This window comes from Chrysemys picta, chromosome 18, assembly GCF_011386835.1.
Source record: "Chrysemys picta bellii isolate R12L10 chromosome 18, ASM1138683v2, whole genome shotgun sequence".
NCBI lineage: Eukaryota > Metazoa > Chordata > Testudines > Emydidae > Chrysemys > Chrysemys picta.
Genome location: NC_088808.1, coordinates 14,244,801 through 14,472,669, shown reverse-complemented (window position 1 = coordinate 14,472,669; position 227,869 = coordinate 14,244,801). Strand labels below are relative to the sequence as shown.

At 49.9% G+C, this 227,869-nt stretch overlaps 2 protein-coding genes and 1 long non-coding RNA gene across 12 annotated transcripts; 1 reads left to right on the top strand and 2 right to left on the bottom strand.

Moving 5' to 3' along the window:
• Positions 1 to 17,431: 17,431 nt before the first annotated feature.
• Positions 17,432 to 29,302, top strand: ASB6 (ankyrin repeat and SOCS box containing 6). 5 transcript variants are annotated; one of them, XM_008169189.4, is made up of 7 exons: positions 17,432 to 17,580; positions 20,574 to 20,760; positions 21,677 to 21,858; positions 23,774 to 23,880; positions 24,294 to 24,402; positions 25,327 to 25,413; positions 26,581 to 29,302. In XM_008169189.4, the coding sequence occupies exons 2-7, from the start codon at positions 20,648 to 20,650 to the stop codon at positions 27,255 to 27,257; spliced, it is 1,275 nt and encodes a 424-aa protein (XP_008167411.2). In that variant the 5' UTR covers positions 17,432 to 17,580; positions 20,574 to 20,647; the 3' UTR covers positions 27,258 to 29,302. The 5 variants fall into 5 exon arrangements, with proteins under 5 accessions (XP_008167411.2, XP_008167414.2, XP_008167412.2 ...); XM_008169192.3 differs by lacking the exon at positions 17,432 to 17,580 and adding an exon at positions 17,891 to 18,375; XM_008169190.4 differs by lacking the exon at positions 17,432 to 17,580 and adding an exon at positions 18,401 to 18,547.
• Positions 29,303 to 29,781: 479 nt separating this feature from the next.
• On the bottom strand, positions 29,782 to 151,213 carry NTMT1 (N-terminal Xaa-Pro-Lys N-methyltransferase 1). 5 transcript variants are annotated; one of them, XM_065572656.1, is made up of 5 exons: positions 151,195 to 151,213; positions 35,223 to 35,287; positions 33,395 to 33,601; positions 32,471 to 32,723; positions 29,782 to 32,144 (listed from the first exon to the last, which is right to left on the bottom strand). In XM_065572656.1, exons 3-5 carry the CDS (start codon positions 33,554 to 33,556, stop codon positions 31,888 to 31,890), a joined length of 672 nt encoding a protein of 223 aa, XP_065428728.1. In that variant the 5' UTR covers positions 33,557 to 33,601; positions 35,223 to 35,287; positions 151,195 to 151,213; the 3' UTR covers positions 29,782 to 31,887. The 5 variants fall into 5 exon arrangements, with proteins under 5 accessions (XP_065428728.1, XP_005293419.1, XP_023961857.1 ...); XM_005293362.5 differs by lacking the exon at positions 151,195 to 151,213 and adding an exon at positions 40,205 to 40,513; XM_024106089.3 differs by lacking the exon at positions 151,195 to 151,213 and adding an exon at positions 40,205 to 40,420 and having other exon boundaries at positions 33,395 to 33,577.
• On the bottom strand, positions 123,605 to 131,851 carry LOC101943105 (uncharacterized). Of its 2 annotated transcripts, XR_010593591.1 has the most exons (3): positions 131,597 to 131,851; positions 130,566 to 130,735; positions 123,605 to 124,942 (listed from the first exon to the last, which is right to left on the bottom strand). It is a non-coding gene; the product is annotated as an uncharacterized LOC101943105 (long non-coding RNA). The 2 variants fall into 2 exon arrangements; XR_508895.4 differs by lacking the exon at positions 131,597 to 131,851 and having other exon boundaries at positions 130,566 to 131,230.
• Positions 151,214 to 227,869: the final 76,656 nt, after the last annotated feature.

Genomic DNA, 227,869 nt, shown 5'->3' with positions numbered 1-227,869 from the left:
ACAGGCCCAGGCTAAACCCTTGAATCAGACCTCCTTTGATTCTTAGATGGTTTGGAATCTAATCTCTTGGTCTGAGCCCTTTGGTTCCGGGTTTTATCCAAACCCAGGAAGGGCCTGTTTTGTCGTTCTGATGCTGGTGAAATCTCATGAGAACAGCTGGTGAGATAGCATCACCACCAAATCCGAACTTAAAAGCCTTATGCTGACTTGACCTTGTCCCTGAATCAGAGCCTAAATCAAATCTAAATTTGGACAATGCTGGCCCATCCTTGCTATAAACAGAATGCTTGTACGGCTTACAACATTTTTCAGTTTTCCTAGAGGAGTCAGCAGCTGGAGCCAGGTCTTTATGAAGAGTCACTCGGGTCAGATTTGGATTCAAACTTCCTCAAGGTTTGCAGATATTGGAGCTGAGCTTTTGGTTTGGACCCATTTCTGCCCTTAGCCTTGTGTGTTGTGTGGGAAAGGATTGTGTTTCTGGTAGGACCAGAGAAACAGGGATGGATGGCTTCCGGATGGAATGGATAGCCTCCCTTCCATGTCAGGTTTGAATTCATCCAAAATCTCAATGTGAAACCATCACATTTGGCCTGGTTTCCACCAGGAACCATAAAGAAGGCCTGAAACTGGGCCCAGAGTGGCTCGTCAGCAAACTCTCCAGTAATACTTAACATTTATGCAGCAGTTTACATTTTTTGAAGTACTTTAGTAACATTCATGAATTAATACTTCCCAACAGAGCAGGTCAGATAAGAAAACAAACGTGGTGGCTTTTTTTTCAAATGTTTCTGCTTTTTTTTTTTTTAGTTACGCAAGTTTGAAATTCATTCTATTTTGACCAGCTCTATAGCTGGCTAAAAATGGAGGGGAGGAAATTTCATCAAAATGTTCCACTGCCTATTTTGTATTGATTGAAATTTCAAAATGTTGTTAACATTTCAAGCAGCTCTGCACACAAAACCAACCCTCTTGGGAGGTAGGAGAGGATTATCACCCCCATTTTAAAGAGGGGGGAACTGAGGCTCAGAGTAAAAGACCTGCTGCTCTAGTCATTGTCCTTAGTACACGAAGGGTTAAGTCCCAAGGGTTGCCAAAAGTTACCCTGAGAGTCATTGGCATAGTCAAGGTAGGAACCTTCGAACACCCAGCTCCAAACGCAGTTCACTAAGCCATGCTGCCATTTGGCAAATGTGAACCAAGTTTTGCTTGGTTTCAGGTTTTGCTACCAGAGGTTTGCCCAGCTGTGTTGTTCCCTCTTGTCAATTTCTGACTTGGGTGAACTCTTCCCGGGAACCATCAAGACAGAGATTACTGGGATTAATCCTGAAGCACACCGGACTCGATTTTTCTCACGATAGTCGATCAAGCAACGGCCTGGCAGACATTTTGGCAGCTGTGGCTAGAAATGTATCTTTAAAAGAAGATTGGGTTTGCCCAAGAATCTGCTCTCCGCGTCCATTATTATACACCAGGGAGGTGTATAAACGCTGTCAGACCAGTATGATTCAGTTATGTCTTGCAGTCACTGTAACTTACAATGAAGTTCTATAAGTATTAGACCAAGTTGTGAACACTGAAGGATTAACAGGGCTGCCCAGCGCTGCCCCTCTCTGTTTGGTGGATGGAGATCTACCTCCCACAGCTGGACAGTGGGCAGCACTGCTGGGCACCTCTCTCAACACACTATTTTAGGGCATCAGAGGCAACACAGTGGGACTGGTGGAAAGTTAGTAGCTTAATACTGGCAACTAGGGTTCAAGTGCTGGCTGCCAAGGGCTGGTATCTGCTGGTTAGGGATTGAGCGTTTGTGGCTAGAGGATAGGTCCTGAAGGCTAGGGACTGGCCTCTGACCTTCCCACAGGCCTTCTAATTGCTCAAACCCAGAGGCCTTCTTTTAGCTGGGTAACATCTTGCTGTGATTATGTTGTGGAGCGCTGGAGATCTGCAAGGGCTATTCATTTTCGGGCCATGGGGGAGGGGGAGGCTGACTGGTTTAGCCTTGTCTCACTCCTACCCTATTTAATCGGGGTTATAATTATCATCAGCATCATTGTTATTATTTAGACCCTATTCTTGAACCCAGGCCAGCCTGTTTCTTTCAGAGGAGAGTTTTGCTCAGTTCAGGGTGTTAAATAATGAAATGGAGGGATTAATCGGCAGTGAAACCCCCCTTGGGCTCGCACTTCCTCAGCCCCTGTGATTGCTGATATTTTTTTGGGTGAAATACGACCTTTTTTATGATCAAAGGGGATCAGAGTTCCAAAGGAAAGAAAAAAAGGCAGAGAGTTTTCTTTTTCCCAATCCTAGCGGTCTGGTAAAGTTTCTTTAGACATGCAAAGATTTACACACCTTTCTGCAGGGTGCCTTAAATTACCCTCCAACTCTTTACACATTTCCAGGAGCAGAGCAAGAACAGTAAGTCATTGAGAAATTAACTGGCCTTTCAATAATATCCCCTGTCGGCCTTTCAGAAGGGGAATGTCTAATGACTTTTTTGAAGTAGAGGTCAGGGTTTGCTTTTTTTAAATAAAACAATCTGTATTAATGCAATTTCCTTTTCAGCTGTAGTATTTGATTTTTTTTTAAAGCATCATTTTCCCCCTCCAGCCATACGATGCATCTAGAGTTAGAGACATTTATTTAAAAACACCTATCTCCTCGCTTTGCTGGCTCCTCCGGATGGGATCCTAATGTTTTTTTAAATTTTCATTTGTTTTAAATTATCAAACCCGGATCTCAGCGGGGCCCCAATTCAGCAATCCATCCCTCATCCTTGTTCAGCGACGCATTTAAGCACATGCTCAACGGGACTTAGCGCATGCTTAAAGTTAAGCGTGTGTGTTTTGGTGAATAGCTTAAAGCATGTGATTCAAAGCTTTGCTGAGTTGTGGGGTAAATGTGGCATATTTCCATTGAAGTCAATGGAGCAATGCCAATTTACCCCTGCTACGGATCTGGCCCATTGTGTGGTCAATGTTTGCGAAGTCTGCAGTTTGAAACCCTTTGGATGGACTTTTTGTTGCCATGTCCTGTTTCCTTCAGGTTTTTTTTTTTCTAAACCTTTTTTTTGTGTATGTGTGTGGTGGTTTTTTTTTGTTTGTTTTGTTTTTTGTTTGTTTGTTTTTTTTGTTTTTTTTGTTGGTTTTTTTGTGTGTGTGGTAATCTCATTGAATGTCCTTAGGTTTTCTTTCAGATTATTTCTTACATTTATGTAGCGCCTTCCAACACAAAAGATCCTAATATGTTTTACAAACACAATCCTCTTCCTCATCCTTGAAATACAGCTGCCTCTGGGGTGGAACGCTGCAGCCGTTCAATAGCAATGCTACACAACACTTTAGGTTTGGAAGGTAGCTTGTACTTACTGGGTTGGTGCGTCTCTAGCACACTCGCATACTACAGTGATGAGAATGGCATAAGCATCTCGATAGAACTAACACCAGCTGAGATGTTGCCCATATTTCCTGTCTGAAACTGCAGATGAGGTTTAAAGTGCATAGGCAGAATGCAATTACCTGGGTTCACAGGGGTAGTCAGTGGAAGTGGCAGTGTTTTACTAGTGTAGTGTTTACCTTGCATCAGTACTGGACTACTCTGTCCATAACACCCCATTAGAGTTTCTCCACCTTTTGCATCTGCATCTTCCTTGAAACCTTCCTGCACTCTCTAACAGCTTTCATGCAAATCCTAGCACCTCTTCTCCCTGAGCAGCAAAACCTGTCTTTGCAGTCAGGCTTTCCGCTGTGATCATTCCTAGCCATGTACACTTTTGACCTTTCTGTTTCATTTGCTGGGCTCTCTCCCCCTTTACGCTCATAGAGGAGATGATCCAAGAGGTCAAACCAATAAATTTTCCTTATTTACCCTACAAGTTAGGAAGCCATTTACAACACGTGTGTCTCCTGCCTCGCAACTGCTTTCAAAACATCAGGCACTGAAACTGTAACTCCGGAGAGGGAATCTCAGCTAGAATTTTATCTAGTTTCACCTCTTGCAACAAAAGCAGAATATTGCTATTCTCCATGTGTGTGTCATTAAGGACCTGATCCAGAAAAACACTTAGACACGTGCTTAACTTTAAGCACAGGAGTGGTCCAGTTGCAGCCAAGGGACCTCATGTGTTAAAATGCTTTGCTGGATTAGAGCCAAAGTCTTACCTTCCCCTTCGTTTTTATTCAGGCATAGCTCCCATTGGCTTCAAACAAGGATTATTTGCCTGAATAAGGATTACAGTCTTTAGTCTCTAGAATATCTGTCTACGCTTTTGGACTCCTACCCGCGATACCTGAGCACCTACCAGAATTGTCATCTCCACAATGTGGAAGAGCTACATATTGTCTAGTTGAGTGTAGAAGGCACTTGAGATCACAGCAGAGGAGCTGCTGGTGGTGTGTATCCCAGCGTGTTGCAGGTTCACTGCAGCGCCGGGTCCAGAACGTCACAGAGCCTTTGGGTGTTGATGGTATTGTTTGGGTTTTGATGGTGTTTCCGTAGCAGTGTTCTCAGCTCATGGGAGCCGTGAGGAAATCAGAAGGAAATGGAATGGGGGCAGCTGACAGAAACCTGCAGTTGCTAACCACCCTCTCTGCCCCCTCTCTGGCTGTGCAGAGGAGAGTGGTATTCAGGTGAACTGTGTGAAGTAAACAAAGCAGCTGGCCTGGTAGGAAATCCAGGAAACCTGCCAGATTGGCCGTCTACAGATCACAAGCTTTCTCCTGACATCCTCCACACCCAGACTGATCCAGCAGGAAAGGAGTTTTTTCACTGGGCAGCTAGATGGATACGAATGCGATCGCAAGGCTGTATATGTTGGCGTTGGTCCTGCTTTGAGCAGGGGGTTGGACTAGATGACCTCCTGAGGTCTCTTCCAACCCTAATCTTCTATGATTCTATGATGTGTGGTTTGCAGGATTAAATACACAAACTGAGCACCAAATCCATGGAGCTCCCAGACGTGACATAAATGAATGGCCAGATTCAAGCCGGCACAGAAGCTCGAGGGCAAAGCAACTACACAACCCTGCTGACCTTTGCCCCCCCGTGGCTTAGACATTGCCTCTGGAACTCCAGTGTGGACTAATGTAGCCATGTCTCTGTACACATATGGTGTGTGTGTGTGTGTGTATGTTCCTAACTCCTGTCAGCAATGAGCCCCTTTCCAAATATACTGCCCTAGGGCTCTGACGCGTCATAGTTGAGTGCATGGGACGACATACGGCACAGGGCATGACGAGGAAACCAATAGGGTTAGGCTCCCCTGTGATGTTAGATACAGTAAACACCAGAGGTGAAATCCTGCCCCATTGACGTCAATGGGAGTTTGCCAGGCCAGGTTTTCAATCAAGTTCTTGACCGCTGGCCAGAATGTCTTGTCTCACTCGCCTGTGTGCCAGCTTCAGAGCCCCCTACTTTGTAGTCTTTGTGCCCACTGCTCCTGGGGATTACTTCCCTTGATGTCAAGTATCAGAGGGGTAGCCGTGTTAGTCTGAATCTGTAAAAAGCAACAGAGGGTCCTGTGGCACCTTTAAGACTAACAGAAGTATCGGGAGCATAAGCTTTCGTGGGTAAGAACCTCGCTTCTTCAGATGCAAGTAATGGAAATTTCCAGAGGCAGGTATAAATCAGTATGGAGATAACGAGGTTAGTTCAATCAGGGAGGGTGAGGTGCTCTGCTAGCAGTTGAGCTGTGAACACCAAGGGAGGAGAAACTGCTGCTGTAGTTGGATAGCCATTCACAGTCTTTGTTTAATCCTGATCTGATGGCCCAATTGCAAACCTGGGAAGCCCAGATGGTTGCCTCAAGCTTTGGGTTTGGGTGGAAGGTCCGGAGCAGGAGCCTAAGGAAATGTCTCTAAGCCAGGGGTCCTCAACCCCATAGAACATAAGAATGGACATATTGGGTCAGACCAAAGGTCCATCTAGCCCAGTATCCTGTCTTCTGACAGTGGCCAATGCCAGGTGCCCCAGAAGGAATGAACAGAACAGGGAATCAACAAGTGATCCATCCCCTGTCGCCCATTCCCAGCTTCTGGCAAATAAAGGCTAGGGACACCATCCCTGCCCATCCTGGCTAATAGCCATTGATGGACCTACCCTCCGTGAACATATCTAGTTCTTTTTGGGTGGAGGGCCTTTATGGACATCTGGGCTGGAGTCCGAGGTTCAACAGTAACAATCTCATCTCCTGCCTGGTCAACAGGTGACCAACAGGGGGATATTCTCGCCTGCCAGTCATATGGCTGACCCCTTTTGCAGCCTGATTCTGCTGACTAAGCATGTTTAGGCATACTGAGCTCTCAATAGCTGGATGTCAAAGGGGGATGCTAGGTTTTTGGGCGGGCGGCTTTTCCTCAACGCTGTTTCTGAAGTGTCTGAACTTATCTTCCTCTTGCATAGATTGGTGTAACTCAGGAGTAACTCCACTGAAGTCAACAGACCGATGGTGGTCTCGGGCCTTCTGCGGGCTGGTTGGGTTGTTTTCCCCATTAGCAGTTGAGCAAGGACTGCAGGTCGATAGGAGAGCGAATGCTGGAGGGTTGCAGAGAGCTGAGAAGAAATCTCAACTGTGTGTGTGTGTGTGGCGGGGGGGTGGGGATTATACTATATGAGAGAGAGAGAGAGAGGCTTAGCTGTGGGGCTGAGTGGAGTGCAGTGCAAATCTATTCAGAAAGGAAATCTATTGTGAGGGAGGCAGGACATAGAGGGTTGGCAAAGGAGGTGGTTCTATCTCTCTCTATCTGCCTAATTATGAATGGTATTTCTTTATTCATGGATCCATTCCTATTTCTCCTGCCATCTCCTTAATTTCCAGAAGGTGCAATTCACTGGGAATTTAGATCCTCTCCCTGTATCTTTTAGGTTACCCAACACACCCACCCACACAGCTTGATTTAGCTTCTTGTCCGCATTGTTACAAAGTGCCCTGTTCCATGCTTTTGTTAAAGATTTTCTCCCAGATTTCTTATTCCCTCTATTTCTGTCTCTTTCTCTCTCTCTCTCTTTCTTTCTGTGCCAGGAATTCTGGTCCCAGATGAACCAATGCTCCGTGGCTCTGCTATTTCCCGTTTTCCCCCCACCCTTCAGCAGCGAGATGGGAAAAGACTGAACTAAAAAGAAAAAAAAGAAAGAAAAAATCAAAGCTGCACATATTGGATCCAGATGTGCTCCCTTGTATACAGCCCTCTCCAGCAATTTAATTAAATTCCCCCAGACAGCCAGGAGGGTTTCTTAATGATCAAATTTCCCTGGCTCTCCTCCTAAAATGCCCCCTCTCTCTCTCTCCCTTGCTCTGTCTCCCTGATGGATAGCCAACTGCATTCTTCCTGCAATCAGCCCAGCCAAAGAGATCTGGAAAGGGGGCAGCTCCCACCTCTGTTATTCTAGCAGGGCACAGAATGCTTGTGGCTGGCGGTGGCCAGCGAAGCTTTTATTCACAAGGCAATCGCTGCTTGTTTCCCATAAAAATGCACTTCTTCCAGCTCTGGAATCTGGAGTCACTTCCCCCCGGGAAGGCTTGGCTTGCAGGGTTTGGAGCTAGATACCTAGAGTGGGAGAGGTTTGAAGAAGGATGTTATACACATGGCTACTTTGGCCCCCTTCTCATTGGGACGAGGGACAATAAAGAGGCATTCACCTACGCGTTGGGAGTCATGAATATTCATTAATAAGGCGGGGCTTGACCCATCGGGTCCCTCTGGCCATTACGCCGCTTGAGGCTGGTTTTGATCTGCGGTGGGGGAGGGCCTGCCTGGCCGGCTCCGCAGACTGCACCGTGCCCATGGCATGTCACGTCTCAGCGCTATAAATGGCCATGATGGGGCCAAGGCCTGAGACCTTGAAATATGGTTAGTGAGAAACTCTACTAGGCTGACAGAGCCATTTCTGCAGCCGGCTCTGCTTGTCTTATGGCCAGCAATGGACCTTCCATGGGAGAAAAAAAAAGATGTAGATAAGTTCCTGGAGGATAGGTCCATCAATGGCTATTAGCCAGGGATGTAACCCCATGCCCTAGGGTGACCAGACAGCAAATGTGAAAAATCAGGACAGGGGTGGGGGGTAATAGGAGCCTATATAAGAAAAAGACCCCAAAATCAGGACTGTCCCTATAAAATCGGGACATCTGGTCACCCTACCTGGGTGTCCTTAGCTTCTGATTGCCAGAAGCTGGGATTGGAGGACAGGAGATGGGTCATTTGATAATTGTCCTGTTCTGTTCATTCCCTCTGAAGCATCTGTCGGAAGACAGGACACTGGGCTAGGTGGACCATTGGTCTGACCCTGTCTGGCCATTCTAATGGTCTTATGAGAAAGGGCTGATAACCCTGTTCATTGGGTACCCCCCTTCCCCCAGAAAGGTGGTGGAGCTTGTGAGAGCCAGGCCTGAATGCTGATGCTAATACCTCATGCTTATCTAGCCCTGCCTTTCACCTGAGTACTCTCGACTGACAGATGGGGAAACAGTGCCCTAAGAGGGGTTCTGTGACTTGCACAGCAAGTCAGTGGCAGACCTGGAAATAGACCCCCTTGGAGTCCTGAAACCCAAAACCCAGCCGCACTGCTCTAACCAGTAGCCCACACTGCAGAGGCGGGCAGCAAGTGCTTGCTTCTTCTCCCATTAATGGCAATGGCAAAATGGCCATTGGCTTCGATGGGCTGGCTCAAACCCCAAGGGGTGAATGCTTCCCCAGGGGGCATGGGGATAGAACCAGTCTCTCTGATCAGAAATGCAGTAGGAGGAACTATCCTCAGTGTCCACAACATATCTCATTAACACAGACACTCTCTGAGCTGTTTCTAAGCCCCTTAATAGATGAAGAGGAAACATTTGGTAAACCCGGACAAACAGTTAATGTGTTTGGGAGCGCGAGGGATTTTTTTTCTGTTTTCCTTGCATGGGGCTATAAGACATGTTCATTTCCCCCGTCCAGAGTGATGCATGTAGGAAACCTCAGTGCCTGGTGATGACACACAACGACCCCGCTCCCCCGCCCCCAATGCACTAATGTCTGCAAAGTGCTGGGAGCTCCCCTTCTGAGGAGCGAACTAGTGTCACTATGCAGCAACGAACCCAAGAGCCTCCGGCGCTGCTGTTTGCCAGCCCCAGCAGAGATGGAAGCCCCTGGTAGCCCACTGCCACAACTGAATAGTTATACTCAGGGACCAGCCCCCTGGGGCACGGAGGGGATGGGGTATCCTGTGGTGTCTTTAAACCATGATGTGAGGCCTGCTGTAACTCAGCCAGAGATTAAGGCAGAGGTGGGCAAACTATGGCCCGCGGGCCACATCTGGCCTGCGGGATCGTCCTGCCTGGCCCTTGAGCTCCGGGCTGGAGAGGCTAGCCCCCGGCCCATCCCCCACTGTTCCCCTCCCCCATAGCCTCAGCTCACCGTGCCACCAGCGCTCTAGGCAGCGGGGCTGCGAGCTCCTGCCGGGCACCGCAGTGGCGTGGCTGGCTCCGGCCGGGCCGTGTGGCTGCCAGTCGTGCTGCTCTGAGTGGCATAGTAAGGGGGGTGGGGGAGTTGGATAAGGGGCAGGGTGTCCCGGGGGCACTCAGGGGACAGGGAGCGGTTGGATGGGGTGGAGGTTCGGGGGGGGGCGGTCAGGGGACGGGGAACAGGGAGGGTTGGATAGGCATGGGAATCCCAGTGGACCTGTCAGGGGGTGGGGGGGTGGATGGGGCCAGGGCAGTCAGGGGACAGTGAGCAGGAGGGGTTGGATAGGGGGTGGGGTCCCGGGTGGGGTGGTCAGGGGCGGGGGGTCCTGGGAGAGGGCGGTCAGGGGACAAGGAGAAGGGGGGGTTGGATGGGTCAGGGTTCTGAGGGGGGCAGTCAGGGGGCGAGAAGTGGGAGGGGGGCAGATAGGGGGTGGGGACCAGGCTGTTTGGGGAGGCACAGCCTTCTCTACCCAGCCCTCCATACAGTTTCGGAACCCCAATGTGGCCCTCAGGCCAAAAAGTTCGCCCACCCCTTGGGCTAGGGGGTCTATGTCAGGAGTGGGTCAGCGGCTGTGGCCTGCGATGTGCAGAAAGTCAGAGCAGATGATCATGATGGTCCCTTCTGCCCTTAGAGTCTATGAGGCAAAGTCCATTGTAGGCAACAGGAGACTTTCCTGAGCCAGAACCCACTGAAGCCAATGCTTTGGGGCAGGCCCTTTGTTGGCCCACTGGTTCCGTGCCAGACTCAGGCCCCAGACGCCAGTGCTCTGGGAAGGAAAGGAACAATTGTGAGCTGGGTGGGGAGTGAACTGGGGCAGATGGTTCTTTATGGACCTCACCACAGCCTTCCTGTATGCCCTTGAGCAAGTCACTTAGCAGCTCAGTTCCCCATCTGTAACATGGGGCTAATAGCCCTGCCCTGCCTCACAGGGCACTGTGAAGCTAAAGCTGTTATAGCTTGTGGGGTGCGGACTTGCTAAGTACCATAGATAACTCACTCTGAAGGGTTTATGCCCCACAGCACCAGGGTTTGGGGACAGGAGCCCTCAATGGGCGGGCGATGTAAGGCTCTGCATAGTGGTAGCTTCCATTTCTTCCTCGCCTTCAGAGGTTTGTGTGCTGTGCCCTGATGGGGGACAACGGCTCAGCGACATTGTACAAAAGTGCCCCCTGCACACCTATGCACACCTGGCCCTTGTGGGCTCTTGGATGGCAGCACAGCTCTGAACTGCATTCCTGGGGACCGCTGTGTCCTGCTGAGGAAACTGGTGGAGTTAAAGTGCCTCCCCACAGCTGCACCTTTGCTCCAGTTTAAAACTGCTGGGGAGGGTGGGGGGATTGGATCGCATAGGACTGGCACTGGGCTACGTCCCGTTCATCGCCAGTCAAATCTGCTTCTGTTTGTACAGCGCCTAGCACATTGGCGGCGGAGTGTGTGTGTGTGTGTGCTCATCCACAACTGGGGGTCCTAGGTGCTAGGCTACTAAAACTAACTCACTGACTATGCTGGGCTGCAGGAACTGAGATCAGACCATCCGTCTAGGCCCCGGGGGAGCTGTCTGCCTTCTAGTAACTCTCACCACGGTTGGCATTTACGCCCCTCCCCCGATTTCTTGGGCTGGGGGGGAGGGTCAGCAGGGAAGCCAAGAATTGACTGTGGCGTCTGGTCTCCCTTCTCAACACTGGAGGGGGACAGGCAACTCCAGGGCTGGGCTGAGGTGCACAGCAGGGGGAAGCGTGAGGGAACTTGTCATAAATTGGAGGCGGAGCCACAGTAGATAAGAGTCTACTACTGCTGTGAGCTAACAGCATTAACCCATGAGTTAAAAGGGTAGCAGCGCATGGTTTTAGCCGTGGCGGTCTCAAGTTCAAACCCCACTGGTAGCTCAAGCGAGGGGCTGTTATACTTTGTCTGTGGGCTGTGTGGGAGGGGCTCTCGGGTAAGTGCTATAACCCCCACCCTTTTGTTCTGCCTCCTACAGGAGATGGAAAGGGGGGGGGAAGAAGGAGGGAGCATTTCGTGACTACATATCAGAAAAATGCCAGATTATTTGGGCTGCATGCCTTCTCTGCCCCCCCCCCCTCCCCCCCCCCGCAGGACGCAACTGTGTGTTGAAATTTGGATTCATTCCATTAAAAAAAAAAAAAAACCATCACCAGCCCTGCTTCCCTTATTGTTAACCTTCCAAAGAGCCAAATGCCTGGAAATGCCAATAGCATCGTTAAAAGAAAATCAAAATCCAGGGATAACACCACCCTCCCCCTCCAGCCCACCCAGCAATGTTCAAACCGCGTCAGCCTTGGGAGAGGGGCAGGGGAGATGTTGGCTGTAGGCTCACTGGCTTCATTTGGCTGGAGAGCTTGGGCTCAGGAAGTCATCTCCTGGGGCTGCAATGCAAGACGGAAGCAGGCTAGGGCCTGCTGCAGATGGAGGAGAAAGCTAACATCAGCCTTGCAAGCACACACGCAGCTGAGCTCTTCCCTGCAGAAAATACTGTTAATCTGGGCCAGGCACGTAAGGAAGGTAACAGACCTGGTGCTGGGCCCTGCAGGTGTGAGTGGGCACTGGAGGGGGGAGGGGTTTTGGGGGAGTATTTCAGTGAGGCCACACTGGGATTTCAGTACCCTGGGACGATGCTATTTTGGGATTTCTGTAGTATCTTGACACTCCCTTGGGATGAAAGTGTTTTGCAGATTGTGCAGCTGATTCTCAGATGCTCTGCCCTTTTTGTACCCATTTACACCCGTGCAGAATGGATGGATATAAAGATCCTAGGCTATTGGGTTAGGCCAGCTGGACTCTACTCGTCTCTGAGTACCCTGATGGGCTGCCTCTCCCAGTGGCTCCAACATGTATTTCTCTGCCTCGATTCTGCTCCTGCAGGAGATGTCCGCTCCCGGGCAGTGAGGAAAAGTCCAGGGGGAGGGTGGGGGAGGACTCTGAACAAATCCTTCTTTCAGCATCTCAGTATATGGGGAAATTAAAGTAGCAAAAGAAAGCAAGTGAGACGAGATGATCACAATGGAGCCGTCAGGCCTTGGTATCTGTGGGCCAAAGAAAGGATGGAGGAAAACCAACATGAAAGCAGACCAGAGACGGGAACGTAGCTGGAAGCTGTGTCTGAAGAACGCCTTTGGAAATAGAGCTGTAACCGATCAGCTCTGCCAACATATTTCCCCCCTGGTTGCATCGCCAACTTCCAGGTGCCAGGCCTCAGGTCTGACAGGTCTAGCTGTCTAAGAGCCTGGAGAGTTTTCCCAGGAAAAGTCTGATGAAAGATTGAGTGAGTTTCACACCCGTTCCAGGGCAGGACTACTGGACCCTTCCCTAAATTACAAACTGCTGATTAATTGGTGACAGAGAGGAGGCCAGCCTGTGGCTTACTGGCTTGGCCTCACAGCCTTCTGAATGCAGGATTCTGACCTACCCATCAAGGTAGGGCAGTTGTCAGGGTTCCTTTTCTCCCTAGGGGGCTAGCAAACACCCAGCGGCAATGCCCACAGCACTTTCCAACCAAGGCTTGAGTAAACGTTTCAAAGTGCTGTCATGCTTGTGGGGCGCGAGCGGAAAGGCAGACACTAGGAAAGGCTGGGACGTGCTGGCTGCATGTGAGTGACACCTTGCCGGCGTTCCCTTTGCCTTTGGTTTTGCACAGCCAACAAGGAGACCATGGCAAATATCTAACAGGTGTAGAAGGAGCTGGGAAAGTCTCAGCTTCTCAGCTGACTTGGGGGTCTTTGCTAAAACTTAAAGGCCTGAGGCTCCTCTCACTTGCACGCGTTTAGCCTTGGGGTAACTCCCTGGATTTTTGTGGCTTTGTGCCTTGTCTGCATGAGAGGACGATCAGGTTCTTAGCGCTCGCAAGCCCAGGCTTCGCGCCTCTAAGCAATGACTGTGTCTTGGAGCCTACAGTGCTTACACAATACTGTGAAGGGCACTGGAGAAGACCCGTGGTAGAGAATTTGTTCCTGCCGTACAGTGCAGGAACTGCTGTGCCCTACCCCAGGATTGTTTTCATGGACTCTCCAGGCACCCCTGCTCCTCTCCACCTCTCGGCCTCCCTCCTGCCGCTCCCCGCAGAGATGGCTTCAGCACTCGGCGCACTGTCTCCTCAGAGCTGCGCTGCTTGAGGCCACAAACTCGCTCTTCATCCCCTACTGAGACACACTCCTGAGCACCCCCTTCCACAGCCACATTGCGAGTTAGGAATCAGACACGGCTGTTTCCAGCTGCAGGTCAGATTCCCGGCCCCGAGGAATCGCAGGGCCCTGGGTGCCTCCAACCCATCACGAGTGTGGCCATAGTTTGGAAAACACAAAGGACCCCCATCACTACTACTCCAGCCCCCCACTGTGATCATGGCCCTAAGAAACACAGGCACCCCCCAGAGTTATACAGCCCTGGGAAAGCCAGCCTGCAAACCAAACTGCACCATGCATCAAGAGCCCAGCAGGATGATACAACGTCCAGGGCAAAAGACCATGGGGTGGGCAGGTGAGGGAGGAGAGGAATACTCATAAAGCAGGCCGAAGCTATGAGAAACGGGGTATTAGCTAGAGACTGATGGAGCCGGGTAGCAAACGAGGCATTTTTTATTAACAGAAAGGTTAAAAGGCAGATTAATTCTAAAGACAGGAGCCTGACATTTGAACCTGCGGGAGTATCAAACTTCTTTGAGTGGCAGTTATCAAAGGTAAGTCCCACTGGCTCAGTTTCAAAATTGGGACAGCACCACTGCAGAGAGGAAGAAGGGCCCTGGTCGTGGTGACTAGACATTGGACTTGCCACTGTTAAAAAATCTTTTGTTTCAGCAGTGGCTGGCATGACGGGCTCAGGCCCTATAATGATGCAGGCCCTGTAAGGACCTAGATTATCCCTCTGACTAAAGCGATGTGACTAATGGACTCTTCGGTTTGCTGGCCATTCGGGGGGGAGGGGGGGGAGCGAGGGGGTAATGGTTTTGTATTGAATGGAAAACAACTTTTATAATTTTGGGGGGTGAATTAAAAAGTCAAAAAAAATTGTTTCAGTTAAAACAAAATATTTCAGGTTGAGTTTTGAGCATCATAAAACATTTTTTTTAATGTAAAATTAAAGGAAGTTTTGAAACAAAAAGTCATTTTCAATTGGAAAATCTAAAGGTTTTGATCATTGGAATGTTGGGGGGGGCCTATTAGGGTTGTGTTTTTGTTTGTTTGTTTTTGACCAAAACAGTTCAGTGGAAATGACACAAATTTGCAAAATGCTCTGGTGTCACTGAATCTGCACTATTTGGGAAGTGGGGAAAGTGCCCAGCTCTACCTCTGAATTTTTGCTCTGTTTCTGCCCTAGGGCTGCATGTGACATGCCACATATTTTGTACTTCTTCTGACGCTGCTACAAGGCAGAGGGTGACAGGATTAACATGGGCAAAGGGCTAGACTGGGGAAAAAGCAGATCCATAACTTTGGTTTCAGTGTCCCCAGAGCAGAGTGCACAATGCTCTATATTGAGATGTGGCAGAAGCCAGTTGGGTATAATTTCAATCAATCATATTGATGTTTATTTTAAGCATTTTTGTCTCTGTTTAGCTATTTAAATTTTCACACCGGCATGAAATTATGGGGATCAGACAATGACAGTAATTATTGAATGACAGTAAACCCATCCCATCCCATCTCCTAGAACTGGAAGGGACCTTGAAAGGTCATTGAGTCCAGCCCCCTGCCTTCACTAGCAGGACCAAGTACTGATTTTGCCCCAGATCCCCAAGTGGCCCCCTCAAGGATTGAACTCACAACCCTGGGTTTAGCAGGCCAATGCTCAAACCACTGAGCTATCCCTCCCCCCCGCTGCGATTCAAAAAGTTAAAGCATTATACGCACAAATTGTGAACATCACAGCAAAATGGACAAAGTGACAAAAAAAATCCTTAAATCAAATGCTAGGAAGTTGTCAAGCAGCTATTTTCTTACTTTGCCTAGCTGTGAAGTTTGATTATTGATGGACATATTTTTTGGTTGGTTTGTGTGCGGCTGGTGAAATCAAAGGTTACTGATTAAAAGCTAACCCTTCTTAGCGTACCCTTACCTCACAAGAGACTGCATCAGTCGTCAAGGACTGAATGGGAAACTGCAGCTTCTGTGAGGGCCACTTGGTGAGCGCTACAAGGGACATGATGTAATTGCCAGCGCTTTCCCCTACTTACAAGTGGGGCAAGCAAGGCTGAGCGCCTAAGAGTGAAATTCTGGCCCCATTGAAATCAATGGCAAAATGCTCCTTGACATCAGTGGGGCCAGAATTTCACCCAATAAGATTTGTTCTGTGACAGATGGAGCCAGTGTCAAAGACGGGATTAGAATGCTGGACTCAGCCTCTTTTGCTTAGACCAGGTCTCTCTCCATGTAAAATAAAAGGGGTTTTGCAAAACCTTATAGCAGCAGAAATGGAAAAAAAATCACTGAAAACAATTTTTTAAATGTGACTAATCTTTTGGGTTTTGTAAATCCAAGTGGTGCTATTGTCCTAGCCCTGGAGAACCCAAAAGAGCTATTGACCGTAACCAAAAAAGAAAATGACCTGCCTATTTTCACTGTCCAACTGAGTGAGTTGTAAGAACTAAATAAGCAGTAACTTAATTTGGTTTATGGTTGTTGCAGTTGCAATAACTTAAGTAGTTTTATCATCTTATTAATCTAGGTATCGTGGGTATTGCTAAGGCAGCTATCACCAAGGTTTCTAAGTGCCACATACCTTATGTGAAGTATGTGTTTATTTAAAATGTTTGCGTTCCAGGAGCACCTCACGAAAAATAAATCTTGTTTCATGACTTGCCCAATGAGACAAGCAGGCATACAATCAAACCCCTGTGTTTTTCAGAGGCCTCTGAATCCGAAACCTTCCTGCACCATCAGATGGTGCTTAGGGCACGAAAAGGTGCTACCATCCCTGTCTAGCCCGGGTTGCTGCTGGCATGTCCTCTATGTTGTTAAGTCCCATAAATTACAGCTTATGGGGGGTCACTGGGCCATATAAGCCTTCCCACTGTGTCAAGGTGAAGGCCCCAGGGAAGGTTTCAGAAGCCTAGACGCGCAATATGATATAGGACACTTTGGATGGGTTTTTTTCAAAGGCCTGCACTGAACACAATACCAGTCACCATTTCAGGGTTTTTTCCATTGGCAAGGGCACCCTTAGATACACGTCAAAAATATCAGTCACGCCATGTGGACCTGCATTTCAACGAAACAAAGGACCAGGACATGAACGATGCAGGACAAAGCGTATTGCTAAGGTAGCGCACCCCACAATGGTCTATTGATGGGACCAAGCCATAGATGGTACACAAATAATCAAACATTTGTATCACAGCATATGAGACTTTGTGTGCCTTTTGTTTCTGAAACATAGCCACGTTGCTTCCTCTATGGCCATGATATAGTAATGGGCCAGCAAGCACCAAATAAGGTCCATCACTTACACCGAAAGCGGAGTAATCACTTTAGGCTGGCTCTGTTACTGGGCCAGAGCGCGTGATCCATTTGGCTGGAGCTGTGATCCCAAAAGGTAAAAAAAAAAGTACTTTTAAACTGCAGTGCCTGGCCCTGAAGCACAGCGCACATACTGACCTAATTTCTTTTTTTACGCATTAGCCCTTTGCAAGCCAAGCTGGCCCTGTTAGGTACTTTAAACACTGATTAACAGCAGATGGGCACGTTGTGCAGCTGGGTTATCAGTGCACAGACAAGGTGCACGCTTGCCCTGTGGGCTACGTTTTGGAGGGGGCTGAATTTTGGCCCAAAGGGTTGTCGCTACATTTGCAAACCTTGCACGTGAACCCCGACCAACTTTGCCGATGGCATCTAGCCGGCATGCCAGTGCAGGCTGCAAGCCTGGCCCTTGTCCATCGCTGATGGCCTTGAGTCTTTGGGGCTGGGGGGGTGTGACAGTGGAGAAGGAGCCCCTGCAAAGCACATGCCCTGGGGCCAGCCCAGGTTGCAATGGGCATCTCTTGGCTGGCTCCCCTTTCCCTGTAGGCTGCTGCCCTCTGCTGAGCCAGCCTCCCTGCAGCAGCCCCCTTCGGCCGCTAGAGGGACTCTGAGCGGCAGCCTGTCCGGAAGCGGTTTCCGTTTCCTGTGCGCTGCCCGCCGGGAGGGGCCCCGTGCAGGTAGGAGCGCGCGCCCCGGGCCCAGGCTGGAGCAGGGACCGCAGCGCAGGGCGGGCTGGGGGAGGGGCACCCGTGGAGCCGGGGGGGGGCTGACTGGCCCCGGGTACTAAGGGGGAAGGGAACTGATCCCGGCCTGTCCCCTCCCCCCCGGGGGTGGGGGCGGTTCTCAGGCGCTACTTCGGGCTCAGGCAGGAATCTTGTGTCTCTCTGGTGCAGCGGTGTGCAATGGCATACACGTGTGTGCGACAGTGTGCAATGGCAGGGGGTGGGTGCAAATAACGTGTGGGTGCAGCGGTGTGCAATGGTAGGTGGGTGTGTGTGTGTGCGCACAGCACTGTGCAATGGCGGGGTGTCTGTGTGCAAGTGGCCTGTGTGGGTACAGCAGTGTGCAGTGACACACACGTGTGTGTGTGTGCCTGTGTGCAAATAGCATGCGTGGGTGCAGCAGTGTGCAATGACACACGTGTGTGTGTGTGTGTGTGTGCCTGTGTGCAAATAGCATGCGTGGGTGCAGCAGTGTGTGTGTGCTGTTGCTGGCTGCAGGGTCTGGTACTTGGCAGGGGCATGATTAGCTTTGTGGCGTGTTGGTCACATCCCCTATTGCAATGCCTGGTAGCTGCACTGTGGCAGGTGCTGCTGGTGGCCCTGAGCACTGAATAAAGGCAAGCTGCTGCTTTTAGTGAGAGATCCCACAGAGAGCCACCCTGCCTCCAAAAGGAAGTGTATGCCCCTACAACTGGCAAGTGGTCACTGAGTCACCTGGCCTGTACCCTGGGACCTGTGTGAGGCCCCCTGGTGTGTATGATCAGGTGGAGCTGGTTGGGAAGCCTACATATGCGTGTGTGCATGCATGTAAAAATGGGTGCTCCTGTGCTGTGCATGGTCCTGTTTCAAGTGGAGGGAGGTGTTAACTGCTTGATTCCACTCTTACAAGTTCATCATTTGCATCAGGTGAATTAAGCACCAGGTGACTGCTGTGGTAACCTTGTGGTATCTTGATGTTCTTGTTATTCCGCAGGTGGTGGTATTCATTTCTTATTTTTATTGTGGTAGCAACCAGCAGCTCCTGTCAGGATCAGGGCCCCAGGGTGCCAGGCCTTGCACAGCCACACCCACAAAAGACAGTCCCTGCCCTAAAGAACTTACAGCATTACACCCCAATCCTCCGAAGCTTTATGCCTGTGCTTAACTTTATGCACTGTGAATAGTCAATGGAATTACTTGCAATGCTTAAAGTTAAGCACATGCCTAGGTCTCAGTAGGGTCAGGGTCATAGCAGAAGAGTCAGAAATTAAATCTTTGTTGAAAGCAACATACAGTCATTCTAAAATCATATTTCAGAGAAACAGAGCGAGGAGTTCCTTCCTCTGGTTACTAATGACACTTAAAATGATTGAAACTGAAAAAAATCTAATTTACTTCTGTCTATGGTTTTGGTTATTTTTACGTTTTGTATTTAGACAATGAAAATAGACCAGTTTCTTTAATGTTTTGGTTCTTCTATATTAACCCATGAAACAATGCAGGGAATGTTTTTTTTTTTTTAATTAAAAAAAATTGTTTGAATTTAAAGGGGCATGATCTACATAGGAGCCAAACTTTTAAAATGTGTAAGGAGTGGGGGAAGCCCTCCAGCTTTTCTAAAAACCTAAGACCAACATGGCTTGTACAAATTAAAAGGGAAAAAATCCAGTGAAAACAGTTGCTTCTAAACAAATACACCTCTACCCCGCTATAACGTGACCCGATATAACACAAATTCGGATATAACACGGTAAAGCAGTGCGCAGGGGGGCGGGGCTGCACACTCTGGAGGATCAAAGCAAGTTCTATATAACGCGGTTTCACCTATAACCCAGTAAGATTTTTTGGCTCCGAGGACAGCATTATATCAGGGTAGAGGTGTAGATACTTCTCTGCAGAGATTTCAACTCTGCCCCACAAAGAACCTGAAAGTGAAATTGACTAAACAACAGTAGAGGTGACTTTGTTGATTCCCATTGTCTACACTGGGAGAAATGCAAAAAGTAAACAAAGGAACTAAATAGTGATGACTTAAATCAGATCCTTACAATCCTTTCATTTTTAAAAAGCTTACGCTGTTTAGGTTCTTATATCATGCTCAGCAGTACGAAATCCGAGCACCTAATGTGTTACTTGTAACAGCAAAAAGTGTTTTGTTTGCAACATTATGATCTTTTAAGTTCAGCGTAGTTAATGGTTTTTAAAACACCTATGGAGTGTTTCTGTTTATAGCAGGTGTTGAGAACACTTCTTAAAAAACAGAACCAAGACTCCCTGATCATTGTGTCTAACTATTCTATTGATTAAAATTAGGCCATATCTAAATTAGGAAATATTGTTAGATTTTAAAACATATTAGTCAATGCGTTTTAACTAATACAAATTTTAAATAGGGCTTTGGTCCTAGCGTAGACAGGACAACTCGTGTTTAAAAACATGTTACCTGGTCATGGTTAACCCTCAACTCCCCTTATTTATCCGAGTCTACCCTTCGTGAGACCTTCTCGCTAGGTTTGTGTGAAAAAGATTTTTCAGTTCACTGGCAGTTTTAAAAAAAAAATGTTTTGGGTCAAACTGAAGACTTTTTTCCAGCAAATTGAAAAGTAAAATTAATTTGTTTCAGGTCAAACAAATCATTTTGTTTTGACAAAACTGAAACATTGTTTTGATTGACCATTTTTAAACATTGTTGATTGTTTTGAATAAAATTAAAGGACACTTTGAAACAAAAAGTTGTTTCAAACTGAAAAACTGAAACACTTTGAAAATATTGAAACAAAAGTATTTTGATTTTTTTCCAGAATTGTTTAATGTTTTTTTTCCAATCCAAAACAATCGGCTGAAACCAACACGAATTCGCTAAATGTTTTGGTGTCACCGAATCGTCATTTTTTGCCCAGCTCTATATCTGATGCTCTCCTTCCAGAAACCTGTAACTGATCCGTGTTTGAACATCTGTCTGATTTCAGGGAGAAAAGAAGAATCCATCTCTGGTGCTTGAGACAAACGGATGTTCTGTATGATCTCTGAATAGAAGAGCACAATGCCTTTCTTGCATGGCTTCCGCAGGATCATTTTTGAGTATCAGCCGTTGGTAGATGAGATCTTGGGATGTTTGGGGATACAGGATCCTGAAAAGCAGGAAACTCTAGAGAGGTAACAAATTTCAAGACTCTGGTGGCCTTTACTCAGTGTTTTTTGTTTGTTTGTTTTTAAAGTAAGTCACAAACTGAAGGATGAAATAAGTGGTTGTGGGTTACTCTAAGCTTATCTCCACAGAAGTTCCTCTGAATAGCTGTGTTGTATCTAATTAACCCTCTAAATTGTTGTTATCGTTGTTTGTATTACAGCAGCATGTGGAGGTCAGACCTGAAATCAGGGCCCCACTGTTGTATAGGCATGTTGTAAGAGGCGGTCCCTGCCCCAATGAGTTTACAATTTAAATAGACAAGACATACAAGAAGTGGACGAGGAAGCAGAGAGGTGGAATGACTTGCCCAAGGTCACCTGGCAGGTCCAGTGGCAGAGCTGGGACAAGAACCCAGGTGTCCTAAGGCCCAGTCCAGTGGGCTAGCTGGCGCGCTCTCCCTGAATCACTGACTGTACCATCAGAGGCCTCTGCTGTAGAAAGCTGGATGCTAATGTTGGATGTGGGTGCCAAGAAGATTTGGGGAGCCCTTTCATAGAGAGGAGCCAATTATTTACACAGGAGTTAAAAGGCCGATTACGGTGTTCCCCAGAACCTGCAGAGAGGGGCGGTTTAACCCTTGAGAGAGACCTTCCCTGATAGTCTGTTGACCTGGAGCGAACTCTTGTGATAGGAACTAAGGGGAGCTCTCTCAGGCTGCTGACACTTAATTCTGAGCAAATAAAACCTCCCCCGATGGTCAGACCCTAAACGAGAGCAGGGCGCAATGCACCGAGGGGGCGGCGGGCTCCCGCAACACAAGACTGGAGCGATAGGAGGGCAGGACACCCGCAGAGACCGTTATTGGCCCAATTCCCTTTTCCAACGCACATCCCAGGAGAAATGCTGGAGCTCTAACAATGGGCCACTTTTCTGTGTCTCAAGCCCCAGCTGCCTAGCTGAAGACAGCAGCAAATTCTTGGTCCTCAACAAGCTGTTGGAGAGAGAGACCCAGTCCCCGTTCTACCAAGAAGGCGTGAGCTACTCCTTGCTGAAGGTAGCTGAACTCGGGCTGGTGCCTGCAGCTGAAATCCTCCTGCAGAACGGGGCCAATCTTATCTTTGAAGGTAAATCTGGGGGAGATGATGCATTCTAAGCACACCCCCGTTCCTGATGCAAACAGGCTCCGGCGGAGAGGGAGGGAGGGAAGGGCCGTTTGTGGGCTGGCCAATGGATTGGAGCCACGACGCAGCGTCCTGGATCTGAATCGAGGTCCCAAGCCCTGCCCCTTCCTCATTGGGCTGGTTGTTCCCGAATTAACCTGTCTGAGGCGTGGAGCAGTGTTAGATGTGTTATGAGTTTTAGAAGAAGCCAACGCCCAACCGCCTTCCATCAGAGGGAAGATCAGTGAGCCGGGTGGGATCATAGGATATTCCACATTCCCCTCCAAACCCCCTTCAGGGGGTAATAAAATTGGTCCTTTGCTGTCTGTCTCCTAAGACCTTCCCTGCCCCCCTCCCTCACAATGGATTGATTTTTTTTCCCCCCTGAACACTTAAGCCAGGGAGAGGATGCTGCGTTGCCTTTTTTTTTTTATCAATGTTAATGAAAATGCAATTGCTGGCACTGGGCCTGGTCTCTCCCATCGTTCCTTGGTGCTTTTCTCTGAGCCAACTTAGAAATGCATTGTGCTAGTGGTCTGGGCATTGCAGGAAGCCGGTTAGTGCCTTTAGGTTTAAATCCTAGGTAGGAACGTGCTGGCTTCCCAGGGCGCAAGCACCAACGTGGTTCCAGGGAAACAGGAAAATGTTAGGCCAGAATCTGATGACACCACTTTGATTTTACCAACTCGTGGGGCAGGCGATGCGCTAGTGCAGTGGTTTGTCTGGCAGTCGCTGTAGCACAGAAGACACTGCAGGGGGACTGCATGGCTCAGGGGCGAGTAATGAGCTCTGTGGCCCCCTCACCTTTACGTTGCCAGTTCAAATCCACCAACACTGACAACAAGCTGTTACCGACTGGTGGCTGCTTGTGTGAGATGAGCAAGGTGGGGGTTCCAGCCAGTTCAGTGGTCACATCAGACACCCGTGTTGCCAGTCCCAACAGCGAGCACAAGGATGGGAGCCCCCAGGATTAAACCACCCCTTCAGCTCAGGATGGAGGCATGCTAGCTGGTCTGTGCCGACTAGCTTGTCCTAAGCGTGGCAGTGCTGTACCTGGGTAGCGAACGCCAGGCTCCAGGGCTGCACGTCCGGCCTCGCTCAGCAATGCTCCTTGCATTAGCTTTGTGGGGTAGCACATGGCCTGTTTAATAGGGTGAAGGGTTTAAAACACTGCAGAACCCAACACTGACTCTTCTGTTCAGCCCGTGGTCAGAGAAACCCTCCCTCCCGGCAGCGGCTGGGCTTTTGTGACATCACCCCCGGAATGTTGGCTGTGCTCCCGCAGGGTGGCTGGGTTTAAACAGCCGGCCCCGGGATCTGGGGAGCAGCCAGCTGTTGGGAAGGGGGTAGGGATGGGGGAACTGGGCCATGAATTGCTTCCCTTGCAGGCCCAGCCGCACCAGGGCTGCAGTGACAAGCAGTGAGTCTCTTGTCCATCCATTCACCCCTCCCCCAGCCTTGCTGCCAGGGAAGCGGTTGGGGCCTGCCTGTGGGTTGCAGAGCTTGTAGGGGATGCGGGCTGCCCCATTGCCACAAAAGCAGGGCTGCGGCCTGCCAGAAAGGGGCTGGGATGGAGTTGGCTCTTCTGATCCAGCTGCTGGAGGCTTAGGGCCAGCTTGTTCATCGGCCTAGAGCCGAGGCCCGCACAATGGCAGAGCCTGGGCGGTCAATAGCTTAGCTTCAGCCCAGCCCTCCCTGTCATTCCTCCAAGCCAAGCAGGATCCCAGCCCCTTCCCACGCTCTCAGCGCCGTCTGGGGAGCTGGACTCTCCGAACCCAGCTGCTTTGGGTTATTCTGCCTGCTCGGGGACTGTTTCATCTTTTTTGGAGGGCGTCTTTAGTCCTGAAACTCCCTGACTTGTTGTTCGGTCTGGCCCTAGATCCCGTCACCTATTACACTGCTCTGCACATCGCTGTTCTCCGAAACCAGCCGGACATGGTGGAGCTGCTAGTGCGCCGCGGGGCGGACATTAACCGGAGAGATCGGGTATGGAAAGCACCCACCTTAGACGCAGGGTTAAAGGATCGGACCTCTCCTAGGTTTACGGTACTGATAACGCCTCCTGAGAGATCTGGGCCTGTGAATTCCTTTGCAGAGAGCACAGGCAGAGAGGGATCCAGAGTGATGCCTGCTTAGCTCATCTCCCTTTATCTTTAACGTCTTGGGCTGCTCGGGTCCAGGTGGAGCATTGCATGCTGGGACTCTTAGTTTGCACAGGCTGCACTTCAGTAATGAGGCCTGGCTGCAGTCAGTCCTTTGCATGCTCTGCCCCGTTGCACTAGCGCTGATGGGAGGAACCTCCGCTACTCCCTTCTGGCCGTACGAGCCCTGCTTTTCACCTGCTAAAGCGGAAGATCATTGGCTTTTTTTCGTTGTTGTTGTTGTCTTCCTCCCCACAGATTCACGAGAGCAGCCCCCTGGACCTCGCCAGTGAGGAGCCCGAACGGCTGCCATGTTTGCGGCATCTCCTGGAACTTGGTGCCGACGTCAACGCAGCTGACAAAAATGGTCTGTGCCCCTTTCCATCCTACATCAAGAGTTAGTTTCCCCCCCAGCTCCTGGTGCACTTGATTCCCACGCAGAAAGCAACCGTTGGTATGTGTAGCAAATAGAATGGGCAGACAGCGTGGTCTAGTTAGAGCAGGAGACTGGGAGGCAGGACACCTGGGTTCTTTTGCCTAGGCTGTTACATTTCTGAATCGCCCAGTGCTCAGCCCGTTTTAGAAGTAGGAACCACCTGTGGAAATTCAGATCCAGGTTAAGACCTTCAAACCCTACCGGCGTTCAGGGGCATTGGCAGCTCTAGGACAGACAAGACCGGCAGGTATTTAACCACATTCAAACGTGGTGGGTCTCAGCCGTGCTTTAGCACTGCAGTGTAGCAGAGCTCAGACTACCTGGCATTGCTAGTCGCTGGCGCCTTCTGGCTTGCACGCTTAATTCCTGCCCACAGCAGTCTGGGCTAGTGCCACTCGTGCTGTAACATGCTTGCAGTTGCCCTACTGTGCTCAGGGGCTAATGGACGAGTCACAATGTCTGGTGCTCCCCCTGGTGACTCTAAAGCAGTAGTGCGCTAACAGGCACTAGCCCCAAGTGGGGTTGCCAACGGCGGGTAGGGGAGAGTGAACAATGGAGGGAGGGGGGATGGAGTGAGGGGAAGGGGCGGGGCAAGGATGTTGAGGTTTGTGTGATTAGACAGTTGGCAACCCAATCCCTAAGGCTGTGTGTGCTCCCGCTGCTGCATCCTTGTGCAGTTTGAATAGTTCACTAAGGGGGTGCATTATTTTTTCTCCTTCAAGGCAGAGCTATATGCAGAGTGTTCCCCTCCATACTGTCATGGTTTGTGGACAGGGGCAGCCCCAAAAGGGACCCTTCCTAGAAGTCACCCTGATGTAATGCTTCCTCCTCCCTGTTTTACGCTCTTTTCCCCAGGAAAGACAGCTTTGCTGCATGCCCTGGGCAGCAGTGATGGAGTTCAGATCCACAACACCGAAAACATCCGGCTCCTGTTGGAAGGAGGTGAGGGCAACCGAGCAGCTATTGGCTCACTTCCCTGTAAAGACCGAGCGCTCGTTCGGGCAGGGCCCGTCTGTTCTGTGTTTGTACAGCACCGAGCACCACGGTCTATGCCGGGGTTCCTAGGTGCTACCACAATGCAAACAAATAACGTAACGTTTGGCACTGGCCTTTCCTCCCTGCAATAGTCCAAGCTGGCGCTTCGTCTCTCCTGATTCACCTGCCTCCAAGTGCAATAACTCACAGCTTCCCCCTTTCTGGTTCATGTCTGATAGTCCTAAAAGCTCATGCTTCAGCCTGCAGGGGTCAGGCAGAGATCGCCCTTCCCACCGTATTCTGAAGTTTGTTTGGTCTCCTCCCTCTGAAGTATGAGGGATGGCCACGGCTGGAGATAGGACATTCGATGAGGAGGGCCAGGGCTTTCAGGTGGCCCCAGGCATTCTCTCTCTGAGGTGCTTGGCTGGCTGGTTCTTGCTCCCATGCTCTGGGTCTTACCTGATCGCCATGTGGGATCAGTCGGGAAGGGATTTTCCCCCAGGTCTGACTGGCAAGGCCCGTGGGGTTTTTTTGCCTTCCTCTGCAGCGTGGGGTATGGGTTGCTTGCCAAGATCAGCTGGGTATATCTGGCTTAATCAGTTCTTCTACAGGGGCCTGGCATTGGTGCACATCAGTCCCCCCATCCTCTGCCTGCGACATCATAATATTGGTCTAATGTCAGTGGTTGGGTTTAGCATGCGGGTGCTGGGGCCTGTGATATACAGGTCAGACCAGATGATCTCGTGGTGCCCTTTGACCTTACACTCGATGACAGCTTCACTCTTCTTAAGAGTATTTGTCACTGTCTGGATGAAACCCTTGTACTGGTCACACTGTGAACCCTCGGTGGAGATTGTTTTAACTGGCAGCACAGGTTGGTGCAGAGAGATGCTGTCCCTCAAGGTGAAACAGTCACAGTCGCTACTGTGCGCTCCATCAAAGCCCCATCAACTCCCTAAATGGCAGGCAGAGGAGGGTTGGAGATGCGTGACAATGGAGCTGCAGTTCAGAGGAGAGGTACCACGTGCTGTGACACATACCTGCACGTGCTCTTCGGCGTCAGCCCCCCGTTCTAGGGAGTCGGTGTCCATTGCAGCATCTGACCATAGCTCCCCCTTTTGTCTCTGGCTTCAGGAGCAGACGTGAAGGCCACCACGAAAGATGGCGACACCGTCTTCACCTGCATCATCTTCCTGCTTGGTGAGACGGTGGGCGGGGACAAAGAGGAGGTGCGAATGATCAACCGCTTCTGCTTCCGGGTCACCCAGCTGCTGATGGCCCATGGCGCTGACCCCAGCGAGTGCCCAGCCCACGAGTCCCTCACACACATCTGCCTCAAGAGCTTCAAGCTCCACTTCCCGCTCCTGCGCTTCCTGCTGGAGTCTGGGGCCTCCTACAACTGCTCCCTCCACGGCCCCTCGTGCTGGTCAGGCTTTCACATAGTCTTTGAGAGGCTGTGCTCTCACCTCAGCAGCTCAGAAGACGACAGCTTCTCCGCTGACCTCCTGCAGAAAGCAGAAACTGTCCTAGAGCTCATGGTGGCCAGCTCGCAGATCCCCAAACTGCCCAACAACTTTGACATCAACTCCACCAGCTGCAGGTTCCAGGGGGAGAAGATCAAGGCCCTTTTCTACTCCCTGAAGCAGCTGCAGCACTCACCGCAGGCCCTGAAACATCTCTGCAGGGTGTACATCCGGCAGCGCCTCAAACCGTGGCCAGTGGATGTGAAGATCAAGGCACTTCCTCTTCCCAACAGGCTAAAGTGGTATCTCCTCATAGGCCACGGCAACGCCGGTGAGGAGGACATCTGAGCCAGGCGGGGGCAGACCTGGAATCCTCACTCCAGTCCCTCCCCAAACACTCTGGTGACTTGGTTTCCCCACCCGGAAGAGCAAGAGGTTCCTTATGGTCCAGACCAGCTTCCTCCACTGCCAGCCAGTGCTTTGTTTGATCACGCTGTCCACAAATACCGCTGCAGGGCCTGTGCATTTAGGCGCCGCATGGGCCTGGCTTCTCTGGGAAGGGACACCCCCAACAGCATGTTACCTGAATCCCAATGAAGTGTGATTCGGGGTGGGAGGGTAGAGGGATAAGTGGGTTGGGCTGGTGATCTGGACTTTGTGCCTTTACGAGTGATGAGTGCTGGTAGGCTGCTTCACATGGACGTACAGGAAACGCCTGCCTGGAGTTGGGACCATGAACCCGGTCTGAGGAGCAGAAACCAGAGTAGAGACTCAGGCGATGCTCCCCCTAGGTTGTCCGACTGCATGTGCCATGCTGTTTGAATAAGGCCGAGGAACAACCATTCCCCCTCTCCCTCATCCGCCTGCCAGTCTCCGGCCACGCACTGAGTGCGGGAATGGCTGAAGCGGTGTCTTAAACGAATGGCTGCTTCTAACACTGCTGCCTCTGGGGAGCGCGGCCTGGGCAGGAAGAAGCCTTGGGCTGCTAAGGGAAAACGTTCAGCGAGTGCCTCCTCCTCCCGTCTCCTCGGGAAGCTATGCGGGAGGTTTCCCCTCAGGCCAGGCCCAAGTGCAGGTGGTGCTGGCCGAGGGATTGATGGCCTTTCGCCAGCCCCCTCTGCGCAGAGCCTTGAGCAGGCTTGGCTCTCCCACCACTTGGAAAGCAGGAGATGTGGCTCTTTGCAGCATGGGCCACATGCCAGAGGAGCAACTAAATTCACCCAGAATTTCCAAGAGCCACATCAACGTCGACACACTCCTCTCGCAACAGCTTGTCCACCTGTTGTACCACCTGCCAGGACTAAACGAAGAGCAGAGAGAGGTTAGCGTTCTCGTCTCTCTTTCCCCCAGGCATCTGCCAAGCACTTGGGGTAAAGGCTGGTGCCCCTGTGAGCCGGGTGGGCCTTGGGCTCAGAGAAACCTTTACAAATGAGAGGGAAGCGGCAGGGCTGGGCGCAGCACCTGAATCTCTAGCTCAGGGCTTTGCAATCTGCTGATACTGCAAGTGGAGGGCGGCACCTTTGGGGCAAGAGGAAACGATTGGCTTGTGAAATGACGTGCTCAGGGGCTATTGGAGGAGATAGTAGGAACAGTGCTAACATGGGGCCTGGTTGCGGATTGCCAGGCCAGGCCATCCTTTCAGTTTAGACTAGTAGCAAGTTATTCCCGGCTCCTCTAGTTGTGGGGTTTCTAGTGCAGCCTGCGCCACTCAGTGCCTTGGGTGTGGTGGACAAGTCTACTAGAGCAGAGGAGCCACTAACCTTGTTTCCAGCCTAGGCTCCACTGACCCTCCCCATGAGGCAGTGTGTTGGGCTGGAGGTGCCGCCTCCTGGAGGCTGTGCACCTTGGCCAGAGGAGCACGCTTCTTGCAGCACTCCCTTGTTTTCTTCGCCCTGCAAAACCCTAGGTGTGATCTCAGCCTGGGGCTGCAGAGACGAAAGGCCAAGTCACAGCACCATCCACTGAGGGCAGGTTTCCCTCCAGCGTGTTAATTACCCTAAGTGCCAAAGCCAAACAGCTGCTAAGCCAGTCTCACCCCTGGGAGAAAGAGCCAAAGCTCCAGTGAGGAAATCCACTGCGATTCGCCTCCGATTACCAGCTAGGCATGAAAAGCCTTCACGGATCTGGGGCTAACATTGCAGCTGGGTACAACGTGAGGCTCTTCCTCCCCAGCCATCACCTCCACCCATTTGTTAACACTCACAGCAGGGCAAGAACATGAAATTCACCCTCCTGCCAAAACGCATCCACCCGCTGTCTCCCCCCTCCACCCCCACCCCAAACACTTCACAGGAGCAGCTGACAATCATATTGACAAAGGGGAGTAAAATGAAACACTGTGCCAGTGTCTTGCTGAGCTCAAGCCATTAAACATGTCCTATTGTCATAGAAAATGGCTGCTTGTTTCCTTTGGGGCAGAGGGGGGGTTCCCCAGGGGCTCAGCAGCTGGGACCTACCTGTCCCTTAGGGGGATGAAGACTTAACGGCAGCACTCTTCAGTGGGTGCGAGGCTAGTCGCCCAGCTGTCAGTAAGTGGGTAACACTGAGGGGCCAGGCCCCGTGGAATCATTCCTTATTTTCAATGAGAGATGAAACAAAGGAGGCAGTGATCACCTGCACACATCTTTGACCCTGGGACTAGGTGTAGGACTTGATTTTGAGCTGGATGAAGAGTATAAAACTGGAATAACCCCAAATGCTGCTGACTCCCAGGATCTACATTGCTAGCGGCAGTAGAGAGATGCCAGATTTACACTAGACTGCGACCAGAATCTGAAAAAGAAATCGGGCTCAGCTGTTTGTTTACAGGGCGGACAGAATGAAAACACCTAAGTTACCCAGAGCTGGGGGGGGAAAAAGAGCCTTCGCATTGTCAAAGCCTGGCCCTGCAGGCAGGACGCCAACATTTTATTCCCAGTTCTGTACTGGGCACTTGATCACATCACTTACCTGCATGCTGGTTGCACGAGAGGGATCTTCCCCTCCTCCCAGCCAGCGGGGGACTTGCTGCTGGCAGCCCAGTAAGGGCTGTGCATAAAAAGGTACTAACGCTGTCAAGCAGTGAAGTCAGATGCCATAGACTGTTACTCTGCAGGTCCATGGCCCTACCCAAAACAGAGCAGCCACTGGGCCTGCTCTCCCCCCCTTGGGTTAATCAAGAGGGCGGCTAATTTCCCAAGCGGGGCACTGAAATAAGGGAGGGTGCTCCTTTGGAGCTGAATTCCTGCTTAAGTTGCTCTCTCCAACACAGGCCGACTCAGCAGCAGGTCCCAGGGGCTAAGGCAGCCGCTTGTTCCAGGTTAAATGGTGGGGGGTTGGTTAAAGTACAAAAGCCCAGAATGGGCTGCCCTGGGCTGGCCGGGTTTGTCTACGCAGTGACGTAGCACAGGGCAAGCCAGGGTGCAAATCGAAAGCTAGCGAGCGCCAGAGTCGCAGCCTGGCTTGCACTAAGTCACCATGCAGACAAGCCCTGAACTCCCCCCCGAGCTACTCCACCAGTCAGCGTTTCCTTGTGGGCTGCTGCTCAGCGGTCACGCGCCGAGCGGTAACGGAGGGGAAGTTGCTACGGCGGGGGTGGTGTGCGAGGCCTGGCGCAGGCTCCCACCCTGAAATGCTAGAACAGCCGTGTAAGATGGCCTGCCTGCCTGGAGCAAGCGGGACGCAGCAGTAGCCCTTACCCTGGCCCGGACTGTGCTTGCTTGGAACAAGCTCACTCAGGAAGTGGCAAATACTTCCTAGCCTGTAATTCTACAACGGGCACCAGCAGTGGGGGGCCAGCCTACCCGCACAACCCCCGCTCTGGGCGAGGGGCCAGGGCTGGATTTAGAGTCTCTGGTAATGGGTACTTGGCTACAGCAACATTATTTTTAAAATCCTTTAGGGTGCGAGATTTCCTTTCTCCTGGACATGAGAGCACAACCCCACCTCAACTGTCCAACAGGTACAGCAGGCAAGCTGGTCCCGGCTGAGGTTGGGTATTAACCCTGGGAAGGGGGCACTGGCCTCTCAACCCCTACGCCTCCCACCCCCGCACAGATAAATATGGATTTAGTCAAATCTTGAAAAAGTTTTTGCTCTGAAAAACTTCCCGCGATTCCATGAAGACACTAACGATTTTGCTATTACTACTGATTTTGCGGAAGATACAGCAGTGATGGGCAGCCATATAAAACCCCACGATAGCCCCAGAGCCTCTTTTCTTCCTCCCCTTGGGAAGATCTGCTCCATCCTGAGGAAATGGCATAGATCTTGAGGAGAGAGGCCAAACAAACAAAATCACCCCTTTTCCATCACTGTAAGCGAGCCCCAGCATCTACCCCTCTCTGCCTTTGCGACAGATTTCACGTCCCAGGAACCTACAACCTCCTGCCTCAGACTGGTTTCGGGAAGGCAGCAAGAAACGCCTCGCTGAACTGACCCCAGAGGAGGGTTAGGAACAGCGAAGTAGTGAGCTGGAGCAGGAGCCAGTGAGTTCTACCCCGCATCTCCTCCTGGCTCCCTTGCAGCAGGGAGAGCTGGCGCTGCGGCCTCCTCCGCGCGCCCTGACCTGGATTCAGGCCTAGCGCACACAGCATCGTCTGGCGGCAGGCAAACAAACCAAGGCAGGGTAGTTGCAGGGTACTCTGCCTCTCGTACCCCCATCTGGTGCAGCATCAAGGCTTTTCCTCTCTAGGGAGCCTCCAGCCTGGGTAGGTGGCGTGGGCGTGTTTAAGCAGAGTCTGTGTACAGAGGTGCAACAGCAGGAGAGTGTATTTGGCAGCTGTCTTTTCTCACAAACAGCAGCAACGCAGAAGACCCACCCCGATCTTTCCAGCCAGCCCCAGCAGGGTTATTCAGGACACCCCACCCCACCCTGAATTTTAACCATGAAGTGTCTGGACCACACGATAGGTGTCCTCCTGATCCCCCCAGAAGGGGCCTGCTGGGCTGGTCCTGGCACAGTGGTACCTCTTGGTAAACAGCCTCTCCCAGCCCGGGTTCATCTCATGGCAAACGTATAGACGTGGTAGATTTCGTCGGGGAAGTTCTCTTGCCTTTCTTCAGCCAGGAGATTGAGGCCTGCGCGCCGGACAATCATCCGCACCACGTCCAGGTCCCGGCACACACTGCTGTCCACATCGTCCATGATGACTCCCTCCTGGGCCATGTTGTCCTTGATGACGACGATGCCATTGGGGCGCAGGCCAACCTTGCATCTCTTCAGGAAGTCAGACAGGTGGTCGTCAGTCAGGTGTCCTGGCGAGGGGAGAAGCACACGAGCGTTAGCAGGGACCATGGAGAACACAGACCAATCATGAGCACGGGACCAGTATAGGAAGGGCCGAGTACTGCTGTATCTGTGTGGGGAACAGCTGGTGTTCTGTTGATCCACCCCTAGACGGGTGCGCGGGTCAGTTCTGCAGATCATGGCATCACCTAATGGATTAAGGCAAGCTGTTCTACCTGCCTTCCTCAGGTAACTCTCACACCAGCCAGTGCATAGCCTCAGTACAAGGGAACATAAGGAGGCTGGGGACAGCAGAACTGAATGGGCCTTTTCCATATGGCAGAGGTTCTCTTACCTATTACCCACTGGATCCAGATGACGTCATAGGAGTTGGGCTCGGGGCTGAAGTCCTGCAGGCCACAGCAGAAGTAGTTCCTCACGCGCCTGCCCTCTTCTCCCAGGTAGGTCCTCGCCTTGGTCAGGAAGTCCTCGGTCACATCCACCATGTCCACTGCTTTGAAGAGAGGCAACAGCAGCCTCTTGGTGATCCTGCCGATCCCAGCCCCACAGTCCAGGGCGCAGGCGGTTCCCGTCCTGTTAGGACCATCCTGAAATGAAAGTGAAAATGAGGGACAGGAGAGACGTAACCCTGCCAAGAGGAACCTCAAAGCTCACAAGCTACAACAGAGGGACGTGGCAATTGGCGCTGGGAACTGGACCTTGGCAATGCCAGCTGAGGGCCTCTTTCATCGTAGAGCAGCACGGTCAGCGGCACTACAAGCTGCCCTCCTGTTGCCCGGCAGAGAGGAGATCCGCTCCGACAGGGAGTGGGGGGCTCAGTCTCCAAGAGTTATTCTATCCGTGGCCTCTTAGCTGAGATGCCAACAAGGGAGTTTCCCGCCCCCCATATTCACAGGCCGCATGGACACCTGGTTGCTACAGGTATTGAACTGAGATCATTTCCCAGTGGGCAGAGGTTTGGGGTTGGCTTCATGTGGTGCGATCAGCCAGACATCAGGACCACTCACAAATCCCCCTTTAACAGTGGGTGTGGATGACCAGCTAGGCCTTGAAGGCACTGGACAGCCAAAGGAAAGAGACAACGGTCCATCTTCCCCTGTGCAGAACGGTCAGGTCGCTAGACAGAGAGCTATGGAAAGCTGTGGGGTGGGAGAGAGCCACTCAGCAGGTGTTTGGAGCATGGTGGACATCCACCCACAGTTAAAGGACAAGCTGTAGGACACCTTCGCCCCTCCCCAGACGGATCCAGACCACCTACCCGAAGGAACTTAAGCAGGAATTTTTTGGAGCTGTTGATGTCAATGCTGGAGATGTGGCCGTACCCACCCAGCATGCCGTCCACCGTGGGCGGCACATCCTTCCAGTATTTCTCAGCCTTGGAATAAAATTCCATCTCATCCTCCACCACCTCGCTTGTCATGCTGCTGAGTGGAATTGCCCCCTGGGTTAGGGATTTACCCCGCTCCTCAAAAGAGAGGAAAAGAAAACAAAGCGACGTCAGCCTGCCAGATGCAAAAAGTCACTTTGCGCCAAGAGCAGCACAATTCATGGAGACCAACAGGGCAACGTATCGTCAGGCCCTGTCTACAAGCCGCCAGTGTTCATACCACCTGGGCCCATTCTGAACAGGGTTAAATGAGAAGAGTTTAACCACCGTGTTGTCCATGGTGTTCTCAATTGCAGGAGCAGCAGGAGGGCCTGGTTAATTTCACTTTACGGCTACTTGAGAAAGTTTGGGGCTGTGGCAAAAGCAGTGGCGCAACCTGCCGCCTTCCCCTCTGCAGCTATCAGGCCAGGGTTTCCTTTCTTTTTTCCCCCAATGAATATTGATCCCTGGGACACCACCCCCCTCATTAAGGAAGGTTTCCTACCAACCACTCGCAAACAGCTTCTCCCATCCCAGAAGCCCTGACAACTTCTCTCCCTTCCTGGCATCTCCTCTCTTCAGATCTATACGTGGGTTTGCCCTCTGTTCTTGGAGCTTCCAGCCATCAAGTGTTTGCAAACCCATTTCAGCCTCCTTTTAAGAGCTCGCCGCCAGACGATACATACGGAGCTCTGCTACCCTTTCCTCCAAGTCATCCCTTCCTGCCCTTCTCGTTGACAGGGTGAGATTCTGGGCAGCATCTTGGGGCTTTAAGCCACTTTGCATCCTTCCAATCCTGGGCTCTTCACGGGGCCGCCCGACGAGCCACAGCACGGCATAGAATCTCTGCAGCTCCCAACACGCCCCCCCCCCGTCCCCAGCACATGCCCAGCTGCAGGGCTTGTGAGGGAGTCCTTGCAAGGCGGCCTTTAAAGCTGATTTCTGCTTGGCCTGCACTGACGGAAGTCTCCCCCCAGCCAGATGCAGGTTTTTAGGACCTTTCAGCGCCCATCTGGCCCTTTTATGCACCGTGAAGAGGCAGGCGCGGGGACGATGACCTCACCCCCAGTATCTATCTGGCAGGGACGTGCCCAGAACTGGATGCAACATCCCAGGTGCAGTCACACCATAACCGCACGGTCATAACGCTGCTCCATGATGTGCATTTTCAGAGGCTGATCTCTCATTTTCACTCACAATTCCCTTCCTACCCCTGCCTGAAAGCCTTATGAGAGTTACCATTTTATAGATTACATGTTTATCTAGGTTGACACCCCATCAATCACCCCCAATTATATCCAGGGTAGCTAAAAGTTATTCTAAGCACCTACCTGAAGACCGTAAATTTCAGTCATGACCATAAGTTGGACGCTTGGCAATATAATAAAGTCAAGGTATAATCAGGAATACAAGCTGTAAATTCCTAAAGTCATCTCATAATTCAAACCACTGAGGACTTGATTCAGTGCGCTGAGGATTAAAAACCAGATTTAACGTGGCCAAAGGGTAAATTCAAGGACTCCAAACACCTTTACAGCGAAAGAAACAGATGGTTTCATGGACTAAATTTCCTGAGAAAAATAAAAATCTTTTCAAGGGTAGCCTAAAGAGCTTCCAATACCTTGGCAGGATTTTAAACAGCAACAGAGAGGGAACAAAATAAAAAGTATCCAGAAACTAATAGCTCAGGGAGGTGGTAACAGGTTATGGGAAGTCTCACCTTGATCACCAGCTCGAATCCAGCTTGGGTTGCTAATGATGAAAAGCAGATCCCTGTTCTATGGCCTGTGTGGAAATAAATGGCTAGGTGTCAGTCCAGTGCCTATAGCGCACATGCAAATTCAATACCGCAAGTGTAAGCGATTAGCTACCATCTCAGCAAGGAACCAGAGAGACTGAGTGTCTCTCTCTAACCTGCAGGGGGCTCCTGCACATCAATGCTGAGGCACCTTCAGGTTTGTGATCTTGATGCCTGCACTATTCCTGTTGTGGGGATCTCAGTGGGTGTCAGCCACACATGACAGATGTTAGCTATACCCCTCAAGGCACAACTGGAAGGGGCTCAAACACTATGGGGATGAGGGCAACGTAAGAACCTACAGAATAGGGCCGTCAGCCCCGCACCTTTCATCAGCAGTAAATTCCCTTTAAAGACACTTACGATGCAATGCAACAAAATACTCACACTTGTTCCCTGATCGGGGCGGGGGGGGGGAATGAGTATGGGGTTCTATGCCCCAATTTAAACCTTCCTTTGAGGACTTGAGTTGGGCAAATTTCACTGCTCGGAGAGGGGCACAATCCCATGCTCTAGGTGTCCCTAAGCCTCTGACTGCCACATGCTGGGAATGGGCGACAGAGGATGGATCACTTGATAATTGCCCTGTTCTGTTCATTCCCTCTGAAGCCTCTGGCATTAGCCACTGTCGGAAGACAGGATACTGAGCTAGATGGACCATTGACCTGACCCCTTACGGGCATTCTTGCGTTCTTATGGACCGGAAAAGGGTTGTGGCAACCCTTCACAGAGGAGGCGGCAATATTCCAGTGGGACATCGGCACTTTAAGGGCTTGTCTACACTACAAATGCTGTGCTGGTTACACCAGCAAATCTAGCTTGAGTTGCTAGTGACCAAAAGCTAAAAGCCGTCTAATGGAGACGCAGCTTCTACTGACAAAAGTTCTTTCGCTGGCATAGTTACCCCACTTCCCCGGACAACGTCAGTTACGCTGGCAGAGGGACTCTTTGCACACACACTAGGGCTTTTGCCAGCACAGCTCCGTCAGGCAGAGGGCGTGATCGTTTTCCCCGCACTCCTGGCTGACATAACTATGTTGGCAAAACTTTGTCCCGTGGACCAGCCTAAGAGAACGGACCAGGTCCACAGAGGAAGCACTGGGAGTTCGTTTTGCCCTTGGTAGGTTAGGACCTTACCCTGCTCCATGTGAAATTAACGAGATCAGGTACGTAGGGAAACAAAGACACTTGAGCACAACTCAGAGATACTGGTGTTAAACTGAGGAGAATTTAGGTGGGTTTTTTTTGTTTGTTTGTTTTAGGATCCACTGCTCAGATCTGCCCCCGAATCACTGCAGGGAATGGGGCCCCTCTCTGCATGCCTCCTTGCTCAGGCTGATGGGAAGAGGGAGTATCAGTGTTTGGAGGCCTGTGTCTGACTCCCAAAAGAAGGAAAGAAAGATGCCCAAGTCATTGCTGCCTGGTCCCCAGTGAGTTCCCACAACAAGCCCTCCTCCTAAGGACCTTCCCTCCTCTTGGCATCCACGCAGGCATTTCACAAGCATGCAGGACACCTGAGTGCCAGGAGCACAGGTGACAACTGTGGCAGCCAGCAGCTTCCTCCTGGGACGCTGCTCTGGTGCTGTCATGTGAAACTGGCGGCCCAAAGCCAAAGGGCGGGTCCTGCAGCCGGGCTCCTATCTCCAGGGCCCCTATCTCCAGCTGTCAGGCCAAAGAATGCACGCTGCACTCGACCCCAGCAGCCAGCACTCCAGTCACATGAGCATGCAGGAGTGTGACAGAATCCGCTAAATATACATCTGCTGCCTCTTTGCATGCCAGGGTAGTTCCAGGTTTACAACCAGACGAGCACTGAGTATACTCTATACCCAGACGGTGCCAGCAATCCCAGGGCAGAGAACATGAAACCACATCTTCCCTGCTATTGGTCAAAATCCTGCCTACAACAGGGTGTAAGTCCGGGCAGGGTCTGGCCAAGTGGACCCATGTCTGCCCTAGGGGCTTTCACTCTTGCAGCTACCCCAGTGGCTAAAATCCCAGCCTAGGCAAGACCCAAGAGTTCAACGTTTCAATACATGGCTCTCAGAAAGACCAACCAAGTGGTGCTTCACCTGAAGAAGCGCCTGACTTGGCATGCCAGGGGCATTTGCATGATGCTGTTTTGTTACGTGCCCTCACTGGTCAGAGGAGTCACTGCACTCTCAGGAGAGAGCGGATTTGTTCTACCTTCCTACCGCAGTAAGAGTCAGATTGAAACACTGAACCCCCTTCAACCACTCTCTTCTGGAGGGTAACCGGCTTGGCCCCAGGCACTCATACCCTTATAGTGTAGCCAAGGCCTCTGATTGCCAGTACATGGGGAAATGTAATTCTCCCCGAGGGCAGCCGAACCAGCAGAGGGAGCTATAGAGTAAACAGCACACAGGGTGTTTTACCGCCATATTAGTCAGTGCAGTGGTAGAGACGCCCGCCCAGGCCCCATCAGAGTTTTCCCCATTACTGGCGCTACATGGGTGCAGAAGTACAGATCCATATTTTGCTAGACTCAGCAGGTGGAAATAAACTCAGGCTCCAACCACATCCTTCTCATGTGAAAGGCAACCCCAGAACGGTGTACAAAGCTAAGGCTGGTCAACCTTTTTGTCCCTTGCACCACCAACCAAAAGGCCTAGGGCACTGCGGCGATGCAGACAACTGTGCTTTTTCAGTGAAGGTTCCCCCGCCCTATCTCCTCAAGCCGGCCCCACATTTTCAAACTTGGATCCGTGTTTAGACCCAACTATCAGTGGGGCTGGGCACCCACAGCCCCTACTAAAACAGTGTGAATCCAGCAGCTTTTATTTAGGTGCCTAAATTCACGCACTGAGTGTGAAAACTCTGTCCCCAGTGAATAGCGGCACACTGCATTCCCCAGCCTGCGGTGTGGCTGCTCATCGGGAGAGCCTGGCACTGCCTAGCTGGGGAAGCTAGAAGTGAACATGCCCCAGAGGCAGAAATCCGGCATGCCCCTTCAGGCACCCTCATACAGGATGCAGAAGACGACTGAAAAGCCAAACCCTTGTGCCCCTCCTCAGCGCACAGAGCAGAAAGATGTGGCTATGTACATGGTTGGGAGGTTTAACACCCCCTCTCCTTGCCAATTAAAGACCCCTGGGGCGTAAGAGTAACAACCAGAAGATGCACAAATCAGCTAAAGAAGCAAATGCCAGAAGGCTAGATTGGGGGCATACAGGGAGATGACAGCTCCTCCAGAGATGGGAGGGAAGGCGCCTCTACTTCCAGGCACAGTGGGGATCCAAGCCTCCGGGGAGTAAGTCCCCATTCACAGCAGCTCTCCAATATCCTCCCCCACTTAGCCTCCAACCCCATCCCCTGCAAGCGCACAGGGACTGCCCCATGCAAGACAATGCTGAACCCATCAGCAACCTCCTCCATGCAGTGATACCCCCTTCTCACAAAAGCATTCACAGGTAGGCATCAGCAGCGAGCACAGGGGAGCCATGCTGCCGAAGGGGAGAGGAAGAAATGGGGAGCAATGTGGAGGCCCTGGGTGGGTGGCAATTTCTCTGCAGATCTTGGGGTATCAGTGGACTAAGAAGGCTGAACCTCCTGCCTGCTCTATGAAAGGGCAAACCAGGCCTACCCCCCACCCCACCCTCCTGGCAAGATGGCTCAGGGAAGCAAATCCTCAGTGGACTTCGTCTACTCCACCCGCTTCTCAGCAGAAGGGCACAACACGGACTCTAAGGCCATGTCTACACTGCACTTATGTCAGCAAAACTTCGTCGCTCAGGGGTGTGGGGAAAAAACCACCCTCCTGAGCGATGTAATTTTTGCCAGCAAAAGCACTCATGTGCACAGCGCTATGCCCGCGGGAGATGCTCTCCAGCATAGCGCTCGTTGAGCTGGTTTTATGTCGACGTTGGCATAACGCAGCTACATGAGCATTCTTACAGCGGCACAGCTGTGCCACTGTTAGGCCATGTCTACAGGCACAAGCTAAGTGCTCAACTCACCAATGTATTAAGTGAGATTGCTAAAGGCAGGGGAACGAGACACAGGTCCCCAGGCCACGGACCCAGGTAAACAGTACGTAGCAGTGTGGTTAAGAAATAATACTTTGCACCTACAGAGCCCCTTTCATCTGAGGAGCTCAAAGCACTGAGATGTCCCATAATGCAAGCCACACAAAGAGGGGTGTGCGCGTGCACGTGGGCACACACACCCTGACCATGGGGTGCACAGGGGCGCACACATACCTGATGTGACGTTATTGACCATTTACAGGAGGAAAGCCGCGTTTTGAGCTTTGGGGTGGGGATTTCCCAGATTCCCAGCTCCCCTTACAAATAAGCTCAGCCAGGACTCTTGACACACACACACACACACACACACCCGTTGAGGTTACCCCCAAATCCTGAAGATTCACCAGGGGAACCGAGCTCGCGCTCCCTAGATTTCCACCTGCTGTGTGTAGGGCGAATGAGTCTCCTGTGGCCAGGGCCCTGAGACGATCAGCCTGGCATTAGCAACCAAGGACCGAAGCCTTCCCCATGTGCCAGGGTCTCTTGCTTGGAGGACCTGGTGCCCACGCAGAGGTCCGGCTGCCTGGGAGGCCCTGGGGCCGCTGGTGCATGGGGTGTCTGGGGGAGCCTGGGCCCGGGAGCGTGGTTTGGGGGTTCCTGGTTGATGGGGAGAGGCGGGGAGCACCGGGGGGGGGGTGTGCTACAGCGGGCGGGGCTTCTCTCTCCAGGCCCGGAGCGGAGGAGGTGCCCCCGGGTCACCCAGCACGCCTGCCTCTCCGCTCCCGCGCCACGTGGGCCGGGCCGGCCGGGGGAACGCAGCGAGCCCAGGGCCTCGGGGGAACCGACCAGGGCAGGCCCGCTTCCCCCCTCCCTGGGGAACCTGCTGCAGCTTCCTCCCCACCCCCGGTGCGAACTCACCCCGGGTCTGCAGCGCCTGAGCAGCTGGGGGTGGGGGGGGGAATCGGGGGTCTCCTCCCGTCCCAGCAGCAGCGATGCACCCCTGGATTTCCCCCCCTCCTGCAGCAGCAGCTGCACGCTGGCCTGCCTGCTCCTCCTCCGCTCGAGCGTAATTTCCTTAAATAGTTCAGAGTGAAAATCCCTCCCAGCAGGGCCAGGGGGAGAGATTTATTCCAGGTTACAGCAGGGAGCCACCTACCAGGGGGAGGGGAGAAAGGCAGGGGAGTGAGAGAGCTGTTCTAGCTCCCCTGCTGGGCTCTGCCCCTTCCTCCCTCTCCGGACCAAGGCAGAGCCACCAGGCACGAAGGCTTGTAGGAAATAGCACCATGGGACCCAGGCAGGTTGAGGATGGCCGGAGAGTGAGGGCTGTTGTCAGAGCACACACAGCTCAGACTGAGGCCTGGGCTGGTGTGGGCGCCCAGCGCCTCTGGAAATGTGGCCCTTTGCACCTCTGCGTGGTGGTTTCTGTCTCACTCCCCAGCCTTAAGGGCCCCAGAGGGTGTTTGCAGCCCATGCCCGTGCAATCCGATTTGCGAACGCTTGATTGGCACGGTGAGCTTTACTAGCGCTGCCCAAGCTAGTAAAGCGCATCTGGCCCCTTGGTCTCTCTCGGCGCAGCACTGCTGAAATGCAGCTGCCCGTGGGGTGGAGAGCGGTGGCCAATTCGTGCACATCGATGAACAAAGAGGGCAAGGAAGGGAAAATTTGGGTGAAGGGCACCAGGGCAAACTTCCTGTTCTTAGGAGGGGAGGTATCCTGGAGCAGAGGGTATGGTCCTGGACTGGAAGTCAGAAAAGCTGGCTTCTGCCCTTAGCTCTGCCACTGACTGAGTGACCTCTGGCAAGTCACATCACCTCATGTCACAGCTCTGTGCCAAGTTTCTCCACTTGCACAACTGAGTATTGACAGGTTTCTGAGTATCAGCCGTGTTAGTCTGTATCCGCAAAAAGAACAGGAGTACTTGTGGCACCTTAGAGACTAACTAATTTTTGTGGGCTACAGCCCACTTCTTCGGATGCAAGCAGTGGAAAATACAGTAGGAAGATAGATAGATAGATATATACACACACACACACACACACAGAACATGAAACAATGGATGTTACCATACACACTATAAGGAGAGTGATCAGTTAAGGTGAGCTATTATCAGCAGGAGATGGGAAAAAAAGTATGTTCACATATTGTGATTCTGTAAAGCTGCTCGGGGTCTTTGTTTTTTCAATATTGACTAGTAGGGGGTTTTAATGCTTATCTACCAGCTAAGTGAGCGATGGCCCAGGGTGAGCCGTCACTAGCACAGGTACTTCCATGGCCCGTTACCACAGTATCTGAGCAGCTCGCACCGTCCCTGTGAGGTAGGGGAGAGCTATTTCACAGTTGGGGAACTGAGGCAGAGAGACCAAGACCCGGATTCACAAAGGGATTGAGGTGTTGCCATGCTGAGCATGGCAGCACCTGATTTTAGGAGCCCAGAAAATCCCAGGAACTGTGATTCACAAAGCCCGAGTTCAGCGCCTCGGCCCCTGTACAATGAACGGGAAGGAAGGCCTTAGAACAGGGGTGGGCAAACTTTTTCGCCCGAGGGCCACATCTGGGTGGTGAAATTGTATGCAGGGCCATGAATGTAGGGCTGGAGCAGGGGGTTGGGGTGTGGGAGGGAGTGTGGGGTGTGGGAGGGGGTGTGATGTGCAGGAAGGGGCTCAGGTCAGGGGGTCGGGGTGCAGGAGGGGTTGTGGAGTGTGGGAGGGGGCTCAGGACAGGGGGCTGGGATGCGGGGTACAGGAGGGATTTGGGGTGCAGCCCCTCGAGCAGCTCTGGGGTGGCAGCGGCACGCAGCAGGGCTAAGGCAGGCTCCCTGCCCTGCCCTAGCCCCACGCTGCTCCCAGAAGTGGCCAGCATGTCCGGCAGTGGCTCCTGGGGGGGGGGTTGGGGGCAGGTGGCTCCGCTGCATGCTGCCCTCGCCTGTGGGTACCACCCCCGAAGCTCCCATTGGCTGCGGTTCCCCATTCCCGGCCAATGGGAGCAGCAGTGGGCGGTGCCTGCAGGTGAGGGCAGCGCACAGTGGAGCCTAAACCTGGGACTTAGGCACCTAAGAGACAACACCCCAGGTCCCACATGGGCAGGGAATTGAACTCGGGTCTTCCAGGTGCCAGACTTGATCCCTGACCATCTTCCCTCCCTGCCAGTCATTGAGTGCCAGTGCCATGGGTCATTCCAGGGAAATAAAGCAAATGATAAAAAATAAAAATCAAAGAAATTACCTTCTGCTGGAAAGTTTCAGTCACATGTTACCGTGGATACAGGGTTCTGTTAACAGTATTCGTCTCTCCCTAGGAATCACTGACAGGTTCAGTAACCAATAAGAAAGCAGCACTTCAGCCTCAGTGTTCCATAGGGTGTGTCTTTTTAAAATAAATGTACATCATTTTATTTTTTCATCAGGAAGGGTACACTCCAAAAAAATGCTTGTTTTGCACCAAAATCAGAAAGGCCCTCGTGGCCATGTGCAAACCAGAGTGTGGTGTGGGGAAACACCAGCAGGTCCAGGCCATTCCCTGCCGCGTCCACTGCTGATAAACGAAGCACAACTTGTGATCCCCAAAATAAGAACAACAACCCACAACATACCAAGGTGGAGTCAGTCACCTCAGACACTTGGGCTCAGTAAACTCGGGAAAAGCTATGTCCACTAAGTTTGGGATTCTAAAGTTCAGGAGTGTTGGGATCCAGAGTTCTGACCTGAACCATAAAATCTGGATTCAGAGCCAGACTTGTGGGGGAAATGTTGGGATGTGAGGTTTTGGCCCATCTCTAAGGAATGAGAAAACATGCTTTAAATTGTTCACATGTTCAACACATATGAACATACTCACATGCCCTACCGCAAGCACATGCAGTTGCACTCCCCGCATTGTCGCACAAACCTGTACGCACATCTTCACACCTCTAACTGAGAGAGTTAGGAAGAAACTTCCTTCATGGACAGGTTAATCCTTAACTTCCCACTTCTGGATTCTTGCACTTTTCTCTGAAGCAGGGAACTGAGGAGGTAACCGGGTGTTGGAGAAAAACAATTGTGGTACCACTCTTCAAAATAGGAAAACAGAATGATTCTGGCAATTACCATCTTTTAAGTCTAATTTAAAACTTTCATGGACCAAATATTAAGAGAAAAAAATCTGCAAGCACATCTGGAGGATAACGAAATGGGTTTCTAACGAACAAATCATGCCAGATAACTTTGGTGTTCTGAAGGAACTCAAATATGAAATTGCAGAACTACTAACTGTGGTATGTAACCTATCACTAAAATCAGCCTCTGTACCAAATGACTGGAAAGTAGCTAATGTAATCCTGTTTTTTAAAAAGGGCTCCTGAAGATATCCTGGCAACTACAGGATGGTAAGCATAACTTCAGTACTGGGCAAACTGCTAGAAACTATAGTAAATAAAGGAATTATCAGACACATAGATAAACATGATATGTTGGGGAAGAATCACACAGCTTTAGTAAAGGGAAATCATGCCTCATCAGCGGCGGTGGCTCCAGGCACCAGCGCTCCAAGCGCGTGCCTGGGGCAGCAAGCCGCGGGGGGCAGCCTGCCGGTCCCTGCGAGGGCAGCAGTCAGGCAGCCTTCGGCGGTATGCCTGCAGGAGGTCCGCCGGTCCCGTGGATTCAGCGGCAATTCAGCGGCGGGTACGCCGAAGCCGCAGGACCGGTGGACCTCCCGCAGGCATGCCGCCGAAGGCAGCCTGCCTGCCATCCTTGGGGCGGCAAAAAAGCTAGAGCCGCCCTTGCTCACCAGTCTATAAGAATTCTTTGAGGGAATCAACAAGCATGTGGATAAGGGTGATCCAGTTGATATAGTGTACTTGGACTTTCAAAAAGGCTTTGACAAGGTCCCTCATCAAAGGCTCTTAAGGAAACTAAGTAACCATGGGATAAGAGGGATGATCCTCTCATGGATCAGTAACTGGTTGAAAGAGAGGAAACAAAGGTAGGAATAAATGATCAGAAGAACGTCAGGGTCCCCCTCAAGGATCTGCACTGTTCAATATATTCATGAATGATCTGGAAGAGGCGGTTGAACAGTGTAGTGGCAAAGTTTGCAATCTATACAAAATTATTCAAGGTAGTCCAAAGCAGACTGCGAGGAGTTACAGCGGGATTTCTCAAAAGTGATGACCGGGCAACAAAATGGCAGATGAAATTAAACATAGATAAGTGCAAAGTAATGCACATTGGAAAAATCATCCCAACTATACATATCGAATGATGGTCTCTAAATTAGCTATTACCATCCAAGAAAGAGATCTTGGAGTCACCATGGATAGTTCTCTGAAAACTTCCCACTGAATGCGCAGCAGCAGTCAAAAAGGTTAACAATATGTTATTTTCTATCCTAATAGTTTCTAAGACAGAAAACATCATCGTGCCACTATATAAATCCATGGTGCACCCACATCATGAATACAGTGTCCAGTCCTGGTCATCCCATATCAGAAAGGATATAGTGGAACGGGAAAAGGTTCAGAGAAGGGTAACAAAGGTGACCAAAGATATGGAACGGCTTCCATACAAGGAGAGATTAAAAAAATTATGGTGGTTCACCTTAGAAAAGAGCCGATTAAGGGCTGATATGATCGAGGGCTATAATATCATAAATGGTGTGCGGTGGGGAAGTGTTATTTACCCTTTCCCACAATACAAAAATCAGGAGTCACCTGATGAAATTAATAGGCAGCAGGTTTAATGCAAACAAGAGAAAGTACTTTTTCACACAGTGCACAACTAACCTGTGGAACTCATTGCCATGGGATGTTGTGAAGGCCAAAAATATAACTAGGTTCAAAAAAGAACTAGATAAGTTCATGGAGGATAGGTCCATCCATGGCTATTAGCCAAGATGGCTAAGGACAGAGCCCCATGCTCGGGGTGACCCTAAACCTCCGACTACCAGAAGCTGGTAGTGAAAGACAGGTGGATCGCTCCATAATTGTCCTGTTTTATAAACTCCCCCTGAAGCTCTATATGGGCCACTATCAGAGACTGGGTGGGCAAGATCGAGCATGGTCCGACCCAATATGACAGCTCTTGTGTTCTTATGAAATTTTTATTGATTGAATCACGAAAGTAGCAGATATCGTAAATATTGGATTTCAGTAAGGCATTTGACATGGTATCTCACTAAACCTTATGTGGAAAAAATTAGTTCAAATTAGCTTTTACACACTGTCTTGGTGACTGAAAACTACCTGAAAGGCTGTAATAACAATAGTACTGTAATACCCAGCTCTGATATAGCACTTTTTCATCAGTAGATGTTAAAGCACTTTACAAAAGAGGTTAGTATCATTATCCCCATTTTACAGATGGAGAAACTGAGGTTCGGGGCAGAGAAGTGACTTGCCCATGGTCACCCAGCAGGCCAGTGGCAGATCCAGGAATATACCCCAGGTCTCCTAAGTCCCAAACCAGTGCTCTACCCACTAGGCCAGGGCTGATGATAAATGGCAATGCAATATGCTGTGGGGAGATGGCCAGTGGGATGCTGTGGGTTCAGTATTGGGCTGGTCTTACGTGAAATCTTCATTAAAGAACTGGAACTGGGGGTCAATAGCACAGTAACTGAACTGGGAAAGGATCTCAAATTGGGGAGTGATGAGAAAAGAAGCAAGAACAGAGACATAATGCAAAGGGAGCTAGAGAGGATAGAAATATGGGCAGAGCTAGACTGAACAAATGGAAGCTAAAATCACTGCTATTTAATAGAAAGGAGATCCTTGCAGAGTGGTAACAGTGACAGCAACATTAGGGTCATACTGGACAATGAACTAGGTATGAACATCATACACTGTCAAGAAGTCGACTCCTGCCGATGGGCCACTGACCAGCCGCTATCGTCCATTTATTACCTTGTCAAACAAGCACCAGCATGATTTCTCCCAAACTGCCCCTCGTGCTTGGGAGGAGCTCCCTATAAACATCCGCAAAGTCACTTCTCTGTCCTGCAAATTCCCCCTTACAACTTCCCTTTGCCAGGATGCCTACAAAAAACTTGACAACAGAAAGGCAGCTGGCATGCTGGAATCGCTGCCCATCATGTCAAACAACAGTGTTTCCCTTTGCTCCCCGTCTGGGTGTCTGTCTCCATCTATTACCTCTTGCAAGGTTGTAAGATTTTAAGTGGGCTTGGCAGAATTCGATAGTTACTTTTATAATAATTTTGGCAGATGATATCAACATTTATTTGTAAGCATTTTTAATTGTTTTAAATGTTCACAGTTGCGCAAAATTAAGCATTTTTCCTCATTTTATTGCTTTAATTTTCACAGTTGCGGGAAATTATGGGGATCAGACAAGGGGAGGGTCAGACAATAATTATTTAATGACCATAGACACAGAGCTATTCAAAGTTGAAGCTCTATAACCGTTAAAACACAAATTGTTAATGGCTCATGTCAAAATAGACAAAGTAAATATCCTTAAATCAAACTTCTATAAGTTCTCAAGCAGCATTTTTCTTACTTTCCCTATCTATACATTTCGATGATCATTGATGGATATATTTTTTCGTGGGTTTGTGTGTATACGGTAAAATTGACGTTTACCGACATTTACCCATCAAAATCTGACCCTGCCAAGCCTAATCATAAGATCACTGGGGCAGGGATTGTCTTTTCGTTCTGTGTTTGTACAGCACCTTGCACAACGGGTCCATGACTGGGGCACTTAGGCACTACTACAAATACAAATAACAACTTGCAGTGTGATGCAGCCACACAATCAAAGCCACCGTCATTCTGGGCTGTTTACAGCAAGGTATCTCCTGATGGCGCCTGGAGGAGTTAGTCTCTTTTTACTGAGCTGTAGTAAGGTTGCCCCTGACATGCTGTGCTCAGCTCTGGACACCTAAGATCCAGCTGAACTGGAGGAACTTCGGAGAAGAGCAGGGCAAACTGGTGAAGAAAAGATCCAAAGAATTAAACATGCAGAGTTTGGCTAAACCTCGGCTGCCATGGAGGTGGGTGAGTGCGGGGGTGTAAGAACAAGAGGATGAAACTGCGATACTGGGGAGCATGAAAAGCTTCCTGGCCGTGCATCTGTCAGACCAGATTTGGCAGAGCACTGGGAGCGCAGCAAGGTGTGATACTGATGGAGACCTGGGACAGCAGCTAAAGGAATGGGCCTTTTCCAGCTCTGGCTGGTTCTGATCTCACCCTGGGTTTAAGGGTGGAGTTATTCCTGGTTTACACTGATATGAGTGTGATCAGGAACAGGCAGAGTTGCCGGAACCTCCCCGGCCCTGCCCCACCTCATCCCCCCAAGTCTTCCCTGCCATGCCCCTGCCATGCCTCTTACCCCCAAGACCCCACCCCACATTTGCTCCACTTCCCCCCTTCCCTGTCGCTCACTGCTTTTCCCCTCCCCTCCCCAACCGGGGTCCACAGGAACTTCCCTGCGGAGCTGGGGCTGGGAGCTGCAGCCGCTGGATGCAGGTAGGATGTGGCCCTGGCTGAGTAGGGGCTGGTGCGGGTGATGACCTGGTGTCTCCCTGCCTCCCCTGCCCGCAGTAACTGGACTTTAGGTGTCCAGTTAGTAGACCTGACCAGACATCGTCAGGTCCCCTTTTCAACCGGACTTTCTGGTTGAAAACTGGACACCAGGCCCTCCAACCCTAGCAACAGCCCTTTCAGCTCTTCTTGTGGGGATGAGGCAGAGGGAGGACACCCTGGGCTAAAATCACTGAACTCAACCACTAGAACCCACAGACTTTGGTGGGAGCAGGAGCAGGCCCTGCATTGCCGAGGTCCAGTGGGGAAGCACAGCCTTGCAGCTGCCAGAGCCGGAAGTGGCTTGCTGTGACAGGGTGGGGCTGAGCCCCGAGGGGCTTGGGCCCTGGTACCTTTCAACTTCCCTTCTCTGCAGACACAGGAGGGAATCAAACCCCGCAGGGCTCCAGAGCACTGGCTCCGCACAGCCACTCAAGCGCAACCATGCCTAAGCCTCCAACTCCACTGCTAGCAAGGCTGCCTCCAGTTACCAGGCAACCTGCGCGGCAGGCGGCTGTGCGGGCAAGGGGCAGAGCCTAGGAAAGTTCTTCAGAGCCCTGCCAGGTACAGGACAGGACTCCGCAGCCATCCGCTAACAACCGCCTTCCTAGCAACAGAAACATCACAACACCCATTCCTGGAAACAAAGGGCCAGGCTGGAGACAGCCCACTGGAAGGAACAATCGCTCACACTTCAGAGCAGCCCTTGCCAAAGGGATGACACGGGAAAATACAGCCAAGGGGAGTAACACAGCCCAGAGAGATTCCACTGCTGCTGTGTGTGTGTGTGTGTGTGTGTGTGTGTGTGTGTGTGTGTGTGTGTGTGTGTGTGTGTGTGTGTGTGTGTGTGTGTGTGTGTGTGTGTGTCTCTCTCTCTCTCTCTCTCTCTCTCTCTCTCTCTCTCCATCCTGGTAGACTTCTGGGTGAATGTATGAGTGTGCATGAGTGAATATGTACGTGCATCTGGCCAGAGCGTGTGTGCATATGTGTGTGTACATGCATCGGGAAGGAGGGTGTGTGTCCATACATATATGCATCTGGATAAAGTGTGAGTGTGCGCGCATGCATACACACAGAGAGAGAGAGAGTGGGTGTGTATACATGTGCGTCTGAGTGGATTGTGCGCATCCTCTGCATTTGCAAAGGCTGAACCTTACAAATAAACCATACAGTCAGCAGCTGTTTCATTAACATTCACTGTCTCATCTAAACTCTACGGGGATTTGAGGCCATCGTGTTCCCGGACTGACTGCCCGTGGCTGGTGCCCTTTCTCCTGGGCTCATCAGGACATCCAAGCGGCATGGGGGTCAACTATACCTTGGCATACCAACGGGACTGACGGATAGCTGTCACACCTGTCAGGAAGGAGGTGCTGCTGTGCAATCACTGTGTCTAGCATTCAGGAGCCTGGCATGTAGCCTGACGTTCTCCACAGGGGGAGTCCAGAACGGCCCCTGCTGGGCACTGGGCAGTCCAAGAGGCTGGGTTTGTGATTCTTCCAAATAGGCCTGCAAATGTGCATGGGAGAGGGGGGCAGTAAAGTACCCAGGTCCAGAGCTCTCCCCAGCAGAGCAATAAGTGGCTACAATGAGCCAAGTTCCCCACTGACATGGAAAGGGGACTCTCCCCTGACGTGGGTGCAGTTGCACCCATTTACCCCTGCAGTGCATGGAGCCAATGGCCCCTTTCTGGCCAGACATGTGAGCTTGAGCTGGGGCTGGGTAAGAGGAATAACTGAAAGCGAAGGACTAATGCAGCAGCAGCTAAACTCACCCCCCTGCAGCTCTGCCAATTCACCCCCCTCCGGCTCTGCAGCAGCCCCGTGCCGTGCCTGTCCTGGGCTCCCAGACACACCGTTCCTCTGCGGGATCTCCGCAGGCCATTCACAGCGGCAACGTTCCTATCGGTGAGTATTATTAGCTTTGCCAAGGCCCCTCAGTCACGACCTGCAGCATTCCCTGCTGCTGCCGGCCCTGGACTCCCTCCAGCATCCGGAGAACTGTCTGGTGCTTTAGTGACACAGGCAAATGGGGCCTGAGACCAGGTCATCCAACTAACATGAGGGCGACCAGAGGCAGAATTTGAATGCAGAGCTCCCAAGAAGTGACAGGCTAATGCCCTACCCAGCACCACTGTACAACCCCATTAGCCGGTCTCCCTCTTCCCCCCGGACAGCAGCTGCACAGCTGGACCCTCAGACGGACCCCCTAACACTGCCACTTCCAGCAGAACCCAACCACCCTCCCCCCACGTGGAACCACCAGAGCGCAGGTAGCCTCTGCTGGCTCCTGCAGTACCCCTGCACTGGCACACGGGGGCAGTGTTGGCTTTCCTTTGATGAGCCTTGGGTTTTCCCCTGTACATTGAAGCTGGGCTAAACTTCACTCCCTCTTGCTAATGGGTTGGGAACTGTCCCACCCCCACCCCTTCCCTCCTTCTGCTGCCGGTGATACTACCAGGCTGGCTCCTCTCTTGTCCCCTCTACTTCCATGTCCCCTGCAAGGGGAAGAGAGGGGTTTTAAAAGTTAAATAAATAAGGGAGGGAAAGTGGGGGGTGGGGGGAGAGAATCCTGCCAGGGTTGCAACAGAGCTGGAAACTGAGTCACGAATGAACCTCGGGACACAGGGTGGCGGGGGAGAATGGGTCCAGTTCCCAGCCTCTCTCTCTTCTGTCTGCTCCCCCACACCCCACCCCTTTGTTTACAGGAGACTAAGCAAATCCCCGGGGCTGCTTTCCAGGGCCTTTAGTCAGAGGATCTCAAAGCACTCTGCAAACAGGAGCTACTCTAGAGAGCTGGGTCTCCCCCCCACTCCTCCCACCACTGCATCTCAGCACCACCACCCCTCCTTGGTAGCTTTATCCCATGCGTGCTTTGCTCACCCTGCCCGGGGTGCTGAAGGGGCAGGGCCGGGGATTTAATCCCCCCCCCTTATATCTCCCGGGTCAGTCAGGGTGCAGCCGGTCCCACCGGATCCTGGAGGCAACATCTCCCAGCCTGTCTCCCTCCAGCCAGAGGCTGCTAGCTCTGGCAGGGAGCCATGCCAGGCTTATGCGGCTGAGGGGCTGAGGACCGGCAGGCTCATAGCAATCGGCTCTGCAGGCTGCATTTGCACAGCAGCACTGGAGGTCAAAGGAACCAGCCGGCCCTGCCTGAAATCCGCAGAGGAAAGCAGGAGTCCTGCTCCCAAGCTTAAGGGAGCCCGACTCCTGGACAGCTGTTGAGCTTTGGTCCGGGAGCAGGGGAGGATTCTCCCTTCCCTCCCCAATGTGTTAGCCAGGGACTGTGCTTTGCACCCCTCTCTGGTGCATTCAGCAAGGGGGGGCACTGTGCAAACACTCCAGCCCCCCCTCTGCCAGCAGAGGCCTCCCACAGGAAGTCTGGGGGAGCTGGTGTCTCACCGGCAAAATCTCCTTGTCGAGCAGCATGTGCAAGGACTGTGCCCAGCACCCAAGCAGGACAGCAGGGTCTGACCCGCAGGAATCTGCCCTTGCCTGGCTACATTCTGCTGAGCTCTGCTGTGGGGGGTACAGAGGTAAGCAGAGTACCCAAGTTGGGATGAGTGCTGCCTACCCCCTCCAAAAGCCACCTGCTCCCTTGAGTTAAGAATGCCCCGGCACCCCTGCAATCCTTAGACTACTTTCAGAGAGAGGGGGATTTGTTCTGCCCAATTTCAAAGCCACTCCCACACGTTAGCTCTGTCACAAGCTCCAGCGCCGTTGAGTTCCCCTTCCGCTACAGAGAGAAATGAGGGAGCGGAGAAGGGGACAGAGAGAAGGCGCCAATGTCAAGAATAAGAGGGTGAGAAATGGCAGGTCGTGAGCCACGTGGAAAAACAGACACAGAGATTTGGGGAGCAAGGAGAGGAGCAGAGATTAAGTCCGCTTTAAATAGACCTGCCCCCTTCATAGTTTGTACAAGACAGCCCCTTTGCCCCACTCCAACTCGGGGGACTTGTGCAGTCGTTCCTGCCTGGGATCACGGGTGCCCTGGACCTACAACAAACATAGTTTTTTTAAAAACAGAAACCGCCCTTGAAAAGCAACGAGTTTCCAGTAGACCCATGGCCAAACCCAGAGCACTAGATCCAACCACTGCTGAGACCTGGGGAAGTTGGGATCCTGATCCAAATGCCAGGCAGAGCTCTCGCGAGAGTGGCCTCAGTGGGAATGTAAACTGAGCACTCCTAGCCTCGGGGGAGTCGGGATCCCAGTCCAAGTCTCACCCTGCTGCTCGGCTCCATCTGGAGCTTAAATTACAAGGAGGGGGAAGGCTCAAGAGCTGAAAACGGTTTAGGATTATTAATTATTTGCATTGTGGTAGCACCTACGAGCCCCAGTCATGGCTCAGGGCTCCGTTGTACTAGGCGCTGCACAAACACAGAACAAATACTCCCTCCCCTGAGAAGTAGACAATCTAACCAGCTTGAGGTTCACCAAGCCTTGAATACCACCATGTTCCCTCATCCCAGATCACTTCCCACCTTTCTTTGTCACAGTGGGAGGTGACAGGTGAAGGACAGTAATTCTCAGTGGTATAAAATCACCCCACAACCACCTTTTCCCACCCTACCACCCCAGTCTTCCCACACATGGACTGGTTCTAGCCTTCCTCCTCATTCCCCTGGACAGCGAAACCATCTGCCATGAAGCAAGGCAGAGCTCGGTCACTGGCCAAGCAGCATAAAGCCTGCCCCATTGCTAGGCAGGGTGACTCAGGAGACTGCAGGCTAAGCAGCAGCCTTGGGGTTGTGGCTACCTCCGAGCCAATCAGTCACTGGGGAGACAGATGAGGACTCCAGGTCTCCTGAATGGGATGGATCCGGGAATGGCCACTGGAACAGATGGGCTGGAGGGATGGGGTGGAGGAGCCCACTGCGCTGGGTTTCTGCATCACTGGAAGACCTGCTGTCGAACGCTGGAGCGAGTCCCCTGATGGTGGGGGGAGGGAGAGACATAAAAGCTCTTTCCGGGAGATGGTGCATTTCCATTTCTAATGGCTGGACGGGAGCCAAGCTCCTTTCAGAAGGCTTCATGGGAAAATGCGATGTGAACGCCGGCTGGGCTACAGGCAGCTCGCAGGCAACGCTGCAGAGAGCCAGAGCTCCAGGGCAGCTGGAGACCCACTGGGCACCCCCTGCCTGCCCCAGTCAGTGCCTTGTTGGACAGAGCGGGAAGGACAGGGAGGTCTGGCCAGGCCTCTGAGCACTGCTATCCCTCACCTGTCTGATCTCCTGTCCTACCTCTGGGGGAGGACAGAAAGGGGATGGGTGGAAACTCTGGTCTCCCATTTATGTTCTAACGCCAGCCTGATCTCAGTGAGAATTTGGGGTGGGGGTGCATTCCCAGCCCCCACTCAGCAGAATTCCCAGTCCAAAGGTCTCTTCATTGCATGTCTCAGTTGGTTTGCTCTCTGCTCCTGCCACCCCCAGCAATGTTGTGAACTATTGCAAGGAGCCATGGTAACTAGAGGGGGTGGCTTAGTGCACTAAACACCCAGATTCATTCCTAGACACCACAGTACAAATAAGCGATGGCCACGTTAACACCACCCTATGCCGAAAACCCACCGACTGCTATGCCTACCTTCATGCCTCCAGCTTCCACCCCAGACACACCACACGATCCATCGTCTACAACCAAGCGCTGAGGTACAACCGCATCTGCTCCAACCCCTCAGACAGAGACCAACACCTACAAGATCTTCACCAAGCATTCTCAAAACTACGATACCCACACAAGGAAATAGAGAAACAAATCAACAGAGCCAGACGTGTACCCAGAAGCCTCCTGCTACAAGACAGGCCGAAAAAAGAAACCAACAGAACTCCACTGGCCATCACCTACAGTCCTCAGCTTAAACCTCTCCAAAGCATCATCAGTGATCTACAACCCATCCTGGACAATGATCCCTCACTTTCACAGACCTTGGGAGGCAGGTCAGTCCTCGCCCACAGACAACCCACCAACCTTAAGCATATTCTCACCAGCAACCACGCACCGCACCATAACAACTCTAACTCAGGAACCAACCCATGCAACAAACCTCGATGCCAACTCTGCCCACATATCTACACCAGCAACACCATCACAGGACCTAACCAGATCAGCTACAACATCACCGGCTCATTCACCTGCACGTCCACCAATGTTATATATGTGATCATGTGCCAGCAATACCCCTCTGCTATGTACATTGGCCACACTGGACAGTCACTACGCAAGAGGATAAATGGACACAAGTCAGCTATCAGGAATGGCAATATACAAAAACCTGTAGGAGAACACTTCAACCTCCCTGGCCACACAATAGCAGATGTAAAGGTAGCCATCTTACAGCAAAAAAACTTCAGGACCAGACTCCAAAGAGAAACTGCTGAGCTCCAGTTCATTTGCAAATTTGACACCATCAGATCAGGATTAAACAAAGACTGTGAATGGCTATCCAACTACAGAAGCAGTTTCTCCTCCCTTGGTGTTCACACCTCAACTGCTAGCAGAGCACCTCACCCTCCCTGATTGAACTAACCTCGTTATCTCCATACTGATTTATACCTGCCTCTGGAAATTTCCATTACTTGCATATGAAGAAGTGAGGTTCTTACCCACAAAAGCTTATGCTCCCAATACTTCTGTTAGTCTTAAAGGTGCCACAGGACCCTCTGTTGCTTTTTTACAGATTCAGACTAACACGGCTACCCCTCTGATACCAGATTCATTGTAAACCCAAGTTCCCATCACAGCAAGGTCCCTTCATCATCCTCAGGCATGTGATCCATGGACTTCATTTTGTGTGGGGGACGTGTTTGGGACGACCCTGAGACGCTGAGGTCCCGTGCTTTGTACGCAAGAGAAAGGGTTTGCCATAAGCAACAATAGCTCCTTCCACCACCGTCACCACCACGCCGGCTGGCTGCCGACCTCCGCCACAGAGGTGGCTGCATTTTAGTGGCGCTGCATGTGGATAACTTCCTGGCCCTTTAAAATTCCACTTGTGCAGGGTATTTCCTGGCCTGTGGGTTGAATTCCACTGATGCTTCCTTTCTACTGGGAATGTTTAAAGTTCTGATTGGGAAGCACATTGGGATGAGAGGCACTGTAAGGTAGAATCATCATTATGGAGTTGATATAACAATTGAGACAGAAAAAGACTCCTACAAGCCAGGGGCACAAGAGAAGGGGACAAGAAAGACCAAGGCTCTCCCCTTCCTTTCACCCCCTATTCAAGGGCATGGCGCACTGCATGGTCTTTGGCTCACTGAGCACACCCATAGAAAGGTAGGGCTGGAAGGGACCTCAAGAGGTCATGTAGTCCAGCCCCCTGCATTGAGGCAGGATTAAGTTTGTCAGGGGTGGTCTAGGTATATCCTCAGGGGAGGAGAAGTGTGCGGCTCCCATCAAGTTACCAGAGCCCCCCCATTTCCAGAGTGGTTGAGGATGGGGCCTTGTTCATCTCTGGCAGTGCATGCCAGCATTGTTCATAATTACAGGGGGGGACTTGTACAGACACAAAGAGCAGTGGGACCTGGGCGTTGCTCCCAACTGTGCCTTTGAAAACCTCCCACTATGATCCCTGGTTTCAACACCAATTGAAAGAGATCACAAACTAATCACATGGATGCAAAGGGACCCACCCCAGAATACCTTGAAATGAAGCACACGCGCCCTGGCCCCCTCAGCTCCAGATCCCACTCATGGCCCCGGCTCAGCGCTATTAATTATTAACATCACCGACCACGTTAGACCTGCATTCAAAGAAAATTATTTATGGGGCTTGATCCCAAAGCCCACAAATAGTCAGGACTCCCACTGTTATAATGAGAACGCTTTGCATTTATACAGCGCCTTTGGTCTAACAGTCACCCAGCATTTGCCAGCCATGAATTAATTGTCCCAACATCCCTATGATGTAGGTCAATATTAATAACTGCATTTCACCTGACGGGGAAGCTGGAGTTCGGGGATGTAATCAGGCAGGTTGTCTGCCCAAGTACATGTTGTGGGTCAGTGACAGAGCAGAGAATAAAACTGTCCAATAATAGTATTTTCCTCCATAGTTCTCAACTCACTTTACAATGGGGGGGTCAATATCGGTAGAAAAGATATAGGGCAGAGGCAGAGCCAAGAACAGAATCCAGGTCTGCCAACTCCTACTCCAATGGTCCATCCAGTGGACCATGCAACCATCTAGCCCCTACACCACACCCCCACTGGGTGGGAGTGTTGCAGTTTCTTCACTGATCCTCCCAGACAATCTCGTTGTGAGGACCCCCTTCCGAACCCCTTAGACTCAGTTTGCAGCTGCACCCGTAGGCACTCCTAGTACCTGCTTCCCATCACGCTCCTCCTCACTGGATGTTGCACATTACATGGAAATGGTTCATGCTGCAAACTGGCCACTCATCAGGGCCACGGCGTGTGTCATGGGAGCAGAATCGGCCTGGTGCATCCTGGCAACGCTCAGTTCTCTTAATACCCTGGACACTTCATGCTCTGCTGCTGGGATCCTGTGGAGTAAAGGTGGGGTTCTCCAAAGTGCTCTGCCCTGGCGGCCAGTTAGTTTGCAGGAGATTTCAACCTCCCCACCCCACCACCCAAATTTCCCCAAGTAAATGTTTGGATCTTTTCAACAAAAAGACAAAGTAAAAAAACGTTGTGAAAACCGTGTGCAGGAAATCTCTCCCAGTGCTAGAAAACCAAAACCCACTGAGTTTTGCTTAAAAACATTGTTTTGACAAAAATATTTCGACTGGCCCTAAGGGTAAAATTCCCACTGACTTCAGTGGGAACAGAGTCATACCAACACTCAGGCAGGGTAGTCAATTATTTTCTGTCAAGGTCCAAATTTCTTGGCCAAGGTATAGTCAAGGTCCAGATTCCAGAGAAAATAATTAAAAAAGGATAATAAGACGTAAATAAAAAGATTTCGCGGTCCGTTCAAAAGCATCTGGCAGTCCGGATTGGGCCCCCAGTCTGCTTATTGACTACCCCTGAATTAGGGTATGTCTACACTGCAAAGACCAATGGCTGACTCAGGTCAGCTGACTCAAGCTTGTGGGGCTCGCGCTGCGGGGCTATAAAATTGCAGTGTAGATGTTTGGGCTCGGTCGGGAGCCTGAGCTCTGGGAGCGGGGAGGGATCTCAGAGCCCAGGCTCCAGTCTGAGCCCAAATGTCGACATTGCTATGGAAATTGTATGCAAAGAGCTTTAAGAGAGCGGCTGCTCCACCTAGGGTGACCAGATGTCCCGATTTTATAGGGACAGTCCCGATATTTGGGGCTTTTTCTTATATAGGTGCCTATTACCCTCCACCCCTTGTCCCAATTTTTCACACTTGCTATCTGGTCACCCTAGCTCCACCCCTACTGTCATGGTTGGGTCAGTAGGAACCCCACTGCCTGGACAGTCCTCGGATCCCCAGGAAGAGTGGGGAGGTTACAGATGGAGTGTCCTCTTTAACTCTCAATTTCCTTGGGCTCTATGGTTTTAAGTTAGACTCTTAATGCTGCTTTACTGTGGATTTGGGGGGTTTAATTGAATTGACGGTAAATCTATCTTGCAGATTCCCCCCTTGATCTTCCTTTTGATTATTATTAGCTCAACAGAACATGCTTTAAAATAAATAAAAAAAACATGTTTCCATATTTCCCTTGGTCTTCACTCCTTAACTGGGACCAAGAGCCCTGTTTCTCTTCATCTGTCCCCTTGAATTACACACAAATTCCCATCAGCGCACATGCTATTCCGACATTTGCCATCCAGCTAAATCTTCCGGAATACACACAACCGTGGGGAAGTTGGCAGCCATCGTATCTCTAGGTGAATTGACAGAAACAGGTGCCATAACCGGTGCTATGCAAGCAAAGACGGTGCTAGCTTCCCCTGCCACCCGCACGCCTTACCTTACCTAGAGGGCTGTATACGCTGACTACAAAATTAACTGCAGCATCCACCCCTATGGCTCCAGAATCAAATCTTTCATTTAAAAAAAAAATGCTTCTAGCCTTCCTAGTTGCAAAGAAAACCTTTCCAATGTGAACTGAGCATGAACCAGTGCGATGTCTGCCTGAGTTTGAAGACAGCCTGAAGCAATAGTTCTGAGACAGGTATGACCTGCTCTATTATCAAACTGGGCTGTGGCTTCTGAAACCTAATGATGACAGATTAAATGTCAGTCCTATTAACTGTTTCACTGCTGGTACTTTTAGCAGAAATGTCCAATCACCCTCAATCCCCAACAGCCCAAACCTGAGTTCACCCCCACCTGCTTCTGTGATGCAGTTTTGCTTGGTCAGGACTTTGTAGCACGTGGCAAAGTGACAAGGTAGGAGCAGAGTAAAATAAAGGGATTTTAATCTCCACATAAATTACACAAAAAGAATGTGCCCTATTCACTTCTGTATTTAATCCACACACACACAAAACAGCTGGAAATTGTGGCAATATTCCCGTTCAGCTACAGAAACTGAGAGATCTTAAGTTGAGCTTGCTGCAAAATGCACAGGGCATGTGTTCTCAAGGGTCCTCTTCTAGGCAAGATTTCTGAGTAGCAGCCATGTTAGTCTGTATCCGCAAAAAGAACAGGAGTACTTGTGGCACCTTAGAGACTAACACATTTATTTGAGCATAAGCTTTCGTGGGCTACAGCCCACTTCTTCGGATGCATAGAATGGAATATATATTGGCCTCAGAGTTGGTAAGACAACTCCCACCTTTTCATGCTCTCTGTATGTGTATATATATATATATCTCCTCAATATATGTTCCATTCTATGCATCCGAAGAAGTGGGCTGTAGTCCACGAAAGCTTATGCTCAAATAAATTTGTTAGTCTTTAAGGTGCCACAAGTACTCCTGTTCTAAGCAAGAGTGAGCAGGTGACTCTTTATGGTCCAGCCTACCCAGAGCCTCTGCTGTGACTGCCAGCAATGAGCTAACCAGTCTCAACTACTAGGGTGGCTTTTATTATGTAGAGACCTGTCTGCTAAGAACTGGACTGAGGTCGCCAGCTTGTTCTCATGGGCACCTGAAGAGACATCAAGAGATACAGGGACCTTTTGGCCATAGCAAACCTGGATTAGATTTTAACTGCTGGAAGGCTCTCCAGCTCCCCCATCTCCCCAGTCAATCCAATCCCCCCAAACTAAACAGCCACCTCCTGTTGGGCCAGGAAATCCATAAACCTTCATTTTGATAAATTGGGGTAAATTTGATGCATAGAAAATTGAGGGAGCTCCACCCTGGCTAGAGACAGACTTGGTGTAGGGGTTCCTCCATACTGCCCTGTTACCCCTTCCCAAGCCTGATCTTTCCCAATGGGGCTCCTATGGCAGTACCGACTGGGCGATGGTGAACTCTCTGCTTTCTTCGTGCAATACCAGGGGTGACGACTGTACTTGGTAGTAGGAATCAGCATTCCAGCCTCTGTCTCTGGAGCATCTTTGAGTGTGGGGAATGAGGCTCAGTGCTCTTTCTTTAACAGAACCGCTGTGACATCCCGCATAGATGGCAACGAATGCCATCCCTCTGCAGCAGGTTTCAGTGGGGGACCACTACAGCACTCCTAAGGGGAGGCAATGTGAATTCAGCCTTAGTCACTGGTTATGTAAGGTGCTGCGGATTGGTGGGAGTCCAGATGCGCCTGAGTCATGTAATAAGGAGGTGGAGCTGAACCTCCCCAAAGTCCAGGGCTGCCTGGATACCGGGCTTTGATCCGAGCCATTACAGAGGTAGAGTCCAGGGCCAAGTATGGCTCTGACCACTGCAGAGTCAAGGAATATTTGGACACGGGATTCTGAGCAGGCCCATCTCTGTCTCTGGGATGGTGCAAGGGGACAGTCTGATAGCCAGCACTGTGCCATACAGAAATACCTGCACAACCATAGCACCGCTTCAGTAGCCCCATCTCTGCTTTTCTAGACACCCTTAGAGTCGCTAGCAGGCAATGCCGGAGCACGTACCATAGGGCTATTACTGCTAAGCTTAGTGGCCAATGTGCTTGAACTTGCCAGGGCCTCCAGAGGTATTTGACATGTCAAAGCATCGCAGGATGAAAGGGAATCCGCTGAAACTTGTCTCCTCTCACAGATCACATCACCTCCCTCTTCCAGCAACCGGATCTCACTCAAGGCAACCAGCCCTTTGATGTTAAAGGAGAGAAAGGCTGCTCTTCCCCACTCCAAAGGAGCTGAGGAGACAATGAGGCAAACATCAAAGGATAAGCACCCACGCCCCCCGCTCACCAGCTGAACCCAGAGAACTGGGGCAAGACCAAATGGCTTATTGTGCTGGGCACATCAGCTGGGGATGGGCTTTGCAACCACCTCTCTGGTCCCTGGTTCCCAGCGGTGCTTTCCTCAACCCCAAGCACACCCACCTCCTTCCAGCGTCCGAAGCAGAGCGGTGTGGGAGGGGGATACGGTTGCAGGCAAGAAGCAGAAGGAGAGGGTGTTGACAGGGCGTTGGAAAGAAATGAACCTTAACAGGGAAAAGAACAATGCGAGCGGTGAAAGGGATGGGGGAAAGATGTTTTGGGGATCTAAGTGGAGGAGATCTCCACCCATCTGCTTGAAATCAAAGTGGGATGAGCGGTCAAAGGAGAAGCTGCTGCTTCACCTAATGTTGTGGCAATATGGAGAGCCACCAACCCATCTCTCTCCTTTCCCTGTAAACCCACCACGTGGGAGACTGGAGGTCACCCCCAAGGCATCAGCAGCTGTATGTCCAGATGTGCAGCAGGCAATAGACATAGTTGTTGTATCAATCACGGCCACAAGAGGAGACCGCACAAGAATCCTGCTCCTTCGGCTTCCAAGATGGCCTTTATCTAGCATTATCAGTAGGTTTCCTGTCCCCTCTGCAGGCCAGGCACTAGAGAGCAACATCCCACCCTCAGTCACATGCATGTTACACAGTGGTAGAAGAGGCAGACCCAGCCCTGGAGAACCCGAGGCACTGAAAGAGATGCAGAGAGGAGCAGGGGGTTAAGCGCCCAGTTTCAGAGGAAGGAGAAATTCTGGGAATTTGACAATGGGACATTCCAAGTAACGGGAGCCTCCGAGAGGCCAAGATTCCATTTCATTCAAACGTAACAAGATGTTAGGCCCTAAAGGAATGGTTCAGTGTGGCTGGAACGTTGACAAGGTCCCAGCACCCACATCTGGGGGCCAGACTGTCCGAAGAGCGCGGCACGCCTTGTGAGCGTTGGGTGCTGAGCAGTTTTGAAAGTCTGGCCCCATGTGTAGAAATATTGACCTGTGAGGTCCTGGTGCAGGGAGCGTGTTAGCCTTCAGCACGGGATGGTAGGGGGATGGATGGTCTTCAGCAGAGCTTTCAAACCTGGAATTCCATCAATATACTGTAGATTAATATTAACAGAAATTTGATCCAAAATGGTGGTGGTCTGCAGAGGATTATTTAATATCTAAACTGCAGTAACATCCAGTGGCCTCAAAGTGCTGGGGTCTGGACAGACAGATAGAAAGACAGTCCCTGCTCTGAAATAGAAATGGTCTATGTATCACTACGCCAGGAAAAATAGTTCCCAGGAATGAAAAGGCAAAGAATGATTTATCTAGGGTTACCATACGTCCGGATTTTCCCGGACATGTCCGCCATTTGGAGGCACAAAATATGGTAACCCTAGATTTATCTTGTTTGGCTTCCTCATACACTCTGCTCTCAGTGGCTCCAGTATGTTTCTGGTTTGTACAGTGGCTAGCCCAATGGGGTCCTTGTCCTACAGTAATACAAACACAGAATGATCATCTTAATCGGAGTTACTCCAGATATTACACTGGGAAATGGGAACGGAATTTGTCTCTCAGCACCAGGGTGACCAGATGTCCCGATTTTATAGGGACAGTCCCGATATCCGGGGCTTTTTCTTATATGGGCATCTATTACCCCCCACACCCTGTCCCGATTTTCCATACTTGCTGTTTGGTCACCCTCCTCAGAACGTACTCAGGCCAAACTCTGAAGTCAATGGGAGTTTGACCTGAGGAAACATTGAGGATCTCAGGCTTAGGCCTCTGAGCTATCTGCATGTTTTGATATTTGCCAGTCATCTTACTAGGAACACAGGATTTGTCATAACAGATCAGATTATCAAGTGTCATCATGGCCCATCTCATGATGTTTCAAACTCACTCTTCCCTTGGACTACTACTAATTCTCTAATGCTGCACATGCTGGCGGGTTGCGGGGGGGGGGGGGGCAGCATTACCACCTGATCCCTGTAAACCACCAGCTTGTGCCCTGAACTGGGAGATCTGATTGCCCCTGTTACCTTAGCTTGTTTAGCTAGAATATATCCACATGGTCATAACGTCACTCCACCCTTGTTTAAAGCCAGCAACGGTATCTGGCTCTGTCACTTATAGCTTATCCAGCCCTCTAAATAAATGACTTACTTTGAAGGCTGGAGACATCACACTCGCATCCCATCAGTTATTAAAAACGTTAGAAGAATCGGGGAAAGGCCAGCGCAAGTTAACCTAAATACATGACAAGTGACTGATTTTATAATTTGGTTTCTGTTGTTATTTATATCACAGTAGCACCTAGAGGCTGCATTGTGGTAGGTGCTGTACAAAGCAAGAGAGAGTCCCTGCCCCACAGAGCTTACAATCCAAACAGACAACTCAGAATTATCAGGCATATGGGAAACTGAGGCACAAAGCGAGGAATACTGGGATTTTCGGAGATTAAGGTAGTAATATGCCCAACTCCCACTGAAACTCTCTCAAGCTTTTTGGAAAATCCCAGCCTAAGTTGCTTGCCCTACTTCACCTAAGAAGCTTTTAGGAGAGCCAAGAATTGAACCCAGCTCTTAATCACAAGACCATCCTTCCCATCAACAAAAGGCAACTGAAAATGTCTGTTTTATTTTAATTCCTGAGCACACAGATCCCTCCTCTTGAAAGATCAACTTGTTCAGACTCATGGAGACATTACTTAACTTTCTCTTACATAATCATAGGCAGCAGGGCAAAAAGTGTTGACATTTTGGCTGAAAAAGGGCCTTCATCAAGTGAAAAAAAACCCACTGGCTTTTTGTTATATTTCTGCTCCCTAGCCATGACCTGACTCATGGTTCTGCCACTTGTGATTTAATAAAAGCCTGCAGCAAATTTGCAAAAAAATAAATCTGGTATTTTCTTTCTGAGCCATATCATCTTCATGCAGGAACAAAATCTGCCAAAAACCCCAAACCCTCACTGACAGAGGAACATACGGATTGCCAGACAGGATCAGATCCAATGGCCATCTAGTTCAGTAACCTGCCTCTGACAGTGGCCAGCACCAGATAATGTTTCGGAGGATGGTGGGAGAACCCTGCAGTAGCAGGTATGGGATAATCTTTCCTCATGTTAGGTCTCATCTGGTCTCTAACAGTCAGAGACTGGCTTCAGCTCTAACACATAAGGTTTAATATCCCTTCCACAAAATTCGCTATCCTTAATTATGACCAAACACTTAATAAATCTTAAGTCCTTGGTCTCACCAACCTCTTGTGGCAGGGAGTTCCACAGTCTAATTATGTGTTGTGTGAAAAAGTATTTCCTTTTGAATTTGCCATCTTTTAATTTCAAAGCCGACTGTGAAGAGCTACAAAGGGATCTCGCTAAACTGGGTGACTGGGCAACAAAATGGCAGATGAAATTAAATGTTGATAAGTGCAAAGTAATGCACATTGAAAACATAATCCCAACTATACATACAAAATGATGGGGTTTAAATTAGCTGTTATCACTCAAGAAAGTGATCTTGGGGTCATTGTGGATAGTTCTCTGAAAACAACTGCTGAATGTGCAGCAACAGCCAAAAAAGCTAACAGAATGTTAGGAACCATTAGGAAAAGGATAGACAATAACACAGAAAATATAATGCCATGCTCTGGGTGTCCCTAAACTTCTGACTGCCAGAAGTTGGGACTGGATGACATGGGATAATGGTTCACTTGATAATTGCCCTGTTCTGTTCTTTCTTTCTGAAGCACCTGGCACTGGCAGAAGACAGGCTACAGGGCTAGACGGACATTGGTCTGACCCAGTGTAACTGTTCTTACGTTCTTACAGAATGTCCCTTTATTCTTGTTTCAGGGTAGCAGCCGTGTTAGTCTGTATCCGCAAAAAGAACAGGAGTACTTGTGGCATCTTAGAAACTAACAAATTTATTTGAGCATAAGCTTTCATGGGCTACAGCCCACTTCATTGGATGCATAGAATGGAACATATATTGAGGAGATATATATACACACACACATACAGAGAGCATGAACAGGTGGGAGTTGTCTTACCAACTCTGAGAGGCCAATTAAGTAAGAGGGAAAAATAACTTTTGAAGTGATAATCAAGATAGCCCAGTACAGACAGTTTGATAAGAAGTGTAAGAGTACTTACATGGGGAGATAGATTCAATGTTTGTAATGGCTCAGCCATTCCCAGTCTTTATTTAAACCTAAATTGATTGTGTCTAATTTGCATATCAATTCGAGTTCAGCAGTTTCTCGTTGGAGTCTGTTTTTGAAGCTTTTCTGTTGTAAAATAGCCTCCCGCAGGTCTGTCATTGAATGACCAGACAGGTTAAAGTGTTCTCCCACTGGTTTTTGAGTATTATGATTCCTGATGTCAGATTTGTGTCCATTAATTCTTTTGCGTAGAGACTGTCCGGTTTGGCCAATGTACATGGCAGAAGGGCATTGCTGGCACATGATGGCATATATCACATTGGTAGATGTGCAGGTGAATGAGCCCCTGATGGCGTGGTTGATGTGATTAGGTCCTATGATGATGTCACTTGAATAGATATGTGGACAGAGTTGGCATCGGGCTTTGTTGCAAGGATAGGTTCCTGGGTTAGTGTGTTTCTGTTCGGTGATGTGTGGTTGCTGTTCAGTATTTGCTTCAGGTTAGGGGGTTGTCTGTAAGTGAGGACAGGTCTGTCTCCCAAGATCCGTGAGAGTGAGGGATCATCTTTCAGGATAGGTTGTAGATCTTTGCTCAAATAAATTTGTTAGTCTCTAAGGTGCCACAAGTACTCCTGTTCTTTATTCTTGTGTTATGAGACAGGCTGAACAGAAGCTCCTGACCTACCTTCTTTAGACCATTCATTTTTTGATCATCTCCCCTCTTATTTGTCTCCTTTCTAAGGTAATGATCCCAATCTTTTCAATCTCTCTTCAGAGGAGAGCTTTTCCAGGCCTCTAGTCATTCTCACAGCCCTTCCCTTCATCCTTTCTGTGGTGGGGTGCCCAGTGCTGCACGCAGTCTCCCAGAGGAGGCTGCACCACTGATTTATATAGAGGCATTATAATAGCGTATGTGTTATTCACCATTCCATTCCTTACGTTAGCTTTTCTGAACGCAGCTGCTCGTTGAGCAGAGGTCTCCATGGAGCTGTCTACAGCGATACCCAGGTCCCTTTCCTCGGTTGATACAGTTCATTTAGAAAGCTCTAAAGTGTAGGAGTCGTTTAAAATTTTCCCTCCAATGTGCACTACTTTGCATTTATCAACTTTGAATTTCCTGTGCCACTGTGTTGCTCCCTCACTTAGCTTCTTTAGGTCTCTCGGAAGTTCCTCACACTCCTCTCTGGTCCTGAGCAACCTAAATAACTTCCTCTTATCAGCAAATTTTGCCCTCTCTGCTCACCCTACTTTGCAGTTTATTAATAAATATATTAAACAACATGGGACCTAATATGGATCCTCGAGGCATGCCATCAGTACTCCTTTTCCATTAGGAAAATTGACCATTTAATCCTACACTTTGATTGCTATCTCCTAGCAAAGTTTTGCTCTAGGAGAATACTTTGACTCTCACTCCAGACCTACTTAACTTCTTTAGTAGCCTCTTGTGTTTAGGGTGACCAGATGTCCCGATTTTATAGTGAAAGTCCTGATTTTTGGGTTTTTTTCTTATATAGGCTCCTATTACCTCCCTGTCCCGATTTTTCACACTTGCTGTCTGGTCACCCTACTTGTGTTGGACGTTGTTGAAGGCCTTTTGGATGTCTAAATAAATTAGTTCAACTAGTTCTCCTTTATTCACTACTTTATGGACATTTCCAAAGAATTCTAAGAGATGAGAAAGACACAATTTTCCTTTGCAGAAACTGTGCTGGTTAGACACTATCGTACGTAGGTGTTCAGTTTTTTAATTGTTGCTTCATTACCAATTTGCCAGGTACATATGTATGGCTTATGGGTCCAGATCACCCCTGATCACCCTGGAGCCTTTTTTAAATATAGGTTCAGCATTTGCTACCCTCCAATCCTCTGGAACAGTGACTTTTTAAATGAGACTGCATCTTCTGTTAGCAGATCGGCTACTTCATACTTAAGATCCTTCAGAATTCTTGGATGGACCATCTCAGCCTGGCAACGTACTGCAGTTTAAATGATCAATTTGATATGACAGATTCTTATTCTGACACCTCAGTCTCCTATTGTAGCTCATCGTTATTACCAGGAAAGAGCAGGGCCAGGGTAAGTACTTCGCCAGCATCCTTAGCAGTAAGGGTTTATATAAAGAAATCATTTAGCATCTCAGCAATGTCCTTATCATCCTTAATTGCTCCCTATCCCCTTGGTGATCCAGTGGACCTACTGATTCTTGCACAGGCTTCCTGCTCCTAATATACTTAAAGATTCAAAGGTTTGTTATATTAACGAACAGGTCAGTAACTCAGCTAGTTTAAACTGGCATAGCACCATTGACTGCAATGGAGGTACATCAGTTTACACCAGCTGAACATCTCGCCCCAAGCTTTGTTAGAAATTCTGGAAAAGGCAACCAGCAACCATACAGTCTCCAACCTGGGAACATAGCTGGAGCAGGGGCTATCAGAGTAACGGTTAATATCCAGACAGGTGTGTAAGTGTCGCTAGGGACGCACTGATACTGCCATAGTTAGTTGCAACGCCCCATTAAAAGGGGCATCTGATTTACAAAAGATTGGCTAATCAGTCATGACCAGGCAGATCAGGGGCTCCTCAAAATCAGAGGGTGGGATCATTCTACATTCCCTGGTCTCCACGAACATAATTTTTGTGGCAATGGGAGCAACTGATCTTCAGCTAATGCAAGTTGGCACAGCTCCATTGACAGCAATGGATTGACACAGAGTTACACGGTTTGTCTGCTCAGACAACAGTAAAACCCTTTGCATCTTAGTGACATTTAATGGCAGGCCCAGCCAAGGACAATCCCTGCTCAGTGCTGGTTTAGAAGCTGAGCTCTGTATTCAGCACAGATTCCGCTGACATTTGTTGTTAGCCTTGGATAGTTTTGCTAGTGGAGGCTTAAAAATCATGAGATTTAAAAAAAATATATGCTGGGTTCTTTTTATTTGCCTTCTGGTTTTGAGGACTTTACAGTTTGTGTTTTTAGCTTTCTTCCATGATCACAAGAACTAGAAACCTACTGTTCTTTTTTTTTTTAATTGAAAGCTGAGATGCTGCCTTATTCACATGACTCCAGGAGCTGGGACTTTAACAAACATACCGTACACCATGAGACTCGTGATAAAACAATGAGTGACATGGTAAAAAGAAATTTAAATTTTTGCATTTCTCCCCGACTTTTAATAATCTGAGGAGTCACATGTGTGAGTGTGTATGTCTATATCTATATATCTACAGATATTTATAGAGATATAGGATCGCATCCTACTATCACCAGTCAATTACAAAAAAACCATTAATTTCTAGTGGCCCAATCCTGTAAGACGTTGTGCCCTCCCTGTGTGGTGTTGAGTACCCTTGGTGGTTTAAACGGGATGCACCTCCTCACAGGGTTGGTCCCATAATTCTTAATTTGATCGCGTCTCTTTAAAAGAAACAAATATTTAAAGGGGAAGGCATCATTCTAGCAGTCAGAGTGGTGCGGCATTAAAGTATTTCCTATTGTCACACAGTAAATTCACAGCGATGTTGGATACAGGCCCACTTGGATCCATTTCAGACTAAAGCTTAGCAAGCTCCCATCCTACCACCTTCGCAAACCTCATACAAACCCATTTTGCGGGTCCATGCAGTTGTCCCCCTGGTTGCCGAGTATCTATAAACACAAATCCAAGCCTGTCCATCATTTATTATGGTTGGCTCATGCCTGCTGGAGGGCGGTACAGTCAACATGGAGCAAGGATTCTGCTTTTGCCCCAGGCACTTTCCCAGGAAGTCTCTGTGGCACCTACACCGTTCCAATGGCCGGCTCACGGAACGGCAGCAGAAAGGGTAGAGCCAACAGGGGGAAAGTGTACAGAGCCTGGCAGCATCGGAAGTGGATGGCCAGCACCGAGCACAAAGGGGCTCGAATCCCAAATTAGGGTCTTCAGGTGTGACCACAGTACCAATAGAAACAAACCCATTTGCCCCCCAATCACTCTTAGAAAATACACTAGCTCTTTACCTGGCAACCTGCATGTCCTGCATTTGGTCTCTGGAAGGCCAGCAACTATGGACCAGACCCTCAGCTGATGTAAATTAGCATCGCTCCATTGACTTTAATGGCGCAAAGCCGATATACAGCCAGGGAGAACAGAATGGTGGAGGAATGTGGAGCGACTGAAAGGGAAAGAGAAGGAGGAGGAAGAAATGCAGAGGCGGGTTCAAATGAGAGAGAGGAGAAAGAATACAAAATACTCTGAATTATAAAAGCTTCCGTATTTGATTAATTGGGCTTTCTGTTTGATAAATGTTACTCAGGAGTATAACTATGCAAAGCACTTAACAAGTTCACATTATTAAAAGAACTCAACTAACTAAATAAAATTCCATGATATTAACCAAACCACTAAAGATCAACTTCTCCTTAATGTAATGTTTGGGGAACCAACCCAAGCAAATGATTGTGACACAGGCAATTTTACACAGTTAAAACAACCTGGGCATGTTTTTCCTCCAAATGATTATCACTAAAATTTAACTGCAAAGGGAGCAGGTTTGGTCACAGTGGCCACGGAGAGGGTTGGGGGGAGGTGATGTTAGAGTTAGGCCATGTTGTCTAGTGGTTACAGCAGGGAAGTTGGAGCAAGAACTTTGGGATGTTATTCAAAGCTCTGTCAATGGTTTGCTGTGTGACCTTGGGCCAGATTGGCAACGGAGCCCAGGACCCAAAGTGCTGAGCTCTTCTGAAAATCTGGCAATTTATTCAGGTGCCTAACTAGGAGGTGAGCTCATCGGAGAATCTGGGCCCAACGGAGAGTACTGGGACCTTCAGAAAATTTACGTCTTAGCCGCTACATGCCTCAGTTTCCCCCACCATCAATATTTCTCTGCCACACAGTGGGGTTGTAAGTCTTCATTAATTAACATTAGTAGAGCAGTTACAGATCCTTGGGTGGCAGGTGCTACCATAAGTACCATGCCCTGTTACTAGGGACATCTCTATTTCTAAGCACACCGTATCTGTGAGACAAGCCATTGCTCAGAGCTCTCCAGCTCTCAGGGATTACAGTGACACAGGCCTAACTCTGGGAGGTACTGAGCACCTCGGGTCTGAGTTCAGAGGAGGTTGAGGGAGGTTCAGCACCTCACAGGTTTGGGCTCTGGGCAATTTCATTCCTTCTTTTCCCTGAAGAACCTTCTCCCCCCAGGAGTAGTAACATACCAGAGCAAGGAGTAACCTGGTAAGAGCTGGTTATTCCTCCTCCCCAAGGCCTCAGCAGTCTCATTCTCTGGCTAGGCAGAGGCCAGAGGAGGGAGGGTGGAGGAGCAGCTGCACCTGGCATTTCAGCTCCCAGGTTCAGTCAGACTCGCTTAACCTGTTCTCCGCCTCCAGGGCCAAATACCAGGGTGTGGAGAGAGGGAGCAGCAAGCATGACATTGTCTTTGTGTGTGTGTGTGTGTGTGTGTGTGTGTGTGTGTGTGTGTGTGTGTGTGTGTGTGTGTGTGTGTGTGTGTGCGCGCGCACCAGGAGACAAGGGGGATGCCAGTGTATTGCAGCTTATGTGCAGGTCTCCCATTAATGAGATGTGCAACTCATGAGACAATCGCAGAGAACATATAAAAATACAACAATGGCCTAGGTGTGTGTTTCCCCGGTGCATCTCTCTCATCGTTCTCCCAGTGTTACGGGTGTGTGTGTTTTGTCTGGAGTGTCGGTGTGTTCTGACGTTGCTCGGTGCATTATATGAGTCTCATTGTTTGGTGTGTCTGTGTTCTGTCATGGTCTAGTGTGTGTGTTCTCCTATTGTTTTGTCTCTCTCATTGTTTGGTGTGTCTGTGTTCTGTCATGGTCTAGTGTGTGTGTTCTCCCATTGTTTTGTCTCTCTCATTGTTTGGTGTGTCTGTGTTCTGTCATTGTCTAGTGTGTGTGTTCTCCCATTGCTTTGTTTCTCTCATTGTTTGGTGTCTGTCTGTGCTAACGGATTGTTTGGTATGCCTCATTGTTTGGGCTGTGTGTGTATATTTTCTCATTGTTTGGTGCATCACCCATTGTGGGGTATGTTTCATTGTTGGCTCCGTGTACGTGCATGCATGTATGTGTGTGGTTATCATGTGGTTGTTTAGCGTGTTTGTCTGTCACTCACTGCCCATGCTGAGCTATGATTCAGGAAGTGCAACCCAGGTTAGAAGGCAAGAGGGAAGGGAACGGTGACTTGAAGCCACTTGCGAGCCCTCTGGATTCCAGGGTCATCTCGGATAGGGAAAGCGAGGCCCGGAAAGGGTAGCCCTACATTTTCAAACACTTTTACATTTTGGATGCCCCTGTTTTCAGGTGCCCAACGTGAGGCACATTGGGCCTGATTTTCAAAGCCAGCTCAGCTCCCCTGGACTTTAACTGGTGGTTGGGCAGCTGGGCAGCTTCTAAAAATTAGGCCCCAGGCGTCTCAAGCCGGGCACCCCAAAAACGTGAGTGCTCAAAATGGAGTAGCCACGTTTGAAAATGTAGCCCTGCTGGCTTCACAGCAAGTCCGTGGCAAAACTGGGGGTTAGTACTCGGGAGTCCTGGCTCCCTGTCCTGTGCTCTCCCAGTGCACCACCCTGTCTCAGGGACCAGGCAAGAGAAAGAAACACACACTCATTTGTTCTTATATTCTGCTGTGTTCTCATCCCTTCCTTTGACATCCTATAAATCGCCAACTCCCAAATCCTCCCCACCCTCTCCTAAAAGGGAAACCGGTCTGGTATGGAGAGGAATTGAGACCTGCTTTCCTGTCCGCTGCTTAACGGTTCTGACAGTTCCCCATCTATTCCCTCAGACGTGGCTTACAAGGCTACAGTGTGTTTGCTAAGCAGTTTCCATGGCTCCCAGCAAGGGGCGTACGCACAATCCGCTCCAGATTGGGCACGGAATCCAGCCTGGGATTTCTCTGCCGCTCCCCCAGGTGAGCAGGGTTGGCAGGAGGAGTCTGCAGTGCACTCATGTCAGACAGGTAGAGGACTCCTTCAGGATTGCATTTTAGAGGAGAAAGGGGGAGGAAAACCTGGACTGGAATAGAGTCTGGCTGACTCCTGGCTCCCAGGAAGGAACACAGCTGAAAGCCTCATGAGTCCTGAAAGCTTCCCTTGGCCCTAGCACCCGCTCTCTTCCTCGGGGCTCCAAAGCGAGGGCTGTGTGAATTAGTACTGTATCTGCAGGGGAGAAGCGGAAAAGGGGGTGATTAACTTGAAGTCACGCTGGGTCCCTAAGATGACAGAACTCTGCAGCTACCCAGGGTCCAGGTTTGCCGTGCTGTGCAAAGCGGTCCAGAGTTTACTTGAAACCACAGGTTTTTGGAACCGTATTGCAGCCTAGATTAACCGCTCTTCTTTCTCCCACTCTCCCCTCGCTCTGCCTGATGCTCTGTGCTTTAGGAACTGACTCTCCTGCTCACCGATCCAGAGTGCTGGATTTGTCCCTTTCCTGCAAAATCTGACAAAACTCTTTGCAGCTCGGCACTCTCGACTCTCAGCGAATGCAGGAGTAGAGGCCTCTCAGGATCAGGCCCCAGAGAAATGTAAAGGGCAGAGAACTCTTGAAAGACAGAGACCAAATTCGGCACTGATTTGTGCCTCATTTAAGGGGCCAACAGATCTGCAGCAGGTGTAAATCTGGCTGCAAGGCTATGTTAAAGCTGTGCTCTGCTGCTACCCAGTCTCCTTTTCATTCTTCTCCCAGATTCTTCTCTCGAGGGTCACCAAACAGTTTGGTCAATTACCGCAAGTTACGCCAAGAAATGACAATCCAAGAAAAACGTGCAGGAAACAATGAATCAAAGAATATCACCAAAAAATACAGATCCTAATACTGGCATGCGCTTGGCAAAGTACACGGCAATCCCTCTTCCAGTCCCCGTCTTCTCATTTGTCTCTCCAGGCACTTCTCCTGCCCTTGCCATTTTCACTGGGTCCCAGCTGAGCTAGCCTGGAAGCTCCCTGGGGCAGAGATCCTTGGCCAAATTCAGCCCCGAGGTGCGCAGGTGCCAATTCCTTTGATTTCAGCGCCAATTTCATACGTTTGCAAAGGACCAATTAGGGACCGATCCAATGCCCACTGGAGTGAACAAGAGGCCCTCTGGCTCCGCTCGTAATCTCCCACCTCCAATCCCTTCCAGACAAAGAGCTCCAATCGCCTTGCAAACATTCAACTCCCGCAGCCATCAGGGTCTGAGCCAGGGAACTCACCATTGAGGGTTAAATATACAAGACCTTGGCACAACTGGGGCAGTACCCACTGACCCTGGGCTTTGCAGCGTTCATCCCAAACTGTGAAGTGCTGCAACTGTCCAGGGAAAGGGGCAGTTTACCTTTGACCTTTGTTGCAGGTTTTGTCATGTGGTGTCAATCTCTGTATAATAGTATTTGCATTTGCACATATAAGGCATTTGCAACTGAGGAACAGAACACAACCCCCTCCTCCCCTCCCAGCACTGCCTACACCTCCCTGATAAAAAAGACATGCATACCGTCTAGGAAAGGGTTAACTCATTCCTTCTCTCTCCAGCCTGCTTGTTTACAGCTCAGGCCCTGTCATGTGATGCCGGCTGCACTCTGCATGCAATCCAGTCCCCTATAAATATCTAAGCCTTTTCCTGAGAGATCTCACAGCTGAGCCCCCAACATTACAGCCTGAACCTCTGAACTCTCCAGCACCCAGCGTGGAGACAAATGTCCAGCATCTCTCTAGGTCACCACGCTGCGGAGATGCTGTCAAGAGCTGGAGGGAGTCTCGGTTGCTGCTTGCACCCTTCCCACTGGCGATGGCTTTTAAAAAGCCCGGCAGCCCCATTAGGTCAGCGGTGAGATTAAAAGATCTGTCTCGATCCAAGCTTAAATGGGAGGAAATGAGCTGCCATTCGTCCTCTGCCAGAGCTGAGCGCTTAGCAGCTGTGGGTATCCATGGGCAAGTCACCTACTCTGGCTTTAGCCCTGGCCCAGATGGGGGAGAGGCAGGTAACCCTCACTGTCTCCCTCGACTCGACTCGTTCCAGCCAAACAGGAAGTGAGTGGCTGGCCTCGAATGCTGACCCGGGCACCCCCCTCACGCACAGCGAGGGGCTGGGCCGTTCCCCAGCTGTCTATGCAGCAGCAGGACAGAATGTTACAACAGCACCTGGTGACTCAAGCTGAGCTCCAGAAAGGCTTTGGCTCCGGCCCAAATCCTGACTGAGTCAGCGCAAGAAGCCTCGTTTTTCTAGGTCACAAGCAAAGCCTCAATCCTTGCTCCAGTCATTTTGTAATCCACAGATGCTGCCCGGCCCCATACGGGCTTGGCGCTTTCTCCTGCTTTGGGCAAGCGGCCGGCTCCCGTGAAAGGAGGCAGGAGTGCGGGGTGTCTGCATCCCACTTCTCCTCTGTCTTCTGTAGCAGTTGGCCTTTCTTGTCCAGGGAGTGGGCCATCTTCCTTTTCCACCATGCGTTCAAGAGCTTTGCAGCGACCCAGAGAGCCCTGGGGCCAGAGTAAAGCTTGGTGTAACTCAAATGAAGCCAAAGGACTTACACCAGAGAGGAGTCTGGCCCTTTGGTTAGTAACAGGCCTCAGGCTCACTCCCCGCTCTGCCCTCCACCAGTCTCCAGCTCTGAATATGACTGAGAGCATCAGTGCCATTGAAAGTTGGCAGCTAGAGCACCCCGGCAAGGGAAGTCCTCTGTCCGCAGAGCGAGCGGGGCGCAAGGGGACAACAGTCCCAGCTTCCCTGTACCTCTTGGCCAACGTCCCTCTGCCCTGCCTTGGCGGGACAGGCGCTCGGGCCGAGAGGGAACCACACTCTCTAGGGCCATTTCTGTCTTGATCACCTGCCAACAAGGAGCCAATTATTGCCAGTTGTGGTTATGCTTCTTGGTGTGTGTGTGTGCGTGTGCTGGATGAAGACCCACCAAACTCATTTTACATGCTGCAGACGGCCCACACAGCCTTCAGAAGATAGTGACTTTCCGAGCTGGGGCAGGAGGCTTCCTGCTCTGTGGGCTGGCCACAAAAACGGGGAGCAGTCGGAAGGCCAGACAGAGGGGAATTGGGTGCATGGAGGGATGTGAACATATGTGACCATGTGAAGTCAGGGAGAAGGAGATGCGTGAATGGGTTAAGGATGTGAGCTGGGGAGGATCTGTGCAGAAGCGGTGTGCAGTGTGAATGGGTACGTGGGCACAACGCTGTGAGGGTGGGGATCCTTCACATCTCGGGACACAAGACTCCAATAGCTCTTGTCCAGCAAGACAGACAGTGGTACCCAGCTGGGCACAGACCTTCCTGCAAACTACCCAGCTGCTAGCTACAGAATTGTCTCCTGTGGTGTATTGGTTACATGTGCCTGGTAGTAACAATAGAATAATAATCTAGCCTGGCTGCTCCATGCGTCTCTATCTCTCTACACCTCCGTTCTCCCTCTTCTGCCACCTTCTCCCTTTCCTGGTATGTCTCACCTTCTCCACACCCCCACTTCATTTCCTTCCCTCTCTCCTCCACAATTCCCCACTCTTTACTCCTCCTTTTTATCTTCTTGGTTCTCCGCTTTCTTCCTTTCTTCTCCCTCCTCTCCTCCTCTCTTCCTTCTCTTGTTATCCGTTCTTTCCGGAGTGATGATAATTACAGCAGCCATCACAGCAGTGAATGAGCTCAAACACAGAGGCAAAGGATGCTGATGGGGAAGAGAGTAGCTTGCCATGGCCCATGTATATGGGAAGGGGGACAGTCATCCATAGTGGAGATGGGTCTTACGAACAGAAATCTTGACTATGCTTACACCACTAATAACCACACTGGGAAGAAACTTGCATATGGTAATTCAGGACCAAAGTCTCATGGAGAAAAAAAAAATAGATGAACATTTTTTCTTCTTTGAGTCACCTCCCCTCAAACAGTAAACTATTTTCTGCCAAACTCAACAAGGCTGTTTACTTTCTAGCCTCTCTTAAAGGATCACTATGGTTACATTTGTCACGTAAAGTGGCAGCGAGTAGGAGATTGACTTTCTAGCCTTTCTTACAGGCTCTCTATGGTCAGAATCATCACCGGGTGGGTGACATTGGTGGACTGAAGTGAAGCAAACTTGATTCAGAATGAACTTGCCAAAATGTCTCTGCCCTGAGCTTCCAACTTCAAATAATCCCTGTTAATCCAGGCCCTAACACCTGTAGCTCAAGGTTTTTCATAATCAAATCCAAGCTAACGAGATGAGTTACAGTCCATCCTTTCTCCCTTGGTACTTGGCGCTGTTCCCCCATATCTATTTTAGGAGGGCAACACCTGCCATCCTTTACTGCCGAACAATCTTCTGCACTATGATAAAGGGGCACTGTCAGCATGAAAATCATGGGTCAAATTCTGCTCTCAGTTACAGCCACACAATCCCCAAGGTACCATTGGAGGTTAAACAGGTGTAAATGGCACCACACTTTAGCCCCATAAATGCAAATAAGAATTCCTTATATGCATTGCTCGTTGGAACGGGAGCAGGCATGACTGCTATAGTCCAGTTATTATTACTTTTACATTAGCACCCAGAGGTCCCACCCAAGATCAGGGTGCTACACATACACACAGTGAAGAGTTAACGTTCTAAGTACTAATACATCTAAAACTCCCCTTTGCCGTGATGCCTACAAAAAAAATTGACACTGGCTAGGAAGCTGGGGCACTGAGCTCGGCCCATTTAGGGTGACCAGACGTCCCAATAAAATCGGGACCGTCCCGATATTTAAGTGTTTGTCCCGTGTCCTGACCGATCTTTGGTCGGGACGCAATTTGTCCCGATATTTCGCACTGTTTTTCTTTCTTTTTTTTTTTTGCTCCCCTCATGTGTCCTGATATTTTCGTCCTCTCATCTGGCCACTCTAGGCCCACCCTGCCCATCCAATATTGTTTCATAGTTTCCTTGTGTTCCCTCATCTGTCTCTACCTACTTGTTGGCTCTTGTCTGATCCTTAGACTGGAAGCTCTCTGGGGCAGGGCACCCATCGGTTTGTTTTGTGTTTGTACGGTGGCCTGCACAAGAGAGGTCTGGTCCATGCCTGGAGCTCTAGGTGCCACCCCAATACAAATAAATAGCGAAAATAATTAACAAGCAGACAGAAGCTTGTAAGGGAAAGAGAGGCAAAGTGACTTGACCAATGTCACAGAGCAGGTGAATGGCACAGCCAGGAATAGAAGCCAGGACTTTCCCCTCTCAGCTGACAATACTGCCCTTTCCCCCAAGTTACTTCTGCAATTTCTATTCTAATCCCCTGACTGTTAGCAGCTGCCTTGCTACTGGGTCCATTCGAACTCCCAACTGATGCTTTACCAACCGATTGTTTTTCGGTCGCTTCTGAAATGTTCACTTTGGAGGGCTGAAATTTCCCAGGCTTGGCCTCTGCCTGCAGATGAATTTGTGTGGAAAGTCTGAGCCAAAACCATTCAGCCAGTTTGGAGAACGAGGCGAGGGGAAAACAAAACAAGGGAAAGGAACATCTCCTGAATTTTGTTTGCTTGCCTCTGCAGAAGAAACAGCTGGGGGTAGAGAGTTAAAGTCACACCGTATTATTTGAGAAGACGGTAAGTAGTCAAACAAAGACTGCATCTCAACGCACAGGCACACGGCCAGGATTAGGTTTGTGCGGGCATTTCCAGACTTCAGAGTTCTTAACTGAGCACACTTGATGTTCTATTAGGGTTTGATTCCACTTGTATTTTTAGACATGTTTTAACACATGTTAACTAATGCGACTGAAGGCAGGACACAAACATTCGTCTCCTGCAACACACATTTGTGTAGTGTCGACACTAGAATTGACAGTCTTATTAACACACATGAAAACTTTACTAAAAATTCAAAAACCCAGTTTCTCATTTATACTAGGAGGCCATAGTATAGTAGCTACCCTGAGGCCAACTTGGACGCTGATCTGGCAATGTAAGAGGACTCTGAAGTGGGAGTAAAGAATATTTACACCAAATCTAAAACCTTTTTATGCAGCCAGAGTGGTGTAAAGGAACCATAGTATAGTGAGAATCATCCATAAATTGAAATCTATCCCTGTGCAGAGAGCCGGCAAAGACCTATACACCATATAAGGGACACGTGCGCTGGCTCTGTGCAGAGCAATGGATTTCACTCTGAATGAGATGATATTTTGGATTACCAAAGTTGCAAGAATTTTTAAAATCTCATTTGTTTTTCACCACCTAATTTCTTTGCTTTTCACTTGGCTTGGAGTTATTAGTTTCACCTCCTGTTTATAAGCAATTTCCTTTCATACACTGGAAACCCAGACAAGGCAGCGCTGTACTAGTGCTGGATTTCCACTAGGAATGTGTTTAAATTGTGTGTGTGTGTGTAAAGCTTCTATTAATTTTTGTTTAAATTAGCAAAATCACATGAGTGATATTAGTCACTGTGAAAGCCCCTTGCTGCTCCAACCCTAAATGTTGGCCAACTTTACCCTGCAGCGTCCCTTTAATTGAAAAGGTGACTGCTACTCCGGGCACCATTTTGGTTAGCATGTGCATAGCTATCCTTGGAGATGTGAGGAAGATAAATGCAAAGAAGGGGAGTAAAAGGTATTGGAAATTACCCTACATCAGCTGGGGCCTTTTCCCAGGGGGAATCCTGTTGTTTTCATTTATTCTTTATAGGCCTGGCTCAAAACCCACTGAAATCAACCACTGACTTCAATGGGCTTTAGATGAGGCCCTGTCTGAGGGTAGCAGCAAGCCACAGCATATCAGGACCACGGGGATCTCATCCACTACTGCCATGGGGCAATGACTTGGAGATTAATCCCAAGGGATGCCAAGTCTTTTAGCTCCAATCAAGAGCTGTGTGGAAGTTTGGGCTACACACACACACACACACACACACACACACACACACACACACACACACACACGTGGGGAGGGATAAATGGTTCTAATTTCTGTCCCTTTCCTAAATGTCATTGACCCTGAGCCCCCGATAAGACTCGAATAAGCAAGGAACGATGAGTCTTGGCATATCACTGTAGGAGCTCTATCATCAAGACTATGTGTATTTCTGGAGGACAGACATCTCTCTCTAGCTATGCAGTGCATGTGTGCAAAAAAAATAATAATGATACAGGCAGAGCTCCCATGAGAGCTTGCCAGCTCCCTGATTGTTTGTCTGAGTAACTGCATCCATGAAACCTGCTTCTTAAAGACTCCAAACCCGGAGCCTGGACTTGCAGAGTTCCTTGGCTCGCCACGGTAGGTTAGATAAAATTGTGCTGACTGTGTTCTCCCAGCCACTGCTGACAAGCCTGCTGCTTATTGTTAGGGGAGGGCAGACGCCTCGCAGGCTGTTCTAAACCTTCCCTACTGCAGGCTGGGCTCTTCTTTCTCTCTCACTGCTATCCATAATCTCGACAGCCTGCTCTTCCCCTGTATTGATTAGCCACCTTGGACAGAAGTCCTGATCTGTAAGCACCGCGCTGCAGAGAGAGAGAGAGAGAAAGCTGCCTCTTGGGGGTTATGGATACAGCTGTGAGATATACAGCTGTGTCAATAGAGGCAGCGCAGGCCAGGAGGCGACTCAGGATTTATTGCAACACACTTTCCACTTGGGAAATCTCCTCCAGAGGGGAAGCGAGAGCTCCACTGCTAGCCTAGAAACCCACACCTCAGCAAGGAGAGATTTACTGATATCGACCCTAAAATATCATCGGCCTCTTTAGGCGGAAACAGCACTGGGCACAAGGATGGGTTGGACTTCAAATGTTTCTGCGGATGTGAAAGTTTTTATCAGCATGAGAGACATTGCCGATACCTCTCTTGGGGAACAGGAGGAGACCCAAAAGAGTGGGTTGTTTCCTGCTGCAGGGCTGGGAAAGTATCTCGGGGGTGACGTCTCAATAGGTCAGACACCTTAATAAATGGCCTCGCCACCCACACCTACCCGGAAATCAATGACAAGCAGGAGGCTTATTTATGTGCCTAAACATGGTGCCTAATTTTAGGCACCCAAGTTTGAAGATTTTTACCATCGTGCTTCACTCTTATGTCACGTCTTTTGGGTGATAATCTCAAAGCACTTTATAAACATGAATGAATTAGCCTCACTGCCCACTGGGAGGCGGGTAAATACCATGAAGCCCATTTCACAGAGGGCTAAACCGAAGCACAGAGAGGTAAGATTAACTTATCCAGGATCACACAGCAAAATAATAGCAGAGCCAAGAACTGAACCAGGAGCTCTAAATCCAAGAGCATCTGCTCTACTAGACCATATGCCTGAAGCAGCCTCAGAGTTGGATTTCCCTGGGAAAATCTAGGGACAGATTTTCAAGTTTGCAGCTCCCAGGGTGACACAGAGGGTCCAGTTTTTCTGAGGCGCTCAGCACCCAATGTGCACCCAACATGCTGAGCTCTGTTGAAAATCTGGCCCCAAATTTGAGTGTAGAACTCTTTTGAAAATTTGGCCAAAGGCCCCGATCCAAACCCTATGAAGTCAACTGCAAGATTCCCCTAGACTTCAGTGGACTTTGGATGAGGACCAGAATGAAGGAATAAACTCCTACTGCAAGTAAAGATCAAAAGAAAGCAAAAACTGACCCAATAAAAGTCAGATCTGTTAAACTGAATCCTTTCTGGTTTACAAATCTGACATGCATCTTTTTACAAAATGTGTATTTATCCAACTTTTGCTTAACCACGAAATGCCAGAGAGCATCAATATCCCTTTCACGCACAATGGTTCAAAAAGAGTTGAGTTACGAGTAAGGGGATACACCAGTTATTGAACCACTGAGTTACTTTTCACCAGGCAAAGCTTATTCATTCACCCTGCTACCTAGTTCCAAGATGTAAAATTAAGGGGCTGGTTCTGCTCTTCCCTCTCTTACTGATCTATCACTCCCTGGGGTGGAGATAGAAAACAAGTGCATCTGCCTCTCAGCAGATTCATCACAGTATATTTCCTTGGTACCCAAGGCCTTTTCACCAGATGCCTATTAAGGGTCTGACCCAGTAAGTGTGGAAGTCAGTTGCAAAACTCCCATTGACTTCAGTGGGAGCAAGCCATAAAACAATCAGGCCTGTTAATATAACTATTTTGGTGCAACTTGCGGCAGGACAGTAAAGACACCAATGAGGGAGAGGAACATTTAGGTGTTTAAAAATAAAAGGTGGAACTAGGAATAAAGGGATGAGACTAAGGCAGAGAACATTTAGGATGACACATACAGAATGGGAAGAGACTGTCTAGGAAGGAGTACGGCAGAAAGGGATCTAGGGGTTATAGTGGACCACAAGCTAAATATGAGTCAACAGTGTGATGCTGTTGCAAAAAAAGCAAACATGATTCTGGGATGCATTAACAGGTGTGTTGTGAACAAGACACGAGAAGTCATTCTTCCGCTCTACTCTGCGCTGGTTAGGCCTCAACTGGAGTAGTGTGTCCAGTTCTGGGCACCGCATTTCAAGAAAGATGTGGAAAAATTGGAGAGGGTCCAGAGAAGAGCAACAAGAATGATTAAAGGGCTTGAGAACATGACCTATGAAGGAACGCTGAAAGAATTGGGGTTGTTTAGTTTGGAAAAGAGAAGACTGAGAGGGGACATGGTAGCAGTTTTCAGGTATCTAAAAAGGTGTCATAAGGAGGAGGGAGAAAACTTGTTCACCTTAGCCTCTAAGGATAGAACAAGAAGCAATGGGCTTAAACTGCAGCAAGGGAGGTCTAGGTTGGACATTAGGAAAAAGTTCCTAACTGTCAGGGTGGTTAAACACTGGAATAAACTGCCTAGGGAGGTTGTGGAATCTCCATCTCTGGAGATATTTAAGAGTAGGTTAGATAAATGTCTATCAGAGATGCTCTAGACAGTATTTGGTCCTGCCATGCGGGCAGGGGACTGGACTCGATGACCTCTCGAGGTCCCTTCCAGTCCTAGAATCTAGGAATATCAGTAAGAACCTCTTGCCGGGAAACATTGCAAAACTGCATGATCCCGATGTGCTGCAGCTAGTACTGTCGCCTTTTCATTTAAAAAAAAAAAAGTGGGAAATGAAATACAAAAAGTTTCATTACGGTAAAGTTAAGGCTGCAGATTTATAGCAAACAACTCTCAGTGCTGCCGACATTCAGCACTTGTGATTTTGTCACAAGCCTCATGATAGTCCGTGTTTTCTTAAAGCACCAGTCCCTGCTATTGCTGGAGAAGCTCAGCTTTTGTTTACAAGTAAAGTAAGCTTCTAGTCCTCTTGGTTATGGAGAAAAGCTTAAAAATGGGAATGGTAAGGACTCAAAAAGCATAAGGCAAATTCATGGGGATGGGGGCCTGGCTGGAAGATCAGCTCTTGCTATCCAGGATCCAGTGGGAGACCATGGGACTAGGCAGCAGAGTGGGGGCAAAGGGCAGATGTCTCAAAATCTAGGCGATACCTAGGTTAAGGGCATGGGACTCCTGGCTTCTTTTGCAGGGGGCTATTTGGAATTTAGCAAACCATGTACCTAATGGAAGAATGACTAGGAAACTCAGCAACTTTTCAACTCACTGGCTTTCCTCTCCTCTGCCTGAGCTATTCCCATGGAGGTGAGAATAGACTCTATGCTTATAAAGGAAGGGATTTTTTTTATAATATTGTTCCTCTGTATTCAGTGCTGACAATTGCTAGGTGCTGTGCAAGACATTAGAGTAAAGGCAGACTCAAGAAACCTGATTTCTCCCCCCCACACACACCCGAAATGTCAAAATTAGGATTATAGAAAGAAAAAAATGTGACTTTAAAAAATACTTCCACATGGCCACTGTCGTTCGGCAGTGTATTGATGACTATGGGCTGCTCGCCAATTAGGAGGCTGGTGGCTCAAGTTTTTAATGCTGTCAGCTTGCTTGCAAATCAGTTGCCTCCTGCAGGCCACCGAGCACCCACTGCCATGGCCGTGGGCACCTGCCAGTACAGAAGTCCTGTTTGAAAAGTGACTTGGATCCTGAATGAAGCAACACAATGGAACCTGCAGCGAAGATGCAATTGACAATGCACCTCAACTCACTAGAGTCAGGAGTGAATTTTAATGGTTTTTTTTTAGCTCCTTGGAGAAATGAGCAAATTCCACATAAAACCAGGGAGGGACGGGAAAGAGAAAAATAACTCATTTTAGTTCTACCAATTGAAACTTAGGAGCCAAAATCTCATGACAGTCAATGGGGTTTTGGCTCATAAGTGCCTAAATCCCTAATGAAAATGAGACTTAGGCTCCTGGTGGTCAGACATTGCAATGCTGAGCAAACGCAGCAACGCCTACGTACCTTTAAAAATCCGGGCCCGTGCTTATGGACTTCGGCACATGCTTCAGTGCTTTGCTAAATCCTGGTTTAGAAGCAGAATCTGGCCTGGGGAGAAGGTGGAGATATGCCAATGAAGGTCTCCTTCTCTGTTTTAAAGGGACAGGGATGTTTTCTGAACTGCTGTACTGGGGGTCAGGCCCCCCTGCTCATCTGGAAGGGTGCAGGCACCGAGGGGGAAGCAGACGCAGTCTCAAGGCTCAGAGAGAACGACACTACGAACAGTTTATTGTCTATATTTGTAACACACTGGTACCAAACCTGCTTCCTACGCTGCAGGATCTCCATCCTTTCTCCCCTTCATTCCCCCTCCCTATTATCCTTCCTTAGCTCGCCCTTTCCCTATCCTTCTTTCTTTCTCATCTCAAACTGACTCTCTTTTCTCACCCTCCCTCCCTCCTTCCCTGCTGCCAAGTCCGCAGGTTTCCTGCGGTGACCTTGAGCTGATTGCTGGAGCTGGTGGTGGGTTTCTTAAAGGAGCCACAAGGGCAGCTGTCCCGCTGCCAGCCACAGCAAGGGGCCAGCCTCCATTGGGTGGGGTGGGGGGGCTAGCAAGGGGGCTTACAACTCTGGCAGCAAATGGGGGACGATGTGGGCAGCTGGCTCAAAGTTCTGCGAGCCAATGGGAGCACTTGCTCGCTCCAAGAATGGCCATTGGTTGCCAGAGTTATGGACTGGTCATTCCCATCAGTGGCCGCTATGTTTCAGCCGTGGTAGATGAAGGCTGTTTCTTGCCTCTGTATCTGGCACCTCCGCCTCACTCCCTTGATTGGGCTTTAGTCCCCATTTAAGTCCTGCAAATTCAGATTCAAGTAGCACAATTTGCTCAGCCTGAGCAACATAAACGGGAGCTCTGCATAGAGATTATGGGGAGAGCAGGGCCCTTCGCTACAAAGGAAGATCCCACTTCCAAGCCCTGTCGGCGAATCATAGACTTGCAGGCACTAGCAACCTCCGGAGAGTTTTGAACTTCAGCCACACCTAGAGGAGAGAAGTCTCCCTTCCCCTCACCATGCAAACCCCTCCTCGCCTAGCCCGTCCAGCTCATCACAAACATGCTCATAGGCCAGCTAGTGTGTTCACACAAATATCCACACACTCAAACTAACAGTGCGTTCACACACACATAGACACACACACACACACACACATGCAAAGGCACAGAGTTCAGGTCACACAGTTACACACACACTAACCTACCTTCACACTACTACAAACACCACCATACCAAAACAGCAAAGAGGTGTGCTGGGGATTCAGGTAGATGGCTCTCTGCCCTCTGTCAGTCATGAACCAATGACCCAGCCTGGTGCTAGGGGGCGCTGTGCTGCAGGAGGTGCCATCTTTCAGAGACTCCGAAAACCTGTGGTCTTTAGATCTCAAACCCCTTTTTCACAAGTATAGTATAATTAGTCTTGATGCCCCAGCCAAATGCCAATTTGGGCAATTACGAACTGCCAGCCTCAATCCCCCCTGCAGTTTCAACTGGAGGCAGTACCTTCTGTCTTCAGTTCATGTATAGTTTGGCTGTATACTCTTAAACAGCTGTTGTGTCCCAACCAAGAAGTGGCTGCATTTCAGTAGTGGACAAAGTTTATAAACGGCTTTGTAATGAAGAGAGATTTGGGATGTAATTAATTGTGATTATAACATACAAACACATGCTCTGGACTAAAATATGAAAGCTCATATTTCCATTCCTTCAATAATTAGCTACTGCAGAAGTTAAGCCAGCAATGCATAGGTATTGGCCCAACGTAGCTGGGTGTGTCGAACCTGAAGCCATTAGCCTAGGGCAAGAAATTGTACTAGAGGGTAATTGTGTAAATGCTGGATTGTGAACTTTTTACTCATGCTGGTGAACAGTTACTCACGGAAGTAGTTCTTTTGACTCCAGTAGAACCATTAGTGGGTAGAATTGCTTACCCGTATAAAGGGTTTAAAATCCGCCCTCAGACACTGACGTTTTTTGTTAATAAACTCAGAAAATATTAAATAACTTCATGTTTGTAATTCCTAACCCAGACTCTTTCCGAGTTCTCGCTAGAGCGGGACAGACTATTTGCAGTGCAAAAATTGTGAAATTTGTCCCCCTTTTCTGCTGCCAAATTATGTGCAAACACATCATGATTCCTATGAATTCACGTGCTACTACTTCTTCAATGGATGTTCGGTGCAAACACGAAAGCCCATGAGTGTACCATAGGCCCCAGACCTAAAGCGGATTTTGAGTTGTGTCAAGTCAAAGAAGTCAAATCAAGTCATACCATAGTGAGGGGCTTTCTTTACATTCACCTTAGAGTTACTGCCATAATGACTCAAGAAAAGAGTCAAGAAGTGGAATGACCTTGGTCTGAATTCTCCTCATTTGACTCAACTGTTCCAGGACAATTCTGCCCAAGTATAAAATTATGCCTGGGAAATTGGCTTAGACTTGGTGAATGTAAAGCCCAAGTGAAAATTAGGTCTATCATGGAGACTCGAACATTTAAAAGTCATCTCTAGTGACCACAAACACTTTATAGGCCAATCAGGGAAAAAGACCCGGTACTGGTGAGACCTCTTATTGTTCAGAACTGCCTCCTACGAAGAGAACTGTGTGCTACTGTGAGTTCTGCAGTCATGGAGCCGTTATTAACGAACCGTTGTCACAGGTATTTTAAGAGGTAATTGGATAAACCAAATGGCCTGAGATTCCAACCTTGTTTGATGGTCCAAGACATGTAGAGGACCACAGTCATTAAGTGCCTTAAATGTGAGCAGTCACACTTAGAAATGATGCAGAAGTCTATAGTTCGAGTGGAGTTGAATTAATATGGAAGCTCATGGGGAACCAGTGAACGGGGATCTTAAATTAGGGACAGTTTACAACATGGGCTGCAGCATTCTTCAGTGACTGTAATCGGGAGCATCAGCAAACAAAGAATACCAGCAGCCAAGCCCAGGGGAAATGGTGGCTTTGACCAGTGATTCCAAGCCTTCCTTCTTATTAAGCAACAGTCTCAGCCTGTATGTTCTGGAGATGGAAGATGTTCTAGTGACAGATCCATTGACAATGCCCAAGCTATAGGCCTGATCCAAAGCCTGTTGACTTCAATGAGCTAACTACTCATGCTAAACTATCAGTTCGCCCTTGTGACACTTTTAGTACCTTTCTCACACCTGAAGAAGAGCTCAAAAGCTTTTCTCTCTCACCAACTGAAGTTGGTCCAGTAAAAGACAGTACCTCACCCACCTTGTCTCTAACATCCTGGGACCACCACAGCTACAATACTGCATACAGCAGAGCTCTTGTCTTCTTACATGTCTGTAAATGCCACGTGCATCAATGGTGCTAGATGAACAATACATACTACTGTACAGCACACAGGCTCAGGAAAATAGTATCAACAGGAATTATCAAGCTGGTTGAAGAAGCACATGAGCCATTAGCAAGATGTCTGTATGAGTGGGATTTAAGCAAAGACCTTGTTTACCCTGGGAATCCAGCGACCAGCATAGCTGCACCACTTTGAAACTGGAGTAAACTGCACCAGTGCAAGCTGTGTGTAAATTGTGTCAGCACCAAAGACCAGATTTTCAAAAGGGTTCCGGGTCTGATTTTCAACAGCTTGGCACCCACAATCGGAGCCGGACTTTCAAAAGTGCTCAGCCCCCAGTGTGTCTGGAAATCTGGCTTTGGGGATGGGTGCTGAACATTTGGGGAAATCTGGCTCTAAGGGTCAGCACTGCTCAAGACAAAATCTAACTAAATCGTGTGACCTAGAAGGACGTGGAGAAAGCAGCTGGAGGAGAAATCACAGCCCAGGGGATGTAGATCTGGGGGATGAATGGTCAGTAGAGCAAGCTAAAGGAGCCCTAATGCAGGGCAATGCGCAAAGCTGAAAGCTTAGTTCAACGGACCCATGAGAGCTGTTGCTGATCGATGTTGTAAACAAAGCCAAAGCCATCGTGACAGCCCAAGAGCACACTGCAAACGGGTCACACGGTCAGCGGTGCTGAGTGCTGCCAAAACGGCTAAAAACCCAAAGCAACAGAGAACCGAATCAAAAGGATCCAGTCAACAAGTCTATAAATGTTACCAAATCCACAGCTCCTCAGGAACTTCCTGGGGCTTTTTTCATGGCATCAGCTGGAAGCGAATTCAGACCCTCCTGCCCCTATCGCATGAGATGAAGGCAAATTGCCGCTAGCTCTTATCAGTCTAGGTTTTATGACATACAGTGGAGCATTCTGGGAAGGAGGGAGATATTGTTGTTGGAGGTAGGGCAAATCTGCAAAATTTGGCTCCAGATTTCAAGCACACCACAGTTTGCCAGAGTTCGGATCCAAGGTATTGGTTCAGTCCATTAAGGTGACTGGTACTGAAATTCAAATCCAGGGTTGAGGTGGGAGGCTCAGGTCCAGAGTTTCAGTTCAGACCCATCTCTAATTATTATATCCACATTCTAATGGGGAAACTGAGGCGGAGTGGGGCCAAGGACCCGGAGGTATTCAATGGCACAGCCAGCAGAGAAACCCAGGGGGGCTGACTCCCTATAACAGACCACAGATGCAAAATAAGAAGCGTATCTAAAGGAAGACCCTCCAGCCCCCCCCAAAAAGTAGGGTGGACTCCACACTGCTGGACGGCGGCTTGGGAGCTTTTATTCCATCTCCTGACCTGAGGTTTGGGACTCACTGACCCTACGCTCAGGAGAGAAGAACGTTCCGAAAAAAGCAAACAAGGGAGGAGGGGGCGGAGGAGGAGAGGAAAGAAAAGGAGAAAAATGAGTTTTCCTGCTGCCCCAGTGGCGTTGTCGATTGATCGGGTGCAGGTTACTGTGGCGCGGTGGTGAGAGCCTCATTCCCAACTGCTAGCTTACAATTATTGGCAAAAAACCTGTGCTGCTGCTGCAGTGAAATTAGTTATTGATCTCTTGTCTGGGTGACGAGGCTCTGCTCTCCTCTCTCTGCCGCTGCACAGCCTCCCAGCTGCTCTGGCGCTGTATGCTAAGGAGCCCAGATCCCACCAGCCTCCCCTCTGGTGTGGTGGGGGCCGGGGGTGGGGCGGGATCCATGGGGCACTGTAATTCAGCTGGAGATTTCCAGTGGAATGAGATGCCGCAGCTGGGGAGCCCCTGATAACCACCCCCCACGCACACCAGGACCCACCGCGGCTCTAAATGGAAGGCTGTGTCCTAGGGAAGTCATGACCCCTCTCTGCGTGAGTCCAGGAGAGGGGAGGAAGGGGGCAGGTAAGAGAAACAGGAACCAGGCAGAGAATCCTGCTGTGTAAGAGCAAGCCCGAGGCCGGAGGTCTGAACTGGAAGAGACCTGTGCCGTATGCCAGGCTGAAACAGCCACCCCCCAGCACCCTATTCCGAACTGCTCACCCCAGCAGATCACCACCAAGGCCTGATCCTGTGCCCTCAAGTCCTGCTGACATCAGCGGGTGGGGAGGGCGCTCAGCATGTCTCAGGATCGGAGCCCATATGGCGCTCGCTCCCAAGATGCTACAGTGCTTTGGTCTCTCCCGCCCCGAGTTGTGTCTAATGCCCCCTTCTCCACTCTTCCCCTCTCTCCTGCCCACAGGCTGGCATGTGGTTGCGGCTACCCCCTAGGCTGTCTGGCACAGCACAGCTGCTTAATGTCTGCCAGCTGGCTACCCACATGGCGTCCCTCACTTGCTCTACCCACTCGCCGGGCTACCTCCAGAACTGGCCAGAGCCCTGTGGGCCAACTGGTGAATATGGCCCTGACCATGCTGCAGTACTGCGTGCACAAGCAAAGAGAGAGAGAGAGAGAGAGAGAGAGAGAGAGAGTGTGTGTGTGTGTACGCAAATCCCCCATTTGTGCGCGCGTGTGTGTGTGTGTGTGTGTGTGTGTTCGTGTTCCCTAGGGACCCTCCATCTCCACAGCCCATCACCGTTTGGTGTCCAAACTGCTGTGGGAGTGGGAACACAGTAGGGTCTTTCCTGCGGCTCAGTTCACCTCTGGATAAATGGTCAGGCTCTGCTTGGGGAGCCAGGGTATGTGTACAGATAACAGCAGGAAATCAGGCAATCTAAGGGCCTTTTGTTGTCCTGAAAAGGGCTCTTTACATCACAGGGTGGGCTGCTGCAGGGGGAATCTGTGGGAAGGGAGCTTTGTTCCTCACTGCCTGAAATGTAAACACTCTCCCCTCAAGCCCACCAGGGTCAGGCTGGCTGGGGGGTCCCCTCCCCACTGTCAGTTTTCTCCCAGCAGCAACAGCCTGTGGGAAGGAGCTGGGTTTTAACACTGGATTTTATAGTCCGGGGGCTGGCCCGGCTGAGGCCAAAGGAGACAATTACAGAAGACAGGGGATGACAGGTAGAGCTGGGCAGGGAATGGTTTTCCTATCCTGGGAAAATTTTCAAGATTCCAACAATTTTTCCCAGCCTGAAATAGGATAAAAAGGCAAAAACTTTGAAAATCAAACATGCAAAGAAATATTTTGTTAAGTTTGGGTCCTTTGCAATGCTTTGATTGGATAACTTCAAAAATGTTTGTTTCCATGTCGTTTTTTTAACCAAAGGTTAACTTCGATTTCAAAGTGAAAAGTTGTTTTGAACCAAAAAACCCAAAGTTTTCATTTAGAAAATGTCAACATGGGACATTTCAACAATTTTGAAACTTTTTTTTTTTTTAAACAATTTGTTGAAACAGGAATTTGTATCCAAACTGACCAGTCCCTCGAAAATTTTTGGTTCTGACAAACTGGCATTTTTGGATGGAAAACCGTTTTGTCAATAAATTCCTGACCAGCTCTAGTCCCACGGGGAAGGGCTCCTTGCCGATAAGAAATATGGAACCTTTTCCCTCACCTCACGAGGACCCTTCCTTTCACGCACTCAGCTGGGGAGATTTCAATCTCCCCTGAACCTGCTGAGACTAGGGCATCACCATTTCCCCCTCCTGGGGGTAAAATGGAGGAATAGCTTCTTCCTTCACCATAGAGAAGGGAAAACTCTGTGGAGAAGCACAGAGGAATGGATGAAAGAACTGATTGGGGGAACGTTACAAGGAGGGGAATTTGCATATCGCTATCCATCTGTCCCCGGGGTGAAATGGCCAAGAGCCTTGGTAACTGAACCACTTGGACACAGTTGAGGTCTTGTGCTAAACTGCGATGGATTGAAACTCTCTGCCTTGGCATGGAAACAGGAAACGCTTGGGTGAAAACGTACTCCCCTTTGGTGGTCATATCAAACCAACAGGGTACTTACTGGGGCTAAGAGCCTCTTTTATGGTACGGCCCTTGGGAGGTAGAATTCCCAGCTCAAATATTCATGGAGTTCAAGGCCAGAAGGGACCATGGTGAACATCTAGTCTGAGCTCCTGCATCGCACAGGCCACAGAACTTCCCCGAAATAATTCCTAGAGCAGATATTTTAGAAAAACATTTAATCTTGATTTTAAAACTGCCACTGATGGAGAACTCACCATGACCCTCAGTAAATTGCTCCAATGGTTAATTACTCTCCCCATTAAAAATGTACACCTTATTTCCAGTCTGAATGGGTTTCAGCTTCCAGCCATTGGATCACGTTCGACCTTTCTCTGATAGACGGAAGAGCCCATGTAGATACTTACAGACTGTCATCATGTCACCCATTAACCTTCTCTTTGTTATGCTAAACAGACTGAGCTTTTTGAGTGTGTCACTATAGGGCTTGTTTCCTAATCCTTTAATCATTCTCGTGGCTCTTCTCTGAACCCTCTCCCATTTATCAACATCCTTCTGGAACTCTGCACACCAGAAATGGACAGAGTATCCCAGCAGCGGTTGCACCAGCATCAACCAGAGAGGGAAAATAACCATTCTACTCCTTCTACAGATTCCCCTATTTATGCATCCCAGGATCACATTAGCTCTTTTGGCCACAGTGTCACATGCTTTGCTGATTGTCTACCATGATCCCCAAACATAGGCACCGACTCCATGGGTGCTCCAGGGCTGGAGCACCCATGGGGAAAAAATGGTGGGTGCTGAGCACCCACCGTCAGCCCCCCCCACATTCCCCAGTGCCTCCCATCCCACCCGTTAACAGGCCCCGTGGATCAGCGCCTCCCCCTCCTTCCCCTCACCTCCCGCCCACCACAATCAGCTGTTTTGCGGCATGCTGGAGGCTCTGGGAGAGAGGGGGAAGAGCGAGGACACTGCATGCTCGGGGGAGGGGGTGGAACTGGGAGGGAAGAAGCAGGGTGGGGGTGGAGCAGGGGCAGGAAGAGACAGGGCGGGGTGGGATCTTGGGGGAAAGGGTGGAGTTGAGTCAGGGCCTGGGGCAGAGCCTGGGCTCGAGCTTCCCCCCCCCCCCCCCCCCCCCCAGCACTTTGGAAAGTCGGTGCCTGTGCCCCCAAATCTTTTTCAGAGTCTCTGCTTCCCGGGATAGAATCCCCATTCTGTAAGTGCGGCCTACATTCTTTGTTCCCAGAGGTACACATTTACATTTAGCTGTATTAACACTCACATTGTTTGCTTGCGCCTGGTTTACCAAGTGATCCAGATCACTCTGTCCTCTTCATTATTTACCACTCCCCCAGGTTTTGTGTCATCTGCAAACTTGACCAGGAAGACAGACATGCGTTAGCTCTGCTTGGGCTGGCATGCTAAAAATAGCAGAATGGCCGTGGCAGTACGGGCAGTGGCTCAGACTAGCCGCCCAAGGCCCAATCCTGCTGGACCCCGAGAGGATGTATTCAGGTGGCTAGCCGGCATCGCCGCAGCCCCACTGCTAGTTTTAGCACACTAGCTTGAGCAGAGCTAGCACATACTGGGAATTACACTTCCAGCTCAGTCAGACATACCCTAAGTGTCGGCTAGAAATTGCTCCCCAGCTCAGGCTTCCCCTGCAGTGCTCCAGGAGCTCCCGACTGTTCTCTTCTCACTTTGATCGAATGTCACAAGTATCTGCCCACAATGAAATTCTGGGAATTTGACCCGAATTCCAGCCCAATGGCCCTGGAAGGAGTCGTGTCAGGGACGGCTGAGAAACAGGGCCTGGGAATGAATGCTGAGAGCCGGAGGCCCCAGCGTGGCCATGATACATAATGGAAGGCCTGTGGGACGCTGCAGAGCGGAGGGGCTGGAACCAGAATCCCAGCTCTGTAAAACCCAACGCCTTCCTAAATTCAGATCCAGGGTGGAACTTCACAGCCAGGGCCTCTCTGTATGTCGGGCCTGACCCTAAGCCTCAAATCCGTCACGCCGGTACTTCTTGGCCTGGGCTTCACTTGCTGGGGAGTTCCCACCCTCCTCCTCTGTCTACCATCTCCCTCATGCCCTGGCCATGAGTCCCCACAGCAGAGCAGGGCTTGGAGAGGAAGAATTGGGCACAGAGTGATCCTAGCCTGGGAGAGAATCCTGGACAACGTGAGTGGTGAATCTGTAGAGAGTCTCCACCCAGGCAAGGGATCGCTTGGGGCTGGGTCCCCAGCAGACGGGCAGTTCACAGGCTGAGCCAGTCTCCCGCAGCCACTCTCACCTCGAGCAGTGAGACCAGAGGCAGAGCCACTCTTGGCCCAGTTCCCCTCTGGCAGATGGGGCAGCCCAACGGGTGAGGCTGGCCATGGAGCAGAGGCATAGAGACCCCCGGCCCTCCCCCAACTTGGCAGCTCTAGCAGGAGGTTGGAGAGGCGCATTCCTCAGGGCTGCAGCAGTGGCTGGAGGCGGATGGACAGGATCGGTAACAGCCACCTGACCAGTCCTGGAGCCAAGCGAAGGCTGTTCACTGACAACCGCCTGGCCTTCCCCTTGTCCTGACGCCAACAAAAGGCCAGTGGAACAATGGGCTGCTGGGTAGGAGGGGGAGCCATCTCAGGGGAACAGGCCCGGGTGAGTATTTGTTTAGCCTGTGGAAGGGGAGAGGAGGAGAGGAAACCAACTTTCAAAGTATTTCACCCTTTGTTAACCCTTCCCAGCGCCCTCCTCCCCCCATGCATTCCACACACAGAGACTCACAGGGGGGTCCTGGCCAGGGAGGAATCAAGGCTTCAAGAGCAGCTCGTGTTACAGAGCTGCCTTCCAAGCAGCTCAGAGCAGCCTGATCCTTGCAAGCTAAGTTCACCCTGGTGGGACACCACTGCCGCCCCCCACCCTGCTGCTGGCCTCTCCCAGGGCAGAGAGACGGAAAACCAGTCATTGTAGGAGGGAGAGAGAGAAAAGATTAATTCGGTTATCGGGGCTTATCCACAACCCGAGAGGACGGAAAGACTTCACGGCACAACTTTGGGGAGTCATTAGGGAGTCGGCGTACTGCTGTGTCTCTCTCTCTCCTGGGGAACGAGGCTTGAGAATTATGGTTTAATTTTTTTAACCTGTTTGTTGGCTTCATTTCCAAACGTGGCTAGAGAAGCAGGCAGCACAGGTCACAGCGGCTGTGCACTGCCAGGGCTGTGTGCAGGGGGCCCAGGGTTGGGACTGCAGGTGTTCTGGCAGGTGGGGTCCAGGACTTGAATAGTTGGGGGGGGCTGCTTGTCTGGAGGAGCGGACTGACAGATCACATCACAGATCCTGAAATTGGTTGGCCACACAGCAGGTTTCGGGGCCTAATTCTCCATTCCCCAGCACGGTGTGTTGTCACACACCCCAGTGACTAGTGGAGGCAAAGGAGGTGTAAGTTACCATGGCAGTGTTTTGTTCCCACTTCGCAGTAGCATAAATGAGAGGACAAAGTGCCAGGCAATGGAGACTCAGGCCCATTGTATTCACACGACAGAACGACCAAGTCCAAACCTGGCTTGCTGCACGACCCTAGGCATGTCATTTAAAAACACACAACTCTGTGCCTCAGTTTCCCCATCTGTAGCATGGGGATAATAGTTGCCTGTCTCTCAGGCGTTGATGTAAGTAGAGCCAGATGAATGATGTAAAAAGATTTCTGTGGATATCTGTTTGGCCTTTAAACAAATTCCCAATGGCCGTGTTCACAGTCCGTTTCCACAAATATTCCAGCCTATGCATGAGAATGTTCACAGACAGCCGTGAATTTTAAACAAACATCCGTGACTGTTCACAGGAAGTGAACGTCCAATTCATGATCGCGACTATCCTCATTGGAAACCTGAGTCCAAGAGTTACATTCACCACTTAGGGACACAGAAACATTCTGCATGATCTAAAAATACCAACAGACCTCAAACGCTGAGTACCAGATACTCACAATGGTGAACAATGAGTGGATCCAGAATGAGTCACAGCAGGGCTAGCACAGTGCTGCCATACCTGCAGCTGCAAGGGGCTCCCATGTTAGTGGGAACCCAACTCATAAGGGACAGGTGGAAAGGAGAGTGGGACATTTACCACTCAGACTTCCTGTCATGTGGCACAAGCTGCTTTGTGCCGACTGAGCACTCGGTGGAGATAAACCAGGGAGAATTCTCATACCAGCTTTGGGCCCATTCCCTACTGACCCCAATCTATAGTTCTCACACCTTCCCCGTCTAGCTCCACGGAGCTGTTTGAAGTACACCATACACTGAACACCGGGCTGGGCAGCTGGTACGGCCAATTGATGACTTTGTAGGGGGCCTCAAAGTTGTTTGAACCGTCCCTGATTCAGTGAGTCATTTCAAATAATGGAGCACTTGAGAAAATCACCATCTGCTCAAGGACAATTCGCAACCAGAGGAAGAGGTGAAGTTCAACAGATGCATTATTTGCCCAGCTCTGGCACTCGGCACTGGGTCACTGCTTGTACCGTGCTTTGGAGGTGATTTGAATGGGATAGGATGATCTGTGACAGACGAACCTTACAAAGTCTAACGGCATGTTTTGGGTAAGCACCCAGAAGCTCAGCTGCTCCTCAAAACTCTCTAAACCTCTTGATTCTACTAAATGTGGCAGAAAAATAAAACCTCACTAGATATGGCTTGCTCTCTCATGAGATTTGAGATTTCTGGTGCTTCCTGCTTCCAGCTAGAAACACCATGAAAACAGGGCACGCCTTGCATTTTAGTACTCAAAGACATGGGAGGAAACCAAGAGATGCTGTGGCAAAAATGAAAAACTAAGGTCAACAATTTCAAATGTGGGCACCTAAATCTATATCTGGGCACCTAACTCCGAGGAGACATTTTCAGAAGCACTAATTCATAGAATTTAAAGCCAGAAGAGATATTAGATGATCTAGTCTGATCTCCTGTCTATCACAAGTCATTACATTTGCCCCAGTTACCCCAGCATTGAACCCAAAAATTTGTGTTGGACTAAAGCTCATCTTCTAGGAAAGGCATCCAGTCTTGATTTGAAGATGTTAAGACCTGGAGAATCCACCTGGGAGTTTGCTCCTCTGGTTAATCACCTTCACTGTTAAAAATCTGTGCCTAATTTCTCTTTCTGATTTGTCTGGCTTCCAACCATTGGTTCTTGGTATTTCTTTCTCCGCTAGATTATAGAGCCCTTCGTACCCGATATTTTCTACCCATCCAGGGACTTCTATTTTGTAATCGAGTCACCTCTCACTTTTCTTTTTGATAAGCTAAACAGATTGAGCTCTGTAGGTGTACCCAAAGAGCCAGTGGCAGCAGACTCCGGCTCACGCTATTGCTAAAAACACCTGTGCAGGCAGCGCTTTTAAGTTGTGGCTCGGGTTGGAGCTCAGGCTCTGAAGCCCGCCCCCTTCCTTAGGCATGTCTACACAGCCCAAGCGTGTCAGCCCTGGGTTTGGAGGCTTGCTGACACAGGCTGTGTAGACATACCTTTAAAGTCTCTCACTTCAGGCAGCAATTGCTTTTTCGAACCTCAGAAACAGGCCAGCTTACGGTTTGTACTATGGGAGCACGTCCAGTTCTTCCCTCCCTCCCAGTTACATCCTTCTAGACAACTGTATGATCCACGTGCTTCAGCCAACATGGCGATGAATAGCAGCTTCAATCCCAAACCAGCACCTCCCATCCCCAATATACCTCAGAGCTCCTCAGCTGGGAAACCTCATGATGGTGTTCCCTATATGGGAGTCTAAAGGTCCCTAGTCTTACCCAGGGATCCATTGCGTTCTCAGGGGACTCTCCACCCTTGAGCCCACTATGGAGTCCACTGGAGTTGCACCAGGGATGAATCTGGCCCATTGTTTCTAAACGAAGGGTTTTCCATGGACACGGCCTGGCTCAGTGAGCAGCCTTCATTACTCTAATGGACGGAAGGAATCAGTCTCCAATAGCTATTATCAGGCTGGAGTCTTCCCTTCCCGAGACGTGATCCCGCGGCTGGTTCCTGTGCGGTGTGTGTAAAAAAGGCAGTACATGCCCTGGTTAGCAATGTATCTGCCAGCGTTTGGATTTTACAGGATCTACAGCAATCAAGATACTGTAGCAAACTTATCAGGCCAAATGGATCCATGGTGTAAGCCCATGGAAGTCAATGGGGTTCCACTGGGGTGGGATTCTGTCTGACATGTTGATTGCCCTACCAAGTTTACTCCAATGCGCCAGTTGTTATAACGCTCTTAGCAAACAGGGTGGGATTAAAAACAGAGAAAAAGAAAGGCGGGTGATGGCAAAATGCTGGGACTCAAGGACCCCCTAATACAGTGACCCTGGGTGGTGTTATTCTGCAGCAGCCCCCGTGTCGTGGTGATGATCTACGGCAGATAACACCACAGTGCTGCAACTCCAGCAGCTCATGGTGTGATTTGGGGAGGCCAGGAGCCTCATGAGTGGAGGCTCCAACCTGCGGTGAGCACCCACGCCATCATAAGCCTATAGGCTGTGGCTTCATAGTATCCCCTTGGCATAGGATCCCTCATGCACTGTGACTCCACACTACAGTGAGCACCATGGCATGGTACCCCCCACGCTGCAGTACCCCATCCCCATCGGCTTTGATGTACGGCCCGTTATCGCCATGGTTCCATGCCATAGTAACCGCCCTCCCCTCCCAGCCGTGCTGCACCACCTCTCTGGTGGGGAGGCCCCGTGCTGAGTGGATTCAGGCTGCCATGCCCCTCTAGCCAGGCAAAGCCCTGTTGCAGCAGCTTCGTGGCTTGTTGGCCCCGGGGAGCTCGGGAAGCAGGATAATAATCTGCACCCCCAGCGAGGAAGGGACCTAGAGAGGAAGGCTACAAAGAGAAAATGTCCAGGGAAAATGCCCGAGCAGCAACCCCAGGCAGGCAGACAGCAAAAGGAGGAGGGAGAGAGGCAGAGGAACGGAGTGAGGGATGGAAGAGAGAAGCGAAGGGGAGATGGAAGCAGAAGAGAGCGAGGGAGCAGGAGCGCAAGCATGAGCAGAAATCTGTTGCCCGGGATGTGTGCTTTGCTGTCAGCCGTCTCTGATTAACAGGCTGCCTTCCAGCTCCAAACCGGCTGCGTTCCTGGCAAAAAAAAAAAAAAAAAAAAAAAAAAAAAAGCCCCCCCACCCCCGGCTTCCTGATGTGGGCGGGGCTTGCTGAAAGGTTACATTTGCACAATGTGCCTCTGGAAAGCCGTGCCAGGGGTTGCGGACGGGGGAGGGCGAGCGAGCGAGCGCGAGAGAAGGCAGCTCCATTCTGCTGTGCCTGTGTAATGGAAAAAACCCTCAGGGGGACGCGCAGGAAAATATCAAGTTACACTCAACCAGCACCATGCCCGCTTCCAAGCAGCTGGTTCTGCTGAGAGAGCGGGAAGAGAGAGCGGCTGCCCAGCCAGGGGTGCCAGGGGTCTGCAAGCGGGGGGGGGGGGGGGGAGGGTGCAGAGGAAAAAGGGGAGGGAGGGAACAGCCAGATAGGGGGAGCGAGTGGGGACAGAGGGAGATGAGTGGGCAAAGGGAAAGAGATGGGCTGTGGGTTGTAATACTTCGGTCTAATTTTGGTGGTTGGGTTTGATGAGCAGGTGCTGGGTGGTGGTGGTGGCCTGTGATATACAGGAGGTCAGACCAGGTCAGGAGGTCAGCTGGAGGTCCCTTCTGGCCTCAGACTCTATCACTGTATGACTACGAATCTATGAGGGGGGGGAGAGAGAGTGAAGCACCCAAACAACCTTAACTCTGCCCTCCAGTGACACTAACAGAAAAAAAAAAAAAAAAAAAAAAGAACCCCGCCTTCCACTTGCATCTTTAAAATTCAGTTTCCTCCCTTCTGGAAGCACAAACACTAAGATGCATTAGTCAGGACCACACAGCTACTGCAAGGGTGTGTGGATGCATTGCTGTATCTTGACATGGCTGGGTTTCATTTAAGCTTAACCTTCACACTGAAGTTTCTGGGTTTACAATGCTTGGTTTGGAGATACTTACAAAACCCCACCATGCTTTTTACCCTTAAAATTACTGCTAGATCCTCCTCCACCTTAACCCCACTTGAATGTAATTTTTGGTTTGGGAATATTAAATAAAATTCTTGAACAAACAAACCTTTTCTCTTCTTGCACCAATGCCTGCAATGCTGGTAGAAGACACCGTGCCAGGAAAGTCCAGCTACTCCAATATCTACTAGCTCATGATATCGGTGCCCAACCCTGCTGCTTCAGTTAAAGAGGTTCAGTCACTTTTTCCACCATCGGCTTTACACAGAAACAGGGCAGGGTCCTGCAGTCATGGCCCGATTTGCTACCGAAGCAGCAGCTTGTGATGCAGCATGCACTTTACAAGAGAACCCCAGACCTGCCACGTTTTATTCACTGCCAGGGAGACCACCCTGCTTTGGGCCAGCTTTCAAAGTATTTCTTCCCTTGCAGTGAACGATTTTACAGTGCAAAACTACTGCACATCTACCTGGCTGGTTTTTGAAATCTCCTTCATTAAAACTGTTACAACTTGACAGCCCTGCTGGACTGGAGGGTGTATAGACTGATTTTTCACATAAAGAATGAACCCAATTTTTGTGGGGGAAGGGATGTATAAACTTTCCCATTCATTTCAAGTTCTCTCTGGCATAAAATTTAGTGGAGTTGGCTGGTGGGATTTTCCAAAGGAGACCCTGGGTTTTAGGAGCCCAACTACCATTGACTCATAATATGATTTAGGTGCCCAACTCCCAGAGTCTCCTTTGCAAATCCTCTCCTTAATCATTTATTAGTTACCAAACATAATCCCTGTCCCATGTAAACTCAGAGTAACTCCACCAAAGCGAATGGCCTTACTCTGGATTGATACCAGGGCGACTGACAGCAGAATCTGACCCATAACGAAGTTTCAAAAGCAGCATTTGGCTCACCAAGCTTCAACATCCCAGATGTTTTTTCTGCCAAACAGTAACTCCTGGGAGAACTGCTTCCACCTCCCTCATGCATAGCGCATCCTTAGTGGCAGTGCTCTGTGGAACCCATAGAGCAATGCTGCTCTGGAACGGGACGCCAATGCTGCTGCTTTCCACGTACCGCTGAGATGCTGCCGACTGAGCACCAGATATTAGCTCACTGTCTGTTCTTGCACATTTTTGCAGCTGCAGATAAATCCCCCTGCATTTTTCCCTGGCAGTGAATAGCTGGTGCAAACTGTGGATGCCATTATTTGCAGGTGCAAAACTGTGCCCACAAAAGAGGAAGGCCATTTGTTCAAATCAGGCCCTCAGAGTTCACAGACGGGGGAGAGATCCAGAGTGGATTATCTGGAAGAGCTGGAGTGAAGAGAACGCCAGCTGACCCCTTCTGCATCACAATGGACACAGCTTTGATGCAAGATATCACCTGAGGGAGGGTGGGGGTCTGCAGTCAACACCATAAGACATACAGCTGTACTGTGTGGGAGCCATTGGCCAGAGCATGTTCCTAGCACTTGCCCCTCTTTGGAGGGGCTCAGCGCTCTGCAGAATCAGGGCCATCTCCCTTCCATTCCTTCCCCACATCCAGTGATTGCACTACAGGCATTCTACTTGCAAAGGCATTATCCTGAACTCACGGCTCCTGCATGCTCCAGCTCTGCTATCATATTGACTTCACCGCAATTCACAAAGCTCTCCAGTCCTATGGTCGCCATGGAGAGTGCAAGGGACAGACCAGAGATTGTCAAGCCATATGATCAAGTGATATTTTTATGCACAATGGGCCATCTCCTGAGCTCCTTATTCTGTTATTATTTATTCAGTCCTTGACTTCTGTAGGAGTCTGGCTCAGCCATGGCTGATTAAAAAAGAAGGAAGAACCTCAAGATTTGACCCCAAGGTTTTGCTGGAAACGGTTTAACTCAAGGCCCTATGTACAGCATTCTTGCCCCTATACCACCCTGCAGCCGTACATTCATTTCATATTATTCCACCTCTCGCTGTGCCATTGTCTATGAATACTACGTACAATAGTCCTTATCCGAGATCCAGTTCTCCAGCCAGCCCTAGCAGACAAATGGAAAACACTCTTAATTTCAGTGGTTGACTAAAGTCCAAAGTTGCACGTGATTTTCTTCTCTACGTTCTTTGGGGGCATGTGGTGTAGTGTTTAGAGCAGTAGACTGAAAGTCATGGTTTGTGTTCTACGCCCAGCCATCCTCCTGTCTCGCTGTAAGCCACCTTGCTCACTCTGTGCCAGAGTTTGCCCAGTCCAGGATAATACCACCTAACTTGCAGGTAGATTGGGAAGATTAATTAATGTTTGTGTTTCATTTTGCAATCCTCAGATGAGAGACCCGATTAGAAGTACAAAGTATGATAATAGGTTATGTTATAAAATTGACAACAGGCTGTTGTTCTGGAGATCTTTCGTGTATTAATTTTTATTGCAAATGCACCCGGAGGCGACAGTTGTGCAACACACAATTGTAAAAAAATGAATACACTGTTAAATAATTATGAAGTTACAGCTCTGTGGCATATTGCTAGCTAGATGGCACCTTCCTTTACTACAGTCACCTTGTGGACAAAACAGGAAGTCCCTTTCTTATTTACCATCTATTATCCCATCTATCGCATCTCCAGCTCTTCCTTGGTCTCCGGACACCCAGCAGCTGTTGCTACTCTGACTTCAAGTAGGTCATGTGATAGAAGGTTGTGTGATAAAATATCATCATTTTTTCCTCACATAAGGTAAAATCACTTTGGTGTGAATAAAAGATGTCATGTGAATAAAAGTTGGAGAATGAAACTTACACTGGAGAAGAGCTTTGCTTAAAGCTTTTGAGTGTCATGATGCTCTCTGGCTTGGCAGTAATTTCTTTGTCCTTGTTGTCCAGCACCGCAGGGAACTGTTGTATTTCTGTGTCTCCCATCTCACTGTTTCCAAGCATTTTCTTTCATGATGGGTCTGGTTCCCCTTACTGATCACCTCTATTATCCTTGTTCTTAGTGGGTGGTTCCAAAGTACCTAAGGGATTTAGATGCCCAACTCATTGAAAATCAATGGGAGTTGGGTGCCCAATTCCTTTAAACAGCTTTGAAAATTTCATCCATTGCCTCAGGGCCAAAACCTGAAGTTCTTACTCAGGGCTAGACTGTGCAATTCTGCCTCACCGCAGTGGGAACTTCCTCACACTACCATCAATGGGTCTGCTTGTGTGAGTGCTAACCAGCAGGAATGAGGGCGGCCCAGTCACACTGTCACTATGTACTCTCCCCTTAAGCAAATTCCTATTATGTTTCAGAGGAGGTTTCTTGAGTAAGGGTTGAGCAAATGCTGAGTGACCCCTGGAACTGGCCTGCTGGCCTTCAATGGGAAATCTGTCCAAACAGGATCCTAGTACAAACGGATCAAGAATTTCAGGATTTGGTTGGGTGTTTACCGAGACCGTGCTTTCCTGTACATTTTGTACAGCCCCAAGCACACTGACAGCACCCAACGTATACGTGACAAAAGACATCATACTAAGATGTTTATTTTAAAGTTCAAATCTTGTCACCACTTCGTGTCTTTTCCTCTTTAATGATCACACTAACAGTCAGTGTGGTAGTGATCAGAGACGCCAGCCACCTGGGTTGGTGGGCACAGACACATGGTGAGAGATGGTCCCTATCCCAGACAGCTCATGATTTAATTGACTTGTTTGTGAGTCTTAAAGCCAGAGGTTCAAGTCATGTCTGGCTTTTTCCTTGGTTGGTAATTTTTTTCTGGAAGTGGCACTGATGTCGGGTTATTTCTAGATCTTTCCTTGTTTCCCTTGCAATATTCCTGGCTCCGCCAACTTCTGATCTCTCTCCTTTTCTACATTCAGGCGATTACCAAACACAGGCGCTTCTTCCCGTACAACATCTCCAAAATCTCCTGTACTCTCTGTCCTTCTGCCTTATAACCCTTGCCCACACTCCAGCCATCTCTCCTTTAGACGTTGCAAACTCTCCCAATTCCCAGATTGCGTCTCTGCAACCTGTACAGATCCCTGCTACCAAAACCTCCTTCTTTGCTCGCTGCTCCGAGCCCCTCTTTGAAACCTCCAATGGACCCCTCTCTGCTTTCAACTCAAATTTAAGCTCCTCACCTTGGCCTCTCAGGCCCTGCCCAACTCTGTTCCAGCTGAAGCTCTACCCTCATCTCTTCTTTCCTCTGTCCACTGATACTTTCACTCCATCCATATTGTGGCTATCCAATTGCTGTCTTTGGCTTTTTCCCACTGTTGTATCTCTGCTTGCGTCACTGTAAGTGGGAATTAGGATAATGTTTTCAAAAGCACTTAAGTGACTTAGGAGCCTAAGTCTCATCAAAAGTCACTGGGATTTCAGGCCCCAAATCAAATAGGCGCTTTGGAAATGTTACCCTTGATCTATTAAGTGCCTCAGGTTTCCATCTGTACAATGGGGATAACAGCACTGCCCTGCCTCAAGGGGAGTAGTGAGGATAAACCCAGCACTGACTGTGAGGCGCTCAGGTACTACGGGGACAAGGATCATAGAACCAGCGAGGCAGAGTGAGACCCCAGGCCCTGTATGTAGGACCAGCGGGTAGCTGAACTCAGACTTACATCTTGGAAAGTCCAAGTCAAACATCGGGATTTGCCTGTGAGTTTTGGATATTTTGATTTTGATTTCAGGTGATAAAGAAGCTCACATAAAATAATAACAAATAGAGTGGGTAGCAACTCCGGTCACATGGCGGGGTATTAACTCAGTGCCCACAACCCGTGGCAGGGAAGTGGAGCCAGCAAAGAAAGTCTAGTCCCTTAGATACTAATATTCCTTTGCGCTGCACTTTTGTTCAGTAATTTCCCATGTTTATTGGGGAATGTATAGAAAGAACTGGACAAATCAGTGTTTTGTAGAAGTTCACATAAGATACATTAAGAGCCACAGAACAACTATTTTTAGTAATGGCTGGAAATCACTATGTATCTCGGGCATTGGACTGGGACTCCAGACACCTGGGTTCTGTTCCTGGCTCCTCCACCGAGCTGCAGGGTGACTCTGGGCAAGTCACGTCCCCTCTTTGCCCATTTCCCCTCCAACCCTTTGTCTGTCTTGTCTATTTAGAGTAGCTCTTTATTAAGTATTAGTATTTATTTGTATTGTGGTAAGAGCTAAAGATTAGGGCCCCATTGTGCTAGGCACGGTGTCCCTTGCTGTGTGTCTGTACAGCACCGAGCACAACAGGACCCCCGTTTCATTTAGGGCCTCTAGGCGCTACCATAATACAAACAAATAATAATATTTATAATATGGGCCAAATTTATCCCTGGTATCACTCCACTGGAGTCAACGGGGTGACACCAAGGTTGAATTTGCCCCATTATAGTCTTAAGAACAACCTTTTCCAAATAACAATACTTTTAAAAGTGACTTGTACCAGGTCACAGGGTGACTCAGTGCCAGGGACAGAACCCAGGACTCCTGGCTCCCGGTGTCCTGCTCTAAGCTCAAAACCTTGCTTCGTGAGGCTAGGATAGAGCCGTTCCACACCTGCAATGCACAGGGCGTATGTTAGGGAAATGAGGACTAGCCCAGCAGACTGGCCTTCGCCAAGCCAGCCGCCCCGTGTTGCCAAGTAGTCAAAGCACCGGCCGGCACAAGGCCCCAGCCAGACAGGCCGTCTGGCAGGTACATTTGGAGGGAGGGTCTGCCTTAACTGCCATGCGAACACACAAAGACAAGGGAAAGTAAGCGGTGGACTTGGCAACGAAAGCAGCAACGGTTCTCAGAGCAGCAGTGAGCGCGCTGGGCTCTGCAGCCCCATCATTCTCATTTATATGCAAACACAAACGCAGCAGCGCCTCGGGGGCCTGGCCTGCCTAACCCCAGGGATGGAATGGCTCTGGGCGAACACCTGGTGCACCCTGGAACCAAGTCCCACCAATGCGCACAGGGCAATGATTCCACCAGCTGACAGGGCTGCAGAGGGAGAGGGAGATCTGCACCCCCGAGACAGAAATAACACCCCGCGCCCCTCAGTTAGCAAACACCAAAATACAGTGGAGGCCGTATTCTGTTGGGAGTTCACACTACAGCAGCCAAAAAGGCGGGTGGGTGGGAGGGAGAAGTAAACAGGAAAGGGAAGGCAATAACAGCAAGGCTGAGCATCCAACCAGTTCAGTAGGTGTCTGCAGAGAAAGCACAGCACTGCCAGGTCCCAGTCCGGCTCCTCGCCCCCCAGAAACTCCAGGACCACGGCTGCTTCACTCAGCAACTGAGTTACAAGAAGCTGAGCCGTCGGCTGCTGCTGGGAACTAGAGATGCACTGTTCTGTTTGCATAGCGTGTGCACAAAGTGCTGAATATATAAACCTCCTGTGCTCTGCTTCCCGCCCCAACACTTAGCTGTTAAAAAAAAAGGGGGGGGGGGGCAGCTCAGATACCTTCCCCCAGAGGGCTTTCCCAGGGAGATGGGGCTGATTAGACTTTGTTTTCAATTTTTCCCTAGACCTAGGAGACATGGTGGAATGATAGGAGGGACAGAGCTGAAACCCGACTGCAGCCGATTTTCCCAAGATTACTCCAGATGTTCTAAGCATGCATGAAAACCCCCCGCCCCACCCAATCCCACTTTCCTAGCAAGCTCAGCCTGATCACTGCGAAGAATCCCCATTGGCACTGGGTTATTTTAACGGCATGCTACTGGAAATCAAACGGTCAGATCTCCTGCCCCCACCAACCCGGCAAGACAAAAATAAAATCACTCAATAATAGCAAAAATGTGCACGTCCTCCCCCAAGGATCTCCAAGCATGTTACAAGCTAGAAGTCACCCCACAATCCTTGTGAAGTAGACAGGGGACATGTAAGGATCATTGGATCCCCTCTCTGAAAGGCAGGCAACTCTGGAGCGAGACACAGCAGCTGTGCCCTACAGTGGGTTAGGCACCAAGTCAAGAAGAAACTCTATATCCAACTGAACAGCCCAGCGGAATTTATACACCTGGGTCAACACTCCCTAATCTCCTGGAGAAGTACTATGAGAGCTGTAATGATGGTAAGTTGTCAGCACTTGGGTTTAATGTCTCCTGTGAAACAACCCCATATTGCACTAATGTGCCAGGAAGGACCTATTTTGTTTGGTCAAACAAATGGCCAACTAGTCCTTTGCCACTTGAACTGAAGGAGTAATTCCATGACAACAGCAGTAGGCTGTTACCTTCTTAGTGCACTAGCCACCAGAGGGGAATGCAGCAGAATACATGTTATGACCATCTACATTTACTTACAGTCTTTGATTGGACAGTATGGCTCTCCCAAAATGGAGAATTTTTCAGAGCATGTGGAACTCTGTTTTTATTACATTTTGATCACCCGATTTCTTTCACCCTGAAGCTTCTTATCTTGGATCTCTCCCATTAGCAACAATCCTGGCACAGAATATTCAGTAAATCAGGCTGTTCTTGAGAACTAATCATGCAGAGCAGAACTGGGAGGCAAAGCATACTGGGTAAGGAGATGCAAATTGCCAGCTAAGCAGTTATTGGAGTCAAGTGCCAACAACATGGTGTTTACATGGGTAAACCCAGCTGAACTCCATGCAACTCACAAAGGAAACAATACCCAGTGATTTCACCTCCAATACCCTCCCAGTGAACCACAAATTCAGGGTCTTGCATGAGGGATCCTTAACAGTAAGATGAGCACATGCCCCGGAATTCTACTCATTGCAGTATCTGAGCATCTTCCAGAAGTGCATTAAACAAGAATGGTGGGCATGAAATCCAAGGTGACTATTAGCACATTTTAGGCATCCTCTGTCCTGTGCCACCCATTTCAACCGTTGGCTCATAGAAGGAGGGATTCAGTTCAGCACTTCGGAGCTGGGATGACCACATGATGATGACAATCTCGAACTTCCAGGGCTCCAATAGAAGCAATGATTGGCTCTCTGGAAATGGCTGGGGAGCACAAGAAAAATTCAAGCGAGGGGCTGCTGGTTGCATCTCTCACCGTGGTGAAATGTGACTAGCTACATTTTCAAATGCCTAGCTTGGACTGGCAAAATTTGCACCCACATCCATCCCGTCCACCCCCCTGCAGTTGCAGGTGGAAACAGGTTTTCCAATTTTCCAATGCATAGACTGGGAAAATGCACTTGCCAGTGAGAACTTAGGTGCACCGTTACCCAATTTGTGTGCAGTGAGGCACAGCAGGTGCCCACCTTTCAAAATGTAGCCATGAGGGCAGGTTTTCATAAGAGGTATTTACAGGTATAAGAAGTGCAATGGCCTCAGGGGGTGATTTTGTCATGTCTGACACTGCCGGGTTCTTTAGCCCTGTTACTGTGATCCAGTCAAGGACTGTTCTTTTACTTCATACAGTGTCTGTTATAAAGCTGTCTCAGATACAAGGCTGTTTGCTGCACTCTCTCAGCTCAAGGTCTCCAATCATGTTGGGATAACAGAGTCAGAGAGTCAAAGAAGAGACCACCAGACATGGGTGGCGGGTATCATAGGCCAGGAGAGGCCCCTCCCTTTCCCTGAGGCCCCCCCGCCCACCGCCTGCTGCTGCCAGTGCCGACCTGCACTCCATCTCCCACTCCAGTCCCTGCTGCTCGCCGGGTTGCTTCTCCCCGGGGGCAGGGGAGTGAGGAGGGACGCTGCGAGCAAGCAGCGGGCACGGACGTCCGGCAGAGGAGTGAGGCAGCTCAGCCGGGCACTGGGGCTGCCGGCTCTGCCCAGCTCTCAAGCCAGGGGGAGCGGCTCGGCTTGACGCTCAGGCGGGAGCGGCTTGGCCCGGCACTTGTGGGGTGGCTTGACTCAGCCCGGTGTTGGGGCTGGCATGGTCCCTGGAGGGGGCGGGGAGCGGAGTGGCCCAGCAATGGGGCTGGGGGAGAGCTGACCTGAGGGGGCAAACTGGGGCTTATTTGGTCATGGGGGCTTAGGGCTCCTCCTGTTGGGGGGGGGGGGGGTTCTGGGCTCCGGCGTCTGAGGGGGCAGGGCTGGTGGGCAGAAGGGGCAGGGCCAGCGGGCTAGCCTCTCCAAAATGGAAGTTCACCTGCCGCCCATGCCACCAGATCATCTAATCAAACCTCCTATATATCACAGGCCACCAAATACCACCCAGCCACCTCCACACAAAGTCAACAACCAGAATTAGACCAGTGTTACAGTCCCGAGGACACTAAACTACTGCACGTCACAGGCAGAGATCAGGAGGGACAGAAGTGCACCAGTGCTCAAGGCCAATGCAATGACAGGAAATGGACGGAGATATCAAGTGATCGTAGCAAGTGACCCCACACCCCATGCTGCAGAGGGAGATGAAAACCCCCCCTGGGTCATTGCCAACCTGACTGGGGGTGGGGGGATTCCTTCCTCATCCCGTATATGGCAATCAGTTAGACCCAGAGCAATGAGCAAGGCCCGCCAGCCATGCCCTTGAGAAAGAGAATTCCCAGTACCCAACCGTGTCTGTGGAGCACTAGCAGGAGCTGGCGTTCCTCCTTGTTTCCTTGCCTTACAGACAATTAAAATACATCACATACCTTCCTAATGGGACTAGTCTGTGTCAGCCAGTGGTACGGTTGCCGGAAGGACATTATGTGATAGCATGGTGGGCTGGGGCATCACGAGGTGCTCTGCATGATCATGAATGGGAAGGGAGGTGTCCAGGAAACACTCTCTGTCCTAAGGTGTGATCCCCATTTGAGAACTCCACAGGGGTTATTACACCCCCACTCAAATCCTTGTTTACCTAGAAACAAGGGGAGGCAATGTGGCCTAGTGGATAGAGCACCAGGTTGGGACTCAGAAGACCTACATTCTATTCCTAGTTCTGCTGCGGCCCAGCTGGGTGATCTCGGGCAAGTCATTTCACCTCCCTGGGCCTCTGCATCCCCATCTGTATGACGGGGATAACAATACTGACGCCCTTGATCAAGCGCTTTGCGATCTCCTGGTGAAAAGCGCTTGTTCCAATTGGTCGGGGGCACATGCCACCACCTCCCCGATACGTTTCTGCTGGATGTGCACGGCAGCCACAATCCCAGCCTAGAGTAGCACAGCCACAGAGATGCCTGGCACCACGGTGGAGTCCGTCAACATCCTCTTCCCCCACCCCAAGGGCTGCCCCCGCTAGGGGCAGGACTAGCACACCGGCCACCTGTGTGCGCCAACGCACAGAACAGATCAGTCCCTCCCAGTCCAAAGCAAGCGAGACCTGAGAAAGGGATTGGAGTGGCTGGGGCCGAGCAGGAGTGGGAGGATTTCTCTTACAGGAGATGTTATTAAATTGGGAGTCAGGAGGACTTTGTTCGTCAACGCGGGTCTCTGTGATGTGCCGGGATTTTGGTCACTCTGAAACGCGCTATAGAAGAGCTATTAATTATCATTAGCACTTTATGGGGAAAGGGTCTTTTGGCCAGAGATCAGCGGCTATTACAAGTCCATTGTCAAGCAAGGAAAACATCAGCTGATTGCATTAAATGAGAGAGTCAAATTCCACTGAGCTTCATTGAAACTGCCCGAGCAGGCTGCAGAGGGCGAATTCCAGTTCTATCGGGTTCCACAGTAACTCCACCTACCGACTCGCCCTGGCAGGATCTCAAGTTACAAGCATTACTTCATCGGATCACATTCTAACTGGATGATCTTACCCCCCAGGGCACAGGGCAGGCTGCTTGTGCAAGCAGCTGCCGCATACAAATTAACCCTTTCGTGAGCGTCATGTGTGCCATGGAGCCCTGGCACAAAGCCCAGACATGTCACTGGGTGGATGGCCAGGGAATTATAGTCTCTCTGACTGGCTAGAAAGCTGGACTGGACAAACAGAGTCCCTGAGTGAAGCCTTTAGAAGGTGGATTCTATGAACGCTAGGGAGGTGTTTCCCCCACGTTCAATTCCTAATGTGGGATCGAATCATAGAAATTGTAGGGTTGGACGAGACCTTGAGAGGTCACCTATCTAAGCTCCTGCGCTGAGGCAGGACCATGTAACCCTAGATCATCCCTGACTGGTGTTAAAAACCCCTAATGAGGGGGATTCCACATCCATCCTTGGAAACCTATTCCCGAGCTTAACTACCCTTAGAGTTAGAAAGTTTCTCCTAATATCTAACCTAAATCTCCCATGCTGCAAATTAAGCCCATTACTTCTTGTCCTTCCTTTAATGGCTATAGAGAGCAATTGATCACTGTACTTTCTGTAACATCCCCAATATATTTGAAGATTGTCCTCGGGTCCCCCCTCAATCTTGACTAAACATGCCCCGTTTCTTTAACCTCTCCTCCTAGGTCAGGTTTTCTAAACCGTTTAGCATTTTTGTTGCTCTCCTCTGGACTTTCTCCAATCTATCCACATCTTTCCCAAAGTGCGGCACCCCGAATTGGATGCAGTGCCCCAGTTGAGCCCTCCCCCCTGCCACCTAGAGTAGGGCAGTTCTCTCTCGTGTCATACACACAACACTCGGGTAAATCCACCCCAGAAAGAGATTTGCTTGTTATAGTACGTGATCAACGTTACATCAGCAGACACATGCCGGGCTTGGGGTTGTGCACTGAGCGCCAAAAGACGCTGCACAACGAACAATGTGGTCCATGCAGGGTGGGCTTGGAGAAGGGAAGTGCTGCCGGGAGGCGAGCGGGCTGGAGCATGAGTGGCCCTGGCCTGAGCCGGCTGCTATCCCATCAGTCTGGGAATGGATGTCGAACTGTTCACGAGTGTTTATTCTCTTTAACCAAAGGCTGTGTCAAGACGACGACCTGCAGCAATCACGTGTGTCTGAAGGGGAGGCAGCAAATAGACTCTCTGAATCTTTGCTACTGTCTTAGCTCGTAATATCCTCACTGCAGTCAGAAAGGTAAAACACCAACGGCCCGACACCAGTATCAGGTCCCACCCAGAAGCAATCTATGGAACTCCAGGCTTATTTGGAAGAGCAGGCAGGGATCGGAGTGGAATCCCAGGTACTGGGAACCACAGATGAGTATCCACTAGGCCTAGGGTCACCCCCTATGTGTCAAGGAGCTGAAGAATAACGATATGAAAAAGACAGGGCAAAGTTTATTTCTCAGGGACAGCGCCCTACAATGGCACATCATCATATGCCCTGTGTACGATCACTGCTTGGGAATATACTTTGTTTGTCCAATAGGGTCATGGGACATCAGGCACCAAACCAGGAATGTCTCTTGAAATACAGGATGGGTGGCCATCCCAATTAAGCTGGGGGTGCCCAATATTTGTGGCGACGAGGTCCTCATTGGCCACTTGGCAGGGTATCACAGCCACGTCGAACATGCAGCTACATGGTCATCAGTGTTTCTAACAAAGATAAATACACCTGGTGCTAAGATTTGCCTGGACCTACAGAACCTGCTAGTCATTTTAATTCACCAGATATAAACCCCTGCAGCTGATCAGCTTTGTGCACAATTTGCCGTTTTTTTGGGCACCCTGCCATCGGGCTGAAGGTCCCTAGATGGCTCTATCTCCTCCCACAGTCTTATTCCAATAGCAATACCAGGTGGGAACCTCTGGGCTGAAGGAAGAGAGAATAACCCAGCCCCCGTGGGAGCTGGCAGAGTGGAGAGCTTAATGGCCAGGTCTTGTGCACCGAGTGCCAGCTCTGCCTGCCGCGAATGATGGACGTGGCAGCTTTTGGACAACTGTGCCAAGAAACAAATTGTGCTCAGCCTCAAGTCGGGGAGTCAGGTGGTGGAGGATAAAGAGAGTGAAAATTGAGCAGGCAAAGAAAGAGTTAAATCCCTTCCAAAAGAGAGAGCCTGACCCACTCGCTCTTGTCCTCCTTCAGAGTGAATCAGCTTCTCCACATAGGTTTGGGAGTGAAGAACGTGAAGCAAAGGGTGGAGGAAAGAGAGAGAGGAGGGTATGTGAGAAAGAGAGCGTGCAAGAGGACAAAAAGAAGGGAACACAGGAGAGACAGACGGGGGGAGGGCAAGAGACACTGCTGCATTCTCTCCTCTGCCTATGTGAGAGGCAGATAGAGGGGCGCAAAAAAAAAGAGAAAGAGAGCAAGCCCCCAAGGAAACATGCGAGAAAGAAGGAGACCAACCAAGGGAGCATGTGTGAAAGTCACAGCGAGAGAAGGGGCCTCTTTGATTCCGTGTGCCTCATACCAGACACTGTCTAGACTGCAGCAATTATTGTCAGCTCAGAACACCCAGGCATTGCCATTGCTGCTGAAAGGGAGCTTAACAAAGAGAGAAAAAAACGGAAGAAAAAATACCCTGCCAGCAGAGAGCTAGTCTCCTTCCAGCGCCAGGGTCTCTCTCAGCCGCCCTCCGCCTCCCCCAACCCTCCAGGCAAATACCAGCACAACTTACCCCGTGGAGCGGGCAAGCAAATACGCAGTAGAGCATACGCAGAAGAGCTTGCAGCCCGGCCAAGGTGATTGTTGGGCTGGGCTGAAAAGTGTGTGTGTGTGGGGGGGGGAGGTTGTCCAGGAGTGTGGGATAAAGCCCCACTTGCCAGGGTAGTGTTCAGCCACTTCCCTGTAATTCCCCCTGCCCAGCCCCACAGGCAGGTGAACCAGTTGGAGCAGTGGCGATACTGGGGGATAAGGGCGGAGGTGTGCAGAGGCGGTGGAGAAGGGGACTCTCCAAAGAACGGCTGATGCCAATGTTGTGTTGGGCACAGGGCAGGACAAAAGCAGGGGAGACTCGGAACCATGGTCACCTGAGAACAAGGGCCAGGTCAGCTTCTTCCCAGCAACAATCCCGCTGGTCTGGCCAAACTCAGCCCTGGTGTTCTTATGGCAACCTGAGGCTCCACACAACCCAGCAGGGAGACAAAGACCAGCGACACTGGGCACTGCTGTGGTCTTTCATCTGAGGGCCTCACAGCACTCTTGGCAGACAGGTAGTAGGTAGCTTTAACCCCTTTTTACAGATGGGAAAACTGAGGCCACATAAGGAATAAGTGAGAGTCAGGAAGAGACACAATCCAGGGTATATGGTGCCTGGTCCCCTGCCCCTATAACTAGACACTAAGACTCTTTCCCCTGCATACGAGGTACCCTGTCCCTAGTCGCAGCACCACTGTCAACCCCAGACAAGATCTAGGATTTCATACTGAGGGACACAGCTAGTCAGCCCCACAACCTCTCTCCCCTCCTTGTCCCAGAGGTCAAGTTTCCCCTGTGTGCAGCCTCCCTGGCAGCCTCCTTCTTGAGCTCTGGATGGAAGGGGCCATCCTGTCCGTAAAATACCAGCCACCCAGAGAAGGGAAGGAATAAGACTGCCCAAGGGAAGCTGTGAGGAGAGGGCAAAAGGGGCAAGGATAAAGGGAAAAGGGGAGAGAGTTATTAAGAAAGAAGAGAATGGAGGAAAAGAGAGTAGGAGATGACAGACCCCATCCCCTCACTCCTCCTTACCTCTCCTCTCTGCTCCCTTCCAACCTCTATCCAACCTCCCCTTTCTCTTCTCTGTCCTCCTTTCCACCCTTAGTTTGTCTCAGAAGAGTTTTCAGACCTTCCCCTTTCAGGGCTTCTGCCCCAAGGGCCTTCCCCCCCCCCCCCCCCCTGCTCTCCATAGGTCTGGAATGTGCAAGGCCCCAGGGAGGGATTTAAAGCAAAGAGCACGCTGAGAGTCACAGGAATGCCACCCCTCTATCAGAAATGGCCACAGATCTCCCAGTCTAGCTGTCCTGGTGGGAACCAAGTGCCAGTACCTCGTAGAGAGGATGGCCATCAAAAAAGATTTTTGCAGTGCAGTCCTTACTGCACTGATGTCACCATGGGGACTTCCAACTGGAGTCTGACTGCCCGTAGACACAAGAGACCCAGATGGATGCAAAACATGATCGCTACCACTGGTTCTGCAAGCAGCTACCAGTAGCTTCAGTAATTCTGTGAAGCGCGGCGGGGCAGAGAATATGACAAAGGGGCAGAAAGGGGCCTCCCCGAACATGATGTAGAAACATTTGGGGACCATCAGGCAGGTGCCCTACAAGTTGAAGCAATTGGTGCGACGGAGGGAGGGGCCCTTTTCTATGACCTTGAATCAGGCTTGCACGTCCCTTAAAAATTCAGATCCCAGCGACTCATGAGGAGGAGTTGGGAAACGAAGCAGAGACCGCTGAGATAAGGGGAGGAGACTGAGAACAGGATGAAATGGCTCTGAGCGTCACATGGGGACAGGGTATCATCAGCTCCCTAGTGCAGTCCTAAAAGGGAATTAGTCTTCCCCTCCGAGCAGCTGGGCTGGTTACCAAAAAGTGAACTCACTCTGATAAGAGTGTCTGAGACTTGCTGAGAAGGGGAGACGCCGGACAGCTGGGGGACACTCTCTAGTGGAGATGTCCCTGTCCTGGTCTGAATTTCCTAGGGTTCTCTGCTGGAGGTAAAGCAGCTACAGGAGGCTCTGGTACCCAATGGAAATTCTCCCCTGCCTACCTGCAGGAGAGGGATACAGCCACGCTGCCACCCAACCCCTCATAGCTTAAAGCAGGAAGTGGCCAAACTGGAGTGAGGCCTGCCCAGATTCAGCCTTGTTTCACTCTACAGGGCCTATGTGAGCCAGCCCTCAGGGGCTTCTCCCCACCCTGCTGTTCAGTAACGGGCCCCCCTCCATTGATGACCACCCACCCCCCCCCGGTGCTCTTCCTTGTGCTCCTTCTTTATCCTCTTCGCACTGATCATTTTGGGGACATTTTAAAGAGCTGGCGGCACTCACTGCGCGCCCGTGAGGTGAAAGTGACACAGACTCCAATATGGGCCCTGATTACAACGGGGAGAAATCATTTGTTCCGAACGTGTTTTCCTATGAAAATTGGCTTTTGGATCAAAATGGAAATGTCCATTTTTGACCAAAAGAATTCTGGGTTTCTGTCAAAAAAGTGTTTGTCCCCCCCCAAATGAAAATATTTCAGACACACAATAGATTCCCCTCCCCCATTTCCAGCAAAACTTTTCATGGGACCAAAACCCCATTTCCGGACCAGCTCTGGCCGTGGTCAGTGTAACGCTCGCTTGGGCAGAGGGGCACACCTGTGGAGGGCATCTTCCCTGAGAACTGCGCAAACATGGGAATATTTCTTTGGAACAAATGAACTGCTGTGATGGGCCAGACTAGTGCCCCCATCAAATCCAGTATCCTGGCTCTGATCGCAACCAATACAGAGGAAGGTGCAAAACAACCCATAATGGATTTTGAAGAATAATCTGCCCGACGAGGAAATATCTCCTTAATCCTAGGGAGTTTGTGGCTGGTTTATGCCCTTAAACTTGAAAGTTTATGGCCTGGGTAAATTTTTGTCTTGGTAAGCTTAACTTCCTTCACCATTGGAGATCATACTGGTTTCTAGCCCAAGCAGAGACCCAAGGTGTAACTCAATGGGGTGGGGAAGAGCCCTCATCTTGAGACACTCCCAAAAATGTCTCCAGATTAGCCGTACATTGCTCCTTACTGCAGGCTGCTCTCCACCTAAACCTGCATCTTACTCACTGACTCAACAGATCACTTTCATAGAATCATGGGACTGGAAGGGAGCTCGAGAGATCATCTAGTCCAGTCCCCTGCACTCGAGGCAGGACTAAGTATTATCTAGACCATCCCTGACAGGTGTTTGTCTAACCCGCTCTTAAAAATCTCCAATGATGAAGATTCCACAACCTCCCAAAATCTGACTGTGGTGGGACTTGAACCCCCAACCTTTGAATGGCCTCATCTGTCATCAATCTAGAAGTCCAATGCGCTCTCCATTGCGCCACAGAGCCTGTTCGAGTCTGCTGAGCTCTGCAATGTAAAACCCGGAAGTGCCGGGATTATCATTCCCAGCAGCCCTGGAGCACCTAGACAATGGCAACCTACTGCCGGCTTAACCTCTTGAGGGATTTCCCTCATATACTTGGAGTACCTTAGCCAGATTTCCATCTCATGGGCGCTCGGGTTAGATCACAGCTGAAACAGTGACCTGACTTTCCCCAGAACGACTAGACTCCTAGCGTAAATGACTCTGGGGTCACCTCTTGGTCATTCAGGCGCAAAGCGATCAAGACAACAAGCAGGGAGGTGGGAAGGAACGCAGAGCCAGCCTGCAACACGAGTGGCTGCTTGGGGGCCCCAACACAGACTCAGCAACTTATGGGGCAGCTCAGTGGGACCAGAGAGAATGAGTCAGTTCCCAGCCCGATTTCCCCCCCGCCCTCGGCAGCTGGAAGGCTTGTAAATAGGTCAGGTCTGGAAGAACAGCTCAGGAACCCTTAGTGAATATAGGGTTTTCTGATGAAAGGAAGAGATGTTTGAGGAGAGCCAGGGCTTGTAGCATTTGAATCTGATGTTACAAGTTTGATGGACAATGAACTGGTAGGTGTTTGTGGCTTTCTACATTTAGGGCCTGATTGAAGCCCACTGAAGTCAACAGGAATCTTTACATTCCCTTCACTGGGCTTTGCATCAAGCCCTACATACCCAGATGTGAATCTCTAGGGCAGGCAAATCCATCAGCTGTTTAGTACAGCTGGTAACTCATCTCTCGGGGGCTCATGGGTCAGGCAAATGTGAAGTCGTGGTCCCCTAGCGAAATGCCCTACAAGCCTGCAGCCTCCACGCTGGTTCTCCACGCATCATGAGAATTTCAGGCTAGAAGACTTTACATCTAGAACCGAATACAGCTGCCTTTCTACCCTGGCCGGTGGGAATGGAAGGTTCCTTACAAAGATGCAATGGTAGCACTTCTGCCACCCTTCTTCCTTCTAGTCAGTACAAAAACTCCCTACTTCCACCGCTGTGCGATGTCCATTCTGTTGCACCATGTCCTTTCCCTGAGGACATAAGCACTGGCTTTCAGGGCACATTTGGGAGTGGGCTAGTGGCATGCGATGCACAGGACTGGAATAGCATGAAATCACATGTGGCGTAAAGGAACCTTCCAAGTCCCCAAAGAGAGAGGGGAAGAGGCTCTGCTTTAGCCCACTTATCAGCAGGTGTTTTGCATGAAATGGGGCCTAGGCCTCCAAACACAGGTCCCATTGGCTTTCAGAAAGTAGCTACTCCCTGGGAAAGGCTTTCCCAAGTGAGAGGGATACAAAAGACATGTGCTTTCAGGGTTCAGAGCCAGCTTCTTGTTGGTGGAGGCGTGTCCCGCCCCACCCCGCCCCAGCTCCTCTCCAAGGTCGGTCTGGAGGGAAGGTATAACATGCTGGGGATAGAGAACCTACTGAAGTCTCTTTTGGTCCATCAGGGAATCTGTGTCCCAGTTCCATCCAGAGCCGGAGAGCAGCGATTCTCCCACTGCACAAAGGGGACCACGGGATCTGCTGGGGCACTCGCTGTTCTCTGCCCACCAGCAGGGAGTCAAGCGTTTGCCAGGCCAGGGAAGCACCCCTGGTTAGCAGGGCAGGGCAGGCAGCTCTGGCATGTGTCTTCAGCAGAACTGCACCTACCATGCACAGATCTCTCCTTCCAAAGGTGCCTCCTCACCTTCCCCGAAGCTTCTTCAACCCCAACAACTTGTTTGCCAGTCCTCCAGCTACGCCCCCCCCCCCCGCTTCTTCCTGGGTTAAAAATAATCAAGTTTCTGGGAAGCAGTAACTCCTGCCGAGCCTCCCTCCCTGCACTTCAGAGCCCCTGAGAATAGCGCTCTGCAGTTCTCAACCCCAGCCCCTCCTCTCTCCTCCCCCCCTCCACTGTGATCTGACTAATATGCCAGGGCTCTGTTTGCCAGCTCAGCTGGAAAGGAATTTAACCACTTCAGGGCCAGGAGAGAGGGAAAGCAAAGACCTTCCCACGAGTGGGAGAGAGAGGAGCGGAGTAACCTCCCCCCGCCCACCCCCCACCCCCAATTCCCTAACATCAAAAAGTCTCTTGTCTCTCTTCCAGCAGAGACTCTAGCTGCCTGTAGGGCCTAGAGTGACCAGATAGGAAGTGTAAAATATCAGGACGGGGGTGGGGGATAATAGGAGCCTATATAAGAAAATGCCCCCAAAATCGGGACTGCCCCTATAAAATCGGGATATCTGGTCACCCTAGTAGGGCCGAGAGTGGACACCCAGCCATATGGATTCCATGGGCTCGCCTGCCTATGGAGCGGTGCATGAATTCTTCCTCCCCGGAAGTGTCCCCTCTGCCCTAGTGTTGGGCTGTGTCTCCATCTGTACCACCCAGCAAATACAGAAACCCTACAGAGCCACAAAAGCATCCATGCACCTCCATTAGGACGCAGGGGAAAGAAACCTAGAGCACCAGGCATTCACCTCGGTTGATGAGATTTCAAATCACCTTGGCCGAGGCTAGGAGGTCATGGAGAGCAGAGTTCCCTAGCTATGACCCAGTTGTCATCAGGACCCTGCAGATTCTTGTCTGGTGGCTGCAGCAGGATCTCTCTATATATTTTTAATACCAGGCTGTGGGGGACCAGGCTGTTGGGCCCACGAGGGGCACTCCCTTACAAAGAAGGCCGTACGTAGCTTTAAAAAGGCTGGAGAACCACTGGCTTAGAGAACATGGCTAAAACCTACTGCAGTGCGGTGCTGGCAGGAGACAGCACATGAATGCCTTCGGAGTTGCTGGCAAATTAGCAGTCTCCTCAAGTACAGTGGGTAAGAAGCAACAAGCACAAAGAATATCAAGGCTGGGTAAAACCACCGGGGGACATGGAAGGGGAACGCCTCTCCCCCTCATTCCCAGTCATTGGGCCCAACTGTCTATCCAAGCAGGTAGTTATTGGCGCACCTGAGCGCCTCGCTACTGGATTTATCCTCACAACAGCCCTGTGAGATAGTGACATATCTCCCCAGTTTAAAGCCAGGGCCTGAGGTACTGAGTAGATTAAGTGACTTGACTGAGGTCACCCAAGATGATCTGTGGCAGAGCCGGGAACTGAACCCAAATCAGCATTCCAGTTCAGTGCCTTAGCCACTAGCCCATCCTTGCACCAAGCTTTGGCAAAACTCGCACTGAAACTGATGGCAGTTTTGCCCAAGATAGGACTGTGTGGATCAGGCTCATTATGTCCAGCCCACAGCACCCGGTGGACAATTTTATTGTGCTGTGATGTCCTTTGCATTTCACTTCTTTGCATCCCAACCCACATCCCAACCACAGGGTCTGACTGAGTTGACCTTCTTGCCATCATGACAACTTGCCAACATACACTAGGCAGACACGGGAGTATGTGGTGACCATATTTGTACACTGGCCAGGGAACTGGGAGAGCAGTTTTTAGTGCAAACTGCAAATTTCTCTCTCTCAAAGCCAAAGAGGCAGTAGCAGTAAAGTGGGGTATGGAAGATGAAAAGGTACAAAGCAGATGTCCACAGGGGCATAGGAGTGGTCCTTCCAAGAGAGTATTCTTGACCTCCTAGGGTGCTCCAAGTAGCAAGTTGGTGGATATGCAACACTGGGCTAGAAGTTGTGTGAGATCACATGGAACACTGCTTCACACTCAACCTGTGGAACTCACCGTTACAGGAGGCCCTAAAGACAAATGCTGTGTTTGGATAATGTCATGACCACAAATAACATCTGTAGCTATGCAACTAAGGTAACAACAATAACGTTCATGCTTTAGGAAGTAAACGGATCAAGAGAGACAGATCAGGAAGGAACCTGAAGTCTGCAGAGGTCTCTCACCTTCAAATCCCTCCTTAAAAGGGCAGTTCTGCTCTGGAAAATGGCATCATGGTGCTCAGGGTTTTTTCTCTTTACAGGACTCAAGAGCAACTCAGCTACAAACTCAACCTGGGATTTTTGACTCAGTCTGGGCTCTTCTCCCCTCTGACAATCTCACCAGGTTCTGCAGTCCAAATTTGGCCCTCAGTGACACCTCTGCAACCTCACCCTCTTCAGAGGATGCACCCAGTGACATCTGTGCAACCCCATTGCCTCACATGGGTTTGCACAGGTGTAAGTGGATGGGAATTGAGCAAATGATCCTGTTGATGATTCACCTGAAAGAACAGCCTCCAGCGTGCTCCCTCTGAAATCTTATCTGCACGAGGAAACTTACCGGTGGCTGACAATGGGGGTCAGCTGTGGGAGCAGCTGAACATGACCTAGACAAAGGCAAAGCATGCCCAGCACTGTTTCAGCAAGTGTGTCAGCTTCTGAAAGGGGGCAGAATGCAGGTTGACTTGTGCTGGCCGGAGTGTCTGTCCTGGATCAAGTGTGCATCGCTGACAGTGTGAAAGCAAGGGGGGGGGGGGAAATCAGTGGTTCGATCTGGTGCGGCAAATGTACTGTAGGGGTTGATAGTAGGTGATTTATTATTTGTATTGCTGTAGCATGTAGAAGCTACGTTCATGGCCCAGGACCTCTCTGCCCTAGGTGAAGTGTACAACACAGAACAAAAGACAGTCCCTGCCCAAAAGAGCTCGCAGTCTAAGGATAAAACAAGAGACAACAGATGTCTACAGACCCATGGGGGAGTGCAAGGAAACAATTCCTAATACCAAGCGACTTTCCAAACACCCAGGCTGCTAGGTGGGAGCTCCACCCAACCCAGTTACCACCTATTATTATTTAACGTTTATTCTGCACTAATGTCTAGAAGCCAGGCAGGCCAGGGCCCTATTGTGCTTGGTGCTGTACAAGTACACTGTAAAGGACAGACCCTGACAGTGTTGTATCCCACCCCCTGTAGTCTTCCCACTCATCTCCAGCCCTTCTTCCTTGCAGGTGCCCAATGTCTGAATCCCCCTTCCCTGACCCAGTCTGCCAAGTCTCCCTCTTCAAATTTCTCCTTCCAAGATGCCTGCATCCCCCCCATGCTCCCACAGCAAAGAACACAAACCAGAACATTGCAAATAAAGCCATCCAACCAAAAATCATTGCCCGAACATGATCCACGTGAAACTTCCCCGCTGAATTCCTTTGCTTCTAATTTCATCTTATTCCCTGCCCGGCCTCTAAGAAGATGGATGGTCTGGTGGTTAATGCACTGGACTAGAACTCAGGAGAGCTGGGTTCAGTTTTTCCCTCTGCTGCTGGCTTCCCGTATGACCTGAGGCCAGTCGCTCAGGGCCTGATCTGAAGTGAACGGAATGACTCCAGTAGGCTTTGGAACAAGCCCTTGGTCTGTCTATGCTGCAGTTTCCCATCTGTAAAATGGGGATGAACCGTCCCTACCACACACGCGTGTTGGGGATAAATGTACTAGTGTGCGTGAGCTGCCCAGGTACTAAGGCGATGGGAGGCCATGTGAGGACCTAGACAATTGGTATCTCACCTATTGGCAATGCAACCTGTTCAGGGCATGGCCCTTGTGTTCACTCCTACTTACAAAGCACCTACCACACTACAAACGCCATCATAAGGCATCCAATTTAAAGCACCCCAAAAGGAGAGGGGATGAATACAGGGAGATCCACAGGTGCACAAACAGGAATCTCTTTAAAGCAAATGTCTTACTGGAAAGCATTTGCGCTGCGATCCCAAGTTTCCAAGGGACTCATGAATCTCTCCTAAAGCTTAATCATCAGGCCTTTGATTACTAAAGCAAAAACCTCGCACCCGAAGCTGCCTGACAGCCAAGAGAGGCATTGGGAAATGCTAGGCAATGGGATGAGACATGACTGCCATGGGAAACGGATGTGACTAAAGGATGATGCCGATGCCACAATGAACCCGACTCTGCTTTTGGCAGTGACAGGGGCAGGGGTTGGGAAATCTAGAGACCTGGAACTTCATGGGAACTCAGTGTTCATTCAGTGGAGTTCACCCTGACTGTAAAGGCTCTAGGACTGTATGTGAAACATGGTACAGACAGTGGTGGGTCTGCCAGTGGAAGGCATCTGGCACTTTGCCACACTCAGCCAAACTATAATCATTGTCACATCCACTTCCCTCCGTCCTGATTCTACACGCCGCTCACATCTGCCACCTTCACAGGTGGGGGCAGCTTCACACTGCAAAAGTCACATTCCAGAAGGGGAACCCACCCTCCCAGGAAGACCTCACTGAACAGTCAAGCAGCCACAGCAGAGGAGAGAGAGGCACTTTCAAACGTGTCCACAATTAATGAGCACACAGGTAGCTTAGGAGGGTGAAAGAGCCTTGGCTAAAACTGGGACCGAGAATCACCTGTGCTTGAAACAGCCCAGAACGGGTGTGCGGGTTCGTGCGTGCAAAAGGAGGCACAGCGGTTTCTTATACACCAACCTAAGCAACCAAAGACATGCAATCAGATGATTTGAGCGCGACCACACTAAACATCGGATGAACATTAGGTATTAACATCACAAGGCAGCTACGGACAGTCACATTTTCATTTCAAAACCTAGAATATTGTAGCATCATTTTGGTCTAATTAACTCCCAGTTAAGAGTCTGACATCACTATCCATGTTAGGGTTTCAGTGGTATTGGGGTCATGTTTCATGGACCACAAGTGGCTAATAATGAGGATGATTCCGTGTTTCTAAAACTAAACTGGCTCTTTGCTAAGAGAACTATTTACAGAAATGTTGTAACTGTAGCTAGCATTCCAGCCACGGGCACACAGACTGACTCCCTGGTGCCTCCTCCAAACTCTTCCCTCCTGTAGCTTGTGCTCCTCCTGCCAAGTTCCATGCAAGTTGCTACTGAGCCCATCACTGAAGTATCTGACCATTTACCAGGCTAACAGAGGAGCACTGTGAGATTCCTAACAGGCTTTTCTAGATACCTAGTGTTAAGAGCTGGTTGATTTTTTTTTTTATTATTATTCTAAACTCCCCCGCCCCCCCCCTTTTTTTTTTTTAAGATTACCAGCTTTTGCATGGAAAAATGTTTTTTTCCGATTTTTCAACAGAAAACAAACAAAACCAAAAATCTTAAAAAAAAAATAAAATAAAATTTTCTTCCCCCCAGCCCCCAGGTTTTGGTTATTTCCTCCTTCCTTTCCCTTTGTTCCTGCTCTGTGCCCACTTTTTCAGTGGCAAAACGGAAAAAAAAGTTTAAAAGAGGGGGAGGGGAAAACAGGAAGAAATAAAAACAAAACTAAATACCTACCAAACCTAAATTTCCATCCAAAAATCAGAAAATTTTCAAGTCTTTCCACAAAACACGTAACTTTTCAAAACAGCTGCACTGGTTTTGTCTAGACACCCAGTAGCCTTATGCTGCAGCTTCCTCCCCGTTTCTGAGCTCCATCTCCACCCAGGGTTCAATTCCCATTTTCCACGTGTCCCACGGCTACTGTAGCAGGCACGGACTTGTGTTTCCCTCACCTCTGCAGGACTGGGATGCAGGCACTTTTCTATAGCACAGCAGAGGCCCCACCAAAGCTGCTCCGGAAATAGAACCAGCTCAGCGGAAGGAATACATGCTCTGTGGAGAGACCCAAACCTACAAGGAAACTCAGAGCTCTCTATTAAATGGAGTGGTTCAGGGAACACACTGCCAGTGACACTAAAAGGCAAAACGCATTAGCAACATGGTAGATCCTCAGTTGATGTAAACTGGCGTAGCTTCATTGATTTCAGTGGTACTATACCAATCTACACTAGCTTAGGATCTGGCCTTGATAGACCTATGTAAATGCAGGGTCACAACCAATCACTTAAATGACAAAACAAATGTAGCCCTTTTTACTCCTGTCAGCCCTGCAGTGCTAACCCAGCTCAGGGAGAGGGAGCTGGATTCTTCTCCACCTTGTGCATCACCGACAGATTTGTTTATTAAGTTCCATTCAATTACGGCATCATTACAAGCAATGGAGGTTGCATTAGTGTCACTAAAGGACACAATTTGGTTTGCACAAGTGGTACTTACTGTCCCAACGGGGGCATGTCTGGACAGGAGGATGGTAATAGCCATCAGCTGACCCTTGCTGGGCACCATCAGGGCAACTTGCAAATGAGCCTAGACTACAGCTGTTATCTCAGCCCAACAAGTGCCACTGCTCAGCGAACTTCCCCATAGCGTGCTTGGCAGCATTAGAATATATGCAGCCCGAATGCCTGCAGCCCAGGCACCACTGATCACAAGGTACAGCTCCTCCTCCTCCTCCTCCACCTCTGCACCGTGTTTCTGGCCTCTTAACAGAGCCCAGAGAATCCAAAGCTGGATGTTCAACCTAGGGGGACCAGACAGCAAGCGTGAAAAATCAGGACGGGGGTGGGGGTAATAGGTACCTATATAAGACAAAGGTCTGAATATCGTCACTGTGCCTATAAAATCGGGACATTTGGTCATGCTAGCTCCACCTGTCCAGGAGAAGCTACACATCTAGGCACTCATCAGTGTGGTGATGAGCGTGGGATGGAGACTGAGCGCAGAGACCCAGATACAGACAGTGACAGAACATAACTTCCTAGGTGCTTTAGAACATTCACCAAACAGAATTTTCTTTCGATAGCAAATGCCCCAGTGTTACACTTAATATATTCCTTGCCCTTTCTCTGCTCCTTCCCCTTTGCTCTTCCCCGGAGGCCTTTACGAGGGCAAAGCAACGTTCTGCCAAACCTAACACAGCTGCCATGCTCTGCAGCCGTGCCATGTGCCAAACTGGAGGTTGACAGCTCCTTCCCAGTGACAGTGGACTGGGAGCTGGCACACACACCCCTGCAATCAGGAGCACAGACAATCATGTCCACCTCGTAGCTGTGAGGGAGATGCTCCGGTTATGGAGCTGGGTGTTGGAAGGAGGGTGTAGGTCTGCGGAATAATTGGCTTTCCATAGAAGGGACTGTGTGACTTAAGGAGAAGGAGCGACAGTGCAGAGGCAGCTTCCCTGTGGGTTCTGCACCAATTGCTTTGATGTTCTATCATGGTCAACCCTTATTAGGCCATATATCTTAAGAAGGCTTCACCTCCCCAAGCCTTGTTCTTGTTTCTGCCCTCTCTCTCTCTCGCCTGTGACTATCTGCGGCTGTAGAACCTTCCTGATACCAGAGGAGGCTAGTGGTGGATCTTGGTAAACCACAGTAATAACATTGTGCACAGCTGTAGCACCCTCCAGCCAAAGATTTCACAGAGACAAGGTGGGTGAGGCAATATTTTTTATTGGATCAACTTCCGTTGATGAGAGAGACGAGCTTTCCGGCCATGCAGAGTTCTTCAGGTCTGGGAAAGGCACTCCCAGCGCTCCAGCAAAAACGCAAAGTGGAACAGATTGTTTAGCATAAGTAGTTAGCACATATTGTAAGGGACCATTCAAGGCAGAGTGGCCTATTCATACCTTTGCAGCCTTAGGACAAAAAGAGAGGGGGGTTAGTGGGTTACAGATTGTTGTAATAAATCCAAAAATCCAGTGTCTCTGTTCAGTCCATGTTTTTTAGTGTCTAGCAGAGTTTAAGCTCCCAGGCTCGTCTTTTGAAAGCGTTGGGCAGGTTTCTTTTGAGGATGAGGATTGATAGGTCAGATATAGAGTGATCGCTTTGTGAAAAGTGTTCACCCACAGGTGATAGGGTGTTTTTGTCTTTTATCATTGCCCTATGGGAGTTCATTCGAAAGCATAGTGATTATCTGGTTTCACCCACATAGTTGTTCCTGGGACATTTAGTGCACTGGATGAGGTACACCACATGTTGTGATAGGCATGTGTAGGATCCAGGGATCTTGAAAGGTGTGTTGTGGAGGGTGTTGATCATTGTAGCAATAGAGAGATATCTGCAGGTTTTGCATCGGTTGTTCTGGCAGGGTCTGGTGCTGCTTTGAGTCGGTGTGCCCTGGTCTGTGGGGAGCTTGTGTCTGATGATGAGTTTGGAGAGGATGGGCGGTTGTCTGAAGGCCAGAAGTGGGAGTTCAGGAAAGATTTCTTTCAGGACGGTGTCCCCATCGAGTATGGGTTGTAGTTGTTTGATGATACCCCAGAGGGTTACAGTGTGGGGTGGTAGGTGAAAGCTAGGGGTGTGCAGTTGGAGGTTTTATTTCTGTACTGAAGCAAGTTCTCTCAGGGTATTTGGGTGGCCTGTTCCATGATGACTGCTTCTCTGGTGGAATGTCTTGTTTGGTGAAAGAGGTTTTAAGTGTATATCCTGGACTTTTGCCTCAGAGCATATTCTGTGGTATTGGAGTGCCTGGCTGTAGATAACACATTTCTTGGTTTGGGGTGGTCACGGGATCTATGAAGGTAGGTGTGGTGATCTGGGGGGTTTCTTGTATATAGTTGTCTGTAGGATTCCACTGCTGAAGCTGACTGTGGTGTCCAGGAAGTTGAGGTTAGTGTGGTAGTGTTCCAGCCAAAGAGAGTTTAATGGACAGGTGGTGGTTGTTGAAGTTGTGGTAGAAATCTATGAGGGGGGTTAAGCCGTCTGTCCAGAAGATAATAATCTCATTGATGTGTCTCAGGTATATCACTGGTTTCCAAGATGGGGAAAACTGAAGAGATAAGGAGATAAAGCAAATTTCCCTTGGCCACACAGTGAGTCTGGGGGAGAACCAGGTACAGAACCAAGGTCTCCTAGTCTTGGGTTTTAAATACAATGGTGTCCTCCTCCTAAAAATAGAGATGTGGCAGAGAGATGGGGCTGGAGAGCCCAGTTCTCCTTCCTCCCCTCCAACTCCAATCTCCTCTCCCTGCTGCTATGCCACCCCTTTCAAATACACCAAGAGGATTGGTGGCAGGGGCCCCACACCTTCCCACAAACAGGAGCCCAGAGAGGCCCTGCCTTTGGGTCTCCAAGCTCCCTCATTCAAGTATTTGTTCTTCCCATGAGCAAATGACAGAGCTGCCCTAACACACCTTGCACAGAGCCCCACAGACATGGGGACCAAGTGATGAGCAATCAAGTGAGCTCCAGCTGGAGACGGTTATGCTTGTCTGCTTCTCGCTGCCAGTCAGGGAATGACATTGCTCAGGTCAGGAAGCCACAGGCACAAATTAGGAGGAAAGAAACCCCCAGGGCTGTATGGGAAATAAGGATGCAAGATCTCAGACCTTCCCTGGGCATGAAGGTAAGGCAGGTCCATATCCTAGCAAACAGGGCATCACTCAAGAATGTTGCAGTTCCCTGAGGATGAACAGAACACAAGACTTTTCTTCACTGTAGGTCCAGAGCTTTCCAGGAGCCTGCAATAGGCACTTACATGGGGGCTCCATGGGACCTACATTGACGGTCTCAGGGACTCAGCGGCCCACCAGCACAGCTGCTGACAACCAAGGACAATGGTCACTTTGCACAGGAACCACCTGAAAGATTCTGGACCCAACTCTTTATCTGATGGAAGCTCTCAAAGGCACAGGATGAAGAACCTTTGTTCTCCTTCCCTTGCCCAGAATCGTTGCCCTCTCCTGGGGTGTTCAGTCTTTCTACGGCTCTCCTCACAACTCCACAATGGAACCCCAGCCCTCACCCTTTGGGGTGAAAGGGGGGAATTTAACTTCCATGTTCCATCCAGTCTTGGCCTCGGTTAGGCTTCTCCATTAACAGACCCGACCTCCATTAACAAACCGACCACCCTCTTGCAAAGGGAGAGAGTAATTAAGCATTCTCCTTGTTCAAAGAATCCTGAGCATCCTTGCCTCAGACTTCTCCAAGCAACCCAACCGTGACCTAGAAAGCCCAGTGGCTAGGGGAGACTTAAACCTCTTTATTCCTCTAGTCCTGGATTATCCCTATAGTGCTACCCCATCCCTGCCCTGGAGGAACCACCCTCCATGCCATGAAAGAGGATTTCCTCTCCATATTCACTCAATCCTGTCCTGCCCCACACCCACTGTCCTACCAACAAGATCCCCCCATCCCTTGGCCTGAAGAGTCCACTCCGTACTGGGAGGGAGAGAGGACTTCCTTTTCTGTGTCTGTTCACTCCCAATCATTGCCTTCTACAGTGCGCACAAGCCATCAAAAAGGACTGATCTGAGAATGCCAAACTCATGACATGAAGGCTGAGGTCCATATTCAGGCCCCTCTGATCTCCATGGCTGCAGGGCAAGACAGATGGGGAAGGTGTCATCTCAGCACCCAGAAAAGCCAAGTTTCCTTAACATTGGGATTGGAGGGAGGTGCTGTAAAGAGAGGCTCAAAGGCACCTTCCATCTCCCAGTTCCCCAAAGGCAGGGTCAGTCAACAGCGGGACCCTGCCCTACAACCTCAGTCTGAGAGGCGAACCACCAGGAAACTCACAAACAAGTTAGAGAAAGAAAAACGGCACGAAGCCATGGTGCTGTGTTGTGGTTCGTTATCTCCGGTTAGACTGGAGACGGTACAGCTGGGTTTCGGGAGAGCAGAAATATCAGCAATTAAAGATATGTTGTGTCAAAAAAACTCTAAACTGATTAAAGTTGAAGGCTCCGTTTTCTTCTTTTCATCAGAGAACGGAATCAAAACCTGCCTGGAAAGACGCGCTCCCCCCGTTCCCAGCGCTCCGAAGGCAGTGCCTGCATCCATCCTGCTGTGTCCCTGCATTTTAATTACCACCTTATTAATATTCATGAGGACAGGCACTCAAGGGGGATTGCAGTCTGTCATTCTCTCCTCTCACTCCCCCCCACCCCATCTCTCTGGGCTGAATCTGAGGTTTTTTTCCCCCTCTCTCTTTCCAAACAGTCGGTATACTGCAGATTTTGTGTGAGTCTGTGTGTGCATATTTAGCTGCATGCTCTCGGTGCCCATGTATGTAGCGGTGTATGTTTGCATGGGAGATGTGCATGATCTGCACACATCTGATGCATCTGTGTTTGCAGGTCTGATGCCTGTGTGCGCGATGGGCCGGTGTGTGATTGGAGCTATGTCATGTGGGAGCAGATACATGTGAGCGCACGTGGTGCATGGGCATAATGCATGCCTCTGGTTTGCTGGCCACTTGGACAAGTATGCGGGCATGCAAATGTGATTCCCATACGTGTGTTTACGCCATGCATGCCTGTGAGTGTGTCCAGGCGTGAGGGTACCTGCGAGCAAGTGTGCAAGAAAACCAGTGTGCAAGAGTTAGCATCCATGACAGTGAGAAGTGAGGGTGTGAGACGCATGTATGTTCCATGTGTGTGCGAGATGCGTGTTCTCATCCTGTGGTGCAACTCTATGTAACTACTATATTTTTCTGGACTCAAACAACAACGTGGAATCCTACCGCAAATGAGCGCAAATCAAATGAGCAGCGACCCTAACTGGTCACAAGCACTAACGAGCATCTCGGTGCCTGTAAACCCAGGCGGCTCCCAGCTAACGCACCCTCTCCTCTGCTTTATCTTTTCCTTATGTCTGCTAACCCGCTGTACCTGGGGACAAGGGGGTCCTGCACCACTCACCATTCCAAACAGGGACCAGTTTGACAGCGAAGGTCAATCAGTGCACGCACTGGAGCGAGCTCAAAAGCACTGCTGCAGGCGGGTGTAGGCAATGTGCCCTTGGGAAAGCCACTGTGCCATTGGGCTGATGGGGCCAGCTTGCCAGTAGGATGGATGACAACGTAATGGGGCCTGGATCCACTGAGGTTCCAACCTCCCGCATGGGTGGGAGGTTCTGAAATGCCACGGGCCCTTTATGTCAAGCTTGCTGAGTAGCGCACAGCTCCCGGAGCCTGCTCTCGGGCAGAAGGAGCTGGCACCAACCAGTTTGCTTAAATCCATAGTGTGAGAAGCTGCTTCCTCACCATGGGTGGGGTATCCTTGGAGACCAGCGCTCTGTGGTCCCAAAGGTCGAGACCCCTGCTGAACTCTGGGGCCTAGAGGCCGATGCTCCAAGCAACCAGTCTTACTCTGCCCCTTCCTACCGGTGTCCCCAGTGCCGCAGTGTCCTTGGCTGAGGCACTGGGCAGTTTGGGGGAATCCCAGTGGGAGGGGAATGGTGGCAGGGAGCCCCCCGATAGTTGGAGATCGTACTCCTGAACCAGCTGAGTTCTTTTCTAGCTGTAAGAAAGGAGCAGGGAGGAAACAAAGAGACTGTACATTAATGCCATCCTCCGATTCTCTGCTGCTTCTCCTCTCCCCACTCTGGGTGCCACTACAGTCTCCCAGCCAAAGAGGTGGCCGCACATTGCAGCATGCCCATGAACTTCCCTGCAGGCACTGTGCCCTGTCCACTGCAGATAGTTAGGGCCCGATTCTTCATCTCCCAGTGCCTTGTGTAGCCGTCTGCACTAGCGGAAGGTGGGTGTAAACGCTAACGAATGGGAGTGGCTGTGTTGCTTTGGGGTACAGGGCAAAGAAGAACTGAGCCCCTACCGAAGCAATGGGCCTTCTAAACCTGTGCAATCAGGGTTAATGGCACCGACTCACTCTGTGCCCTGCAGGACATCACGCCAAGTAGCACCAAGTGCCCTGAAGATAACAACCTTCTATCACCACATCCAGCACACTGGCAGGAGCCAGCCAGTCCAGGAGCACGCTCACAGTGGGATTGCACTGGACACGTGGCCCACTCCGTGCTGCCCACACGTGACGCGGGGCCAGCTGGGTTAGAGCCGGGAGAACTCTGGCCTGTGTTTCCTCGTGGGGCTCCCTTTCTCCTCCCCTCCACCACGCACCTGCGAGAGACCTGTCAGGAGACGCTCCAACTCAAAGGCTCCCCAGCGCCCCACTTGCTAAGCTCCACAAATATTTGAATTAAGGTCCCCCGGGGAGTCGCAGTCACAGAGTAACTGATTTCTCCTCCTTCATTATATCTCTGTGTAATTTACTGAGGGACGGGCCAGCAGCGTGTGCCTCCGTTAGAGAGAATTCCCAGCAGGAGCCTCGGAGAGCTCACAAATCAGGCAAAGGGAAGGCATTAGAATATGAAAGGTGACGAGGCTGGCTGCAGGAAGAGGGGCCTCCCCAAGATGCCTCTCTCTCGCCCCATCAGCCCAGAAGGACATTTGCTTTCCGCCCACTGGCTCCAGAGGGTTGTGCTGTTTGACACTCACTTTCTCCTGCTGGTTTGTTTCAGTGCAGCGTTAGCTGGGCACCAGGCTGGGTTCTGTCACTGACTCGTGTCACCTTGGGCAAGCCTCTGTGGGGACGTCTACGTGACCGGACCATGGCAGCTGACTCAGGGTCGCGGGGCTATAAAATTGCAATGTGGACCTCTGGGCTCGGGCGAGAGCCTGGGCTCTGAGACATCCCCCCGCCTGCCCCTCCCACATTTTATAACCCGTGAGCTTAAGTCAGCCAACATGGGCCAGCTGCGGGTATTTGATTGCAGTGTAGACCGACCTTATGAGCTACCGCTTCCTCCTCTACAAAACAGGGATGAAAAGCTACTGTTCTGAGATAAGAGTTAGGTATTCTTATTAAAAGTTAAACATGTGCTTAAGCACTTTCCTGGGCCTATTAATATGGTCTAGCAATCTATGTTTTTACAGTTTGTCCATCATTGGAATGCTAGAGCATATTTTTATATATATTTGTTTTGGACAAATACTGAAAAAATTTGAACAGCAACCAATTTAAAATAGAGTAAGGCAAACAAATGATGATTTTAACAGCATGTGCTATTAAGCTGTGGAACTCAGTGCAGCAGTATTTTTAAAGCAATTAGCTTAGTAACATCTTTTAATCCACATGAATCAGACTGGCACCCAGTTACACTGCTACAAAGGTACAATGACATGATCTAACGCTCATCTTCATGGTTCAAGCAGTAAGCAGATCACTAACTGGGGTCTGTTTCCCACACCCTGTATAATATGGCACAGTTAGGCATAGTACGGTATCTACCTCAGGTCTCTCTAGAACACGGCCATTAAAATACCTAGGCTTTATGAGCCTGCATTTTCTAAAGCACCCGGCATTGGCCACTGCCAGAGACAAGATACTGGACTTGCTGAACCACCAAGGTTGCTGTAGTACAGCAGGACCTGTATTCCAGAAATGCAGCAAACATGGGAGGGCATCGTTTTGCTGGATGGAAGCAGAGAGGAAAGTAGGTTTGGAAGCATTTCTGCTGAGAGCTGCAGCTTACAGATAACCTACAAACAAGGTTTAAAAAATTGGGCTTGTGCCTTTCTGGCTCAAGGACAGATGAAGAAAACCTGAACAGTTTTAGGTTTTTTTTAAATATATTTCCTTTTGTTTTTTTACCTTAGAAATATCAGGAATGTCAAATCTTGCCTTCCCTGGCTTGCTGGAGGTCTTCTGGGCGGATATACACTGTCAGCTTGCACACCTTTACGTAAGGGGCTGGGGTGCTAAATCTTTAACAAAGATGAGCTTTCTCCAAAGCGTTCATCAGGAGTTGGAGTTAAATAGGCCTCAAGAAAAAAAACAAACAAAAACTAAAGAGCTACAAACAGCTGCACCAAAACGGCCTTCCCATCGCCAGTGCTCAACCTTCGCTCTCTTGACATTATTTCACTAGCGTCACACAGGCCACTGCCTTCCCGGGGACGCTGGGACACAGAGGATTGAAGTGAAGGTCTCCCACTGGAGCAATGTGAGAGCATGTGTGTGCATGCAAGAGCACATGCGTATGGAAAGAGCACGTGTGTGCATGAGCGAGCGCACCTGGGAGGTGGAGGGAGTGCACTGAGGAGACTTGCACACCTTTTGAGCATTGCTCTAGCCCCACTGTCTCATTAATGGGGACGTGTATGGCCCCAGGGACTCTAGCTACCTATCCTCATGGGCCATGGAAAATACTGGGACCAGCCCACATAAGGCAGCCTGACTCTGAACGGACGGACTCTGAATAGTGGTTGCATTTTTTCCCACACATGCAGCCCCGGCCACGTGCCTCTAAAAACACCCTCCCAAGCGCCTACCTCACTACTAAGTACTTGCCGGAACCCCACTTGCTCAGGCCGCTGGTCCCCTTTTGTTTGGAGACGCATGCATCCCTGAGGGGGACGCCGCCGCCAGGCAAGGCACCCGTCCATCTCGGCTACTGGTATCCGACAGCAGTCGCCTTGACAAAGCCAACCTTTGCCAGAGCGATTTCCTAGCCTAAGACCAGGGGGAAGGCGAGGTATCTCAGACACACTTCGGTGGCACTGGGCAGCTCAAACAGCAGCCACCATAGCCCACACCCAGCAGGGCTGGTCAGTGGGAGCTCTAACTGGTCAGTGCCCATCAGGCCCCCTGCCAGCCACCTAGACACCCAACCTCTCACCAACCTTGGTCTATTCGCTCTCTCTATCAGCAGCCGGTGATCAAAGTGCCCAGTGGAGCTGGGGGGTTGTGGGCAGGAGGGGAGCAATGCATGATGGTTCCCACTGGGGAGGGGGAAAAGGACTCCAGGGCAGCCTGAAAGAGGAGGAGGAGCGGGACCGGAGTGGCAGCATTCAGCAGAAAGGGACGTCCTATTGGGGCACAGAGGCTGAACACCGGCCAGGAGCCCCTCCAAGCACTGCTGAAAACCCCGCACCTCTCAAAGCCCTTTAACTGGAGCTTTAAAAAAAATATTCTTGTTCCCGACGTGGCGAGTGTCGCGCTTGATGCCCAGAATGACTCAATTCTCCCCCCCCACACACACACACAATACCAAAATGCCCTTTGAAACATTTGCTAGAAGCTGGTTCCATCCCCCAAGCCCCTGAACCCCCCAGCCCCTTGTGTGTATTCTTGTTCTGCTGTAATAATCCACATCCCAGCTGCCTCTCTCCCCCCCTTCACCCTCCGCCTCTCTCCTCCCCCCTCCCCCTTTCCATAACTCAAAAGCTTGTCAGGCTGGTTCCAGACTGCTGGCGCCAGGCTTCACTCCAGGAAAAAAATAAAGCAAGAGAGAAAGGCATGTGAGGCAAAACAGCCCCGCCACATGAACACACATCAAACCGGCCCTTTATCTCCCCGGAATGTTCCCTCTCTGCCTCTGCAGTGCTCTGCCCTCCCTCCCTACCCCAGCTCCCCCCAGACACAGCACTCCCCGCAGCCAGCATCGCTCTAACCCTAATGCAGCACAGCCGGGCTGAAAACACACACACAGCGCACAGCCAAGCTGAAAACACACACACACACACACACAGAGCACTCCACGCAGCCAGCCAGAATTGCTCTAACCCTAATGTAGCACAGCCAGGCTGGAAACACACACACACACACACACACACACACACATACACACAGGACAGCCGGGCTGGTAAAACACACACACACACACACACACACATACACACACCCCACTCCACGCAGCCAGCATCTCTCTAACCCTAATGCAGCACAGCCAGGCTGAAAACACACACACAGCGCACAGCCAAGCTGAAAACACACACAAACCACTCCACGCAGCCAGCCAGAATTGCTCTAACCCTAATGTAGCACAGCCAAGCTGAAACACACACACACACACACACACACACACACATATACAGGACAGTCGGGCTGGTAAAACACACACACATACACACACCCCACTCCACGCAGCCAGCATCTCTCTAACCCTAATGTAGCACAGCCGGGCTGCAAACACACACACACACACACACACACACAGAGCCGGGCTGCAAACACACACACAGCCAGACAGAATTGCTCTAACCCTAATGTAGCACAGCTGAGCTGGAAAACACACACACAGCACAGCCAGGCTGGAGAAACACACACAGACACACACACCCCACAGCCGGGCTGGTAAACACAAACACAACACAGCCGGGCTGGAAATACACAGACAGACACTCAGCACTCCACGCAGCCAGCCAGAATCGCTCCAACTCTAATGCAGCACAATCAGGCTGGAACCACACACACACACACACACACACACCCCACAGCCAGGTTGGTAAAACACACACACACAGCACTCCACACAGCCAGCCAGAATCGCTCTAACCCTAGTGCAGCACAGCCGGTCTGGAAACACAGCACAGCTGGGCTGGAAACACACACACACACACACACACACACACACACACACACCCCACTCCATACAACCAGCCAGAATCACTCTAACCCTAATGCTGCACAGCCGGGTTGGAAACAAACACACACACACACAGCACAGGAAAAGGCAGAGAAAAGGGAAGGAGCAAATACAAGATCTATTATTTATCAGTGTATCAATTATTTAAGACTCGGTAGCTGGCAAGGGGTGGGGAAAGTGGGCTGGGAGGCCTCTGAGTCGCAGAGGAAGCTTTTATAAAGACAATTCAGGAAGCAGGCTCCTCCCTGGACCCCACCACCAGCGCCCTGACTCCACAGGAGAAGTAGTAGTGGGGAGAAATGCCTCTTGAGTTTCTTCATCGCCGGAGGGCACAAACACCACTGAACTAAAATCCTCAGTGTGTGTTTTCATAACACATGCCATGTGTTCAGCAAAACAAAGCGCTGGCCCATCCCTCCCAGGAGTGGCTCTCGTCCCCCGGGGTAAGTCCCTGGGGTGAATCCCAGCCCTCTCCATGGGCGTGCACGGTGTGAAAACAGCCAAGCCAGCACGGACCTGCAGGGCAGGACTCAGAGAGCCAGGCGGGGTGTGCCAGGAGCACGTCTCCGCGGGGCTCCAGCCATGCTATCATGCTGGGGTATTGCGAGGCAGTAGCCACCAGTCCTGTGACTGGTATGGGCTTTGTGTGGTACGATGGAGGTGTCTTCAGCCCCCTGGTGATACTTAGCCTCCTAGAGGGAGGATTTGATCCAGCCCATTGAGTCCAGCTTGGGCCAGGGGAGCAGACACGGCCTTCTGAGTGTCACATGGCCACATACAAGCGCCTGGGACACAGGTGAGGCTGGGGCTTTGAAGCCAGGGAGCCACCAATGACAGGGGAGAAGAGCTGACCAGCGCAGGAGCTGCTGAGGCTTAGGGTGGATGCCTTTGAGCATCTGTCCAATGAGCAGGCCCCCTAAAGTCACATGGTTTACATCATGAGGTCATCACATAAAGTTGGCTCATTGCAACATCATGGCGATTAGGCACCGCCCCTTCCCTTTTTATTGTCCCTCAAGCAGAACTCACCCCACTGAAATCCAAGAGCCCGGGAAGAGCGGGAGAGGAGGCCGGGCTGACTGATGAGGCAGGGCCCAGTGGGAGGACAGTCCCAGCCAGAGGGCAGGACTGGCAGGAAAGAAACAGACAAAACACAATAGGTGAAATTCAAATGAGTCAGAGCAGAGAGAGCCCCAAGCCGCAAAACTCAGATTTCAAACAGCCCAAGTCCAGGGGGCTTGGATCTGGGGTTTGCGCCACAATCCAATCTCCATAATCACAGGCATCTATGCACCCCGCCCCACACACCTTATACAAGCATCCATAACACCATGGGCTACAGTCTTGTTTGTCGCCACAAAGGGTCAAGCTAGGCCAATAGCAGATGGAAAGTAGCCTAGGTGGAACTCTTCTCTTGGATTCAGAACTGAACCAATCCCCCAGCACAGAATAGGGGACGCGCTGCTGCACTCTTTTGGATTAATATCACCCTGGGCTCCTGATCACACAGGATATTTTAAAGCCCCTGTCACGGTTTGCAAAATAAAAAGATGCTAACCATGGCTCTCTGGCCAAATTCCAGCTTGGAAAAGTCCATTTCAAATGGATTTGGATCTGTTCTTTACTCCCAGTCTTAAACTGTTGCTGTGCACTGTCAGACAACTGCTGTGTCCCACCCTAGAGGTAGCGGCAGTTCAGTGGTGGAGGACATGGGAGTATAGACAGCGAGAGTGAGAGAGGAGGTAAATGTGGTACAGAGATTTTTTTTTTTTTTTTGCGCAATGAGTCTGGGGTGATTTTATTACTCACTAGTGGAGTCACAGCTAAGTAACACATTCACCACACAGCTGAGACAAACTCCCCACTCCTGCACATACTTTGTTCAGGCCATTTTTGGATTGTTATTGTTGGTTCACTTTTTCGGCTTTGTCCCGATTTGTGCGGGTGAAGCTCGAAAGGCATCCACACGGGCAGCACAAAGTAAACGTATATCAGTGATATTTATAGTAGAGTTTTGGAAGAGGGATCGATAAAGTAGCTTCTATGCGCTATAACTACAGATACATATACAAACCCAGGGCCTGCGAGCCTCCCAGCGCAAGGAGCTCCCACCGCAGTCAATACGAGTGGCTGTATGTGGGAGCATAGCCCCATCAACTCTAACGGGAGCTCATTGAAAAGACTATAACTTGGCTTTCAGGTTCAGGGCCAAAGTCTGCAAAAGCCCATTGGAGTGCAAAGCCCTGCAAAGCTCACCCTAGATCCGGAAATAATTCTGTTTTGACGCCTCCGTAGCTGATCAACCGCCTTTGGCACCAAAAACTACTGGTTTGCTGCTACTGCTAACTTTTGGATGAGAAAGCTGGGGTTTAAAATTAGAAAATCCAGTACAGGAGGACTCTGATCCTGCAGCACATTAGGGGGAAAAGTGTAAAGGTTGGCCAATATTTTCAGAAGTGGCCCCTGGTTTTGGGTGCTCAATTTAGGGCACTTGGAGTCTAACTGGACTGGAGCACCCGCAGCTTCCATTGACTTCAGCTGGTGTTGTAGGCGCTCAGCACCTATAAACCAGGGCCTGCTTTCGAAAATTGTGGCCAGAGTGACCGGGATCCTTTTAGTTTACAGAGGAAACAACTGCCCTTTAGATTGATAAAGTGACTTCCAGTGGTGAATCAGATCCTCACAGCTTCACTGAGGCTCTCCAAGCACTCTAAAGCACATTAATTAAGCCTGGAGAGGTAGGTGAGGATCATCCCTTTATCCCAATGGGCTAATGGTGGCACAAAGACCTTAAATGCCTCACCCAAGGACACACCCCAAGACTGCGGCAGAGCTGTGAACAGAATCCAGGAGTGGTGAATTCTAGTTCCCTGCTCAAACCACTAGAAAAACTGACTCCTCGATTTCTCATAAAAACCTTACCACCCTGTCCCAGACATGGATCAACACCCGTGCTTGTACATGCCTATATTCATCTCTTGTTTGGGCACAAGTTCAGGTGAAGCCTAGGAGACTATTTCTGAATATTCTCCCAGTCCCGGTCCATTGCTGGAGAAGTCACCAGGGGCCCCTGCAGGCACTGGCTTTTGGATGGCAACATTTTCGTGAGACCTCAGAGCGCCTAATGGGAAAGATGATCTTGTAAACCCAATATTGGAACTGAAAAAAAATCTTTCCCTTTGGAGAGAAAGACCCCTGCTTTCAAAGCTCTCGTGCATCAAATGCTTAGTGCAAACCAGGGGTGGCTGGAAAACAGGGAAATGATTTTGCAAACTATTTTGAAATTTCCAAGTTGTTTCTATTTTGGTAAATAACAAATGCCCATACAAATTTGGAAAAAAATATTTTGACTTTAAAAGATCATCGGCCGTTTTGTGAAAAAGCAGGAAAACGCCATGCTGCTGAGAATTTGTCATGAAAAGTTTTGTTGGTTTTTGTTTTTTAAAAGGCTGGTTTTCAACTAAAAACACCTCTTCATGGGAATAAAAGTCCATCAACATAGGGGAGTCTCTCTTCCATGGGCGGAGGTAAGAGCACTTCAGCATCTCCAACTGGATTCAGTTGTGCCTCCTCTCAGTAGGAGGCCTCAGTTTTCAGGACACGGATCCTATTAGTCCTTGCTCTGTGCAATGGAAGGGTTCAAGTACCACGTACCCCTCAAGCTTTCTTTAAACACCCCCCAACCCCGGTGCTGGGAAGATGGTTCTATAGTGCACTGAAATTGTCAGCAGAAATGTGCACCTGAGCTACTGATAACCACATTAGGCTGACTTCCTCATGGGCTATTGAATTGGCATGGGAAACTGACTGCAAGAGGCAACCGCCCAGTCTTCTCCTCAGAAGTGGATTGTTCCAGATCTCACTTTCAAGGGGGTTAGGATGGCCTGTTCCACACGCATCTCTGCTCCATCCAATGCATTTTCTCCAATGCCTTTGACACATGACAATCACCTATGGTCCCACTTAGAATTCTGCTCATTACACATTAAAGTCAGCTCTGGATAGTTCTCATCCAGAAGATGGTCAGGAGGGGACACAGGCTCAGTTAGAACAAAGAATGAGCCCGAGGGAGTCTGGAAGCCGAAAAACGATAGGGTCAGATCCACTCTGGCTGGCTGGGGCACCCAAGAAGGGGTGTTTGCGGCTGCCATGGCCTCCCCAGCTGGCAGCCTCACCACAGACGGGAGCCCTGCACCTGAGGTTATGTTGGCAGGAGCTGGCATCACCCTGGGCTCAATCCAGCCTCTTGTTTGCACGACATAAGGACAGCGCTGAGCCTGTATGTAAGTATAACAGCAGGACCCAAACTCCGTTGCAAGCAGAGACAGCTAGAACACGAGGACAGCAGCACTCGTTACCCGACACCCCCAGCACTACCTGGCCCATCTGTATCCTTTTCCTATTTCCCTTTCATCTCCGCTGTTGGATTCTCCACCCCCTCCCGACTCCGTGAGGTCACTTCCTGCTGTTCTCTCATCTGTTTCCTTTTCTCCCGCTATGCACTTCCTCTCTCCCTTTGATATTTCACCTTCCTTGCGTCATTCCACTTGTGCCATTTTGATGCTTGATTTCCCCGCCCCCCCTTTGCTATTGTTAGAGATTTGGGGTCAAATTCACCGCTCACGTAATCAGGTACAGCTCTCGCAGGGGAGTTATACCTACTCACGCCAGCTGTCAGCTTGGGATGCTTCCAGCAATGCCTTACCCCATACTCTGGCCTGTGTCCTAGAGACTTGGTCTAATCCCAAATGGCATCTTCAGCCTTAAGGATCCAAACATGCTTTACAACAGAAATGATTTTACCCATCACTAAAGTGCAGCCACCTCTTAGCTGGCACATGGCAGCTGTCTGATGGCACAAAGGAGCAGTACGCAACAGTTTAGGGACGTGAAAACTAGACCACTCCTTTGGTTTCTCATTCTTACGTCTATAAAACAAATAGCTCCTTAACCAATTTATGTGGGCAACATTTGAAATTAACCAAAGCAAGGCTGGCAGCCAAGTTCATGCCGAGACCCAATAAGAAGTCTTTAAATGGCATGAATGAGAAGCCAGGAAGAGGCAAACTCCATATAAAATAGAAAGGTTTTCTTTAAAGACGACAAACAGAAATGGCCAAATCCTGAAGCCCTTACGCAGCATTTACTTCGTTTTAACTTTGTACTCAAACAAACTCCACCGCAGACAGGATCTAGTTCAGTGTGGACAGGGTCATGTTCCTACTTCTCCAGAAACCAGCCTTCTCAGCATAGCCCTAGTCCCTGAGACAGGGCCAAACTCTGTTCTCAGTTATGTTAGTGCATCCCTAGCAACACAATGGGGTTACACCTCTACAAGTGAGCATTTGGCTCATAAGCTCAAGCCCTGCGGTAACACCAGCTTCATTTTAGGGGCAACTGGATTGCAAGCCCTCTCTCTGCTGAGACAGCCGGGGTGAAATCTGGCTCTATTGAAGTCAGTGGCAAAAAGCCCACTGACTTAACTGGGGCCAGGATTTCACTCCAGGCATTTCTGGTAAGACTTAGGCACCCATTCACTAATACATTAGGAAGGGCTGTGCCAAAGCACTAACAGGCCTCCATAGGGATTCATCTCCTTGTTTTCCAGTGGTCCCCACCAGCCTTGCAGTGGTATCCCCAGTTTGCAGAGAAGGTGAACTCTTTCCCTTTGGGACCCCCTGTAATCATGGGCTTCTTCCACAAAGTCTCTGATGGGGAACTCATCCGGGTAAGCGTGACTAAGGCCTCTGGCCAGTGGCACGTCTGAATGGCCCTCTTTCTCCGCTCTCCAAAGATGTTTTCTAAGGGGGAATCACCCCCATTTACACCACCGTGCTGCAGCGGTAGAATGTTTTTGATAAACTTCACCCTGGTTGTTGGGTGGATGCTCAGAGCCTCACGGCTAAGATGGGAGCTAAGCCAAAACCCTTAGCAACGGTAACAAGAGTCCTTATTCTGAGACTGGCTCCCACATTCATTCTGTGGTGGAGTTCCCTTGACGCACGTCAGCTAAGGGAATTATCTGATCCCAGCCAGAGCAAAGTAGCGGCTGGAAGGCCCCTCAATCCAAGCTTGAAGGAGGTGGCACATGACGGTGAATGCTGCAATTAATCTAACGTGCGAGAGGCTGCAGGAGGTCAGTGCCTGTTCTCCAAAACCACAGCATTTATAAAGGTGTCACACCAACTCCATGTGAGCCGTTCGCGATGCAGCCAAAACCCACCTCCTGCCAGAAACCCTACTGACATTCAGAGCAGAACCAGGGCAGCAAGATGAAATTTTAAACACTGGGATGGGGCCAGCTAAGGGAGGCTTTAAGGGGTAGAGAAAGGTCCTATGCTATGCTTTTCTCTTTGGGCTGGAAAGCCTTGTAGGACGGAACCAGACCCCCGGGGCGAAGACACTCTCTCTGGTTTCGATGTGAATTACTGTCAAATATTCACAAGTGGGGTTCTTCTGGGGAATATAGACTAGTTCATGGGGAAATTTTAAAGGAAGGCCTCAGGCTGGTGTGGTTTGTTTACTGTAATTTACACGACGCATCTATCTAATGCACCAGACGCTTGCATGATAACACTTCTTTTAAAATCCGACAAGACCATCTCCATGTGCCCAACAAACTCTCACCCTCTGCAGATTCCTGAGAATCTTTCCCGTGTCCCCTGAAGGTTGGCAAAAGGAGGCTCGGCCACACTAAGAGATGTTATTCCAGAGCCAGCACTGAAAAAACTCCATCTCCAGCGCTCAGATGTCGGGACTGGAAGTCTTAGTGGCCCCCAATTCATGTCAATGGCTGGGGTAAAGCCAGGGAGAGAGGCATGTCTGTAAGGTGCACAGGACCCCAACTGGACAGGGCTTCCTGGATCAACACTGTCTTCCTGCATTTTGCCCAGAAATGAATCAAATCAGTGCATGTCTGCTGTGGGGAGCCACACTGGGAAATGAAGAGCTGGTGCCTTTTAAAGCCTTTGGAAAGGCAAAGAGGCTTCGTGTTGTGTCTACACAGCATCCAGTCTGGACCATTACTGGATGGGAAAGAGTCAAGCATGAAGTGCACGCACTCACAGATAGAGGGGCATGCACCCCACTCTTTCAGGTGCCACTGCTCTGGGAAGAAGCAGAAAGATTTAGCCAGGTAAGCAGGCACACCAGTATTGCAAAGGGTCTGCTCAGGGCACACAACACATGCTACTTACAGTCCTGTAGGCTGGGAACATGTTGCTCTATTCAACTCTGCAATAAACAGAGGGAGAGAACCGGGTTCCCTTTCTGGGTGTGCTCTGTATGTCAGAATCATGGACCGTCCCACAGCCTATCTGGGCAGACCCCAGACTGTTGGGACCAGATCCAGCCCCTGAATCTCACCTGCCTCTAACAAAGCAATTTCCTAACCACAAACACACTTAGGCTGCTGGAACAATTTTTGTAGTGGAGGTGCTGAGAGCCATTCAACCAAACTGTAAACCCTGTATACAATGAAAACCACTTCAAGCCAGGGGGTGCAGCAGCACCCCCAGCACCTGTGAACACACTTCCTCTTGAACAGCACCAGTTACAGACCTTAGGAAAACAGCAGGCTCCGGCACACGTTCCCCTCCGTGCCCTCACCACCTTGGGTTTGGTCCAAGTCCCTTAGACCAGGCAGCCTTGCAGCAGAATGGCTTCCCCTCTGCTTAGAGTACGTTCCTCTTCGAAAACAACCTCTGACACCTTTCCTGTCCCCATGTTTCCACTGGGGAATTTCCAGACTCCAACCAGGATTGGGGTAGAGACCTTCCAAGTCAACGGCTCTGCCGGTAGCAAGCCCATTGCCCATTGGGGTACAGCCATTCAACGCTGATGGCCTTTGATCACTCATGGGATGTCTTCCCTGCAGAGTTAGACAGGTGATCAGCACCTGGATCCGAGCACCCCGGTCAGCCTCATCCGGGTGCGGGAATCCTACTGCAAAGCCATACCCGCACTATTGTGTCCTCCCCGGTTCTGCACTCACGCATGTGTGTCTGGCGGCATAATTCCATGGTTCTCTGGGCTGAGATGCTCTAGGATTCTTTCCCGATTATTGTGGGAGAACTTCTCTGTTCTGGGGGGGGAGGAAGGGAGGAAATGTGGGAAGACACTGGAGGACAATCAGCACTTGCGTGATTTAGCCTGTGTTCTCATTGCAACATGGGAAGGTTAAAGGACAGCCTGGACTCCTACCCACCCCCTCAACCAGGCCAGCTAGCCTGAGCTTAAGCACCTACAAGCCCAGGTAAAAGGTTTTTCCTCTGTGGATGGTAGGGGGGTGGGTTAAATGCGCAGTGAAGACACACCTTAGCTAGTCTCTCTAGTAAGCATCAAGTTCCAGCTACAAAATGAAGACTCAAAGCCATGCTATAGGCTACATTCAAAACTGAGAATGAAATACAACATGGTGGTCACTAAACAATGGAACTCGTGAGCAGATATCAGCATATGCCCCAGATTGTCACGGCAGGCCCGTCTCCCCCTTAGTCTTTACTGACTGTGGTTTGTAATAAAAACCAACCCTCCACTTCTAGCACTGCCTGAACCTCCTCTCTCTCTCTTCAGAGCACTGGGGCCACTCAGGAGACGTTCACCACGTCTGCTTGGGCTGGGAATGGGCTGAGTTTACTGGATTTGGGGGTTGGCCTGATCTATTTTTCCTGCTCCAACTGTATCTACTCACTGTGCCCAGTAGGTGAAGGGATCACTGTACGTGTGCTTACAGGGTAGGGTTGCCAGCCCTAGATGGCTGGCTGGCAATATGTTGTCTCTCATTGATGGAGGAGATGGGCTGCACGCGCTAGGCCTGAGGCTTGAAATTATTACATTCCCTGGAGCCCACAGGGTCAAATCCTGACATGGCTGTCTCGTCCCTTTGTGTCCCTGAGTTAGAGGCATCACCTTCCATGCAGTTTACTGGACAGCCAAGTGCATTTCAGCTCAGACCTTAAAACGAGAACGCCGGTCTGCTCTGCATGGATAGTAAAACTCCCAGGCCACTCTTCCTACGAGCCAGGGTTTGCCCCCAGCGCCTCTGGTCAAAATTTTCAATCCTCCCCGTCACTCTCATGCAGTCTGCTATGCACTTTATGATAGCTGCGCTCCACCTCAGAGTTGACTGCATGTCAGAGGAGCCATATGTACCGATCTGTACCTAGCAAAGGGGAACGCTCCTCCTGGGGGAGGGGGGGGGAGGGCGCGGTGTAGAGAAAGGTAGAACAGCAGAGTGAAGAATACATGCCTTGTGGTGTATGAAACAATGCAACCGAAAGGAGAGGTCATTCGGTTTGCTGGGCGCTGCACTTTAAGTGCAGGGGACAAGCTAGGAGGAGCGCACCATTTTGTGTTTCACATTGTTCCAGGGTGAGTCATTGTGGGTTTTCTCCTCTCTTGTGGAGACCTGATATTCACTCGTGCTTTGTCATTTGCTTTAGCCTGAAATATTGTTAGTCAACTCCCTAATTTGAAACTGCTTGTTTTACTGAGCGCGTATGAAGGACAACACAATTTTAATCAATATAAATAAGTAACAGTATGGCCAGCCCTGAGCATTCAGAAACCATGAGCCACCCCCCGACCCATCATAACAATTTAAAAAAATAATAAATATTGGGTTATTTTGTATTTGCCTTCTGCCTTTTAAGCCTTTAGGCTACACTCAGGTCATGCTTTCAAGCCTTTCTCCACAACCATGAGATCTAGAAACTTCCTTTTTTTTTTTAAACGAAAGCGGAGATTTCACCTAATCACATGACTCCCGGAGCTGGGGTTTTAAGAAAAGCATTAAATATTGTGTGACTCGCGATATAAATCATAAGAGTTGGCACCATTGTAATGATCCTCGATATAATAATTAATTGAATAAAACTACCATAATAAAGAAGTTAGAACTTTTCAGTCACACTAGACATTCCCTTCTCCCTTAGTGGCTACAATACAAGGATGAAACATGCTTCTGTTATATCATAGTGATCTCTCCCTTCTTCGGACATTTCCTGGATACGCCGTTTGCAGGGCACTTGGGACATTTTCTGCACCAAAACAGAAAAGTCTGATCTTATGGCTCCCGCAGAGCTCCAGTGAAATCATTTCCTGTGGCTGGGAACGTAGGCCTCCAGTTTCCCAGATGAGTGTTCGGATGTCAGTCTAGAGCAGCGAGATCCTGGGAAACCCGACCTGAAGCTACTCATCTATCCCGACTCTACATATGTTCAGTTTACCCCCAGAGCCAGTGCTCTGCAACTGGGCTTGGCCTTCTCCCTAACAGTATTATCATCATCATCCTGATGCGATAGAACACTTCGCTCTTCTCTAGCGCCTTCCTTCCAAGGATCTCAACACTTTGCCAACATCAGTGGACTCATCCTCCCAACCCTGCTCTGGAGGTAGGTAAGTATAATCCCCATGACACACATGGGGAAACTGAGGCTCTGAGGGGGTTAAGTTACCTGTTCACGGGCATGTGTGGCAAAGCTGGGATTAAGACCCATAGGGTCACCTTGAATGCTTAGGTCGCCTAGAGGAAACCCTTACAATCCAAAGATTATAGGATTTCTCCATCTAGGTATTACTATTATTTGTATAACAGAAGGGCCTAGAAGCCCCAAATGCCATTAGGGCTGCATCGAGCTAAGTTCTGTACATTCAGTGTAAGAGACAGGCCACGTGGCTGTCCTCACCTTAGCATCTGCACTCTGGACTGTCACAGCAGATGTCAGTCCAACACCCACAATTTCAATCCCCACCACATCTTTCCTCCTTAGAGAACTGTTTCTTAAATCTTCACACTGGGGATTGGATCCTTCAACCCAATGTGGGGCTGGCTGACGTGGGGTCTGATCCTGTAGGGTGTGGGGCACTCAATCGTCAGGTTGGCCTTTTCCCTTCTCAACCCTTCCTATAGCAGTGCTCTGTGTCAGCACTGGGCCCACAGCCCCTCCGGCCCAAATGTTTTGGTGGGCGCTAGTCTAATGCTGCCTGAACACAACAGGGGATCCTTAGACATTTGTGACAGCATGTTTAACCTGCAGGGAGAGATGGGACAGAGAGTTAGTGACTGGCTCTCATAGGGAAAAAATCTTCCTATGCAGCAATCCTTGGGGGATTGTAGAAGGATCCTTGGGGGACTGCAGAAGAGAGACCGCGAACGGCAGGGTTTGGAGTGGAGCAAGATCCCTGACACCCTGTCCAAATAGCGCAAGCTTCTTTTAAACACATTAACAAGCCCTGGTGCAGCCTTTCCAGGCAGAACCCCTCCAATAGCTGCGATAAATCAGTGCATTCTATGGAACTCCTGCCATCCAAAAGGATCCCGGAGCAACATGGGTCCGACCCACAGCCCATTAAAGCCAGTGGCAAAGCCCTCACTGACTTGAATGGTGTAACATCAGGGACCTGTGAGGGAGGGAATCACTTTACACGGGGTCTGATATTCGGAGATGTGGGGCACCCACAGCTCCGTTTTGAAGCCAGTGTTGGTGCGTAGCCATGTAATGTAGTGCCTTCCTTGCCTGCTTAGTTCAGGCTCTGACTTAGGGAGGCCATGCGGGGGGATGCAAGGTAACAGACTGGATTAGATGCCAGTTAAAGAGAACCACAGAGTCGGTTTGCATCTACCAGCCTGGACAAAGAATCCACCTCCATAGCCATTACAACCACCCTCCATCCCTTAACTACGAGACACTGCACCATCCACCAATGTAAAGCAACCACCTCTGGGGTAGTGCGCGGCAGCTCATGCTGCACAGCAATGCCCACAAAAGGGTTTAGGACAGGAAGTAAAGAAGAATCCCAGCCAAGCTGAAAGCACTGGGGGAACATATCAAGTGTCAGGCCGGAGATGGAAATTAACCAGGCCAGGAGGGTTAGCACCCGTTACTCTGCCAAGATCCGGAGGACCTGGAGCTCACATTGCATCAGGAAGATGCTGCGAGAGGACACGGAATCCCCACGCCCCTCCTACGAGAGATGTTCGCAGATCACCAACTCGGAAAGCTGCAGGAAGAAAAAAAAAACCCAACAACCCAGAGCAGAGGCCCACACTGCATTAGGGAGCATGGATGGGGAATGAGTCCCAGCTTCCATCTGCATCCACTGATCTGCAAGGGGAAGAGATTCCCTCCCGGACAAGCTGCGGGCACAAGGCAGCTTGCGCCGATCCAGGAGGACGACGGGGAAAGCGAAGGTCGGGGTTGGGAAGACAAAGCCGGCGGAGCCCCCGGAAACAGGAGAACATCAGGGTCGCAACGGCTCCTTTGGAAACACAGGGAATGAAGCGGGGCGGGGGGGGGGGATTATTTTATTAATTATTATTATTTAAAAATTAATCAGGCTGCCAAGGCTTCTCTGTGACGCTCCAGGCCCGAGGAGCATCGCCGCGCGCAGAGTGGAGCAGGGGGCTCTGCGCTGCCTGGTTTGCCGGCTCTTGAAAGCAAATACAAAGGCTTTCAGCTCCCCAGCACTCGCTAATGGTCGACCTCTCTGTTGTCCTCGATGCATGCCTGTCCCAGTTACAGCAGCTGGTTGCTACAGCAACTGAGCTCTGACTAATCATTTGCGCAATGACCTTTTTTCCCCCCAGAGAGAGGGAGGGAGGGAGCTAGAGAGAGGGAGGGAGGGAGGAAGGCAAGGCGAGTGGAGGTTACAAATAAAAGCAACTGCGAAGAAGAATGCATTTTGGGGGGCTTGCAAGAACTGGGGGCAGGGCAGGACAGGTGCTGGAGGTTTCCAGAGTCGTTAAAAGCAGTTGCATGCAATCTTGCCTGCCAGCTCGTGAGAGCCTGCTCCCCCAATCTCAAATCTACCCGAGGTCACCATAGAGGGGGCGAGGGGGTGATGCCGTTGGCCACTGAGCCCTAAGAAGTCTTGCTGGGGCCATTTCCATCCAAGGCAGGGGGCTCTGGAGCTGGGATTCAATCATCCCCCCTCCAGCCCCCCTGCCCGACTGGCACTCAATGGGCCAGAGTCAGGATCTGGCCCGAGCTCACCATGCGTCACCCCGTCTGGATCTGGTCCCAACTCCATTGACTCAGTTACACCAGGGGGGACTGTGATCTTCATTCCCCTGCCTTCGGCGGGATGACTCTGGCTCTAACTCTATTGACCTCAGCAGAGTTACACCAGGGTGGAGTCAGGCTCCTTCTCTGGAAGAGAACAAATCACGCGACGTCCTGTGCATAGTCTCTCAAATTTTCTAGTGGGTTCGTTGAGGCTTCCAAGGAACACTCGTGAGATCCAGGTTTTACAGACACCACCATTTGCAGACAGCAAATTTCAAGGTTGTAGACTTGCTTATGCATGGAAACTGAGGTCTAGATTGTGCTCCCCTTACTCGTGTTAGTCAGCTCTTACTCTAAGGAGTAGATCCATTGGTGTCAAAGGGACTGCTGCTCCCCAACTGAGTAAGGCTTATGCAATCGAGCTGTGAATTTTTCATTATATTGCACATGCCAGAAGTGCTTGGGCACCCACCCAATCGGAACGCAAACAGTCCCATATGACCTTTCTGAGACCAATCACAACTCATCAACCCAGCTCAGAGAGCCAATGGCAGAGATCGGTGAGTGACCAATCCGGAGAGCTACAAAGATGAATAAAATAACGTACTGAATAATTTTGAACCGCGAGTAAGTTTGAGGAAATTGCGATGGGGTTGTGGCTATTCCACAAATGGAAAAAGGGGCGAACATACGCTGGGGTTACATCGCGCTCTGAGCAGAATAAAGCAGAGAGAAGACATGAAAAGCAAGGGAGAGAGGGGAAAAGAAAACACTAAAAAGAGACAGGGGCAAATAGAGAAAGTTGGGCAGGGAACGTGAGGGGAGGGAGAAATGGACTAGGCCGAAAGAAAGTGCAAAAATAATTGAAGAATGAGCCATAGCCCGAATGGTGCTGCACACCTGCCGCCTGCGTGCAGCTCCCACTGAACTCAATGGGAAATGGTGGCACTCGGCATCTCTCTGGACTCGGCTCAAGAATAACCTGAAAGGTCCCAAAGTGCTTCACAAACTCTGCACGCAGAACACCATCGAAAGAAAGGCAGCCACCTCTGGGGCCAGCAGCCAGGCAGAGCGCACAAACCATATGGGGCCTGCTATACAAGGGCCTTCAGCAGAACAGGGAACAAGACCGACACACCCATTGACTTCAATGGGCTTTGGACCAGATCCCAAATGACCAGCTGCCATTGAGGAGTGTGGGTACAGTGTCTGTGCTGCTGGCTACATTAGCTCACAGGCTCAAGCGCTCCCACTGGGTTGGCAGCCACATTTCTGTCGGCTAACTAGGCCGCCCAGAACTGGTTACTTTTATAAGCTGGGCAGGCTCACAGCTAGGAGCAAAAAAGAAAAAACAAATCTTTCCAAAGAGAAACCACCATGGCATCCTGCATTCGCAGGGCAGGGAGCGGAGAACAGCTCTGGTTGAAATAGGCCCCATTCCTTCCCTTGACCAGGTCCAACGGGAGGGACAATGCCATGCAGGGCCGGCTCTAGGCACCAGCATTCCAAGCATGTGCTTGGGGCGGCACTTCTCAAGGGGCGGCACTCCGTTATTTTTTGTGGTTTTTTGCTTCGGCGGCGACACTCCATTTTTTTTTTTTTTTGCTTGGGGCGGCAAAAAACCTGGAGCCGGCCCTGATGCCATGCTAGCAACACTGTATGATCCCCAAGGGATGGATTGTAACAATTCCACTAATTCTGGGGTCCAGGGCTAAACTCTGGCTCCCGATTCACCCTGTGAAACCTCACCGAGTCCAGACGGATTGCACAGGTGCAACTGGAGGCAGAATTTGGCCTCATGCTTTCAACAACCATTAATAGTACAGGGGGAAAAGAGAGCGCGTATGCACGCATGCGCTCAGGTTGGAAACCGGAGGTGTAACAGCAGGTGAATGGGATCAGAGGATGGAGCAGCACTATGATAGCACAGGGGGCCGTAAGGACTGGGAGTTTTCAGACTGAAGAATAACAGCTGACCCAGTTTTAACAGTGACATTGCATGAGGGTCTTCCAACTTGGGCGGCAAGCTGGAGAAAAAGGCCACCTCCAGGCGCCAGCAAAGATGATGGCAGTTTTGTCCTGGATTTGGTTGGGAACAGGCTGTGGCTCAGGTGAACTCACTCCAAATTTACACAGGAGAAAGGAGAGCAGAAACTGGCCCATAATATTGAGTGTTTGTGTTTTAAAGCTCAGAAGCCCTGCATCAGCATTACCGTGTTTGTCCAGCACCTCGTGCAATGAGGTTCTAGCCACTACGGCCATGCAAATTCATAACAACAACAACGAGAAGCCGTTGGGAAAATTAAGGAATATGCCACGTCCACTAGAGCAGGGGTGGCCAACCTGATCCTGAGAAGGAGCCAGAATTTACCAATGTACATTGCCAAAGAACCACAGTAATAAGTCAGCAGCCCCCCATCCCGCTCCCAGCACCTCCCACCCACCGGCAGCCGCGCTGATCAGCGCCTCCCACTCCGCACCTTCTGATCAGTTGTTTTGTGGCGTGCAGGAGGGAGGGCACTGCAGGCTCAGGGAAGGGGGCGGGAAGGGGTGGAGTGGGGGTAGGGCCTGTGGCAGAGCCAGGGGTTGAGCAGTGAGCATCCCCCGGCACATTGGAAAGTTGGCGCCTGCAGCTCCAGTCCTGGAGTCGGTGCCTATACAGGGAGCCGCATATTAACTTCTGAAGAGCCGCATGTGGCTCCGGAGCCACAGGTTGGCCACTGCTGCACTAGAGGGATGTGCCAGATCCACCAGGGAAAATATAAGCGCGCGGGGGGTGTGTGTGGGGGGGGGAAAGACACACATTATGGCAACCTGGGGAAACTGCTGATCTTTTCTTGCCATGTGCCTTTCTACTAGACAGGGGCCAGAACCAAACCCCTAAGCACTCAGCTAACCACAGTGATGGGTCCCACGTCAGTACCTGGAGTCACCGATTACTAGAGCTAAACCGCTCCAAACCTGGGGGAATTTTGGACCCACTCCGAAGTTTGCAATGGATCCTTCTCTCTCGATGGATCAAAGCAACATCCTGGATCCAAGCACTAAAACTTCACCCTCTGGATCCAGGTCCAGCCCTCCTGCTTCAAGCGGTTTCTCTGCTTCCTGCCCATTGAAACAAAACGTTACGAGTAGATATTTCGCCAGGACACGAGCTAGTTAGTGCAGCTGGAAAACGTGGGGCCAGGATTACCAAAGCATTCGTGTTCCCCTTTAGGAACCCAAATAACGGCCAGGTCTGCACACGTGCTCAGCATGTGGTAGCTCCCTTTGCGGCGCTTTCGGTGCATGATGGGTGCTGATGTAACCAACACACCTCCTGGCTGTGGTGTTCTGTCCCATCGAGTGACACCGAGACCACTTACACCGAGATCCTTTGACTATGACCCTACGTACTGAGCTGTACAGAAAATCTGGCCCCCTACTTATAGGGCCTGGGACCTCCCAAAAATCCCAGCTCCAGTGGGCTTTGGTTCAGACCCTAAAGTCATTAGGTATCTTTCCTTGGGCTTTGGATCAGGCCCTTACAGGGATCTTCACTGCTTTGAGATTTCAAAGAGCCCTTTCCGCAGTTACATTTTTCTGCAGTTTGCAGGTCTCCGGCGAGGACGATTAATTCCAGCATGCCCTGCCTGTGGATGCCGCAACTAAACAGCCCCAGAGAAGGAGTTTCATCACAGCCTGTTTGTGTGTCTGAAAAAGGGAACTTGGATTCCAAGGCCCCCCCCAGCCTCCCCCTGAGCCAGAGAAGGGCTCTGTCCTGCTCTTGCTCAACCCTGCTGCGGTGGGAATGAGGAAGTAGAGGAGACAGGGCGGGGGAGGAGGGGAGGAACAGTCAAGCTAGAGATAAACAGCCTCCTCTGAGCCATCCTGGTTGGAAAGTTTCTCTAACGCGAGAGGGCATGGGGGCAAAGAGAGAGTTCTGTCCTCATGCAGGAGAACAATTTACAGAGCATTAGAGCAGGAGTCAAACTATTGGAAACCAAGATAGTCCATCCCCTCTAGGTCCCCTTGAATATACCCAGGCAGTTGGGGTGTAGGAGACAGACACTCTTCAGGTTGGCTCTGGGCTTTGGCAGTATTTGAAATCTAAGCCCAGATCTTAATTTAAATGGCCCTGATCTTTGAACTGATCCCAGATCTGAAAAGCCTTTGTGGGACCAATCCAGATTTTGCAGCTCAAGCCCAGGACCATCATGGCAAGGACCATCTCTCATTGATTCTATCCGGCCTTGCATCAGTTGTGTGCATGTGCAACAAGTGTGGGCAGGTTAGTTGCTGGAGTTCTACTGAAACCAGCTGGAGCTGGAGTTGGCCCATCACCTTCCTCAGTTGGATTCAACCCTTAATAAAAGTCGGCAGTTTGCTAAGTGGCCTCTATTAGCCAGAACACCACATTTAGTACAAAGAAAGTTAATAGAAAAATAGTTAAATAAAAAACCTACAATAGGTGCAAAACTTTCTAAACAGCCACACGTTCCTGTTGCTTGTGCTGTCCCCTCTCCACTCGGTTTTGCTTGTATTCATTTGTCACGCCTCACCTCTCACGAGAGCAGCACTGTCTATGGGTCAGATCCTCAGCTGGTGTAAAATGGCCATTGAAATCAGGGGACCTCTGCCAATTGGACACCAGCTGATGGTCTGACCGGTTATGTGCTGCAAAGTACTTAGCATCTAGAAATAATAGGGGTAGTGATAGAATCACTGCCTGATCCACTATGGATCATCCCTCAACTCATCCACCATAATGCTCACTTCCATATTTCTTCCAAGCAGGGGAATCAAAAGTCTGAGACAGCATTAGTTTCTTAAAGAGCCACATTGACACGCTGGAGTACTCACTTACCTCCACTGATACCTGAGACTAGCAGCCTGTGGTCATCCTCCTTATCCCAACTTCTGTGGGCAAAGTTTACTCTCCAGATTCAGGAGTACAGGCAGGTTTCTCTTCTCCATTTTATCCTAGGGGGAAACCCAAATTCAAGTGATACCATCATTTACATTATCCACTCAGATATAAACCAATCCACATATAAAGCAATCCCCCAAAAGCTGATGTAATACCCAACACTTACATCTACCAAATCCACCGTCCATTTTGGTCAATTTCACCGTCATAGGATTTTTAAAATAATAAATTTCATGATTTCAGATATTTAAATCTGAGATTTCACGGTGTTGTAATTGTAAGGGTCCTGACCCAAGAAGTTGCGGAGGGGAGAAAGGGTGGGGGAGAGACACAAGGTTATTGTGGGCGGGGTTGCAGTACTGCTACCCTTACTTCTGCACGGCTGCTGGCAGCGGTGCTGCCTTCAGAGCTGGGCAGCTGGAGAACGGCAGCTGCTGGTCAGGAGCCCAGCTCTGAAGGGAGAGCCGCCACCAGCACCAGCGGAGAAGGAAGGATGGCAGGGTATGGTATTGCCACCCTTACTTCTGTGCTGCTGCTGGCAGGGCGCTGCCTTCAGAGCTGGGTGCCCGCCCGGCCAACAGCTGCCACTCTCTGGCTGCCCAGCTCTGAAGGCAGCGCAGAAGTAAGGGTGACAATACTGCGAGCCCCCTAAAATAACCTGGTGACCCCCTGCAACTCCCTTTTGGGTCAGGACCCCCAATTTGAGCAACACTGGTCACCCCATTAAATCTGTATAGTATAGGGTAAAAGTACACAAAAAACTAAATTTCATGTGGGGAGACCAGATTTCGTGGTCCATGACGTGTATTTCATGGCTGAGAATTTGATAGAGCCCTACTTATATCTAATTAATCCTTACTGCAGCCCAGTAAATTAGGCAAATATTAATTCCATTTTACAGTTAGGAAAACTGCAGCAGAGCGATTATGGGACTTGCCAAAGGCCACAGAACCAGATGGGACTAGAATTCAAGGGGAAAAGTTCACAGGTGTGGAGTAAATTAGACTTGCCGACACTGAGTGCTGGTCTACACCTAGAACTCAGATGGACCTGGCTATGTTAGTTAGAGATGTAATTTTTTACCAACACAGTTATGCCAATATAAGCCTTCATGTAGATGCACTTACACGGACATAAAAAAGCATTTCCTGGTGTAGCTTATGTTTCTTGGAAAGCTGGTGCAAACTACGCCAGCAGAAGCACTTTCATGCTGGTATAAACTGCATCTACACTAGGAGGGTTTGCCAGTATAGCTATACTAGCAAACATTTTCTAATGGAGACAAGGCCCCCTTAGAGCCACTCCATTGATATTTAACAATCTACACACAAACATGGGTCTGGTCTACACTACACTGTTAGGTTGACGTAAGCTGCCTTGCGTTGCCCTTGCTGTGGAAGTGTCTTCACTTAAGTTTGGCTTCTGCCAACGTAAGTGCCTCTCTGCGCCCATTGAGTAACACCCCGAGCGGTGTAGAGTCGCCATCGATGTAGTTAGGTTGGCTCTGCATTGCTTATGTCAACTGTTACTGGCTTTCAGGAGCTGCTCCACAATGCTCCACACTCACAATACAATCGCTCCTGGTGAGGACGCATACCACCGACACAAGGAGCCAAGTGTGCACGCACACAAGCAATTTAATAACTGCAGGGCCTGTCAGTCCTCTTCCATCAACCTAGTTGTATCTACACTAGGTCCTGGTCTACACTACAGAATTAGGTTGATGTAAGGCAGCTTATGTCGACCTAACTCTGTAAGCGTCTTCAATAAAACGTAGCTCCCACTGATGCAACGCGCCCACTACACCAACTTAATAATGCCACCTCCGCGAGAGGCGTAGCGCTGAGGTCGCTGTATCAGTGCAGACACTGTGTTGCTTATCGTGACTGTCGCTGCCTTTCAGAAGCCTTCCCACAATGCCCCACGCTCACAATACAATCGATACAAGCGGTCCTGGTGAGGACGTGCACTGCCGACACATGGAGCGCCGTGTGGACGTGCAAATGCTGCAGTGGCTGTATGTCAACGTAACTTAGGTCGACTTAATTTTGTAGTGTAGACTTGCCCCAGGAATTATGTCAGCATAGCTACGTCATCAGGGGTGATGTAGCTAGGCCAATGTAACCTTTCAGGGTAGACCAGGCCCTAGTTGTTTATTTTGGTTTACGTTACACCGGCTACTAGCAGACTTTAGCTAAACCAAAATAAACACGGTTTGAATTAAGAGTGTCTACACAGCTTTTGCGCTAGTTTAATTAAATTGGTATAAACCCACCCCTTAAATTCAGGGCTGGCTCCAGCTTTTTTGCTGCCCCAAGCAGCGAGGGAAAAAAAAAAAAGGCCGATTGAGCTGCCGCCGAAGGTCTGGACGTGCCACCCCAATAACGGACGGAATGCCACCTCTTTCTATTGGCCGCCCCAGTCACCTGCTTCCTTCGCTGGTGCCTGGAGCCGGCCCTGCTTAAATTAAACCAGTGCAGGTTTGTGCGTAGACAAGTCCTAAGAGAGTCCATAATACTCTAACTCAGTGGTCTCCAAACTTTTTTGATCACACACACCTATCAGTAAAAATAATTTTGAGCATGCACCCCCTGCCGTGCCGGCTCTACCATTTTTGCTGAAGTCCCCCAAAAAAAAAATTAAAAAAAAAAATTAAAAAAAAAGTGCTCCTCCTGCTGCGCACCCTCAAAAATCCTCTTGCACACCCCACTTTGGAGACCACTGCTCTAACTCATACAAGGAGCAGAAAGAAGGTGGAAGGTCAAATGACCCCTTCTTACTTTAACTTAGGGCTGGTCCAGACTAACCCCCCAGTTCGAACTAAGATACGCAACTTCAGCTACATGAATAACGTAGCTGAAGTCGAAGTATCTTAGTTCGAACTACAAGGTACTTACCGCGGGTCCACACACGGCAGGCAGGCTCCCCCGTCGACTCCGCGTACTCCTCTCGCAGAGCAGGAGTAGCGGTGTCGACGGCGAGCACTTCCGGGATCGATTCATTGCGTCTAGACAAGACGCGATAAATCGATCCCAGAAGATCGCTGCTTACCGCCGAACCTGGAGGTAAGTATAGACGTACCCTTACATTTTCTAACATCTTCTGGTTCCTCGATGCATAAGTAACTTTAACTTAGGGCTGGTCTATGCTGGGAACTTACATCGGTATACCTGTGTCTGTCAGGGATGGGAAAAATCCACACCCGAGAGATGTAGCTATCCCAACCTAAACCCGGGTGTAGACGGTGCTAGGTTGACAGAAGAATTATGTTAACTACCAGCTCTCGTGGAGGTGGATTACCTACCCAGGCAGGAGAACCCTTCCTGTTGGCGTAGACACTGTCTATGCTGAAGTCTACACAACTGCAGCTGTGCCACTGGAGCACTTGAAGTGTAGACATACCCTTCGCTTCCCTTATCAGAAATGTTCCTGGCCCCACTAAAGTCAATGCAAAACGGCCATTAACTTCAATAGAAGCAAGATTTCACCCAATTAGTTTAGGTCCAACCCCGGGGTTACACAAAACCCACTCTGAATGGATATGTTTTACTGCCATCCCGGAAAGCCCTTCTCTTCATTTAAACTTCCCCCTGCAGCACTCTGAATCCAAAGGATAAGAGCACTTCGGCTGGTCTATCCTGAGAACCAGGTAGGGAAACTGACTAAAAACACAGGTGAAACTGAACAAACCCTTGTCCCAAATGGAGAGACGCGCAAAGGAAAAGAAACCAGCTACCTCAACAGCAAAAACAGTGGCATTTTAAACACTCTTTTCCTTGTATGGATGTACTGCAACCTGGGAACAGTAACTCAGGTAGGGAATTGTTTTCAAATTTCATTGGGCCAAGCACTCTGCTGGCAATTCCATAGCAGCCAATGGGTTTACACCAGGGCTGAATTGGAGCCCCGCGTTTGTGTGTTGGAAGCAGCCTTTTAAGAGAAGAATTGCTGCCGAGCGTCAGGAGTTCCGGCTGCCCAGATTTTTGAGGGAAAGGCAAGCGGTTTATATTTTTGATTTGACAAGTAGACCAGAAAAATCTCTGAAAACCCACCCCTCAAAACAACTTCATTCTCCAACCAAGAAAGAATCATTAGTTCTGACTGACAATGGGGAATCTATTTTCCAGGAGGTGAAGGGGGGGGGGGAGGAGGGGACGGACTAGCAATGGCTAAGGGTGTTTGGGTTTTTTTTAAACTGATGGGTAGACGCGTGTGTGCAAGAGCAGCAAATACGCAAAGGGGGGTGAGGGGGGAGCGGGGAGTCTGCAACTGCACCTGCCTGCACTTTGTTTGTCCCTGGGATAAAGAACTGGCTCAAGTTACTTGAGTGTGTTCAACCCTTCCTTGCCCTGCCCCTCCCTGAGCCGCAGAATCCAGCAGAAACGTGGAGAGAAACAAACGCTTCTCAGCAACCGCGCAGCAGACAGAGCAGCGAATTTAAATAAATAAATACAATTCTACTTAGAGAAAAGGGAAGAAAGGACACGCTTTTCTGCTCCTCCTCTCATCCCAGAAACCGGTGTGCTATGTAAATATATGCAAATGAGGCAATGAAGGGGAGGAGGGAAGAAACCAGGTCTATAAAATGGCATGTTTTTAGATTGGAAATAAGGATGGGGGGGGGGGGGAGAGAGAAGGAAGGGGGTTGTTGAAAAGTTTGTGCAGAATCAATCAGGAAGTAAGAGAGGTCTGTAATGATGACTAGGGAGCGCGTAACCCAAAATGCCATGAACGGACTTCAATGGAGTTACACTGAGCTATACCAGCCGAGGCCATGGCTCTGTCCCGCGCCTCTCAGTTCAACCCAGTTCAACAGCCATTCCTGAAATACCTTGGAAAGGATCCAACTGGTATTTAAAACAAAACAACCCTGTCTCTCGCCTTGCTGATCTTTGTGATGGTGTAGAGCAGAGCAGGGGTGGCCAACCTGTGGCTCCGGAGCCACATGCGGCTTTTCAGAAGTTAAGATGCGGCTCCTTGTATAGGCACCGACTCTGGGGCTGGAGCTACAGGCGCCAACTTTCCAACTTGCCGGGGGTGCTCACTGCTCAAGCCCTGGCTCTGCCACAGGCCCTGCCCCCACTCCACTCCTTCCCGCCCCCTCCCCTGAGCCTGCCCTGGCCTCGCTCCTCCCCTCCAGAGCCTCCTGCACACCACGAAACAGCTGATAGGGAGGTGCGGGGAGGGAGGCGGGGCTGCCGGTGGGTGGGAGGTGCTGGGAGCAGGGGAGCTGATGGGGGGCTGCTGACATCTTACTGTGGCTCTTTGGCAATGTACATCGGTAAATTCTGGCTTCTTCTCAGGCTGGCCACCCCTGGTGTAGAGAGACAAAAGCACATGTGCAGGAAGGGGTGGTGAAAGGTATAGGCAGGATGTGAAAGATGGAAGGGCTAATGGAATACAAGCCCAAGCAACCTGACATGTAAATGAAGAACAGATCAGATCAGAGATATACCACACCCTAGGATAGACTGTCATCCTTTTACATTGGGTTCTTTACCCATGCGACTGCTTGAGGAGTAATGTACTACTTTACACAAATAAAGATACCGTAATCTGACCCAACCGCAGCGCACGTGCGTTGCAAAGGAAACATTTTATGAAATGCAAGTGTAACCACTGGTCAGTGGGTTGCATCATTTTATTTCAGGCCATTTAGCCACCTAAATATTTCCATGGTTTCCAAAATTTTCTCCAAATAGCAGCACAGCATTGAAGCAGGTGATATTTTGAATGTAGTTGGTTTTAGTGTGAAAACGGTCTTTATCTGAATAAGGTTTTTCAACTCAATATGCAACATCTGAACATTTTTGCTCAAAAATAGGAGTGTTTTGAGTGGGAAACTATCTTCCACTCAAAACCAGTCACAATTCTGACCAACACCCATGTGATAGACATGGCAATTTCCTGCAATACTCCTGAAAAAACAACATTGTATTAAATGCAAAGTTTGTGTGTTACTGTAGACTGGGATCGTACATAACCTCTCCAGCTCAGAGATGTGATGCGAGGCCTGAAAGTTCAAAGGACTGTATTGAAAGTGTACCAGACAAGATGGACTTCTGGAACAAGAAGTGTGAAGTGGATTTTATGGGGAATACCTGGGGAGAAATTAATGCAAATTCCTTACTTCTGGCTATGCAAAAAAAAGCCTTTTGAAGCTATGCCCTGGGGAGTGGGTGATTGGCTGCTGATTACCTGTTCCTAGAAGTTGAAGATCAGAGCTGAAAAGGTCCAATCTGTATAAAGGAACTGGCTGATCTGCCCAGTCTAGGTTTTGAGACTATTATGAACTTCAAGGAGTCCGGTGGCACCTTAAAAACTAACAGATTTATTGGGGCATAAGCTTTCATGGGTAAAAAACCCACTTCTTCAGATTTTTTTACCCACGAAAACTTATGTCCAAATAAATCTGTTAGTCTTTAAGGTGCCACCGGACTCCTTGTTGTTTTTGTGGATACAGACTAACACAGCTACCCCGATATTATGAACTTGTAAGCCCAGGGACAACCCAGTTGTGGGTTTTGAAGGACTCACACTTACCAGGGCCTGAGGTTGGAGTTGGTGTGCTAAGCTTCTTAGCAGGCGTGTAGGTTCTTTTATTGTTTTTAATGTTTTTTTCTGTGATGCTTTCACCTTAAGAACGGCTGAGGAGCCAGGAGCCTTGAGTGGATTATGAGGGGGGAAATACAGGTGCAATTGTCCTGAACTGTGGCAGCTGCCTGCTCTCCTTTTCATAAGATTGTCCAGCTGCTAACTCCCTCTGACCTCTCCTGAGATTTCAGGATCCATCACTGGAGACTGAAGGTGGGAGACATTGGAAAGTAGCAAAGGTGAGACGCCATATGAGTGTATGGTGCAAAGACACATTCCCTGACCCAAGGTGCTTCCCATCTAAGTCAGACCCATGACACAAACCAACTGAAAACAGAGTTGGAGCCGGAGGGAGATAAAACTGTTAGAAAGTCAAGGATCCTGCTCTTACAACACCTCAGTGGAGTTACTCCCAGTGTATGCTGGCCTGAGTGAGAGGAGAATCAGGCCTAGTATCTTGCCTGTCCTTTCTTTCAAGCTGCAGCTGACTTTCCATCTCACACAAGGAAGAAGGAAGTGAGGGGTGTATTTCTGTATGGCACTTGCATTGATTTCACTGGGCAATGGTCAATGCCCATTGATCTCACTGGGAGTCATTCTTGAGTAAAGTGTACAAAAACAGGCTACCTTGTAGAGTGAAGTGAGCTAAACCAAAGTCCTGTTGTAGGAACAGACCCAGTTTAAAGAACAAATTCCTGCCGCACTGCAAAGAATGGATGAAATGGCTTGTTCAACATTTTCCATGTACTAAACCCAAATGACGAGGAGTACAGAGGCGGCCAGTCAGGGTGAATATATTTACACCCTCCCACAATGCAGGAAGACCTGGGAAATCAATGAGAGTAAAAAGGCAACACACTTAATAAAGATATACAGTGTGTGTGGGGGGGTTGTTTTGGGTGTGTTTTTTTTAAAACACACAACCTATGATCGATCTGTAGTATCTGTCCCCACAGGCTATTAGTGAGGCAGCTAACTTGGTAAAAGTCAAGCAACCTGTTAGACACCGAGGACATTAAGAAGAGGATCTGTACACTAGCTGGAATAAAGGTGATAAGGGTCACCAACCCCATATTTCAGGCGAGAGCTGACCACCCAGAGGGAGTCAGGAAGAAATTCTACCTCCTCATGGTACAGTATTGCACAATCTGGTCTGCGATGGGGTTTTAAGCCATTCTCTGACATCTGCCATTGGCCACCATCAGGGCAAGATACCAGGCTCAACAGAGCATTAGTCTGGTGTTTGTCCTGCATTGCTTATAACCCTTGTGTGATGGCTGCCATCTTAGCTGAGACAGTGTGGATTGAACTGGGGACGTCCACAGCTAAGATGGCAGCAACCACACAAGGGTTATAAGCAATGCATGACAACCCACTGCATGCTTCCAGGTGGGAATTACAATCTTCCAACAACAGGGCTGTGAATGTGAGAGCAAATGGTGAGGTGAGGCATGCAGGGAGTCAGGCACTGCAGTCTGTGAAGTACTCCTGGCAAAGAGGGCTGAATAGCTTGGCTCACAAGCAGAAGACGGACACTCAGTGTTTCCCTCAAGGAGGTACAAAAGGGAGCCCCCGACAGGCAGCTACGGTGGGGAGGGAGGACTTCCTGGATCTCGGCTGTTCAAAGTTGCCTCTGGGGCATTGGTTCCTGGCTGCAGCCCAAGGTAGGGACACTTCCCATGGGTTGAGACGTCAGCATAAAGCACCTCAAGTTCCTGAGTCTGCAGGCAAGGAGAGGACAAGTGGAAGCCACTGCCAGACCGACTTCCAAGCCATCCAAGGGTGCTATGGACAGGGCTAATCCCACCAAGACCAGTCTAACAAAGCCAGAAGCCAAGTCCCTGTTCATTCACCCCTCACGTTGCCATTCCCAGGAGGGATCTCTTTATCCTACCCCCACCCAAATGTACACAATGTCACAGCCCTGTTAGACACCCCCCCCCCCCAGCCGCTGCCTCTCACACGTCCAGCCAGGTAGCGCTCTCCAGGCACCTCTCACTGTATCTGAGCTCTTCCGATGCTCTCTCAGCAGAGAGACGCAACGGGCCAAAGGCAAGGGGGCTATGTCAGGGAGAAATCTGGCCCTCTCCCTATTACGGGGGGCATTCTCCCCCTCAGCTTTATGGGGGGGGGGGGTTACTTCAGCGAGCCAGGGGGGCTTGGGGAGCTGGCTCCTCTGTGAGGGAAGTGTAAAAATGGAGTGTGTGTCTTCCCATTGCCAGGGCAGGAGGCCCTGTCACAGACGAGGGCAGCTGGATGCCTGACTGGCAACGAGGGACCCTGGCGACTCAGGGAGCACTAACGGACCCACCCCGGAAACAATGCTGCCCACCAGGCATCCCCCCACCGATAACTCACACCACTCAAACCTGGGCCCATCCCCAAACCCTGCTCCCCTTTCAGGAGCTTATTCCCCTCTCTCCCTCCCCCCCCCTCACAGTAAGCCTCTTGGTAAAGCTCACCATAGGGGGTACAGCACAGAGCAAATCTCCTGGGGTACTTCTATGCAAATCACTCCCCCCAAATGGTACCCTCCTCACCACCCCACCTCAGGCAGAGGGAAATGTTCAGAGGAGAAGGGTTAGGAAATTATCTTCCTTTCTTTTTAAGGCTGAAACCCGCCCTGCGAGCCTGTGGAAATGAATGGTGCAGACTAGCTGGGATTTCAAATTCCGTGATTAAGGGCTGAGGCGATTTCCACCCCCCCTACCCCCCCCCCGTTGGGCTGATCGAGCATGCTGGGGATGAGGGCAGCTTTTTGCGTGGCTGCCAGCAGCTCTGATATGCGCCTCTGCCGTCACCAAGCCGAGAGATTATTCTCTGGATCTCCCAGGCTGTTTATCAGGAACGCTCACTGCTGCTAAACCAGTTTAAATACCAAAATAAAAAAATTAAAAAACCCACTTCCCTAACCTCAGAAGCAGAGAGAAAGAGAGAGTCAAAGTCAGCCAGAAGAGGAGGTAAAGAATGCCTGGGAGACCAGCAGGATTCATAACAAAACAGCAGAGACCTCACCAGCCCCAGATACGCAACAGCGAAACCAATCTCCTCCTCGCTCCACAACCAAGCTCCATCTAGAGCTGCACCCACGGGATTGTTACCCTTGTCGTATAAAGAGAGGGGCAGATGTACTCTACAAGCTCCTTCCAAAGAGGACAGCAGCACCGGGCTGTTAACTGGGGAACCTGGCAGCCTCCAAGCACTGGAGAGAGGTGTATCGTTACAAAGCCTGCAGAGGAAATGAACAGGTCAAATTCAGCCCTTGTCTAAGTGGGCACGTCTCCCATGGACTTTGCCTTGGTTCAGTGTGACAGTGAGTAGTGTGAGGCAGGTGTGGTATTACCACACCGACGGCAAGCTGACCATATTGCTGAGAGCCGCCGAGCCTGTTACCTGGGCCTTAGCTTGCTCTACATGCCATGCCCAAGAGGGAAGGATAGCAACAGGCCGCAGAGTAGGTGTCAGCAGCAGGGTCGGGGGATGCCAGCAATTAAACAGCATCACCCACCCACTTGCTAGTTCGGAAAAGCCACCTGTGATCATGCAGGCCTGCTTGGTCAGCCTTGCACTATGTGTTATGAAAAGGCACCATGGAGGTATCGCACCAACCCTGCCGCAGCTGGAGGAGACCTGCGAGAGCCCTGTGGGCAGCGTGTGCTCGGAGACACAGTGTGCGCTCAGGACTAATGAAACACACAAGAGGCCATATCCGGTGCCGCGGCCGTAGAGGGAGGAAGCCACTGGGGCCAGATTCCAGCAGTCTGTGGAACTACTGGTGCTGAATGACTCTGAAAAACCAGGCCCTTCGTTTTCAACAGAAAGTGATTAATTGCAAGAATGGCTATCAAGCAGGCAGTGCTGCCTAATGGTGGGAGTGGGATTCGGGGCTCCTCAGTTCTATTCCTGATCCTGCCACTAATTGGCCGAAGGGCCACAAAGAGAGTCAAACCTTCTGAGTCAAAATGAAAACATTCCCTCTGCCCCGGCTGCCCATCGCCTAGTCCCACCAGAGCAACCCCAGCAGGTCTCTGGCTATTGGGGTGGTGCCTGGTCCCAGTTACACCAGTGGAAATGTGGAGTAACTCCACTGACGACATGGTCATGGAAAGCAGAACACGACCCTTGCCTTAAAAAAGTATTGCCCACCAGTCTGCTCCCCCAGAGCGATGCTCAGCATGATCTGGGTGTGTGTGTCTCTCTCTCTCTCACACACACACACACACACACACCCACCCCGTCATGCCAGCAAACAGGCCAACTCCTGGTCCCTTTGAAGTCAACAGCTTGTGTGTCCATTACAAAATGCACCTGAGAGGGATAATGGGGCGGAATTAGCCATGTAGACCACACGGCTATGCCGAGATATAGCTCCAGCCTACTCATCCGAAGCGGAGCCCTGGGGCTGCTCCCTCAGCCCTTCCTTCCCTGAACAGTAGCATGGCCCTGGCAGAGCTCACACTGAAAGGGAACCATAAAAAGCTGGGAAGGGAGGAGTTCCTTCCCACATCACAAACCGACAGCATTTGCTAAGTCATTGTCCTTAAGCACCAGCAGTACATCCTCGTGTCCTACACCAGCACCTGGGCACCAGCGTGTTCCAACAAAACCCTCCCTCAGCTGAAAAGGAGCAGAAACAACTGGGATCTTGCTGGAGTCTTGCCCCATGACTGAAGTTATGGCTTCTGAAGACCCACTGGCTGGGATTCTCAAAGGAGCCTAATTCCCTTGGTCTCCTTGGAAAATTCCAGCCTTAGGGTACGTCTTAGGAGCTGGGAGTTGTAATTCCCTGAACGAGCTAGTGTGGTAAAAATAGCGGCTTAGCTGCGTGGTCAGTGGAATGGACTAGCCGCCCCAAATACATACCTAGAGTTTCCGATGGGATTGCGTCAGGGCAGCTAGTCCCTCCGACCACTCCTGAGTCCGACGCTGCAGTTACGCTGCTTTCTTAGCGCACTATCTAGATCAGAGCTAGTGCAGGAAATTACACCTCCAGCTTCAGTGTAGACATATCCTACCTGCACATTGAACCACAGAAGTCTCCTGCAAAGCAGAACGTTCTTCTCCCCTACCACTGTGCCTGGTATGTAGTCATTAAGTTAGAGCCCTTCTTGGATAGGTAACGTCCTACCTTTGAGCTCCAATATGCGGATGCTTTCCCATTCCAGGACATATTTGGGATGCTGCTTCTGGGCCCAGTATCAGCGCTGCCGCCATCAAAAGCCATCACCACTCTGAAAAGGTGGGCACCAGCAGCAGCCAACCCATCATCCCTAGATGGGAGCAGAGACGTCTGCATCCCCCAGGAGCATGAATGCACAAAGCACCGTGCAAAGACAAGATTCTGGGTTCATACAGCTTGCAGGCTGGCTCTGACAAGTAGCACATAGAACCGTTCAGGTGCAGGAGTGCTCAGGGCAAGAGAAATCTATGCAAGAAGTGGGCCCTCTAGAAGGATTTGAAGAAAAAGAAAGATGCTGGAGAGTGAGATCCTGCTGTGAGTGTCATGGGTGACCTGAAGGAAAGTGAGAAGTTAGGGAAGAGGAGAGGCAAGGGAAGAAAGGGCGGCAGAGGGAAACATGCAGACTATGGCAGAGCAGGGCACAGACTTAAGGCAAAAAAAATGAATTTGAACCTGATGCAGAAAGAGCAAGGGAAGGGATCCCCAACGGGGAGTGATGTGTTGTGAGACTTCAGGAGGTCACAAAGGAGGAGGCTGCAGTAGTCAAAGTCTCAAACGTCTGTTTTCCATGCAGAATGTTCCCTGCAAACCCACGCACCTGGGCACATGCAGCCAGAGATGGAAAAATCTTACTAGTGTTAATCAGAAAGCTGCAGGCATTGGATTACTCATGCTCAGTAATGCTGCAGAGGGTGGGCACTAGGTCTCATCCTGTACAAAGGACCATGTGGGGACACCTGTTTCAGATTCTGAAACTCTTGATGATTTCCACTGAAGTTTCCCCCATGGAGCCCATAGATGTGGAAGATCTTGACTTTAGTAAGGTTTTTGATACTGTCTTGCATGACCTTCTCATAAACAAACTAGGGAAATACATAGGGTGGCCAGGTGCCCGGTTTTCAACCGGAAAGTCCAGTTGAAAGGGAGACCGGACAGTGTCCGGTCAGATCTACTGACTAGAAGACACCCAAAGTCCGGTTACTGCGGGTGGGGAGGTTCAGGGTCATCTGCACCAGTCCCTCCTCAGCCAGGCCGCCTATCTGTGTCAGGCGCTGCAGCTCCCAGCCACGGCTCTGCAGGCGAGTCCCTCCTGACCCCAGGGGGGCGGCAGCAGAAAAGCAGTTAGCGACAGAGGGGTGGGGAAAAAGCAATGGATGGGGATGGAGCTTCAGGGGAAGAAGTGGAGCAGGGGAGGTTCTGGCATTCCAGCTGTAGTGTCTGTTTTTTAACTATTACCAAGTTGGCAACCCTAGAAATACAGCCTAGATGGAGCTACTATAAGGGGTGCATAACTGGTTGGAAAAAACTGTTCACAGTGGTTCACAGGCAAGATGGAAGGGCATAATGAGTGGGGTTCCACAGGGATCAGTTCTGGGTCCAGTTCTGTTCAATATCTTCATCAATGACTTAGATAATGGCAGAGAGTACACCTGTAAAGTTTGTGGACAATACCGAGCTGGGAGGGGTCGCAAGTGCTTTGGAGGATAGGATTAAAATTCAAAATGATCTGGACAAACTGGAGAAATGATCAGAAGTAAATAGGATGAACTTCAATAAAGACAAATGCAAAGTACTCCACTTAGGAAGGAACAATCAATCGTATACATACAAAATGGGAAATAACCGCCTAGGAAGGAGTACTGCAGAAAGAGATCTGGGGATTATAGTGGATCACAAGCTAAATATGAGTCAACCGTGTGAAACTGTTGCCAAAAAAAAAAAAAGCGCAAACATTCTGGGATGTATTAGTAGGAGTATTGTAAGCAAGACACAAGAAGTAATTCTTCCGCTCTACTCCATGCTAATTAGGCCTCAATTGGAGTATTGTGTCCAGTTCTGGGCACCACATTCCAGGAAAGATGTGGACAGATTGGAGAAAATCCAGAGAAGAGCATCAAAAATGATTAAAGGTCTAAAAAACCATGACCTATGAGGGAAGATTGAAAAAAACTGGGTTTGTTTAGTCAGGAGAAGAGAAGACCTAGGAGGGCATGATAACAGTTTTCAAGTACATAAGATGTTGTTATAAGGAGAAGGGAGAAAAATTGTTCTCCTTAACCTCGAAGGATAGGACATGAAGCAATGGGTTTAAATTGCAGCAAGGGCTGTTTAGTCATTAGGAAAAACTTCCTGTCAGGGTGCTTAAGCTCTGGAATAAATTGCCCATGGAGGTTGTGGAATCTCCATCATTGGAGACGTAAGAGCAGGTTAGACAAACACCTGTCAGGGAAGGTCTAGATCAGTGGTTCTCAACCAGGGGCACAGGTACCCCTGGGGATACTCATAGCTCTTCCGGGGGTACATCAGCTCATCTAGATATTTGCCTAGTTTTACAACAGGCTACATAAAAAGCATTAGCGAAGTCCGTACAAACTAAAATTTCATAGACAATGATTTGTTTATACTGCTCTATATACTATACACTGAAATGCAAGTACAATATTTATATTCCAATTGATTGATTTTATAATTATATGGTACAAATGAGAAAGCAAGCAATTGTTCAGTAAGTGTGCTATGACACGTTTGTATTTTTATGTCTGAATTTTTAAGTTTTTAATTGAGGTGAAACTTGGGGGTACACAAGACAAATCAGATTCTTGAAAGGGGTACAGTCATCTGGAAAGGTTGAGAGCCACTGGTCTAGACAATACTTAGTCCTGCCATGATTGCAGGGGACTGGACTAGGTGAGGGACGGTCCCTTCAAGTCCTATGATTCTACGATTCCAACCTCAGTAATGGAGCATGGCTGCTGGAGCAGGTTGGTACGCAAACAGCATCACGAAGGTTGAGAGCAAGGAGGATAGTTACACATTTAAGGCACTAGGCGAGGACTCGAGAGACCTGGGTTCAAATCCCAGCTGTGTGTCAGGCTACCTGCCTGACCCTGGTAGTCAATCTCTCTGTGGCCCTCGATTTCTGAACTGCCCTTTTTCCAGTCTGTCCAGAAGGAAATACGATTTCAGAAGGGGACGTGATTGGTGACAAAGGAAGCATTTGGGACCTGAGAACATGGAACACCACTCACTTTCCTTAAATCAGCCTGCCCATTCTGAACTGCAAATGTGAGGTGCATCTTTCAGGACTGGGAAGGAAATAGTCAATTTTTGACAGGGTAGGCTTGAGTTAGCTAAACAGATCTTCTTCTGCTGTGTTTGGTATCTTTTCTTGACTTCAGTCAAGAGCACATCCTCTGATGGAGATGACCACGTCTCTTCTAGACGTCAGCTGGGCCACAGTAATTAGTAAGTTCCTATGTAGGCCAGATGGATAGGTGCACGGATTTGCAGGACAGGAGCTGAACCTCCCAACCCATTCTGAGAATCCCCCACACTAGCACAGTGCTGGCTATTGATGTCCTTCCTGGGGTTTTCCAGCAGGCAGGAAACGTACCATCCACTTGCAAGAAAGGTTAAGACCACTTTCCAATTAGAGAGGCAGGAGCCTCTGAAGGGATATTAATCAGGACATCTTCCTCTCATGGAAATGCAAATCAGCAGAAAGGAAACTCAAGTGATTAGAACATCAGCAGACGGAGCTGGGACTTCGATCTCAGCTCTCTGGAGGGCGGGCGGGATGGACTAGGGCTAAACCCAGCAGTGACCTGGCAATGTGCAGTGGCAGAGGATAGTTCCTCTTGACCTCCTGACCGCAAGCAGAGCAGGGGGCATGTATCTGATGGCAGAATGATAGGCCTGGGCTTCTAACAGAGGGTTATATTCCCTGCTGGGAATGCCAGAAATTTAACGACAAAGCTCACTCAGGGAACCTTTAGCACCAACATTTTGGGGCCAGCTGTAGTGGGGACTCCGGAAGATCCAGCCCTCAATGCGTGTTGTTCTCCTCCCAGTGGCACTCCCCTCAGAAACGTAGTCAGGCCGACGTGACTCCCAGCACCCTGGACCTCTGGATTCCCACCCACCCATTCTCTCCTCCCAAGCCCACCCCTGCAGTGTTGGGAGTGCAGTGATCAGCCCTCTGGGGAATAGACCCCACCTGCCTTGGGGCATCAGGAGCAGGTCACTAAGGGGGAGGCAGCGGGGGAGGGGTTTGGTGGAGAGAGGAGGTAGGGGAAGGTACAGGGGGGAGTAAGGGAGGAAAATGAGAGTAAAGGGACAGAGGGAAGGGGAAGGGGAAGGCAGATGGCATGAGGGAAAGGAGGAAGAGGAGAGCTGGAGGCAGAGGCTGAAGGAGGAAAGGAAGGGAGGCAGGCACAGCAGGTGGGATAGCAAGGGAAGAAGTGGACGTAGAGCAGAAGGGAAAGGAGGCAGGATCAAAGAGCAAGGGCTGTCAGGAGCCAGGATTTCCTCCTGTGGTGTCTGTTCTGAAATCCTCTTGGGGCCCCAGATTCCCTTGTGCAGAGACACCCTCCCCGGCAGGGCTGGACATCAGCATAGAGCAGAGCTCTGAGCCACTGCAGTAATCCCCCTGCTGCGGACGGGTGGGGCGGGCAGCCAGCCCAGCCTGGCTCCCCAGTCTCCTTTGCTGGCTCTTAGCCCCGAGCTCCCCCAAACGCAGCACTCTGCAGCATGGGAGCAGTGGCAGCGCAGCAAGAGGAGACGGTTAGGCCTGGTGACGCCCGCAACGCTTCCCTCTTCCTCACACCAGTGTCTGTGGGCGAGGTGGGTAGCAAAAGCTGGAGAGGATGAGTAACGGGTACATCCGTGCCCCACGAGTCACTCTAACAGGGAGGCGAAGGTCCAAGCTGAGTCCAGCTCGGGCTCTTCTCCTCACTACAGGAGGCATTAGACCCAGCTGAGCCACTTCAACGCAGCATGCATGCAAATCAGCTGGACAGAGGAGAAAAACAAGGGGGCTGAGATAAGAGGATAGAGAGAGAGGCAAAGGGAGGAGGAGAAGGAAAGAGACAAGGGGAGGGAAGGAGAGGAAAACAAACAGAAAGGGGAAACAGAGGAGGAGAGATGGATAACCAGGAGAGAGAGAGAGAGAGAGAGAACAGTGAGGCTACAGAAAAGATGGGGTGGGTTTATCCAGCTGGAAACAGCCCCTGTGCAGGAGGCACTGCCCCAGTGAGAGATGGATGCTGCTGCCCCGTGCCTGAGCCGACAAGAGAAAGGGGAAGGAGAGAGCAGATGGGGATGGGGGAGAGCTTGCTTTAGGCAGCCAAATGTTCTCGGGATGGAAATCTCTAACACCTCGGGGGTGGGGGGGATTGCCCCTCTGTCTCTCTCAGCTCCCATTCTGCAATTCCAAACCTCCAGCCACCTCCCCTCCTCCTCCGGTTTCAGTTCTGAGCTAGCTGCGATGCCAGCCCCTGCCCTGTTATAGCACCCTGCTTTGAAACCACTGCTGTCTAACAACCATCCAACGCCTTCTCCCACACAAAATCTTTCAGCCAGTGGGTCTCATGCCCCTGCAGTCCCCAATTCCTCTGACACCACCACCTGCCCCGGCATGAATTCAGGTACCCATTTGCTTTAACAAGGGAGTAGTGCCCCCTGGACATGCTCTCCCCTAACCCCCATTCTATCAGCATTAGTGGGAGTTATGGTCCATGGACATCAATCCCCTCCCAGCTCATTGAGAGGAGAACAGAGGTTTCCATCTTACAGGGTGTTGCAAGTAATTACAGCCTTTCTATTAATGCCAACAGCCTGTCTTTCTCCTGAGAGTTCTGCCTGTTGTCCATTTACCCAAATCCGCTGGCTTAGATTGGACACCACATTTTTTCTCCTTTGGGTTCTGTCTCCTACCTCTTGTCCAGCAGCTGGGCCAACTTGAGAAGAGATGCACCCAGATTTCACAAGCACAGGAGGGTCTGGGTTTGTATTTGGAAGGAGATTCAGATGCTACATCTCAAATCAGACCTGAACCAAGGCCCAGAACGGTGCTAATGGGCACAATGCCATTGGAGGACGCATCTTTCAGACAGAACCGAAAACTCAGAGCCTGAACATTTACATTCTGAATAATAATTTTCATACGAGTTGGGGAGTTTTAGCAGACCTAGCCAAACTCCCACATAGGTAACCACATTTTTCCTTCCGAGAATCTCATAGCCGTTCCAGTCAGAGATGAGATTCTTATGAACTTCCCTGTCCTGAAAGGTTAGATATAGTTATTGTTAAATAGCTACTATGTACCACCCCAGAGGTGACTGCATTTCAGGGATGGATATGTATCCCTCACAAAGACCTTGTGAAGCTTAGTAAACAATTGCTTATGAAGCCCTTTGAGATCCCGGGATGAAAAGGATAAAACATAGGCAAAGTGTTATTTCTACTCCAATCCCTCTATTTGGGGACTTACAACTTCTTGAAAACTCTGCCATTTACCCCGAACTTGATGGGATCACACGTGACGCCCGGTATCATCGTGCACTAAGAATCACTGATGATGCCATCACGCAGCGCCCCATGCAAACACCACACACTAATCTGGACATCACCATCGGTCACTCAACTAACGGAGAAGTCACCCCAAACCTAGCACATGTGCGGTGGGGGCCCCATTCAAAGCCCACTCAAGATCGATGTCATCGGGCAGCACACATCATCATCTGATGTCACCACATGCTGCACAATTAATGCGGCTATTATAGGGCCTCCACAAGGCAACCCTCGCATCCAAAAGCACAGCGTATTTATGGCCTGATTTCCTGAGATATTAAGTCCTCACAAATCCCACTGAAGCCAACAGGAGATGCAGCTGCCCAGCACCTTAGAAAAATCCATCCATTAACGCCAACGTCATGACACGATCCACAGTGCAAACCTGACATCAGCACCCGGTGTGGCCCTGTGTTACCCTGACGCCATTGCACGCTTGGATCCAGGAAAGCTACGGGAGCTAGGACTGCCACCCTGGGACCTTCTTGGGGGGGGGGAGGGGAGGAGGGGGAATTGCTTGTGCACTTCCCTGAGGGTGGTGCCCCGACACATGCAAAGGCGGACGTGCAGAGTCCGTGCACGTAGCAATAGCAATTAAACCCAACTCCATTGCAAAGAAGCCTGGCAGAGCTGCATTTATCAGCCTGCCTGGAAGGGGCTCGTGCAAGCTGTCCCCCTGGCTGACGGATTAGACAGCAGACAATTAGGTTTCAGACACACACACGCGCGCACACACACAAACACACACACGCACAAATCCTTTTCTCCATCCATCTGCAAGGCCAAGCCGGCTGAGCACAGCTGTGCTGCTGTCCGGTGCTTCTGAAGCTGCGTGCAGCTGAATAAGAAAGAGCCCCCGTGCCTCGTCTTTCAGCGGTTGCTCACAAAATGAGCGAGAGGTCCCCAAAGAGATGACACAATTGCAATGGAACCGATTAACCCCTCGCCAGCTGGTTTCTCTCGCTTCTCTCTTCCCCACACCACACAACCACCAGCAGCCGGGTCAGAGAAGAACTCCCATTTCCTTGGCTAAAACAAAACAAGACCAAGGGCTGAGCTAAGTAAACCAGGAGAGAGAGAACGAACACAAAGCCACGCGCTTCTGTTCCAAACCAACATGGCTTTTTTGGTGCACAGATTATTTCAGACACAGCTTTATTCTGCAATTTGCATTCCCAACTCTTCTAAGCAGGGAACGTGTCTCAATCTACAGGCCGCTTCCTGAGATCCTAGCTCAATTTTTACTCAGGCAAAACTCCCACAGAAGTCATCCCCACTTGGGATTTGGGTCAATAATGCCTCTTAAAAGAAGATGGTCCCTGAGACTGGAAATACGTAACTAGACATTACAACCAGTTACTATACCCAAGAAAGCCAATGTTGTAAACCTCGCAAGGGGTGATCTTGGCAATTGCAGAGCAGTGGTTGAGTACAGGAAAATTATTTAAATAGACACAATGTGATTGGGACAAGCCACCCTGGCTTCTGTAAAGTCAAAAAATGCCTGTCCAGTCTGTTAGAAGGTCTTTGAGGGTATCAACAGAATAATGGACCAAGGAGAATCAGTAGGAATAATTTATTTGGATTTTCCTAAAGTCTTTGATAAAGTCCCTCAAGAGAGGCTATTAAGGAAACCAGAGGAGGAGTATTGGGTGAGAAGTAAAGTACTGTCATGTATCAGAAACCAGTTAAAAGATAGAAAACAAAAAGAGTAGGAATTCTCAGTACTGGAAGAAGGGTAAAAGCAGGCTGCATCAAGGATCAGCACCAGAACCGGTGCTATTTAATGTATTTATTAAGGATTTGGAAAAGGGAATGCGTAATAAGGTGGCACAACAAAGTGACACGTGGCAGCCAAGGCTAGAGAAGACCATGAGGAATTCTAGAGGGACCTAATGGAACTAGGTGACCAGGCAACATGATGAAAGATGACAGTCACTGTAGACAAGTGCAGGCTCAGGCACATTGCAAGGAGTAACATGAACCACTTGGACACATCAATGGGGTTCTGATCGACCGTCATGACTCAGGAGTGCAGGAGACAGGAGTCTTGGCACCAAAGGGAAACGCTAGACTCTGAGAGACTCAAACATCCAAATGCCTTGGGAGAGGGTAGGAGATGCTAGGAGATTCTGAGAACACCAAGAGTTTCTGGAGGTGCTTGGTCATTCTATGGACTTTCTAGGATACTAAAGCCTTTTCAGCACAAACACTGTAAAACAGTCTCCAAGGCCACTCATTCCTGCTTTCCTCGCTGCCCACAGTCACTATAGCAGGTAGTCTAACATGGGCCAGCCCCCAGCCAGCTCCTTTCCAACCGGTGGTGGCACAAGGGGAACCACGTTCTGCTCTTCTAATCACCCACAAGCACTTGAGGGAAAATAAGCTGAACACCAAAAAGGACCATGTCAGCCCATGGCCTTGCTCCCTACGCTCACAACCCTTGATCTCCCAGTGTCCTTTCAACACATCTTTCAACCAGCCCTCTGAAGGAGAGAAAGCCCAGACAGAAACTTTACATGTCTCATCTGTCATACGCTGCCTTTGGTGTGTTATATGTGGGTTTTACATCAACTACCGTTTCTGATCTAGCATCTTATAAATAAAGGACTTTGTGATGCTAAGTGGGCCTATTTTTATTTATGTATTTATTTAAAGACACAGAGGGCAGAATCTCTCAAATCCAATGTGTCATGGTGTGAAGTACAGTCTGTTCTACCAGGGATGAAATGTAGCCAGTTTTTAAATACAGACTCCTAAATGGAAAAGGAGGTCATCCAGCCCCCTCCCCCAGGTCAGCTTGAGACGTTCCCTGTAGTACATTTTCCATAAATCCTACATGGTAGATATGAACCCTCACGCTTCAGAATAGACATCAACCACTGACTTAGGAAGACACACTCCTGGTGAGTGTTATTGCATAATTGTCTATTTGGAACATTTACCCCTTCTCTGAAGCATCTAGTGCTGACCTCTGTTAATGGTAGGATGCTGGACTAGACAGACCGCTGAGTTAGTCCAGTAGGGCGATTCCTGTGCTCTTAATGGTTTCCCCAGTTTAGTTTCAAAGGTCACAGATGATGGGGCTTCCACCACTTCTCCTAGGAGACTTTTCCATAATTTAATAGATTATTTTATCCATCCATTCGTCCACCCATCTGCCCATCAGTATTTACAAGGGTAGCATTAAGCATGGTATCAGGAAGGTTTTTCATATTGCATCACCCATCAAACCCCTCAACCACTTTAAATAATTATTCTCCTTACATGGTGTTTGTGTCCTCCAGATATTTTTCTGTCCTGTTATTGGGCACTTACTATTTAGCCCTTAGATAGCACTTTGCCATCTCCAAGGCGCTTTCCGGCAGTCAATGAGTAGGCACAATACCGTGGGAGGAAGTAAATGTTATCTATGATTCCCACTTACAGATGGGGAACGGAGGCACCTAATTAAGTGACTTGCCCAAACGCTGGAACACCGGAGCTCTTGACTCCCAGTACTATGTTCTTTGAAAACTGGAAGCCCTACCTCTGCATTAGTGGAGGCACATTTCTGTAGGGAGATAGGAAGGTAACCAGGGGCAGGAGTAGCGAGGTTCTGCCTAGGCGCACAGTGCCAGGAGAATACAGTGCAGTGAAAGAAACAAAGCCAAACTCTGAGCACTGAGATCATCAAGAAGGCAATATGCCCAGTCCATGGAAGAAGGGACTGTGCTAATTTCAACACTGACAATTCCCAAGGAGAGGGCTCGGAGCTGATGAAGGTGGCGCATGTCAGACAAAGAGCAAATCAGGGAAACAGAAATCTGATAAAATAGGGCCCCATAAAATGCCAGTAAAGAATAACATCCGCCCTTTATAGAGCACTTTTCATCCCAGCTAAACAAACGGACATATAAACTACCCACCCACCACTGAAATGCAACCACCACTTGGGTGAAACATGGCAGCGGTTTAACGGTGCACAGGAACACTATGAAAAAAATATGAAAGGAGAATCCTGCATCCACTTGAAACCATATGCAACTCTTTTCCTCCCAAAAGGAGGAACACTCCCCTTGCAGACACCTTTCAGGTAACAATTTCCCACCTAGTTACAATGAAAGCAGCACAGACACAGGGGGATGTGTTTAATTCCCCATGCACTTTGCCCCTTCCCCCACCGTGAGAAACCAATTACCTTCTGGAGGCTGGGAGAAAAGACCATAAGAGGAGGTGCATTAGTAGAATTGGCTAATTCTAATCTGTTTTGCCATAGCTCCAAGGCTGCTTTTAATCTTACACAACCTCGTTCTTCCCCCATTGATGTACAGCTATAGCACAGAACTGCTCCTGCCCAATCTTTGTGATAACATAGCCCCTATAATGATGCCCATCTCCTTTGGGAAGGGGGTGCTTTACCTTTTTTAAAGAGATATCCCTGGAATTTGGGACTCTTGACCTGTGGACAATCCAGAGATTACAAACCAGGGAAAGAAGCACTGGTTGGTTTTCACAGGGAGCGGGTAGATCACACAGCGATGGCTCTGTCTCTTTGCTTACAGCTCTGTCTAAAGAGATCCAGGCTCTCCTTTGTAAGGAAGAGCCTGGTTATCTGAAAAGCCTGCTGGAGATAAGGGGGAGCGGCCTTCCCACCTGCTTGTGCTAGGAGACACCACTATGTAACAGGAGTCACCTTCAAAGGCCAGCCCAGAACGATTAGAATGGCCCAAATGCCCATCTTATGTTCCCTTTCCACTTGAGCAATCACTGTGGTTGACACATGGATGGTTACGCGATAGTGAACAGGAGCGGGAAGGTGACACATGCCAGTGTGAGCAGAAGGAGGAAGTGCCCAGGAGGCAGCAGCCTCTCTGAAGATGTGGTTCCCACAATGAAAGTTCGAGAGCTGCTGCTCTGGAGAATAAGTCAGGAGACCCTCGGCTCCCCAGGAGACCGCCCCACTAGCTGGAATCAGGAGACTTCTCCTTCTGATAGGGCAGGGGTGTCTGCCCAGAAGCCTCCTTTCTCAGCAACTCTTATCAAACTACAAGCCACACCTGGCACTCTCAACAAGGTCCTCAATGGCATTAAGGACAATGCCAACTTCTCGGGTGCTTTATTAAGGACCCTTTGATGCAATGTTGCTCTGATGCTGGGCTACGGTAAATGCTGTTGCTAAAGTCTAATAGCATTGTCACCGCAAAGGGAGCCGAGCCGCAGGAGAGTTCTGTGGGGGAAAGAACAGAAGTGAATTGAGTAGAGAGTTTAGTGTCTGTCTGGCCGTGTAAATGCATACACACGTACAGATACACAATCCCATGAATGCACCCACCCATCCAGAGACATGGATTGTACACATATGCAAATGCACACATTTACCCACACAAATACACCTACAGATGCACATTAACATGCATCTAGCTTACCCACTCGTAGACATGGATCTCACACAAACATGAAAAGGTATGCACATTCACACTCAAACGTGCACAGTCTCTTTCACCAATATACACACACATTCATCTCATGTCTGCACAGGATAGCGCAGATACAGAAAGCAAGCACAGTCACCATGCACATTCCCCACAGACACAAACGCAAGCCCTCAGACACATTCACAAGCATGTAAACATGAGCGTGGTTATACACACTTCTACACACACATGCAGATGTGAGCAGACACATGCATAGACTCACACTCATGCACCTACACATGTGCAGACTCAAACCTGAGGGCCCCCCCCACACACACACGTATGCCCCCTTCCATGCACCTACAAAGAGACGTCCAGGCACGCACAGATTCACACCCAAGCACAGGCTTGCGGTCTGACAGTCCTCTGGTGCGGACTATGATCCTCTTCCCCCAGATGTGCTAGTATCATTCTCCAAGCTTGAGAGTGCAAACAGTGAGACAATCTGGGCTTTTTTGTGCCCAATGGGTGAGAGTGGAAGCCAGCCAAACCCAGTAGCTATCATCAGCCCCGCAGTAGCTATCGGATTGCTGTGCAGAAGAGACTTGGTCCTGACACTGGGCCACAAGCAGTTGTGGTATGAATGTGGGTGAATTTTATCAGCACTATCCATGCGATTACAGCCCACGGAGTCCTCCATCCACATACGCTGCAAGGTAATGGTCAGAGACACCGGAAGGAACAGTGAAACTGGCAACAATAATGGAGATTTACTACTTCGAGCCCTATTAACTGGGCCATCTGGATACCAAGTATCAGCATGAGTTATTAAAGACCACAGCCTGATGTTGTAAATGGGCACACAGGCAGGGAAGAGCTTGAGAAATGAGAGCAGTAGCCTTCTAGGTTATAACCTCCTCAAGACTTAGGAAGGGATAGAATTCCATGGGGCTTCCTTCAGAAGGAGACTCATGGACCCACACACATACACAGAAGCATGCTCTGCAAATACTTGCACGTACACAATGCAAACACGCACACAGAGCCAACGAGACATATGCATATATCTGTGATCACACCGTCAGACTCCTACACACACACACACACACAGCGCTAGCAGTTACTGCAAGGGTGAGAAAGGAGTAAGGCTAGAGGAGAAATGAAGAGATAAGAAGAAAATAGAAATAGTTCCCCATCCACAACATTGACAACCTCATACATTCAAAAAATCATGAGCCAAGCCCCAAAAATATCATGAAATTTGCTTAAAATCATGAGATTTTTAACAAATAATAAAAGGTCTTCTTTCTGTGTGGTATTTTGAGCCTTTCAGGTTCTCATTTTCCATTTCCTGCCCCCCACAACCATGAAGGCTCAAAAGCTACTTTTTATTTTTAAAACTGAAGCAGAGCTTCTCATCGAAATCATGAATCCAGAAGCTGAGGCTTTAAGAAAAACATCAAATATCCTGAGAAACTCAATAAAAATCCTGGGTTTTGGCAACAGTGTGCCTGCAAAACTACTTTGTGGGGTAGAACCATCAGGAGAGGAGGTGGAGGTGGAAGAGTCTCCACATTAGGGAACCCCAGGAGCATCAGGTCAGTTTCTTCTTCATTGTGTACTCATGGTCTTTTGATTCTCTTTTCCTTTGCACTAGGTTTACACCTCTATGACTCTACTGGCTTCAACAGGAACGCCTACTTTATACTACTGTCCACGAGATTAGAATTAGACTCTCAACCAAGAAGAGGGAACTATTTAATTTTGGGTACTAGGCTTTCCATTCAAAAAATTATAAATTAATAAACGAAGCCAAAACCCCTTTTTCTCCTAAAATTGTGCATCACCTCTCAGGACTTGGAGAAATATCACATGGAACAGATGCTAGAACTGCAAAATGTAGGATGTACAGTAACAAAACTACCACTGCAGCCACAAAGCCATATGTATCCCTTACTCAAATGGTGCAAACTTCTGGTCTCCAACCACCTGGACCCTCTCTGAGCTGGTGACCTAGAAGTGAAAGGCTCTGTATCCCATTAGCAGCTCCTAAGCCTCTGATTTGCTTTGTGTGTCATAACAAAGCAACTCCCTGGCATCAAGGAGCTTCTAATTCTCAGACAGTCTATAATGGATATCAACCCCCACAGAAAAACAAGCCGTCAGGATCTAGGCCCAGACTCAGGGAGAGTGGTGGTACTCTCCTCATCTCCACCTATAACAGATGAGAGAATTAACCACATTGGCTATGATTCATCATTCTGCTTCAGAGTTAACACCCCATTTAACCGAATGGGGGTAGGTCACACCTCTCATGGACAAATCCCAGCTACATTAGTTTTATTTACAGGGTCTGACGGGGCTTGGGCAGGGGGGAAGGAATCCTCCTTTCAACCTGGTGGGTTGGAGAGGAGCAATGGCACAGCATTTCCACTACCCCTACCACAGCCCAGAGGCATGATCAGCAGTTGGTACCTCCACACACCCTACTGTACAGAGGACTGAGACCTGCAGGTCTATGTAGCATTGGATCTACTAGCCTGTATTGAGCATTGATTCCCTGGCCACATGACCAAACGTCTCCATATGGAATCTGCCTGCACTGCCTGCCCCCCCAGCCCTATCCCCTCCCCATGAAAGATAACCCATCCTGTGTGTTCAGAGCCTCCTCTACTCGTGCAAAGGCGGGGCTGTCATTTGCCAACACAGGGCTAAGTCCGCAGGTAAACACACTGATGCAGTGCCCTGCTGCCTCCAGACTCCCCTGGCCAGGGACCCGATCCTGAGGTACTGGGACCGTGAGTGGCCCACTGCATGCTGACTTAAACCAACTCCTGACTGGGGGGGGGGGGCAATTCTGGGAAGTGCCACATTTCCCCCATCTCCCACTGCACAGATGAGGGCGGAATGCATTCAGAACCTCACAGGATGGGTCTTTTGCAGTAGAATTGGACAGGAAGGGAGGAAAGGGCAGCAACTCAACGCACTGGGGCTAAATCCACCCACGGCATGGCTTGAAATTGGCCCTAAATCCATCTTTCAGGGGCAGGATGGACCTTCGGGCTCCGACTCTGATCGAGCCATCCCTGGTGGGTTACTACTGGGAGCGACCAGTCACTTTTTAAGAGAGGCCACCAATATTTCCTGCAGGGCCTCAGCTGGCCATGCAGGGCGTGGGAGCAGCGAGAGGCCAAGATCGGAACCCCCAGCCCAGGAAAGGGCTTGCCACGCGCTCAAGTTTTTGCCAGAGTCTTTCGTGACTGCAAATAAACAAACATTCTCCGGTGCAAACTGCCGCCTCGGCGGCTGCTGCTGCTCAAAGACAAACAATTTTTAAAAACCGGGTAAGGGAGCCAGGGGCTGGAAGCTCGGCGTGCCGCTGGCAGGAACCCCGCTCCCCATCTCTCCCGTGCCAATTCCTCTTTGCCGTCCCCACTACCTGCAAAAGGTGCAGCAGGCGGCGGGATTTAACGAGGAGATGGCAGAGGAAGGGAGAGGGAGTGGGGCTGCCTTTCATCGGGGTCTCTGTGGTAACAGGCTCCCGCGGGCGGAGAGGGAGGGGGCTGCGCTCATCACGGCTCATGCAGGCCTCAGCAGAATGCGATTCTATTTTCTGCTGTTTCCTGTTCCTCGCTGCCACGTCGCCATGGCAACCGTGTTAGCTCAAGGAGGTTTGCTTCCCGTCTTTTCGCTCCTCTCCTTGGTTTTATTTTTTTTTCCAGACTCCTCTCCCCGAGTTTCTGCTCTTTTCCCTTCTCCCGCTCGACTTTTTCAGCCCCCTGCCTTTATTGTCATTAAAAAATAAAATAAAAAATAAGAAGTCAGTGAAAGGTTTTTAGTGCCCCCCATCCCAACTCACCCCCAGTTTTTTCTGGGCCAAGTGGAGATTTATGGGGCACACATTAAAAGACACTGTAACCATTTCCCTTTTGATGGCATTGACAGAGGAGCATTATTTACTGGCATTGTTTGCAGTCCAGGTTCCTTCCAGCCAGATCCAGTGTCCCCGGGGGACTCACCTTTTCAGTTTTAAACTGGGAAGGTACAGGGCCAGGGGCGGAGAGAGAAAGGCAGGAGAGTTGCTTCTCCACAATAAATTAGATGGCGGAGGATGCTTAGCAGTTGGAAAACACGGTGCTCTGAACCCAGATCCTCACATGGCTCCGTCTCTCTAACTTTTCATGTTGGGAAATATTAACCCTTTGGTACCGCTAGACATTCCACCCCAGGGCAAATGGCACCAGGGTGGATAGAATCTTCACCCATAGGGCGGCGCCAAGTCTGCCTTTGGGAATGGTGTTGGAAGGGTTAACGTGCGCTGCCTCGGGCAGGGAAGGGACTGCTGGCACCAGTCTGATGGCTTTGGCAACCAGAGAAAGCCTTGCAGTCCCTAAGGTTCGGGGCTTGAGTGGACGCTGCCTTGCACCTTCTGACATCATCTACCCCATGTACAAAGAGAGTCAAAGAGCCCTCTCTGTCCCTGCACAACAGGCGCAGCGAATACACCAAAGCCCCATCCATGAGGGGTCAGAACGGTTCAGTCCCTCTGGGTCCCTTTGTCCAGCATCTCGGTGCAGAAGCAGGCGCGCGCAGCACCATGGAGAGGGCGGGGCTGTGACTCTCCACTTTTGTGAAGGATCCAGCCCCTCCTGTGCAGAGGCTGCCGGTGGTGGGGGTAGTTAAGCACCATAATCCCACAGCAATGTAGACACTTGCCTAATGGGCTGAGACCGCTGGCCTATTTCCACACATGATTCTCACTCACACATGGAACTGGCTATAGAGGCAAGATGCTCTGTCACTGCCAATTAGCCACTCGTCGGTCAGTGCTGGGAGGGCTGTTCAGTGACCTATGAGTTTGGTGGTCTCCAACTAGCTGCTCACAGGCACGTGCCACTGTCACTAAACAACCACCACACGCAACACTCAAGGCAGCCGGAGGCCAAGGACCAAATGGACCATGGAGGCTGAACTTCCCCCTTCGCCCCTAGAGGCGAGTCAGGCTTGAGGCCCGATGTAAGGGCAGTGTGAGATATCACCTCTACTTAGACACTGTGGTGCTCACCGGAGACCCGAGAGAGGATGCCATAATGTATTTGTTCTGTGGCCATGCAAAGAGGCCATCAGCTTCTGGGGTGACAATCCAGCAGCACGAACGTTCACTTTTAAGAAACAAGCTGGACCAGAACCATTCTGACCACGATCATTTATGTGCTTGAGTGAACTGACAGGGAGAGAACAAAATGGCGGTGGAGGAGGCTGAAGAGAGGCTGAAGAAAGGAGGATGACGGGCCCAATCTCAGTTTGGATGGAAGAGCAGGACATACCTCGTGACACCAGATACCCAGGCCAAGCACATTTCCAGAGGCAGCCGATAAACAGTACTTGTCACGTGTGTCTGAACACATCTGGTATACCTTATGCTCCCGTGGACTGCAAGGAGAGCGGTGTGTCTGCGGCAGGGAAACCAGCTCAGCCTGTCGGCAGTAAGGAACCTAAGACGAAGGGCACAATAGCCAGCATCGGAAATGGCAGGCCCCGGCTCCACGCTCTTCCTCGTTATTGGATGAAAGAGGAACCCAGCTGCTTTGAAACTGGAAGCATCCTACATGGGGCCAGGCTCTAGCTTGACAAAAGAACCACCAACAGGGCAGCAAAGCTTTACATTGGGATTTTCAAAGTAACCTAAAGGAAGTAGGCACCCAAATCCCACACACACACAAAAAAAAAGGGAATTTGGTGCTTAACGCCCTTAGGCCCCTTTGAAAACCCCAGCTTTAAAAGAGCCAGGGTGACATCCTAGCCTTGTTGAAGTCAGTGGGATTTTTACTATTGAGATCAGCGGATTTCACCATGAGGCAGATATTTCCTTTCTTGCCCAGTGTCATGCTATACCCAGCCTGGTGCCTCTCCATGCATCGCCTGAGCACTGCTAAACCAATTCCTCATGCCCAGATCTGGGCTGGAACAGTTTTAGGTGCCTTTTAAGAGTTGTGGCTTGAAATTAGAGGCTGGGTTAATCTGACCCTGTTGCACATTTCACATCTGCAGCAAGAAGAACCTTCAAGGAACGCGGCCACATTATTTGTGGATTTTTTTTTTTTTTTTTTGTTATATAGCAGACATCTGCAGCAGAGAGGAGAGGGATGGAGGAGGAAGAATCAAAAGGAACACGAAATTCCACCAACTCAACATTCTCTCTCTCTCTCTCTCTCTCCCCACCATCCCCCGTCCCAACTTGTTCCAAGTTCAGATCTTAAACTACTGCAGGGCGAGAGAGGTCTGAAGGCACAACAGAAAGAACACAAAGCCCTGCTCAATAAAAGTCTCTCCCCCCCCCCCCCCCTCCCCATCACAGGGCTTCTCTGTGCACAGAGACCCTGGATTTTAAACTGGTGCAAAAGCACAGGCTTTAAAGCAGCCTTCTGTCCATTTTTATTCAGTCTATTAGGGACAGGTTGACATCTGAAATAAGCCATTCAAACTGAAACACAAGTGTCTACACAGGGGTTTGCACCAGTTTAACTAAACCAATTTAAATTGGTACAAGTTTGCGTAGAGAAGGCCTCCTCCTTTTTCTCTCTCTCTGCTGCCTGCTCTAACTTTCTCTCCTCTTCCTTCCTTTTATTTTCCACATCTCTTTCTGCTCCCCGTTCCCTCTCTCTCTCTCTCTCTCTGCCCCATTCTGCATTTCCACTTCTGAACACACTCTCCAACCCCCCTCTGTTTATCTCCCCGCGCTCGCTCGCTCTCGCTCCTTGACACGAATGCACACATGAACTAGGGGCCTTGGATAGGTCTTGGATGCCAACCCACTGACTGCAGAAAAGCATCTGTTCTACAGAGACAGCCCCAGCCAGGACTGCAATGTTCACTATGGAAAAGGGCTGGAGGAAGAATTAGAAGCAGAGAAGGTTCCACTTGCAGAGCAGACGCAGCTGCTGGTCTTGGGGGCGGGGGAGAGGGAGACATGCACAAGAGGGATGAGGGGAGCAAAGAGAGAGAATGAAAATGAAAGAGGAAACGAGGGGAAGAAAAGAAGGGATCAGATAAAGCCCCATGTGTCTGTAAAGGAACTTCCAGGGACATAAATTCAAGTAAATGAGATTACAGGGGATGGAGGTGGGGATTCCTAGCACAACACACCCCCAGAATCAATAGACTTTGCACCAGTGCAGGGGTCCACCCACGCAGAGCTCATTGCAGGATCGGGGCCTGTGCTTGTCAGGCACTGTGTAAATGTATCCAGGACACTGCAGGTGCTCTTCCCCTCTCAGGATCTGAGCCCCTGGATTGCTAAATCCCACCTTGACCAAAAGCCCCATGTATGAGCACTACCCTGTCCAGACTGGCGAGACCCTGCGAGGTTTTCAGAGAAGGGATGGTCCAGGGTCACAGCATTGGATTGGGCCTCAAGTGATGTGGATTCATTTCCCACCTCCGCGCTTCCCATGTGACCTTTCGTGAGTTGCTCAGGGCCAGATTGTACAAGGTTTTTAAGGGTACTTCAAGATGCAGATTGGTGCTTTTTAAACATCGCACTCGGCGCTGATCTGCATCTTTGGTCACCTCAAGACCTTTAACCACTCAATTTCTCATCCCTAAAATGAGGATAAACACCACTTCATGTCTCCCATGCTTTGTCTGGCCCATTTAAATTTTCAACTCTCTGGAGCCAGGTCTTCCCCTTACCATGTGTACGGCAACTAGCATAATGGGGCCTTGATCCAGCCTACTACAAGTCCCAACTACAACAGCACGGCAAAAGGTGCTAATGGTTTGCACATTGGGGGTCACTGATGTATAAGCACTCAGGGTGGACGTCTCCACTGAAAGAGTTGAAAATGCCACGCAGTAATCACCCAGAGTCTCCTTACGGGCACAGAGTAGGTTAAGCCCCTCTTTGTCTAGGCTGCACAAAGTAAGGGTAGGTGTGTAGATTCACCTGTCCTGACCAGGTCATCAGATGGGAACCTTGGTCTAGGGGTTTCACAGGTGGAAGTGCAAGGCCTATGGCAGAACAAGGGGCACACGGTTGGCTGAAGCGGTAGATCTGAGAGTTTTGTGTGAGAGTCCTAGAGAAAGACCCCAAGCAGCTACTTCTGGGGGCAGGGGGCCTGAGGCTTCTGCAAGACAGAGCTGCCTGTGTGCAGGTTGTTACCACCTATGTACCAGGACATGGGACTTGTGCACATCTTGTAAATAAACAGATGTCAGGCCTTTTTGGTGCCTATCTGACTCCACCCCACCCAGATCTGCTCCAGACAGGAAACTTACCTGTGAAGCCCCAACTTCTGCTACCGCTCAGCAAAAGGGCAAGGGTATCAGGTTTGGCCTCCCAAGATAACCAGGGCTTCCTGCTTTTGGCCAGACCAGGAATATAAGGAAAACGGCCTGCCGCACATGGTATTTTGGGGCTTCCAGCCAGGAGCAGGAACTGGTGAGGAGAACAAAACAACATTGGGAAGTGGGGGTGGGTAGTTATCTGAAGTGTTGCATGAGATTCGGGCCCGGCTTTCCGGTTCAGGGTCACCGGCCATCAACTACGCACCAAGGAAAGGGCGTACTCAGGGATGCACTCCCTGATAACTCTTTGGTTTTAATACTCAGCTAATCTGTTTGCAGCACGGAATCACTGAAGCCCCCGGTATCCTGCAATATTCTCCAATCTGTAGCTGCAGCCTTTTAGCTCCCTGGCAGCACGGACTGCAGCGGCTCGGACAAAGACTTGGAAGCTGCCAGGCTCTGAACCTGCTGCGCTTGTAAATGATGCGACTCCAGAAGGAAATGCTGTGCAAAGACAAACCAGTATTTAAAGGAACCAACTTCTGAGGGGCTTATGGGCCCCCCAGAGAGTCTGAGTGCACCTGCTTGAGCTCACATTTGCATGCACAATGCAGGTGAGTGCGCACTTCCACGCCTGAGATGGGGGGCCCTGCACCTGAAAACAACACTGGTACACTTCCAGGGGTTCTCTGAAAACATGAAGCCCAGCCCAGCCCAGCAGGAAGTGGGCATAACTCCAGCTCTCCAACCGAACTTTCACAATTTGACTCCAAGGGTGGCAAAGCTTTTGGGCTGTGCTTGTTGTGAAGACCTGGAGTCTAATCAACATCAGATTCCAGATTGCTGCTCCCACTCAGGTCACAGCTGCTCTCTGACGTGGGGGGAGGGGGGACGCTAATGGACTCCAGCCAACTTTGTTCAGGAAGGATCAGTATTAAAGCACAGTATCAGGAGGCCCAAGTTCAAATCCTGGCTCTGCCACAGGTTTCCTGGGTAACCGTGGGCAAATCACTTAGGGCAGGTCTACACTGGGAACTTACATCCGCATAGCGATGTCTGAAAAATCCACACCCTCAAGAGACGTAGCTAAACCGACCTAACCCCCAGTGTAGACAGAGCGAGAATTCTTCCTTTGGCCTACTTAGTGCCTCTTGGGGAGGTGGATTAGCTACCCTGACGGAGAACCCCTAGATAGTGTCTATGTTGAAGCACTGCAGCTGCAGCATTTCAAGTGTAGACAAACTCTTCTCTCTGTGTACCTCAGTTCCCTCCCTGAAACACGGGGAGTCTAATACTTCCTTTCTCCCACCTTTTATCTGTCTTATCTACCCAGATTGTCAGCTCTTTGGAGCAGGGACATGTACAGCTCCCCGCACAATGAGCCCCCTATGTGCTATTGTAATACCAGTAAGTAACAACATAAGACTCAGGCAGCAGCTGACGATAGAAACATGCCGAATCATCATTTTCGACCGGCACAGCTATATTTTCTTCAACAGCTGCGTGTCAGCTCCCCACCAAAACATCCCAGAACAGTCCGTCACTGCAGCCCATCTGGGATGGCGTTGCAGAAAGGAAGGCACATGATTTGCCAAATGCCTTCTTCCCACTTGAACGTGTACAAGAGGGAAAGAAAGCCCTCCACAAACACAGCTGTTTAACCCCATAAAGCCTTTCCCTGAGGCCCCCCCTTCTTCCCCAGCAGTGCCCCTTCCCCTCAGCGTTCACTATCTATATTTAGTCTAACAGTGGAAAGCAGCTGCCAGGGGGCTGGAGTTGAGATGTTTCGAGCAAGGTCAGTTTAATCCACCCATGCTCCCACCTCAGTTTCCAGGTCTCCTTCTCTCCTGCCGTGGCAAGAGGACAGATCCTTTCCTTGATTTAAAAATCAATGCATTTGTAAACATTAAACCCAGGATTTACTTCAGGTGAGAATTCAGTCCGGGCCTGCAGAATAGCTGAGCACATCTTGGAAGAGACAGAAAGAGTCTGGAATATCACCGACAGCTAGCTTCAGATTTCCTTTACAGGAGGGGGTTGGGCAGGGCAGTCAGCAAACGATCAAAGAATGGGGGAAAGGGAAGTGGCACGAAAGCCCATAAGTCCTTCAGCCATCACACAGCTCAGAGAAGTTCTGTTTTTCGAAGGGAAGCCTCTAAACAAAACATCTGTTCTTATAGATGCCTTGGGTCAGAAAGGACCACTGTGACCATCTGGTCATAACCCAGGTCACAAAACTTCCCTGAAACAATCTCTTCACATTCAAAGCAGCACTCAGAATTGTAGGTGCTTTGGGGCAAGGACAGTCCGACAGCATATGACTGTAAAAGTACCTAGCCCCATTGGCCCCAAATCTGCTTGTGCTACAATGATGATGTGGATGAGGAAAGAGAAAGCTCTTAGAAGCTGGCAGCCAATAAATTAGTGAAATACCCTGCATGGGCCTTTGCCCCCCAAGGATCGGGAAACACCACTACATGCCATAATGGGTGCGTTTACAGCCAGACCAAGAACTAGCATATCTTTTTACAGGCACAATCTGCACCCCCAAAATGAATGGTAGGTGCAAGCCTGGATACTTCCTCCTCCTCCTGATTTGCACACTCAATGGGTCAGTCAGTGGCACAGGGCTCGGAGATGCAGCTGCCATTCCACTGTGGGTGGGGGGAAAAAATGAGGGTGCAACATTTGCAGTTTGAACCCATACAAGGGAGCCCCATCCTGAAAAACTACCCTTAAACCTCACCACGATTTGGCAGTAAACAGTTATTGCCTTCCCCAGCACAGCTGGGAAGTCACTTGCCCAAGGGCTCAGTGAGTCAGGACATGACTGCACAAGTCCTGATTGCCAGTCCCGCATTCTAATCGCTAAACCATACATCCCGTCTCCATTAACTCCAGTACTAGTCAAATGGAGCAATACACTGGCCTACGATTAGAAAGCAGATGATGCAATAGCTTAGAGCACCAGTACTTCCCCTTTCAGAATGGCTCTCTCTCTCTCTGCCCCTGCTCCTGTTCATACACTCCTTCCCAAGCCTGGAAACAGGCAATGCAGGTAGGGCAGAGTTGCTGATAAAGGCCAAATTCATCCCTGGCATAGCATCATTGATGATCTTAAATCTGCTCGCTTCAGTGGCGTTACACCAGGGGTGAATTTGGCTCATAATAGGCAAAAGACAACTTCCCACGTAGATGTATACCTGAGCACTCAGAAGCGAAGAACCATTTCTCCCGGTTACTGGATCCATTTGGCAGCTGATGCAAAAGGGATTTGTATGAATGTGGATGTTTTGAGATTTTAGCACAAGGTCCCCCAGGGTCCCACTGATCACAAGGCCATTCCTTATTGTTAATGAGAAAATATTACCAATACCTTTCAGTTCTTGTTTCCTTTACTCTTTGGGGTGTGGGAGTGATGTGGTGAAGGGAATCTTGCACATTGAGAACATATGATGAAGGGGATACGATAACGATCTGTACCCGATGGAGAGGTGAAAAAAACAACAGATTAAAAAGTAAGGAATATGGAAGTACTGTGAAACTAAAATTAGTTAGACTTTAAAGAGGAAAGACAGCTTTTTGGTTAAGTCTCTGAACTGGGGGATACAGGAGATATGTTCAATTCCTAGCTCTTCTGCAGGATTCCTATGTGACCTGGGGCAAGCCATATGGGCACCAGATTTTCAGATGAGTTCAGCTACCACTCAGGTGCCTGAGTAAGACCCAGATTAGCAGGTGGGGGTTCTCCACTCCTGTGAAATGGGCGCAATAATGCTTCCGTCTGTTACTTAAATTGTAAGTTCTTCAGGGGAGGGACCATGTCTTACTTGTACATAGAGACCCCTACCAGAGTTTGGGACAATGTGCTGCCATAGTACAAATAAATAGTAAGCGGGGGGGAGGGGAGAAAAACTATAAGAGGATCAGTTACACAACTGAATACATTTACCACAGGAAACATCACTGGAGTGGTTCAGGAAAACACACGACATTCAAGAACTGGGCAACGGGCTCTGTTGTCAATTATTTTTATTCCATACGTTAATTTTTCAGAAGTGTCCATTCCTGGTTCGGTGGCAGGTTGCTACATCATGCAATGCCATCTCTGAAATCTCTTTCCTTGTTCCCTTCTTGTCTAAGGTTCTACAGCAACCTGAAGATCGTAGCAATGGGCTGGCCATGTTGCAAGGAGGAAAGAATCAGTGAGAGAGAATAGAGACCAATGGATAATAATTAATACAGCAAAACCCACTGCTGATGAAAATGGAAAGACAAACCATTGGGAGAGCCCCTGTAGGCCCAAGTGGCCATGTTTACCTCAAGATGGATGTTCAACACCTTCCATGATGAGATCTTCACCTGACAGTGGATTCAGTGAGGTTATAACAAAAGACACACCCATGGTGCAGGAGTTAGGACACTAGGCTGGGACCTGGGTGACCTAGGTTTAATTCCCTGATCCACCACAGGCTTCCTATAAGACCTTGGGCAAGTCACTTAGTCTCCCTGTGCCTCAATAAGATAGGACTGCTAGTATCCCCGTTTTACACATGGAGATAACACCGCCCTAGCTGACAAGGATGAGGATTAAAAGATGGTGACTCTCTCAGATGCTCCAGTAATGGGGGCAGTTACAGACCTTGGATACATTCTTCCCAAACTTTCACCCCAAGTTTTGGCAAAAGAGCCTCTGTGACAGAGACTGAGGTGAGGAAGGTGATACCTCTGCATACGGGCAGATCGGGAGGGCAACCCCTAAAATTATGGACATATTCCAAACTCCTCCAAGCTGTTATGATCCCCATGTGAAGGAGTGGTGGCTAGAATTAGGACTTCTCTCATGTTGTCCTTTGCCTTGAATGACTAGGAGATGCTGTGGTAAGGAAGACCTTAATACCAGGAGGAAAGGGGAACTGGGATTACCGGTGTTTGTAATGGAACCAGTAATCAATAAGATGCCACCACCTCCTCTGTATTGAGCATCTGAGCTTTAAAAGGCCAGCAGTTGCATGGGAAAAGGGGATTCCCAACAACAAGGGAGATTGATCTGAGTGGGAGATAGGTGCTGAGTGGTGAAGACAAGGTCCTGACTAGCTGAGCTGGGAGTTAATAAATTCACACATTCCCAAAGTTGCTAGTGGGTAGAATACTGCACACAAAGGGAGCTCCATGGACACCAGAAGTGCCTTGACACTAAGAGGTTTCAACGAGCAAAGAGAGTTCCTGAAGCAAGTAAGAACTGCTATGAAGAAGGCTCAGGGGAGGACCCCAGGGAATCTACTGTGGACAAGTTCAGTGCTCCTGTTTATTAATGGAGATAACGGTGGCTAGGTACGCACAAAGTGCAAGCTGTACTCTGTTCTGGAGGAGAAGCTGGAGATGGTTTGAGCAGCTTCTGAAGTCCCACAGAAACACAGGAAGTCAAACCATCTAGAGAACAACTGGAAGAAAAGAGGCAGGTTGAAACCCCAGGCAAGAGAAAGGGGGAATTGCAGAAAGTCTCTGAGGAATGTGACTTAGAGGCAGATTAGAAGCCTCAGGAAAAGCAGGACAGAGAGTTGTCAGTGACCATAAGTTAGAGGTGGAGAGTGGGTAGCACAAAGCACAATCTAAACCCAGAGAAGAGCGACAGAAGAGGGACCAAAACAAAGGCACTCTTGACTCCATGCCCGAATGATCGGGAACCATAAGAGACTTATCAAAAAGCGATGAGAAAAAGCCACTCCTGACTCTGGGAGAAAGGAAAGAGATGGCATTGCACAATGTAGCAACCTGCCACCAGACCAGGCATGGACACTGCTAATAAACTAACTTAGGGAACAAAACCCCCAAACAGCATGTAGCCCTGTCCTGGGTAGATCTCCCCTGCCTCTGCAAGGAGAGAGTCTCCTCAGGTATCTGTCACTTTGGCAAGAGTGGTCTATCTTCTGCCAATGAAGTCTCATTGGATTGTCTGGTGCTATTTAAACTTGATTCTTGCATAGGGATTTTGAGAGTGAGGAGTGCAGCCAGTCATCAGCGGGCGAGCTCTGAAAGGGAACCAGCAGGAGGAGAGGAGAGATGAGTAATCCTGGTTATGGATTCCACAGTCAGGAGCAAGATAGCAGTGACCCAGGTAAAGAAAACAGGATGCTCTGCTGCACCCTTGGAATTAGAACAAAGAGGACAAGGAGGAGTGCTGGCTACCATACCATGCAAAACTCTGGGGAATTCCCATTGGTTGTAACCCCCATGGGAGCAACCACCACCCAAGAAGGAGATTCTCTGTAATCAAGACTGGTCTTGGGGACCTGGGAAAAGAACAGAGGACAGAAGCAACACAGGTGTTCCACTTAGAGACCCTCAAGCTCAAAGGAGCCTGACACCAAAGACCAAGTGATAGGTGCTGTAGGCTAGAGGAGGAGCGTGGATTCACTGAGCATTGAAATCTTCTCAGTGACCAGGGAGGTCAGACAGCCTCCACTTAGTGTGAAAACCTTCCGGGTTCAAAACCAGGAGGACTTGAATGGGGCAGGGAGGGAAATGCCACTTCACTCTAATAACCCAGCAAGTGCTTCTCACAGACACACTTATGTATGTCTACACTGCAACTAGCCCGTGCCCCCGACTCGGGCTCTGACTAATGGGCTGTTTAATTGCGGTGTGGATGTTCAGGTCCGCCCAACTTGCAGGGTCCTAGAGCCCAGGCTCCAGCCTGAACATGAACGTCTACATCGCAATTAAACAGCCCCTTTGCCCAAGTCAGCTGGCATAGGTTTTTAATTGCAGTGTAGAAATACCCTAAGATGAAAGATGGAGTTCCTCTGAAACAGAAAACACGAATACACCAGTGTCTGGGCCGATGCAAGGAGCTTGGGAAATGAGCACAAAGAACGAAACGAGTCACTGCTGTAGTAACGGATGGAGACGGTGAGCTGGTGGGTTCAGCTGCCAGGGCTCAACCGGGAGGTAGGGAAGGGAAGACCTAATCTTGGCCAATCTTTCCCATCTCTCATTTTTATGATCCTGTTACCTGGATGACTTTCAAACAGCATGGCCTTCTGGGAATCAGGAGGACCGTGCAGTTTCCTGCCATTCAGGACAGAACACAGCTGGCAAGCCAACGCCCAGCCCTGGAACATCAGCTTGAGTCACCAGAGCCTCTACAACAAAAGAGAAAGAAGGGAAATGCAATAGGGATCTCAACTCGCAGCTGAGCGCAGATCCCATTCCCTCCCCTCTATCCAGCCACATACAGGATCCATAGGGAAGAATATGATCTGCACTCCGAGAGAGAGAGAGAGCGAGAGAGAGAGAGAGAGAGCGCGCGAGCGAGAGTCTGACTACAGCCCTAAGGGCTGTCACAACGGATAAAACCTCAGCCAGGCTTCGCAGTGTGAGCTCCTGCACGCTAATGCACAGCAGAGCTAAAAATACTGACGTGTGGAAAAGGAGAGGCTGCTGTTGCTGTGGTCTCAGCGATTGCAGGCTTTGGCTTCCCAGCGAGGCTTGATAGTCCAGATGTGTGGCTGCAGTGGGGCTATGAGCGTCTGGTGCACAAGGCCAAGATGCGTGAAGGGGGTCTCCCAAGAACACCCGCAGCAAGGATGGTTCTGCTGCTCAGAGACATCTCATGGAAGGGGCTGGGTCAGTTTTATGCTGATCTGAAATAAAATATCTGGGCCAAATGTTTCCCCTACATGCATAGTGGGATATTGGTACAAAGAGAGCGGGTTGCCCTAGGGAAGAGTGGAGACTCACCTGAGACAGGGAAGGAAAGGATGAAGAAAATAGATGGGGAGAGGGACAGAGTGTGCTCTGCATTTCTGGTTTGGTCTGAGGCAAAGTGATTAGGACATGGAAATTAATTCTTCACCTAGTATTGGTTTAAGTGGCTTCCCTTCTACAGTGGTTTGAGAGAGGATTCCTTCAGCCAGCTTCTTTAGTCTAAGGTGGAAAGAGATGGCAAGGTCAGAGGAAAATCGGGGGGCGGGAGGGAGTGGAAGAGAGAGACATTTACGACTGGATTCTGATTTAAAAGCGGTGTAAATTGGGAGTAACCCCACTGCAATCAATGGAATTACATGGGTATAAATGAGATCAGAATCAGGCCAATGTTTTCCTGGAATTTTATTTGATAAAGAAAAACCTGAGAGAGAGATTAACACTTATCAGTGTCATATTTAAGGCCCTGATTCAAGAATGCACTTAAGTATGGGCTTAAATTCAGGCATGTGCTTAAGTTCCATTGACTTCCATGGGACTTCAGCATACGCTAGGTGAGCTTTGGATAACAGGATTGTCCTTGCAGCATCCCTAGCAGTAGAGAAGAGACAGGGCCCAGAGACACCATGTGCCAATAGCGGAGAATGACAGAGTCCCTTTCTTCTAACTTTATTAGATAAGTAATAAGGTAAACAGTATTATCCTGAAAGCTACATTCTCCCTCTACTGTACTGCAGAACTACTTACTAAAAATCTTTCCCAGCTCCCTCCTACATGGCTTCCTGCCACAGCTGTGAACAACCACCCATACTCTCATTGGCTGTAATTAATATAACGAGGATTCTTAACTGAAGTTGCTGGACAGACAGACCAACCGTGTGGCTCTCTAAGACTATGTCTACATTGCGATTAAAAACCCATGGCTGGCCTGTATCAGCTGACTTGGGCTTGCGGGGTTCGGGCTCTGGGACTGTTTAATTACGGTGTAGGCGTTCGGGATCCGGCTGGAGCCTGGGCTCTAGGACCCTGCGAGGGGTTCCAGAGCTTGAGCGAGAACGTCTACACTGCAGTTAAACAGCCCCTTAGTCGGAGCCCCATGAGCTGGAGTCAGCTGGCGCAGGACAGCCAGGGTGTCTAATTGCAGTGTAGACATACCCTCAGGCTCTCTAGCCCTCAGATTAACATAGACAGTAGGCAGCACAGGGGCTTCCCTAAATCCTGGCCTGAACTATAAAGTCATGGACTGGACTAGTCAAGTACACTACTGTACTCTCTATGCAGTGCCCACTTGTACTAGCGTCGGATTCAGCCTCTCCCTAACACAATCTCCCAAAAAAAACAAGGAGTACTTGTGGCACCTTAGAGACTAACAAATTTATTTGAGCATAAGCTTCCATGGGCTACAGCCCACTTCATCGGATGCATGTAGTGGCTTATAGCCCACGAAAGCTTATGCTCAAATAAATTTGTTAGTCTCTAAGATGCCACAAGTACTCCTGTTCTTTTTGCGGATACAGACTAACACGGCTGCTACTCTGAAACCTGTCACAATCTCCCAGCTAGCTACAAAAATTGTGGTGTTTTTTTTGTTTTTTTTAATTAAATGGGTTAAAATTCCAAGGAAAAAGGCTCCTAAACTCAAGTTTTGTAAACTCAAAAAATCAGTTTGGGAGGCCTGCAGAACCTCCCCAGCCTGCTGGGTTGCCCGTCTCTGGTTCAGAATGTCAAACCAGTGGAGTGGGATGAGTGGGCAGACAGCAGGTGCAAAGGTATAAAACAAAAGAAATTCATCCCACAGCTTCCCAATGTATTACACGGCCGCAGTGCTAGAGGGACGTATTCCACAGTTATCAGTGATGACTGCGTATGTGATATAAGCATATTACTTCTCCCGTCATACTACAAGCCGCGTTCTTCCCTCAGACAGACAACTGCGACCCTGTTTACTTCAGCAGGATTTCATGGGTGCAACCGAGAGTACCATCAGGGCTACATTGCTCATTTTCACCACACCAGAGCAATACTTCATAATATTAGGCTTGGGGATAAAAGCTATTAGTCGGATTAGTCAATCAATGTTTCTACGGTGCATTGAGGAAAAAACAAAGCGCTACATATGTCTGAAGCATCATGATTGAAAATGAAGATGCCCATTTCAAAATAAATAGATCATTGATATTTACAAGTGGGCCCAAACAGATCTACCAACCATAGAAAATAAATGATGGCCTGTTCCAGCTCCGATTGATTTCAATGGATTCTGCATCGGCCACTTACAGCTAACCCTGGCAGAGAAACCGACTCAACAGCTTGGTGGTTAGGGCACTCGCCTGTGATGTGGGAGACCCAAGTTTAGGCCCAGAGCAAAGAATGTTGGGGCCCTGGACGCTATGGAAAGGGGGGCCCCCCACCTTCCTTAAAGCACCCCCTCCTCATACATACCCCACCCCATATTGACCCCCCAGATGCCCCTCCCACTCCACTTCTATCCCAGCAATCCTCCACCATCCCCCTCTTATCCTGAAAGCCTCCATGCACATCCCAGTAGCCCTGACGTACATCCTGTTCACCACTCACCTCACAACCCTCTTGGCTACTCTCCACTCCCGGCTCAGCGCTCGGCTCCCATCCCTGCCGCCCAACTCCACTCACTCCCATCACCTGGCCCTCACTCACTGTTGCTCAGGTTTGGCCCAGCCGCACCTTTGCTATGACGGTAGGGCAGCTGGGCCAAATTTGAGTGAGTGGTGTGACCTGGCATTCAGGGGCATAGCACCCCTCAGTTCTGGGCTTGCTTTGTTTTTGCGGTCGTCAGGGGCCCCCTAAAATGAGGGCCCCATGCAAGTGCACTGAGTGCACATTGGTTAATCCAGGCCTGTCCACATTCTAAATCCCAGTTCTGAATCAGACAGACCATGGATTTGAACCGGTCTCCCCCACTTCCCTGGTGAGTGTCCTCTCTATCAGGCTTTTGGCTATACAGGGGTAGGGACATTGGAGGGCCCTGTCCTTCTTTTACTCTGGTTTTCTTTAAAAAGTTTGAAAGGTCTCTGCATGTTCCACATTGGAACAAAACCTAACACCCAAACCTAGACATTTTTCACAAAACAGAGATTTCCAGCCAGCCCTAGTGAATCTCTCTAATATTTCAAGGCCGCTCATGCTACATTTTCTCTGTCACATGTAAGTCTATTCATATTGGTTACTGTTTTTATGTTCCATCTCTTCTTTCCTGCCGCTCGTCGGTCTTCTATTTAGCATGCAAACTCTTTGGGGCAGAGACTGTCTTTTATTATGCAGCTGTGCAGCACCTACCACAAACAGGGCTCGATCCTGATTGGAGCTTCTGAGTGCAACTGTCATAGAAATTATTAATCATGATAATAATCAGCCCAGTTCCCAAAGAAAACGTACCCATATCACCACCAATGGCTCCCTGTTGGCATGCTCATTAAAGAGGCCAAGAATTGGATGAAGCACAAAGCGTGATCCACTCTTTCGTTATCTCCAAGGTAGGGTTGAAGCATATGGATGGGATGGGGTGGCTTGCTCGGTCACTGCTGTAATATCCTGAGAATAAATAAATAAAGACTCTGAAACAGGAGGAGACAGACTCCAAAGCATCCTTCCCAATTTTAAAAGAGCACAGTGCATGCTTGTGGGAGCTTGGAGTTTACTGACTGCCGGGTGAATACACCTGCAGTGCAGACATGATCAATAAAGCTCATGGTTATGCACCTCACTATCAACCCTCAGTGCCTTGATTTAAGGAGCTCCCTCCTGGGGAGGCAGCAGCTGCTTTGGCTGGATCTGTTGTGCGGCTAATCATAGGGCTTCATCTCCTGGGCTCTCGAGCCGGCACCTTTCACCAGCACCAAACTCACACCAGGATATTTTCTTAAAGAGAAAGGAAGGGTGAGATTTGCCTGCCCATTGCACAGAATGCCTGTAGAAGAGGACCCTTCTCAGAGAGAAAGACAACGCCGCCTTGTTGGTGCGGGAAGGGAAAAGGGATCAAGAGAAAACGAACCTGTTTAAAATGGACTGTCTGTTAAACAGTGGGAAGGGACGAAGGATGAGCAAGATGGGTTACAGGCTGCACTGTAACACTTGAACTGATGCGGAGGCTGTCCACGTTAGGCCATGTAAATCAGCACCCACAGACTTCAACTCTCAGCTGCTGTACGTTGGCGTTGCTCAGTCTGACCCTTGCATGACCACAACGCATTCCACTGCAAACGTGGTGGAAAATACAGCGAAGCACTAACGAAATCATTGCATTGTTTATTTTTCTTGGCAAATAACTCAAAAAACAAGCGATAAAAGGGCCAAGATTCTCAGTTGGTGTAAGCTGGTGTAGCTGCATTGACTTCTTCCTGTGATTTGTTTAGCATTTAGCTCAGGTGTGGGCAAACTACAGCCCGGGGGCTGCATCCGGCCCTTCAGACATTTTAATCCGGCCCTCGAGCTCCCACTGGGGAGCAGGGTCTGGGGCTTGCCCCACTCCAGCCGGGGAGTGGGGTCAGGAGTTGGCACCGCTCCACGTGGCTCCAGGAAGCAGTGGCATGTCTCCCCTCTGGCTCCTATACATAGGGGCAGCCAGGGGGCTCCGCACACTGTCCCCGCCTCAAGCGCGGCCCTCCCCCACGGGAACCACAGCCAATGGGAGATGCAGGGGCAGCACCTGTGGACCTGGCCACGCCTCTGCATAGGAGCCAGAGGGGGGACATGCCAGTGCTTCCGGGAGCTGCTTGAGATAAGCGCTGCCCGGAGCCTGCACCCCTGTCTCCTTCCTGGGCCCCAACCCCCTGCACCAGCCATGATCCCTCTCTCCCACCCTCCAAACCCCTCGGTCCCAGCCCAGAGCACCCTCCTGCACCCCCAACCCCTCATCCCCAGCCCAAACTCTTGCCCCCCAACCCCCTGCCCCAGCCTGGAGCCCCTTCCTGCACCCTGACCCACTCATCTCTGTCCTGACCCCAGAACCCACACCCCCAGCTGGAGTCCTCACCCCCCCCCCACCCCAACCCCCAATTTCATGAGCATTCATGGCCCGCCATACAATTTCCATACCCAGATGTGGCCCTCGGGCCAAAAAGTTTGCCCACCCCGATCTAGGGTGACCATATAGCATATAAAAATCTGGAAAGGGGGCGGGGAGTAATAAGAGCCTGTAAGAAAAAGCCCCAAATATCGGGACTGTCCCTATAAAATCAGGACATCTGGTCACCCAACATGGATCCATTGTCTTCACCTGAGCTATTTACACCAGCTGAGCATCTGGCCCAGAGCCTGAAATGAAACCTCTACAAGAGACACTCCCCCTATTAGGAAACTTCAGGCTTAATTCTCCTCTAATTCACTTCAATGTAATTAGTCTGGGATTACACTGGTGTAACTGAGATCAGAATGAGGCCCCTCCTGCCTTGAGACATCACTCCAAAATATCTCCAAACACAGTGCCTGGCCCTCCACGCATCTACACCAGTGGAAAAATCAGGAGTCACTCTAGGGATATCAATGGTGTTTACACCATGTCAAACCAGCACAAGTCAGAAGGATCAGACTCCTGGCTCCATCTTTATTAGAAGCCCCGCCTTCACTCAGCAACTCATTTTTGGTAGACCCTGGAGGAATGCCAAGATAAAAATTGCAACTGTTCCAAACTTCCAACAAAGCAGCAAGACAAGACCTGCCCTAATATGAGGCATGCTCTCCAGCCGCGCCCCCCCCCAATCCAACTGGGCCATGCAATCCTACACCTGCGCCACTCCCAGTCTGATTGCAGCAGATGGGTTCAGACAACACTACTACCCCATTGCTTTGCTCCAATTAGGTCTGGGCTCGGCTCACCGTGACCAAAAGGGAATGGGGCCTATTGCCCTCAGCGCCCCACAGCCCAGGCCTCAGACACTCCTGTAATGAATTTGGAAAGTCTCTTTCCAGGCTCCGGCCTCTTGAAATTCTGCACACTAATAATATTGCAACTAATTTACATCCGAGATGGGGATTGAGTGGCAGCCGTTGCTATGGCGACCATCTCCCGAGCCCTGGCTCCTAGCGGCTGAGCGCAGCTGAGAGATCAAAAGATTCTAAACAAGCTCCTCCAACTCAGGCGGATCTGTGGCCAATTCTAGCCGCCCCTGCATTACACATGCTCCCGTCTCCTATGCCTGGCCCTCCCTATACCAGAGCAGAGAGCTGCCCATTATCGGGCAGGCTATCAGTCCACATGCTGTGCTCTGTGGCAAGGCAAATTCAATGCATACTTGGAGCCGGCTGGAGTCTGAACCACACCGAAGGCATGGGCTTGCACACAGCTCTAGTTCCAACCCTGAAGCTTGCACAGGGTTAGAAGCAAACCCCAACACCCAAATCCAGACATCCAATGGGAATACTCTCTGCTCCTGCCCCTCCTCCCTGCAGCAAGACCCATGAAACCTCCTCCTCCTACATGAGATAGCATATAGGGCCTGGTGAAGGGGAGCAAAGGAAGCTGGCTAGTAGCTGGGAGATTCACCAGACACATCCGTCTCCAAAGCTGAGGCTCAGGCCAGTGGCTTGGAGTGAGGTTCAGTGTGAACATCCCATGGCTCTAAGCCAGACACCTTGGGGCTGAAGGCTTCCTCTCCATTTCTTTGTCCTTGGTTTCACCCTCTCCACCACTAAGCAAACGTGCCCCCCAATCATCACACAGTGCTGCCACCTCTTGTGATTTTAATCACCAGACTCATGATATCTGGTGTTTTTCTTAAAACACCAGCTCCTGGAGTCAGGTGATTGTGTGATCTGCTTTCATTTAAAAAAAAAAATAATCCCCAAACCCAACTTTCTAACTCTTGTGTTTATGGAGAAAAGGCGGATCCCATGAACTCGCAAGGCTCCAGGCCTCCAACACCAGAAGGTGAATTATTTTTAAAATGTCATGATTTTTAACTGCTTGGGATTGTCAACGTTACCTTGAATGGACACTTCCCTCACCCTAACCAGACTGGGCCCTTCTTTTCAGGAGGAACCTGGCTTAACTCATGGAACCTGGAGGCTCTGTGAAGGTGTCCCTGCCCCCTTATTATAACCTCCCAGTTCCCCACACACAGGTCTCACATCCCCATGACTACTCTTAATTTCAGCCCTGCTGGCTCATCTTCCTTAGAAGAGCAGAGAGGACCATCTTCACCACATGCCCACCCCAGAGAAGGAAAGAGACAGCAGGAGTCTGAACTTGGCTCTTCTACAGGACCAAGCATGAAATTTATCACAAGACCAGAAACTGGATGTTTCTCTGAAAGATCTGCTCTAGGAATTATAGTGGGAAGTTCTCTGGCCAGTGTTATACAGGCAGGAGCGGCGCCAGGGTTTTTGCCGCCCAAGGCGTCAGTGCTCCTCCTCTGAGCATTCAGGGGGCCTGGGGTCTTTGGCAGCAGGGGGTCCTTCTGCTCCGCGTCTTTGGGGCACTTTGGCGGCGGGTCCCGGAGCGAGTGAAGGACCCGCCGCCAAATTTCCGCCAAAGATCCGGAGCGAAAGGACCCCCCGCCACCGAATTTCTACCGAGGGCGGCAAAATGCTGCCCCCCAAATCCTGCCACCCATGGCAACCGCCTAGGGTCACCTATTGGAAGCGCCGGCCCTGTATACAGAAGGTCAGACTACATGATCAAAATGGTCCCTTCTGACCTTGAAATCTATGAAGCTATAAGGTAGGCCCCAGGGCCTAGACTCTAAGCAAGGCCAAGCCCCAAACAGGAAGCCTGCTAGGTAGGCCCCAGGACAAGCCCCAAACAAACAGCAGGAGAGTCAGAGCATACAGTAGGCACACGCGGAGACCTAGATGCGTCAGATTATTTCACCTACCAACCTTGCTCTGGACTAAAACTATCGCCACCCTCTAAAACAATACTGTGCCCTGAGGTACCTGGACAGTGACTGGCAGATGGATTCATCTGAATTTATCTCAGAGTCCATATGTAAATACATCTTGGCCATTGGTACCCACAGCATGGGCCAGATTCTGATCTTAGCTATAATTCAGTTCCAGTTCCACTGACTTCCACTGGTGTACTTAGGAGCATCTCGCCCGGTGTCTGTTTATATATAATGCATGTGTCCCCTGCCTGGGGTGTCCTCTCCCTCCTGTATTTATATGGCCACCATGTACGTTTCCCTAAGTATATGAATGCCACCCCAAGGGTACGTGTGTGTCCTGCCCAGCACCTTATCCACAAGGAAAGACATATTCTGCATGCTTTAGGATCTATTTATTCCTCTCCCAGCCCTCAGCTGCCCACTCTGCCTGCCTTGTTCTGAGAGTCACTCACACCAGGGAAAAACTGACTCAGACCTTCCAAGATAAGGGGACCACATCTGCAGCCCCACTCACCAGGAATGCGATCAAAATAGTGACCGGGAAGCAGGGCGGGGGTGGAGGAGAGATTTTTCTCTGCTGACTACCATAGATTGCTGCTGTGGAATGATTGCAGCCGTCAGACTCAGCTGGGGTCACCCTGAAGGATTTTCCCTGGCTGATCCGAGGCTAGGACAGAGCGAGCGTTAAGAAAACGGAAAATTTTTGGCTGCTCTGGGCCTCCCTTAGCCCAGACTGATGATTTAGGACCTTCCCTTCCTCCCACATGGTCGGCTCCTTCAAGTTGCTGAGCACCCTCAACTCCTGTCAGATTCAGCAGCGGGCAGGATGGGGCTGAGACTTTGCCCAATGGCTTTAGGACGCCAGGGCAGGAACAGAGTTACAAACCTGGCCACGTGTGTGAATGCAAAGATGCAGGAGAGGCAACAGGGAGCAGCTAACCTAGAGACTTGTCTGTTACTTATCCAGACAGTGTCTAGCACAACATTACTGTGATCTTTGAATGGGGTTCTCAGATGCCGCCCTAATAATCAATGTATTGCATGACCCCAATCCCACCTAGAACCAGTGAAGCATTTCAGTGGAGACATTACATACATGTAGAGAGCACATTTTCTTCCTAAGAATCCTAACATTTGTCATCCTCCCATTCCCCTTACAGACTATTTGGTCGAGTTGGAATTTTTCAAAATTTCAGTGAGGTTTCCCATTTTGAAAAATGTCCATTAAATATTCATGATTTCCCCACCCTCCCTTTCCCCCCCAGCCAATTATAGCACCTCATTAGCATCCACTAACCAGATCAGATCCACCCCATAGACTAAAATACTATGGAGGTGAGAGCCACTAGAAGAGGACCTACCCCACACATCACCTCCTGTCTTCAAAACACACACCCCATTTGTGTCCTTTTTTGGTGGACTCTGATACCACCTTTTGCATCTAATTATTTTTGCATCTACTGTAGGTGCTTATACAGTGCCCATCGCCTTGGGCTCTCAGCCTCTCAGCACCTTATTGATCATCAGTCCTTACTCCTGTGGCAGCTTCATACAACAACAGTATAAACAGCTATCACCACCATGGAATAGGTGACTTGGCAACCACCATGGTTCTTACAGCAGAGATCTCAGAGAACAAAGACACAACTGCGACTGGCTCAACTCTTTCAAGAAATGTGGGTCTGGCTGCAGTTGGATACTGAGTTGTGTTTTTAATGAGCGTTGGTTAACCTATGTGAACTAACACAATCAGACAGGACAAATATTTATTCCAGGATACAAATATTTGTATCCTGTCCACACTAGAATTTACAGTCACGTTAGCGAACATATTAAAATGATTCAAATACAGACATATCTTGATATCAAGATGCCCCCCCCCCCAAGGCTGGAGAAGTTGAGGATCTAAGCAGCAGAAGTGTCTCTGGGCAGTTTGGTACAACATAGAGAGACGGGGGAAAGTGATGGGCAATGACATTAAGCAATTAGCTTCCATGTGAAATATCATGACCACACCTAATATTTTCACTTGCCATCATTTCAAGCTTCATTGAGCTACATCCCACATCATTGTTCTTATCACCAATGTATGCAGAGCATGTATCCAGAGTTCTAGAATCCTTGTTTTACCAGCCCTATGAGTCATTTACTGTAGACCCTCTTGCAGGTAGTGAGGAATCTTCACCGTATCAGGAATGGGGGACGACGGGATGGACAGTGCTTTTCCATTATCATTTTTTCCAGTGCGGACATTCTGGAGGCAAACTTTCAGAAGGCACCTTGGGAGAAGAATGAAGTTCCTGCCCTTGCAGCAACATGAGGTACAGATCTCGTATGGAGACATAGGATGCACGAAGAGATAAAATGCTGCTACTTTTAAACCCTCAAGTGAATTAAGAAAAACCTGATACAAACATTACAGACCAAATTCTGCCCTTATTTGCACCTGTTCAGTCCCACTGAGTTCAGTAGGTGTGCACGGGATCAGGAACGGACTATCTAGTGATGTACTGTGTACCAGATGCTAGGTGGGTGTAAGTCAACATAGTTCCACTGAAATCAATGGAGCTTTGTGGATTTATACCAGCCAAAGGTCTGGCCCAGCAGCCCCAATTTTCAAACGCTTAACAGGACATCCAGATCCCACCTCGGCGTTTAGGCACCTGACATGGAAATTTACACAATTACAGGCAGCTCTCAATATCCATTTGCAGGGTCTGGATGTCTTGTTCGGCCATCCATGATTGAAAGTCTCCTCCCTTAAGGGATGGAGAGGAATAGCTCAGATCCTGCTCCATTTAAGTCAACAGGGGTGTTGCCATTGATTTCAGTGGGAGCAGGAGCAAGCCCAGACAAAGAGAGAGAAATTGATCAGGAAAATCAGATGCAGCCCCCTTCTCCACCTCCCCAGGAAATGCATAACAGTCGGGTACCAAAGTTTGCCCAAGGCCCTGATGCTCAGAAGCACTCGTGCCCATCCACACCCAGATGCACAGCTGACCAAGTCAGTGACAGATGGGGGGATAAGTAATATCAAGCAAGCAAACGGCTCCTCTAAGATTTAATCTCCCTACTATCTGCTGAAAGATCGGAGCTCCCGGTTCCTGTTGGGCTTTCCATTTATTACTCTAACATTTAGCAGGTGTCTGGCTCAGGGGACGCAGCCACCCGGAGGTCTGGAAATCCACTGTGTCTGGATCACAGCCCCATCCCAGAGACAGCATTTAAAGAAAATATAGGAGGGGGAAAAGAGCACTGGAGAAGGTTAAAGAAAGAGGGAGAGGTGGGGGAAATACCACCTGCTTATTGATCTGGCGTTATGAAAGGGGTTTTTCTTCTGGTTCCTGGGCTGGAGACAGGAATCTATTGGATAAAAATCTTTGCTCTCCTGCTGCCCTGGTTTCAGCCTCTCCAGGCTGCTGTTTAATTAGATGAGCATTAGCAGAAAGGCAGCTGTGCAGCAGAGGAGGGGCATGCTTTCTGCAGCGGATATACACCCAGTCCATTAGGGGCGTGCTGTTATTGAAAGACTCTGGTCAATGCCATATCAGCTGAACCATCCTTAGGTCTCCTCTTTGCTCCCAACACACACACACACACCCTGTCAAATGGGCTGAATGCTACTGAAATCAGCCAAGAAGTGAAAGTGAGCAACCTCTAGTGAAAGAAGCCGACATGCACAGACAGCTCTCTCTGATTTACATGCAGCAGCACAAGCAACGGTCCCTTCTCCTCCCCTCCATATTCCTGGCTCTCCCCCCCCCTCCGCCCCAAGTTGCTGTGCATTCATTCCTCCAGCTGCAGCTCCTCTTTCAAGTGACAGAAGAGGGAGGCAGGCTTCCAGCTCCAGCCCTGACTCCAGTCCCAACTTTGGTGTTATCAATCCCCCTGAACTTGGGCTTTGCAGTAACTGCTACCGAGCCAGCCAGCCACACAGCAGCCAGCTAACAGAAATCAGCTCCAGACGCCAGCAAGGGAATTCTCCGTGCATTTTAAACCATGGTTATTGCTGGTGACTGGTGTTTTTTGGGTTGGGTTGGGTTTTTTGGCTACCATTAACCGCTTCTCTCCTGAATTGCCTGCAACCACATGTAAAACCTGCCACAACATTGAGGATGAGATTCTGATCTCACTAGGGTAAATCTGGAGTGGCTCCACTCACACCAGTTTAAATTAGTTCAGAATCTGGCCCTGAACAGGCCCCTTAAGGTTTAATACCCCCTGCTATCTGCCTCCTTTAATACACTCAGCAGCCAATCTCATGCCTTTAGAATCCATTTGCATCTTATCCATGAACAATTAAACTCATTAGTGGAGAATTTTCTGTTATTTTCAAAGCTATTTTCCCAAATTAAATTAATACTCGGACCAATTTTCAGCTCTCCAGAGTCAGTGTCTATAACCTGCTCTGTGGCTCTAGGATCCTAGGAAAGGTGCTCCAAAGCGTTCAGATCCCATAGCGATGGGCATGGACTAAGAACTACACTAGAACAGCACATTTAATTAGTTGAGCCCCAACATCCCCTTGAGGCACGGCAGTGTTATCGCTATGTTACAGACAGGGAAACTGAGGCACGTGGCAACGCTTTGGCCGAGGTGTCACAGGGAGTGCGTGACAAAGCCGTGGCTAGAACTCAGGAGTCCTGTCTCTCAATAGGGTGACCAGATGTCCCAGTTTTATAGGGACAGTCCTGATATTTGGGGTTTTGTTTTCTATAGGCACTTATTACCCCCCGACTCCCTGTCCCGATTTTTCACACTTGCAATCTGGTCACCCTATCTCCCAACCTGCTGCTCTAACCACTCAAGCAGGAATATTAAGGGGCTAAAGTTTGCAAAAACTGTTTTAATTGCCAGGAATAAACGTGAGGCCAGATCCCCCACTGGTGCAAGTCAGCACAGCACCCTTAAAGAAATGTAGCTCCATTGACGTTAAGGGAGTTACATTGATTTCCACCACCAGGGGATCTGTTCCAAGACAGCTATTTTCCCCCAAAAGATTCAAGGCAAAGAGAGCAAGTTATTAGTACAAAATGAACATTTCAAGCAAAACCATGAGACAGCTGCATCAGCTGTTTTCATTACGTAATATTATCAGTAAGATCTTTCAACTCAGCTCAGCCATGGAGCCACAACCAGCACCTCTCTACCACACTGCCAGCACTTCACTTACTGGTGTCAGCACACCTGTAACTCTTACGGATCTGGCATGGCCCTACAAAAACACCCTAGTACCACCGGCACCATTGCAGAAAGCAGGAGTCAAGTACCTGTTTTTCGTCTTCCTTCTTTATCAGTTCTTCAAACTGTGAGATCTAAACTGGTAGGAAAGGAAGAGGAAAGTTAGCTACCCTGTTTTCTTGCATTGCTGCTGTTTTTCTGTTGACATAGGCTCTAAGTGTCATAGATTCAGACTTTAAGGTCAGAAGGAAACGTCATGATCATCTAGTCTGACCTCCTGCACTTCACAAGTCATAGAACCTCACCCACCCTCTCCTATAATAGACCCCTAACCTCTGGCTGAGTTACTGAAGTCCTCAAAACATCTTTTCAGACTATGCCCAGTTACCTGTCCAGCACAAAAGTCAGCAAGCATAGTTAAGGGGAAATGAGCTTACCCACACCAGCAGCATTCCCCAGGCTGAAGGTTCAAACCACAGCGCAACACAATAACGCACGTGTCGGGCCATATGCAGAGGAGACATGTAAGTGACAGCAAGGGGCAGGTCAGTACCCTGGCATGAGGAACTGTGTTTTGGTTTAACTGAGGCACTAGAAAGTCAGAAAAAGGTACAAATCCAAGTGAAAGACAGAGTGGAACCTTAGCGTAAGTCATTCCACCTGTGAGCTGCCGTTTCTGGGCCCCCTGTGCAACCAAGGTGGGGAAACGAAAGTGAGAATGCATTCCTCCTGGGACCACATGGAGCCGGAGACAGCCAGGGGATAGTGAAAAAATACCATCCCACCTTACATGGGTGCATAGATGCCTGGGCCTGAGTGTTACACCAGCTCAGGTCCCCTCAGATCCTGTTACGGACGTGAATCTTACACTACCTTGCACAGAACAGCGGCATTTAGCCCATTACATGGGCTGGATGAAATTAATGGGAAATCAGGGCTATGCTGGGGGGGGCCGGGGGGGCTGAATTATGGAGAATGCAGAACAAAGCAGGGGAAATTTGCAACCTCATCCTGAAATTGTCTCCTCTGGCTAAGTGTAGCTAGAACCAACTTCTTGCTACGACAACTTCTGTAATACAGTAAAGATAAAGGCTGGAGCCCTCCAAGGGCTGCTTTGTCCCTCTGGGTTTAGAGGTGGTGAACTGGCCAGTAAAGGGATGAGAGCTCTAGGGATAACCTCTCCCAGAGAATGATGCACCCACACAATGACTACATCCCCACAACTGGCGCACGCATGTGCGGAACGACAGGCACACACAACGGGGCGCATATGCTGACAATAAGTCACAAAATGACTTGTGTACACAGAGAAACACAATGGCATAGAAGGCACCTACACACAGAATAAGGTGGATCTACAGAATTATACGCACTGAGTATTTTGCCTACACATACTCACAAAACTACGCACCCACAGATGCAGGCACCAGTCCACCCCCCCCCCCCCCCACACACACACACACGCTCTCAATGTCACACACTTACTCAAAGAACAACATGCAGCGGTTGCCAGGAAGGAATATCTGTTTGCAAATGTTGACTGCAGCATGGTAGGAGGAATTCCCTCAGTTATTGCCTTCACGGACACTCTTGGGGAAGGGGTGAGCAGTGGGATCTCAGTCTCAGAGACCTCTGTGTGGGAATTGGTGGCAAATGCTGACTTTTAAAAAAGGTGACTCCCCTGTGCTAACAAGCTGCTACAAATGCACAGCGCCCCCCCCCCCAACTGATTCTCACTCGCAATGGGACGTTCAAAAGAGCGTAGGGCGCTGGGCACCCAACTTCCACTGAATTTTAACTCCCTTCGGTGTTTGTAGGGGGGGTGGGCTGGTGCCTGCATCTGTGGGTGTGTAGTTTTGTGAGTACACATAGGCAATGCTCAGTGCACATGTGCACACACACAAAATCCCATCCACTCGTCGACGCACCGCTCAACAAACAAGCGCCGAGACACACACACACACACACACACACACACACACACACACACACACACACACAGCATCAATTCACAACACAGATTTGTTCTCCAAGGTAATCCACATGGGGCTGCCTCATCCCAGCCCCCTAGAACTCAGTGGGAACTCTGCTTCTCCCAGGTATGCTGGAAAATCTTGTGCTTGGGAGTCTGGGGGTAATTATATGCCAGGGGAGCGCCTGACTCAAATCCTTCCTGACCCAAGGCTGCAGAGTTCTCCTGATCGATCACGCAGATGCGCTTTCATTTTCCTCAGGCGTTTCGCTGACGGATGGAAAAATCAATGCCCCACAGAAGAGAAAAGGGAGACGGGGGCGGAGAGAGGAAAAAAGTGAGAGAAGGGGATGGAGGGAGAGAGAAAGAAGGAAGAGCAAGGAAGCAGGAGCAGAGGGAGAAAGATCAGAAGTGTGGATGGAGGGTTGAGAAGGGACTAGGGGAATGAAGATGGGTTTTGAGGGGTCTTTGGCTATCCTCATCTGCATCTGCTCAGCACCAGGGCCTTCAAGCCTGGATAGAGCCAACACAGAGCAAGGATTCTGTCAAGCGCCTAGGGCACAATCTGCTCTCTTATGCAGAGATCGCCTCCAGGCTGGGATGCTCCCCTGGTTCCCATCGACAGCTCTCAGCACCAGGGTGGAAGCCTCACACAAGTGCCATGGGCAGAAACCCCTCTTGGGTGCCCAGACGTTTTCTGCAGAGGCACCTCCCACTTGGCACATGGATGGCATCCGGCGTTGTTGCCCCGGGAGAGATTTGGGGATGAAATCCCCTCTCTCCCTCCATGTGAAGTGCACAGATTGCTGATACACCAGGCCCTTGCGATTCAATCCCCAGCCACTGTCCCCCACCCGCCAATCTGGAACTAGAATATTTCTGCCAGTGCATCTCCATCCTGGCTGGCAATGAACCCTGCTCTCCCAGTAATGAGCCTCTTTGGAGCAGAGAATAAAGAGAGTGTTGTTTATTCACATGAATAATGATTAAGCTGAGACCCACACAACTCATTGCGCTTCTAAGGCCGGTGGATTCCAGGGGGACAGTCAGAAAGTTCTGCATTAGCCTCTCACCCTGGGGTTCCTGGCTCTCTTCATATTAATTTACAATTAGGTCTGAACTGTTCATGTGACAATGGCAGGTTCTGACCCACCCTACACACAGGAACATTTCAACTCCAATCCCCTGGACCTGAACCAAATGTTCTATTGAGAGGCACAGCTTGATTCAGACAGGTTGGGATTTTCCAGTGTGTTGTACCCCTAGCAATAATTAACATTGCAGTGATGAGACAGGCTTTTAATAGATTTCACTGCCACAGCCCCATCACAGTACCTGTTCTAGGAGCAAAGATTCATCTGACACCACTGGAACTCATTAACTCTGTGGTCTTGACTGCTAATGTCACCTGCTATGCCAACCCTGCCCCCCCAGTTCTGCCAGTGCACCTCACTTCAGCCATGCCACCAGCCTTGTTGTCTGAGTCACACAGCTCTGCCAACACACCTTACCTGAGCAGCATCGCCCCTTGCCCTCTGAGTGGGTGCCATACCGTTTTATCAATGCACACCAGTCCTCACCTGCTCCTTCCTGCCATGCCAGTCCTGGGGCTCGGGATCAGAGCCTGCTAACAGTGCCAAATTCCGTGGTGGTTTTGTGATGGACTATGAGAAAACCACCACTCTTTCACTTGCAGTCTGATTGGGATTTGTATTCCTGTCTCAAGAGAAGGCAGTGAGTGCCCCGTTACTGCATGTGCCTTCCAGCCTTGGCCAGTGTTCTGCCCATTTGACTAGCCCAATAATTAATGGCTGTAGGGAGCATGCCTCGCATTTACAGCACAGGACTGAGTTAGGAATCCTGGGTTCTCATCCCGACTCTGCCACTGAGTGATCTTGGGCAAGTCATTTAATTTCCCTGTATCTCAGTTTCCCCATCTGTAAAATGGGGATAAATCATATTTGCCTCCAGAGGTGTTATGAGGCTGTTCTTTATTGATTTCAGCAAAGTGCTTTGAGATCCCTGCATGCAGGACACTAGGGGAGCGTGAGTATTATAACTGCCAAATGCTAACAGATCAGCGTCAAGAAGGTTTCCCAGTCATCCAGCCACATGCAACCCTTCCCTGCGTATCCAGTTACGTCAAAGGCTCTGGTTATTCATCAAGGTAAGAAGGCAGAGGGCCCAATTAACTCCCCAAAGAGCAGCATTTGTATTAGAAGAACTTTCTGGCTGGCATTATCTGTGCTTCCAAAAGGCCTAGGAGCCCTAAACCTCCCCTCAGAGAAGTGTGACTAGAGGAGAACAAGTACAGAGAAACAATCTAAACAAAACCCACAGAGCCAACGCTGCTGTAACACTTGGCTTCCCTTGCCATCTCTTCCTCACCCCTCACCTGTTAGTTTGAGGCCGGATTCTGCCATCCTTACTTATCCAGAGCAGAGTCACCAGCCCCATTGGTTCCAATGGGAACTACTTATGGAACAAGGCAGACCTGGGCCTTTGGACTGTAAGCTGTTCAGAGCAAGGATCTTGGCTGCAAAGCACCTTGCACATGCAAGCTAGGTCACCCAACCTCTCTCCTCCTCCTCCCACGCCGAAGTGCTGGGTAGGCATTAACCCACAAACGAATGACCTAAACAGGACTGGCTCAGCCCAGGAGGTTCGCATCAGTGTTCAGCCCAAGAGCACAAAGGGGTAAAGAGCGTGGGCTTAAGGGGCTGATCCTGCGAGTTAAGGCGTTCGGCGCCTCATAGGATCAGGCCTCACGTCTGCAGTGAAACCCTTCTCCAGTGGACTCCCATCCACCCACCCACCACAAGTTCAGAGAGGCAATGGCCCATAGGCAACTGGGCACGTCTAATTCTTTGTACCACCTTGCATCGAGCATCTAACAGTGACTTGAGGCCTGGAGACAGAGCAAACCCCCTGCCACACTGCCACAGATGTCAAGGTGCCGCTCCCGGGACATCAACAGCATCCTGAACTGATGAGTGTCAGACCCTAGGAGTGGGAGCAGGCAAAGCCCTTTAAATATGGGACACTGGCTCCTCCACTCTGGGAACAACCTGGCTTACCACAGGCAGACAGGAAAGCTTCTCTCCTCCATTGCCCCCCAGTGTAAACCCCTGTGTTTTTCCTTTCCTCATGGGGACCCCTCCACCGCCACACATGTTCTTTACCACATGCCTCCAGACCACCCGTCTTCACAGCACTGTCTTCACATTAAGCCTGCCTAGTCTCAAGGATACCTCAATCCCCACCCCCCAGTTCTGCATCTCTCCTTCCATCAGAGAATGAGTCTGGCAACCCACGGACTTCAAAGGACCATGCAGCTACGCCCCAGTGAGGCGGGAGCTATGGCAAGCCTCCCTTCACCAAGAGAATGTCCGATTTCCCCATGCCTATCCAGCTGCACCTGGACGATCCTGGCTGCGGGGTGTGAGGCATGGGGGGGGGGGGCAGCGTTCTGCACAGTGGCTGCAGGGATATGCAGCCAGTTGGCAATGCCGTTGCCTTTCCCGCGCTCCTGGAGCCAACGGGGATGGGAAAAAAAACTTTGAAGAATGAGAAAGACTCTGGCTCCCTTACATCCAAGAGGGTTTATTAGGAGATTTCAGCAGAACTGGGAACAGTCCCTGGATTAGAGCTACGGGCTTCAAGAGGAGCTGATGAGCGAGAGAGCTGAGGGCTGCAGTCACTACGACTGAAAAGGGAACACTGCGTATTATAAATAGCTGCCTAGCTGGCAGCACATCTGTTTCAGGCACAGGCTCCGGGAGGCTGTGCGCGGTCTGGTTTGGCTATTCTGAGGGGGAGATTTTAAACTCGTTCGTTACCACCATTGTTCGCAGAGGAGACAGGAATCCCAGAGAGATTTGGTTTGTATTGTAGAACGTGGGTGAATTTCCAGTGAAGCGGCAAATTTTGTTGGGAAAAGGCCAGGGCTGGTGGGGGCAATGACCATTGCACTTCCCACCTCCTCTGCTAGCCCGAAACGTGGCTAGCGAGTCCAGAAAACAGATCAATACTACAACAAATAGTAACAACAGTTACACTGGCAGGGAACGTGGCTCGAAAGTCATCCATGGGAAGAGGGAGTCAGGACTCCAGTGTTCTGCGCCTGGTTCTCCCACTGACCAGCAGGGGACTTCGGGAAAGTCACAGAGGGCAAAAAGTTTTCAAAAGTAACTGCTGATTTGAGGTGCCTCAAGGGTGGCATTTCCAAAGGCACTGAGCACTGGCCTTGCGCTGCTGGGAGTGGGAGCAGAGGGAGGCCGGAGCGGAGCACTTAAAAAACAAACAACAACAACACCAACACCACCGTAGAATTTTCATAAGACAAAAAGACAATCAAGGCACCTCAAAACCAGTGGCCATTTTTGAAAAAACATTGGCCTTGATCTCAGTGGCTCAGTTGCCTTTTGTGGAAAATGAGGGATGACCCGGCACCCTCCTACAGCCCGGGCCTTGTGAACAAGTCAAGCCTCCGTTTGCAGAACTGCCTTGAGATCCCGGACTGAGGCACACTCTGGAACGATGAAGCAGTACACAGAGCGCCCTTCGTCTCAGAGCCCAAAACCATCACAGGTTATGGGCCTGATCCAACAGCCAGGGCTGGGCACCCTCGACTCCTATTAAGGGACCCACCCCGCAAAGCGCCAAGTGCTACTTGCAAGCAGATGAGTGACATCTCCAAGAGCGAAGCACCTTGCACAATCAGTCCCTCCTGATCGGCGGCTCAGCCCTTCTCAGGATCTGGCCTGAAGCAAACAGGAAGTGAGGCACTCAGCACTGCACAAAATAGAGCCGGTGAGCGTGAGCTGTGGCCCTTACCTCATGGAGGTTAACGGGAGCTTCGGCTGAGCAAGGGCCAACGTGGGTCAGAGATCCAGGCAAGGGGATACTGAGGTGGATCTGAGGCATTTCAGTCACGGATGAGAGGACACTAAAAATACACCGGAACAAGCTACCCAAGACCTGTAACGAAATCCCTGGCTGGGTAATGGCAGCTCAGTGCCTCAGAGCCACGCTCGGCTTTAGTGAGGACTGCCCTGGCTGAAACACACCAGCCTGGATCAAAATCTACCGGCCTGCCCTTTGCCATCAGGCCAACGACGGTAACATGAGCCCTACTGACCCGCTCGAGAGAACCGATCCCCAGGCTAGCAGGCAAAGTGAATATTGAGCGCCTAGAGCAAGGACTGCAGGATTGGGCCAGAACCGCTTCACTCATCACGGATGTGCGGCCCCTGGTGGAGCCGAGGCTGGCACGTGGCTAAAACAGAATCAAGCCCAATATCCTTGTCCCTAGTTTGTGGGGAGGGAAGTCGGGACAGGGATGGTACTGCTCCACCGGAGGCGAGGGACAGCAGGAAGACGAGAGTTTAGGAAGTTTTCTACAGGCACCCGCGCCTGGAGCACTGGGAGAGAACTGTTGCTTTTCGGCAGCCGAGGACTGCGTGTCAAGAAGCAACAGGGGGAAAGTGGGGAGTGGGAGAGAACTCAGAGGAGGGGAAGCAGAGAGTGGGAGAGAAATGATTGGGGGGGGGGACAAACAGAAGTGGGGGGGAACCGTTGGGCAGCAGCAGAGCAGACTGGGTCCCCAGCCTGAGCTCTGTCCTCACAGCCCAGCGATGGCTCATTAATCACTCAGCACAGCTACAAGAACGAAGGGCCTTCCGAGCCTCCGCCAATCCCCGCGCCGTTACTAGGGAAACGACCTTTACCCTTCAGAGGCTTCAAAGGCTTTCTTTCTTTTTTTTTCCCTGGATTTCTTTTTCTTTCTTTTTTTTTCCCCCCAGTTGTTGTATTTTTTTTTCCGGGAACAGTTGGCACCAGGGCTCAGATCATGTGAAAAGAGAGAGCAAGAGAGAGACAGACAGACAGAGGAGAAGGATAATCAAGAGAACAAGTGGAATCGCGACGGTTTGCGAGGCGGACGGGCTTCTGAAAGGAGGCGGGGGGGGGGGAGAACAGAAAGAAGAAAGGGGAGATAACTAGTGAAAATCATTATTTATATAGGAGAGTTTGCAAACCCGCTTTGCATCTCTGTCATAAATTATTCATCTGTATATTTCTCCCCACCCTCCTCTCTCGTTAGGAAGCTACAAAGGGGCTGGCACGTTGGTTGTGGCGGCGGTTGGGTAGCGTTAAGGACATGTTGCCGGAGCTGGAGCCTCTTCAAATAGCCTCCTGTCACCGCCATCTGCAGAAAGGGCAGGCTCCCTCCAAGGGGCGGGGTTATCGTTTTAAACAAGGGTTCCAAACTCCCCTGCACGCCCGCGCGCACACAGGAAATCACCAATGGCAGGGTCCAGAGAAGCGCACCTTGAAGGGCAGAGTGAAGGTGAAACTGACTTTGGGGCTTCAGTGGCCCAAAATCGAATGATGCTGAAACGTGACGCAGCTGCCGTCACCCTCTCGCCTTGTGTTTGGAAGAAGGCCCCTTAACCACCCAGATTCAGTTAATGCAAACAGAGCAACCTCCCTTGGGTGGGTGGTGGTTGGGTTTTTTTTTTGGGCAGGGGAAGATGGCTGAGGAGGGTTGGTTACCCTTCTCCACACCAGGGAAAAATCTTAGATCCTCTCCTACAGCCGTCTAGGATAAAGGCATCCCTGCAGGGACTACATCCCACCTCCTCCCATCCACATCTAGGACCCTCTGCAGCGCATCTCCTCTTGCACCTGCTCAGGTGACACATACCGGTGAAGAAGGGTATTATAGGGATCCCACTACCTTCCCCTATACCCATTCAGGACATTCACATCTTCTGCACCCCATGGACTCGCCTACCCAGCATAAAATGTAGAGGCTGTACTGGGCTCCTGCCATTTCCTGCACACATAGCAGCACAGGGACTATACTTACCTCCTACCCACCTACTCTAGTAGTCACACCTGCACACCTCCCAAACTGTGCAAGGACTCAGACTTTAAGGTCAGAAGGGACCATTATGATCATCTAGTCTGTCCTCCTGCACAACGCAGGCCACAAAATCTCACCCACCCACTCCTGTAACAAACCCCTAACCTATGTCTGAGTTATTGAAGTCCTCAAATAGCGGTTTAAAGACCTCAAGGTGTAGAGAATCCTTCAGCAAGTGACCCGTGCCCCACGCTGCAGAGGAAGGCGAAAAACCTCCAGGGCCTCTGCCAATCTGCCCTGGAGGAAAATTCCTTCCCGACCCCAAATATGGCGATCAGTTAAACCCTGAGCATGTGGGCAAAACAAATATGGCAGGACTGTTGAGGGTTGCTACCATCTCCAAATGGTTCAGTCCCATCATAAGTTAGAGTTCAGGGCCGGTCCCAGACTACTATGCCCTCATGCTCCTGGAAGCTGCAGGACACATTCAGGGCTGCTACTGTCTCACACACCCCCCTTCACAGACAGCACATGCCTCAGTGCAAGGACTACGGCTGCCCTCTCCTCCTGCCCGCACGCACAGCCGTGCAAGGATTGACAAGGGCTGCAAACATCTCCTTCTGTATCCAGGCCTTCATGCACAAAGCAAGTATGCCAGTGCTCATTGAGCATATGGCTGCATGTCTGCCAGCCCAGGAGCAATGTCGATGAGGAATGAGAATGGCAAGAAGAATCCAGTCTGGAAGAGCAAACAGTGTTGGGAACAGAACAGACAGCTCCTTGTCTCATTAAAAACTTCTGATCTCCTCTCACGATGCATGGAACAGAAACGTGGGCTCTCACCCTGGAGAGAGAGGAAAAACTAGGAGCTGGATAACACAAAGGGCTTCCGGATAACGTACGGAAAGACAGGAGAACCGGCAAACAAGCAGGGAGCAAATGAAGGGGGGGGAAGAGAAGACTGAGAAATTGTACACGGCAATGGGCTGCCCAGGGTAGATGATGTTGGAGACACAGATCAACCGAGGAAAGAGGATCAACTCATACATGGCTCAGAGCAAGGAGAGAAAAACTCTCTGGACCCTGCATTGATGGTCATGATGATATAATAATGGGAGAAAGGGTGTGTTGTGGTTTAACCATAGGAAGGGAGGAGGTAAGCTAGCTGGCCTTGGGTTTGCTATTATTTATGGTCTTGTTCCATGCTGGTACATGGCAACTCGATACCATGGCGATGGCAGTGTAAGGAACGCGAGAGCTCGAATGGATCTGCTTGCCGTTCCTTTACGTGGCTGCACGTGTCCAAAGTATTTATGAGCCCAGGGAAATATAATTTGATGCCGAAGAGGTTAGTGATGGAGCACTGTGGGTACAAATATAAAGTAGTGGGGAGAAAAGAACAGTCTACAACAGGCATTTGCTATAGACCTGCAGGACCTGAAGGGGGAGGGGAGGAAAGAGAGAGAGAGAGAGCGCGCGAACAGATTCCTGAACTATCAAAGAGCTTGCAAACACAAGATACTTGTACTCATGGGGCACCTTAACTACCCAGACATCTGTTGGGTGACATGCATCAAAACCTAGCCAAAACAGCTCCTTAACTATGGAGAGGACAATTTAAGGCTCAAGGAAGGAGAGAAAGATCAAGGATCTACTCCCCAGTTGAGGATGAGAGTTACAGGGGCGCTTAGCATGGCATGATCACAAGCTGCCCCGTCCCCCTCAGTGTCTGCTCTCCATTCACTTTTCTTTCCATTTAGCGGATCCCCTCCTAACTAAACTCACCCCCACCCCTCCTAAAAAACTGTGACACTAACATGACACTTGCTGTCATCATGTGGGTCACTGCTGGTGTTCTGCCCTAGCCCCACCCTGCACCTGTCTTAGACGGTATGCTCTTTGGCAGGGACTGTGCAGCTGCAAACAGTGCCTAGCACAAAGGACCCCATTCCTGGTTGGCCCTTCGGCCCTATCATAAACAGAATTAGTAGTAATAAAAAAAGCCAAGCTACTTGAATTCACCAAAGCGAGGACACCGCATCACAAGGATATTAGTTTTCCAGCAAACAAGGAATGTATTTAGCCCAGCACGATGGAGCTGGGCCTGCTTATGCCAGCTCCAAATTTGTCCCTATGCATGCAAGCAAAGGCTAGGGAAACCCACCAGACACCAGGCACAACAGACTCCAATCCCTACGAAGAAAGAAAATGGCAAGGAACAAGCAAGTGGCCAATTGGGATCCTTGGCCAGGGACTGCTCCAGTCTGAGAAATCAGAGAGAACCTGTTCTGGAAGTGGAGGTGGGGAAGGAAGGACAAACAAGAACATGCAAGTTTGCTTCAGGCTTTCAAGGAAATGATAAAGTCAGCAAACCCCGCCTCCTCTCGCCCTCTCCCTCCCCCCCTCCCCCCCAACATCACGGGGGCTGATTGTCAGAGGTGGGGGCTCTGCACTTATTGGCAATCAGCCCCCTTTATGGTATCTCAAGTTGGGCCTCCAAAAACCACTAGCCACTTTTGAATATTGAGGCCAAAGTGACTGTAGGGGATTTAGTGTGTGTGGACTCCTGGGTTTCTATTCAAATGTGTAAACAACTGCTCATCACATGTCGCAGAGAGGTAATACCTCAGGCTGACCAGGGGAACTGCTTTTCATTTCAGTCTAAGGCCAGATCTGCATTCCAGTCTTACGCCAGTGTAGCTATATCGGTCGTGGGTGTAAAGAGGTGAGATCCCTGATCAACACAGCAGTGCCAGTAGAAGCCCCCTCTGTAGATGTGGCTATACCAGCAATACCGTGCTTTTACCATCCTGGTTTGTTTCACCCAGGAGGGGTGGTTTTACTGTACCACTGGCCACACTAGGACCATGTTGCCAGTGTAGTATACTAGTATTCCTCTACTGGTACAGCAGTCCCAGTGCAGACACGATCTAAGCCATGCACAGAGTACTGACCTCTCAGGCGAAGACCTGTAACGAACACATACAATGAATGCTAGCCAAAGAAAAGGTCAGATTTGCAGGTGCACAGGACAAGTCAGGGCACAAGAAATGCCACATCCACAATGTGCGCCCTGGCCCAGGCACATCCCAGAATCAAGAGCGGAAGAATAACCCCTGCTCCTTCTTCGTGTGATGCTGGCACTCCTGGGAGATACTAGGTGCCTGAAAGGAGGTAGGGAGGGGCAGGGTCATGCTCCAGACTGCATCTAGCCAGGCATGGAGGCGGGGACCAGGCAGCAGGTATGCTGGTGTGCAATACACAGGAGCATCTGGGGAGAAGTCCAAGTCTGCCAGGATCCCCTCCTGGGACTGACCACTGCACGGCCTCTACTATCCACTCAAACATGCCTGAGGGTGCCTAGGATAGCACTTGCCCCAGACGAGAAGGGAGATAACGTAGGCCACGTTTTCATAAGAGCTCAGCACGGTGGGTGCTGAGCTCTGAGGGCCAGATTTTCCAAAGCGTCACCCTAGGAGCTGGGCACTGCTGAGAATCTGGCCTGGATTGTAGTGCCGAGCACTTGAAACCTGCCCCTTAATCTCGCTGTAGCTCCATCCCCCATTTGTAACACCGGGGATAATATTTCCCTGACCCACAAGGCAGCTGAGAGGATAAAAGAAGAGCACAGACTCTACTTTTCTTCCTCTGGGTCTCTACCGCAGGGAGGAGATTGGGTAATGGTTACTGGAAGCTCTTTAAATCAAGTCACCAAGACTTTACTGTGAGGTACAAATAGGGTGACCAGACATCAAATGTGAAAAATCAGGACAGGGGTGGGGGGGGGGGGTAATAGGAGCCTATATAAGAAAGACCCAAAAAATCGGGACTGTCCCTATAAAATCGGGCACAAAACTATGGGTTTGGATGGTCAAGAGTAAGATTTTTTAATGCCTATGTGATCTAGGAGCCTAAAATGCATTTTTTCGCCCAAAGTGATTTAGGACCAGATTTTTAAATGTATTTAGGAGCCTAAAGATGCAAATTGTAAATCCCACTAAGAGCCCATCTGCATTTTTAGGCATCAAGCTACCTTTAAAAATCTGGCCCTTGGCCATTTGGGAACGTAAGTCTCGTTGCAAGTCAATGACACTTAGGTGGTTTCGAAAGCTTTCCCCGATGTCTCGCAATGCAGAGTATCTACACAGCGCTCGCTAACTCCCAACGTTCTTTTCCCAGCATACCCTCACTGGGCTCACACCTGCATTTATGGCTTCCTATGAATAAGCGGCACTGCTCCATAGGGACAGAGCCCTAACACTTCTATGTCCCAGGCACAGCACCTGCTCAAAACGAGTCCGGCAAGGTAGCTGCATCCACTGAAAGATTTTTCCAACTTTTGTAAGTGCAACTTAGAAAATAAAAAAGATGAAATTTGGGGAGGGGAAAAACTGCCCTTTTCAGCTGAATTTCCACAGGAGTCTTAAATTTTGCACACCATTGGCGTGCCCAATTTGCTGGTGCAAAGGAAGCCTTGTGCATGAAAATTTTGCAGGGGCAATTTAAGAGGTGCCTTGGGGAAAAAGCCACAGCTCTTAAAAAGGTTAAAGCAGCAGCAAACTGCCCCTTTTCAGGGATGACCAAGTGCCCGTTAGTTTCCGAAAGCAGCCAGCATCTCTCCCCATGGCTGAAACACCAGACATCAGATACAGCACGTGTCTATTCATCAGGAGAAAAGCCGAATATTTCCGCTAACACAAGATTATTGCCGGCGCTGGGATTTTTCCCTAACCTCCAGCTACAATGCTCTGAAAGTGGAACCGCATACAAAATATACCTCTCCCCCCCCCCACCCATCGACTCTCAGGGTTGGGTCCCCGCTTCCTCCACAATAAACAATTTTGCATATATTTAAACCTCCCTGCTCTGGTTTTCAACCCTTTTCGCCTCCACCTTCCCCATCAAAGAAATTACAAAAATCCCTCATTTATCTCTTTTTTTCCTTGCACCTCCATCTATCAGTGTTTCATAGGCAGTCTCCTTGAATGTAGAGCGGAGCAGGAGATGGGGAACTTTAATGGGAATCCACTCCTGACTGTGCAAACCCACACAGAGCGAGGACAGGAGAGGCTGCATTTGCATACATATTAAACGAGAGCAGTAAAAAATGCAGACGTGCAAACCATTTGGACATGGCTTGCCTCGGCAATGCGCCCTGCCAGGGAATCAATCTTCTAGTTTCTTAAAGGGGAAAAATCTGCAACTGAATGAAAATGCAGAGCTAGGAAGGCTCCTGATTGGGAACGCGTTCGATCTTTCAGGGACGATCCATCCTTCTGCCTTCGCTCAAAAGGGCTTCTGTGCAAAGGTTACTGCGTAGGAGGGAGCGGAGACGTGGGCGCCCAGCTCCAGACTCCTCCTCATGCCAGGGGCGTGTTGCACCATGGTTTTCCACACAGCCACCATGCACTCCAAGCAAGAGGCGTCATGTGGTCTGACAACCAGAAGGAGCCTGTATTCTAATCCCACCGCAGCCACTAATGCGCTGCGTGATTTCAGGCAAGTGACTATCTCCTCGCGCCAAGCTCACGAGGAGGAGTTGAGAGGCAGGAACCTCACTGAAAAGCAGATGCCACACTTGAGCTGAATTTTGCTGGAGAAACCACCACCCAGACATTTAAGAATCCCAAGCCGTTTTGCAGCCCCACCAGAAGTTAACTCTTCCAATATGGAAAGAGGAACAAATCTGACGCCCCGTATTGGCCAATCCTCTGTCCCTGGGAACTCCATAAATCAAGACAGACTTGATAGTGAGGCTCATGAACACTGGCTTGATCCAAAATCAATAGGAGTCTTTCCACAGACTTCTGTGGGTTCTGGACCAGGCCCTACGGTCTGTATTGATTGTGTCTGAGCAACAGGAGTATCCATACATTTACCTCACAAAGTTCTCTCCCAGCTCACACTGGGTTAAGTGTCTAATTTGTGATGGGTTCCCTGGAGGCTCTCATATCTTGTGTTGTTCCAAAGTCCTGCTCAGGAGATGTTCTGGATGTCCTCAGGTCAGGACATTACAACCAACAAGACAAATACAATAGGGCACAACAAATACTTCCTGGACATGTTAGCTGTTATGTGATGGACCAGATTTTGCAATCCTTATGCAGGCAAATCTAAGGACTTCAAGGTCTGCAGGTTCAGATGCGTAAAGACTGCAAGATCAGTAACAATTTTCTGACACTCAAGGAATTGCAAAGATAAAAGCAATATTCAGGGAGTGAAGATGCCGGATACAATGAATATTTCTCATCTGCACCTGTGGGGGATATTTGGGACAGATGGTCTGGTTCTGCGTAACCATTTTGAATGAGATATATATTAACTCTCTGCTGAAAAATGGCTTTCAACATGTGTGTCAAGTTTTGCCTACACACCCGTAGTGACAGAAAAACAAGGGTTTGTTATTCAGGGTGTACGACAAAGAATTTCTGAGGGAACGTGGCTAGTTCAGGACACTTGCATATTCCATGCATGAGCTTTGCATCACATGTGTGATCCGTACACACTTTTGCTGGCAATGGACACTTGTCAGTAACCACTGCTTTGCATCATTATTTTGGGGAAGTTCTCTGGCCAGTGGTTTGCAGGAGGTCAGACTAGAGCACAGTGGTCCCCCCTTCTAGGCTTAGAATCTGCGAATCATTCCTAAAGCTTTGATTTTTCTGCAAATATTCCTTTGAAAGGCAGGAACGTGCAGGAGGCTTCTATCCAGCCCCCAAAGTCCTGACAAATCCCCATGAGATTAGAGCAAGAAGTGACTTTGGATAATCACCTGAAAAGTGAAGATATTCACTATCCCCTCCCCCAGTCTGCAATCTTCAGAGAAGTCTCACAACAGACACCAAGTAACGGGGACTCAAGAGCATCCTCAAGAGACAAGGCGGGTGAGCTCCTATCTTGTATTAGACTAACTTCTACTGGTGAAAGAGACAAGCTTCTGAGCTACACAGAGCTCTTCTCCTGGGGCCAGCACGGCTACAACCACATTGCAAACATTAATGGCGTCTTGTCTCCCTGTGCTTAAGAGGCAGCATGAGGTGCCCTTTAAAAACTATTAAGTGCAGGTGAAAGTTGCTGGATTGACAGTTCAGAGACTGAAGTGAAGCAGCCATCCAAGCATCCTTGCACCGGCCCACCATTTTGTGTGTGCGTGCATATGCGTATCCGTGTGTGCAAAACACAATCAAATCTCCATAGATTGTTCAGTCCTTCATCCTTCTGCAGAGCCTTCCAACAAGAGTGCCAGTCAAAGGCCATGTGTGATGCTGGTTTCTGTGCCATGGAAACGGGTCACTTAGGAACTGAATGAGACCTGCCATCTTGTTTCACATACCATCGGTAACAGGTTCATCATAGAATAGTAATTTTGATCCTAAGAATCTCCACTGACGTTTCCACTCTAATTCTCACTCTAGCAAGAATCCTCCATTCTCTGCTCTCCGCCCCAACCACAGCCATCCTCCTTCACTCAAGGATGGGACAGGAGGTCCCATTTCAGCCAAACAATCCTCCGCCTAAATTATAGGCTCTCAGACTGTAAGGCCAGAAGGGACCATCCAGTTCTGACCTCCTGCACATTGCAAGACACAGAACCTCACCCACCCACTCCTGTGACAGGCCCTTCACCTCTGGCTGAGTTACTGAAATCCTCAAATCATGACTTCAAGTTACAGAGAATCCACCCTTTACACTAGTTCAAATCTGCAAATGACCCGTGCCCCATGCTGCAGAGGAAGGCAATAAATAAATGAATAAATAAACCAGGGTGTTTGCCAATCTGACCCAGGGGGATATTCCTTCTGATTGCAAATCTGAAGATCAGTTAGCCCCTGAGCACGTGGGCAAGACCCACCAACCAGGCACCTGTAACTCAGAGACCTCCCCATCTAGTGTCCCATCTCAAAGTGGCCTTTGGAGATACTTGCTGCTAGCAGTTGCAGATTTCCTACAATGCCATGTAGCCAGTCTCATTATACCACCCCCTCCATAAATTTATCAAGCTCAGTCTTGAAGCCAGTTAGGTTTTTTGTCCCCACTGCTCCTCATGGAAGGCTGTTCCAGAACTTCATTCATCTGATGGTTAGAAACCTTTGTCTAATTTCAAACCTAAACTTGTTGATGGCCAGTTTATATCCATTTGTTCATGTGTCCACATTGGTGCTTAGCTTAAATAACTCTACTCCCTCCCTGGTATTTAGCCCTCTGATGTATTTATAGAGAGCAATCATATCTTCCCTCAGTCTTCGTTTGGTTAGGCTAAACAAACCAAGTTCTTTGAGTCGCCTCTCCTTAAAGTAGGTTTTCCATTCCTCCAGAACTGCACACAGTATTCCAGATGAGGTCTCACCAGTGCCTTGTATAATGATACTAACACTTCCCTGTCTCTACTGGAAATACCTCGCCTTATGCATCCTGACTGCATCACCCTTTTTTGCAGCTGCATCACATTGGTGGCTTATAGTCATCTTGTGATCAACCAAATTGCCTATCAATGGAGTGCTACTTAGCAATGCAAGGCCTCCACTCCATAGAGCTGACCAAGACATCACATCCAGAAACTGACCTTTCTTTAGGCTGCCAAGCTGTGTGATGGCCGCCATCTTGACCTACACACTGGGATAGGCGCCAACTTCTTCTGGTGCCAGCGGGTGCTCTGCCCCCAGCCCAGCCCCGACTCCACCCCTGCCATGCCCCCTCCCGCCCCCATTCCAACATAGGCACCAACTCCATGGGTGCTCTGGGGCTGGAGCACCCACAGGGAAAAATTGGTGGGTGCTCTGCACCCACCGGCAGCTCCCTGCCCCGCCACCCCATCCCAGCTCACCTCCGCCTCCTCCCCTGAGCACGACGCCGCGTCCTGTTTCTCCTGCATCCCTCCCAGCGCTGGCGCTGCGAAACAGCTGATTCGTGCGGCAAGCGCTGGGAGGGAAGGAGGGAGGGAGAAGGAGGAATGTGGCATGCTCAGGGAAGAGGCGGGGCTGGGGTGGGAATTTGGGGAAAGTTGGCCCCTGTGCATTCCAACCCCTTCCCCAAAGTCCCCATACTCTGCCCCCTCCCTGCCCCCTATTCCAACTCCTTCCCCAAATCCCCACCCCGGCCCCACCTCTTCCCCTGAGTGCGCCATGTTCCCACTCCTCCCCCCTCTCCGGAGCTTGGTACAGATGTTTGGCGGCGGCAAGCACTGGGAGGTAGGCGAAAGAGCCGGGACGCGGCGCGCTCAGGGGAGGAGGTGGAGATGAGGTGGGGCAGGGAACTTGGCTGCCAGTGGGTGCAGAGCCAGCCTGCTAAAAACAGAGCAGAGCTGTAGTGCCCAAGTGGCTGGAGGGGCTAACCGCCCCGAGTACATGTCCGTCCAAGACCTTAAGCATGTACTCGGGTAGCTAGCCCCTCCCATCACTCATGCTGCTGCTGCTAGACTCTACTTTTAGCATGCTGCCTTGATCAGAGCTGGCATGGTCTAGCTTGAAGTGTAGGCATATCCCATCTGGGTACGGGCTGTCTCTCTTGTGTTTACGCAACGCCCATATTTCCCGCTCCCCATCGGGAGCTACCATAATAATATTGATCGCTAGTAATTATATTCTGATTAACCCCTTTAAAATAATGACACTCATTCAAAGGGTAACTGGCAAGGATTTACAAGAAGCAACATGTAGAATTCCATACAGAAATGGAACAGATCCTTGATAGAGGAAACCCCCAGATTGATATGGTGGAGTTTAACTAGAAAAAAAAATGTGCAACAGAAAAATGCAATGTTTAGAAGAATTGGCATTGGTGAGGTGTAAAATCATTAGAGATTTTGTTGATACGAGATCACACCTAAAGAGATTAGTTAGCTAATCATCCAGATATGGGAAGCAAAGATTGTCTATCTAGACTGCCACCACTGGGACTGGAATGTCCTTCATTTAAATGGGTCCTTCTAACTTTACTTTCTTATTAACTCAAGTTATGACATCATCACACTAAGAACACACACACACACACACACACACACACACACACACACACACACACACACACACACACAGAGTTTATATGTGGAAAAAGGAAAACACACACACACACACACACACTTTCCTTTTTTTGATTAACCGTTTTTTGGCCAGCAATCTGAAAGCCTGACAAAATCGAAAGGTCAACAACCTGATTCGTCAATTTTGGGTAGATCAGGAGACAGAAATGGAAATTCTTTGGCTGAGAAGCTCGTCCATTACCTGACCAAATGATGCAGCCATAATACTTTCCATTGCAACAGTCACCACCACCATCTCCTCTAGTATTTCAGCAGCACCTACACCCCACGGTCTGAGCTGGGGTGTCAATCTCATTCTGCACAGGCAGCTGAGACGTTTTTAATTATGAGCTGGGACTACAGAGTTCGGACCATATGCTGTCCCTAGTCTGCAGAAGAGCTCCTGCTGAAGTCAGATGGGAGGCTTGCACAAAGAACAAGGGAAGAATAGGGCCCTTATGCAGGAGCTAAACCTTTAGGGTGGGAGTTGGACTATAGGTTTCAATGGAAAGAGTGAGGCCAGAGCTCAGTGCTTTTGAAAATCAAATCCTTAGTCAGTAAGTTACAGTTGCATCCAGGATAATTCGGTGAGAAAAGAGGATTGCTGCCCTTTGCTCGAATTAGATAAACCGTGTGCACGAATGGCCGAATAAACACGATTGCAGCAGGTGCACGAACAAAAGGGGCGCCAAACTAACATTAGCAAAATCTAGCTCTTGGTGCACCACCATCATGCAAAAGCGTTAACACCCCTTTGAGAGGGACAGCGGTAGTCTGGACTTCTCCACGCTTTTGTTTCAGGGTATCAGTAATTTCTGGTCACGTTCCAAAATGATTATATTTTGCAACCATAAAGACTAGTATTTTTAAATAAAATATCAGATTCTGCATCTCTTGGGGGTTATTGCCATGGCCAGACCTCCTGCACTTGGCTTGACGGGCCACAGTTCCCATTCCCGTATTGCAGTCTCTCCACCACTGATCTCAGCACTGCACGGCTGCGTCTACACTCGACTTTCCCGCCATTGCTACCATGAGCGGGAGCCCTCATGTAGACAGGCTGCCAGTAGCCACTAGAATTTCAGCCACCTTGTCACGTAGACCTGCTTAGAGAACAACAGGTCTAGACAAACACACTGGGGGACCCCCAGCGCCTTGCCGACACTCAAATCCCCACCCGGCGGCACCACTGGCAGCGCAGCGCTAGGAAAACATCTAGCTGCAGACAAGGCACAAGAGAGGACACAGCCCAGGACGACGTACAGTCCCAGAGCAGAGTCAAGCACCGCCTCACATGCGACTGAAGCTGGGCTGGAGCAACCATTTAATTCAGAGGAAGCAGAGTTTTGCCCCCACCAGAGTATTAGCCAAACATGCTCCTCTCCCATCTAACACTTGACTGGCTGGGGGCTCGGATCTGGCCCAGCGGCTGGCTTCCTTCCCGCCTGGCCCAAGTTAGCAGGGACTCTGCTCCCACCACCCACCGAGCTTGTGCTTTCCGCAGCTGAGCGAGTCCCGCAGCTCTTTCGTTGTGCTGAGCGCTTAACGCTCGAGCAAACAGCCAGGCTTGGAACACACCAGAGACAGCGAGTTACGGGAACCAGCCTCCTGCACAGCAATTGCGCAACAGGAGCATCAGGCAGGAGCCATTCGGCGGCCAGCCGCCCGGCCTCTCCTAGCCTGTGTCTGCATTACACGCATTCCAGGCAAACCTCGGAGCACAGCCGCCCCGCAAAGGGGGGAACGGCACCACACGCCAGCAGCCAGGCCAAAGAGCTGGGAAGCTTTAACCCCTTCACTGCCACAGCTTGCTCGCTGCATTTGAACACAAGGGGTCAAATTCTGCCCTCGGTTAGCCAGTGAGACAAGGGGGCTGTGCGGGTGCAAGTGATGCCCGTGGAATTGGCATACTGTTGTGGTGTATGCTGGGAGGTGGGATTGGGGGGGGGGGGGGGAGTGAATAATTCTGCCTATATCCTAGGAAACCCCATTGATTTCAATCAAGGGCAGAACTTAATCTATTGACTCCAGGCCCCTTCCCCCTCACCATCGCTTCGGGCACAATCTTCCCCCCCCCCCCCCCATCATCTCAAGACCTACAATGGGTCCCAGCCTGCTGATGAAGAGAGGGAGGAAAGAGACCAGGGCTGGGGTGGGGGTAAAACACCCACTCCCTCCCAGCCAGCAGCAGCAAATCCCAAAAGGCAACGGAGACTGAGGCAGCACAGAGCACCCTTCTCCGCTTGAAAATCCTTTACAGAGGAATTGCTGGCTGCAGGGTGGAAGGGGCCCCAGGCAATGGCCTTCCACACAGATGATCATGGCTCACTGTGGATTGGCAGGGGCTGGGGTCAGGACTCTCTGTTCATTCCACCATGAAGAAAACTCCCACTAAAATGATCTGGGAGGAAAGTTTTTTTCCCCCTACTCCTTCCATGGTTGGGGACAAGTGGGCCCAGAGAAAATAAATCCAGATTCACATAAAATGGGGTTGGGCAGGGGACACAGCTTGCTTCAACTGATAAGACACAAAATTTAAACAGCCTTTAGAAGCACACAAATTAGACTTTTAAAAAAAAAAAATCACCCTTGAGGTTGCTGCTGCTGGTTACATTCAAGCTCCTATTCCTGGTCCCTTCACGAGCATGCTGAGCTTAGGTAATTCAGAAGGCCATTTGCCACGCACAGATAGGTCCCCAGAGATTTCCAATTATCCTGTAGCAACTACGTACCCTGGGTGAAACTCCCCCCCCCCGTGCAGAAGGCCAGCACAGAAGCCATGTTCCATCGGAGTCCTCTAAATAGGGTGTCGGTGGGACCTATGTGGGGCATAGCCCTTGGGCTGGTTCTCTCCACGGGGCTGAATTTCGCCCTTTGGGAGGCTGCCAATGTTATAACCCTGCTTTACTATTGTAGACAAAAGAGTCCGTAGGAGTCCTTCCTGAGAAAGGAATGCAGAAATGGGCTCCTATTAACAACTCTTTAGGTCTAGTCCATACACATACACACGCTGCACTGGGTACGCTTAAATCGTGCTGGGTAGTCAACTGAACACAAGCTCCCAGGGTGATGCGAGATCCTCGGATATATAAACAAGGGAATATCAAGAAGGGGTAGGGAGGTTATAGCACTTCCGTATTTGGGCATTGGGCCAACCACTGCTGGAATATGGTGTCCAGTTCACGGGTCTACAATTCAAGAAAGAGGCTGATAAATTGGAGAAGGGTCAGAGAAAAGCCAGAAGAATGAGTAAAGAACTGGAAAACCAGCCTTATAGTAATAGAGCTCCTTGTGTCTAAGGCTAGGTCTACACTACCCGCCTGAATCGGCGGGTAGAAATCGACCTCTCGGGGATTGATTTTATCGCGTCCCGTCTGGACGCGACAATCGATCCCCGAATCGACGCTCTTACTCCACCAGCGGAGGTGGGAGTAAGCGCCGTCGACGGGAAGCCGCAGAGGTCGATTTTGCCGCCGTCCTCACAGCGGGGTAAGTCGGCTGCGATATGTCGAATTCAGCTACGCTATTCACATAGCTGAATTTGCGTATCTTAAATCGACCCCCCCCCCCGTAGTGTAGATGTAGCCTAACAGAGGAAGTTACCGTCTATAAGTACATAGAAGGGGACCAGAAACTTGACAGAGCTCTCCTCAGTCTAGCAGAGAAAGGGATAACGTGATCCAATAGCTGGATGTTGAAGCTAGACAAATTCAGACTAGAAATAAGGTGCACAATTTAACAGGGAGGGTAATTAACCATTAGAACAACTTACCAAGGGAAACGATAGATTGTCTATCGCTTTTAAAATCAAGGTTCTAAGAGAGATGCTGTAGCTCAAACAGGAATTAATTCAGGGAAGTCCTACAGCTTGTTTAAGGCAGGAGGTCAGTCTAGATGATCACAATGGTCCCTTTGGGCCTTAAAAAAAAAATTAAGAAAAAAAGTGTAGACACTTCTTTTGCGTTAAAAGCAGCTTAATGCAGTTTAGCTTAAACCTGCTCCTAACTGACAAACTAAAATCAATATAAGCTAACTTTAGATTGAGTTAAGATGGCTCAAAGTCTTTTGCTTTGGTTTCAAAAATAAATTTTGAACCACACCTTTAGTTAAATCCTGGTCGCTTCGTGCTTGGACAAGCGCTGAAAGTCCTCGTTCCTTTGATTTTCTGTCCCAGCGTCCAAGGGCCCAAACAATCCTGACAGCTTTCAGCCCTTACTCAGGGATACAAAATGGCTGATGTGTCTGTGAAAAGAGGCTGACTAAGGCTTGTCTACACGTAAAAGGCCATAGCAGTGCAGCTGCCCCATTGTAGTGCTTCTGTGTAGATACTACCTACACCGACGGGCACAGAGACAACCCTAGTGGGGGGGCCAAGTGAGGGCAGCCAGCTTCAGCAGTGTTATTGAGCACACTCAATCCTTGTGAACATGCTCAATACAAGCCAAGCAGCAAATCGGGGTCGGGGGGGGGGGGGGGGGAGATCACCTGACCCCATGTGCCCCTGCCATGCGTCACCTCTAGACAGGAGGGAGTCTCCCATCAACACAAGTCATCCACCTCAAAGAGGGGGTCGCTAGGTTGACAGAACCTAGCACTGTCTACATAGGGATTTAGGTTAGTTTAACTACACTACTCAGGGGGGTGGATTTGTCACCGCCCAGACCGGCATAGTTAAACCGACTTAATTTTCTAATCTAGCCCAGGCCTATGGGTGTAATGACAATTCACACCCACTCCTCGTGTTTATTTCATGCTAAACAAATGGGATTGTTATACTAGCTTCCCTCATCCAAGAGGCTGAACCTGAGAATTGGGAGTGAATTCTGTAGTAAATTTCAGCTCGTTTGTCAAGGGTAAATCCCTTAAGGTCAAATTCTGATCTCAGTTACACAGGTGTAAATTGAAATCCAACTCCGGTGACTTAAATGGACTTACTCCGGATTTATGCAGAGTGGCATCAGTTTAACTGCATGGTTTTAAATTGATTTAGTTAAACTGGTGCAAAAGGTTGTGTGGACACATGTATTCTGGTTTAAACCAGGCTTATTGCAGTTTAGCTCAAATTGATTAGGAACAGGTTTATCTACCTGTATCGGCGGGTAGAAATCGACCTCTCGGGGATCGATTTATCGCGTCCCATCAGGACGCGACAATCGATCCCCGAATCGACGCTCTTACTCCACCAGCGGAGGTGGGAG

Coding starts and splice junctions, on each gene's coding strand:
- NTMT1 (XM_065572656.1), bottom strand. CDS start 33,556: ATGACAAGCGAGGTGGTGGAGGATGAGATGGAATTTTATTCCAAGGCT. Junction 32,724..33,394: donor TCCTGCTTAAGTTCCTTCGG/GTAGGTGGTCTG, acceptor CTTTCATTTCAG/GATGGTCCTAACAGGACGGG. Junction 32,145..32,470: donor CTGGATCCAGTGGGTAATAG/GTAAGAGAACCT, acceptor TCCCCTCGCCAG/GACACCTGACTGACGACCAC.
- ASB6 (XM_008169187.4), top strand. CDS start 21,519: ATGCACCGAGGGGGCGGCGGGCTCCCGCAACACAAGACTGGAGCGATA. Junction 21,859..23,773: donor GGCCAATCTTATCTTTGAAG/GTAAATCTGGGG, acceptor GTCTGGCCCTAG/ATCCCGTCACCTATTACACT. Junction 23,881..24,293: donor ACATTAACCGGAGAGATCGG/GTATGGAAAGCA, acceptor TCCTCCCCACAG/ATTCACGAGAGCAGCCCCCT.